At 45.6% G+C, this 288,358-nt stretch overlaps 1 protein-coding gene across 1 annotated transcript; it reads right to left on the bottom strand.

The window, feature by feature from the left end:
• Positions 1-51,888: 51,888 nt before the first annotated feature.
• On the bottom strand, positions 51,889-169,857 carry SLC25A36 (solute carrier family 25 member 36). Its single transcript, XM_063915935.1, has 7 exons — positions 169,415-169,857; positions 111,679-111,849; positions 65,185-65,262; positions 62,362-62,462; positions 57,461-57,527; positions 53,984-54,273; positions 51,889-52,815 (listed from the first exon to the last, which is right to left on the bottom strand). Exons 1-7 carry the CDS (start codon positions 169,453-169,455, stop codon positions 52,622-52,624), a joined length of 942 nt encoding a protein of 313 aa, XP_063772005.1. The 5' UTR covers positions 169,456-169,857; the 3' UTR covers positions 51,889-52,621.
• Between the last annotated feature and the right edge of the window lie 118,501 nt (positions 169,858-288,358).

Below are 288,358 nucleotides of genomic sequence, written 5' to 3' on the forward strand. Positions count from 1 at the left end.
TCAGTTGAAGATGTAACTAATGAAACACAGGTATAACACTGCTGTTATTTTGAGCTGCCACTTTAAAACTAGCCACTTCATATACTAGTCACTGCAGCATCCTAATAGGCCTGGCGTCCTATGCTATACTGACTAAATAAGTCTACAAACATGTCCTGATTACAACCCCCTCCCCCACACAGCAACCCTCCTTCCAAAAGGTGTTAATCAACTACCAAATGTGAGGTTTGTAAACCCCAGTCAATCACTATAAGTTTTTGCACACTACAGATATTAATCCACTTAAAACAATTTTCTAAACATACAATGTAATGTGCAATGTTCTGCAAATAATTACCAGGCAGATCTTTACTAAAAGAGTAGCAATGTTCTGCAAATAATTACCAGGTAGATCTTTACTAAAAGAGTAGCAATGTTCTGCAAATAATTACCAGGTAGATCTTTACTAAAAGAGTAGCAATGTTCTGCAAATAATTACCAGGTAGATCTTTACTAAAAGAGTAGCAATGTTCTGCAAATAATTACCTGTTGACAAGAAGGAGAGACAGGAGTCAATTTTGAATATCAGTTGAAGATGTAACTAATGAAACACAGGTATAACACTGCTGTTGTTTTGAGCTGCCACTTTATAACTAGCCACTTCATATACTAGTCACTGCAGCGTCCTAATAGGCCTGGCGTCCTATGCTATACATTAGAATCTTTAGTGCCTATTAAATGTGATAGATGGTTTAAGGAGAGGGCAGTTAAAATAATTTATGTCACAATCCACTCTTCTTGTATTCCTGGGTAACTACCGAAGTCTCTGCACCAGTGCAAGTGACTCTCTCTCTCAATTTACTTTTGAGGAGAGGACAAGATGACAAACTCATTGGCTGTGTCTTTATTCTAGTGGAAAAGGTTGCTTTGTCTCAACGAGATGGAAATTTATCAAAGGTGTATATTTAATCACATTTACAAAGTCCCCCCAACCACCTGCCAGAATCCCAAGGAGCACTATGTCTATTGATATTCCCGATTTTATGGACAGTGGCGCTGCAAGCATTAACCTAGCTTCCTTCTTGGCCCTGAAAATGGGATTTTCAAGTAAAGTACAGTACTTGACATTCTAGTGTCAGTTTGTGATTAAATAAATATTCATGAGAGTACCCTAATTATTGGATTACGTTGTTCAGAAACATTGTCCTCCTACTTATCCTTTGTTTCCTTGGTTACCTTAATTGTAAAACACAATCCTGGTGAGAAGCCACGTTTGATGAGGGCTCCTGCTGCTTCTGGCCTTATCCTCTTAAAACCCTCTCCCCCTGGACACTTCTACCCCTGCTGCCATCCCTATATCCCCTGATGGCCCAGGTGTGGTTTGGTGGGAGCAACAGAATCGGGGCAGTGTGCTCCAGAGCTCCTGCGGATTGCGGCCTACCTGAAACCCCCGGGCTGGGGCCTCGATTTCTCCTGCCGGCCAGCTCGTGCTTCCAGGGCCACACATGCGATCCGCAGGTCTATCTCCTGCTTGCCGGAGCCCTGGCTGCCGCCTGGCACCCTAAAGAGGTCCCTCATGCTGTCTTTGCCTGCTCCCCCTGCCGGGAACCGGTGGTGTTTTAAATGGCCGATGGAGCCGCGGGACGCCCGGCGGCCATCTTGGACGGGACTCGGCCCATACTGTACCCTGCTGTCCGTCTCCAGTCTCCATCCCACTGTAGTGCCTGTCCATAGCCGATGATTACCTGCCCCCCAGAGCAGCAGTGACGCTTGCCTCCTTGGACTCCCTGTGCTGTCTGGCCGCAGTGATGCCCAGGTAAGCTGGACTGCCTGGCAGCCGCTGCTCCCTCATACACACTGCTTCCCCCACTCAGGCAGCTCCTTCACTACACAGTCCCTGCACCTTGTTCAAGCCCTCTGCTTTCTACAGATTTCCTGCCCCCCTAGGCATCTCAGCACAGGGGACACTGGACTCCCTGCATAATGGCATTGAAGCCACTTCCAATACAATAAATAAATAAATAAAATTATTAAACCGAGGGGGATGTGGCCTGATGGGGAAAGCAGCAATCCGCAGGTTGGAACAGCACCTCCACTCCCAGCCTTTACTGACCCCTTGCAGTGCCCCTACAGGCTTTCAGTGGGCTCATTCCTCACGCAGCTTCAGCTGTGAGTTGCTGGAAGACACGGTCCCATGTCTCCTAGTCTCTGCAACTGTCCGCACGACCTCGGGGCCTGACCTACTGCTAGCGGGGGCACTGATGAATTCTTCCCGGCCGCTGATTATCTGCAGCTCCTGTGCCCGCAGGCTTTGACAGGTTCTGGCTGTAGGTGCGTCCTGTCTATCTCCCTAGCATGGTGCTCCCTGTGAGGCAGTCCTGATTCTCCTGCCTGCTCATCCAGGTTAGCTGGGCACCAAACTACACACAAGTGAGTGCAGCTGATTGGGTGCCTGCCCCTGCCGCCCTTATCCCCCGGTTGTTGGAGGTGCTTAGAGGTCGGGCCATCTCTGCCCCTGGAGCTTGCCATATCACACTGCTGAGGTGGAGAGTCCTCCCTATAAGCCTGCTAGCACCCTGGCTGTACACCACCTTCTGGCTCCCCAACATTCTAGCGGATCGGTGCTGCTCCTTTCAGGACACCTTTCCACACTGGTTAATTTCATCACGCCCTTTTTCATCCCCTTACCTGGAAGGTAGACTTTTACTCTCTGTGACTCTGCTACCTGGGCCCCCAGAATAAGGTTACCCCTCTTCACCATGTTTAGTTCTGTGTCCGCCCTAATGCTCGCCTGAAGTCGGATAGAGCGGTCTCCCCTGGGTGTTTTTATTCATGGTCCTCCCAACTCCTTCCCTCTCTGAATTGCCGATTTCCCCTGAAGGTTCATACATAGTCTTACAATCTCTGACCCTGGTTTGGCCCATATGCAGAAATCCTCGACCAAGACTCCTAGACAAGGGGGTGCTGATATCTCTCAACACTTTACTAGGGGCACCAAAAACACCCAAAGTAGGGGTCACTCCTCCCCACATTCCAATGGATAACTCTGCCAAATCGCCCTCTGCGCTTTCCACTAAGGATGATATTTTAGCTCACTGTTCCCTCATCACGGACTTTAAGGAATGTCTGGAGTCCAAACTGGATAAAGCAGTGGCCTCCATTAAGACGGATATTTCCTCTCTCGCCTCTAGAGCCACCAAAATGGAAACCCATCAGGACAACTTCCAGAAAGCTTTAAATGACACGGGTCGTGATCTGGACCAGATCATCTCAGAATTATCTGAACTACGCACTAAAAAGGAGTATCTTGAAAATCGTGAACGCAGATGTAATCTCCGCATCTGCAACATTCCGGAATCCGTCAGCGGGGATAATCTGGAACCTTACCTCCATACTCTATTCTCCTTTCTGTTACCTGATCTAGGGGACACACAGCGTCCACTGGAAAGGGCCCACCATGCCCTTCGTACTAAACCGAGGGATGGTGAGCCCCCCCGAGATGTGATCTTACGTTTTCTCAAGTTCAAAGATAAGGAGGGGTTCCTGTTTTCTGCCCGCGGAAAGCCTCATGTTCTTTTCAATTCAACTAAACTGCAGTTTTTCCAAGATCTGGCCCCTCTAATCATTGCTAAATGGAGGGAACTCCGTGACCTCACCAAGGCTCTACGTGATAGAAATATCCGGTACCGGTGAGGGTTCCCTTTCAAGATGATTGTTGACCTCCAGGGAAAAACTGCTATCATAAGGGATCTCCATGAAAGCAGAGACTTGTCGCACATAGAGGAATCTGGACCCCCCCTGATGCTGATCTTTCAGCTCGACACCGCACTTCTTCGCTGGGAAGGACGCCCCTTAATTTTTTTTATTTTTTTCCCTTTTTTATCTGCGACTCTCAATCTCCTCGCATTCTTGTATGACCACAACTGACTGATTACTACGTGTGATATATACCTTATTGCGACAATGTGATACGCTCAGATTTTTGGTCATTAATCCCCTCTCCCCCTTTTTTTTTTCCTTTTTGTCTTTTGTTTAGATTATGTTTGTTTGTTCCCCCACTGGGCTTTTTTTGGTCACTCTATTTAACAGATTACATTGGTTATGTTTAGTCTTTCCTGGTTGGCCAGGAACCAGTTTCCACCAGGCAACCCTGCTCATGTAAATTTTTTGCTGCCTAGTTTTGTGTCAGCTCCACTTGCCGTTGCACCTTTACTCATGACAGCAGTCTCCTCCCAGCTCGGGAGATTGTTGCCATGGTTTGGTTTCTGTAGTTATACTCACTGCTTCTTGCATTGTTAAGTTGTTCTGCTGACATACCTTTGAAATGTTTTACAGGTCTCTTGCTATAACTGGGTCCATAAGCACGGAGGTCGCCAAAGCCTTAGCAGCTTTTGCTTGGGCTCCCTCCTTATATTGTTTGCTCAACTGCAATGATGCAATCCCTAGTGCGGACCCTCTGTGCTTATCGGTCATACCTCCCACTTTATGTTTGTACTTTTCGTACACTGTGAATGGCTCAGATTTTTGTAATGCTTATTATGCCCTTTTGATCTTTATGTGTGTATGTTTATGTAGGTGTGTATGTATGTATATGTATATATATACATCAAATACTCTCCCTCTGCGCTAATTAGTTAAGACTGTCACCTTGAATAAAGCATAAAATATTTAGTACAGGCAGCTAAGTCTCCTGTTAGAAGGAGCTAGAAATTAGGAATATACAACAGTAGAAGAATTGGCGCCAAGGGGGTCGCATCAACTCCCAATTTTTTAACCCTTGAATGGTTAACACTTTTTAAAATAAGGTGATAACATGTTCCATCATAAAACATTTATTAAAAACATTCAAATTAATACAGAGGAGATGTATTATTCCACACTTTAAGTTGTATGACATTGAATACAAAGGCGGATGGATCACAACAATCTCCTCCTTCTCCTTAAAGTTGATTCGGAGATAACATCACAACACAGACAACCCAATGCATTTCGTCTTATACAAAAGACTTCATCAGGGGTACATCTATAATTGTAAAAGATCTTATCAGAACTAAATACAATAAAATTCTTTAATAAAGAAAACATTTTTCTAGAATAGTATATTCAATTAAAACATATGAGGAACATATCATTACAAAAAACTTGGATATATCCGAGCAGACAGAGAAAAAAAGGAAGAAAAGGATATTATAATTGCATCTTGGGTCATACCTCAAATAACTGGAACATATACTGGAACTGGAACATCTTTGACATCCTTCTTCCTAAGTATCCAGTGATACCGCTCTTGTATACACTCCCTAAGATTCATAAGGGATTGCTTCCTCCGCCTGGACACACTATAGTGTCAGCCAGAGGTTCATTATTTCAGCCGACTTCCCTCTATTTGGACTCTGTATTACAACCATTAGTCCAGCGACACTCTAATTTTTTACTTGATACTACAATGTTATTGAACAAATTGAACTCTCTGAATAATATTCCTGATGGTGCATGGTTAGTAACAGCTGATGTTTCCAGTCTCTACACCGTTATTCCCCACAGTGAGGGAATTAACTCTGTACGAGATTTGTTATCTACGTTTGGTGATTATGATGTATCTCATGTGAACATTTTGCTACAAATGCTTGAACTGGTGTTAACTAAGAATTTCTTTTTATTCAACAACAACCTATACCTACAAGTAACTGGGTGTGCCATGGGATCTTCTGTGGCCCCCAGTTACGCAAATTCGTATATGTTTGGTGTTGAGAGGGCATTATTTTTTGATAATCCTGTAACTGATGGAAACATGTTGTTCTATACGAGATTTATAGATTACCTTTTTTCATTTGGCTTGGGTCGGAAGCAGAATTGAATACGCTACTTGTGGGTCACAATATGTCTTCCTCTCCAGTAAAATTGACATACGTCATGAGCCAATCAGAGATTAAGTTCCTGGATGTGAAAATTTGTTTGGCAAATGGTGTGATTAATACGACCTTATTCACTAAAGAAACAGATAGAAACACCTTATTGCATTTCCAAAGTTGCCACCCCTTGAGTCTTAAAATGGGGCTGCCTTTTTTGCAAATGGTTCGGATCAGAAGGATCAATACTGACGATAGTATAGCATCGTCACAAATTGATTGGCTAATCAGTACATTTTTACAGAGGGTACCATCTTGATAATCTACATAGTGCCAAAGCAAAAGCGATGGCCCTGTGTAGACAAGATTTGTTACAAAAAGATATCTCTAAGCCACAGAAACAAAGACTACATTGGGTTAATCAGTATAATACCAGTTCATCAGATATTAATCGATTATCAAAGAAACTTTGGCCCATTGTCTCTTCAGACAGAGAGCTGGGACTATCCCAGACCTCCCTGATGTCGTGTTATTCTCGCCCAAAAAACCTAAGGGATGTACTTGTTAAAGCCGATGTCTCTAATTATCAAACTGATACTAGCAAGAATTTTCTGGCCAAAAAAAGAAATGGTTGTTTCAGATGCTCATGCACTACGTGCAATTTTCTTTTGACAGGGGACACTTTTTGTCACCCGCATCTTGGAATTAAATATAAGATCCTTCACCATCTCACGTGTGACAGCACACATGTGGTATACCAATTGGTGTGCCCATGTGGGCTGTCCTACGTTGGGAAAACCCAGAGGAAATTTAAAGAGAGAATGAGCGTACATCGCTCTTCCATCCGACTAGCGCTGTCTAAAGGGGCAAGTGACCAACCGGTGGCTCGCCACTTATTAATGGCAAAACATCCTTTACATAGCCTGCGGTATAGAATGATCGATCACATTCCGCCACTGCGGAGAGGTGGTGACCGTAATTCTCTATTGTTAAAAAGGGAGGCAGAATGGATACACAGGCTTAACGTTATTGCCCCAAAAGGGCTTAATAATTCTCTCTCTTTTGCTAGCTTTATGTAAATCTCGGAATTTTCCTTGGTTATATAATGTTGGTAAATGGAATGAGAGAGAGAGATATTTGTACAGGTAGTGGTTTACCTGTGCTCTTGATTTAGGATTGGTATATGACATTCCATAGTACGGTATCATGGGGGTATAGATCTGGTGTTGTTTACGGATTATTAGTGGGGCATTTCTATTGCTTACATCTGCATTGGATCATTGGTGTCTATGTAGCTATCCCTCTAGTGTTAATTGATGCAGCACAGGTGTGTGATATAATTGTGCTGCGGATTACACAAATGTCGGCTTTATTCTGCTGTGTTAGCGGTATCTATGTTTTAAGATCTGTGGTTTTGATATTTCCTGTATATGCAGGTATTTACATTGTTTGTTGATATCTCAATGTATCTATGTTTTCCATGTTGTTTAGATGTCTCTATGGTAACAGCTGTGTGACGTGCGGCGTGCAAGTGCGCGCTGACGTCATGTTCCCGCGCCAGTGTCAGGGACGGATTCCCGGGATGGAGAACGCGCCCAATCCGTGCAGTTTCACATATATTCGGGGGATATAAGGTAAGCTTGGTTTTGGATTATCTGTATTCTTGACAAAAATCCTGTGGGGATTGAAACGTTGAATCAGTGACCGCTGTGTCCGTGAGTTTTATTTCCTGACGAAAAATGTCTCTGAGTGCCGCACTATTGCTATCATATATATATATATATATATATATATATATATATATATATATATATAAATTTTTTTTTTTATTCCCCCCCCTTTTTTCCCCCTCCACACTCACCCTGGGGAACCCATCCCCTCTCTTTACTTCTGTATACTTGTGCCTGATTTACTTAGCTCACCATTCTTCCTTCTGCTACGTTATACTCCACCACCCCCCACTTACTTTTACACTTATTTTCTGGTGGTGACTAGGATATATTTTCCTTCACCCATTTGGACCTCTATGTCCTAATTATCAAGTACCTGCCCCTTTTCTGTGTTGAATAACTTATTTTTCTATTTCACTACTCTCCTGTATCTTTCTCAACCAAGGTTGAATACTCTACCCCTTTTTCCTTTAACTCTTGGCACTGAACGGGTCGACCCCTCTATTTCATCTTTTCTCTCTGTTTCTCTCCTTTCTCCCTCCCTCCCTTTGCAACATGCCATTCACTATTGCCTCTATGAATGTCCGGGGCCTTAACATGCCCCAGAAACGCTCTCACCTGTTCTGTGCGATCCGCACCTTACGAGCAGACATAGTCCTGCTTCAGGAAACCCATTTCAGGGACCCAGGGCACCCTACTCTAGCTTCCATACGTTTCTCCACTGTGTTGTACTCCTCAAGCAAATCCAAGCATAATGGAGTTGCTATCTTGGTTAACAACAAACTCCCCATCGTTCAAACCTCGGTTCATACTGATATGGATGGGAGGTATATTATTTTGGTTGGCAGGCTGGGTCATCTGGAAGTGACAATAGCTAATATTTATGCACCCAACACGGGTCAACAGCACTTCTTTAAATCCTTCTTCACCGCTCTTCACAAACATAGAGCAGGATATGTATTCCTGGGAGGTGATTTTAATGCAGTACTTGATCCTCTCCTGAATAGATCCGCTCCCCAGAAAAGTACCCGTACCTGTCCTATATCCACTGCTTTTTCTAAAAAAAAAATATCTCAGATGGCTCAACCAGCGTGTTTAATCTGATTCACCATGCCAACTCCAATAAACCCCCCTCCCTGCTGCTGGCCTTGGATGCGGAGAAAGCCTTTGATAGGGTCTCTTGGACTTTTCTCAATCAAACTCTCAATGGCTTTGGTTTTCAGGGGGAATTCCTCCAAGCCATCACAGCACTTTGGGGGTAATTCCAAGTTGATCAGAGCAGGAATTTTGTTAGCAGTTGGACAAAACCATGTGTACTGCAGGGGAGGCAGATATAACATGTGCAGAAAGAGTTAGATTTGGGTGGGTTATTTTGTTTCTGTGCAGGGTAAATACTGGCTGCTTTAGTTTTACACTGCAAATTAGATTGCAGATTGAACACACCACACCCAAATCTAACTCTCTCTGCACATGTTAAATCTGCCTCCCCTGCAGTGCACATGGTTTTGCCCAACTGCTAACAAAATTCCTGCTGCGATCAACTCAGAATTACCCCCTTTATCATAACCCCTCTACTTCAGTCCTAATGAATGGGATTCTTTCGAACTCTTTTTCTATCACCAACGGCACACGCCAAGGATGTCCCCTGTCGCCTCTTATATTCGCTTTAATTATTGAACCCTTAGCCTGTCGTATTCATCTTAATCCGGATATTTCGGGTTTTACTATTAAAGAATCGCAGTACAAGCTTCCCCTTTTTGCCGACGACGTCCTCCTTACTCTTACTAACCCATTAATTTCCCTGCCTAATCTTTTCAAAGAACTAGCTCTCTATGGAGACTTCTCCAGCTATAAGGTTAACAAGGACAAAGCAGAAGCTCTCCCCCTACATATCCCAACTGACACAATGACTCTTCTTAAATCCAACTTTGCCTTCACTTGGCATCATACCGCCATTAAATACTTAGGTGTTCATGTTACCAAATCTTAACACTCTCTATATGAGGTGAATTACCCTCCTCTATTTAAAGAGATATCTCACTGTGTTCTATCTTGGAAGAAACATTTTATTTCCTGGATAGGTAGAATTAATGATATCAAGATTAGTGTTCTTCCCAAGAATCTCTCCGAATTTTAACATCCCTCCAAACCCAATTTGGTAAATTCATCTGGAATGATAAAAAGCCAAGGCTACGTGGGGAAACTCCACATGTGGTGGTCTGGGCCTCCCCTCCATCTCGAGATATTATTACGCCTCAGCTCTTAGCCAGTTGGTTGCTTGGCACTCCCCAAGGTACCTGAAGCGATGGGTTGACTTGGAGAGTGACCTAGCTCAGGTTGGTTCTATTTCTTGCCTCTCGTGGCTCCCTCGAGCCCACAGGTCTAAAACTATTCAGTCAGTTCCAACGGTATCCCTAACGCTATCTGTTTGGGACTCACAACATGCTAAGATTTCCCTCCACACATTCCCCTCCCCTCTATCTCCTATTTGGAATAACCCCTCCTTCACCCCGGGTCATTCGTCTCACATGGCCTCCATTTGGTCTAAGGCAGGTGTCTCTTGCTTTTACTATATACTACATAATAGTATACCATATTCCTTCGCAGACCTCCAAACGAAACACTCCCTCACCATGTACTCTTTTTACCAGTACCATTTAGATTTGAAAATTTTGCCTTGTCCTCTACAAGGAAATCACCTCTTCCTACTGTCCTGACCCCAATGGAACGCCTCTGTATATACCGTTCCACGGATCGAGGCATTATTTCTATCCTATACCAATCCATTTTGTCGCCAGGCTCCCCCCTGAGCTGTGCATGAAGTTGTGTGGGAAACTGACCTGGGGACTTCCCTTGATGACGACGCGTGGGACACTATACGACTAAATATCTCTAAATGTTCTATCAGCGTCTCCATTAAGGAGAACTCCTACAAAATTTATACAAGCTGGTATCTCATCCCAGAATGCTTACACCAAATATATCCCAATACATCTAACCTCTGTTGGCATCATTGTGGCCAATAGGCCATTGGTGGAGTTGCCCTCAGAACGCTCCCTTTTGGTCCTTGGTCCGAACTCTCATTAAGTCAGTCATACCTGACTGCCCCCCACTCGCCCCTGAGATGCTTCTCTTGTGTGCCAAAGCCTGCCAGCTAACTAAGTCTGAAAACAAATTGGCTCTTCATATAACCTGTGCAGCTAAGCTACAAATTGCTAAGTCTTGGAAACAATCCATCTCCCCCTCCCGTCATGAACTTATGGGCTGAATCTGGTTTGTAGCAAAGATGTAGCACCTTTCTTCCCTGATAAACAACACAGTGGACAAATTTCACAGCACTTGGACACCCTGGTATGCTAAATTTCAAGTGGCTCTTCCGGGCCTTCGCTACTTCCCCCTACACTCTCACTCACTTTCCTTTCCCCCCGACTCGCTCTCTCACTAACTTTCCTTCCCCCCCCCCCAACTCACTCTCTGCTCTAATATTTTCTGTCTCCTCCTCTTTCATTTTATCTTTACCTATTTTCCCCCCTCCTCTCACTACCTTTCCCCAACCCCTCTCCCTTTTCTTCACCCGTTCTTTATATCTTTTTTTTCAAGTTCTCCCGGGGGTTCCACTGATTGGCCCTTAGGGATGTACTTTTTCTATATTTTGTTTGTTTTCTGCCGAAAACTCAGTGTGTGTGATTTTCTAGCCTATGCAAATCAATGTACAAATGGTTGTTCACACCTAGGTTTCAGATCGCGTTAATATGTACCTATCCTTACTGCATTCTGACCATTTCTATGTTCTCTACTTGTCATTGACATTGTTTTTTCAATAAAAATTTGTGATTGAAAAAAACAAAAACCCACAATCCTTTATAGTACATTTTGATTGGCGTATGGAAGAATAACTTCATGCAGCAAAAAAAGTTTTTGTCCCTGTGTTTTTTCTACTTTCTGATTGACTATGACCTTTGTCAATGCTGCTCCACACAGTAAATAACTTAGATTATATAATATCACCAACCATGTACCCACAGTTAGGGAAATATACGTTATGGTAAAAACTTACCGTTGATAACGGTATTTCTCCTAAGTCCACAGGATAACAATGGGATATGATGAAGCGACAGCGGATTTGCACCAATCGGTCAAAGCTTTTCCGGCCTCCCAGCATGCAACGGGCCTGTCCATATATCCACGCCTCCTTGCTCGTGGCAAATTAGTTGTATGCCAAAGCTCAAGGCAGGAGCATCATAGATAGCCCTAATCAGGCGATAAGAACACACATGCACACCCTTCCGTACAAGAAGGAAGAGGTTAGTGAGTAAAAGGATCCTCAAATCAGGTGCGTCAGGGTGGGATCCCTGTGGACCCTGTGGACTTAGGAGAAATACCGTTATCAATATTTATTTCTCCGGCAGGTTCCACAGGTTATCCACAGGATAACAATGGGATTTCCCAAAGCAATTTTGTGGTGGGGACACTCATGATTGGACAGGAGATTTCTTCGGCCGAATTCAGCATCATGAGAGGCAAAGGTATCCAAGGAATAATGTCTAATGAATGTGTTAATGGAAGACCATGTGGCTGCCTTACATATCTGTTCTGCTGAAGCACCACGTTGTGCGGCCTAAGATGGACCTACCTTACGAGTAGAGTGAGCAGAGACATTAGCCGGAACCAGGAGATCAGCCTGAGAATATGCTTCTAAAATCGTCATCCGAAGCCATCTTGCCAGCGTCTGCTTATCAGCAGGCCATCCTCTCTTGTGAAATCCGTAGAGAATGAAAAGAGAATCTGTCTTTCTGATGGCACTGGTATGATCCATATAGATCCTTAATGCACGGACCACGCCCAGCGATGCATCTCTCGCAGAAAGGCCCGGTACCTGGAAAGCCGGGACTACAATTTCTTCAATAAGGTGGAATTTAGACACACCTTCAGAAGATACCCAGATCTAGTTCTGAGAACTACTTTATCTGGATAAAAAAAATCAGAAATGGGGCATGACATGATAATGCCCCTAAATCTGATACTCTTCTAGCTGACGCCATAGCCAGTAGAAAGAGAACTTTAGCTGTCAACCATTTAAGATCCACTTTGAACCACTTAATAAACGGGGCAACTTGAAGGGCTTTCAGGACTATACTCAAGTCCCAAGGCACTGTAGGAGGAACAAAAGGAGGTTGAATGCGCAACATTCCCTGGAAAAAGGTTCGCACATCCTGTAAATTGGCAATTTTCTTTTGGAACCATACAGTCAATGCTGACACTTGCACTCTCAAGGAAGCCGTCTTCAAACCTTTATTCATTCCTGCCTGAAGGAATGCTAAGACCCTGGAAACTCTGAAAGATTTAGGGTCCATTTTCCATTCACTACACCAACGAATATAGGTTTGCCATATTCGGTGATAAATGCGAGCTGAGGAAGGTTTCCTTGCTCTGAGCATAGTTTGAATTACCTGTTGTGAGAATACTCTTGACTTCAGGATAGAGATTTCAAGAGCCACGCCATCAAAGACAGTCGATCCAGATGTCTGTGATAACGAGGACCCTGCATCAGTGGATATGGACGTTGAGGCAGTAGAAAATGTACATCCAGTGACATCCTCTGCAGATCTGTGTACCAATGTCTTCTGGGCCAAGCCGGAGCTATTAGTATCACGGTACCTTTTCCTTGCTTTATCTTTCTCACCACCCTGGGTAATAGGGTGATTGGAGGAAACACATAAGTCAGATGAAAATCCCATATCACTGACAGGGCATCGACAAAGATCGCTCTGGGATTCTTTGTTCTTGACCCGTATGCAAGCACTTTGTTGTTCAGACGGGATGCCATGAGATCTCTCTCTGGCAACCCCCACTTGTCTACTAGAGTCTGGAAGACCTCCGGGTGTAGAGCCCATTCGCTTGCCTGAATGGCATGTCTACTGAGAAAGTCCGCTTCCCAGTTTAGGACTCCAGGGACAAACACTACGGACAAGGCTGGATGATGAAGTTCTGCCCACTTTAGTATGTGACTTAACTCCATAGCTTTTCGGCTACGAGTTCCTCCTTGATGGTTGAGGTACGCTACTGCCGTCGCATTGTCTGAGTGGAACTGGACTGGTTTTCCCCGAAGAATGTCCTTTGCCTTAATCAGTGCCATGTATATGGTCCGAAGTTCCAATATGTTTATTGGCAGGCAACTTTCTTCCTTTGTCCATTGCTCCTGAAAACATAACCTTCCTGACACTGCTCCCCAGCCCTGGAGACTGGCGTCTGTCGTAAGAATTTCCCCAAATGATATCCAAAAGGGTCTCCCCTTGTCCAGATGGGATGTCTGTAGCCATCAAGTTAATGACCTTCTTACTTCTATCGTAAGAACCATAGTCTGTGTTTTATCATTTGATGCAACCCATTCCGTTTGGCAAGAATCAGACACTGCAGAGGCCTCGAGTGGAATTGTGCATACTCCACCATGTCGAATGTTGACACCATCAAACCCATCATGTGCATTGCTGCGTGAATGGATACCTTTTGACTGTGTAACAAGCCCTGAATCCTTGACTGGACCTTGGATATCTTGTTCAGAGGTAAAATTACTCTCTGAAGACTTGAATCCTCCAGTACAGCCCCCAAGTGAGTCAGCCGTTGTGACGGAACCAGAGACGATTTTGCCCAATTTATAAGCCACCCATGGTTCTGCAGACACATTATTGTCTGTTGCAGAAGACATAAGAGCAATTCCTGCATCTGTGCCAGGATTAAAAGATCGTGGAGGTATGGAAATATTCTTATCCCCTGCTGGCGGAGATAAGCTGCCATTACCACCATAATCTTGGTAAATGCTCTGGGAGCTGTGGCTAACCCAAAAGGTAGGGCCTGGAACTGAAAATGCTGTTGGAGGATAGCGAACCTGAGATCGCACTGATGGAACAGTGCTATAGGAACATGTAAGTAAGCATCCTGTATATCCAGGGATACCATATAATCCCCTGGCTTCATGGCCAAAATGATGGAACTTAACGTCTGCATGTGAAACCGAGGTACCCAAATGTATTTGTTCAGGTCTTTCAGATTGAGAATGGGCCAAAATGACCCATTTGGCTTCTGAACTAAAAACAGGTTGGAGTAAGAATCCTGTCCTCGTTGTGCGGGAGGAACTGGAATGACTACTCCTGACTGAAGCAATGTCTGAACTGCTTCTAACAAAGCCCTGGCCTTTGTCTCTACCCGAGACGCGCTGGTACAAAAAAACCTTTTAGAAGGGTGCTTCTTGAAGGCAAAAGCATAAACTAGAGATACTGCTTCTTGCACCCTGGCATCCGTTGTAGACTGCTGCCAGATCTGTGCATACTGAAGAAGTCCCCCCCCCACCCTCGGGTCCCCCAGGTGGAGGCCCGCACCATCAGGCTGATGGCTTAATATCTGTTTTCCCAACCGGTCCTCTGGTAGCCCAATGCTTTTTAGTCTTACCAGACGTGCTGTATTGGGGCTGCTTGCCATCACTTTTTCCTTTAGCTTTTCCTTGAGACCGAAAGGGTCGAAAAGCCGGAACTTTAGGTTTGAAATTGTATGTGGAAGGAAACTTGACCTTCTTGGAGTCTGCTTCTGACTCCAGAATATCTGTCAATTCTTTACCAAAAAGAATATCTCCAGAAAAGGGCAAAGATTCCAAAACCTTTGTAGATTCTGAATCAGCTTTCCACGTACGTAGCCTAACTGCTCTGCGATCAGCTATTGTTGAAGCTGATGCCCTCTATCTAAGGATAGAATGGCTTTCATTGATTTAATTAACTCAGCTATATCCACTGAGCTGAGACCTTCCTCCTCCTCTTCGTATGCCGAAGTAGAATTAATTGAGCTTTCATTTTCCAATGAATCCTCATCTGAATTATGTGTAGCCTGTGAGAGTGAAGATTTACTTACCACCGGCTTATCCGCTTGTTTCTTTTGAGAAGCTGCTGCTGGAAGAGATACACCATAGGTGGGGAGCTGCACGTAAGGGTTAGTAGTGTAATCTATCCCTGGTACAGGAGTTGGAGGAATTATCCATTCAGCTATACCGGATAAAGTCTGTGCAAACATAGCCCAAAGTGGATCCATCTGCACCTGAATCTGCCTTGTATTTTTCATTTACAATCTCATTCCTGCAACTTTTCATGCTTATTTAAATTGTGCTAGTTAACCTGCATCTTTACTTATAATTAGTTATTCCTAGTCACTACTAAAGTAGGAATTCACTGTGTACTAGTGGGGGATGTACTGTTTTTTTATGTTCACACCTACTGCAATCCTTTTGTTGTGGGTGGGGTCTGCTAGCAATCAAGCCTGTATCCCTGTTTGCATGTACTGTATATTTAATCAGTACATATCTGGCTGCAAGCATCTTAGTTGCTAAGTATGCTAGTGCAAAGTATGAGGATAAGAAATCTTGGAGATATAAGGAGATAACAGGAGGACAGCAGACTATCTTCCCCACCTCTACAAAAGAACTGCAATCAACATACTACAGTGAGTTACCAAATCCACTACCACCAACGCCTGCAGACAGCACAGCCTGGACACTGAACTACCTGTCTGATTAATTAACAGCCCTGCTGCTCTAACACATTGCTAGCACTCCTTATTTATACAATCTACAACCACTGTGTATCCATCTCAGCCTTTCCGTTCCTTTGATTTATTTCTTAAAATATTGTTTGCATTGTCTTTGCCTTCACTACACCCCACCTTCTCCTTGTTCATTCAATATTACACCCACACCATTCTATTCCTCAGAACAACACTACTGTACAGGAATTATGGCTCCTCGATCCTGTCCCATACCAATTCTCACTGCTAGGTCTCACCCCCCAAATTCCTAATTACCCACATGCACTCATAACCCAGCCAACCTTATCCCTATCTCCCCTGCCCCCTCCCTTCCTTTCTCCTGTGCACTCTGGAATGCTAGATCAACCTGCAACAAGCTGCCAACTATCCACGACATCTTCATCTCTCACTCTTTTAACCTTCTCGCCATCACTGAAACCCAGCTTTCCTACTCTGACACCACCTTCCCTGTTGCTCTCTCCTATGGAGGCACTCCTTCACCCACACAGTCAGACCTGATGACCGCCAGGGTGGAGGTGTGGGCATCCTTCTCTCCCCAAACTGCACCTTTCGTGTCATCCCACCTGAGCCCTCGCTTACCTTCTCTTTTGAGGTCCACACTATCCGCCTCTTCTACCCCCATTCACCTCCTTGTAGCAGTGATCTAACGCCACCCTGGCCAATGTTCACCTTTCCTTGACAACTTTGCTGCCTGGCTTCCCCACTTTCTCTCCTCCGACCTCCCCTCAGTCTTCCTCAGTGACTTTAACATCCCTATTGACATCACTAATGCTGCTTTCGCTAATCTTCTTGCCCTTTCCACCTCCTTTGGACTTTCTCAATGGACCTCCACCCCTACTCACAATCTCGGCCACTCCCTTGACCTTGTCTTCACCCATGTGATCTCTCTGGCTTCTCAAACTCTTCCTTCCCTCTCTCTGACCACCAACTGCTTTCTTTCACCCTCTCATCCTCCTTCCTCCTCTCCACGCCCAGAACCACCAGATGCAATCTCGGGTCTCTTGAGCCCACTTTCATGTCCTCCCTCGAGACTTTCCTCTCTCCTCTTTCCACTATGACCTGTCCCAACCTGGCAGCCTCCTTCTATAACTGTTCCCTAACCACTGCTCTTGACTCTGTGGCCCCCCTCTCCTATTCCCCCCCCCCCCCCGCCACTCCAAACCCCAACCCTGGCACACCACAATAACATGTATCTCTTACAAAAATGCTCACGCCCCGCTGAACGCTCCTGGAGGAAATCTCACTCTGCCAGACTTCGTCCATTTCAAGTTTATTCTCTCCTCCTACAGCTCTGCTCTTTCCCTCGCCATGCAATCCTTTTTCCAAGTACTCATCTCTTCTCAGTCCTCCTGTCCACGCCGTCTCTTTGAAACTTTCAACACTCTCCTTCGCCACCCTCCTCCCCTCCCATCCACCCTCACTGCCCTTGACTTTGCCTCCTTCTTTATCTCCAAAATTGAGAACATCTGACACATCTCCCGCCGTCACCCCTCTTCTACCCCCCTGCCCCCATCGCCCCTCCCCTCCATCTACCCCACCCTGTCCTCCTTCTGTCCCACTTCTGACAAGGAAGTTCCCTCCCTCATCTTATCCTCCCCCCTCTCCACCTGCCCCCTGGACCCCCTTCCCTCCCATCTTCTCCACTCCCTCTCCCTCACTGCCTGCTCCCACCTTGCTCACCTAATTAACCTATCGCTCTCTACCCGCATCTTCCCCTCACCATTCAAACATGCTCTGGTCTCACCTATCGTCAAAAAACCCAACCTTGACCCTTCACCACCCACTAACCACCGCCCCATCTCTCTTCTCCCGTTCGCCTCCAAATTACTTGAATGACTGGTCTACAGCTGTCTCACAAGCTACCTCTCTGACAACTCCATCCTCGATTCACTACAATCTGGCTTTCGCCCACTCCACTCCACTGAGACTGCCCTGGTGAAAATCACCAAATGACCTGCTTTCAGCCAAATCCAGGGGCCACTACTCTCTGCTTATTCTTCTGGACCTCTCTGCTGCCTTTGACACCGTGGATCATCCTCTCCTCCTCCGCACACTCCAAAATGCTGGTCTCTCTAGCACTGGTTTTCTTCTTACCTTACTAACCGCTCCCTCTCTGTGTCTGCCTCCGGCACCACCTCACACCCTTCCATCCTTCCTGCTGGTGTCCCTCAGGGTTCTGTCCTTGGCCCCCTTCTGTTCTCCCTCTACACCTCTTCCCTGAGTGCGCTCATTAACTCCTTTGGCCTTCAATACCACCTCTACGCTGATGACACACAACTCTACCTCTCCTCTCCTGATCTGTCCTCTCTCAGGTTTCCAGCTGCCTCTCCGTAATCTCCTCCTGGATGTCTGAGCACTCTCTGAAGCTCAACATGGACAAAACTGAACTCATCATCTTTCCCCCATCCAGAGTAACACCCCCGACCAATATCTCTATCATTGTTGACAACACCACCATCTCCCCCATTCCCCAACTCTGCTGCTTGGGCGTCACTCCTGACTCCTCCCTCTCCTTTGCACCCCACATCCAAGCTCTGGCACAATCTTGTCGGTTCCAGCTACACAACATTGCTCGTATCTGGCCATTTCTCTCCAATAGTGCAACTAAACTTATCATCCACTCACTGGTCATCTCACGACTTGACTACTGCAACGTTCTCCTCACTGGCCTTGCTTGCTCCCATCTTGCTCCTCTCCAATCTGTCCTGAACTCCGCAGCTAGGCTTATCTTCCTCTCCCACCACTCCACATCTGCCACTCCCCTTCTACAAAATCTACACTGGCTCCCATTCCTCTACAGAATCCCCTTCAAATTCCTCACCCTCACATACAATGCCAACTCTATTTCCACTGCTCCCTACATCTCCAACCTCCTCTCCCTTCATACTCCCTCCCGCCCCCTACGCTCAACCAATGCCCGTCGCCTCTCCACCGCCCTGGTCACTACTTCCCATGCTTGAGTTCAAGACTATGCCCGTGCTGCACCCCTTCAGTGGAATGCACTCCCCGGCTCCATTAGGCTCTGCCCTACCTTGCAAAGCTTCAAACGGGCACTAAAAACCCACCTATTCATCAAAGCATACCCTCCCAATGCATAACCTAGTCCTGAGGCTGCTCCTCCATCCCCCTGCCTCATGCCTTGAACATCTCAGCTTTGCTTGCATACTGCCATCAGGCTACCTCCCGCTTGCTTGCACCTCATGTCATCTGTCTGTCGACCCTTCCCACTAGATTGTTAGCTCTTCAGAGCAGGGCCCTCTTTCCTCTTGTTATCTAAGCCCTCTTCTCGACACATTTCACTCGCAGCTCTCCACTACTTAGCAACCATCTTTACAGCTTTTTCTCCTGCTGGTAAAGGCTCATCTCCATCTATGGCCACCAGCCCCTAGTAGTACGATGATTACTCCCTCACTACTTACATCTTAACTGTATTATGTCTTGAGAATGTGTGGTGCTTCTTGTTACCTGTACTCTATTGTTGTTACTTATTTACTGTAATGCTAAGTTTGTCTCCCTGTACTGTCCTTTGTACGGCTATGCGAAACACGTGTGGCGCCTTATAAATAAAATTTAATAATCATAACAATAATTAACCCCTGATGAAAGCTAAAACTATTTGCACACAAACCATCCTGAACCAGATCCTGAGAAGATAACACAGCTTTGCAAGACAAACAGGATATGAGTGTTGGTGTTGCTGTGAGTGTACCTTCCTCACCTTTGCCGCTCTTATGGGCCCTACTCATTAGACGATGCGCCGCCGAGGTGCCCGACGGCTGAAACGGCCGATGAGCGACCCGGCGGCGGGGGGGCAGTGACGGGGGGAGTGAAGTTTCTTCACTCCCCCCGTCACGCGGCTGCATTGAAGTGCAGGCAAATATGGACGAGATCGTCCATATTGGCCTGCATGCACAGCCGACGGGAGACCAGCGATGAACGAGCGCGGGGCCGCGCATCGTTCATCGCTGGAGCCTCCACACTGAAAGATATGAACGAGTTCTCGTTCATTTATGAACGAGATCGTTCATATCTTACAGAAAATCGGCCAGTGTGTAGGGCCTATTAGACATGAGAAATAATTAACACTTCCACAGTGTACTACACAATTTGTGACTGTAATCACTTTAAATTTCTTAAAGTGATATACAATCCAACCCTACCCATGCAACAGCATTGAGGATCAGAATAAACAAACAGACAGAAATATAGTAAAGTCAGCAATCACACTAGCAGTCAGTCACATGTTATACATTAGTATAATAAGCAATATGAGCACATCATCAACTACAACTACATTTTAAGTATGTAAGAAAACATATTACTGCATCATGTTTAAACAGATCTAACGTATTCAGACGCAATGCGAAAGAAACAACAGTAAATGTATACAGACTCATATGCAATAGGCACTTATCTAACTATTCGTTTTCAAAGGGTAGATAGAGACTTAGGGTGTCATTCCGAGTTGATCGTAGCTGTGCTAAATTTAGCACTGCTACCATCAGGCACTCAGACATGTGGGAGACGCCCAACCCAAGGCTAGTCCACCCCACGTCATTGCCTCCCACCCCCCCCCTCCCCCGCAGAAATGCAGAAGCATCACACAGCGGCGATGCTTTTGCATTTCAGGAGTAATTCCCGGCCAGCGCAGCTCCTGTGGCTGGCCGAGAGAACCTCCTCGCTGCCCAGGTCGCAGCGGCTGCGTGTGATGTCACGCAGCCGCCGCGGCCTGCCCCCCCAACGGTCCGGCCATGCCTGCGTCCAGCGACCGCGTCTGCCTGTAAATCAGACAGAGGCAATCGCTATGGTACAACAGCCTTCAGCATGCTCCGGCGCACTGCGGCACCGGCGTATGTGCAGATCTGACCCGATTGCTGCGATAAACTGCAGCGAGCAATCAGGTCGGCATGACCCCCTTAGTGCTGTATAACCCGTACTCAGTAGAGTGGGATACAGGGAGACTCCCCTCTCCTCCAGGACCGATCAATACGTTAGCGAACGCTGAGTGGATCCAGTGTACACTGCCGCTCCATGAACCTATAGTGAACACAGATGCTCAGTGAACACAGACACATCAGTCACACAGCCGCCTATGCTGCGACTGGGTCCCATTCGTGTACAGCGTCTGAGATGGAAGCAGGAAAAAGTTCATGGCGGGAGACTCAGAGGAAACTGGTCATGAACCAGGGGGAAGGGCGACCAGGAGAGCGTCTGACTCCCCACTGCTGACATCAACCCTAGGGATCGCGGCCTCATATTAGTCCTGGAGCCTATGATCTCTAAGGCCTAGCACTGGTGCACCCAAGTTGGCAGCCGCGTCAGCGACTGTTTGGTGGTCTCCTCCCAAAATAGTGCGGCTGTGACCGTATTCCCCTTCTAAGCAGAACCGATGCCTTACCTTCTCCCCGTGCTCTGGCTACAGCCTGGTAACATCTACTGGACCTGCTAGTATATACGACACAGACGCCCGCTGAAACAGCACTGTACTCCTGGGTAAGCGTTGTCGCGACCCGGTGGAGAGTTGTTGGAGCGACTCTTCCTAAGATCACTCAGAAAAATAGTAAGACTATAAAAATAAAATAAGAAAGCTTAGGGCTGCTAAAAACCAGCAGCCCTCTGACCATGGTCCGGCTCCTGCCGCATCCAACAAAAAAAATGATTTGTCTCAGCAAGGAGGTGGGGATATATGGACTGGCCCGTTGCATGCTGGGAGGCCGGAAAAGCTTTGACCGATTGGTGCAAATCTGCTGTCACTTCATCATATCCCATTGTTATCCTGTGGATAATCTGTGGACCCTGCCGGAGAAAAATAGGTTTCAGAAAGTAAAAAAAAAAAAAAAAAAAAAAAAGGGGTTATCATGCTATCTCAGTCACTATTGGGAGTCAGGCTCGTTATTTCCGGTTAAAAGAAGCTCTCTCTTACCTTCACTTCTCATTTATTTAATCATTTGAAAGGAGCATAGAAACATAGAATTTGACGGCAGATAAGAACCACTTGGCCCATCTAGTCTAACCCTTTTTTTTCTACCTATTGGTACCCTCAATCCTTTTAGATCATTAGTTCTTTGTAAGGATGTTCTTATGCCTTTCCCAAGCATGTTTTTATTGTTCTACTGACTTAGCCTCTAGCATCCCTGATGGAAGGCTATTCCACCTATTCATTAACCTTTCTATGAAGTAATGCTTTCTCAAAATTCACCTGATCCTAAGCTCCCTCCAGTCAGAGTTCATGTCCTCATCTTATAGAACATCTCTTCCTCTGAAGAATGTTTTTTTTTCCCTGGACTTTGCTAAAACCCTTGGTATATTTGAAAGTTTCTATCATGTCCCCCCTTTCCCTTCTCTTTTCCAGAAGTATTTTGGATATCGGATTTTTCCATATTTTGGAATAACTGCATACCATAATGAGATATCATGGTGATGGGACCCAAATCTAAACACAGAATGCATTTATGTTTCATATACACCTTATACACACAGCCTGAAGGTAAGTTTAGCCAATATTTTTAATAACTTTGTGCATTAAACAAAGTTTGTGTACATTGAGCCATCAGAAAACAAAGGTTTCATTATCTCAGTCTCACACAAAAATTCTGTATTTCGGAATATTTGGATATGGGCTACTCAACCTGTTTTATACTGACAGCATTATATTATATTTGTATAATACAATCTGTTTACAATTAATGTATCACGGCCATCATAAATGACATGGCGACCTAGGTTAATGGGCCCTGACCCATAGGGTAAAATCATCTGCTAGACAGTAGTGAGTGAGATTGGGCACTGTAGTTAAGAGTTATTGCTGCATTATACTGGTCTTCAGTTCTTGGCAACAGCTTCAGATCATTAAGTAGAAATTATTATTATTATTATTTTTTTAATGTCTTCTCCCCTTTGCCTTTAAGTTGCATAAAAGGTCCTCAAAATAAATGATTGATTTTCCAAACTGGAAAGAAGCAGCTATATCTCCTTCAATTAATCCAAACATCTCTGTTTAACAGATGTCAGCATGTACAATGGATTTTCCAGTCATTAGAGGGAAGGTAGTCCATAACAAAGACATTAGCAATATGTAAATAGTAATTAAAGGCATTTGCTGTATCATTTCCATAAGTTGCCCGAAAATTTGCAACAAAAGAGGATCGCGGTTATTCAGCAATTGCCCATCTACTAATAATACTAAGTTGTTTTCTGTTTAGAATCATTAGTTTTGGAAAATCAAAGTTCTTAAAAAAATATTCTCAAGCAATATGTAAGATTTTAAAGTCAACATTAAAACACCGACTAGAACTCTAGAAAATACAATTTTTCACCATGCAAAGAGCTTTAATAGGGGTAGGGGTTAATTATAGCCATAATTTTAGTGTATTGCTTATTGAGAGGAGTCTAAGATTTTCCATCAAGAATGTTTTTTTTTCCAGTGTTTTAGATGATTTTTGGTGTTTTGAATACAATTTGCCAGCTGTAATAAATCAGTGTATTCACAAATCACTGCCAAAGGTGACGAAAAGTAGGAGGTGGTTGTGACAGGGAAAATAGCTGAAATCGCCTTTACAAATGATTATACTAATATAATTGGTATTGCCTTCATACAGGAAACAAAATTGAAAGTTGAATCCTTCTCCTGAACTAGGAAACAGTACCCTCATTAGTTTTAAAATAATAATCCAGAAGTCAAATCGAAAGGTGTTTCTATTTTACTCTATAAACCTTAATTTCTTTTGAATATCGCTACCCTTTTTTTCAAAGGAGAAGGTATAGGCTTTCCAATCAGATGTACACTTTATGCTGTTAATGGGATTCTGTATGTATGTCTGTATTCCTCACCAAAATTGTAGAGTCAAATTTATATATCCCGGAAAGGATCCTGATCAGAGGGGCCCACACTTCTGTAGAGGCTGCCCTGATCCTGATAGTGATTTGAGTCAGATCATGGATCCTTTACTGAACAACTCCAACACTTCTTCATATAAGTAGAATCACCAGTTAAGACGCACACTACATAACTTTCTACTGACACATTGGGGTGAATTCAAATGTTTGAAAAGTCGGTTGGGTGTCTGAAAAGTCAGTTGGGTGTCTGTTTATTCCTATCTAAATAAATAAATAAATAAATATCTAATAGACAGGAAAAAAACAGACACCCAACTGACTTTTCAAACATTTGAATTCCCCCTATAAAAAGTCTTAAATATCCACTGAGCAAGGATATAGGTTTTACAGCTATCCACATAAAATTATTCTTCAGGATTAATTATCTTTACATAAATACAGTGAGGTCTATTCATGAAGCAGTGAAAAGAGTGGAGAAATAAGCCAGTGCAGAAGTTGCCCATGGCAACCAGTCAGCTTTGAAACAACATTTATCAAGTGCATTCTATAAAATTATACATAGCAGCTGATTGGTTGCCATGAGCAACATCTCCACTGGCTGACTTATCCACTCTTTTCACTGCTTCATGAATAGACCTGTTACACTTACTGGTGGACACTATTGCCCACTCCCATGTAGAGATAGAGGCACGTGTACTAAGCATTGGAGAGTGATAATAAAGTAGAAAGAGATAAACAACCAATCAGCTCCTAACTGTCATTTTTCAAACACAGGGCCTAATTCAGATATGATTGCAGCAGCAAATGTTAGCTAATGGGCAAAACCATGTGCATTGCAGGGGAGGCAGATATGACATGTGCAGAGAGTTAGATTTGGGTGGGGTGTATTCAAACTGAAATCTAAATTGCAGTGTAAAAATAAAGCAGCCAGTATTTACCCTGCACAGAAACAATATAACCCACCCAAATCTAACTCTCTCTGCAAATGTTATATCTGCCCCCCCCCCCAACTCCCTGCATTGCACATTTTTGCCCATTAGCTAACAAATTTGCTGCTGCGATCAGATCTGAATTAGGCCCAAAGTCTGTAACACGACAGTAAGTAGCGTATTGGTTGGTACTTTCTCTCTCTCTCCAAGGCTTAGTACATCTCACCAAAAAAGTGACTAAATGAAAGTCTCTTTCCAGATATAAATTGTAAAAATCAAATTAAAATTCCATTAATGATTTACCTTCTTTTGATTTTTCCAAAACCATAGAATGGGAGCCACATAATTTCACATAATCGCCCAAAATTTTCACCTTAGCATTAGAACCCTTGGCACTTAGCATACTATGGAAATTCAAACAGTTATTTTCAGGGAGGTTTCTCATTGTATAATACCTACTGCAGAGAGATGAAGATCTAAGGCTGAAGGCAGCTAAGTCTGCAATCGCGAAAAACGGGCTCACTATCGGGGATGTTTTTTTCCGTGGCCTGCTGAGGTTCCAAAAAATATCCCAGATAAATGCTAATGGGGGGCTGTGCTTTGAGGCCAACTGAACAGCCGCAGGGGGCTCAATTAGCCCACAGTCTTTATCATATGCAGAGGCGTATCTAGGGTAGGGCGAGTGGGGCACGTGCCCTGGGCGCCTTGGCAGGCCCAGGAGAGGGGAGCGCCGCCGGCGGCCAGGGCATCATGCCCCACTCGCCCCCGTCAACCCTAAATGTGAGGGGAGGAGAGCGCAGCGTCTCTCCCTCCCCTCACCGCCGCTGCCAGCACTAGCACCGCTGCCAGCAGCGCTGCTGTGTCCGGTCTCCGGCGTTAGCCAATCAGAGCTTGCGGACCGGCTCCCGATTGGCTGCCGGTCCGCGAGCTCTGATTGGCTAGCGAACCGGCGCCAGACAGCCGCCGGAGACCTGGAGCGGTGAGGGGACGGAGCGGCGCTGCGCTCTCCTCCCCTCACATAACAACAAGGCGGCCGGTGAGTGACCCGGGGGGGGGGGGGGGGGCGGCGGAGGCACAGTGGGGCATGTATCTGGCACCAAATGAGGCATGTAACTGGCACTGAGTGGGGCCTGGCACTGTGGGGCAATGTAACTGGCACTGTGGGGCAATGTAACTGGCACTGTGGGGCATGTATCTGGCACTGTGGGGCAATGTAACTGGCACTGTGGGGCAATGTAACTGGCACTGTGGGGCAATGTAACTGGCACTGTGGGGCAATGTAACTGGCACTGAGTGGGGCAATGTTACTGGCACTGAGTGGGGCAATGTTACTGGCACTGTGGGGCAATGTTACTGGCACTGTGGGGCAATGTATCCGGCACTGTGGGGCAATGTATCCGGCACTGTGGGGCAATGTATCCGGCACTGTGGGGCAATGTATCCGGCACTGTGGGGCAATGTAACTGGCACTGTGGGGCAATGTTACTGGCACTGTGGGGCAATGTATCCGGCACTGAGTGGGGCAATGTATCCGGCACTGAGTGGGGCAATGTATCCGGCACTGAGTGGGGCAATGTAACCGGCACTGAGTGGGGCAATGTATCTGGCACTGAGTGGGGCAATGTATCTGGCACTGAGTGGGGCAATGTATCTGGCACTGAGTGGGGCAATGTATCTGGCACTGAGTGGGGCAATGTATCTGGCACTGAGTGGGGCAATGTATCTGGCACTGAGTGGGGCAATGTATCTGGCACTGAGTGGGGCAATGTATCTGGCACTGTGGGGCATGTATACGGCACTGTGGGGCAATGTTACTGGCACTGTGGGGCAATGTATCTGGCACAGTGGGGCAATGTATCTGGCACAGTGGGGCAATGTATCTGGCACAGTGGGGCAATGTATCTGGCACAGTGGGGCAATGTATCTGGCACAGTGGGGCAATGTATCTGGCACTGTGGGGCATTGTATCTGGCACTGTGGGGCATGTATCCGGCACTGTGGGGCAATGTAACTGGCACTGTGGGGCAATGTAACTGGCACTGTGGGACAATGTAACTGGCACTGTGGGACAATGTAACTGGCACTGTGGGACAATGTAACTGGCACTGTGGGGCAATGTAACTGGCACTGTGGGGCAATGTATCTGGCACTGTGGGGCAATGTATCTGGCACTGAGTGGGGCAATGTATCTGGCACTGTGGGGCATGTATACGGCACTGTGGGGCACTGTAACTGGCACTGTGGGGCATATATCCGGCACTGTGGGGCATTGTATGTGGCACTGTGGGGCAATGTAACTAGCACCGTGGGCCATTTTCAGTGGCCACACCCCTTCTGGAGCGTGGCCACACCCCTTCTGGTGTGTGGCCACACCCATTTTCGGCACACACGCCTTTGGCACGCGCACATCCTTCTTTTTGTGATCATATGTCTTATGTATTACTTTAGTTTGAATACTTTTATTACATGGGCAGTTAAACACATCTAAAACTCATACCTTCAGCAAAACCCCTGGATGTCAGAACAGGTGTCTCATTGAAAGTCCAGGAGAACTCCCATTTGTCTTCATCTCTCTAACACCTATAATTCATAACAAGTCATCTTACATAGAGAAGAGGCAAACCTGGCACATTTAGCTATCAACATCCTGATCTGCCAGCTACTCCCAACAGAAGAAACAAAGAACATAGAGAAGAGTAATAAATAGATAATAATAATAATAATCATTTTATTTATATAGCACTCTTTCTCCAACAGGACTCAAGGCGCTTTACAGACCTCAAAAACAATGCACATAATACAGACGATTTAAGTAATACATCAAAAGATAAACCACACAGACATAAAAGAAAACCTTGAACACACAGAAAGAATAATGTATGATTGGTGTAAGCATTTTGGGTAATAAACTTCCAAGGGTTGTGTATTCCACCCTCGAAAGGTACCAGGTGCGGCAGCCATCTTGGGCGCACTGCGTAAGATTACCCAGGGTGGAATAGTCTACCCCTAGAAGAGATAACACAAAATGGGGAGATTGCAGAGTCCTAAAGTTTAGAGTAGGGTTCCAACAAAACCATCAGGTCCATGTATTTTTCATCCCATCCACAAGCGCACCATATAAGGCAGCCATGATTGTATCTTACAAATATGCCACCCTCTTTTAGCAAACTTACTGTATTTTAAAAGTGGCTACGTTTGTTGAAAATAGGCAGATCAAAACATGATCTCAAACGTGGCCCTCATGGAACCATAACAGAGTTACTCCTTTAAATTATGAGGGTTCTTCACACACTCAAGTCAAGAAAATATTTATTAGTGTTTAATACATAGTTATCATTTTTATGGTATCCGTTTGATAGCTAGACAGTGTCTAGTTCAGGGGTGGGGAACCTTTGGCCCTCCAGCTGATGTTGAACTACACATACCAGCATGCCTCGCTACAGTTTTGCTATTTGGTCATGCTAAAACTGTTGCAGGGCATGCTGGGATGTGTAGTTTAACAACAGCTGGAGGGCCGAAGGTTCCCCATCCCTGGTCTAGTTAGACAGTCAATAGATAGACACCATATGTTAGACAGACATTAGGTCGACAGGGTCAAAACGTCGACAGGTCAAAGGTCGACATGGTCAAAAGGGCGACATAAAAAAGATAGACAAATGTTTTTTTTTAATGTAACATGTTTTTGGACTATTTCATACCTTCTCTATCCATGTTGGCATAGAGTTGGTTATAAACCTTGTGGTGAGCACAGCGAGCCACCGAGCCCGAAGCGTGGCGAGCGCAACGAGCCCCGCGAGGGTATGCCTTTCTACAATTGGGGGTCCCAGATGACAAAACTATCCACACATCCACAAAAATGCAAAAAACATGGTGTCTACCTTTTTCATGTCGACCTTTTGACCCTGTCGACCTAATGTCTGTCTAACATATGGTATCTATCTATCTATTGACTGTCTAACTAGACACTATCTATCTTTCATACCGGAACTCATTTTTATATACCTAGATTTTGTGGAATACTGTCGCTGATGTTGCGGTTATGCTGCTTGGTTTTGTTTATACGCACAAAGAGAAATGTATAATGATAAATTCAGAGCATAGCACAGAAACACAATATATAGCTGAGAGCTTTCGCTACTTTAGTTGCTTAAAATATTTTTTCCCTGGCACTTTGCTTAGAATTATTATTCCCCAGACATACAATTATCAGAATGAGCCTCTATTATACATAGCCAGCAAGGTACCTAGAATCAGTCTCATGCTTTATTGCTTTGTACTGAACATGTAATTGAACCAATAAATAAATCTACTCTGCTGTAGAGCGCACGTTTGATTTATAAGAGCAATAGGTCTTCAATTCATTTTATGTTTTGCTTGAACACAAAAGCTGAAACAATTAGGTTTTATAGTGAAATGTTACTTAAATATATGACTTAAATGCTAGCAAAACAGATGCCTTTCTTCTCTATTATATTATCATGTTCAAGCTAGAGCCAACTTACTAGTTTGTCATGACATTGCCCTGTTTAATTGGCATGGCTAAACTAACACCTTTATGCATTGCCAGAGGGGAACTTAGTCTTCCAAAATTATAATGTATCAAGTCTTCAATGATACAATTCCCTTACAGAAATTCATTATTTAGTAACAACTATTTAGATAGCACCAGCATACACCATAGCAATTAGCAACAAACACATTAATAAATAAGACTAGGGTTATACCGTATTTACTAAGCAGTGGCTTTTCAAAGTCATGAACATTTTGCATTTAATATTATTGAAGTTTTAAATCCCACATCCAGGACCACCAAGTGGGAGCTTTAAAAATATGCCGATTAGTAATTATACCTCTAGGTATTAACAGACAGTGGTAAGAGTGCCCTAATTGCAGGATTACAACCTACAGGAGTTTAATGCAGGAGTTTAAGAGCCACATATTGTATATTGGTCCAGCCGGATTGCAAGGGTTAAATATGATTGGTGGGCTACAGTATATGTTCCAGTTACAGCAATGTTGCTCTGGGATCAGTGGTTGTTTGAATATAGAAAGAGAACACATTTTACGATTTGTGTAGAGTGGTGGTAATTTTATAGAATACTTTAGGGAAGATAAGTAGGTGGTTTAGGAATTTCATATGCTTGCCTGAAGAGCAGAATGTTTGGAGTCTAAAGGAGAGTCTTGTTGTGCAAGGGTGGGTATTCCACTTAGTGGGTGCAGGCCAAAAAAGTTCTGTAGTCCGTAATGGGAGCAGGTATGGAGCATGCTTGAGAAATGTAGAAAATTAATATAAAATTAAAATATTAAATTTAAGGAGAAAAATTATTACTCACTAGTCTTGTTTCACATAAAAAATAGATGATATTATTTATACCAAATGTCTAATAGCTTTAGGTAAATCAAACAAAACTAAAGTATTAATTTAGGCCAAAACAACACAAACAAAAATATGGTTTTACCACTAAAAGGGGAGATGTACTAAGCAGTGATAAAAGTGGAGAAGTGAGCCATTGGAGAAGTTGCCCATGGCAACCAATCAGCTGCTCTGTATACTTTGACAGTATGCAAATTATAAAAATGTTACATTAATGCCGATTGGTTGCTATGGGCAACTTCTCCACTGTTCTTACTGCTTAAATAATCCTAGTATCACTTTCTTTTCTTGTTCCAAATCTCTTATCTGTATAAGAAACCACTCCAGAGATGCAATAAAGCTATTATGTAGCTGGGTACATCGGAGATTGGTGGAATATTTACTGGAAAGCAGGATGTCAAAGCCTCAGATAATGGGGCTTGATAAGGAGATTTATGGTAGACTTCCCATGGTTAAATCTCTTTCTGCGAGGTACACTGGTGTCCACAGGGAATACATCAGGGTGTAGAGATGGATCTTGATCCAGAGGCACGAACAGGCTAAAGCAGGCATTCCCAACCATGGTCCTCAAGGCACACTAACAGTGCAGGTTTTAGTGATATCCAGGCTTCAGCACAGGTGACAATTAGTAGCTCAGTTATTTTGATTTAACCATCTGTGCTGCAGCCTGGATATCACTAAAACCTGCACTGTTGGTGTGCCTTGAGGACTGTGGTTGGGAATGTCTGGGCTAAAGCTTTAGACTGTCCCAGAATGCATTGCGGGGCCTCCTCTATAACCCCGCCTCCAGGCACTGTGAGCTCAGTTTTGTTAATCAGTCCAATGCAGAAGCAGGTAAAAGAGAAGGCAGATGTTAGTCACATAGAGCCACGTTCTCACGACAGGAGAAGGGACTAGCGGCTAATGCCATACAAACCCAAAGATGCTAAGTGCGTCAGGGTGGGCGCCCTGTGGAACCCAATTTTCCCACGCAGAAAGATTTAACCATGGTAAGTCTACCATAAATATCCTTTTCTGCAGCGGGGTATACTGTGTTCCAAAGGGAATACATCAGGGATGTCCTAAAGCAGTTCCTCAAAAGAAGCGGGTATGAGAACTCGGCGTCCAAATGAAGCATCCTGGCAGGCGGAAGCATCCAAGACATAGAACCTAATAAACGTGTTCACTAAGGACCACATAGCCGCCTTGTACAATTGTTCTGCAGACGCGCCACGACAGGCCGCCCAAGAGGGCCCAACAGAGCAAGTAGAATGGGCCTTAAAAGCAGCAGGAGCTGGGAGTCCAGCCTGCGCATAAGCTTGTGCAATTACCTTCCTAATCCATCTGGCCAAGGTTTCCTTATTCGCAGGCCAGCCATGTTTGTGGAAACCAAACAGTATGAAGAGGGTATCTGACCTCCCGATAGAGGCAGTCCTCTCCACATATATACGGAGAGCCCGTACCACATCCAAAGACCATTCTTTGGAGGACAATTCGGAAGAGATGAAGGCTGGAACCACAATCTCTTGATTAAAGGTGAAAAACTGACACCACCTTAGGTAAATAACCAGGGTGAGTTCTAAGAACTGCTCGGGAACGATGAAATATCAAAAAGGGTGCACGACAGGACGAAGCACCTAAGTCTGACACCCTTCTAGCAGAGGCAATAGCCAGCAGAAACAGGACCTTGGCTATGAGTCATTTAAGGTCCACTGACTCAAGAGGTTCAAATGGAGACTCTTGCAGGGCATTCAGGGCAAAAGACAAATCCCATGGAGCCACAGGAGGGACATAGGGGGGCTGAATCCACAGTACGCCCTGAGTAAATGTATGAATTTCAGGTATAGACGCAATTTTTCTCTGAAACCACACCAACAAGGCAGATGTGAGCCTTGAGGGAGGCCACATGAAGTCCTAAATCCAGGCCTTGTTGCAAAGAAATCCAGAAGTAGGTGAAGTAAGAATTCCAGACCCTATAATAAATCCGTGCAGAAGCCGGTTTGCGGGCCTTTAGCATAGTTTGGATAACCGCCTCAGAGAATCCTTTGGCCCACAGGAGTGAAACTTCAAGAGCCACGCCGTCAAAGCCAGTCTGGCCAGGTCCGGGTAGACACAAGGGCCCTGAACAAGGAAATCTGGGTGTTGAGGAAGTGGAAGAGGATGCTCTATCGATAGACCCTGCAGGTCTGAGAACCAATGCTGTCTGGGTCACGCTGGAGCGACTAGAAGTAGTAATCCTCCTCCTTGCTTGAACTTCCGTAGTACCCTGGGCAGAAGTGACAATGGAGGGAACACGTAGGGCAGCCGAAAGTTCCATGGAATTGCCAGTGCATCCACGAACACTGCTTGAGGATCCCTTGTTTTTGATCCGAAGACCGGAACTTTGTGATTGTGTCGTGATGCCATCAGGTCTACATCTGGTAGACCCCACTTGTCTACTAGGAGTTGAAAGACTTCCTGATGAAGACTCCACTTTCCGGCGTGTACGTCCTTTTGACTGAGGAAATCCGCTTCCCAGTTGAGGAATCCCGGAATGAACACTGCCGATATTGCTGGCAGATAGCGTTCTGCCCAACAAAGGATTTATGACACTTCCATCATTGCCATGCGGCTTCGAGTGACGCCTTGATGGTTTATGTATGCCACCATGGTGGCGTTGTCCTATTGTACTTGAACAGGCCTGTTCTGTATCAGAGACAGGCCAAGAGTCAAAGCATTGAACACTGCCCGCAATTCCAGAATGTTTATCGGGAGGAGAGATTCCTCCTTGGTCCACCGACCCTGGAGAGAGTGTTGCTCCAGCTCCACGCCCCAACCCCTCAGACTGGTGTCCGTAGTCAGGGGAATCCAGGAGGGACGGCCCCTGCTCAACTGCTGGTCCTGTAGCCACCAGCTCAGTGACAGACGAACCTCCGGAGTCAAGGAGATCATTTGAGACCTGATCCGATGAGGCAGGCCATCCCACTTGGAAAGGATTAACCTCTGTAGAGGGCAGGAATGAAATTGAGCGTACTCTACCATGTTGAAAGCCGACACCATGAGGCCTAGTACTTGCATCGGCGAGTGTATCAACACTCTTGTCAAGAGAGGAAGTATCTCATCCTCTCCTGAAGTTTCAGGACTTTCTCTGGACAGAAACAGTCTTTGGTCGTGTGTGTCCTGCAGTGCCCCCAGGTGCACAATGCTCCAAACAGGGACCAGCGAGGACTTCTTCCAGTTGACGAGCCACCCATGGGCTTGTAGGAAGCGTACCGTCAGTTGCAGATGACCGAGAAGGACATCTTGGGAGATTGCAAGGATCAGCAAGTCGTCCAAATACGGCAGGATCCTGATTCACCAACGACGCAAATGAACCGTCATCACAGCCATAACCTTGGTGAAGATCCGAGGGGCCGTGGCCAGTTCAAACGGCAGAGCCTGGAACTGATAATGAAGGTCGTCAATAGCAAACCGCAGATATTGCTGATGATATGGCAATAGGTATATGCAAATAAGCATCTTGTATATCCAGGGATAGCATATAGTCTCCGGGTTCCATGGCCAGTACAATTGAGCGCCATGTTTCCATACGGAATGAGGACACTCTCACAAACTTGTTCAGTGATTTCAGGTTGAGAATAGGCCGGAAAGACCCATCAGGTTTCGGGACTAGAAACAGGGTCGAGTAGTATCCTCTGCCTCTCTAGTTCAGAGGTACCGGCACTACCACTCCTGTATCCAGGAGTGACTGTACCACCAACAACCCACGAGAGACTTCTTCTCACATCCATGCATCTGAAGTGGTCATTAACCAGACCTGGATGAATCGTAGAAGTTGACACCCCACCCTGGGATCCCCCAGGGGGAGGCCTGTCCCATCATGCAGCAGGCTTGTCATGAGAAGCAGGCTGACGAGCAGCCTAGGATTGTGAGGCCTTGAGCTTAGTGGTTGTTGGGAGCACGAGACAATCTTGGGTATGCCTGACCTTCGCTTTCCCTTAAGGCTGAAAGCAGGGAAAAGTGGTACCTTTTGCCTTCTGTGCAGAAGGAGTAGCATTTGGGAGAAAAGCAGTCATAGTAGCCGCCAATTCAGATCACATTTTTAATTAGGTCTTCTCCCAATAAGATGTACCCAGTAAAGGGGAATACCTCCGAGGACTTTTGGAGTCCAGGTCCATCTTCCATGATGACTATGGTCAGATATATCCTCGGGCAGCTCTTCCTCTAATGCCTAATCCAGTCATCAATCTATTTTGCAGCCCCAAGAGGACACAATTGTGGTCTACACCCGTAAGGGAGTAATAGACTTCAGGCATCCCTCCACAGGCTTATCGGTCGGTTCCTACAGTGAGGGGACAGTGGTGAGAGGCAGAGTGCATGACACCCGATGGGTGACACATGGAGTTCACTAGCAGTGAATTATCTACTTGTTATATAACTCTGCAGGGGGAGAATATCGAGCTAATGCCCATTGTAGAAAGAGGGAATGTCTTCCCTGGATTAGACCAGGGGTCTTGTCTGATGTACACTTAATGGTCAGATTGTGGTAACCAAGTTTCATTTACCCTCTGACGTGTGAACATATTGGTTTGCTTAACCACAGTAGGGCAATCCTCTTATCAGCGATTTGTAGGATTTGCTTCCCAGTAATCACAAGGGCAGTGGTGTCATTTAGCAATGGAAAATCCTTGTCAGAAACACCTAATATAGGGACTGACAGGACAGCATGATCTCCCTCTCTACAGATAAAATATCAGAGAGATTATTGGATAGGGAGGAGGAAGCAGCTCGCTTAGATGATCCACAGACACGAGAGTGACCTGCAATAAGGTTTTGCCTGACCAAGGAATGAGTCATACACTACAACCCGTGAGGCAAAATTTTCACGCCCAAAGCAGAGTAACCATGGAGATATCAGTGGTCCCATAGAGGGCACAAAGCGTTCAACTAGAGTACCCAGTAGGTTTGAGAACGCAGCCCAGGTTGGCTCCTGATTGATTACAGGAGCTGCGGACTGACTGGGAGATGTATGAGACATAGGGGGTCATTCCGACCCGATCGCTCGCTGCAGTTTTTCGCAGCGCGATCGGGTCAGAATTGCGCATGCCAAAGGCCGTCGTTTCCCTGCTATCGCCTCTGCCTGATTGACAGGCCGAGGCGGTCGCTGGGCGCCGTTATGGGGACGCAGTCCGGCCAACCCTGGCGTGGCTGTACCGTGCAGGGGGGAAGCGCCGCAGCGGCTGCATGATGTCACACGCAGCCGCTGCGGGCCGGGAGGGACAAGTAGCTCCTGGCAAGCACACTAAAGCTGCGCTGGCCGGGAGCTACTCCTAAAGTGCAAAAGTATTGCCTGTACGATGCTTTTGCACTTCTGCAGGGGGGGGGGGGGGGGGGGGGCACTGACATGCGGGGCAGGATAGCCCTGTGCTGGGCGTCCCCCCGCATGTCTATTATCCTGATCGTAGCCCTGCAAAATTTTGCAGGGCTACGATCAACTCGGAATGACACCCCTAGTACACAGACCATCACACAAACTTCCCCCTCAGGTAAATCCATCACGCATGCTCTGCAGCATGCAGGAGTGTCCCTAGATTTACTACCCTACATGTTCAACATTATATACAAATGCAGCAGAGAGTGGTTTAGTACGATGAAGCCAGAGTACAATACCTGCGAATAAATCCGTTAGCATGTGACTGAGTACACAACACCTGCGAATAAATCCAGAATTATGTGTACACAGTAGAATACACGTAATAGGTAAATACTGTGATGCACTATATATTGACCCAGACGCACCTAGTCCCCTAGGGTACAGTATACAGTGATAGATATATCTGGAATACACCGCAGTGAAATCACATAGCAGATACAGGCACACAGTCACATTTGCAACGCAGATAATTATTTTCATGGACAATAAAATTGCAGAATACTCGTACAATATATTCTGTCACAGGTACACTTGTTCTTAACTAACGCTGTCTTAATATCGACATGTAGAATACTTAAGTGTTTGTAAAACTATGGCGCTGATGTACAGGCGGGTTTACAAAGGAGACATTGCCCTGCAGTCCCAGAGACCAGTCGCATCTATTTTAGAAAATGGCGCCCAGCGTCTCAGTCAGGGAGGGAGAGTGTGAGGCAGCTTCAGGGTGGGAACACCAGCAGTAGATAGCGCCCTGGGCCGGGGGAGAGGCTACAGGTCAAGCGCCGCCTCCACTATGCTGGACTTCACCACCTGGTACTATGGAGTCTTATTAAAATGGATATTAGTATATCCGACCTGTACTCCTATGCCCTGGTGGATATAGTGGGGTCCCTGCTCGGTGACAGTGTCCATGCCAGCGTCACAGTCAGTCTCCCTAGAATGCGATTTAATGGCGGGTCCTGCCTGAGGGACCCTCTTACCTCCTCCCTTTTGTAGCAGCAACGCGAACCAGGAGAGTATCTACAACCATGTGCCTAGAGCCGGAGTGTCTCTGCCGCAAGTACCCGGGAACAGAGCCAGTGGGAGTATGCGACGACGCTGGGGAAGTGATGGAGCCACAGCACAGTATGTCCCACTGACATATGAAGTGCTGCAGCCCTTGAAGTCTTCTAAAAAGCTTTTTCAGGGCTGCCTAGCGCAGCCCCTCTGTTAAGTGACCTGCTTCATGCAGTCACCAACTCTAAAACGGAGCTCACAGTGCCTGGAGGCAGGGTTATAGAGGAGGCTCCGCAATGCATTCTGGGACAGTCTAAATCTTTAGCCTGTTGGTGCCTCTGGATCAAGATCCATCTCTACACCCCAATGTTTTTCCCTGTGAAACACCATGTACCCCGCTGCAGAAACATAGTTATGCAATAAAGCAATAGAGTCTATGGTCACTTATTAGAGTGGCTGGTGCAACAGAGACACAGGAGACATAATTCGGGTGTACAGTATAGCAGCCCAGGATACAAGTCTAAAAAAATGGTCCCAAAATGCCCATATTTTTGCCACAATTCCTCATTACCTCCCACAAACAGCCACTCACTGTCAATTACTTGCATATGAATAGTCACTGCGAGCGTTTTACAGGCAGTTAATCGGGAATTATTCAATGTTACTTGCTCACAACATAGCACTGTCTAGGAAGTGACGAAACACCGAGGATTGGCCTCAAGAAGCTGAGAACACATTTTCTCAACTAGAACAACTCTTTACATTGCCACCAATACAAAGTTAGCAAAGTCCAGATCAGCCTTTTTACCTCGAAGTGGGCGCCTCTATGGTGGGAGTTGGGACAATCCTTTTCCCCAAACGATGCAGCTGTGAAGGGATATTCTTGTGGTTTCTTCTGCAAGTTCTCTGCTCTTATGAACTATGTGGTAGGGAACAAGAAATTGCCAGCCAAACTTGGCTTACAGGAGTGGTGGCACCTGTCTTAACTATCGTCAGGCCAGGTGGTCATTTTTCTTTGATAGTTTGATGTGAGGACAGTTGTAGGTCAGTGGTTCCCAAAAAGGGCCCTCAAGGACCCCTAACAATTCACATTTTCCAGGTCAGCCAGTAGGTGCACTGTCACCTGGAAAATGTGAACCATTAGGGGTCCTTGAGGACAGAGTTTGGGAACCATTTGTATCTGTGGACACATCTGTAGTAATAGTGGTCAATCGCTGGCATGAGATCTTCTTATAGGTCCAAATCTGGACACCGTAGGGAAATATATTATCTTTGTCAAGCTCGAACATTACTAGTTGAAGTGAAGGATATCTTTCTCATACATTTATCCATTCACACCACTCATCCATCACACGCCAAGCATACATGAAACATCCAAAATTACTCACATAACACGTGCTTTCAATGGGTCACTTTAGCCAAAACAGAGACAGAGAGGACTATTTATCAGTAGGCAACTTTATTTAGTCTTTTATATATGTAACAAAATTACAGCTTCTATCCAGCAACAAAAAAAAAAGCATATATTGAGATACTCATCTTCTCAATGAGGAAAGCAAAGTCTTGGCACTCCACACAGGCATGTGCCAGCGATATGATGCTGCTTTCTATGAAGGAAAAGGACGGCTGTCACCCAAACACAACCATTTCCAGTGCTACAGGTTCATGGTAGGTTCTATGCAAATGTAGGTTTCTCCAAAGCTCACCAATTTATGCTGTTCTTCAATCGATCACATCTGAATGAGCCACAATAAGGTTATATTGATGGGCAATTGAGTAGTGCAGAGTTGCAGATAATAGAGGTATCATGGGTGCACCTAGACTGATCCAAAAAGGACCTCCTGTAGGTCACTGCAACTTAAATGGTGGTTGCTTTTATGTTAGAATGGGATCAAAGTAGTTAAAGGGGATTTCCCAACTCAAAGAGGACTTTTATTGGCTTGCACAAGCTCTCTAACAACTTTTACTAAATAGTCTGGGAAACACAAAGATGCCCCCTGTACACATTAGTATTTTTACACAATGTTTGTTGTACCCCAAATACACAGTATACCTACATTTTGGAAATCTCCTCTGTGTGCATCCATGATTAGCTTTAATGCACTATTAGATCAAGCCTACACTGGAGCAAATAGCGTTGGGGTCAAGGACGGTCAGATCTGGACTTCCCCAAGGTCTCTAAAGCAGTGGTTCCCAAATGCAGTCCTCAAGGAGCACCAACGGTCCGGGTTTTAAGTAGGTCCATGGCTCATCACAGATGGTTAAATCATTGACTGAGGTACTAATGAAGTCACCTGTGGCCAAGCAAGGATACACTTAATACATGGACCGCTAGTGCTCCTTGAGGACAGAGTTTGCCACTGCTCTAAAGAATTCATATCTTCTAAAAGTAATCTGTTGACCTAGAAGCACTGAGTGGCCACTGAATTTGAACACAGCTGTGCTCCAGTGATCTGAATCAGTCCGTATCTGCTAAAATCTCCAGGATTTTTGGGCTGTCATTGACAACAGTAGTACATTTATGGTGGCTGCCATCCATTACCAACCACTGCGTTTGTACATCATACCAGATTTTGTGAAGAGACATGAGAGAGAGTCAGTGGGTGGTTGGAAAACTGTTAAATCGCACAACTTAAAAGGAAAAGTATTAAGAGTTCTGGAGTGCATGTTTAAAACAAATGTAAGCAATGGAATATGAAACCCGACAACTGCACCACTAACGGGAAAGTTGAACCAAGTTTTCCTTTTCTTTTTTTGGACAATTAAATTGCTGGTTACTTGGTTTCATGGCTTTTTATTTTTTTATTTATTTTCTTATAATACTATAACAGCTGCTAAGGAGAGCATCACTATCTGAGAACTTCCCTGGCACTAAATTACAATCAGTGATACAATGTGACCGTATACTACTGTATCACATCTAGAAGTATCATATCGAAGATTCAATGCAGTAAATTCCTAAAAATAAAAATGAGCTAGGCTGCATTACTACTGAAGCACATATGTAAAAGTTAGTTAGATATTACGTTCCTAAATAATGCATATTAACATAATGAATCCACTGCACTGTTCTATAGAGCCATGGGTACACAATACACAGTACTGACAAACATGATGATACTGGGGATTCAAACAGATGTCTTAGGCATGAAAAGTATACAGTCTAACGCTGGCTATACACTACACAAAAAAAAGCAGACGATCCGACCAAACAGACATGAGGCTGAGTGATGTAACTATTTTAGCTGTGCCTCCATACACAGAAAGATGTACAGATGACTATGTGTAAATCGTCAGAATGATGATCAAATATGTTCGATAATCAAATGATACGATCACGGCCATTTTTGGCTTTGAATGATTATCGTCCACGTACATTCGTTTAAAGATAAATTCGCTTAGAACCTTCGTGCATTGGAACAATTAGCGTTCAATGTATGGTCGGCTAAAGTCAAAATAATAAAATCAAGTTACAAATATGTCAAACTTTGTAATTCAGATAACACTAAAATAAATACAATTACGTCCATACCATAATAGTAAATAGATTTAAAATAGGTGCTTTGTTATATTGGCAGATACAGGCAAACAAAACTCATTTACACCAGCTCTCCATAGAGAGGCCATCACAGTGAGAGGCATTTTTTAAAGCCTAAAGCTGGGTACACACTAGACAACATTTTAAACAAAATATGCCAACGGCCACTGGTAACGACAAATTTGTTTTATCGTACAGTATGTAAGCACTAGATCACTAGCGATACACGCTCCCGTGTGTCGTTAGCGACGTCCTCTGTCGTCTGTACATGCAGCTTAAATTCAACAATGTCGTTAACTACTAGGACCATATTGTGCAGTCTGTATGCTACCGACGACAAACGACATGTTAAATTAGTCTGAAACCCAACAATTTGGTAGTGTCAAACAACTTGCATTTATTGTAAAATCGCTCAGTGTGCGCGCACAATAATGTTTGTCCGGGAGTTCCAGGTAAAATAGTAAGAGACATCGTATCGTTTGCATGTCTAGTGTGTACCCAGCTTAAGGGCGAGTGCAAATCACAATTTCTCTTCACATTGTGCGTTACGGAAAAGCTTCTATTTCTGGCAAACGAAAAGAAACTTCTCTAGTAGATGGTTAAAGTAACTTCTAATATGGCTGTAATGTAAAAATTATAAAAAGTACACATAGGGGTACATTTACTAAGATGGGAGTTCTTTTTAACATGGGATGTTGCCCATAGCAACCAATCAGATTCCAGGTATTATCTTCTAGAAGGTGCTAGATGAATGAGAAGTAGAATCTGATTGGTTGCTATGGGCAACATCTCATGTTAAATAGAACTCCCATCTTAGTAAATTTACCCCATAGATGGTTCTCAGCTACTCTGGAACTACTAGTTTGAACGTGGGCTGGTAGAGCACCATGAGACTTGTAGTTCCACATCAGCTAGAGATCAGACTGCAAAACTGAACGCTTCTTAGAGGGTAAAGCAAGATTATGAGATACAAGTGAATTGAGATTATGTAACAAAAATATCTATACAAATGGTTTGAAGAACACAAGAAGTTTCCTGTAAATGAAATTACATTGTTGGCCACACAATTTCAGTTTACAGACAGCAACGCCTTATTTGAGAAATACAGACCTGTACATATCAGGTTTTTGTCATTCTCAAGGAATCATATTAGTTAAGTGCAATCAGGGTCACAAGTTATGAAAAAGGGGTTAATGTCCTCCCTAAACTTTAACTAGAATCCTAAAATTCATTGATATCTCCACTGTTAAGTGATGTACCAAGAACATGCTGCTACATGCAATCCTTCACCAAATAAAATTGTTACCAGTATAAATTTTCCGGAATAATCAGTTTACACTCGCTCACAGGACAAAACATGTCGTTTCAGAAAGCACTACATCCTCCACAGTAGCTAACTTTATTCCATTTTTTTTTAAAGCAGTTCCAAAAACTTTAGACAACAAAATTAAGTGGATAGCGACTAGCTGACTTGTCACCCATCTTTTGCAATCTATACTTTTATAAAACATCTCTATTTAGAAATCGACAAGGATCCACAGACTAATAGACTACGATACTGACACCGCATTGTCATTTTTACATAAATTGACAAAAGTGCAGTTGCAGCAAAACCAGCCAAAGTAATGCACCAGTTTAAATTCCATAGTCCTTCATATCAAAAGTAATTTCTAAGAATGAATAGTCAAAATGAAAAAAAGGGATCGCAGAAAGAATGGATGTGCAAAACGCCATTTTTACATTCACATTTGTGGATATGGCATTAAGTACAGTGTTCTTCAAATCCAGTAAACAAGTGTGTGCAACAAATAAAAAGGACAATTGAGCAGCGTGCCTGCCACCTGGTGGTCAGAAGGTAAGCTACAGAATTTATGAATATGGTTTGAAATGAAACATTGTATTCAAATGTATTCACTAAGCTGGGTACAGAGTTGGACGATGTGTTCCCAGCCGAGAAGTCGAGCCAGCGCGTACCCGGTTCAACATATAAGGTAGATACATCCAGTAGTTAACCAAGTGTTGTATTTTAATTAATCAAACGGTAGGTAGCCAAAGAAGCATGGGTAGCTGAAAGTCATTTAGTATGTAGTACATAATTTCAGGAATGCTACCTTCAATCATGTCAAGGGACAATCCAGTGTGTCTTTATAAGCAGTTACAATTAGCCACTGAAATTTAAGGGCTGTATTGCTACGATTACATGAACAGGTTTAGCTGTAATATTGTAGAGACTGTCTTAATTTTTTAGCAATTTAACACTCTAGATCCTGGCTCTTTAAACCAGATTATCCTTATGCAGGACTAGAACCGCTTACTCAAGGTAAGACATAAGGTCGTCTTTAGAATTTCCCTATGTAAGAGCATCCTGATTTAATCAGACTACTGTAGTCAAAAAATGCTGCCCCCGTAATGTATTTAGTTCTCCCATTATACTTCATTAGGGAATAAAAACAGTCAACAAAAATGTAAGAAAACAAATCTATTTACATTCTTAATAGCTCTAATAAAAAAGGTACACACACTACAAATGTTATGAGCAGTCAGGACCTTCACCTAATACAGTATGTTGCATATAGCAACAGAAGTCTGTAGGGATGGGAAAGGAGTTTGGATGACAGAAGCAATGGACTATGAATGCAGGAGTTGTCTGCCCATATTAATGGGGGCCTGTTGAAACCTGACATTTGGTCAGAACACAGAGTCTTTCGATTTAGACACACACACACACACACACACACACACACACACACACACACACATATTTTAGGTATATGGCTTAATCTGAGATATAAGCAGTCAAACCCAGCAGGTTACTTAAAGATAGTTTTGAGGTTTACCGGGGGGGCAATTCAATTGGGCACCTGTCCATGCAATTACATTTTTGCTTCAATTGGGCACCCATTACTTCTGATGCGCTCAAAGGCACTAATTGCAGCTGCACTAAGTGGCTAAACCCAACTAAAAAACTGCTCGTAAAGTAAAAAGTCCTCTTTTGGCGCCCAAATAAGATACTTTATTTCACAAATTTCTGCTCGCCACCTTAGGAGGCAGCAAGCAGAAATTACGGCGCTTGCTCTATTTGCGGGCACAATTGAAATGATGCCAGTGGCACCCAAAACTATTGAATGGACCTCTTTAGAAAACCCCCCCAGCATTTATAAACATTATTCGGAAAAATCATAATGACTAAACCATTGTGATGTAGACCCTGCAAGTTGTAATGAATATAAATTAATCTGACACGGGAGGAAGGAAGCAGGTATTACAATTTATCGAATGAAAACATGTTTAAAAACAGTGATTTCAATGGTGAAGTAGTTAAAAAAAAATATATATAACAAAAATCAAACACAACTATCAATGGTTATCAACCAAATGTTGGTCACCAAACAAACAACTGGGGATAATGTGGAATTGTCTTTATCCTAACTTGAGTAGCGGGGAAAAAAAATTCAGCATATGGCAAGAAAGTAAAAAAATTATAAAAAAAAATATTTTATATATAAAATCATATGAATTTTTTTTCTAGCAAATTATTCTGATGCGATGGTCAGTTTTCTAAAGATTCATTTGATCGTTAGCTTCCGATGTCATCCCTAGGGTAAAATGTGTAATTCTAAAGCAGAGGTTCTCAAACTCTGTCCTCGGGGGCTCACACAGTGCATGTTTTGCAGGTCTCCTCACAGAATCGCAAGTGAAATAATTAGCTCCACCTGTGGACCTTTTAAAATGTGTCAGTGAGTAATTAATACACATGTGCACCTGCTGGGTTACCTGCAAAACATGCACTGTGTGGGCTCCCGAGGACCGAGTTTGAGAACCTCTGTTCTACAGTGTGATTTCATAAATTTATGTCTTTAGGTTAAATTATGTCCAATATGCATTGTCCATGGCATGCTAATCTGCCGAACAACCCCCCTTTCCCCCCCCATGAAGCAATAGGATACTTTGCACATCTGGCTCCTTAGACTTTGGGTTCCTTTTTTGTAGAGTTCTCAACTATACAAATTACAATCTTAAATATCACTAGCACAGGACATTATCTAATCTAAGATTTGTTCTCAGATGGACAAATGACGGGCCTAAAACTTAGGCAGAGTTTAGCAATGGATGGGTCAGGGCTTTTTATTACCAGGGTGGAGACCGATGAATGACTGATAAGCAGATGGTATCCTGATCACAAGTGCTGCAAAATAGTAACAATTGTACTAATGCAAGCCCTGCCTGCAGTAGGTAGTAACAACTGCAACAAACAAGTGCTGTCCTAGTCTGACCCTATGAAGAAGAAGAAAAAGAAAAAAAAAAAAAAAAAAGAGAAAGACACGACCAGGAAACAAACAGCAAGTTCACGGACAGCAGACATCAAGCTACTTTAAAAATACTGCAGAAATGAACTAATGCACAAGTCACTATTTTTTATTCATTTCTAGATCAGGCCTGAAATGAGCAGTGACTTTGCCGAGAAGAGTTGCGTTCTTCAAAATTACCCAGGCTTTCATGCTACGTGAGCTAATCCACAGATTCTCCTTGACATTTAAAAAGATATGGTTACATTGGCTGGAGTGAATTTAACTAACCACCAAATAGGTTTGTATTACATAAGGAAGGGAATGCTAATTATTATACATTTCACCTGTGCCCTCTTATTTATTAAAACAAAACAATTTTATATTTACAAATTAGAACAGCCTGGTTTAAGCAGCAGCCAGCTACCTGCCTTCATGCTACTGAGGCACGATGTTCTAGAACCCAGGTGACGAGCGATCGTGGGCAAAGTTTTAAAGGACTACTACTGCATTAGCGATTAATTTACACATCACCATGTTTCTTTATTCATTTTGAACTCTTACAGTATGAAATAAAAACAAGACAAGAGTTTTCCGAGAGTCTCGTTTGCTTGGAATACAAGCTTTGGAAATGGAACAAAATGCGTATAGCTGAAGTACGAGTATCTATTAACAAATATATTGCATTTAGTCTTAAACTGCCATGCAACACTTTTTGAAATACACTTCAAGATTATTCTTTGCAAATCATTTGTGACCAATTGTCATACATATACAGGATGGTGACCATAGCTTCAACCAGAGTAAAAGTAGGGAACAGGAATATATCAGCAATACTACCTGTCAGTTTGCAAATAGAAGATGGTCAATCATCCATGGTAACGATAGGATTGCTCCATCTATTAGTTGCCTGCGATTCCTATATTGCCTTCTCAGAACACCTCTATATGCCTGTGGGTAGGAGAACTAAGAGGTAGGTGTCTTAGCAGATGGATGGACCCGAGACTCTCAAAACACCATTGCTTTCAATGTTTCTAGAGCTTTATTCCAAAAATTGCTCTATCCACAAGAACATTTCAACTTAGAAGACTTTGAGGAAAATACTAAGCAAGCTCCCTCTCCCATCCTAGAACGATGGAGATCTATAGCAAGAGCAAATGTTTCTCCTATTTGGAAGATCTCTATTTAGGTTCGAAATTTGCTACTCTTGATGCGGCTGTGGTGAAAGCCTTGGTTGCTCTGCCAGCCACGTAGGTGTAGCTAAACAGCTGGCAAGGCAAGTGCAGATTTACTCTGCGTAAAGGGGCAAGTTTACCTTTGCTCCCCTCAGTGCTGCAAGTGCTACACTCCGATGCATAGAAGGTTTTACACTGAGAAATGCACCATTAAAATGGTTTTCTTCATGGCACTGCAAGTCAAATAGAGACCATGTGAAACTAGCAAGGTTGTAATAGCATTTGTTAGTTTTGCAAAAACATTGTTGTTAGGTAGTCAAATTGGTAATTCTGCTACAAATACTGTAATTTCAAAAGTGCTTTTAAAGGAAACACAGCTTGAAACAGTGAAAGTACTTTAAAGAAGATAAACTAAATAAAGCCCCTATGAACTAGAGGAGAGCTGCAATGCAGCGTGTTAAAATGCATCAAGCCATCTTGAGCACCAAAAAGTTTAAATGGCCATTGAAAGTCTAAAAATAAGAATTTACTTACCGATAATTCTATTTCTCGGAGTCCGTAGTGGATGCTGGGGTTCCTGAAAGGACCATGGGGAATAGCGGCTCCGCAGGAGACAGGGCACAAAAAAGTAAAGCTTTACTAGGTCAGGTGGTGTGCACTGGCTCCTCCCCCTATGACCCTCCTCCAGACTCCAGTTAGGTACTGTGCCCGGACGAGCATACACAATAAGGGAGGCATTTTGAATCCCGGGTAAGACTCATACCAGCCACACCAATCACACCGTACAACTTGTGATCTAAACCCAGTTAACAGTATGACAACAGAAAGGGCCTCTTAAAGATGGCTCCTTAACAATAACCCGAATTAGTTAACAATAACTATGTACAAGTATTGCAGATAATCCGCACTTGGGATGGGCGCCCAGCATCCACTACGGACTCCGAGAAATAGAATTATCGGTAAGTAAATTCTTATTTTCTCTATCGTCCTAAGTGGATGCTGGGGTTCCTGAAAGGACCATGGGGATTATACCAAAGCTCCCAAACGGGCGGGAGAGTGCGGATGACTCTGCAGCACCGAATGAGAGAACTCCAGGTCCTCCTTTGCCAGGGTATCAAATTTGTAAAATTTTACAAACGTGTTCTCCCCCGACCACGTAGCTGCTCGGCAGAGTTGTAATGCCGAGACCCCTCGGGCAGCCGCCCAAGATGAGCCCACCTTCCTTGTGGAGTGGGCTTTTACAGTTTTAGGCTGTGGCAGGCCTGCCACAGAATGTGCAAGTTGAATTGTGTTACAAATCCAACGAGCAATCGACTGCTTAGAAGCAGGTGCGCCCAACTTGTTGGGTGCATACAATATAAACAGCGAGTCAGATTTTCTGACTCCAGCCGTCCTTGCAATGTATATTTTTAAGGCTCTGACAACGTCCAACAACTTGGAGTCCTCCAAGTCGCTAGTGGCCGCAGGCACCACAATAGGTTGGTTCAGATGAAATGCTGATACCACTTTAGGGAGAAAATGCGGACGAGTCCGCAGTTCTGCCCTATCCGAATGGAAGATTAGATAAGGACTTTTATAAGATAAAGCCGCCAATTCAGATACTCTCCTGGCAGAGGCCAGGGCTAGTAACATAGTCACTTTCAATGTGAGATATTTCAAATCCACCTTTTTCAATGGTTCAAACCAATGGGATTTGAGGAAATCTAAAACTACATTTAGATCCCACGGTGCCACCGGAGGCACCACAGGAAGCTGTATATGCAGTACTCCCTTGACAAAAGTCTGGACCTCAGGGACAGAGGCCAATTCTTTTTGGAAGAATATTGACAGGGCCGAAATTTGAACCTTAATGGATCCCAATTTGAGACCCATAGATAATCCTGATTGCAGGAAATGTAGGAAACGACCCAGTTGGAATTCCTCCGTCGGAACCCTCCGATCCTCGCACCACGCTACATATTTTCGCCAAATGCGGTGATAATGTTTCACGGTGACTTCCTTCCGTGCCTTAATCAAGGTAGGAATGACTTCTTCTGGAATGCCTTTCCCTTTTAGGATCTGGCGTTCAACCGCCATGCCGTCAAACGCAGCCGCGGTAAGTCTTGAAAAAGACAGGGACCCTGCTGTAGCAGGTCCCTTCTCAGAGGTAGAGGCCACGGTTCGTCCGTGAGCATCTCTTGAAGTTCCGGATACCAAGTCCTTCTCGGCCAATCCGGAACCACTAGTATTGTTCTTACTCTTCTTTGCCGTATGATCTTCAATACCTTTGGTATGAGCGGCAGAGGAGGAAACACATACACTGACTGGTACACCCAAGGAGTTACCAGTGCGTCCACAGCTATTGCCTGTGGATCTCTTGACCTGGCGCAATATTTGTCCAGTTTCTTGTTGAGGCGAGACGCCATCATGTCTACAATTGGTCTTTCCCAACGGTCTATTAACATGTTGAAGACTTCTGGATGTAGACCCCACTCTCCCGGATGAAGATCGTGTCTGCTGAGGAAGTCTGCTTCCCAGTTGTCCACGCCCGGGATGAACACTGCTGACAGTGCTATCACGTGATTCTCCGCCCAGCGAAGAATCTTGGCAGCTTCTGCCATTGCACTCCTGCTTCTTGTGCCGCCCTGCCTGTTTACATGGGCGACCGCCGTGATGTTGTCCGACTGAATCCACACCGGCTTTCCTTGCAGGAGAAGTTCCGCCTGGCTTAGAGCATTGTAGATTGCTCTTAGTTCCAGAATGTTTATGTGAAGAGACTTTTCCAGACTCGTCCATACTCCCTGGAAGTTTCTTCCTTGTGTGACTGCTCCCCAGCCTCTCAGGCTGGCGTCCGTGGTCACCAGGATCCAATCCTGAATGCCGAATCTGCGGCCTTCTAATAGGTGAGCCTTCTGCAACCACCACAGAAGTGACACCCTTGTCTTTGGTGACAGGGTTATTCGCAGGTGCATCTGCAGATGCGACCCTGACCATTTGTCCAACAGATCCCTTTGGAATATTCTTGCATGGAATCTGCCGAATGGAATTGCTTCGTAAGAAGCCACCATTTTTCCCAGGACTCTTGTGCATTGATGTACTGACACTTTTCCTGGTTTTAGGAGGTTCCTGACCAGATCGGATAACTCCTTGGCTTTTTCCTCTGGAAGGAAAACCTTTTTCTGAACCGTGTCCAGAATCATTCCTAGGAACAGCAGACGAGTTGTCGGGATTAAATGGGATTTTGGAATATTCAGAATCCACCCGTGTTGTCTTAGCACCTCTTGAGATAGTGCTAAAGCTGTCTCCAGCTGTTCTCTGGACCTTGCCCTTATTAGGAGATCGTCCAAGTATGGGATAACTAATACGCCTTTTCTTCGAAGAAGAATCATCATCTCGGCCATTACCTTGGTAAAGACCCGAGGCGCCGTGGACAATCCGAACGGCAGCGTCTGAAACTGATAGTGACAGTTTTGAACAATGAACCTGAGGTACCCCTGGTGTGCGGGGTAAATCGGAACGTGTAGATACGCATCCTTGATGTCCAAGGATACCATAAAGTCCCCTTCTTCCAGGTTCGCTATCACTGCTCTGAGTGACTCCATCTTGAACTTGAACTTTTTTATGTAGAGGTTCAAGGACTTCAGATTTAGAATAGGCCTTACCGAGCCATCCGGCTTCGGTACCACAAATAGAGTGGAATAATACCCCTTTCCTTGTTGTAATAGGGGTACTTTGACTATCACCTGCTGAGCGTACAGCTTGTGAATGGCTTCCAACACCCTCTCCCTTTCGGAAGAGACGGTTGGTAAGGCAGACTTCAGGAAACGATGAGGAGGATCCGTCTCTAATTCCAACCTGTACCCCTGAGATATTATCTGCAGGATCCAGGGGTCTACCTGCGAGTGAGCCCACTGCGCGCTGTAATTTTTGAGACGGCCCCCCACTGTCCCCGAGTCCGCTTGAGAGGCCCCAGCGTCATGCTGAGGTTTTTGCAGGAGCCGGGGAGGGCTTCTGTTCCTGGGAAGGAGCTGCCTGTTGGTGTCTCTTCCCTCTTCCTCTGCCTCGTGGCAGGTACGACAAGCCCTTTGCTCTCTTATTTTTGTAGGAGCGAAAAGGCTGCGGTTGAAAGGTCGGTGCCTTTCTCTGTTGGGGAGTGACTTGAGGTAAAAAAGTGGATTTCCCGGCAGTAGCCGTGGCCACCAAGTCTGATAGACCAACTCCAAATAACTCCTCCCCTTTATACGGCAAAACCTCCATGTGACGTTTTGAATCCGCATCGCCTGTCCACTGTCGTGTCCATAAGGCTCTTCTGGCTGAAATGGACATAGCACTCACCCGAGATGCCAGTGTGCAAATATCCCTCTGTGCATCACGCATATAGATAAATGCATCCTTTATTTGTTCTAACGACAGTAAAACATTGTCCCTATCTAGGGTATCAATATTTTCAATCAGGGATTCTGACCAAACTACTCCAGCACTGCACATCCAGGCAGTTGCTATAGCTGGTCGTAGTATAACACCTGCATGTGTGTATATATTCTTTTGAATAACTTCCATCTTTCTATCTGATGGATCCTTAAGTGCGGCCGTCTCAGGAGAGGGTAACGCCACTTGTTTGGATAAGCGTGTGAGCGCCTTGTCCACCTTAGGGGGTGTTTCCCAGCGCGCCCTAACCTCTGGCGGGAAAGGGTATAATGCCAATAACTTTTTTGAAATTATCAACTTTTTATCAGGAGCAACCCACGCTTCATCACACACGTCATTTAATTCTTCTGATTCAGGAAAAACTGTTTGTAGTTTTTTCACACCATACATAATACCCTGTTTTACGGTATCTGTAGTATCAGCTAAATGTAACGTCTCCTTCATTGCCAAAATCATATAACGTGTGGCCCTACTGGAAAATACGTTTGAATTTCTACCGTCGTCACTGGAATCAGTGCCCGTGTCTGGGTCTGTGTCGACCGACTGAGGCAAAGGGCGTTTTACAGCCCCTGACGGTGTTTGAGGCGCCTGGACAGGCATTAATTGATTGTCCGGCCGCCTCATGTCCTCAACTGACTGTTTAAGGGAAGATAAACCATCACGTAATTCCACAAATAAAGGCATCCATTCTGGTGTCGACCCCCTGGGGGGTGACATCTGCATATTTGGCAATTGCTCCGCCTCCACACCAATATCGTCCTCATACATGTCGACACCACGTACCGACACACACCGCAAACTCACAGGGAATGCTCTAATGAAGACAGGACCCACTAGCCCTTTTGGGGAGACAGAGGGAGAGTCTGCCAGCACACACCACAAAGCGCTATATATACAAGGGATATCCTTATATTAAGTGCTCCCTTATAGCTGCTTTAATATATATATATATAGCCATTAATGTGCCCCCCCTCTCTGTTTTACCCTGTTTCTGTAGTGCAGTGCAGGGGAGAGACCTGGGAGCCGTTCTGACCAGCGGAGCTGTGACAGAAAATGGCGCCGTGTGCTGAGGAGATAGGCCCCGCCCCTTTTTCGGCGGGTTCTTCTCCCGCTATTTTTCCAGTCAGGCAGGGGTTAAATATCTCCATATAGCCCCTATGGGCTATATGTGAGGTATTTTTAGCCTTGTATAAGGTTTATATTTGCCTCTCAGAGCGCCCCCCCCCAGCGCTCTGCACCCTCAGTGACTGCCCAGTGAAGTGTGCTGAGAGGAAAATGGCGCACAGCTGCAGTGCTGTGCGCTACCTTATGAAGACTGAGGAGTCTTCAGCCGCCGGTTTCCGGACCTCTTCACGCTTCAGCATCTGCAAGGGGGTCGGCGGCGCGGCTCCGGGACCGGACTCCACGGCTGGGCCTGTGTTCGATCCCTCTGGAGCTAATGGTGTCCAGTAGCCAAGCAGCAAATCCACTCTGCATGCAGGTGAGTTTACTACTTTCCCCCTAAGTCCCACGTTGCAGTGATCCTGTTGCCAGCAGGACTCACTGTAAAGAAAAAAAAAACCTAAACTAAACTTTCTCTAAGCAGCTCTTTAGGAGAGCCACCTAGATTGCACCCTTCTCGTTCGGGCACAAAATCTAACTGGAGTCTGGAGGAGGGTCATAGGGGGAGGAGCCAGTGCACACCACCTGACCTAGTAAAGCTTTACTTTTTTGTGCCCTGTCTCCTGCGGAGCCGCTATTCCCCATGGTCCTTTCAGGAACCCCAGCATCCACTTAGGACGATAGAGAAATTAGAATTTAGTTTGTGTTATAAAGATTAGCAGTAAGTGCAGTACTAGTGATACCTTAAATCAAAATGCTACAGGGAGACAAGCCATGGTCAGATAATATTTGTGCAAACTTTCACAGTATATTTTCAAAGAAGGTTGTAACCTTAAGTGCTTTCTACCAGGGTTAAGACCATTCCATAATTGCATTCCAGGAGTTTGTGTTCTGATGCCATCTTTACTTTGGTCAGGGAAAGGAAGTGCACATGGAGCTGATGCATGTCAGTACAAGGAGAACATTATCCAGTCTGATGGGACACACATTAAATAATGGAATACCACAACAATTTCAACCCCAGTTCACACAGCTCGTCTCTTGGAGAGGTCAGACACACAGCAGGAAGGCATGCACACAAACGATATGCATATGGTGAGCACTCTGCAGGTTTTACAGTACGCAGATAAAACGCTGGCCTGTTCTCCTGCCATTTGTACATTGTAAAACACAGAATATCTGTAGGCAACTTCAATCCTATCATACATGTCTAGGTTTGCAAAACCAAATGGACTGCCCCACATAATGTGAAAATTGTAATTCTGAAATGAATGGATTTTCCCCATTCTGACACCCTCTCTATTACATTGTATGAGTAGCCAATGACCACACAAAAGGAGGAGGCAAGAGAGCTTCCAGAAGCAGCTATAACACTCCGTGGTGGTTTCTTTGAGTCTTTGCTGACAGTCATCGTCACTTTTCTTTTTCCTGTAGAGGCTCCCTGGTCCACTTTCAATCCTTTGGTCTCCCATGTTCTTCACAGACACGAGAACTGATGCTGGGCTGCTATCCATCCAGAAGATAGACAACCACCTCATATGTGCACATCATTATCGCTGTGTTGGGAATCTGTCTAACCAGGTGCGTTGTGAGGCCCCGGTAGAGGGAACTGTAGCCTTCTTCTTTCACAAGTAGTGACAGGGTCTGAAAGAAGGACCTGTATTTTGTTCCCTCTTCACGTAGTCTTGTCCGTACAACCTCTGCACAAAAAGAGGAGGGAACAAAAAAAATGATATTCAAAATTTCTAAAAAAGAACCAAACACACACTCTATGAAAGCGTGGACTTGGACGCCAACAACATTGTCAGTGGTGTGTAACCTCCCTACATACAATGTCACATATAAACAGTAGCGGAGAAACTTTGCTGCATGAAGCAGTGTTTCCGTTATTAATCACTTAGACGCCACAGGCCCATGGGATGTCTGGCCATCAACATCACATGCAGATTTTGCGCAGCAGAATGATGTGTGGAGTGCATGTGGCAATTACAAAAGTGCAAAGAAGGGATCTACAGTGTTTTGCTGCCACAGGGTGAAGGGTTAAAGCTATTGAGACCTATTGCCAACAATAGGGACATAAGGGGAAGATTAAGGTTACAACTGAAACCTGTAGACAAAGGGGCAGGGCCAGATTAACCCACCTATCATGGGGGGGGTGCCGATGGGCTGCCCGATCAGCAGATTGTCTGCATGGCAGGCACTGGGGGAGGGAACCTGGAAGCAGATGGACCGGGAGGTCCCACTGTGGGCGGCAGCTGCTGGAAGATTCTCATGTTGCTATTATCATGGCAACATGTTGATGACCAGCTGCCTAATTGGCCACAGTTAGCCATACATTGTAAGTATTAATAAACTGTATTTCTAGTTACCTTACAGATTTAATACATTTTTCTATTTGTATGTGTATAGGTAGACAGTTGGACTGATACTGTAGAAAAGGGGGATGGGGGTTCTGGCCACACCCAAACAGCGCTTTTCACAGCTTCTCCCCTTCCCAGCATAAGCCTTTGAACATTTTCAGTCTTAGGCCCATGTGGCTCTTACTCTGACCTTTCAAAATGGGGTGGAGTCGATGCCATAAATAGTAATCGTGCCGCAGGAAAACTGTAGAATCAAAATTCTATACAAGATGAAGTGTTAGGAGACATTAATATAATAGTTTTAGATTATGAAATTCTAATAAAGGGCAGCAGATACATGAACAACTCTTACTGAATATGTACAAAGATGCATAGGGTTCAAGAAATTCTGGTCTGTGAACGTAACTACAGATGGCCACCAAGTGGCAGGGTCTCATACAAATCAGTGTGCAGGTATACAGGATGCAGCAAGTACAATCACAAGATCATATACAGACTGTATTCTTACCATGTGGGTATGCTATGGAGGTGGCACAAGTCTTGGAAGTTGCTGCTGCTAACATGAGCCCAACAAAGTCAGAAGCCTCTTTCGCAGACTCCTCATCATCATCCATCATTGATGCAGACTTCTGTTCCAACAATTTGCGTTTAATACTTTCGTAAATTACAAAGTGGATAACAGTTTCAGAGATGCCAGCATAGGAGGCAGACATGCCCCTGTAAAAACCCTTCAAGCCATCTGCTTTGTATACTCTTCGAATACATTCGAAAGCATTCAGCCGCCGCTCACCTCGGTTTCTAAAAAAGGAGAAAAGATTTTGTAGTTAAAATGGATTTCCAGGTATTCCAACTGAACAAAGGAAATATTTAGATCACAAGACTATAATTGTGTCTTGAAAGAATCTATACCAGGCTTTCCCAACCACGGTCCTCAAGGCACACTAACAGTGCAGGTTTTAGTGATATCCAGGCTTCAGCACAGGTGACTTAATTAGTACCTCAGTTATTTTGATTTAACCATCTGTGCTGCAGCCTGGATATCACTAAAACCTGCACTGTTGGTGTGCCTTGAGGACCGTGGTTGGGAATGCCTGATCTATACATTAGGGTCAAAAAACAAAAGAAAAGAAAATGAATATGCAGCATGTTGGATACTTCTATCTATATGGACACACACACAAATTTTTTTTGTCTGGTTTAGAATTAAACATGCATCCACCCAATCTACAAATCTCATCTGAGCAATCTAGGCTGGTTGCCTTCCATGATCCAGTTATGGGTTTTGCTTAGCTGCTGAGGAGTTAAAAGGTTAATAGCTTCTGACCAAGGCCCCCAAACATTCCACTATCGTTAAGGAGAAAGGTACCATCAGAGCAGGTTTTTCAAGATCATTGTTGATTGTGATTTTTGTGGCAGCATTCAGTCTGTGTCCTAATATAATGTGCGGTTCCATCTCCCATTTAGCAACATCATGAAGTATGGCTTCACAGGAGTTGGAGTTTAATAGATGAATAAAACGAACAATTAACCATGATGTGTGTCAAAGTTGTCAGGGAAAGCAAGTAGCTGTGTCCCCTTGTCTGGGAGGTACAGAATTCTTGTTCGAGATACTCAAGTGGTAGACAAGTTGAGTATCTCCAAATCAACATACCAACTAACTGCCTTTGGAAGACCAAGCCTACTGTATTCAATGGGGCCTACTCAATTAGCCACGGGGTTTACGGTATGGTTAAAGTTCTGCCCTGAGCTATTTAAATAATGCTGCTAGCCCATGAGGTAAGCCCCAGATGGTGCACTTAAACTAGATCTTTCCTTGCAGTCTGGGATAAATTCCGGAAACTTAACCAGGAATTTATGGGGTAACGCACATAAGCAGGTTAACGGCACAAGGAAAATACCAAATAAATAAATGGCACAGAGTTTTAAACCCGGAGCCATTTGAATTTGCCCGCTGGTGTTAGATGCGATATGTACAAATAGTAGGCGAAGAAAGACAGACTTGACAGATATACCAGGATAAATATATCCACGCCTAATACCAGGATAACTGTTGCTTGGTAAGGTTTATCAAATTATAAAATAAACAGGCCGAACATGCTTTAAAAACATGCAAGCAACTCATAGAGGCCTGGGAGGAAGGTTTAAAGGGCTAGAGATCAGGAGAATGATATCATGGATAGCAGATGTGCCTAACATATGACATGGATTACTCTTGGACTAACCTGTGTCTTCAGAACAAAGCCTACTTGGGCTATCAGTCATATTCTGGCTAGAATTTTATTCAAACGTTTAAGATCTATATTTAGTAGGGAGATAGGCCTGTAGCTAACATCTAAAAGGTTATTGTTAGGCTTGGGAATCCCTGCTATCCGAGACATGAGAGAAAAGTAATCAAATGTCAGTGCCATCATTCAGGATACTGAAGGGCTGAGCCAAGCGGGAATCAAATTAGAAAGCTTTTTTGTATCATATGGCTAGAAAGCAATGGGAGACCCATTAGTCTCTGATACCTAGAAGATTTGAGTCCTTTCTTAGCATGATATACTGCATCTTTCAGATAAATACGTCACACAGTTATACAAAACAGAGGCATCAGTAAAAACATCTTCATGTACTAATGAGATTATATTGTAAATGTTTGTATGCTTCTTTTATACTACATGTACATCACCGATAATCCGGCACCCTCGGTTCTGGCACTGTGCCGGATTATCAATTTTGCAAGATTGTCTGTGGTATAAACTACAGTGGTGTCAGCGGCATCCTGATCCTTCCCCTTCCATGCAGCTTAATTCTACCCAGCATGCCTCCCACAGCCCAATGCCAACCCTGCAGCCTGACTACTTGCCCGCAACCAGACTCTTCTCCTCCATACCCCCTGCCGCCTAACTAAAGGTGGGTACACACTGGCCGATATATCGGCCATTCTGTTGAACGGCCGATATATCGCAGGTCCGTTGGCCAGTGTGTACAGTCAATATGTCTGAACTCCGTCGTTCACAGACATATTGCGTCGGCCCTACAGCACAGCCGACGGCCAACATATCTACTGATATATTGGCGCATCGCTGTGTGTGTACGGGCGACCAGCCGGCCGCACACTGCTGAGGCAGCTGGCGGTGATTGACAGCTATACTGGGCGGGCGTGTGTACACGCCCGCCCAGTTTATGACGTCAGTCCCCGACGGATCGGGCAGTGTGTATGCACAGCACGCTGCCTGTTCCGTCCGTAGATAGATCTATCTATCTATCAGTGTGTACCCACCTTAAGCCTCTTGCTGCCTAACAACCCTTCCTCCGGTACATGATGTGTCCGGATTAAAAGAGATGCCAGATAATCGAGGGTCTACCTGTATTTGTGTGTATCATATAGATCCGTTTTCCTTGATAAAATACATTTTTTTTCTTTACAGATGTACTCAGATGTTCTGATTTTATAGGTCAATACACTATTGCCAGAGTTGCTCCAGGTTCCGTGGGACTTTGCTTGTGACGAGCGTCTTTTTGGCTCAACTACATGTCTTTTACACCAGAAAGTTTTTTTCCCTCTCTAAAAATTTCACAAAAAAAATTCAAAATACAATAAAACAAAGCTTTATTTGCTCCCAGGGTCCACTGTAATAAGAAGATGCTCTATTGACAGTAAATCTTGGAATGGCATTTGCCTGTACCACCTTGACAGCAGGTCTTTGAACTGCATTTGTCATGGACATTTAGGAGTTAAAATGAAGAAGAAATTACTTATATAAAAATACACCAGAAGTAAAAACTATAAACTATTGCAATCTGGCAATATTATTATTTTTTTTTTTTACAAAGGTGTTTTAATGATGATCTCTAAGACAAAAAGCTTCAAATGGATGAGAGGTGTATCCATATAAAATGTATATTTCTATGCAATCTTGCTTCTGTGATGACCCTTAAAAAGTACAACTAGTTTCGCAAGTAGAAAGCACATTAATTGTATATGAGTAACTAATCTCACCTTGCATCCAATTGTAGCCGCGTTTTAATCAGCCAAATAGGATTGGTAGCAGTTATCGCAGTGAAACCTAAGCAAATAAAAACATATTTGACATCAAAACAAGTTCACACGTTAAGTTGCGCATTAAAAATCATATGAATAAAAAAAAAATAAAAAAAAATACTATTTTCATATCAGCACAACTAGGATCCAACTTTGGCCTTGCATAGTTTACAATATTAAATACATATTTAAGTAGGCTTCATTTAAGAATATTGAGCAGTTTACTAATCTTCAGCAGCCCAATAACCCCAGTTGCAAGTATATTCAGTCTTAAACTACAAATAAATACAAAATAAAAATAAAAAAATACAATATCCTTATGGGTATTGTAGTTAAACTAGCAAATGAAGACTGCTGGGATGTGTAAGTAAACAGTTAATCAGAGTTTGATACTTAAGTAAAGAATGGAAGGGTCTAAATTTTAGAAGACTAGAAAGCTAGTCTCTCTCTAAGGATTTCGGATGGCCCACCATTTGCTTGAACATCACACATGCTTTTTTTTTTTTGGGTACACTATTAGGAACAATTACAAACAGGAAAAAACATGTAGTGGGGGAGGACTTGAAAGTGGTTATTTTCAGAGATATGAAATACAATGTCCAACTGTATAAAGAAAAAGTGCTAAGCATGCAGTGTTTAGAGTGACGGAGAAGAGGCTGAGAGCTCATGGTGTGATCAGACACCCTAACTGGCTAAAGACACCCGCACCATTCAGACTTCGATGCACACATGAGAATATGTTGCAAACCAGATGAATTGGCCCAATCAGATGTTCTGAAAATAAGCCGCACCTTGTAATGTGACAACAACCAAGGTGAGATAGGTATAGGCTATCTACAAAGTAGAAGTGGCTGTAGATATGGTGGTAGATTCTGTGCATCACCAGATGCTTTATCCTGGCTAAGACGACAACATAACACTTCTGACTTAATAATTTTAAGAGTTCACATTTTTTATTTATAAAAGCAAACCAAACTAAACCTTGTGTGCATGGAGAATGCATGCGCACAAGACCGGACCTGGATAAACCAAGTTATCATATAAGGAGCATGTGTAATTCCTTTTTTTGTATGCTGGAAAAAATACTGTCTGTATACCTATATATACATACCCCTTTCCCTGTATATTTTACGTATCTTCCCCTGCAGCACATCACAGCTTTGCTAAGCTGTAAGTCTGCACCCTCTAGCTGAATTACTCCTAACTTTTAGTCGAGGCCCAATAAGAGAATGCCTGGTATCTGCTGGAAATGCACAGGGGGTTATAAAGAAATAACATACTGCCGGTGTGATTGATGTAGTTACTGCAGTTATTTCTGTTTAAATAGAGCAGTCTGCTTGGATAGTACCTAGCAGCAGTGATTCCACTGACTAACATCTGAATTCGCCCCATAGAGGTGAGGACAAGCATTAGCCTTTTATGCTACCACTAGCTTTACATCCTTCCAAAATGTCCAAGTCTGTCAATGTGAAAATGTGGCAACAGGCAAATAAATCTGCAGTCACTGCTACGACCAAAAACATATTCATTAAGTAAAGTGTAAATAAATTAAACACCCGCCCCCCCCAAAAAAAAAAACTGCTGGAAGACTATTTCAACAGGCAAGAGACCAGAGTTATAAAATTAGCTGATCCCTTTTTATCAAACACCTAAATTCTTCATCACTGGGCAATTTTAACTTTTTAAAACATACAAACGAAAAACCTTGACTTAAACTGCTGAATTTATGCTCCAGAACGGCCACATTTATGAGATTCCAACACAGTGAATCCTCAATATATTTATTTTACTATGTTGACAAAACTCATTCAGGCCAGAAAGTTACACAATGATGTTATTCTGTAAAGAGGATAAGGTAATAAATTAGTGATTTTGGCCAAAGCTTCTGATGGGAGTGTGCCCAGAACACACAAACATTATCTCAGTAACAGCCAAAGTTGGCTAGCTGACCAAGTGCCACTGTGAAAGATCGATCTAGAGATGAAAGCTGCCAGTCCGCTAATAGGGTATAGCTCAGTGCTATCGGACAGTGGTCTGTAATCTCTGGTACAAGAAGACAGAAAGACAATTTTAGACACATTTAAAAAAAATAATAATTATACACATACAAAGCACAACTGGTATCTAAAAGCATCAAATAACTACACACCCAATTGCCTGCAAATTAACTTAAGGTGAATGAGTAGTTCAATCCCTTTGAAACACGTAACAGTGGTATTGTTTCCGAAAATGCAAAAATGCATCGTGACTGTTTCTGTTTAACAAATGACAAAGTGCCGATTAAATCCTTAGACAGATACCGTACAGATGTAATTTTAGGGTCACAAACAGCCACGATGCTGCATTGTTTGTATCCAAGATCGTATACATCTTTACATGGGCACAAAACATAAGGCTTGAGAAAATTAGTGAGGGGAAAAAAACAAAAAAAAACAAAACAATCTATTGGGATAATTCAAGACTGTGCAATTATACTGTAGCTCAGTATATTACACTTGCATGAATGTATCCAATAGCCAAACACAGCTTGCTAGACACAGTCTATGTAACATGCTATGGATAGAAGGAGATGCATGATGAACACACACATACACAGCACACTTGTACAAAATTATCCTCATCCATATATCTATTTCTATTGAAGAGTTGCAGGGAAAAACAAAACAAAACATTATTTCCTTACATTTGAGAGTACAACACTCCTTGCTTGTTCCCCATTAAAAAAGGCAATTACAATGTCCAAGTACGGTTCTTACGCTTTTGGCTGCAGAGAGAAGCTGGGTCAAGTACTCACGAGGTTTAACTTAGTCCATATTTCCGCAGGACGAGACCTGCAGGAGGCGAGCATGAGATGACACAATCTCGCGCCTTTCACAGTTGAAATGTACAGTAAATGCCTAAAATAGACACAGGCTTTTCTGTATCACAACAACAAGCAGCGGTCCACAACATTGCGTACCAATGAAACCCAAGGAAAGGATTTCACAAAATAAAGTGTGCAAAAGACTATAGAAAAAAAATATATATTAAAAAAAAATATATATTAACACAAGATGGATTGAATTAATAACTATTAAATAAACTACATACAAAAACCATACGAACAAGAGTTCATAAGAACAGTAGTAACTTCTACATCAAAAGCCGCTGACATTTTGCATGAATTTGTTACAGTATATTTTAATGGATGTTAAGCATATTTAAAACATGACGTTTAACAATGAAAAAATTAGTAATAAAACCAATAAGCTTATCTACAGTATACTAACGGCATTATTTCCAAGCTATTTGATTAGTTAGCTTTGTAAAACACTTACCCAGTAATAAATGAAAAGGTTCAGATTTTTTTATTTTTTATTTTTGTTGCTAGCAGAGTCACTGAAAAAGCGGATTTACCAAATTGAGGCGACGTTACTGCATTATATCACACACTAAACTTCTTCTAAACCAACCCCTCTCACTAGTTTTTGCTTTTGATCATGGACGTCTTGTATGAGAGAGAGAGTCATTCTGCCAAAGGATGGGGAAGAAGTATATATTTATATATGTGTTTGGGGGCAGTATATAGAAGACCCAGTGACTGCACAATTCTATGGGTTAGTTTCAGATCAGAAAAAGTCGTAAAAATCAGCACAGATGCAAGTGCAGGCAGATGAAAGATTTAGTATTTAAGTTGATCGAGGATTATGAGCTATATTGTGCAAAAAAAAAAAAAAATCAGTCGTGTCTATCTTTAGGCCTCTGAAAGTAAATTTTTTTAGCTCACGCTCATGACAATTTTCAAAGGAAAAGGTAGTGGAAGAACCTAGGTTTTTAACTACATCTATTCTTTAGAACATGTTTAATGCTTTAGACGTTTACATACAGGTTAGGGTTATGCTACCTACGTGCAAACGTACCTTGTGTGAACTGTAATCTATTTTTTAATTTATAAAAAAAAAACAATATGGCACCAACACTGAAACATTTGCGTGATTTACAGATGTAGCCAGGCTCATCGTTGCAGAGATGCGTACGCACATGCATTGCAGCAACGACCAGCTGTGACTATTCACACCCACAACCCATCAATGCAATGCAAATATATACTCGGGTGCAGCCATTGTACAATGAGCGTGGCTACATCTGTATATATATTTGGTCAGTATTCAGCCCCTCCCCATTCAGAGCATAAATGGAAAAGCAGCTGAAAATAGTGTCCGGTAGCAATATACTACGCTACAAGTATTATTCAAACAAAGAAAACCATTTGTTCATGTTCTAAATTTTATCCCTGATGGAAAATATAACTCCTCTTGCAAGGGTTATGAAATAAGCATAAGTTGGGTTGGAGAGAGAGGTAACTTACCAAAAACAAAAATTTGATAATAGATGTACCTGTTCAATAGGGACGTCTTTAGTAAGGCATTATACTGAAGTGGAAAAAAATTGTGTATAACCCTCAGGTGCAGTATACACAATCGGAATGAACATACACCTTGTTTTTGTTTGTTAAATATAAATTGAACTTAACAGGCAAATGGTCTATTGTGCCCACTTACATATGTTCTCCCTATGGTTTGCAGACAGAGGACATATCAGCACAGAGTACAATAAACCCACAGTAATGTAGCATTTTGAGAGTGCAAGCTTAAATAGGAGGGACAGAAAACATACAATAAGAAAAAGAAAATAGTTACTAGGAGACATGAATTACCCACGTGCTGGACGGGGAATGTTATGCGAGAATTAAACAAGGAATGCCAGACTGGTAACACTTAAACCCGTGTTAGGTTATTCCAAAATGCGAGAACTAGTGGAGCTAATGTAAAAATGCCTATTCCCACTAACACAAGCAACATACTACTGCAGATAATTACCTGCGGCACCAGCAGAGACCATATGGACTTGTGTGGAGTCTGCTGCAAACACATGGTTCAGCTTTTCCTTACAGGTTGAGTAAGCTGCAAAGTAGATGGCCCTGTAAAGAGACACAGAACATAGGGTCAGAACTTGTTATGCTGTATATGGGAAGTCACTGTTTAAAGAAAAATATTAAGTGTTTAGCCCTGGACTGGCTGCATACGCCTATGAAGTCAAGCTCTAAAAGCTCTGAACCAGTAGCATATGTGCCAATGCATCTACATAACACAACAGATATAGACTGTCCTATGAAGTTTAAGGGGTAAATTCAATAAGAGTCAAAGACTGCCGTCTTGTCCGAAAGACAGCAGTTTCCGACTGATTGAGGTCGGAAGGGGTTCCAACCTACTTAATTTCTTCCGACAAGTTGAGAACTCCGACTTACTGGAAGACTGTCGGAAAACATGCAGATCGGCAGCGGCTTCAGCAACGTGTATTGTCGGAAGCCGGGCCAAACCAGACAGATTTTAGCCCCGTTTCCGACATTGTCAATACAAGTTGACATTGACACTGTCGGGACCGGGCCAAACCTGTCGGGTTTGGCCCGGCATTGAATAGAGTGCTGTCGGGTCCTTTCCATCGGAAAGGACCTGACAGCTATTGAATACAGCCCTAGTATTGTATAAAAAGTAGCAATTTATTTAAATGTAAATATACTCAATAAGTTGCTTGTCTATTCTTTGTATATATTCATATAAAGCATATTCATGTAAAGCAACATTCATTGGAGGTCTGTAATGGACAGAACTTGTGTGGGTCAGTCCTAAGTGCAGCACATTTTACATGGTAGTGTCTAGTTTCCCTTCGTGGCGAGGACCTTTCCCATAAGCCCCTGGGTCCATGTCACAAACTATTTGGAATAGTAACCTGTGGCGAGCGAAGTGGAGCGAGACACCGAGCCTGAAGCGTGGCGAGCGTCCAATGGTGCATAGCAAAAAAACCCCCAAAAAAACAACAACAACCCTCAAACGAACGGAGAAAACATTTAGGTGCTGTAAGGACAGAAGTTATTTACTGCCCTCTCGTTATGTCACTTCCAGCTCCTGATCATGAAGGGAGCATAGACACAACCCATTTTACATGCACAAATGTACCGGCCAGCAATAAAGTGCCCTTGGGAATCAATATCAAATACTGCCAACTACTGTATGCTTAAATACATACAGCTTAATGCTTGCATGCACTACAAAATGGTTTGTTTTCTATCTGTTTATAGAACCTAGTATATTCCTATTGCTGTTCAAGTTTACAGGAAGGTTTTTTTGTCCTTGTGTGAATTATACGGCTATATTTAGAAAAGTTATTCTAGTTCTATTCCTAGCTTTACAGCCACACACTGTATAACTTTCCCCTAATGGCCCTTCTTATACTAAGGCTTATTATTAATACAGTAGATTTACTTTGTAACATTTTAAATAAAAAAACTGTTAAGTGTACAAGATCTGAAACTTCCTTTAATAAATATTGTGTCAGTCACCGCTGAGAGGAAAACACAAAACAAAACCTGTCAGACACACATCTCTAGATTGCACTTCGAAATACGTTATCATTTAGAGTATTTCCCACAAATCCGTACTAAAAACCTAATACCAGACATGGATTGCCTAACTGTCCATGTCTGGTATTAGGTTTTTAGTTTTTTAGATTTGTGGGAGGATAAATACCACAGGGTGTCTGCTACCACCTTGAAAAAGATAACCATTTGTTATCGAAACGCGTTGGTGAAGGTAGCAGGACGTGTGTGGAGCTCTTGCCTGGCTGGATACAACTACTCCTGGGGACGCCTGGTTGTTTGATTTGTAACAAATGCTGTTGTCTACTCTTTTGTGTAGACCATTCAGTCTGGTAAGAACCCACCTTTTAAAGTTTTAAATCTTGTGAATAAATTTTTTATGGTAATGCACTATTGGAGTACCATTTTCATTCACATGCACCTTGGGTTGGAATAAGAAGGAGATATCCTCGAGGCGTTGGAAGGGGTCAGGATATATCTAAGACGGTGACCCGCTCTAAACACTGCGCAATTGTCTACAAAAGTAGACCACCTGATGCGGTACGAGTCTGGCACCTCTAGAGATTCATATACCTGTCTTCTACTATTGTTACAATATCACACTATGTATTTTTATGTACCATTTTCCAAGGGCATATGTCTTCAGTAATCTGAGAGATTGAACACTATATTAGTTGAGGAGCGCCTGAGATAAAAGGTGGTAAACTATTTGTTATTTCTGTCTATTGGGAGTATTGGTGATACTTCTAACCACTTTTCTTTTCGGCGGCTCAGGCACACTAATTGTGATCTATTATCTGCACAAAACCATCTAAAGTTCACGTTGGGCATCTAAAGTCCAGTTTGGGCTCCAGGACTACAGGCTTTACATATTTTATCTCTCACCACCGGAGGATGGAAAAAAAAAAAAAAAAGTGTCTGCCGTGGCTACTGAGCGTCTGGTCAGAGTAACAATGGGATAGGTCCAATAGACGCACAGCAGGGGGCGCAGAGCACAATTGAATCTCCATTCTTGAAAGATCCTATTTCTGTAAATCCACCTAACTGGCTTACAGATCTCATAGGTTTCATTATTCAATTCATAATTCTTTGGCTTTTACCAAAGACATTTTAAAGATGAATTATTACCAAGTGTACTCAAGAAGGCACAATGAGATAAAAGGACTGAAATATCAGCACAGCTACAATATACTGTAGTATTATACAAAAGGGGAGCTATGGTTTTATTATAGGAAATGGCATTAGGTGTTTGATGAAGTGACATTACCTGGAAGGAGCCACACCCACTAAGTTGGGGCCCAGACCTCTGAACAGTGAGCGAGGACCCTCCTTCTGTAAAATCATCCTGGAATACAAGAGTAAGAACCATAAACATGGAGAATATAAGGCAAAGGGCCGTTCGCTTCATGCTTTGAATAACAGATCACTTGTAGTTCTTGCACTTTCCCTATGGTATCTACGCAGGCAATCTGGCTTAACATGAATATGGAACAATTACATTTTTACAAAAGAGGTCCTTTATACAAGGCTACAGTCAGTTTACATACAGTGATCTAAAAGTTTGTTGGAATAGAAAGCGCTAGTCACTTTTATAGGAGTATAAAACTAAAGGCCCATACACACTGGGTGATTTTGAGCTGAAAGCAGCTCACTTTTGGTGTTTTGAGCTGCATACAGCTCAAAACCGCCCAGTGTGTATGCCCCAGCGATGAGCACTGAAGCGCCCCCACGCTTCATCGCTGGCACACACGCTGGGCAAAAGCCCAGTGTGTATGCACCTTAGGAAATGGAAAGCAGGAGTGGACAAAAATTAAAAAAATAGATTCAATATTGGGCACATCTTCTCCTGAATAAAACTATAAAGATGTCAAAAATCGAAGTCTTAATAACTAGCATATTAAAAACAACCAAGTCAAAAAGACAAAAATATCAGGATTCTACAAATACATTCAATTTCAAAATTTATAAAACTTTGTTTCTATATCTATCTCTGAAATTCTCTCATCCTAACCCTCTGTTACAATCTGACCGTCTGCCCCTCCCATTTAGAATGTGAGCTCTCACGAGCAGGGCCCTCTCCCTTCATGTGCTAGTCTAGTCTATCTCCTACACCATACTCCCTAAAACGACACCTAACCCTCTGCTTCTGCCTCCCTAATGCTTATTTCAGTGTCATGTCTGCTGATACTGAAATGCCTGTATACCATGTACTTGTCCTACATTATCTTGCGAAGTAAGTTACTGTTTTCTTGTTTTGCTCATTTGTTTATGTACTTTGTTAAGCGCTGCGGATCCCTTGTGGTGCCATATACATAAATAATAATCTGCTTGAATGTATATGATCTACAAAATATAGGCAAAACAGGTTAGTTAATACATAGATTCTTTTTTGCTTACGTCCTAGAGGATACTGGGAATCCATTTAGTACCATGGGGTATAGAGGGGTCCACTAGGAGCCTTGGGCACTTTAAGAATTTGACAGTGTGCGCTGGCTCCTCCAGACTCAGTTTAGAAAATATGCCCGGAGGAGCCGGTCACGTCGCATGGAAGCTCCTGAAGAGTTTTCTGCATTTATTTTCTCGGTTTGTTATTTTCAGGCAGGTCTGGATGGCACCAGGTGGGGGGGGGGGGGGTAGGGGGGGGTTGGGGACACGGCCCAACCTCTTGAAGGGTTTAATGGTCCAGTTACCCGCTGACAGAACACTAGCTCCTGACGGAGCTATTCACATGCCCCACCACGGCGAGCGTACATTCCTGCAGCACACCGCCACCCCTAACAGCCAGAAGAAAGAAGAGTGGTGAGTACTAAGCCGGTGTCCCGGTTAGCGGGTCACTGGCCATTATGGCGGCATGAGGGTACAGAGACACACGGCTTCTACGTCGGCAGCGGAGTCTCGGGACTCAGTACACAGTGTGGACACACCGCTTCTGAGGGAACGAACGAGTCTAAGTACACTACGAGTGTACACAGTACCCAGACTGGCATTACAGACTTAAAAGGCGACTGACTCCATTTTAAGCATAAAAATTACCTCAGCCAGTATAAAAAAAAGCAGGAAGACTGCGCCCCATTGTAGGGGCGGGGCTTCACTACGTCCCCAATCTGGGTACTTAGTCTGCGACCCGGCTAAGCTTGGCATTAGCAATAAGGGCGCTGTGCGCTGGCTCCAGGCACTCTTTGTGTCGCTCTTGAAGGGCTCTTTCTGGGTTGTGTTTTTATCGTGTGTGTGTGTGTGTGTGTGTGTGTGTGTGTGTGTGTGTGTGTTGTCACAGTATGTCAGACAGAGTGTGTTTCTTGTAAGGCACAGTGTTTTTCTTCTCCAGGGGGTTCACTACAGGGGGATGAACTAGATTGGCTGTATTCCATTAGGAGAATGATCTCCAATATTTCCACTAAATTGTCCCACAATGAGAAAGACACAATACTTAAGACAATCGATGACTGAGTTTATGAACACAAACCAGCGTCTTAGTACCCTGCCATTTGTCCGCAAGAGCATCCTTTGGCCCATATCCTGCAGTCTGATTCGGATGATGAGGGGTCAGACATGGAGGAGGTGGATGCAGAGGTGGGGGAGGCTACTCTGTCACAGGGAATAGAGGCTCTCATAGAAGCTATTAGAGAGGTTTTGTATATCCCTGATAAGGTAATAGAGGAGGAGACTGAGAAATCTATTTTAATGTAAAAAAGAAATCCTCAGCCACTTTTCCTGTGTCAAAGGAACTAAATACCCTGTTTGAAGAACCGTTGGTTAATCCCGATAGGAAATTTCAAATCCCTAAAAGGTTGATATCATCTTTTCCTTTTCCTCCTGAGGATAGGCAAAAATAAATAAATGGGAAAATCCACAGATAGTGGATGCATTCGTATTCCAGGTTGTCACGGAAAATTGTATTGCCTGTCCCTGGTGCAGCCTCCCTAAAAGACAGGGCTGATCGTACAATTGAGAATACACTCAAATCTTTGTATACAGCTGCGGGGGTGGCGCAAAGACCCACTATAGCATGTGGGTGAATTACTAAGGCCATCGCAAAAAAAAATCGGGTAACCCAATTGAGGGGTTAGGTACCTTGCCTAATGGGGAGATTATTTTACTCCTGCAACATATACAGGACTTTGCAAATTTTATGGTGGAAGCCATAAAAGAAATACTTACTTTATGCATGCACCACTGCTATGGCAGTGTCAGAACGCAGAGGCTTATGGCTACGCCAGTGGACTGCCGACGCGGTCTCCAGGAAAGGCGTGGAAGGCCTACCCTTCACAGGAGAGGCCTTATTTGGAGATGAACTAGACAAATGGATCTCCAAAGCTACTGCGGGTAAGTCCATGTATCTTCCTCCTGCAGCTCCCCCCAGCCAGGAAGGCTTACTCAGGACCTAATCTACAGTCCTTTCGGACTGCCAAGTTCAAGGGCAAAACCAGAGGTTCTTCTACAGCCACCAGAGGCGCTAAAGGTAAACCACGAAAACCAGAAACTACAGGTTCACAGGAACAGAGCTCAAGTTCTGCTTCCTCAAAGCCTTCAGCATGATGGTGGACCGCAATGCCTGGAAGACCTGCAGGTGGGAGCTCAACTAAAAATTTTAATTCACATCTGGACAACATCATGCCAGGATTCTTGGGTCATAGATCTTATTTCCCAGGGCTACAGACTGGAGTTCCAGGAGCTCCCACCTCACAGATTCTTCAAATCAGGCTTACCAGTTTCACAGGAAGCAAGTATAACCTTACAGGACGCCATTCAAAAACTGGTACAGACTTAGGTCATTGTTCCAGTTCCACCTCACCTGCAAAAACAGGGGATATTATTCCAACCTGTTTGTAGTACCGAAACCGGACGGTTCGGTAAGGCCGATTTTGAACCTGAAATCTTTAAACCCATACTTACGGGTGTTCAAATTCAAGATGGAGTCTCTGAGAGCGGTGATCTCAGGTCTGTAGGAGGGGGAATTCCTAGTGTCTCTGGATATCAAGGATGCAAACCTTCACGCACCGATCTGGCCGCCTCATCAGGCTTATCTACGGTTTGCACTGCAGGACTGTCACTACCAGTTCCAGGCCCTGCCATTTGGTCTCTCCACGGCACCGAGAGTGTTCACCAAGGTGATGGCAGAGATGATGTTTCTACTCCGCAAACAGGGAGTGAACATAATTCCATACCTGGATGACCTTCTGATAAAAGCATCGTCCAGGGAGCGGTTGATGGACAGTATTCGCCCCTCAACCACACTACTCATGGATCACGAGTGGATTCTGAACTTACCAAAATCTCACCTGGATCCGATACAGAGACTTTCCTTTCTGGGAATGATACTGAACACGGGATGTATGTGCATGTATGTGTGTGAGAGTGTGTGTGTGTGTGTGTGTGTGTGTGTGTGCGCGCGCGTGTGCGTGTGTGTGTGTGTGTGTGTGTGTGTGTGAGAGAGAGAGAGAGAGTTCCTGTGGAGAAGGCTATGGAAATCCAGTCGATGGTTCGGGCTATCCTGCAAAACACGGATCTCGGTGCATCTGTCTTCTGGGGAAAATGGTGGCCTCTTACGAGGCACTTCAGTACGGAAGGTCTCTTGCAAGGCCCTTCCAGCTAGATCTATTGGACAAATGGTCCGGATCACGTCTGCACATGCACCAGAGGAGCCGTCTGTCGCCAAGAGCCAGGATCTCCCTTCTGTGGTGGCTACAGATTTCTCACCTCGTCGAGGGTCGGAGGTTCGGGATTCAGAATTGGATTCTGCTAACCACGGACGCAAGCCTCAGAGGTTGGGGAGCAGTCACCCAGGGGGCGACGTTTCAAGGAAAATGGTCAAGTCAAGAAGTCGTCCTTCCAATAAACATCCTGGAACTCAGGGCTGTCTACAACGCCCTTCTGCAGGCCTCATCCCTACTTCGGAATCAGGCCATTCAAGTCAAGAAGGACAATGTAACGGTGGTAACGTACATAAACCGAAAAGCAGAGCAGCAATGTCAGAGGTGTCACAAATTCTCCTCTGGGCGGAAAAAAAACCATGCTGTGGCGTTGTCGGTGGTCTTCATTCTGGGAGTAGACAACTGGGAAGCAGACGCGACCTGCACCCGGGGGAGTGGAGCCTTCACCTGGAAGTGTTCAGGTGCTTGACACGTCGTTGGTGATATCCACATATCGACATGATGGCCTCTCATCTCAACAAGAAGCTCAGGCGGTATTGTTCCAGGTCGAGAGACCCACAAGCAGTGGCGGGAGACACTGACAACTCCATGGGTCTACCACATGGTATACGTGTTTCCTCCACTTCCTAAGGTCCCAAGAATTCTAAAAAGAACAAGAATGGAAAAAGTTCAAGCAATACTCATTGCTCCAGACGGGCCAAGAAGGGCCTGCTACGCGAACCTTCTGGAGATGCTCCTCGAAGATCCGTGGCCTCTGCCTCTTCGCAAGGATCTTCTGCAACAGGGCCTGTTAGTCAATCAAGACTTACCGCGGTTTAATGGCATGGAGGTTGAACGGCTGATCCTAGCCAGGGGAGGGATTCATGATAAGGTCACCCAGACTATGATCCAAGCAAGGAAAGGGATAACGTCTAAACATTACCACCGTATATGGAAGAAGTATGTTTCTTGGTGTGAAAACAGACAATATTCTGCGGTGGAATTTCATCTGGGACGTCTCCTGCTTTTTCTGCAGTCGGGAGTGGATGTGGGCCTACGCCTAGGTTCCATTAAAGTCCAGATTTCGGCATTGTCTATTTTCTTTCAGAAACAATTGGCTTTTCTCCCTGAGGTCTAGACATTCTTGAAAGGTGTTCTGCATATCCAGCCTCCCTTTGTGCCTCCTATGGCACCATGGGACCTCAATTTGGTGCTGCAGTTCCTCCAATCGGACTGGTTTGAAATGTTACAGGAGCTTGACGTAAAGTATCTTACGTCGAAGACCGCCATAAGACGTGTGTCGGAACTAGGGGTGTTGTCTCACAAAAGTCCCTACTTAATTTTCCATGAGGACAGAGCGGAATTCAGGACTTGTCAGCAATTTCTTCCTAAGGTGGTGTCCGCTTTTCACATCAACCAACCTATTGTGGTTCCGACTGTGATGGACACCTCTGTTACTTCAAAGTCTTTGGAAGTTGTGAGGGATTTGAAGGTGTATGTAGAAAGAGAACAGCTTGTCACAGAAAATCCGACTCGCCGTTCGTTCTCCATGATCCCAATAAAATTGGGTGTCCTGCTTCAAAGGGTGTGGTATAAAGATAGTGTCTAGTTAGACAGTCAATAGATAGACACCATATGTTAGACAGACATTAGGTCGACAGGGTCAAAAGGTCTAAATGAAAAGGGTCGACTGGGTCAAAAGGTCGACACCATGTTTTTTGCATTTTTGTGGTTTGTGTGGATAGTTTTGTCATCTGGGACCCCCAATTGCAGAAAGGCATGTGCTCGCCACAAGGTTTATAACCAACTCTATGCCAACATGGATAGAGAAGGTATGAAATAGTACAAAAACATGTTAAATTAAAAAAAAAAAACATTTGTCTATTTTTTTTATGTCGACCATTTTGATGTTGACCCTTTGACCCTGTCGACCTAATGTCTGTCTAACATATGGTGTCTATCTATTGATTGTCTAACTAGACACTGTCTTATCTATCAACCGGATACCGCTTCAATGCAGTCTATTGCATGCTGGATCAAGCTCACGATCCAGCATGCTTATTCCACAGCAGGATTGCCGGTTCCAAAATCTGTACAGGCCCACTCTACTATGTCGGTGGGTTCCTCTTAGGCGGCTGCCCGGGGTGTCTCAGCTTTACAGCTCTGCCGAGCAGCTACTTGGTCAGGTTCGAACATGTTTGCAAAGTTCTACAAATTTGATACTTTGGCCTTTGAGGACCTTCAGTTTGGTCAGTCAGTTCTGCAGGAACCTCAGCACTCTCCCACCCGGTTTTGGAGCTTTGGTACTTCCCCATGGTACTAAATGGATCCCTAGTATCCTCTAGGACATAAGAGAAAATAGGATTTTAAATTACCTACTGGTAAATCCTTTTCTCGTAGTCCGTAGAGGATACTGGGCGCCCGCCCGGTGCTTCGTTTTTCCTGCACTGTTACCTGGTTAAGTATTCTGGTTTGTTCAGCCGTTGCTGTTCATGTTTCAAGTTTGGTTAGCATGGCTTTCCTATTGTTGTGTGTGCTGGTTCATAATCTCACCACTTATTATCTGTCCTTCTCTCAAAGTATGTCGGTCTCCTCGGGCACAATTTCCTAGACTGAGTCTGGTAGGAGGGCATAGAGAGGGAGGAGCCAGCACACTATCAAATTCTTAAAGTGCCCTAGGCTCCTAGTGGACCCGTCTATACCCCATGGTACTAAATGGATTCCCAGTATCCTCTACTGACTATGAGAAAAGTATTTACCAGCAGGTAACTAAAATCCTATTTGTTAGTGAATTTACTAAATAGATTATTTTCAAAAGGACATAAAATTAAAAAAATAAAATAAAATGTAAAGGGTGGAAAACAATCACAAAAGCCAGGTGGAGCTGCCAATACATACCCTTTTAAGATTTACACCAGAAAACAGACGTTTTTAAATGAGGCAGTATAAGATTTGGCTATTAAACGACTATACTGATGCTATAATTAACTTTAATTATATTAAGTACATTTTAACTCTGATCCTATTCTATGTACTCCACTCCTGCATCCACACACCGCTGCATTCTTATTTTCCAATGGTTAAAGTTGTGCTGTAGCTCATTATCCATCAGCTGTCTCAACAGCTCTGTCATCTTCTTCTGATGCAAAATGGGTTCCATTGAGTACAGATTTGACTTCAGGGAAAAGAAAGAAGTCATGGCTAGATCTGGGGAGTATGGAGGGTGTACTAGCTCAGCAATGTTTCTCAGACAAAAACTGTTTGAGAGAGAGAGAGAGAGAGAGAGAGAGAGAGAGAGAGAGAGAGAGAGAGAGAGAGAGAGAGAGAGAGAGAGAGAGAGAGAGAGAGAGAGAGAGAGAGCGCTGTATGGTTTGGTGCGTTGTCCGAATGGAGGATGAAACAACTCAGTCCTTTCATCAGATTCTTTCCCGCAAAGTTTCTAGAACATTTCTGTAGTGATGTTGATCCACTGTTGTGCCTTCTGTAACAGAGGTGAAGCAGCAGGCCACACCAATAAGATATATGAACATCTCATTTGCCGAAGTGGAGGAGTGAAAACAACTTCTATGGTGAACCCAGCTAGAGGTCCACAGCACATCAGCCTAGTGCTGATGCGCTGTGTCTCTCCTCTCGGCCGACTCACTGAGCATGTGTGAGATCTGGCTATTATCGCAAGATCTCCCATGCAGCTCAGAGCTGGTAGATGCCGCAGCTAGAGACAGTGCTGCCCCTACTGTGGCAATAGGGCAACGTCAGCAGTAACGGTCTAAATAAATAGCAGCTCTCAGAACGGTCAGTGGCCCCGATCGTTCACACATTTCCTGGCATATCAGTGTGCTATCTTGTAGATAGTAGCGCCGATAATGATGGGGGAGAACATGCACTGATACCACTTCTCCTCCATAATGCCTGGTCAAACATCTACTCCCCAGTCTGCCAAAATAACACACTTGATATCAAAGAAAACAATTAAAATGGCTTTGAATTTGGAGTTGCTTTGACATGCTTTCTTCAATCTTGACGATGGTGTTTTCCAGTGCATGGACTGGCATTTTGTGTCAGGATTGTACTGGAAGATCCAGTTCTCATCACCGGAAATAATTTTACTAAACATCTGAATCAAATTTTGTTCCAAAATGTCTGTACAAATTCACTTTAGATTTTTTCTGCTCGGCATTGAGATGCCTTGTACAAACTTGTGAGAAATCTTAGTACAAACTTTTGTCATATTAAGATCTCGATGTAAAACTTACCTAACCGTTTTTGTCGATGATTACCATTTCTGCTATCATGCAGATCAATTTTCTCAATTTTGTCCACGTTTGTTTTTGATGTGCAAAGACTTCCAGGACATTCATCATTTTCAACATCCTCACAAATATCACTAATATCCCTTTCACACAGAAACTGAAATTACCGGGTGAAGCAGTTCTACCCGTTAATTTCACAAAAAACAGGTCCTTTTTCTGTGTGAAAGGGTCAACCCAGGTTGAAATTCCCGGGACTTCGACCCTGGAATTTACCAGGGCCGGAGACCCGGAATATCAACCCGGGTTAAACCTTTTACACAGACGAAACACCCGTGTTGATCTGCAAATTACATTTGCTTGTCTGTGTGAAAGGGGTGTCAGGCAGGGCCCGGCAAAACGACCCGGCATTGATATGCCGGAACTTTCAGACGTTTCTGTCTGAAGTGGTATTCGGGGTAGATGTACTATATGAAGCAGTGATAAGAGTGGATAAGTGTGCCATGGCAAACAATCAGCTTTGAAGTAAAAGTAAACATTTATCAGGTGTATTCTATAACATTATATGTAGCAGATGATTAACACTTCTCCACTGGCAGACTTCTCCATACATCTACCCATAAATCTATAATGCCACTCAAACACACGTGCACGTGAGATACAATCTACCCCGTAAGCCTCAGTTTCATTCAGAAAGAGTCTTTGGGGATTTTTTTGTCCAATTTAACAAAAACATTCTGTTTTTGGAGCTAACTCAGTGCTCACCTACTCTTTGAGCACTTGAAAAACAAATGAGGTGTAAGAAAGGAGGAGTTTTACTAAAAGCTAATTACATTAGCTAGCTCATTAAGTGCCGGCGCTTCAATTCCACTCTAACCCAAGTGTAATGAAGTGTCCCCCAGATGAAGAGGAGAGAAAATGTACGTTAACACATTGCTCTACGTTTCAGCCAAGCATTTTTACTACACAACACAACTTCTTCGCTGCGTGACCGCAAACTATCTGTGCGAGAGAGATGAAACTTGGAAAACAGTTTTGGGATAGTTCAAGAGCACATTCCCCTACTCCATTTTAACTCGCACAGTACGGCCTATTGTTTTACAAGTACAGTCTCATTAGCTCGTAGAAGAAGCTACATAATAGAACAACACACACTGGGGTCTACTGGAGGACAACTAGAAAACAGGACTACTTGTTTGCCACCATTGTATACCTTCCTGGCTAAAAAAAAAGTCAAAAAGTAAGGGATTATACTGCACAAAGAGGGGATGGAAATTAAAATAATGCCAACTATACTCTAGATAAACTAATATTATGTTTTATGATTCTATTATAATGCACCTGGAGCAGTTACACAATGAGTTCCAGTTACTACACATGTAAACAGACAAGCATTCTATCAATATTAACTCACTCATAATTATAAACTGCAAAGGAATGTAGAGGATGTACAAATACTTTCTTTGAGGTCATGGTTCTTTGCTCCATTTTTCAGTCTGGCATTTTGCTAGCACTATTACAAAATGTTAGGGTTCCATGAGGACAGAGTCTGAGAAACGCTGGTCTAGGCATTCTCCACAATGCCCAGCTTCTCACTTTGACAAGTGAATGCTTTGAAGAACACTAAAAAAACAGAACGTTCGTTGGTGTGGCCAGAGACCACCCCGACCCACGTGTTTTATAGCAGCCGCAGCACTGAAGGGGTTAACCCTTGTGCCGCAGCACTATTCTTAAAAGGAACAATTGGATCTAGGCACCTTGCACTATAAATGACTAAATATATGTTTAATAATGTGTTTTAACATGTTATATTTAGTGATCCATGCACAGTTACAGAATTGCATGTTTAAAAAAAAAAAAATGCACTTACTACAGATGGAGTATCCCGTATCCTAAAATGCTTGGATCCAGAAGTACTTTGGATATCGGATTTTTCCGTATTTTGGAATAATAGCATACCATAATGAGATATCAAGGCGATACGACCCAAGTCTAAGCACAGAATGCATTTATATTTCATATATACCTTATACACACAGCCCGAGGGTCATTTAAGACAATAGTTTTTTGTGGGTGTGGTATGGAAGGTAGATGGTAACTAGGTCGACAGTAAATAGGTCGACAGGGTCTCTAGATCGACAGGGTCTCTAGGTCGACATGGTCTAGGTCGACATAAGTTTGTTTTTTTGGTGTCGTTTTCTTCGTAGAGTGACCGGGAACCAAAATTAGTGCACAGTGTACCCTTGCATGGCGAGCGAATGGGCAAGGTGCCTCGCTCCGCTACCGCTTCACTCAGCACAGATTACCGTTCCAATCGTAGTCCACGTGGATCGTTAAGTATGAAAAGGTGCAAAAAAAGAAAAAAAATAGTGAAAAACTCATGTCGACCTTTTGACCTGTCAACCTAGAACATGTCGACATAGAAACCCTGTCGACCTAGTTACTGTCGACCAATAGTGGCCGACCTAGACACTGTCGACCTAGAGACCGGATCCTGTTTTCTGTGTATTAAAGTTTTTGTACATTGGCCCATCAGAAAATAAAGGTTTCACTAACTCAGTCTCAAAAAATTCTGTATTTTGGAATATTTGGATATGGGATACTCAACCTGTATCTAAGACTGAATAAGGATTCCCTATCTTCAGTGACTAGGAGATGGGATGCCAAATGCTTTTTCCTAACAGAAGGACTGGTGAATGATATTGGCCAGTGTACTCACCCCTGGAAACTATGGCTTCCTGAGGGAAGGTGTTAATAAAGTGGGACCTCTTTGTTCCTATATGTAAGGCGACATACATATTTGAAAACAGTTGTATTCTTGTACATATATATTGTATTAGGGGGAAGAAGGAAATTGGTTTTGGAGTGTAATCTATATTTAATGGTGTGTTCCAGCTTTCTTGTGTATCTGGTGTCGGTTGCCCACGAAACCCCTTTGGACAGTCACCTGGAGATAGACCGTACACTGAAGAGCCTGACAGAGCTTATCCTGGTCTGGAATGCTGGATGATGCCCTGACCAATGTTAAGTCCGAAGCCATGCATTGGCAGCTTGGGCACTACAGTGTTTTTATTTTCTCCGGACCTCTACCCATAGTGGAGCCCTTACAGTAAGTTGCTGTGGACCTAGGAGGTCCCCTGTCTGTGCATAATAGATTGAGAAAGAGAAGCTAACTCCCCATGGTGGATGCCACACGGGATCCAGAGGCTGGTGGTCTGGCCGCCATCACGCTGGAACAGGTAGTGGACAAAATGGTAAGAGCAGACATAAGTGACAGGGTAGATTCCAAGGGGGATACTAAATTGTTTGAAAAGTCAGTTGGGCGTCTGTTTTTTCCTGTGTAATAGACAGGAAAAAACAGACACCCAACCAACTTTTCAAACATTTGAATTCCTCCCCCAAGAGTCAAAGGTCTTCAGAAGAGAAGGATTGGAGAGCAGATCTGACAGTTAGTGCAGATGAATGCCAGACAGAAATGACAGAGGTGCAGTGTCTGGAGTACCATGTGGGAGGAGACAGGGGTAGGCCCAAACCAGAGGAGGTAGAGGCGACCAGAGGCTGTCCCCGTCCCACATTCCCCAGACAGGTACTGACCTTAGAAACTATACGGCCAAGTTGTAGCTGACTTTAGTTCTGTAGTGACCTCCCTTACAGATGTGACTAGGAAGGGCGTTTCCAAGTCAGTGGACTTTGCACCTGCTTGCGAGTTGGCATTCCAGTCACTGAAGAAGGCTCTGGTATCGGCTCCATTGCTGATGGCGCAAATTCTTGACCAGGACATTCTGGTACAAACTACTGTGCCACGGCACGGACTGGGAGCAGTACTGAGCCAGGAGGAGCCATATGGGCAGGAGCACCCTGTGGCCTATATGAGCAGAATACTTCTATGGTGGGAGGTGAGATATGCCACAATTGGGTGGCAATTGTGTGTGCACGGGACCAATTTCAACACTGTTTGTGCAACTGCCCCCCCCTATGGTGAATTACCACCCACTTGGTAGGTGGCTGTAACCTACGTTGGGGGAAACGGACTGTTGTAGTGGGGTGTTGGACTTGGACTTCATGGTGACTATTTACCAGCGAGAAAAAGCCCACTGCAATATGGATGAACTGTCTAGGCTGGAGCCACAGCCCCTCCTTTTCAAACCAAGAGACTTGCGTGAACAGGAGCCAAATCGTTGGGACATTGCCCACTGGTTGCCCGCTTGAACAGAGGTGGGGTGGGGGTTGGAGTATGGCCAGAGACCCATGTGTTTAATGGCGGCCCTTGTGCTTCAGCGCCATTCTTAAAAAGGAACAATTGGCTCTAGGCATCATGCACTGTAAATGACTACATGCATGTTTAAATAAGAATTTACTTACCGATAATTCTATTTCTCATAGTCCGTAGTGGATGCTGGGACTCCGTCAGGACCATGGGGAATAGCGGGCTCCGCAGGAGACAGGGCACATCTAAAAAAGCTTTTTAGGTCACATGGTGCGTACTGGCTCCTCCCCCTATGACCCTCCTCCAAGCCTCAGTTAGGTACTGTGCCCGGACGAGCGTACACAATAAGGAAGGATCTTGAATCCCGGGTAAGACTCATACCAGCCACACCAATCACACCGTACAACTTGTGATCTGAACCCAGTTAACAGTATGATAACACAAACGAAGTAGCCTCTGAACAGATGGCTCACAACAACAGTAATAACCCGATTTTTGTAACAATAACTATGTACAAGCATTGCAGACAATCCGCACTTGGGATGGGCGCCCAGCATCCACTACGGACTATGAGAAATAGAATTATCGGTAAGTAAATTCTTATTTTCTCTAACGTCCTAGTGGATGCTGGGACTCCGTCAGGACCATGGGGATTATACCAAAGCTCCCAAACGGGCGGGAGAGTGCGGATGACTCTGCAGCACCGAATGAGAGAACTCCAGGTCCTCTTTAGCCAGAGTATCAAATTTGTAAAATTTTACAAACGTGTTCTCCCCTGACCACGTAGCTGCTCGGCAAAGTTGTAATGCCGAGACTCCTCGGGCAGCCGCCCAGGATGAGCCCACTTTCCTTGTGGAATGGGCCTTTACAGATTTAGGCTGTGGCAGGCCTGCCACAGAATGTGCAAGTTGGATTGTACTACATATCCAACGTGCAATCGTCTGTTTAGACGCAGGAGCACCCAACTTGTTGGGTGCATACAATGTAAACAACGAGTCAGATTTTCTGACTCCAGCTGTCCTTGAAATATATATTTTTTAATGCTCTGACAACGTCCAGTAACTTGGAGTCCTCCAAGTCGCTAGTAGCCGCAGGCACCACAATAGGCTGGTTCAAGTGAAATGCCGAAACCACCTTAGGGAGAAATTGAGGACGTGTCCTCAATTCTGCCCTGTCCGAATGGAATATCAGATATGGGCTTTTGTATGACAAAGCTGCCAACTCCGAAACTCTCCTGGCTGAAGCCAGGGCCAACAGCATGGTTACCTTCCATGTAAGGTATTTTAAATCTACCTATTTTAAAGGCTCAAACCAATGAGATTTGAGAAAATTTAGAACCACGTTCAAATCCCACGGTGCCACTGGAGGCACTATTGGGGGTTGTATATGTAGTACACCTTTGACAAAAGTTTGTACTTCAGGCACTGACGCCAATTCCTTCTGGAAGAAAATTGATAAGGCCGAAATTTGAACTTTAATGGACCCCAATTTGAGGCCCATAGACAATCCTGCTTGCAGGAAATGTAAGAATCGACCCAATTGAAATTCTTCCGTTGGAGCCTTCTTGGCCTCACACCACGCAACATATTTTCTCCAAATGCGGTGATAATGTTGTGCGGTCACTTCTTTCCTGGCTTTAATTAAAGTAGGAATAACTTCCTCAGGAATGCCCTTCTCTTTTAGAATCTGGCGTTCAACCGCCATGCCGTCAAACGCAGCCGCGGTAAGTCTTGGAACATACAAGGTCCCTGCTGAAGCAGATCCCTTCTTAGAGGTAGAGGCCACGGATCCTCCGTGAGCATCTCTTGAAGTTCCGGATACCAAGTTCTTCTTGGCCAGTCCGGAGCTACCAGTATTGTTCTTACTCCTCTTTTCCGTATAATTCTCAGTACCTTTGGTATGAGAGGCAGAGGAGGGAACACATACACTGACTGGTACACCCACGGTGTTACCAGAGCGTCCACAGCTATTGCCTGAGGGTCTCTTGACCTGGCGCAATACCTGTCCAATTTTTTGTTGAGGCGAGACGCCATCATGTCCACCTTTGGTTTTTCCCAACGGTTCACAATCATGTGGAAAACTTCTGGATGAAGTCCCCACTCTCCCGGGTGAAGGTCGTGTCTGCTGAGGAAATCTGCTTCCCAGTTGTCCACTCCCGGGATGAACACTGCTGACAGTGCTACGACATGATTCTCCGCCCAGCGCAGAATCCTTGCAGCTTCTGCCATTGCACTCCTGCTTCTCGTGCCGCCTTGTCGGTTTACGTGGGCGACTGCCGTGATGTTGTCGGACTGGATCAACACCGGCTGACCCTGAAGCAGCGATTTTGCCAGGCTTAGAGCATTGTAGATCGCTCTTAGCTCCAGTATATTTATGCGAAGAGACGTCTCCAGGTTTGACCACACGCCCTGGAAGTTTCTTCCCTTTGTGACTGCTCCCCAACCTCGTAGGCTGGCATCCGTAGTCACCAGGACCCAGTCCTGTATGCCGAATCTGCGGCCCACTAACAGATGGGCAGTCTGCAACCACCACAGGAGAGACAACCTTGTTCTCGGTGACAGTGTTATCTGCTGATGCATGTGCAGATGCGATCCGGACCATTTGTCCAGCAGATCCCACTGAAATGTTCGTGCATGGAATCTGCCGAATGGAAATCGCTTCGTACGAAGCCACCATCTTTCCCAGGACTCTTGTGCATTGATGTACTGACACAGTTCCTGGTTTTAGGAGGTTCTTGACAAGCTCGGATAACTCCCTTGCTTTCTCTTCCGGGAGAAATACCTTTTTCTGAACCGTGTCCAGAATCATGCCCAGGAACAGCAGATGTGTTGTCGGGGTCAATTGAGATTTTGGAAGATTTAGAATCCACCCGTGTTGCTGAAGCACTACTTGTGTTAGCGCTACACCGACTTCCAGCTGTTCTCTGGACTTTGCCCTTATCAGGAGATCGTCCAAGTAAGGGATAATTAATACGCCTTTTCTTCGTAGAAGAACCATCATTTCGGTCATTACCTTGGTAAAGACCCGAGGGGCCGTGGACAACCCAAACGGCAGCGTTTGAAACTGATAATGACAGTCTTGTATCACGAACCTGAGATACCCTTGGTGTGAGGGGTAAATCGGGACATGTAGATAAGCATCTTTTATGTCCAAGGACACCATGAAGTCTCCTTCTTCCAGATTCGCTATCACTGCTCTGAGTGACTCCATCTTGAACTTGAATTTCTTTATGTACAGGTTCAAGGATTTCAGATTTAGAATAGGCCTTACCGAACCGTCCGGTTTCGGTACCACAAATAGTGTGGAATAATACCCCTTTCCCTGTTGTAGGAGGGGTACCTTGACTATCACCTGCTGAGAATACAGCTTGTGAATGGCTTCCAAAACCGACGTCCTTTCTGAGGGAGACGTTGGTAAAGCAGACTTTAGGAACCGGCGAGGGGGAGACCTTTCGAACTCCAGCATGTAACCCTGAGATACTATCTGCAGGACCCACGGGTCCACTTGTGAGTGAACCCATTGATTGCTGAAAATCTTGAGTCGACCCCCCACCGTTCCTGAGTCCGCTTGTAAAGCCCCAGCGTCATGCTGATGGCTTTGTAGAAGCCGGGGCGGGCTTCTGTTCCTGGGCAGGGGCTGCTTGCTGCCCTTTCTTACCCTTTCCTCTGCCTCGCGGCAGATAAGACTGTCCTTTTGGTCGCTTTTTATAGGAGCGAAAGGACTGCGGCTGAAAAGACTGTGTCTTTTTCTGTTGGGAGGGGGTCTGAGGTAAAAAAGTGGATTTGCCGGCAGTTGCCGTGGCCACCAGGTCCGAAAGACCGACCCCAAACAATTCCTCTCCTTTATATGGCAATACTTCCATATGCCTCTTGGAATCCGCATCACCTGACCACTGTCGCGTCCATAAACTTCTTCTGGCAGATATGGACATCGCGCTTACTCTTGATGCTAGAGTACAAACATCCCTCTGAGCATCTCGCATATAAAGGAAAGCATCCTTTAATTGCTCTAGAGTCAATAAAATACTGTCCCTATCCAGGGTATCAATATTTTCAGTCAGAGAATCCAACCACACTACCCCAGCACTGCACATCCAGGCTGAGGCTATTGCCGGTCGCAGTATAACACCAGTATGTGTGTATATACTCTTCAGTGTAGTTTCCAGCCTCCTATCTGCTGGATCCTTGAGGGCGGCCGTATCAGGAGACGGCAACGCCACTTGCTTTGATAAACGTGTGAGCGCCTTATCCACCCTAGGGGGTGTTTCCCAGCGCGCCCTAACCTCTGGTGGGAAAGGGTATAATGCCAATAACTTCTTGGAAATTAGCAGTTTTCTATCGGGGTTAACCCACGCTTCATCACACACGTCATTCAATTCCTCTGATTCTGGAAAAAATACAGGTAGTTTTTTCACCCCCCACATAATACCCCTTTTTGAGGTACCAGCAGTATCAGAGATCTGCAAAGCCTCCTTCATTGCCGTGATCATATAACGTGTGGCCCTATTGGAAAATACGTTTGTTTCTTCACCGTCGACACTAGATTCATCTGTGTCGGTACCCGTGTCGACTGACTGAGGTAAAGGACGTTTTACAGCCCCTGACGGTGTCTGAGACGCCTGAACCGGTACTAACTGGTTTGCCGGGCGTCTTATTTCGTCAACTGACTTTTGTAATGTGCTGACATTATCACGTAATTCCATAACTAAAGCCATCCATTCCGGTGTCGACTCCCTAGGGGGTGACATTACCATCATCGGCAATTGCTCTGCCTCCACACCAACATCGTCCTCATACATGTCGACACACACGTACCGACACACAGCAGCCACACAGGGAATGCTCTAATCGAAGACAGGACCCCCTAGCCCTTTGGGGAGACAGAGGGAGAGTTTGCCAGCACACACCAAAAGCGCTATAAATGTATATAAACAACCCTAGAAGGTGTTGTTTACTATATATGCGCTCTTAATATATAAATATCGCCAATTTATGCCCCCCTTCTCTTTGTTACCCTGTTTCTGTAGTGCAGTGCAGGGGAGAGACCTGGGAGCCTTCCTCACCAGCGGAGCTGAGCAGGAAAATGGCGCTGAGTGCTGAGGAGAATAAGCTCCGCCCCTTTTTCGGCGGGCTTTTCCCCGGTTTTTAAGAAACTGGCCTGGGTTAAAATACATACATATAGCCTTAATGGCTATATGTGATGTATTTATTTTGCCACTAAAGGTAATTATATTGCTGCCCAGGGCGCCCCCAGCAGCGCCCTGCACCCTCCGTGACTGAGTCAGTGAGCCGTGTGACAACAATGGCGCACAGCTGCCGTGCTGTGCGCTACCTTCAAGAAGACTGAGGAGTCTTCTGCCGCCTGCTTTCCGGACCTCCGTTCTGCCGTCTCTTCAGCGTCTGTAAGGGGGATCGGTGGCGCGGCTCCGGGACGAACCCCAGGCTGACCTGTGTTCCGACTCCCTCTGGAGCTAAGTGTCCAGTAGCCTAAGACTCCAATCCATCCTGCACGCAGGTGAGTTGGAAATCTCTCCCCTAAGTCCCTCGATGCAGTGATCCTGTTGCCAGCAGGAATCACTGAGATTGAAACCTAAAAAAAAACTTTTCTAAACAGCTCTTTAGGAGAGCCACCTAGATTGCACCCTCTCGGACGGGCACAAAAACCTAACTGAGGCTTGGAGGAGGGTCATAGGGGGAGGAGCCAGTACGCACCATGTGACCTAAAAAGCTTTTTTAGATGTGCCCTGTCTCCTGCGGAGCCCGCTATTCCCCATGGTCCTGACGGAGTCCCAGCATCCACTAGGACGTTAGAGAAATGTGTTTTAAGAGGTCATATTTAGTGAGAAATGTACAGTTATAGAATGGCACATTTAAAATGTATTTATATCTAAGATGTGTTTTAATGTATTTTAAAAGGGGAAAAATGCACATATACTGCATATATTTTATAGCTATCTATCTGTATATATCTGAATAAGGCTTCCCTATCTTGTGTGACTAGGAGATTGGGGGCAGTACGGATGGTGTAATGGCTAGCATTACAGCCTCACAACACTGAGGTCATGGGATCGATTCCCACCATGGCCTTGTGTGTAGTTTGTATATTCTCCCCGTACTTGCGTGGGTTTTCTCCGGGTACTCCGGTTTCCTCCCACAATCCAAAAATATACTGGTAGGTTAATTGTATCCCAACAAAATTAACCTTAGCGCAAATGTGTGTACATGTGGTAGGGAATATAGATTGTAAGCTCCACTGAGGCAGGGACTGATGTGAATGGTCATATATTCTCTGTAAAGTGCTGCAGAACATGTATGCACTATATAAATAACTGGTAATAATAATAAATAATTACAATTTCCTAACAGGAGGACTGGTGAATGACAAAGCTTTTGATATAGGGCAGTGTACTCACAACCTGGAGATTGTAGCTTCCTGAGGGATGGTGTTAATAACAGGGGACTTCTTTGTTCCTATATGCAAGGTATCAAATAGAGTTGAAAACAAATGTATTCCTGTACACATATTGTATGAGGGGGAAGAAGGAAATTGGGTTTGGAGTGTAATCTATATTTAATGGTGTGTTCCTAATAACTATATGCAGGGAAGGAAGAGAACAATGTGTTCATTTGAGTAGACATACATACATACATACATACATACATACATACATACATACGTTATGGTAAGAACTTGCCGCTGAAAACGGTATTTCTCCTAAGTCCACAGTATCCACAGGATAATAATTGGATATGATGAAGCGACAGCGGATTTGATCGGTCAAAGTTTACCGGCCTCCCAGCATGCAACGGGCCTGTCCATATATCCCCGCCTCTTGGCTCAGGCCAATCAGTTGTATTCCAAAGCTCAAGGCAGGAGCATCATAGATAGCCCTAATCAGGCGATAAGAACACACATGCACACCCTTCCGTACAAGAAGGAAGAGGTTAGTGAGTAAAAGGATCCTCAAATCAGGTGCGTCAGGGTGGGATCCCTGTGGATCCTGTGGACTTAGGAGAAATACCGTTGTCAACGGTAGGTTCTTACCATAACGTATATTTCTACGACAGGGTCCACAGGATAACAATGGGATTTCCCAAAGCAATTTAGTGGTGGGGATGCTCCTGATTGGACAAGAGTACCCTTCGCCTGAATTCAGCGTCATGAGAGGCAAAGGTATCCAAGGCATAATGTCTAAAGAATGTGTTATTGGAAGACCATGTGGCTGCCTTACATATCTGTTCTGCTCAAGCACCACGTTGTGCTGCCCATGAAGGACCTACCTTACGAGTCGAGTGAGCAGAGACATTAGCCGGAATAGGGAGATCAGCTTGAGAATATGCTTCTGAAATCGTCGTATGAAGCCATCTTGCCAGTGTCTGCTTATCATCCTCTCTTGTGAAATCCGTAGAGAATAAAAAGAGAATCTGTCTTTCTGATGGCACTGGTATGATCCACGCAGATCCTTAATGCACGGACCATGTCCAGCGATGCATCTCCCGCAGAAAGGCCTGGTACCTGGAAAGCCAGGACTACAATTTCTTCATTAAGGTGGAATTTAGACACCACCTTCGGAAGATGCCTAGATCTAGTTCTGAGAACTACTTTATCTGGATTAAAAAAAAAAAAAAAAAAAAAAAAAAAAAAAAATCAGAAATGGGGGACGACATGATAATGCCCCTTAATCTGATACTCTTCTTGCCGACGCCATAGCCAGTAGAAAGAGAACTTTAACCGTCAACCATTTAAGATCCACTTTATGCAGTGGTTCAAATGGGGAAACTTGAAGGGCTTTCAGGACTATACTTAAGTCCCAAGGCACTGTAGGAGGAACAAAAGGAGGTTGAATGCACAGCATTCCCTGGAAAAAAAGTAAGCACATCCTGTAAGTTGGCAATTTTCTTTTGGAACCATACAGTCAATGCAGACACTTGCACTCTCAAGGAAGCCTCCTTCAAACCTTTATCCATTCCTGCCTGAAGGAATTCGAACACCCTGGAAACTCTGAAAGACTTAGGGTCCATTTTCCGTTCACTCCACCAATGAATATAGGTTTGCCATATTCAGTGATAAATACGAGCTGAGGAAGGTTTCCTTACTCTGAGCATAGTGTGAATTACCTGTTGTGAGAATTTTCTTGACTTCAGGATAGAGGTTTCAAGAGCAACGCTGTCAAAGACAGTCGATCCAGATTTCTGTAATAAGGACCCTGCATCAGTAGATCTGGACGTTGAGGGAGCATCCATCGGCATTCTCTGCAGATCTGTGTACCAATGCCTTCTGGGCCAAGCCGGAACTATTAGTATCACGGAACCTTTCCCTTGCTTTATCTTTCTCACCATCCTGGGTAATAGGGTGATTGGAGGAAACACATAAGCCAGATGAAAGTCCCATCTCACCGACAGGGCATCCACAAAGATCGCTCTGGGATCCTTTTTTCTTGACCCGTATGCGAGAACTTTGTTGTTCTGACGGGACGCCATGAGATCTCTCTGGCAACCCCCACTTGTCTACTAGAGTCTGGAAGACCTCCGGGTGTAGAGCCCATTCGCTTGCCTGAATGGCGTGTCGACTGAGAAAGTCCACTTCCCAGTTTAGGACTCCTGGAACGAACACTGCGGACAAGGCTGAATGATGAAGTTCTGCCCACTTTAGTATGTGACTTAACTCCATCGCTTTTCGGCTGAGCATTCCTCCCTGATGGTTGAGGTACGCTACTGCCGTCACATTGTCCGAGCGGATCTGGACTGGTTTTCCCCGAAGAATGTCCTTTGCCTGAATCAGTGCCATGTATATGTCCCGAAGTTCCAATATATTTATTGCCAGGCAACCTTTTTCCTTGGTCCATTGCCCCTGGAAACACAACCTTCCTGAAACTGCTCCCCAGCCCTGGAGACTGCCATCTGTTGTCAGAATATCCCAATCTGATATCCAAAAGGGTTTCCTCTTGTCCAGATGGAATGTCTGTAGCCACCAGGTTAATGACCTTCTTACTTCTATCGTAAGAACCAGTCTGTGTTTTTATCGTCTGATGCAACCCATTCCATTTGGCAAGAATCAGACGCTGCAGAGGCCTCGAGTGGAATTGTGCATACTCCACCATGTCGAATGTTGACACCATCAAACCCATCACACGCATTGCTGTGTGAATGGATACCTTTTGACTCTGTAGCAAGTCCTGAATCCTTGATTGAACCTTGCCTATCTTGTTCAGAGGGAACATTACTCTCTGAAGACTTGAATCCAGTACAGCTCCCAAGTGAGTCATCCGCTGCGACAGAACCAGAGACGATTTTGCCCAATTAATGAGCCACCCGTGCTTCTGCAGATAGGAGCAATTCCTGCGACTGTGCCAGGATTAAAACATCATCGAGATGCCATTACCACCATAATCTTGGTAAACACTTGGGGGGCTGTGCCTAACCCAAAAGGGAGGGCCTGCAACTGAAAATGCTATTGGAGGATAGCGAACCTGAGATAGCACTGATGGGACACTGCTATAGGAACATGTAGGTAAGCATCCTGTATATCCAGGGATACCATATAATCCCCTGGCTCCATGGCCAAAATGATGGAACGTAAAGTCTCCATGTGAAACCAAGGTACCCAAATGTATTTGTTCAGCACTTTGAGATTGAGATTGGGCCGAAATGACCCATTTGGCTTCTGAACTAAAAAACAGGTTGGAGTAAAACCCCTGTCCTCGTTGTACATGAGGAACTCCTGACTGAAGCAATTTCTGAACTGCCTCTTGCAAAGCCCTGGCCTTCGTCTCTACCAAAGACAGGCTGGTACAAAAAAACCTTTGAGGAGGGTGCATCTTGAAGGCAAAAGCATAACCTAGAGATACCGCTTCCTGCACCCAGGCATCTGTTGTAGACTGTTGCCAGATCTGTGCAAACTGAAGATGTCGGCCCCCAACCCTGGGATCCCCCAGGTGGAGGCCCGCACCATCAGGCTGATGGCTCGTTTTACCAACCGGTCCTCTGGTAGCCCAATGCTTTTTAGTCTTGCCAGACTTGTTGTATTGGGACTGCCTATCACTTTTACCTTTAGCTTTTCCTTGAGACCGAAAGGGACAAAAGCCGGAACTTTAGGTTTGAAATTGTATGTGGATGGAAACTTTACTTTCGTGGAGTCTGCTTCTGACTCCAAAATATTCGTCAATTCTTTACCAAAAAGAATATCTCCAGAAAAGCGCAAAGATTCCAAAACCTTAGAACCTGAATTTCCACGTACGTAGCCAAACTGCTCTACGAGCAGCTATTGTTGAAGCTGATGCCCTGGAGGCAATAGTACCCATATCCAATGCTGCTTCTTCCAAGAACATTGCAGCCTGTTTTATATGTGCTATATGGGATTTTTGCTCTCTAGAGGCTATTGAAAAATCCCCCTCCAATGCATCAGCCCAGGCAGCCACTGCCTTTGCCAACCAAGCTGAAGCCATGGCTGGCCTTATGACTGCCCCACACAGTGAAAAAATGTTTTTTTAGAAAAAGCATCCACTCTCCTATCAGTGACATCATTTAATGATGTTGAAGGCAAAGGTAATGTCGATTTTCGCACTAATCGAATCACATGCGTATGTACTTTAGGAGCCACCTCCCTTTTCAAACAATCCCCAGCTGGAAGAAGATAATTGGAATTCCATTTCTTAGGAATTCTAAACTTTTTATTAGGCGTAGCCCAAGCATCTTCCATGATTTCCGGCAGCTGATCTGACCCTGGAGACTCAGTCTTAACTGTTTTGGGACATTTAAAACACAGGTGCCTTGGTTTTTAACACAGGCTCTGCTGAATCCTCTCAGGATAGAATGGCTTTCATTGCTTTAATTAACTCAGCTATAGCCACTGGGCTGAGACCTTCCTCCTCCTCTTCGTATGCCGAAGTAGAATTAATTGAGCTTTCATCCTCCGATGAATCCTCGTGTGAACCATGTGGAGCCTGTGAGGATGAAGATTTACTTACCACCAGCTTATCAGCCTGTTTGTTTTGAGAGGCAGCTACTGGAAGTGATACACCACAAGTAGGAAGCTGTATTAATTGTGTAACCCATCCCTGGTACAGGAGTTGGAGGAATTATCCTTTCAGCTATACTGGATAAAGTCTGTGCAAACATAGCCCAAGGTGATCCAACCTGCACCTGAATCTGTCTTGTATTTTTCAAAACCTCCTGGTGAAAGCTAAAACAATTTGCAAACAAACCATCCTGAACCAAATCCTGAGAGGATAACACAGCTTTGCAAGACAAACATAATGAGTGTTGGTGTTGCTGTGAGTATATCTTACTCACCTTTGCCGCTCTTAGACATGATAAATAATCAACACTTCCACAGTGTACTACACCATGTGTGACTGTAATCCCTTTTAAGCTTTTTAAAGTGACATACAATCGAACCCTACCCATGCACCAGCATTGAGGATCGGAATAGAACAAAACTGACGGAATATAGTAAAGTCAGCAATCACACTAGCAGTCAGTCACACTTTATACATTAGTAAAATAAGCAATATGAGCACATCAACTACATTTCAAGTATGTAGGAGAACATATTACTGAATCATGTTTAAACAGATCTACCGTATTCAGATGCAGTGCGAAAAACCGTAAATGTATACAGACTCATATGCAATAGGCACTTATCTAACTATTCATACTCAAAAAGGTAGAGACTTAGTGCTGTATTACCCGTACTCAGTAGAGTGGGATACAGGGAGATTCACCTCGCTTTCAGGTCCGATCAATACGTTTGTGAACGCTGAGTGGATCCAGACGCTACTAGTGTACACTGCCGCTCCATGAACCTATGGTGAACACAGACGCACCAGTCACACAGCCGTCTATGCTGCGACTGGGTCCCTTTCGTGTACAGCGTCTGAGACGAAAGCGTGAAACAGTTCATGGCGGGAGACTCGGAGGAAACTGGTCATGAACCAGGGGGAGGCGCGACCAGGAGAGCGTCTGACTCCCCACTGCCGACATCAACCCTTGGGATCGCGGCCTCGTACTATTCCTGGAGCCTATGATCCCTAAGGCCTAGCGCTGGTGCACCCGAGGTGGCAGCTGCGTCAGCGACTGTTTGGTAGTCTCATCCCAAAACAGTGCGTCTGTGTCCATATTCCCCTTCTAAGCGGAACAGATGCCTTACCTTCTCTCCGTGCTCCGGCTACAGCCTGTTAACATCTGCTGGACCTGCTAGTATACCCGACACAGACGCCCGCCGAAACAGCAATGTTCTCGTGGGTAAGCGTTGTCGCGACCCGGTGGAGAGTTTTTGGAGCGACTCTCTTTCTAAGGTACGTATAAGACGCTGTTTAGAAAGATTGCTCAGAAAAATCTTAAGACTATAAAAATAAGAATTTACTTACCGATAATTCTATTTCTCGTAGTCCGTAGTGGATGCTGGGGACTCCGTAAGGACCATGGGGAATAGCGGCTCCGCAGGAGACTGGGCACAAAAGTAAAAGCTTTTAGGTCACCTGGTGTGCACTGGCTCCTCCCCCTATGACCCTCCTCCAAGCCTCAGTTAGGATACTGTGCCCGGACGAGCGTACACAATAAGGAAGGATTTTGAATCCCGGGTAAGACTCATACCAGCCACACCAATCACACCATATAACTTGTGATCTAAACCCAGTTAACAGCATGATAACAGAGGAGCCTCTAGAAAAGATGGCTCACTACAGCAATAACCCGATTTTTTTGGTAACAATAACTATGTACCAGTATTGCAGACAATCCGCACTTGGGATGGGCGCCCAGCATCCACTACGGACTACGAGAAATAGAATTATCGGTAAGTAAATTCTTATTTTCTCTGACGTCCTAGTGGATGCTGGGGACTCCGTAAGGACCATGGGGATTATACCAAAGCTCCCAAACGGGCGGGAGAGTGCGGATGACTCTGCAGCACCAAATGAGAGAACACCAGGTCCTCCTCAGCCAGGGTATCAAATTTGTAGAATTTTACAAACGTATTTGCTCCTGACCAAGTAGCTGCTCGGCAAAGTTGTAAAGCCGAGACCCCTCGGGCAGCCGCCCAAGATGAGCCCACCTTCCTTGTGGAATGGGCTTTTACAGATTTTGGCTGTGGCAGGCCTGCCACAGAATGTGCAAGCTGAATTGTACTACAAATCCAACGAGCAATAGTCTGCTTAGAAGCAGGAGCACCCAGGTTGTTGGGTGCATACAGAATAAACAACGAGTCAGATTTTCTGACTCCAGCCGTCCTGGAAACCTATATTTCCAGGGCCCTGACAACGTCTAGCAACTTGGAGTCCTCCAAGTCCCTAGTAGTCGCAGGCACCACAATAGGTTGATTCAGGTGAAACGCTGAAAACCACCTTAGGGAGAAACTGAGGACGAGTCCTCAATTCCGCCCTGTCCGAATGGAAAATCAGATGAGGGCTTTTACAGGATAAAGCCGCCAATTCTGACACGCACCTGGCCCAGGCCAGGGCCAACAGCATGACCACTTTCCATGTGAGATATTTTAACTCCACATATTTGAGTGGTTCAAACCAATGTGACTTTTGGAACCCAAAACTACATTGAGATCCCAAGGTGCCACTGGAGGCACAAAAGGAGGCTGTATATACAGTACCCCTTTTACAAACGTCTGAACTTCAGGGACTGAAGCTAGTTCTTTTTGGAAGAAAATTGACAGGGCCGAAATTTGAACCTTAATGGACCCCAATTTCAGGCCCATAGACACTCCTGTTTGCAGGAAATGTAGGAATCGACCTAGTTGAAAATTCCTCCGTCGGGGCCTTACTGGCCTCGCACCACGCAACATATTTTCGACACATGCGGTGATAATGTTTTGCGGTTATATCCTTCCTGGCTTTGATCAGGATAGGAATGACTTCATCCGGAATGCCTTTCTCCTTCAGGATCCGGCGTTCAACCGCCATGCCGTCAAACGCAGCCGCGGTAAGTCTTGGAACAGACAGGGTCCTTGCTGGAGCAGGTCCCTTCTTAGAGGTAGAGGGCACGGATCCTTCGTGAGCATCTCTTGAAGTTCCGGTTACCAAGTCCTTCTTGGCCAATCCGGAGCCACGAATATAGTGCTTACTCCTCACCATCTTATGATTCTCAGTACCTTGGGTATGAGAGGCAGAGGAGGGAACACATACACTGACTGGTACACCCACTGTGTTACCAGAGCGTCTACAGCTATTGCCTGAGGGTCCCTTGACCTGGCGCAATACCTGTCGAGTTTTTCCCCAACGGTTTATAATCATGTGGAAGACTTCTGGGTGAAGTCCCCACTCTCCCGGGTGGAGGTCGTGTCTGCTGAGGAAGTCTGCTTCCCAGTTGTCCACTCCCGGAATGAATACTGCTGACAGTGCTATCACATGATTTTCCGCCCAGCGAAGAATCCTTGCAGCTTCTGCCATTGCCCTCCTGCTTCTTGTGTCACCCTGTCTGTTTACGTGGGTGACTGCCGTGATGTTGTCCGAATGGATCAACTCCGGGTGACCTTGAAGCAGAGGTCTTGCTGAGCTTAGAGCATTGTAAATGGCCCTTAGCTTCAGGATATTTATGTGAAGTGATGTCTCCAGGCTTGACCATAAGCTCTGGAAATCCCTTCCCTGTGTGACTGCTCCCCAGCCTCGCAGGCTGGCATCCGTGGTCACCAGGACCCAGTCCTGAATGTCGAATCTGCGGCCCTCTAGAAGATGAGCACTCTGCAACCACCACAGGCGAGACACCCTTGTGCTTGGTGACAGGGTTATCCGCTGATGCATCTGAAGATGCGACCCGGACCATTTGTCCAGCAGGTCCCACTGGAAAGTTCTTGCGTGGAATCTGCCGAATGGGATTGCTTCGTAGGAAGCCACCATTTTTCCCAGAACCCTTTCATTGATGTACTGAGACTTGGCTCGGTTATAGGAGGTTCCCGACTAGCTCGGATAACTCCCTGACTTTCTCCTCCGGGAGAAACACCTTTTTCAGGACTGTGTCCAGGATCATCCCTAGGAACAGAAGACGAGTTGTCGGAATCAGCTGCGATTTTGGAATATTGAGAATCCAATCGTGCTGCCGCAACACTACCTGAGATAGTGCTACACCAACCTCCAACTGTTCCCTGGATCTTACCCTTATCAGGGAATCGTCCAAGTAAGGGATAACTAAAATTCCCTTCCTTCGAAGGAGTATCATCATTTCGGCCATTACCTTGGTAAAGACCCGGGGTGCCGTGGACCATCCATACGGCAGCGTCTGAAACTGATAGTGACAGTTCTGTACCACAAACCTGAGGTACCCTTGGTGAGAAGGGTAAATTGGGACATGAAGGTAAGCATCCTTGATGTCCCGAGACATCATGTAGTCCCCTTCTTCCAGGTTCGCAATCACTGCTCTGAGTGACTCAATATTGAATTTGAACCTCCGTATGTAAGTGTTCAAGATTTTAGATTTAGAATCGGTCTCACCGAGCCGTCCGGCTTCGGTACCACAACAGTGTGGAATAATACCCCGTTCCCTGTTGCAGGAGGGGTACCTTGATTATCACCTGCTGGGAATACAGCTTGTGAATGGCTTCCAAAACTGCCTCCCTGTCAGAGGGAGACATCGGTAAAGCCGACTTTAGGAAACGGCGAGGGGGAGACTTCTCGAATTCCAATTTGTACCCCTGAGATATCACCTGAAGGATCCAGGGGTCTACTTGCGAGTGAGCCCACTGCGCACTGAAATTCATTGAGACGGGCCCCCACCGTGCCTGATTCTGCTTGTAAAGCCCCAGCGTCATACTGAGGGCTTGGCAGAGGCGGGAGAGGGCTTCTGTTCCTGGGAACTGGCTGATTTCTGCAGCCTTTTTCCTCTCCCTCTGTCACGGGGCAGAAATGAGGAACCTTTTGTCCGCTTGCCCACGAAAGGATACTTCCAAATGCCGTTTAGAATCCGCATCACCTGACCACTGTCGTGTCCATAACCCTCTACTGGCAGAAATGGACAACGCACTTAGACTTGATGCCAGTCGGCAAATATTCCGCTGTGCATCACGCATATATAGAAATGCATCTTTAAAATGCTCTATAGGCAATAATATACTGTCCCTATCTAGGGTATCAATATTTTCAGTCAGGGAGTCCGACCACGCCAACCCAGCACTGCACATCCAGGCTGAGGCGATTGCTGGTCGCAGTATAACACCAGTATGTGTGTAAATACATTTTAGGATACCCTCCTGCTTTCTATCAGCAGGATCCTTAAGGGCGGCCATCTCAGGAGAGGGTAGAGCCCTTGTTCTTACAAGCGTGTGAGCGCTTTATCCACCCTAGGGGGTGTTTCCCAACGCACCCTAACCTCTGGCGGGAAAGGATATAATGCCAATAACATTTTAGAAATTATCAGTTGTTATCGGGGGAAACCCACGCATCATCACACACACCTCATTTAATTTCTCAGATTCAGGAAAACTACAGGTAGTTTTTCCTCACCGAACATAATACCCCTTTTTGGTGGTACTCGTATTATCAGAAATGTGTAAAACATTTTTCATTGCCTCAATCATGTAACGTGTGGCCCTACTGGAAGTCACATTTGTCTCTTCACCGTCGACACTGGAGTCAGTATCCGTGTCGGCGTCTATATCTGCCATCTGAGGTAACGGGCGCTTTAGAGCCCCTGACGGCCTATGAGACGTCTGGACAGGCACAAGCTGAGTAGCCGGCTGTCTCATGTCAACCACTGTCTTTTATACAGAGCTGACACTGTCACGTAATTCCTTCCAACAGTTCATCCACTCATGTGTCGACCCCCTAGGGGATGACATCACTATTACAGGCAATCTGCTCCGTCTCCACATCATTTTTCTCCTCATACATGTCGACACACAGCACACACACAGGGAATGCTCTGATAGAGGACAGGACCCCACTAGCCCTTTGGGGAGACAGAGGGAGAGTTTGCCAGCACACACCAGAGCGCTATATATATATATATATATATATATATATATATATATATATATATACATATACACACACATATACACACACAGGGATAACCTTATATAAGTGTTTTTCCCCTTATAGCTGCTGTATTATTTAATACTGCGCGTAATTAGTGCCCCCCTCTCTTTTTTAACCCTTTCTGTAGTGTAGTGACTGCAGGGGAGAGCCAGGGAGCTTCCCTCCAACGGAGCTGTGAGGGAAAATGGCGCCAGTGTGCTGAGGAGATAGGCCGCCGAGAAGGGGGCGGAGCCTTTCTCCCGCTTTTTTAAGGAAAAACTGGCAGGGGTTAAATGCATCCATATAGCCCAGGAGCTATATGTGATGTATTTTTAGCCATCTAAGGTGTTTTTATTGCGTCTCAGGGCGCCCCCCCCCCAGCGCCCTGCACCCTCAGTGACCGGAGTGTGAAGTGTGCTGAGAGCAATGGCGCACAGCTGCGGTGCTGTGCGCTACCTTATTGAAGACAGGACGTCTTCTGCCGCCGATTTCCCGGACGTCTTCTGGCTCTGTAAGGGGGCCGGCGGCGCGGCTCTGGGACCCATCCATGGCTGGGCCTGTGATCGTCCCTCTGGAGCTAATGTCCAGTAGCCTAAGAAGCCCAATCCACTCTGCACGCAGGTGAGTTCGCTTCTTCTCCCCTTAGTCCCTCGATGCAGTGAGCCTGTTGCCAGCAGGACTCACTGAAAATAAAAAACCTAAACTTAAACTTTTCACTAAGCAGCTCAGGAGAGCCACCTAGTGTGCACCCTTCTCGTTCGGGCACAAAAATCTAACTGAGGCTTGGAGGAGGGTCATAGGGGGAGGAGCCAGTGCACACCAGGTGACCTAAAAGCTTTTACTTTTGTGCCCAGTCTCCTGCGGAGCCGCTATTCCCCATGGTCCTTACGGAGTCCCCAGCATCCACTAGGACGTCAGAGAAATAAGAAAGCTTAGGGCTGTTAAAAACCAGCAGCCCTCTGACCATGGTCCGCCTTCTGCCGCACCAAACAAAAAACTGATTTGCCTGAGCCAGGAGACGGGGATATATGGACGGGCCCATTGCATGCTGGGAGGCCGGAAAGCTTTGATCGATTGGTGCAAATACGCTGTCACTTCATCATATCCCATTGTTATCTTGTGGATAACCTGTGGACCCTGCCGGAGAAACAAACCTTATTTTGAATCTGTGTGATAAATATATCAAAGGAGAACTGTAAATTACCAGTTGGTAATGTGAACTGTATTGGGTTTCCATGCAAACAGGGAAGAGTTCTTTTTAGGACTTTGAGCAAATAAATATCTTTGCCTTCGAGACGACGATTGCCTTTCATCTTGCGACTAACAGGAATGCGCCAAAGCAGTCCCATTCTCTGCCTGTCCTAGGGTAAGCCCAGCATCTTTAAGCTCCACCCTCTGCCACACTACTGCGCAGAATCTGGTCTAGGTCAGCGACCAGTGGGGGTCAACTGATGTCAGAAAGGAGGTGTGGCAAAAGCGCGTCGAAGCATACACAGCAGAACGCGGTTCCAGGTGCCTATGGTAGAAGCCTGGTGGTGGCAGCAAAATACCCACCTACTGCGCAGTGGGTGGAGTCAGTAACAAGCTGGTGTGACACAAACAATCTAATCGCTGGGCATAGCCAGAGAGGGCGAGAAGGCGTCCGGTCACAGTTCTAATTTAATGACCATGAAAAGCATGTTTCTTGTATAATTTGAAAATAAGAGAAGTACTAACAAGATTACACATTTAAAATAAAACAACAACAACATGTGAAAACAAACACTTTTTCTGTCATGTAACTGCCCCAGAGACAAACCCCTATAATGTTAGGGACCTGTTCGATGGGGTCATCTTGACGACTGGTGGGCAGGCTCATAATATTAACCAATTTTATGCGAAGAACCTAGGCTATGATGTATGGTCAAGTTTATTATAATTCCATTGGTTTTATGGTGCACCTGCTCTCATTAGTAAAGAAACAAAGCTCTGCATCTTTCAAATACTGACCAGGCGGGACATGACTGCCACGTGGTTCAAGTATCACAGTAAACAGCCATCCTCTCAGACTGCATTGATCAACAGGTTGAACAATGAGTAGTTCATTGTAACCCTAAAATAAGCCAGACTGCCATGCCCTGCAATAATTGTGTCAAATGCTTATTATCCCTGAATATACTGCAGGGTGCAATCAGGCTAACAATCTGTATGGAAACTGTCTCCAAATCTATTAAGTTACATCACTACTTTTCATATTTAGTCATAACCAAACTGATGAGTATTACAGCACAAGCAACTTCTTCTAGCGTGCGCTTTCTTAAAGTTGCATTCAAATTCAACATTGGCAGACTGTTACATAACACATATTTAAACACCACTACAGGCTTATTACACAAGGTTTCTCATACTGCATACCATATAAACACGTGTCTGCTATTTCTCACCACTCCCAAAAGTACTGAGCATTTAGGGAAGCTCCTGAATACATAATAGTGACTAATACACCATGTGTTTGGCATCATTTAGGAATGTTACCATTCTGGTTTAGAAGTTATCCCCAGGTAATGAAATGTATGAGAGTTAATAACTAGGTAGACTGTTTGTTACCGTGAAGTGCTACGAAAAACACCAATAAACCCAGTAGCACTTTAACTCACTGCAGATACTGTAATGGGGTTACAAAAGCTTATTGCAGCGAAACTCCCCAATTTAGAAACACACACTGTACACACTGAGCAGTAGGGAGGCCAGCATATGCACTGCAGCAGGAACTGGCTAGCTGATGGCGGCTCAAGCCTGACAACCCCATTGAGAGACTAAATCTAAAATGGATTATAGAGGACTGCTACGCCTCAGAGAGCGGCAGTGGTGATGTCTACAGGTGGTCACTCAACCACCCTGGGACAGGAATACACACAAAAAAAAAGAGAAAGAAATCATGTCTGCACTCCTCAAATGATAGAACAATATAAAGAGGTAAGTTTATGATACAGTCTTTGATAAACACTCGGTTCTTTTTCATAGAAATGTGCAAGTTGACTTGATGCGTACCGTACTCACGTTGATACGTGGTATATCCCTCCTATAGAGGTATATTTAGAGCTTCCTTCCTGTCTTTTCTCCTACTTCTCCAAATACGAGCCTCAATGAGTTCGTATACTCGGGGGTAAGAAGGGTAAAAAATAATATTTTACTTACCGGTAAATCTATTTCCTCGTAGTCCGTAGTGGATGCTAGGGACTCCGTAAGGACCATGGGGAATAGACGGGCTCCGCAGGAGACATGGGCACTTTAAGAAAGAATTTAAATTCTGGTGTGCTCTGGCTCCTCCCTCTATGTCCCTCCTCCAGACCTCAGTTAGAGAAACTGTGCCCGGAAGAGCTGACAGTACAAGGAAAGGATTTTGGAAATCCAGGGCAAGACTCATACCAGCCACACCAATCACACCGTATAACTTGTGATAAACTTACCCAGTCAACAGTATGAACTACAACAGAGCATCAGTTCAACCCTGATGCAACTATAACATAACCCTTATTGCAGCAATAACTATATACAAGTATTGCAGAAGAAGAAGTCCGCACTTGGGACGGGCGCCCAGCATCCACTACGGACTACGAGAAATAGAATTACCGTAAGTAAAATCTTATTTTCTCTAACGTCCTAGTGGATGCTGGGGACTCCGTAAGGACCATGGGGATTATACCAAAGCTCCCAAACGGGCGGGAGAGTGCGGACGACTCTGCAGCACCGAATGAGCAAACAGGAGGTCCTCATCAACCAGGGTATCAAACTTGTAGAACTTTGCAAAAGTGTTTGAACCTGACCAAGTAGCCGCTCGGCACAGCTGTAATGCCGAGACCCCTCGGGCAGCCACCCAAGAAGAGCCCACCTTCCTAGTGGAATGGGCCTTAACTGATTTTGGCAGGGGCAATCCAGCCGCAGAATGAGCCTGCTGAATCGTATTACAGATCCAGCGAGCAATAGTTTGCTTTGAAGCAGGAGCACCCAGCTTGTTGGATGCATACAGGATAAACAAAAATTCTGTTTTCCTGACCCTAGCCGTCCTGGCTACATATACCTTCAAAGCCCTGACCACATCAAGTAACTCGGAATCCTCCAAGTCATTAGTAGCCACAGGCACCACAATAGGTTGGTTTATATGAAAGGATGAAACCACTTTTGGCAGAAATTGTGGACAGGTCCGCAATTCTGCTCTATCCTCATGGAAAACCAGATAGGGGCTTTTATGTGACAAAGCCGCTAATTCTGACACACGCCTATCGAAGCCAATGCTAGTAGCATGACCACCTTCCACGTGAGATATTTAAATTCCACCGTTTTGAGTGGTTCAAACCAGTGGGATTTCAGGAAACTCAACACCACGTTAAGATCCCAAGGTGCCACCGGGAGCACAAAAGGGGGCTGAATACGCAGCACTCCCTTCACAAACGTCTGAACTTCAGGTAGAGAAGCCAGCTCTGTTTGAAAGAAAATGGATAGGGCCGAAATCTGGACCTTAATGGAACCCAAGTTTAGGCCCAAAGTCACTCCTGACTGTAGGAAGTGAAGGAAACGGCCCAGCTGGAATTCCTCCGTAGTGGCATTCCTGGCCTCACACCAAGCAACATATTTTCGCCATATACGGTGATAATATTGAGCTGTCACGTCCTTCCTAGCCTTTATCAGCGTAGGAATGACCTCATCTGGAATGCCTTTTTCCGCTAGGATCCGGCGTTCAACCGCCATGCCGTCAAACGCAGCCGCGGTAAGTCTTGGAACCGACAGGGCCCTTGTTGCAACAAGTCCTGTCTTAGAGGAAGAGGCCACGGGTCCTCTGTGAGCATTTCTTGCAGATCTGGATACCAAGTGCTTCTTGGCCAATCCGGAACAATGAGTATTGTTCTCACTCCTCTTTTTCTTATGATTCTCAACACCTTGGGTATGAGAGGAAGAGGAGGAAATACATAGACCGATTGGAACACCCACTGTGTCACTAGGGCGTCTACAGCTATCGCCTGAGGGTCTCTTGACCTGGCGCAATACCTCTGTATTTTCTTGTTGAGGCGGGATGCTATCATGTCCACCTGTGGCAGTTCCCACCGACTTGCAAGCTGTGCGAAGACTTCTCGATGAAGTCCCCACTCCCCCGGGTGGAGGTCGTGCCTGCTGAGGAAGTCTGCTTCCCAGTGGTCTACCCCCGGGATGAACACTGCTGACAGTGCGCTTACATGATTCTCCGCCCAGCGAAGAATTCTGGTGGCTTCCGCCATTGCCACCCTGCTCCTTGTGCCGCCTTGTCGGTTTACATGAGCCACAGCGGTGATGTCTGACTGAATCAGAACAGGATGACCGCGAAGCAGGGCCTCTGCTTGACGTAGGGCGTTGTAAATGGCCCTTAGTTCCAGGATGTTGATGTGAAGTCAAGTCTCCTGACTTGACCACAGACCTTGGAAATTTTTTCCCTGTGTGACTGCTCCCCACCCTCGGAGGCTTGCATCCGTGGTCACCAGGACCCAGTCCTGAATGCCGAATCTGCGGCCCTCGAGAAGGTGAGCACTCTGCAGCCACCACAGGAGAGACACCCTGGCCCTGGGGGATAGGGTGATTAACCGATGCATCTGAAGAGGTGATCCGGACCATTTGTCCAGTAAGTCCCATTGAAAGGTCCTCGCATGGAACCTGCCGAAGGGAATGGCCTCGTACGATGCCACCATCTTTCCCAGGACTCGAGTGCAGTGATGCACTGACACCTGTTTTGGTTTTAATAGGTCCTTGACCAGTGTCATGAGTTCCTGAACCTTCTCTATCGGGAGATAAACCCTTTTCTGGCCTGTGTCCAGAATCATGCCCAGGAAGGGCAGACGAGTCGTAGGAACCAGCTGCGACTTTGGAATATTCAGAATCCAGCCGTGTTGCCGTAACACTTCCAGAGAACGTGCTACGCTGATCAGCAACTGCTCTCTTGACCTCGCTTTTATGAGGAGATCGTCCAAGTATGGGATAATTGTGACCCCTTGCTTCCGCAGGAGTACCATCATTTCCGCCATTACCTTGGTAAATATTCTCGGAGCCGTGGAGAGACCAAGCGGCAACGTCTGAAATTGGTAAAGACAATCCTGTACCACAAATCTGAGGTACGCCTGATGAGGAGAATAAGTGGGGACACGAAGGTATGATCCTTTATGTCCAGAGACACCATAAAATCCCCCCCTTCCAGGCTTGCAATGACCGCTCTCAGCGATTCCATCTTGAACCGGAACCTTTTTAGGTACACGTTCAGGGATTTTAAATTCAATATGGGTCTGACCGAACCGTCCGGTTTCGGTACCACAAACATGGTCGAATAATAACCCTTTCCTTGTTGAAGGAGGGGAACCTTGACCACCACCTGTTGAAGATACAATTTGTGACACTATATCCCTCTCTAAGGGGGAAGCTGGCAGGGCCGACTTGAGGTATCGGTGAGGGGGCATCTCTTCGAATTCCAGCTTGTATCCCTGAGACACAACATCTATAGCCCAGGGATCCAACTGTGAGTGAACCCACTTGTGGCTGAAATTTCGGAGACACGCCCCCACCGGGCCTAGCTCCGCCTGTGGAGCCCCAGCGTCATGCGGTGGATTTAGTGGAAGCCGGGGAGGACTTCTGTTCCTGGGAACTAGCTGTGTTGTGCAGCTTCTTTCCTCTGCCCCTGCCTCTGGCAAGAAAGGACGCACCTCGGACTTTCTTGTTTTTCTGTGATCGAAAGGACTGCATTTGGTAATACGGTGCTTTCTTAGGTTGTGAGGAAACATGGCAAAAAAATTTGACTTCCCAGCCGTAGCTGTGGAGACCAGGTCCGAGAGACCCGCCCCAAACAATTCCTCACCCTTGTAAGGTAAAACCTCCATGTGCCTTTTTGAGTCGGCATCACCTGTCCATTGCAGAGTCCACATGACCCTTCTGGCAGAAATCGACATAGCATTTATTCTAGAACCTAGTAGGCTAATGTCTCTCCGAGCATCTCTCATATAAAGGACAGCGTCTTTAATATGCCCCAGGGTCATTAATATAGTATCCTTGTCTAAGGTATCAAGTTCCTCAGATAAGGTATCCGTCCATGCTGCTACAGCACTACACACCCAAGCCGACGCGATTGCCGGCCTCAGTAAGGTACCTGAATGTGTATAAATGGACTTCAGGGTAACCTCCTGTTTGCGATCCGCAACATCTTTGAGGGTAGCCGTATCCTGTGACGGCAGGGCTACCTTCTTGGATAAGCGTGTCAAAGCTTTGTCCACCCTCGGGGAGGATTCCCAGCGTAACCTGTCCGTTGGCGGGAAAGGATACGCCATAAGAATCTTTTTGGAAATCTGCAGTTTTTTATCTGGAGATTCCCAAGCCTTTTCACATAACTCATTGAGCTCGTGTGAGGGGGGAAAAGTTACCTGCGGCTTCTTTTCCCCATACATACGAACCCTCTTGTCAGGGACTGGGGTTTCCTCTGTGATGTGCAACACATCCTTAATAGCTATAATCATATAACGGATGGATTTAGCCAATTTTGGCTGTAACTTTGCATCATCGTAATCGACACTGGAGTCAGAATCCATGTCGGTATCCGTGTCAATAATTTGGGATAGTGGGCGCTTCTGAGACCCTGTCGGTCTCTGCGACATAGGATCAGGCATGGGTTGGGACCCTGACTGTCCTGAGGTTTCAGCTTTGTCTAACCTTTTATGCAAGGAATTAACATTATCATTTAAAACCTTCCACATATCCATCCAATCAGGTGTCGGTGCCGTCTGCAGAGACACCACATTAATTTGCTCCCGCTCTGCTTCCACATAGCCTTCCTCATCAGACATGTCGACACAAGCGTACCGACACACCACACACACAGGGAATGCCCTTTTTGAAGACAGTTCCCCCACAAGGCCCTTTGGTGAGACAGAGAGAGAGTATGCCAGCACACACCCCAGCGCTATATAACCCAGGAATAACACAGTAACTTAATGTTAACCCAGTAGCTGCTGTATTTGTGTTTTTAGCGCCTAATTATGTGCCCCCCCCCCTCTTTTTTTTTACCCCTTTTCTACCGTGATCTGCAGGGGAGAGCCTGGGGAGCTTCTTCTCAGCGGAGCTGTGGAGAAAAAATGGCGCTGGTGAGTGCTGAGGGAGAAGCCCCGCCCCCTCGACGGCGGGCTTCTGTCCCGCTAAAATACATATCTTTTTGGCGGGGGCTCATACATATATACAGTGCCCAACTGTATATATGTTTACTTTTGCCAACAGAGGTCCATATGCTGCCCAGGGTGCCCCCCCCCCCCCCCCCTGCGCCCTGCACCCTTACAGTGACCGGAGTATGTGAAGAGTGTATGGAGCAATGGCGCACAGCTGCAGTGCTGTGCGTTACCTCATGTGAAGAACGGAGTCTTCTGCCGCCGATTTCGAAGTCTTCTTTGCTTCTCATACTCACCCGGCTTCTGTCTTCCGGCTCTGCGAGGGGGACGGCGGCGCGGCTCTGGGATCGGACGACGAGGGTGAGATCCTGTGTACGATCCCTCTGGAGCTAATGGTGTCCAGTAGCCTAAGAAGCAGGACCTATCTTCAGAGAGTAGGGCTGCTTCACTCCCCTCTATCCCACGATGCAGGGAGTCTGTTGCCAGCAGAGCTCCCTGAAAATAAAAAACCTAACAAAATACTTTCTTACAGCAAGCTCAGGAGAGCTCACTGAACAGCAACCAGCTTGTCCGGGCACAGATTCAAACTGAGGTCTGGAGGAGGGACAGAGGGAGGAGCCAGAACACACCAGAATCTAAATTCTTTCTTAAAGTGCCCATGTCTCCTGCGGAGCCCGTCTATTCCCCATGGTCCTTACAGAGTCCCCAGCATCCACTAGGACGTTAGAGAAGTAAGATTTTAAACCTACCGGTAAAATCTTTTTCTCCTAGTCCGTAGTCTTGATCCAAAAGATGACGTCACTTTACCATGTGACCATGCTACTCGGCGGCTAGTTGCAAGAGGGCGTTCGCATGATGCTATTTGTGGTACCAAAATGTGAGAGGAGTGGAGTTCGGGACCGAGAACTATTAGGACCATCTCAAAGACACCTTTATGTACAAGTCTTCGCATCATCTAGTGTGAGTTGGGTACGCCCATCATTTTCATCATCTGTCCTACCTGTGTGAAAGTGGCCTTGTATGATATTATCAGGACTAATGGCCCCTACAGATCTCGCGATGTGCCGCCGAGGTGCCCGACGGCCGATACGTCCGACGGGCGAGCCGGCGGCGGGGGGGGGGGGGGCAGTGACGGGGGGAGTGAAGTTTTTTCACTCCCGCCATCACCCGGCTCCATAGACGTGCAGGCAAATATGGACGATCTCGTCCATATTGGCCTGCATGCACAGCCGACATGCACCAGCGATGAACGAGTGCGGGGCCGCGCATCGTTCATCGCTGGTGACTCCACACTGCACAATATGAACGTTATCTCGTTCATTAATGAACGAGATCGTTCATATCGTGCAGTGAAGTCGGCCAGTGTGTAGGGCCCATAAGTTCTATGAACCACTGATAGGAGTAAAAGATACCTTTATGTGTTTTCACCCTTTCTGCACGGATGTGAGTACGGTACGCACCTCTCCATTAAAGGAATAAAGTTAGAGGGGTTACCCTCTTTTTAATGGTCACCTATCACGACGTACTTACTACACTATCAGCCGGTTTCCTGTCTCCTTTTTCCCACTCTCGAGGATAAGAACCATTCGAGTGTCCTGTTTGGAGGAATAGGAGGAAACGCAGAAAAGGGATACTAAAGATACCTTTACACGAGAGGCACATCACGTTTTAACGCGAGTACGGTACGCACCAAGCCATCCCTACTCTGATTTTTTGGATTGGGACCATTTTAAAGATACCTTTACGTATAGGTCCACGCACTATTCCGTGTGAGTTGGGTATGCCCACCATTTCCATCACTGGTTTACCTGTAGTATAACCCCCTGAATCACCGTTAGAAGCTATGGATTATTGGATATCCTGTTTTCTGTACACTAACGTACAGTACGCACCCCCTCATCCAGAGAAAAAGGAAATAGAAGTTAAACACCTATTACGAACTTACTACACTATCAGTTGTTTTTTCCCTTCTTACCCCCGAGTATACGAACTCATTGAGGGCCCCATTTGGAGAAGTAGGAGAAAAGACGGGAAGGAAGCTCTAAAGATACCTTTATAGGAGGGATATACCACGTATTAACGTGAGTACGGTACGCATCAAGTCAACTTGCACATTTCTATGAAAAAGAACTAAGAAAAAGAACAGAGTGTTTATCAAAGACCGAGTATCATAAACTTACCTCTTTATATTGTTCTATCATTTGATGAGCGCAGACGTGATTTCTCATTTTTGTGTGTAACCCCATTGGGAGGCCCTGATGATAGGAGTATCACCGAAAGTAAAAAAAAAAAGATTTTACTCACCGGTAAATCTATTTCTCGTAGTCCGTAGTGGATGCTGGGGACTCCGTAAGGACCATGGGGAATAGACGGGCTCCGCAGGAGACTGGGCACTTTAAGACAGATTTAGTACTACTAGTGTGCACTGGATCCTCCCTCTATGCCCCTCCTCCATACCTCAGTTAAGGAAACTGTGCCCGGAAGAGCTGACATTACAAGGAAAGGATTTTGGAATCCAGGGTAAGACTCATACCAGCCACACCAATCACACCGTATAACTTGTGATAAACTTACCCAGTCAACAGTATGAACAACATAGCATCAAACAACGGATGCCAACAAAACATAACCCTTTATTAAGCAATAACTATATACACGTATTGCAGAAAGTCCGCACTTGGGACGGGCGCCCAGCATCCACTACGGACTACGAGAAATAGATTTACCGGTGAGTAAAATCTTATTTTCTCTAACGTCCTAGTGGATGCTGGGGACTCCGTAAGGACCTTGGGGATTATACCAAAGCTCCCAAACAGGCGGGAGAGTGCGGATGACTCTGCAGCACCGAATGGGCAAACACAAGGTCCTCCTCAGCCAGGGTATCAAACTTGTAGAACTTAGCAAATGTGTTTGAACCCGACCAAGTAGCTGCTCGGCAAAGCTGTAATGACGAGACCCCTCGGGCAGCCGCCCAAGAAGAGCCCACTTTCCTTGTGGAATGGGCTTTCACTGATTTTGGATGCGGCAATCCAGCCACAGAATGAGCCTGCTGAATCGTGTTACAGATCCAGCGAGCAATGGTTTGCTTTGAAGCAGGAGCGACCAGCTTGTTGGATGCATACAGTATAAACAGCGAGTCAGTTTTCCCGACTCCAGCCGTCCTGGCTACATAGATCTTCAAAGCCCTGACTACATCAAGCAACTTGGAATCCTCCAAGTCACGAGTAGCCGCAGGCACCACAATAGGTTGGTTCAAATGAAAAGATGACACCACCTTCGGCAGAAATTGCGGACGAGTCCGTAATTCTGCCCTGTCCATATGGAAAACCAGATAAGAGCTTTTACATGACAAAGCCGCCAATTCTGACACACGCCTAGCCGAAGCTAAGGCCAATAGCATGACCACCTTCCACGTGAGATACTTTAGCTCCACGGTCTTAAGTGGCTCAAACCAGTGGGATTTCAGGAAACCCAACACCACGTTGAGATCCCAAGGTGCCACTGGTGGCACAAAAGGGGGCTGAATATGCAGCACTCCCTTAACAAACGTCTGAACTTCAGGAAGAGAAGCCAGTTCCTTTTGAAAGAAAATGGATAGGGCCGAAATCTGGACCTTTATGGACCCCAACTTCAAGCCCATAGTCACTCCAGACTGTAGGAAGTGCAGGAACCGGCCCAGCTGGAATTCCTCTGTAGGGGCATTCCTGGCCTCACACCAGGCAACATATTTTCGCCATATACGGTGATAGTGCTTTGCTGTCACGTCCTTCCTAGCCTTTATCAGCGTAGGAATAACTTCATCCGGAATGCCTTTTTCCGCTAGGATCCTGCGTTCAACCGCCATGCCGTCAAACGCAGCCGCGTAAGTCTTGGAACAGACAGGGCCCCTGTTGCAACAGGTCCTGTCTGAGAGGCAGAGGCCATGGGTCCTCTGTGAGCATTTCTTGCAGTTCCGGGTACCAAGTCCTTCTTGGCCAATCCGTAACAATAAGTATTGTTCTCACTCCTCTTTTTCTTACGATTCTCAGCACCTTGGGTATGAGAGGAAGAGGAGGAAACACATAGACCGACTGGAACACCCACGGTGTTACTAGTGCGTCCACAGCGATCGCCTGAGGGTCTCTTACCTGGCGCAATACCTTTGTAGCTTTTTGTTGAGACAGGATGCCATCATGTCCACCTGTGGCAGTTCCCATCGATTTGTAATCTGAGTGAAGACTTCGTGATGAAGTCCCCACTCTCCCGGGTGGAGGTCATGCCTGCTGAGGAAGTCTGCTTCCCAGTTGTCCACTCCCGGAATGAACACTGCTGACCGTGCTTGCACGTGATCCTCCGCCCAACGAAGAATCCTGGTAGCTTCCGCCATCGCCACTCTGCTTCTTGTGAAGCCCTGGCGGTTTACATGAGCCACTGCGGTGATGTTGTCTGACTGAATCAGCACCGGTTGGTTGCGAAGCAGAGGCTCCGCTTGACTCAGGGCGTTGTATATGGCCCTTAGCTCCAGGATATTTATGTGCAGACAAGCCTCCTGACTTGACCACAACCCTTGGAAGTTTCTTCCCTGAGTGACTGCCCCCCATCCTCGGAGGCTTGCATCCGTAGTCACCAGGACCCAGTCCTGTATGCTGAACCTGCGGCCCTCGAGAAGGTGAGCACTCTGCAGCCACCACAGAAGAGACACCCTGGCCCTTGGGGACAGGGTGATCAGCCGATGCATCTGAAGATGCGATCCGGACCACTTGTCCAACAGATCCCACTGAAAAATCCTCGCATGGAACCTGCCGAAGGGAATGGCTTCGTACGATGCCACCCTCTTTCCCAGGACTCGCGTGCAGTGATGCACCGACACCTGTTTCGGTTTTAAGAGGTCTCTGACTAGAGTCACGAGCTCCTGAGCCTTCTCCGCCGGGAGAAACACCTTCTTCTGGTCTGTGTCCAGAATCATGCCCAGAAAGGGCAGACGCGTCGTAGGAATCAGCTGTGACTTTGGGATATTCAGAATCCAGCCATGCTGCTGCAACACTTCCTGAGAGTGTGCTACGCTGATCAGCAACTGCTCTCTGGACCTCGCCTTTATGAGGAGATGGTCCAAGTATGGGATAACTGTGACTCCTTGCTTTCTCAGGATCACCATCATTTCTGCCATTACCTTGGTAAATATTCTCGGTGCCGTGGAGAGCCCAAACGGCAACGTCTAGAATTGGTAATGACAGTCCTGTACCACAAATCTGAGGTATTCCTGATGAGGTGGATAAATGGGGACATGCAAGTAAGCATCCTTGATGTCCAGAGACACCATAAAATCCCCCTCTTCCAGGCTTGCAATGACCGCTCTGAGCGATTCCATTTTGAACTTGAATCTTTTCAGATAAATGTTCAGGGACTTTAAATTCAATATGGGTCTGACCGAACCGTCCGGTTTCGGTACCACAAACATTGTGGAATAGTATTCCCTTCCCTGTTGGAGGGGAACGTTTACCACCACCTGCTGGAGATATAACTTGTGAATTGCCGCTAACACTACTTCCCTTTCCATGGGGGAAGCTGGCAGGGCCGATTTGAGGTAACGGTGAGGGGGCATCACTTCTAATTCCAGCTTGTATCCCTGAGACACAATCTGTATAGCCCAGGGATCCACCTGTGAGCAAACCCACTGGTGGCTGAAATTTCGGAGACGCGCCCCCCACCGCTCCTGGCTCCACCTGTGGAGCCCCAGCGTCATGCGGTGGATTTAGTGGAAGCCGGGGAGGACTTCTGTTCCTGGGAACTAGCTGTATGGTGCAGCTTCTTTCCTCTACCCCTGCCTCTGGCAAGAAAGGATGCACCTCTGATTTTCTTGCTTCTTTGTGATCGAAAGGACTGCATTTGGTAATACGGTGCTTTCTTAGGCTGTGAGGGAATATATGGCAAAAATTTGACTTCCCAGCCTTAGCTGTGGAAACTAGGTCCGAGAGACCGTCCCCAAACAATTCCTCACCCTTGTAAGGTAAAACCTCCATGTGCTTTTTGGAGTCGGCATCACCTGTCCATTGCCGAGTCCACAGGACCCTTCTGGCAAAAATTGACATTGCATTTATTCTAGAGCCCAGCAGGCAAATGTCCCTCTGGGCATCCCTCATATATAGGACAGCGTCTTTTATATGCCCCAGGGTCAGTAAAATGGTATCCTTGTCTAAGGTATCCAGTTCCTCAGACAGATTATCTGTCCATGCTGTTACAGCACTACACATCCAGGCCGACGCAATCGCCGGCCTCAGTAGAGTACCTGAATGTGTATAAACAGACTTCAGGATACTTTCCTGCTTCCTATAGGCAGGATCCTTTAGGGAGGCCGTATCCTGTGACGGCAGGGCCACCTTCTTAGATAAGCGTGTCAGAGCTGTATCTACCCTAGGGGAGGATTCCCAGCGCATCCTGTCCGTTGGCGGGAAAGGGTATGCCATAAGTAACCTTTTGGAAATCAGCACTTTCCTATCGGGGGAATCCCACGCTTTTTCACATAACTCATTTAACTCATGTGAAGGGGGAAAAGTCACCTCTTGCTTTTTCTCCCCATACATATAAACCCTCTTGTCAGGGACAGGGTTTACCTCTGATATGTGCAATACATCCTTCATTGCTATAATCATGTAGCGGATGGCTTTAGCCATTTTAGGCTGCAATTTTGCATCATCGTCATCGACACTGGAGTCAGAATCCGTGTCGATATCTGTGTCAACAATTTTGGATAGTGGGCGCTTCTGAGACCCTGACTGCCTCTGCGCTGTAGGATCAGGCATGGGCTGAGACCCCGACTGTCCCAAGGCATCAGCTTTATCCAACCTTTTATGCAAGGAGTTTACATTATCATTTAACACCTTCCACATATCTATCTAATCAGGTGTCGGCGGCGTCGGCGGAGACACGTCATTCATCTGCACCTGCTCTGCCTCCACATAGCCCTCCTCGTCAAACATGTCGACACACGCGTATCGACACACCACACACACAGGGGATGCTCTATATGAGGACAGGACCCCCACAAGGCCTTTTGGAGAGACAGAGTATGCCAGCACACACCCCAGCGCTATATGACCCAGGAATCACGCAGTAACTTACTGTTTACCCAGTAGCTGCTGTATATATGATTAATGCGCTAAATTTATGTGCCCCCCCTCTCTTTTTACCCTCTTTCTACCGTGAGTCTGCAGGGGAGAGCCTGGGGAGCTTCTGTCCCGCAATTTTGTGTAAAATTAATGGCGGGGGCTCATGCATATAATAGTACCCAGCTGTATATATGCTGCTTTTTTGCCAGGAGGTAATCAATTGCTGCCCAGGGCGCCCCCCCCCTGCGCCCTGCACCCTACAGTGACCGGAGTGTGTGGGTTAGTGTGGGCGCAATGGCGCACAGCTGCAGTGCGCTACCTCATATGAAGACAGGAGTCTTCTGCCGATGATTTTGACGTCTTCTTTCTTCAACCCGCCGGCTTCTGTCTTCTGGCTCTGCGAGGGGGACGGCGGCGCGGCTCCGGGAACGGACGACCAAGGTTAGGTTCCTGTGTTCGATCCCTCTGGAGCTAATGGTGTCCAGTAGCCTAAGAAGCGCAACCTAGCCGCAGTTAGTAGGTTTGCTTCTCTCCCTTCAGTCCCACGTAGCAGAGAGTCTGTTGCCAGCAGAAGCTCTCTGAAAATAAAAAACCTAACTAAAATACTTTCTTATTAGCAAGCTCAGGAGAGCTCACTAAAATGCACCCAGCTCTGTCCGGGGACAGATTCTAACGGAGGTCTGGAGGAGGGGCATAGAGGGAGGAGCCAGTGCACACCAGTAGTACTCAATCTTTCTTAGAGTGCCCAGTCTCCTGCGGAGCCAGTCTATTCCCCATGGTCCTTACGGAGTCCCCAGCATCCACTAGGACGTTAGAGAAATAAACAAATGCTCTGTGTGTCAAGAGATGGGTGGCACTTGATATGCCGGCTGTCGGGATCCCGGTGCCGGAATCCAGACAGCCGGCATACCTAAAACTATTTTCCCTCTTGGGGTGTCCACGATGCCCCTGGAAGGAGAATAAATAGCGTGGCACGCGTCAAGAGACACCTGTTACAATGTCAGTATAATAGGAGCGGTATAAGCACTTCAGTAGTCAGCAGGATATCACATCATGTACTTAGTAATCTACATTTGTCCTGTATCACTTTCACACATCCTTCCGAGTTTCTCTAATGAGGTCTAATCAGGCTGAAAGGCAAACATTTTAGTAAAACAGAATAAAGCAAAAACATTCACAGATGGTTTAACTATATGAGGCGTATTATAAAGAAGGATCAGTTTAAAATGGTTCACCGGCTACAAGTTACCCACTCAGGAAGTAATTTAGCGCTGGTACAGACATCACAGATGGAGACGTGCATGACGTACACTGGTTATATCGCAGCTCTATTACCTACCGCTGCTGTCTCTTATGAATGCTTTCTCATGCTTATAAAGCTGGAACACTGCTGGGTTATGCAGTGAGAGAATAACCCCACATAAAGCAAAAGCTAGAAACCATCACACCAAAGTCATCCCTGCGCTGTGACAACATATAGCCATTATTTACTTGAGGCAGTGCAGTGGTCCGGGGGACACTCGCGCCACTCTGTTGACGCTGGCACCGTTCATGGTGTTCAACTGTACTTCAGAGATGTAGAAAGTCACAGATGAGGACTGCAGCCTGGTCTTCACTACTTCCAATGGGCATGTTAATATGGCGCCAACAGTGCCCCCGCACCTGTAAATAAGGCAGAAGAGCAAGATCATGACTGCAATATATGTATCTTAATAGAAATAAGAAGTTCATGGAGTGCAGTGGAGATGCAGCTTAAGAAACGTAATTTTTTCAATATTTGAATTGAACCCTTCATTAATGTACAGCATGTTAGTAAATAACAAAATCAAATAAAAAAATTGGTACATTCACTTTAATAACCAATTGAACCTGAATAGCTTTAACATTAAGATATTAGTAAACCGTTTTTTTTTTGTTTTTTTTTTTAAACAAAAGTGATACACCTATTTGACGCCACACTACTGTGCATCAAATGACCTGTACTTACTACCAGGACAGCAGCAGTACATAACCCATGCCCTGCTTACTACTGCCAAGCTCCTTTTTACCACAGTCATATTCTGAATGCCACTACTAGCTAGGCAGCGGGATTTAGACAATAATATACCAGGAGAACACAGTGCTAAAAACCTATATTTCCCATTAAAAGCCTTTATTTCACACAGGGCAAAGCTTCAATAACCAAACCTAAGTGTGCTACTATCTCCTGAGGGTTGGGGCTGCGAGAACGCCGGTGGGGATCCCGAAGGTCAGCATACTGACCAAACGCAGAATGCCGGTGGGGGCGCAACAGAGCCCCTTGCGGGCTCGCTGCGCTCGGCATAGGTTCTATTCCCACTCTATGGGTGTCATGGAATAGTCCCCGTTAGTCGGCATGCCAGCTGTCAGGCATTAGATAGCTCGGGATCGCGGCATCAGTATGGTGGCCACAAGGATCCTGAGCGGCGGTCACATGACCGCATCCCTCTCCTGGCTACAAGGTGGTGAGTACAGAATTTTCAAGTCACAACTTCATTGTACTTTCCAGCCAGCTATAGCACATTATGTGCTACAATATTATTTTAAATGATATTCCATTAAAGCCTAAGGGGAAATCTACATTTTTGTAAATGTAATCTAATCAGCTCACTTTCTAAAACATTAATATAGTCAAAATAGTTACATGGATATTTACTATATGTTTTTAAGTTTCTATGACTAATGCTGCGCACACACGGTCAGATAAATGCCTGTCAGCCTGAAAGAGGTGATTCTCCAGAAAGTGAACATAATATCCAGTGCATCACACACTTAATTTTTTTTTCTTTTAAACTGGTTTGTTAAGAAATGGTTCTTATATGAAAACATAATTGCTTAGCAGCAATGCCTTACCCTAAAACTTAAGACCCACTAAAAATAGGATTTTAAATACCTACAGGTAAATCCTTTTCTTGTAGTCCATAAGGGATATTGGGGACAGATTAGTACGATGGGGTACAAACTGGTCCAAAGGAGCCAGTGCACTTTAAATTTCTTCAGCTGGGTGTGCTGGCTCCTCCCCTCTATGCCTCCTCCCATAGCTCAGTTATAGGTAAAACAGTGCCCGAAGGAGAATGACATACTTTAGAGAAGGAACATAACAATAAGAGTGACAGATTTTCACACCAGCACACCAACATAAAAAAAAAACTTAGCCAGCAACATCTGGCAACATTAACAGCTGAACGGGAACACATAGGGGTATATGCAAATACCGGCGAATCGCGGCAATTTTTCGGCCGTTTTTTAATTCGACACAATTCGACCGTCGAATTCCGGCAAGTGGGTGCCGGAATTCAACATATTCAATTAAAAACGAATTCGACAGTCCCGCTGTCGAAAACGGACGATTTGACGGATTTTGATCAGATTTAAAAAAAAAAAAAAACGAAAAAAAATTGCATGGGGTCCCCCCTCCAAAGCATAACCAGCCTCGGGCTCTTCGAGCCGGTCCTGGTTCTAAAAATCCGGGGGGGGGGGGGGGGAATGACAAGGGATCCCCCGTATTTTTTAAAACCAGCACCGCGCTCTGCGCCTGGTGCAAAAAATACGGGGGACAAAGAGTAGGGGTCCCCCGTATTTTTTACACCAGCATCGGGCTCCACTAGCTGGACAGATAATGCCACAGCCGGGGGTCACTTTTATACAGCACCCTGCGGCCGTGGCATTAAATATCCAACTAGTCACCCCTGGCCGGGGTACCCTAGGGGAGTGGGGACCCCTTCAATCAAGAGGTCCACCCCCAGCAACCCAAGGGCCAGGGGTGAAGCCCGAGGCTGTCCCCACCATCCAAGGGCTGCGGATGGGGGGCTGATAGCCTTGAGTAAAATGTAAGAATATTGTTTTTTTTTGCAGAAGAACTACAAGTCCCAGCAAGCCTCCCCCGCAAGCCGGTACTTGGAGAACCACAAGTACCAGCATGCGGGGGGAAACGGGCCCGCTGGTACCTGTAGTTCTACTGAAAAAAAAATACCCAAATAAAAAAACAGGACACGCACACCTTGAAAGTACAACTTTATTACATACATGTCGACACACACACATACTTACCTATGTTGACACGACGTTCGGTCCACTTGTCCAAGTAGAATCCACGGTGTACCTGTGAATAAAATTATACTCACCTCAACCCAGTGTCCGGATCTTTTAAAATAATCCTCGTACCTGGCAAAACAACAAAACGAACACCCGGACCAAACGGACTGAAAGGGGTCCCATGTTTACACATGGGACCCCTTTCCCCGAATGCAGAGACCCCCCCGTGACTGCTGTCACAGAAAGGTCTCTTAAGCCAATCAGGAAGCGCTACTTCGTGGCACTCTCCTGATTGGCTGGATGCGCGTCTGCTGGCAGACAGCGCATCGCACAGCTCCCTCCATTAGTTTCAATGGTAGGAACTTTGCGGTCAGCGGTGGGGTTACCCGCGGTCAGCCGCTGACCGCGGGTGACCTCACCGCTGACCGCAAAGTTCCCACCATTGAATATAATGGAGAGGCTTTGCGATGCGCTGTCTGACAGCTCAGACGCGCATAGCCAATCAGCAGAGTGCCAGGACGTTGCGCTCGCTGATTGGCTGAAGAGACCTTTCTGTGACAGCAGTCACGGGGGGGGGTGTCTGCATTCGGGGAAAGACATGGGACCCCTTTCAGTCCGTTTGGTCCGGGTGTTCGTTTTTTTTTTTTTTTGCCAAGTACGTGGATTATAATCTGGACACTGGATCAGGTGAGTAATTTTATTCACAGGTACACGTGGATTCTACTTGGACAAGTGGACAGAGGTCGGCGTGTGAACATAGGTAAGTATGTGTGTGTCGACATGTGTGAAATAAAGTTTTACTATCACGGTGTGCGTGTCCTATTTTTATTTGGGTATTTTTTTTTCAGTAGAACTACAGGTACCAGCGGGCCCGTTTTTCTCCCGCATGCTGGTGCTTGTGGTTCTCCAAGTACCAGCTTGCGGGGGAGGCTTGCTGGGACTTGTAGTACTACTGAAAAAAAAAACAATATTCTTTCAATTTACTCAAGGCTATCAGCCCCCCATCCGCAGCCCTTGAGTGGGGGGGGGGGGGGGGGGGGGGGAGACAGCCTCGGGCTTCACCCCTGGCCCTTGGGTGGCTGGGGGGGACCCCTTGATTGAAGGGGTCCCCACTCCCCCAGGGTACCCCAGCCAGGGGTGACTAGTTGGATATTTAATGCCACGGCCGCTGTATAAAAGTGACCCCCGGCTGTGGCATTATCTGTCCAGCTAGTGGAGCCCGATGCTGGTGTAAAAAATACAGGGGACCCCTACTCTTTTTGTCCCCCGTATTTTTTTGCACCAGCACCAGGCGCAGAGCCCGGTGCTGGTTTTAAAAATAGGGGGGGATCCCCTGTCATTTTCCCCCCAGGATTTTTAGAACCAGGACCGGCTCGAAGAGCCAGAGGCTGGTTATGCTTTGGAGGGGGGACCCCACGCAATTTTTTTTCGGGTTTTTACCATTCCATTTAAAAAAATATATATAATATTTTTAAAAATAAATAAATACTTGTGCCTCCAAAATAGACAAACCAAGTACCTAATCCCTTCTAATATAAATAGATATGCTATGACCAATAAAAAAAAACCACCAAAAAAAACATGTTTTTAAATTTTTTTATTAGATTCCGCCACCAAAGTGTGGCGGATTGAAAATGACGAATTTACTGTCTAAAAGCACTGTTGTCGAATTTCCAAACTTCAATTGAATATACTTTTGGCGAATTGCCGCATTTGTACCATTGCAGAAGTGTCGAATTTGACAAATGTCGAATTTCAAAAAGTCGAATTTGGAAAGTCCGTTTTTTTGTCGGAAAGTACTGAATTGCATTGTCAAATTTTTTTTTTGTCCCATTTTTCTCGACATTTTCGGGAATTCGACCGCAATTGCATATACCCCATAGCAGAGAACCTGCAGAAAGTCTCCGCACAGAGGCGGGCGCCCAATATACCTTATTGACTATGAGAAAATAATTTACTGGTAGGTATTTAAAATCCTATTTTCTCTAGAATCCATAAGGGATATTGGGGACATATTAGTATGATGGGGATGTCCCAAAGCTTCCAGAATGGGCGGAGACATCTGCAGCACCGCCTGCCTGCCCAAACTGGGTATCAAACGTGTAGAACTTCAAAGGTGTTCTTCGCCGACCAGGTAGCAGCTCGACATAGTTGTAGGGCCGAAACTCCACAGGCAGCCGCCCAGGAAGAGCCCACCGATCTTGTAGAGTGGGCCTTCAGAGACTGTGGGGCAGATGTATTAACCTGGAGAAGGCATAAAACAGTGATAAACCAGTGATAAATGCAAGGTGATAAACACACCAGCCAATCAGCACCAATATGTAAATTAACACTTAGGAGCCGATTGGCTGTTGCGTTATCACCTTCCACTTATCACTAGTTTATCACTTCCTTATGCCGTCTCCAGGCTTAATACATCTGCCCCTGTGTAACAGGTAAGGCTGCCGACGCATAGGCCTGTTGGATAGTAATACAACTACCCGAAGACTGAAAACTGTGTTAAACCACAAGCACTTAAATTATATATCATACATAAAATATCAACATTATGTCCCTTTTAGATTGGATGAGGGATTTCTTTGGCTAGATCGTGTCCTCACTTCGGAATGTTTGGTGTGAAGTCTCCAACAAAAAAAAAATATGAGGACAATAACAAGAACAACCAATGTGTAGTATTTTTATTTTTTTTCCTTTTTTCACGTCTAAAAGAAAATAGTGACTTTGGATAATCTATGGGTAATTCTGAAGCGTACCCCACTCACACTTTAGTCAAATAACTATAGGCACATCAGGGTTTCTTTATAGGGGATAGTAACTCCTTCCACTCGTATTGCACCAGATGTGATGTTCAGTGATCTTTGTCCAACTATAAAGGTGTGTCTCGTGGAGTTTAGAGAGAAAAGGCTGACGCGTACCCCAACACTCACACTCGAGAGACGGATGGAAAACACAAAGGTATCTTTTTAGGGGAGAAAATGGCAAATACAGCGTACCCCAACTCACAGTTCAAGATGTTGTGCGACCCCCATCATGGTATCTTTCTAGTCGATTCCGGTTTGAGTATTTTCACAGTGCCTTAAAAAATGTATTTCGATCCCCAAAAATTTGAACCCCACAAAGGAGGAAAGGGGGGTACACAAATTTATTAACAGTACATATAAAGCCACAAATCAGCAACGGGGGACAAAAAAAAAAAAAAAAAACAAACATGCAAAAAAACGGCAAAGGGGATTCTATAATCCTCTTAAAAAAAAATTGCATAAAAATAGAAGCCAGTAAATAAAAATATGGAGGTTGTATGTGAAGCACCCCTTGCAAGAAGGTCTTAACTTCCGGCAAGAGAGCCAACTTTTCCCGGAAGAAGATGGAAAGAGCTGAAATCTGTCCATGTTGAAGAAGATCCCTCCTTAGTGGTAGAGGCCAAGGGTCCTCTATGGACATGTCCAGAAGACCCGCGTACCAAGCTCTTCGGGGACAATCAAAATTGCTTCCACTTTTTGATATCTGATCCGCTTGAGCACCCTTGGGATCAGCGGAATCTGAGGAAACAGGTAGACCAGCTGGTAAGGCCAAGGCAATGTCAGTGCATCCACTGCGCTTGCCTGAGGGTCCCTGGTTCGTGAGCAATAGCAGTGAAGCTTCTTATGGAGACGAGAGGCCATCAAGTCGATTTGTGAGAATCCCCACCTGTCGATCTGTTGAAACACCCGAGGGTGTAGTCCACACTCCCCCGGATGGAGGTCATGGCGACTTAGGAAGTCCGCTTCCCAGTAGTCCACTGTCCGCAATCTTCATTCCGGGAGTGCTCTTGCAATTCTTTCTGCCCAGAGGAGTATTCTGGACACCTCTCGCATGCAGGCCCTGCTTTTTGTCCCTCCTTGTTGATTGATGTACGCCACCGCCGTGGCATTGTCCGACTGCACCTGTATCGCCTGATCCCGGAGTAGAGGGGACGCCTGAAGTCAGAGCATTGTAGATAGCCCGAAGTTCCAGAATGTTGATCGGAAGTAGGGCCTCTTGGGCAGACCATCTGCCCTGGAACTGTGCCCCTTGGGTGACAGCTCCCCATCCTCTCCGACTCACATCTGTCGTGAGGAGGATCCAATCCTGAATCCCAAAGCGTCGACCTTCCAGCAGGTTGGAGGACTGTAGCCACCACAGGAGAGAAATTCTGGCCTGAAGGGACAACCGAATCACCCGGTGCATCTGAAGATGGGAACTGGACCACTTGTTCAGGATGTTAAATTGGAATGGTCTGGCATGAAACCTCTTTGAATTGAACCGCCTTGTACAAGGCCACCATCTTTCCCAACAATTTTACGCAAAGATGAATGGAGACTCTAGTAGGTCAGAGCACCATGCGAACCATTTCGTGAAGTGTTGTCACTTTTTCCTCTGGGAGGAACACTTTCTGTGCTACAGTATCCAGTAGCATCCCCAGAAATAGGAGCCGCTGAGACGGTTCCAGGTGGACTTTTGCAGATTGAGGATCCACCCGTGGTGCAACAGAAGTTGGATAGTGCGATCTATGTGGAGCAATAGAAGCTCTCCGGAACTCACTTTTATCAGGAGATCATCCAGGTATGGAATTACACTGACCCCCTGGACCCCGAGTTGAAACAATTTCCACCATCACCTTCGTGAACACCCTCAGAGCTGTAGACAGGCCGAAGGGCAACGCCTGAAACTGGTAGTGATTGTTCAGTAGGGCAAACCTCAGATAGGCCTGAGGAGGAGGCCAAATTGGGATATGTAGGTAAGCGTCCTTGATATCCAGGGACACTAGGAATTCCTGTTGTTCCAGGCCTGCGATCATCGCTCTCAAAGATTCCATCTTGAATTTGAAAACCTTCAGGTAAGAATTCAAGAACTTAAGATTCAGAATGGGTCTCACAGACCAGTCTGGTTTTGGTACTACGAACAGAGTGGAGTAGTAACCCTGTCCTTGTTGTAGTAGGGGTACTGGAACAATGACCTGGGACTGGACCAACTTGTTTATGGCCAGTAGTAGCGTACCACGCATATTAACCAAAGCTGGTAAGCTTGATTTGAAAAATCATTGGGGAGGAGCACCGTTGAACTCCAGCTTGTAACCCTGAGAGATAAGGTCCCATACCCAAGCATTTTGGCAGGAACCGTCCCAGATGTGGCTGTAGTGACGTAAACAAGCTCCCACCAAGAGATTCCCTCAGGGTGGGAGGGCACAGTCATGCCGAAGGCTTTGCAGCAGTAGAACTGGTGTTCTGGTCCTGAGATCCAGCAATGGATGGTTTCTTAGGTTTACCTCTGGAGCCTCTAGCTGTGTTGGAGGCCCCTCTGGGCCTAGATCGAAATCTTTAGCAGGTAGGCTAGCCACTGCTTGTTGCAGTTCCTGAGTCTTATTGGCATTTGCAGTGAGTTGAGACGACAGATCAGACATCATAGTTTTGATAGCCCTCAACCAGGAGGGCTCTGGACTCTCCCCCACATTGATATCAGCATTCTGAGATGACTGACTACATTGTTCACATGATACGGAGCCAGATGAACTAGGAGATACTCGAGCATTACATACACTGCATAACTTCTGCTTTACCATTGTGAAGCAGAAAAAAAAACTGGGAGTAATACACACAAACACAGCCATTATAATAAATAAATTATATATAATATATATATATATATAAATTATATATATATATATATATATATATATATATATATATATATATATATAATAATATATATATATATAGCAATAAAGAAACTGCTATAGCCAACATTGACCAGCAAATTGTTACTTTTTTGCAAAGAGGCTATGATTTGTGTCAACTTAATAAAGCTAAAGAGAAAGCATTACACATTCCTCGTTCAAAGCTGTTACAATGTAACAGGAAGGGATCCAGCAATTGTGTTATGCCATGGGTTAATCACTTCAATCCTGCTAGTGGGTCTATTAGCCAGATCAGTAAGAAATTGTGGCCTATTGTCCAATCTGATGGAGCATTAAATCTTACACAGATGCGAGTTATGAATTGCTATACTCGTGGCCGCAATATTAGAGACATAGTTATGCGCACTGATGTCACTGATTTACAGCAACAACCGATTACTAGAGGTTTCCTTAAACGCAAGAATGGGTGCTACCGCTGCCTGGATTGTACCACCTGTCGCTCCCTTGTTGTTGGCGATAGCTTCTGCCATCCATACAGCGGCAAGAAATTCTATATCAGACACCGGTTATCTTGCACTACACGTTTTATTGTGTACCTTATTACATGCCCTTGCGGACTCAGTTATGTAGGGAAAACTGAGCGCACCCTGCGAGAACGTATGGCTACTCATAGATATGCGATTAGACAAGCTATTACTACTAACCACAGTGACCAACCAGTGGCCCGTCATTTCATGCAGGCGGGGCACAGCTTGGCTACATTACGGTACATGATCATTGATCATATACCAATAGATTTAAGACGGGGCGATCGTGCCTCTAAATTGTTGAAATGTGAGGCTCGGTGGATTCACCGTTTACAAACCTTATCTCCCAAGGGCTTGAATGAGTTTTCAGGCATATCTGCGTGTATTTAAAGTGCTCATTGGATTTTGTTATATGCCATTGTGTGTATTTCATTTACGATATGTCACTCATTATACTCCCATACAATGTTTCTGCTTGTAACATTCAGCTGATTTTATCTTGTTTTTAATGTTATTGTTTGGCTCGGATTCTTAGCAACGGACGGGTGGTGATGACGTCACTTTTGTGCGCCGTCCCCCTGTTTCCGGACACGATCCCTGCCATGTGGGTGTGATGGGATATAAGGTCAGTTGTATGTTTGTACTGTTATTGTGCCTGAAGACGATATAATAAATATCGAAACGTTGCAGTTATTCTGCTATTTCTCATTTGCATTTATTACCGTGTGCTGCGGATCACCTTTATGCTTATATTGGATTTCTGCAAGAAATACCTACCGCTGGCACCGGGACTGTTAATCTCTTCACTTGGAGTGCTCTCCGTACATTGTGTGGTGTGTGTGTGTATATATATATATATATATATATATATATATACACATACATACATACACACACACACACACACACACACACACACATGTATATATACACACACACACACACACACACGTATATATATATATATATACATACACACATACATACATACATACATACATACATACATACACATGTACACACACATGTACACACATACTTATTCATGTACACACACACTTGTGCTCATAAGTTTACATACCCTACCAGAATTTGTGATTTTCTGGCCATTTGTCAGAGAATATGAATGAGAACTCACAAACTTTTCTTTCACTCATGGTTAGTGGTTGGGTGATGCCATATATTGTCAAACAACTGTGTTTACTCTTTTTAAAACATAATGACAACAGAAACTACCCAAATGACCCTGATCAAAAGTTTACATACCCTGGAGATTTTGGCCTGATAACATGCACACAAGTTGACACAAACGGGTTTGAATGGTTACTAAAGGTAACCATCCTCACCTGTGATCTGTTTGCTTGTAATCAGTGTGTGTATAAAAGGTCAGCGAGTTTCTGGACTCCTGAAAGACCCTTGCATCTTTCATCCAGTGCTGCACTGACATGTCTGGATTTGGAGTCATGGGGAAAGCAAAAGAATTGTCAAAGGATCTGCGGGAAAAGGTAATTGAACTGTATAAAACAGGAAAGGGATATAAAAAGACATCCAAGCAATTGAGAATGCCAATCAGCAGTGTTGAAACTCTAATTAAGAAGTGGAAAATTAGGGATTCTGTGGAAACCAAATCACGGTCAGGTAGACCAACAAAAATTTCAGCCACAACTGCCAGGAAAATTGTTCGGGATGCAAAGAAAAAATAAGAATTTACTCACCGGTAATTCTATTTCTCGTAGTCCGTAGTGGATGCTGGGTACTCCGTAAGGACCATGGGGTATAGACGGGCTCCGCAGGAGACTGGGCACTCTTAAAAGAAAGATTAGGTACTATATCTGGTGTGCACTGGCTCCTCCCTCTATGCCCCTCCTCCAGACCTCAGTTAGGGAAACTGTGCCCGGAAGAGCTGACATTACTAGGAAAGGATTTGGAATCCAGGGTAAGACTCATACCAGCTACACCAATCACACCGTACAACTCGTGATAACTATACCCAGTTAACAGTATGAACAATAACTGAGCCTCTCTCAATAGATGGCTCATACAATAACCCTTTAGTTAAGCAATAACTATATACATGTATTGCAGAGAGTCCGCACTTGGGACGGGCTCCCAGCATCCACTACGGACTACGAGAAATAGAATTACCGGTGAGTAAATTCTTATTTTCTCTGACGTCCTAGTGGATGCTGGGTACTCCGTAAGGACCATGGGGATTATACCAAAGCTCCCAAACGGGCGGGAGAGTGCGGATGACTCTGCAGCACCGAATGAGCAAACTCAAGGTCCTCCTCAGCCAGGGTATCAAACTTGTAGAATTTTGCAAAAGTGTTTGAACCCGACCAAGTAGCTGCTCGGCAAAGTTGTAAAGCCGAGACCCCTCGGGCAGCCGCCCAAGAAGAGCCCACCTTCCTTGTGGAATGGGCTTTTACTGATTTAGGATGCGGCAGTCCTGTCGCAGAATGTGCAAGCTTAATCGTGCTACAGATCCAGCGAGCAATAGTCTGCTTTGAAGCAGGAGCACCCAGCTTGTCGGGTGCATGCAGGATAAATAACGAGTCAGTTTTTCTGACTCTAGCCGTCCTGGAAACAAAGTTTCAGGGCCCGGACTACGTCCAGCAACTTGGAATCCTCCAAGTCCCTAGTAGCCGCAGGCACCCCAATAGGTTGGTTCAAATGAAACGATGATACCACCTTAGGGAGAAATTGGGGACGAGTCCTCCATTCTGCCCTTTCCATATGGAAGATCAGATATGGGCTTTTACATGACAAAGCCGCCAATTCTGACACACGCCTAGTCCAAGCTAAGGCCAAAAGCATGACCACTTTCCACGTGAGATATTTTAGCTCCACGGTCTTAAGTGGCTCAAACCAGTGGGATTTTAGGAATCCAACACACGTTAAGATCCCAAGGTGCCACTGGAGGCACAAAAGGGGCTGAATATGCAGCACCCCTGTAACAACGTCCGAACTTCAGGCAGTGAAGCCAGTTCTTTTTGAGAGAAAAAGGGATAGGGCCGAAATCTTGGCCTTTATGGATCCTAATTTTAGGCCCATAGTCACTCCTGACTGTAGGAAGTGCAGGAATCGACCCCCCTGAAATTCCTCTGTAGGGCCTTCCCGGCCACACACCAAGCAACCTATTTTCGCCATATACAGTGAAAAAGTCTTGCTGTCACGTCTTTCCTAGCCTTTATCAGCGTAGGAAAAACTGCATCCGGAATGCCCTTTTCTGCTAGGATCCGGCGTTCAACCGCCATGCCGTCCAACGCAGCCGCGGTAATTGGATCAGACAGGGTCCCTGTTGCAACATGTCCTGACTGAGAGGCAGAGGCCATGGGTCCTCTGAGAGCATTTTTCGCAGTTCCGGGTACCGAGTCCTTCTTGGCCAATCCGGAGCAAAGAATATTGTTCACACTCCTCCGTTTATTACAATTCTCAGCCCTTGGGTCTGAGAGGAAGAGGAGGGAATATATAGACCGACTGGAACACCCACGGTGTTACTAGTGCGACCACCGCTATCGCCGGAGAGTCCCTTGACCCAGCGTAAAACCTTTTTTATCTTTTTATTGAGGTGGGACGCCATGTAGTCCACCTGAGGCAATTTCCATCAATTTGCAAAACTGCGTGAAGACTTCCTGATGAAGTCACCACTTTCCCGGGTGGAGGTCGTGTCCACTCACGGAATGAACACTGCTGACAGTGCACTTACTTGATTCTCCGCCCAGCGAAGAATTCTGGTGGCTTCTACCCTCGCCACCCTGCTCCTTGTGCCGCCCTGGCGGTTTACATGAGCCCCTGCGGTCTGACTGGATCAGAACCGGTTGGTCGCGAAGCAGGAACTCCGCTTGACTTAGGGCGTTGTATATGGCCCTTAGTTCCAGGATATTGATGTGAAGGCAAGTCTGTTGGCTTGACCACAAACCTTGGAATTTTCTTCCCTGTGTAACTGCCCCCCACCCTCGGAGGCTTGCATCCATGGTCACCAGGACCCAGTCCTGAATGCCGAATCTGCGGCCCTCGAGAAGGTGAGCACTCCGCAGCCACCACAGGAGAGACACCCTGGCCCTGGGGGATAGGGTAATTAACCGATTCATCTGAAGATGTGATCCGGACCACTTGTCCAGTAAGTTCCATTGTCCTTGCATGGAACCAGCCGAAGGGGATGGCCTCGTATGATGCCATCATCCTTCCCAGGACTCAAGTGCAGTGATGCACTGATACCTGTTTTGGTTTTCAACAGATTCCTGACCAGTGTCATGAGCTCCTGAGCTCTCTCTATCGGGAGATAAACCCTCTTCTGGTCTGTGCCTAGGATCATGCCTAGGCGAGGCAGATGAGCTGTAGGAACCAACTGCGACTTCGGAATATATAGAATCCAGTCGTGTTGCCGTTTCACTTCCAGAGAAGGTGATACGCTGTCCAGCAACTGCTCTCTTGATCTCGCTTTTATGAGGAGATCATCCAAGTATGTGATAATAGTGACACCTTGCTTCCGCAGGAGCACCATCATATCCGCCATTACCTTGGTGAAATTGGTAATGACAATCCCGTACCGCAATTCTGAGGTACGCCTGATGAGGTGGATAAATGGGGACACGAAGGTATGCATCCCTTATGTCCCGATTCATTTCAGGCTTACAATGACCGCTCTTAGCGATTCCATCTTGAACCTGAACCTTTTCAGGTATATGTTCAGGGATTTTAATTCAATATGGGTCTAACCGAACCGTCTGGTTTCGGGATTATAACATGGTCGAATAATAACACCCTCTTGTTGAAGGAGGGGACCCTTGACCACCACCTGTTGAAGATACAATTTACGAATTGCAGTTAACACTGGCTCCCTCTCTTGGGGGGAAGCCCGCCGGGTCCTCAGTGAGGGGGCATCTTCTCACAGTCCAGCCTGTATCCCTGCGATACAATTTCTATTGCCCAGGGATCTAACAGGGAGTGAACCCACTTATGGCTGAACTTACGAAGGCGTGTCCCCACCGGGCCTAGCTCCGCCTGTGGAGCCCCAGCGACATGCGGTGGATTTTTGTAGAGGCCGGGGAGGACTACTGTTCCTGGGGACTAGCTGTGTTGTACAGCTTCTTTCCTCTGCCCCCGGCTCTGACAAGAAAGGACGCACCTCAGACTTTCTTGTTTCTTTATTCGAAAAGCTGCATTTAATAATGTCGTGCTTTCCTAGGCTGTGCAGGAATATAAGGCAAAATATCAGAATTACCAGCTATAGCTGTGGAGACCAGGCCCGAGAACCTTTCTCCACACAATCCTCAGCCTTCCATATGCCTCTTAAGTCGGCATCATCTGTCCAATGTATATTCTACAGGACACGTCAAGCAGAAATCGACATAGCTTTTGTCTCTAGGACCCAGTATACTCATGTCCCTTTGGGCATGCTTTATAATTATATATCTATCACTTAAGACAGCATCTTAAAATATTTATATGCATACTAGGGTCTCAATCTCTGCTGATAAGGTACCTGTCCACGCTGCCACAGCGCTATAAACCCATGCCGACACAATCGCCGGTCTGGGTAGTATACTAGAATGTGCACACTATCTGCAGGATCCCTGAGAATAGCTAGTGCAAACAGGACACCCAAGGGGAAGATTCTCAACACATCCTGGCCCTAGTGGGGAAAGGATACATCCTGAGAATTCTCTTGTGGGAAGCTGCCGTCTCTTGTTTGGAGATTCCCGCTCTTTTTCCTCATGAGAGGAGGGAAATTTACCTCAGCATTCTTCCCCTTAACATGTGTACTCTCGTGTCAGGGACAGATGAGTCATCAGTGATATGCAAATCATCTTTTATTCCAATAATCATATATTGAATATCTTTTAGCCCTCTTGGCTGTAACTTTGCATTATCGTAGTCGACAGTGGAGTTAAACTCCGTGTCGATACTTTGTTATTTTGGATAGTGAACATACAGAGTCCTTCAGAGTCTCTCTGACATAGGGACAGACCAGGGTAGAAACCTTTCTGTTCCCTAACCTTTTGTGCAATAATTTTACCTCAGCACTTACACATATCCAAACAGGTGTCGGCGTTGTTGACGGAGACACCCTCCCACACACTTATCCGCTCTATCACCTCCTTAGAGGAACCTTTTACCTCAGACATGTCGACACACGCGTACCGACACACCACACACACAGGGGATGCTCTATTTGAAGACAGTTCCCCCACCAGGCCCTTTGGAGAGACAGAGAGAGAGTATGCCAGCACCCACCACAGCGCTATATAATACAGGGATGTACACTATACTGAGTGATTTTTCCCCTATAGCAGCTTATATACACAGTTTTGCGCCCAAATTTACGTGCCCCCCCTCTCTTTTTTACCCTTTGTGTACCAGGATACTGCAGGGGAGAGCCTGGGGAGCTTCCTTCCAGCTGAGCTGTGAAGAGAAAATGGCGCCGGTGTGCTGAGGAAGGAGGCCCGGCCCCCTCAGCGGCGGGCTTCTGTCCTTTTATGTACTGTAATGGCGGGGGTTAATGCACATATACAGTTTATCAGACTGTATTATGTGCTTTTCGCCAAGTAAGGTAATCTAATTGCTGCCCAGGGCGCCCCCCAGCGCCCTGCACCCATCAGTGACCGGAGTGTGTGGTGTGCTAAGGGAGCAATGGCGCACAGCTGCAGTGCTGTGCGCTACCTTAATGAAGACCGGAGTCTTCAGCCGCCGATTTTCAACTTCTCTTCGTTCTTCTGGCTCTGCAAGGGGGACGGCGGCGCGGCTCCGGGACCGGACGACTGAGGACTGGGCCTGTGTTCGATCCCTCTGGAGCTAATGGTGTCCAGTAGCCTTAGAAGCCCAAGCTAGCTGCAAGCAGGTAGGTTCGCTTCTCTCCCCTCAGTCCCACGTAGCAGTGAGTCTGTTGCCAGCAGATCTCACTGAAAATAAAAAACCTAACAAATACTTTCTTTTCTAGGAAGCTCAGGAGAGCCCCTAGGGTGCATCCAGCTCTGGCCGGGCACAGATACTAACTGAGGTCTGGAGGAGGGGCATAGAGGGAGGAGCCAGTGCACACCAGATATAGTACCTAATCTTTCTTTTAAGAGTGCCCAGTCTCCTGTGGAGCCCGTCTATACCCCATGGTCCTTACAGAGTACCCAGCATCCACTAGGACGTCAGAGAAATCCACAAATAACTTCAGCTGAAATACAGGACTCTCTGAAAAAAAAAAAAAAAAGTGGTGTGGTTGTTTCAAGATGGGGAGGCATTTGAAGAAAAATGGGCTGCATGGTCGAGTCGCCAGATGAAAGCCATTACTACGCAAATGCCACAAAGCATCCCGGTTACCATACTCCAAACGGCACAGAGACAAGCCTCAAAACTTCTGGAACAAAGTCATTTGGAGTGTTGAAACCAAAATTGAACTTTTTGGCCACAACCATAAACGTTACATTTGGAGAGGAGTCAACAAGGCCTATGATGAAAGGTACACCATTCCTACTGTGAAACACGGGAGGTGGATTACTGATGTTTTGGGGATGTGTGAGCTACAAAGCCACTGGAAACTTGGTCAAAATTGATGGCAAGATGAATGCAGCATGTTATCAAAAATACTGGAGAAAAATTTGCACTCATCAGCCCGGAAGCTGCGCATGGGACGTACTTGGATGTTCCAACATGACAATGATCCAAAACACAAGGCCAAGTCAACCTGTCATTGGCTACAGCAGAATAAAGTGAAGGTTCTGGAGTGGCCATCTCAGTCTCCTGACCTCAATATCATTGAGTCACTCTGGGGAGGAGATCTCAAAACGTGCAGTTCATGCAAGACAGCCCAAGAATTTACAGGAACTGGAGGCTTTTTGCCAAGAAGAATGGGCAGCTTTACCATCTGAGAAAATAAAGAGCCTCATCCACAACTACCACAGAAGACTTCAAGCTGTCATTGATGTTAAAGGGGGCAATACACGGTATTAAGAACTGGGGTATGTAAACTTTTGATCAGGGTCATTTGGGTAGTTTCTGTTGTCATTATGATTTAGAGTAAACACAGTTGTTTGACCATAAATGGCTTCACCCAACCACTATATTACATCAAAAGCCTGCCCTATTGCATGTGAGAGGGGACACAGTAGAGAGGAGACACAGTAGAGAGGACCCCAGCGCACCCAACGCTGCACAGCCCCAGTGAGGCTGTCAGCGTTTTTTGTGTAAACAGTGAGACTGTAATATGAAAAATCCCTCAGAGGGATGTTACTTGTGCACAAATATAGCAGCTCTCCCCTTCTACACCCGGTACCAGCGATCCAGGGACTGATATGGAGGAGCTGTTGCTGCTGCGCAGAGGAAGGCGCCAAAATATCGCCGAGCCCGTTCCCGTGTAGCTCTGCCCCCCGCCATGGCGCCGGAGATAACGTTGAATATTTATACTGGCCATGTCACCCAATGTATGTAGCCTCACAAATGCTTGGTACAACTGATATTAGCCAGTCTCATGCAGGGGCTGCAGCAGGTCGCCCCCAGGAGGGACCTGTACGCCTCACCCGCACATTAAACCGGGGGACCCCCCCTAGCAGTGCCCCCGGTTGGTACTCACCACCGATGATGATCTTCAGGCAGCGTTAGGAGTGTGCGGCATGCTGCGGCTGCGCCAGCCAAGGCGCCATGACTCGCTGAACAGCCAGCCCCTCAGGAAGGTGGTCCTGCAGCGGGGAAGCGGCTCTGCGCCTCAAGAGGCCGGTGACCGTCTCTCCCCTAACTCTCATGGTGCAGGTATGCTGTTGCGCAAACAGCATACCGAAAGAAATAGAACTTTAAAAGGAATTGAAGAAAAATAACTCTGGAGTTTGCAGAGTGTGCATCCCCTCCTGAAGGCACTTTTTTCTAAACTGAGCTGTGGGAGTAGGCAGAGGGGAGGAGCCAGCACACCCAGTTGAAGAAATCTAAAGTGCACTGGCTCCTTTAGACCCGTCTATACCCCATCGTACTAATCTGTCCCCAATATCCCTTATGGATGCTAGAGAAATCTTGGTATTTTGGAGAATTAGGTCATTTGAATTTGTGTAGTTGTCCCGTGCATCACAGAGAATCTCTCAAAGGCATTTTATCTGACCCTGTCGATATCCTGGACATAAACTGAGATCTCTCACAGTGTATGTCGTGATATCAGCGCTCCACCTCCAGGGAGGAGACATTTCCCTGTTCCTTCTCATGTGAATTAACAGTGAAATGTCCGTCAGTCGGCCGTGATAGGGCATACACTGCCCAATGCAAAGGAATGGAAACTCGAAAATATCGCTGGACTATCCAGCATGCCCAACCGATCGGTCACATACATTTATTTATTACGTTTCTTACATAGCGCAGCAAATTCCATTGCGCTTTACAATTGGAAACAATGATAACACAAAACTGGGTAATAAACAGACAGCGGTAGGAAGGCCCTGCTCGCAAGCTTACAATCTATATACAAGCTGCAATTATCAGGCCGTTCCACTGATAGCAGGTGGATCGGCCAGATAATTGTAGCGTGTATGCCCAGCATTAGTTATGTGTTCTATGTGTGAGCCTGATATAAAAAATTTATTTGTTTATGAGTGGCAAAAGTATGTGAACCTTTGCTTTCAGTATCTAGTATGAACCCCTTGTGCAGTAATAACTGCATGTAAAGGTTTCCGGTAATTGTTCAGTAGTCCTGAACGTCGGCTTGGATGAATTTTACCCCATTCCTCCATATAAAACAGCTTCAACTCAGCAGAACTATAGAAAACTCTCAAGGGTTCACAAACTTTAAAGCACCACTAAGTATTTTGACTATATCAATAATACTTTGGTTTATATAAAATGTTGAAAAGGTCTCTTCCATAGTAACCCTGTATTTCAGATATGAAAGTTGCATGGACTAATAAGAGACTAGAACTAGGATCACTTATTATCTCAGATAACTTAATTAAAAGGAGAAACACTACACTTTACTCCTGATGGAAGGGCACCCGAGTGGTGACCATGTGTTTAATAGGCCAGCAAAAGAGGAGCACAAGGGTAATATTCTCTGAAATATTACCCGTGCCACGCGCTAGCCCAGGGAGGCAGAGGGAGATTAGGGAGGTAAATGTGTGGAAGGGTTTGTGTTCTTGGAACACTGGGAAGATTACTCAGTCAGGTGCCATCTTTTTTGTCGCAATGGATTGCACCTGAATGATGAGGGGGCTGCGGTGCAGGATGGCTAGAAGGTTGGAAGAGCTTTTAAACTAGGAGCCTGTGGGGAGGTTTTAGCTAGAAGCCACGGGTCAAACTGTGAGAACAGGAAGGATGGGGGTAGTGAACAATTTGGGGGTGTAGAAGGGGGGAGCGAAAGATCAGCCAGCAAGGGTATTTGCATGGGTACCGACACCGGAAATACTGACAGGTATTGGCCAAGATATTCCCAATCACCTAACGACGAATATGGCTCAACAATGTGGTATATAGAAAATGATGTACAAAGCATAAGGGAAGATACTAACATCAGGGTGGGGGTTTAGAAAGTCTTAATAGGTCAAATAGAGATAGTAGTGAGGAAAACTGTATTAAGTATGATAGGAGTGGAAAGGGAGGGAGGAGATTAACAGTCGATAAGGGTAAGTCTAGAAGGGCATTTGTAAAGAAAGATAAGATACCATTAAAACAAACAGGCAAGGGAGATGCTAAGCTAAAATGTATGCTTGCAAATGCAAGAAGCCTATCAGGTAAAATGGGGGAATTGTAATGGTATGCATCTAAATCTCAGTATGATATAGGTATTACGAAAACATGGTGGGACGACTCTCACGACTGGGTTGCAATTTTGGAGGGATATTCTCTTTTCAGGAGGGACAGGGCTACCAAAAGGGGAGGAGGGGTAGGTCTCTTTGTTAAACCATCTCTAAAACCAAACTTAATAGATGGTATTTACGAGGGGACTGGAGATAACGTGGAGTTACTATGGGTTGAGATCACAAGTGGGGGCAAACAAGCAAAGAAACTAGTCATTGGCACGTGCTACAAGCAACCGGATATTAGTGTACATGACGAGAAAAAACTCTTACTGCAAATTGAAAAAGCTGCGGGAATGGGGGACATCCTAGTTTTAGGGGATTTAAATTTTCCGGATATAAATTGGAGTAATGATTCATGTGTAAAAACTAGGTGCAGCAGGTTCCTAAATACAGTAAAGGATCAATACTTGACTCAATTAGTCGAGGACCCAACTAGAGGTAAAAATATTCTGGACCTAGTTATTACCAATAATGTTGACATATCAAAAACTAAAGTTGGGGAGACCTTGGGAAACAGTGACCACTATATGGATCACATTCAAAATCAGTTTAAAAAAAAACATAGCTATAAAGGAAACAACTAAAACATTTAACTTTAAAAAAGCTACCTTCAATAGGCTGAGACAGGCACTAAACGACATTGACTGGGAAATTTTGTTTCATGGTAAAGACACAACGGAAATGTGGGTTGCTTTTAAAGGGTTGCTTGATACCAATATTCACAAATTCATTCCCATGAGCAGTTAACGCAGGAGTACTAAACACAAGCCAATGCGGCTCAATAAGGTGGTCAAAGAAGCAATAGCTAAAAAGAATCTTGCTTTAAAAACATTTGAATCTAATATAGGGGAGGAGTCATTCCAGCATTATAAGGAATGCAATAAAAAAAATTTTTTTAAAGTAATAAGAGCAGCTAAAATTGTAAACGAAAAACAAATAACAATAGAGAGTAAAACCAAGCCTAAAAAGTTTTATAAATACATAAACAGTAAAAGGTTAAAGAAGGAGAACGTAGGCCCACTAAAAGATGAATTGGGAGCTTTGATAAACAATGATAAAATAAAAGCTGAAATACTGAACAAAATGTTTTCCTCAGTATTTACCAGGGAGGATCAGACGGTGAGAGTAGTGCATAACGATAGTGAAGGTAATGACTCTTGGCTTGATGCTTGTTTAAGTGAGGAAGTAGTCCTGGAGAGACTAAGCAACATAAAGATTAACAAATCACCAGGCCCAGATGGTTTTCATCCGAGGGTTATTTTAGAGCTTAGGTCGCAGCTAGCAAAACCCCTATACATGATTTTCCAAAGTTCAATTACATCATGAATGGTGCCAAAGAAATGGCGCATAGCTGAAGTAGTGACTTTATTTAAAAAGAGAACTAAAAATAATCCTGGTAACTATAGACCAGTTAGTTTAACTTCTATAGTGGGTAAAATATTGGAAGGTATCTTGAGGGATAGCATACAGGATTATCTGCAGGTTAATAAGATTATTAGCAAAAGTCAGCATGGGTTTGTAAGGGACAGATCATGTCAAACTAATTTAATCAGCTTCTATGAGGAAGTGAGCACGAATCTTGACCAGGGTAAAGCAGTGGATGTGGTGTATTTAGATTTTGCAAAAGAATTCGATACAGTGCCTCACAGGAGATTGATCATCAAGTTAAGGGAACTTGGCTTAGGATATACTATTTGCACATGGATAGGTAATTGGCTGGATAACAGAGGTCAATGAGTAGTGGTCAACTGGATGTTCTCCAGCTGGGCACCAGTAGTCAGCGGAATACCACAAGGGTCTGTACTTGGCCGGCTACTGTTCAATATATTTATCAATGATCTAGGAATAGACCTGGAAAGCACACTGTCAATCTTTGCAGAGGATACTAAACTGTGTAAGGTAATTCATTCAGAAAGCGATGTGGAGTCTCTACAAAATGACTTATTTAAACTTGAAACCTGGGCGTCTAAATGCGGAATGAGGTTCAATATAGAAAAATGCAAAGTTATGCACTTTGGGACAAAAAAAAAAACAAAAAACACATCCTACACTCTAAATGGGGAAAATATAGGTGGTGGAAAAAGATTTGGGGGTGCTCATAGATAATAGGCTTAGTAACAGTATGTACCCCATCTGTGTCACCCGTCTGTCTACCCCTCCCCTTTAGAATGTAAGCTCTCACGAGCAGGGCCCTCTTCCCTCATGTGCTTATCCTTTCTTACTTTAATAATCTTCAACTGCACCACATCCAGCAGTCTTCTGCCACCTGATACTTATTCCAGTGTCATCTGCTGATGTAACTATGTTTATTTACCCTGTACTTGTCCTATACTGTCATCAACTGTAAGTTGCTGTTTTCCTGTTTGATTATTTATGTATTCTGTAATTGGGCGCTGCGGAACCCTTGTGGCGCCATATAAATAAAGGATAATAATAATAATAATAATAATAATAATACACAATGTCAAAATGAAGCAAAAAAGGGCAATAAAGTGCTTGAGTGCTTTGAGACAAGGGACGAGGATGTAATCCTGCCACTGTACAAATCATTGGACGTCCACACCCTGAATATTGTGTTCAATATTATATACACACACATATATATATATATATATATATACACACACATATATATATATATATATATATTTTAATTAAACCATTACTTCAGCAGGTGCTTTCTAATATGAACAGCTTAACACAGAACACAGGTTGAATCCGATGGGCATTTTGCCTCTTTTCAACCTCACTAACTATGTAAGTTACACCTAAAACTAATCAATTTTGGGGTGGGGGGGGGGGGGGGGGGAGGGTGTTTTGTTATTTTAACAAACAATAAGCTGTGTGAGAATTATATTCTAGCTGGGATACCTGGTGTTGCCCGGGTTGAAGAATGGACCTGAGTGCATCTGCAGCCTTCAGTTTTTTACACTCTTGATTTATTGGGGTCGATTCAATTCGGCGCCGGGAATTAGCTCCCGACGCTATTCAATTCAGCTGCTAGTTACCCGCAATTGTCAGGAATTCTTCTCTCATCCCCGGGGGATGAGAGAAGAAACCCGGCAAAAGTGCTGCCTCGCAGCCGGCGCGAGGCTGATTCTGTCGGGAATCAGCCTCGGGCCGGGGAGTTAAGTCGGAGAATGCCCGTTCTCCCGACAATTCAACCTGTTTAGTCGGCGAGAACGGTCCATCGCCGACTTAACTGGAGCTGAATTGAATAGCGGCGGGAGCTAATTCCCGGCGCTATTCATAAATTGCCGAATTGAATCGACCAGAAGCTTAAGTGGCTCAAGTGGGTCCAAGAGCAACCAGAAGCTTAAGTGGCTCAAGTGGGTCCAAGAGCGGTAGCAGTTTCACCTTGCCACACTAGGTGCTTCTCTGCCCCTGTTTTAGCACTGCAGGGCATCCATTGCGTGGACATGCTCCCAATATTTACCGCTTTCAGATCGCAAACCCGAGTCGGACCCAACTTTTTAACCTGGGTCCGACCCGGGTCAGAGCAGGCTCAGACCCTTTCGCGTTGCAGTTTTGACGTGGGTTATTCCCGGGTTGGTGCCTTTCACACTGAAACACTGATGTAAAATTTAAAATTTACTTTTCTGGCTCACATTGATGAGGTTTCTAAGGAAATAAAAGGAGTGTTTGGGGACTACTCTGAGCAGACACAAACAGCCAATCAGCACCTTTTTCTGAGACCCGGGTTGAATATCCCAGGTCAGCGGCTTTCACACTGCACAACGACCCGGGTCCGACCAGTGTTTAACCCAGGTTGAAATGCCGGGTTGCTCGGCCCGAGTTATTCACTTTGACGCTTTCACACAACACCTTGACCCAGGTTATTTTGGCAATGTGAAAAATAAGATTTTACTTACCGATAAATCTATTTCTCGTAGTCCGTAGTGGATGCTGGGGACTCCGTCAGGACCATGGGGATTAGCGGCTCCGCAGGAGACAGGGCACAAAACTAAAGCTTTAGGATCAGGTGGTGTGTACTGGCTCCTCCCCCCATGACCCTCCTCCAAGCCTCAGTTAGGATACTGTGCCCGGACGAGCGTACACAATAAGGAAGGATATTGAATCCCGGGTAAGACTCATACCAGCCACACCAATCACACCGTATAACTTGTGATCTAAACCCAGTTAACAGTATGACAAACGTAGGAGCCTCTGAACAGACGGCTCACAACAATAACAACCAGATTTTTTTGTAACAATAACTATGTACAAGTATTGCAGACAATCCGCACTTGGGATGGGCGCCCAGCATCCACTACGGACTACGAGAAATAGATTTATCGGTAAGTAAAATCTTATTTTCTCTGACGTCCTAAGTGGATGCTGGGGACTCCGTCAGGACCATGGGGATTATACCAAAGCTCCCAAACGGGCGGGAGAGTGCGGATGACTCTGCAGCACCGAGTGAGAGAACTCCAGGTCCTCCTCAGCCAGGGTGTGCCCCTGACCAAGTAGCAGCTCGGCAAAGTTGTAAAGCCGAGACCCCTCGGGCAGTCGCCCAAGATGAGCCCACCTTCCTTGTGGAATGGGCATTTATATATTTTGGCTGTGGCAGTCCTGCCACAGAATGTGCAAGCTGAATTGTACTACACATTCAACTAGCAATCGTCTGCTTAGAAGCAAAAGCACCCAGTTTTTTGGGTGCATACAGGATAACAGCAAGTCAGTTTTCCTGACTCCAGCCGTCCTGGAAATCTATATTTTCAGGGCCCTGACAACATCTAGCAACTTGGAGTCCTCCAAGTCTCTAGTAGCCGCAGGTACCACAATTAGAGATGAGCGCCTGACATTTTTCGGGTTTTGTGTTTTGGTTTTGGGTTCGGTTCCGCGGCCGTGTTTTGGGTTCGAACGCGTTTTGGCAAAACCTCACCGAATTTTTTTTTGTCGGATTCGGGTGTTTTTTTCAAAAAACACTAAAAAACAGCTTAAATCATAGAATTTGGGGGTCATTTTGATCCCAAAGTATTATTAACCTCAAAAACCATAATTTACACTCATTTTCAGTCTATTCTGAATACCTCACACCTCACAATATTATTTTTAGTCCTAAAATTTGCACCGAGGTCGCTGTGTGAGTAAGATAAGCGACCCTAGTGGCCGACACAAACACCGGGCCCATCTAGGAGTGGCACTGCAGTGTCACGCAGGATGTCCCTTCCAAAAAACCCTCCCCAAACAGCACATGACGCAAAGAAAAAAAGAGGCGCAATGAGGTAGCTGTGTGAGTAAGATTAGCGACCCTAGTGGCCGACACAAACACCGGGCCCATCTAGGAGTGGCACTGCAGTGTCACGCAGGATGGCCCTTCCAAAAAACCCTCCCCAAACAGCACATGACGCAAAGAAAAAAAGAGGCGCAATGAGGTAGCTGTGTGAGTAAGATTAGCGACCCTAGTGGCCGACACAAACACCGGGCCCATCTAGGAGTGGCACTGCAGTGTCACGCAGGATGGCCCTTCCAAAAAACCCTCCCCAAACAGCACATGACGCAAAGAAAAAAAGAGGCGCAATGAGGTAGCTGTGTGAGTAAGATTAGCGACCCTAGTGGCCGACACAAACACCGGGCCCATCTAGGAGTGGCACTGCAGTGTCACGCAGGATGTCCCTTCCAAAAAACCCTCCCCAAACAGCACATGACGCAAAGAAAAAAAGAGGCGCAATGAGGTAGCTGTGTGAGTAAGATTAGCGACCCTAGTGGCCGACACAAACACCGGGCCCATCTAGGAGTGGCACTGCAGTGTCACGCAGGATGTCCCTTCCAAAAAACCCTCCCCAATCAGCACATGATGCAAAGAAAAAGAAAAGAAAAAAGAGGTGCAAGATGGAATTGTCCTTGGGCCCTCCCACCCACCCTTATGTTGTATAAACAAAACAGGACATGCACACTTTAACCAACCCATCATTTCAGTGACAGGGTCTGCCACACGACTGACTGATATGACGGGTTGGTTTGGACCCCCCCCAAAAAAGAAGCAATTAATCTCTCCTTGCACAAACTGGCTCTACAGAGGCAAGATGTCCACCTCATCTTCACCCTCCGATATATCACCGTGTACATCCCCCTCCTCACAGATTATCAATTCGTCCCCACTGGAATCCACCATCTCAGCTCCCTGTGTACTTTGTGGAGGCAATTGCTGCTGGTCAATGTCTCCGCGGAGGAATTGATTATAATTCATTTTAATGAACACCATCTTCTCCACATTTTCTGGATGTAACCTCGTACGCCGATTGCTGACAAGGTGAGCGGCGGCACTAAACACTCTTTCGGAGTACACACTTGTGGGAGGGCAACTTAGGTAGAATAAAGCCAGTTTGTGCAAGGGCCTCCAAATTGCCTCTTTTTCCTGCCAGTATAAGTACGGACTGTGTGACGTGCCTACTTGGATGCGGTCACTCATATAATCCTCCACCATTCTATCAATGTTGAGAGAATCATATGCAGTGACAGTAGACGACATGTCCGTAATCGTTGTCAGGTCCTTCAGTCCGGACCAGATGTCAGCATCAGCAGTCGCTCCAGACTGCCCTGCATCACCGCCAGCGGGTGGGCTCGGAATTCTGAGCCTTTTCCTCGCACCCCCAGTTGCGGGAGAATGTGAAGGAGGAGATGTTGACAGGTCGCGTTCCGCTTGACTTGACAATTTTCTCACCAGCAGGTCTTTCAACCCCAGCAGACCTGTGTCTGCCGGAAAGAGAGATCCAAGGTAGGCTTTAAATCTAGGATCGAGCACGGTGGCCAAAATGTAGTGCTCTGATTTCAACAGATTGACCACCCGTGAATCCTTGTTAAGCGAATTAAGGGCTGCATCCACAAGTCCCACATGCCTAGCGGAATCGCTCCCTTTTAGCTCCTTCTTCAATGCCTCCAGCTTCTTCTGCAAAAGCCTGATGAGGGGAATGACCTGACTCAGGCTGGCAGTGTCTGAACTGACTTCACGTGTGGCAAGTTCAAAGGGCATCAGAACCTTGCACAACGTTGAAATCATTCTCCACTGCGCCTGAGACAGGTGCATTCCACCTACTATATCGTGCTCAATTGTATAGGCTTGAATGGCCTTTTGCTGCTCCTCCAACCTCTGAAGCATATAGAGGGTTGAATTCCACCTCGTTACCACTTCTTGCTTCAGATGATGGCAGGGCAGGTTCAGTAGTTTTTGGTGGTGCTCCAGTCTTCTGTACGTGGTGCCTGTACGCCGAAAGTGTCCCGCAATTCTTCTGGCCACCGACAGCATCTCTTGCACGCCCCTGTCGTTTTTTAAAAAATTCTGCACCACCAAATTCAAGGTATGTGCAAAACATGGGACGTGCTGGAATTTGCCCATATTTAATGCACACACAATATTGCTGGCGTTGTCTGATGCCACAAATCCACAGGAGAGTCCAATTGGGGTAAGCCATTCCGCGATGATCTTCCTCAGTTGCCGTAAGAGGTTTTCAGCTGTGTGCGTATTCTGGAAACCGGTGATACAAAGCGTAGCCTGCCTAGGAAAGAGTTGGCGTTTGAGAGATGCTGCTACTGGTGCCGCCGCTGCTGTTCTTGCGGCGGGAGTCCATACATCTACCCAGTGGGCTGTCACAGTCATATAGTCCTGACCCTGCCCTGCTCCACTTGTCCACATGTCCGTGGTTAAGTGGACATTGGGTACAGCTGCATTTTTTAGGACACTGGTGACTCTTTTTCTGAGGTCTGTGTACATTTTCGGTATCGCCTGCCTAGAGAAATGGAACCTAGATGGTATTTGGTACCGGGGACACAGTACCTCCAACAAGTCTCTAGTTGGCTCTGCAGTAATGATGGATACCGGAACCACGTTTCTCACCACCCAGGATGCCAAGGCCTCAGTTATCCGCTTTGCAGTAGGATGACTGCTGTGATATTTCATCTTCCTCGCAAAGGACTGTTGAACAGTCAATTGCTTACTGGAAGTAGTACAAGTGGGCTTACGACTTCCCCTCTGGGATGACCATCGACTCCCAGCGGCAACAACAGCAGCGCCAGCAGCAGTAGGCGTTACACGCAAGGATGCATCGGAGGAATCCCAGGCAGGAGAGGACTCGTCAGAATTGCCAGTGACATGGCCTGCAGGACTATTGGCATTCCTGGGGAAGGAGGAAATTGACACTGAGGGAGTTGGTGGGGTGGTTTGCGTGAGCTTGGTTACAAGAGGAAGGGATTTACTGGTCAGTGGACTGCTTCCGCTGTCACCCAAAGTTTTTGAACTTGTCACTGACTTATTATGAATGCGCTGCAGGTGACGTATAAGGGAGGATGTTCCGAGGTGGTTAACGTCCTTACCCCTACTTATTACAGCTTGACAAAGGGAACACACGGCTTGACACCTGTTGTCCGCATTTCTGGTGAAATACCTCCACACCGAAGAGCTGATTTTTTTGGTATTTTCACCTGGCATGTCAACGGCCATTTTGGTATTTTCACCTGGCATGTCAACGGCCATATTCCTCCCACGGACAACAGGTGTCTCCCCGGGTGCCTGACTTAAACAAACCACCTCACCATCAGAATCCTCCTGGTCAATTTCCTCCCCAGCGCCAGCAACACCCATATCCTCCTCATCCTGGTGTACTTCAACACTGACATCTTCAATCTGACTATCAGGAACTGGACTGCGGGTGCTCCTTCCAGCACTTGCAGGGGGCGTGCAAATGGTGGAAGGCGCATGCTCTTCACGTCCAGTGTTGGGAAGGTCAGGCATCGCAACCGACACAATTGGACTCTCCTTGTGGATTTGGGATTTCGAAGAATGCACAGTTCTTTGCTGTGCTGCTTTTGCCAGCTTGAGTCTTTTCATTTTTCTAGCGAGAGGCTGAGTGCTTCCATCCTCATGTGAAGCTGAACCACTAGCCATGAACATAGGCCAGGGCCTCAGCCGTTCCTTGCCACTCCGTGTGGTAAATGGCATATTGGCAAGTTTACGCTTCTCCTCCGACAATTTTATTTTAGGTTTTGGAGTCCTTTTTTTACTGATATTTGGTGTTTTGGATTTGACATGCTCTGTACTATGACATTGGGCATCGGCCTTGGCAGACGACGTTGCTGGCATTTCATCGTCTCGGCCATGACTAGTGGCAGCAGCTTCAGCACGAGGTGGAAGTGGATCTTGATCTTTCCCTAATTTTGGAACCTCAACATTTTTGTTCTCCATATTTTAATAGGCACAATTAAAAGGCACCTCAGGTAAACAATGGAGATGGATGGATTGGATACTAGTATACAATTATGGACGGGCTGCCGAGTGCCGACACAGAGGTAGCCACAGCCGTGAACTACCGCACTGTACTGTGTCTGCTGCTAATATATAGACTGGTTGATAAAGAGATAGTATACTACTAATATTATATATACTGGTGGTCAGGTCACTGGTCACTAGTCACACTGGCAGTGGCACTCCTGCAGCAAAAGTGTGCACTGTTTAATTTTAATATAATATTATGTACTCCTGGCTCCTGCTATAACCTATAACTGGCACTGCAGTAGTGCTCCCCAGTCTCCCCCACAATTATAAGCTGTGTGAGCTGAGCAGTCAGACAGATATATATAATATTATATATAGATAATAGATGATGCAGCACACTGGCCTGAGCCTGAGCAGTGCACACAGATATGGTATGTGACTGAGTCACTGTGTGCTGTGTATCGCTTTTTTCAGGCAGAGAACGGATTATAAATAAAAATAAGAATTTACTTACCGATAATTCTATTTCTCGGAGTCCGTAGTGGATGCTGGGGTTCCTGAAAGGACCATGGGGAATAGCGGCTCCGCAGGAGACAGGGCACAAAAGTAAAGCTTTCCGATCAGGTGGTGTGCACTGGCTCCTCCCCCTATGACCCTCCTCCAAGCCAGTTAGGTACTGTGCCCGGACGAGCGTACACAATAAGGGAGGAATTTTGAATCCCGGGTAAGACTCATACCAGCCACACCAATCACACTGTACAACCTGTGATCAAAACCAGTTAACAGTATGATAACAGAGGAGCCTCTGAAAGATGGCTTCTTAACAATAACCCGAATTAGTTAACAATAACTATGTACAATTATTGCAGATAATCCGCACTTGGGATGGGCGCCCAGCATCCACTACGGACTCCGAGAAATAGAATTATCGGTAAGTAAATTCTTATTTTCTCTATCGTCCTAGTGGATGCTGGGGTTCCTGAAAGGACCATGGGGATTATACCAAAGCTCCCAAACGGGCGGGAGAGTGCGGATGACTCTGCAGCACCGAATGAGAGAACTCCAGGTCCTCCTTAGCCAGAGTATCAAATTTGTAAAATTTTACAAACGTGTTCTCCCCTGACCACGTAGCTGCTCGGCAAAGTTGTAATGCCGAGACCCCTCGGGCAGCCGCCCAAGATGAGCCCACCTTCCTTGTGGAGTGGGCCTTTACAGATTTAGGCTGTGGCAGGCCTGCCACAGAATGTGCAAGCTGGATTGTGCTACAGATCCAACGAGCAATCGTCTGCTTAGACGCAGGAGCACCCATCTTGTTGGGTGCATACAATATAAACAACGAGTCAGATTTTCTGACTCCAGCTGTCCTTGCAATATATATTTTTAATGCTCTGACAACGTCCAGTAACTTGGAGTCCTCCAAGTCACTTGTAGCCGCAGGCACTACAATAGGCTGGTTCAGATGAAATGCTGACACCACCTTAGGGAGAAAATGCGGACGAGTCCGCAGTTCTGCCCTGTCCGAATGGAAAATCAGATATGGGCTTTTGTAAGATAAAGCTGCCAGTTCTGACACTCTCCTGGCCGAAGCCAGGGCTAGTAACATGGTCACTTTCCATGTGAGATATTTTAAATCCACCTTTTTTAGTGGTTCAAACCAATGAGATTTTAGAAATTCCAAAACCACATTGAGATCCCACGGTGCCACTGGAGGCACCACAGGAGGCTGTATATGCAGCACTCCCTTAACAAAAGTCTGGACTTCAGGAACTGAAGCCAATTCTTTTTGAAAGAAAATCGACAGGGCCGAAATTTGAACCTTAATAGATCCCAATTTGAGACCCATAGACAATCCTGATTGCAGGAAATGTAGGAATCGACCCAGTTGAAATTCCTCCGTCGGAGCACTCCGATCCTCGCACCACGCAACATATCTTCGCCAAATGCGGTGATAGTGTTGCACGGTTACTTCCTTCCTTGCTTTAATCAAAGTAGGAATGACTTCTTCCGGCATGCCTTTTTCCTTTAGGATCCGGCGTTCAACCGCCATGCCGTCAAACGCAGCCGCGGTAAGTCTTGAAACAGACAGGGACCCTGCTGAAGCAAGTCCCTCCTTAGAGGTAGAGGCCACGGATCTTCCGTGATCATCTCTTGAAGTTCCGGGTACCAAGTCCTTCTTGGCCAATCCGGAACCACTAGTATCGTTCTTACGCCTCTTTGCCGTATAATTCTCAATACTTTTGGTATGAGAGGCAGAGGAGGAAACACATACACCGACTGGTACACCCAAGGCGTTACCAGCGCGTCCACAGCTATTGCCTGCGGATCTCTTGACCTGGCGCAATACCTGTCCAGTTTTTTGTTGAGGCGAGACGCCATCATGTCCACCATTGGTCTTTCCCAACGGGTTACCAGCATGTGGAAGACTTCCGGATGAAGTCCCCACTCTCCCGGGTGAAGGTCGTGTCTGCTGAGGAAGTCTGCTTCCCAGTTGTCCACTCCCGGGATGAACACTGCTGACAGTGCTATCACATGATTCTCTGCCCAGCGAAGAATACTTGCAGCTTCTGCCATTGCACTCCTGCTTCTTGTGCCGCCCTGTCTGTTCACATGGGCGACTGCCGTGATGTTGTCCGACTGGATCAACACCGGTTTTCCTTGAAGCAGAGGTTCTGCCTGGCTTAGAGCATTGTAGATTGCTCTTAGTTCCAGAATGTTTATGTGAAGAGACGTTTCCAGGCTCGTCCACACTCCCTGGAAGTTTCTTCCTTGTGTGACTGCTCCCCAGCCTCTCAGGCTGGCGTCCGTGGTCACCAGGATCCAATCCTGTATGCCGAATCTGCGACCCTCCAATAGATGAGCACTCTGCAACCACCACAGAAGAGATACCCTTGTCCTTGGAGACAGGGTTATCCGCTGGTGCATCTGAAGATGCGACCCTGACCATTTGTCTAACAGATCCCTCTGGAAAATTCGTGCATGGAATCTGCCGAATGGAATTTCTTCGTAAGAAGCCACCATTTTTCCCAGGACTCTTGTGCATTGATGTACAGACACCTTTCCTGGTTTTAGGAGGTTCCTGACAAGCTCGGACAACTCCTTGGCTTTTTCCTCCGGGAGAAAAACCTTTTTCTGAACCGTGTCCAGAATCATCCCTAGGAACAGCAGACGAGTTGTCGGCATTAACTGGGATTTTGGAATATTCAGAATCCAGCCGTGCTGTTTTAGCACTTCTTGAGACAGTGCTAATCCCCTCTCTAGCTGTTCTCTGGACCTTGCCCTTATTAGGAGATCGTCCAAGTATGGGATAATTAATACGCCTTTTCTTCGAAGAAGAATCATCATCTCGGCCATTACCTTTGTAAAGACCCGAGGTGCCGTGGACAATCCGAACGGCAGCGTCTGAAACTGATAGTGACAGTTTTGTACAACGAACCTGAGGTACCCCTGGTGTGAGGGGTAAATTGGAACGTGGAGGTACGCATCCTTGATGTCCAAGGACACCATAAAGTCCCCTTCTTCCAGGTTCGCTATCACTGCTCTGAGTGACTCCATTTTGAACTTGAACTTCTTTATGTACAGGTTCAAGGACTTCAGATTTAGAATAGGTCTTACCGAGCCGTCCGGCTTCGGTACCACAAATAGAGTGGAATAATACCCCTTTCCCTGTTGTAGAAGAGGTACCTTGACTATCACCTGCTGAGAGTACAGCTTGTGAATGGCTTCCAAAACCGTCTCCCTTTCGGAGGGGGACGTTGGTAAAGCAGACTTCAGGAAACGGCGAGGCGGATCTGTCTCTAGTTCCAACCTGTACCCCTGAGATATTATCTGCAGGATCCAGGGATCTACCTGCGAGTGAGCCCACTGCGCGCTGAAATGCTTGAGACGACCGCCCACCGCCCCCGAGTCCGCTTGAGAAGCCCCAGCGTCATGCTGAGGCTTTTGTAGAAGCGGGGGAGGGCTTCTGTTCCTGGGAAGGAGCTGCCTGTTGGTGTCTCTTCCCCCTTCCTCTGCCTCGTGGCAGATATGAATATCCCTTTGCTCTCTTGTTTTTAAAGGAACGAAAGGACTGCGGTTGAAAAGTCGGTGTCTTTTTCTGTTGGGGAGTAGCTTGAGGTAAAAAGGTGGATTTCCCGGCTGTAGCCGTGGCCACCAAATCTGATAGACCGACTCCAAATAACTCCTCCCCTTTATACGGCAAAACTTCCATATGCCGTTTTGAGTCCGCATCGCCTGACCACTGTCGCGTCCATAAACTTCTTCTGGCCGAAATGGACATAGCACTTACCCGTGATGCCAGTGTGCAGATATCCCTCTGTGCATCACGCATATAAAGAAATGCATCCTTTATTTGCTCTAAAGACAGTAAAACATTGTCCCTATCCAGGGTATCAATATTTTCAATCAGGGACTCTGACCAAACTACTCCAGCACTGCACATCCAGGCTGACGCTATAGCTGGTCGTAGTATAACACCTGTATGTGTGTATATACTTTTTTGGATATTTTTCATCCTCCTATCTGTTGGATCTTTAAGTGCGGCCGTCTCAGGAAAGGGTAACGCCACTTGTTTAGATAAGCGTGTGAGCGCCTTATCCACCCTAGGAGGTGTTTCCCAGCGCGCCCTAACCTCTGACGGGAAAGGGTATAAAGCTAATAACTTCTTTGAAATTAGCATCTTTTTATCGGGGGCAACCCACGCTTCATCACATACATCATTTAGTTCTTCTGATTCAGGAAAAACTATAGGTAGTTTTTTCACACCCCACATAATACCCTGTTTAGTGGTACCAGTAGTATCAGCTAAATGTAACGCCTCCTTCATTGCCAAAATCATATAACGTGTGGCCCTACTGGAAAATACGGTTGATTCGTCACCGTCGCCACTGGAATCAGTGCCTGTGTCTGGGTCTGTGTCGACCGACTGAGGCAAAGGGCGTTTTACAGCCCCTGACGGTGTTTGAGGCGCCTGGACAGGCACTAACTGATTGTCCGGCCGTCTCATGTCGACAAACGACTGCTTTAGCGTGTTGACACTATCCCGTAATTCCATAAATAAAGGCATCCATTCTGGTGTCGACCCCCTAGGAGGTGACATCCCCATATTTGGCAATTGCTCCGCCTCCACACCAATATCGTCCTCATACATGTCGACACACACGTACCGACACACAGCAGACACACAGGGAATGCTCTTAACGAAGACAGGACCCCACTAGCCCTTTGGGGAGACAGAGGGAGAGTTTGCCAGCACACACCAAAAGCGCTATGACAGGGATAGCCTTATAATAAGTGCTCCCTGTATAGCTGCTTTTATAATATAATTTTTGCCACTATTTTGCCCCCCCTCTCTTGTTTTACCCTGTTTCTGTAGTGCAGTGCAGGGGAGAGACCTGGGAGCCGTCCTGACCAGCGGAGCTGTGTAAGGAAAATGGCGCTGTGTGCTGAGGAGATAGGCCCCGCCCCTTTTCCGGCGGGCTCGTCTCCCGCTCTTTAGTGTATTCTGGCAGGGGTTAAATATCTCCATATAGCCCCGGAGGCTATATGTGAGGTATTTTTTAGCCAAATAGGTTTTCATTTGCCTCCCAGGGCGCTCCCCTCCCAGCGCCCTGCACCCTCAGTGACTGCCGTGTGAAGTGTGCTGAGAGGAAAATGGCGCACAGCTGCAGTGCTGTGCGCTACCTTTAGAAGACTGAGGAGTCTTCTGCCGCCGATTCTGGACCTCTTCATGTTTCAGCATCTGCAAGGGGGCCGGCGGCGAGGCTCCGGTGACCATCCAGGCTGTACCTGTGATCGTCCCTCTGGAGCTGATGTCCAGTAGCCAAGAAGCCAATCCATCCTGCACGCAGGTGAGTTCACTTCTTCTCCCCTAAGTCCCTCGTTGCAGTGATCCTGTTGCCAGCAGGACTCACTGTAAAATAAAAAACCTAAGCTAAACTTTCTCTAAGCAGCTCTTTAGGAGAGCCACCTAGATTGCACCCTTCTCGGCCGGGCACAAAAATCTAACTGGCTTGGAGGAGGGTCATAGGGGGAGGAGCCAGTGCACACCACCTGATCGGAAAGCTTTACTTTTGTGCCCTGTCTCCTGCGGAGCCGCTATTCCCCATGGTCCTTTCAGGAACCCCAGCATCCACTAGGACGATAGAGAAACTGGTGGTCACTATCAGCAAAACTCTGCACTGTACTGAGTACTCCTAATGCTCCCCAAAATTAGTAAATCAAGTGTCTCTCTAATCTATTCTAAACGGAGAGGACGCCAGCCACGTCCTCTCCCTATCAATCTCAATGCACGTGTGAAAATGGCGGCGACGCGCGGTTCCTTATATAGAATCCGAGTCTCGCGAGAATCCGACAGCGTCATGATGACGTTCGGGCGCGCTCGGGTTAACCGAGCAAGGCGGGAAGATCCGAGTCGCTCGGACCCGTGAAAAACAAACATGAAGTTCTGGCGGGTTCGGATTCAGAGAAACCGAACCCGCTCATCTCTAACCACAATAAGCTGGTTCAGATGAAACGCTGACACCACCTTAGGGAGAAACTGGGGACGAGTCCGCAGCTCTGCCCTGTCCGAATGGACAATCAGATATGGGCTTTTGTGAGACAAAGCCGCCAATTCTGACACTCGCCTGGCCGAGGCCAGGGCCAACATCATGGTCACTTTCCATGTGAGATATTTCAAATCCACAGATTTGAGCGGTTTAAACCAACGTGATTTGAGGAATCCCAGGACTACGTTGAGATCCCCACAGTGCCACTGGAGGCACAAAAGGGGGTTGTATATGCAGTACTCCCTTGTCAAATTTCTGGACTTCAGGAACTGAAGCCAATTCTTTCTGGAAGAAAATCGACAGGGCCGAAATTTGAACCTTAATGGACCCCAATTTGAGGCCCATAGACACTCCTGTTTGCAGGAAATGCAGGAATCGACAGAGTTGAAATTTCTTCGTGGGGCCTTCCTGGCCTCACACCACGCAACATATTTTCGCCACATGTGGTGATAATGTTGTGCGGTCACCTCCTTCCTGGCTTTGACCAGGGTAGGAATGACCTCTTCCGGAATGCCTTTTTTTTTTTTTCTTAGGATCCGGCGTTCAACCGCCATGCCGTCAAACGCACCCGCGGTAAGTCTTGGAACAGACATGGTACTTGCTGAAGCAAGTCCCTTCTTATCGGCAGAGGCCCTGAGTCCTCTGTGAGCATCTCATGAAGTTCCGGGTACCAAGTCCTTCTTGGCCCATCCGGAGCCACGAGTATAGTTCTTACTCCTCTACGTCTTATAATTCTCAGTACCTTTGGTATGAGAAGCAGAGGGGGGGAACACATACACCGACTGGTACACCCATGGTGTTACCAGAACGTCCACAGCTATTTCCTGAGGGTCTCTTGACCTGGCGCAATACCTGTCCAGTTTTTTGTTCAGGCGGGACGCCATCATGTCCACCTTTGGTCTTTCCCAACGGTGCACAATCATGTGGAAACAACTTCTCGATGAAGTCCCCACTCTCCCGGGTGGAGGTCGTGCTGAGGAAGTCTGCTTCCCAGTTGTCCACTCCCGGAATGAAAACTGCTGACAGTGCTATCACATGATTTTCCGCCCAGCGAAGAATCCTTGCAGTTTCTGCCATTGTCCTCCTGCTTCTTGTGCCGCCCTGTCTGTTTACGTGGGCGACTGCCGTGATGTTGTCCCACTGGATCAATACCGGCTGACCTTGAAGCAGAGGTCTTGCTAAGCTTAGAGCATTGTAAATTGCTCTTAGCTCCAGTATATTTATGCGGAGAGAAGTCCCCAGACTTGTTTTTTTTCTGTGTGACTGCTCCCCAGCCTTTCAAGCTGGAATCCGTGGTCACCAGGACCCAGTCCTGAATGCATAACTGTGGCACTTTAGTAGATGAGCACTCTGCAGCCACCACAGAAGAGACACCCTTGTCCTTGGAGACAGGGTTATCCGCTGATGCATCTGAAGATGCGATCCGGACCATTTGTCCAGCAGATCCCACTGAAAAGTTCTTGCGTGAAATCTGCCGAATGGAATCGCTTCGTAAGAAGCCACCATTTTTCCCAGGACCCTTGTGCAATGATGCACTGACACTTTTCCTGGTTTTTGGAGGTTCCTGACTAGCTCGGATAACTCCCTGGCTTTCTCCTCCGGGAGAAACACCTTTTTCTGGACTGTGTCCAGAATCATCCCTAGGGACAGCAGACATGTCGTCGGAGACAGCTGCGATTTTGGAATATTTAGAATCCACCCGTGCTGTCGTAGAACTACTTGAGATAGTGCTACTCCGACCTCCAACTGTTCTCTGGACCTTGCCCTTATCAGGAGATCGTCCAAGTAAGGGATAATTAAGACGCCTTTTCTTTGAAGAAGAATCATCATTTCGGCCATTACCTTGGTAAAGACCCGGGGTGCCGTGGACAATCCAAACGGCAGCGTCTGAAACGGATAGTGACAGTTTTGTACCACGAACCTGAGGTACCCTTTGTGAGAAGGGCAAATTTGGACATGGAAGGTAAGCATCCTTGATGTCCAGGGACACCATATAGTCCCCTTCTTCCTGGTTCGCTATCACTGCTCTGAGTGACTCCATTTAGAATAGGTCTCACCGAGCCGTCTGGCTTCAGTACCACAATATAGTGTGGAATAATACCCCTTTACTTGTTGTAGGAGGGGTACTTTGATTATCACCTGCTGGGAATACAGCTTGTGAATTGTTTCCAATACTGCCTCCCTGTCGGAGGTAGACGTTGGTAAAGCAAACTTCAGGAACCTGCGAGGGGGAGACGTCTCGAATTTCCAATCTGTACCCCTGGGATACTACTTGTAGGATCCAGGGGTCCACTTGCGAGTGAGCCCACTGCGTGCTGAAACTCTTGAGACGACCCCCCACCGCACCTGTTTGTACGGCCCCAGCGTCATGCTGAGGACTTGGCAGAAGCGGTGGAAGGCTTCTGTTCCTGGGAATGGGCTGCCTGCTGCAGTCTTCTTCCCTTACCTCTATCCCTGGGCAGATATTATGGGGACGAAAGGACTGAGGCTGAAAAGACTATGTCTTTTTCTGCTGAGATGTGACTTGGGGTAAAAAAGGTGGATTTTCTAGCTGTTGCCGTGGCCACCAGGTCCGATGGACCGACCCCAAATAACTCCTCCCCTTTATACGGCAATACTTCCATGTGCCGTTTGGAATCTGCATCACCTGACCACTGTCGTGTCCAGAAACATCGTCTGGCAGATATGGACATCGCACTTACTCTTGATGCCAGAGTTTCGCATATATAGAAATGCATCTTTCAAATGCTCTATAGTCAATAAAATACTGTCCCTGTCAAGGGTATCAATATTTCCAGTCAGGGAATCCGACCAAGCCACCCCAGCGCTGCCCATCCAGGCCGAGGCGATCGCTGGTCGCAGTATAACACCAGTATGTGTGTATATACTTTTTAGGATATTTTTCAACCTCCTATCAGTTGGCTCCTTGAGGGCGTCCGTATCTGGAGACGGTAACGCCACTTGTTTTTATAAGCGTGTGAGCGCCTTATCCACCCTAAGGTGTGTTTCCCAACGCGCCATAACTTCTGGCGGGAAAAGGTATACCGCCAATAATTTTCTATCGGGGGAAACCCACGCATCATCACACACTTCATTTAATTTATCTGATTCAGGAAAAACCACATGTAGTTTTTTCACACTCCACATAATACCCTTTTTTGTGGTACTTGTAGTATCAGAAATATGTAACATCTCCTTCATTGCCCTTAACAAGTAACGTGTGGCCCTAAAGGAAAATACGTTTGTTTCTTCACCGTCGACACTGGAGTCAGTGTCCGTGTCTGTGTCGACCGACTGAGGTAAAAGGACGTTTTAACGCCCCTGACGGTGTTTTAGACGCCTGGACAGGTACTAATTGGTTTGCCGGCCGTCTCATGTCGTTAACCGACCTTGCAGCGTGTTGACATTATCACGTAATTCCTTAAATAAGCCATCCATTCCGGTGTCGACTCCCTAGAGAGTGACATCACCATTACCGGCAATTGCTCCACCTCCTCACCAACATCGTCCTCATACATGTCGACACACAAGTACCGACACACAGCACACACACAGGGAATGCTCTGATAGAGGACAGGACCCCACTAGCCCTTTGGGGAGACAGAGGGAGAGTTTGCCAGCACACACCAAAAACGCTATATTATACAGGGACAACCTTTATATAAGTGTTTTTCCCTTATAGCATTTTAATATATATATATATACATATCGCCAAATAAGTGCCCCCCCTCTCTGTTTTAACCCTGTTTCTGTAGTGCAGTGCAGGGGAGAGCCTGGGAGCCTTCCCACCAGCCTTTCTGTGAGGGAAAATGGCGCTGTGTGCTGAGGAGAATAGGCCCCGCCCCCTTTTCGGCGGGCTTCTTCTCCCGTTTTTCTGAGACCTGGCAGGGGTTAAATACATCCATATAGCCTCCAGGGGCTATATGTGATGTATTTTTAGCCAGAATAAGGTATTATACATTGCTGCCCAGGGCGCCCCCAGCAACGCCCTGCACCCTCCGTGATGGTGTGAAGTGTGTGACAACAATGGCGCACAGCTGCAGTGCTGTGCGCTACCTTCATGAAGACTGAAAAGCCTTCTGCCGCCGGTTTCTGGACCTTCAATCTTCAGCATCTGCAAGGGGGGTCGGCGGCGCGGCTCCGGGACGAACCCCAGGGTGAGACCTGTGTTCCGACTCCCTCTGGAGCTAATGGTGTCCAGTAGCCTAAGAAGCCAATCCATCCTGCACGCAGGTGAGTTGAACTTCTCTCCCCTAAGTCCCTCGATGCAGTGAGCCTGTTGCCAGCAGGACTCACTGAAAATAAGAAACCTAAAAACTTTTTCTAAGCAGCTCCTTAAGAGAGCCACCTAGATTGCACCCTGCTCGGACAGGCACAAAAACCTAACTGAGGCTTGGAGGAGGGTCATGGGGGGGAGGAGCCAGTACACACCACCTGATCCTAAAGCTTTAGTTTTGTGCCCTGTCTCCTGCGGAGCCGCTAATCCCCATGGTCCTGACGGAGTCCCCAGCATCCACTTAGGACGTCAGAGAAAGGGGTATTAGGGTGGGATCCGGACTGAAAGTCGACAGTAACTAGGTCGACAATGTCTAGGTCGACAGTAACTAGGTCGACAGGGTGTCTAGGTCGACAGGTCAAAAGGTCGACATGAGTTATTCACAATTTTTTTCTTTTTTTGAACCTTTTCATACTTAACGATCCACGTGGACTACGATTGGAACGGTAATCTGCGCGAGGGGACGCGGTGCACTAATTGGGGTTCCCGGTCACTCTACGAAGAAAATGACACCAAAATAACATGAAAAACTCATGTCGACCTTTTGACCTGTCGACCTAGAACATGTCGAACTAAAGACCCTGTTGACCTAGACACCCTGTCGACCTAGTTACTGTCGACCAATAGTGGTCGACCTAGACATGGTCGACTTTCAATACCACACCCATTAGGGTGCATCTCATACTGGCTATTTGCATCACAGTGCAATGAAGAATGTTTTAAGTCTTGCAATGGTTTTAATCTGAGAACTGCAGTGTGTACATCATTAGCAGATTGTCGAATTTGTGCTACTGCTGGAGACCCCATGGCTCTTGCTCTCAGTTTGCACAGCAGCTGACTGGCAGGTTTGTTTTGCAAATGGGGACTCCATGGTCCCAGATGTAACAGTTTGTGCAGCCTTGATTGACTGACGTGTTTATTTTGCAGCTGGGCACTCCATGGTCCTGGATGCTGTATATAGGAGCAGCATCAGCAGATTGGCGAGCTAGCCTTGCACTCAGTGATTCGCTCTCTCAAGTGGCTGCTTGTCTTGAGCTACAAAGCGTGGTTGTACTTCCTCTGAAGCCTCCTCACACCTTTCCACTCTTACTTCTAGCAGCTGAGGAGCCCAAACTAGATTGTTTTTTGCTGGCTTGACTTTCCTGAAAGTTAGTCTGTGGTTGTGCTTTAACACTGAATGGTCATGAAAAGGACCACACTTTTGAAGGCCGAGATATGAAAAGTAGTAAACTTATTTTGACAGGGGAATATTTATTAAGCCTGGTGAAGTGATAAAGTGGAAGGTGATAACACATCAGCTCCTAACTACCATGTTACAGGCTGGGATTGAAAAGGACAGTTAGGAGCTGACTGGCTGGTGCGTTATCACCTTCCAGTTTATCACTTCACCAGGCTAAAGTTTAGTAAAAGTTGCGCTACATCACTTCCGGTATTAACCGGAAGTTACGTATATGCGTTCCACCGAACAGCATGTGGAACGCATATACGTAACTTCCGGTTAATACCGGAAGTGATGTAGCGCAACTTTTACTAAACTTTAATTGTATACGACGATTGGTCCTTTTGAATATTGGCGCCCTTTCACTGGCAGGTGGGGGTGTCACCCATACATCATTATGTTAATGAATAGTGCTATAAATATATCAACTGTTTGTATACCACCATGCTTCTGAGGAAGGACCTGCTGGTCCGAAACGCGTTAAGCTGGTGGATTCTTTTATGCTGAGACTGGACATTTTCCCCTCCTGGTAACTCGACAAGGACTTTGGCGTATATGAATTTAGGATCGTCTGGTTCCGCTCTTTTATCTTCGTAAGAGTCGTCAATTCCCACAGGAGGTTCTATGTGCCATTTTTTACTTGTACAAAATGTGAGTGTATTTGTTATGAATAAATCGATGTGTTTTTAAGAAACAGTGGTGCACTATATCTGTTTCTTTTCTCTTTGAGCTATACCTCCCATCTAAAGGAATATCATATGTGGAGGATGATGAGCAAAACTATCATTTACTAAATAGTGGTATATTTCCAAGTGGAGAACGAGATAAATTTCCTATTGTGGAGGATGATGAGCCTATTTATGATTCATTGAATGTGAGTGCATAATCGTTACACTAGTGTGTGATATATTCAGTTATCAAACGGTGTTACACTAAGGATTACCTTTTTTCCTGTTTGAGGTACATCTTCTGGAGGAAAAAGCTGTAAAGAGGAATTTCTTCTATGAAAAGGATTCTCCATTAAGAGGAAAGACTTATTACATTATATTCCACATTTCATGCCTTTTTTGCGCCACTGGGTTTCTCTTCTTTCTGTATTCCATGAATAGTAACTGTCAGTGCAGGTGCAGTATGACAGAGGATCCTCCGACTCACTGTTTTTCTGTTGGGAGCTCTGACTGCCCCTCACTGGTACATATCCGCCAAATTTGGTGGACCCATGTACAAAACTCAGGCCGTGCGTAAGAGGACAAACAGACACACACTTAATAAAGATTACAAGGGAAATTAAGCAACATTCAGAGAAAATATGTGCAATATTCGTTTTTGTTTTTTTAAATAGAATGCAAACATAGATATCTTTAAAACCTGGACTGTAATGGCAGAGTATGGTAAACTCTGCAGCAGCTCATACTCTGAAAAGAAACACTCAAGAGTAAGGTCGGGTACATATCTGAGCAACAGGCAATTGGGCATAAGGTCGGGATGATTTCACTTCATCCCGGATCCAGCCAGATTGCCCGTACACACTGCCCAATGTATTAAACAACATCTCGTTCTGTACTTCATTAACATGCACAGCGCCGCTTATGATATCGAAAACGTTCCACGGGAGCGCGTGATCGGGCATACACACACTAAACAATATGCACAAATTTGTGTTCCAATATGACAAATCGTGCCTATATCATTTAGGTGTGTACATGGCTTTGAACGGCTCTGGGCATATAATTTGCTGCCCATAAAACCCACATACCTTCCCTTTTAAACCATATTTCAATATGCTTTGTTTACACATATAGAATTGCATGTGGGTAAAGTACTTTAAAGCCTACGAACCCCATATTTCCATGTGTTTAGAGCAGTAGAATGTATAATTCAGTAGCCAGCTAATGAAGTCTACTAGTTACAAATGCAAAGAGAATGGGAATGCTTTTAGCTCATTACAAAAATTAGAAGCCGGCAGTATTTATTTATTTATTTTGGGGGGGGGGCCACTCTGGCAACAACGATTTGTCCCGCGGTTGTGCATAATGGATTGGATACATTTCTGCACAGTGGGCAGGCAACGTAATAATGCATGAGGTAGGGTCATGATCTCTAAAGAATTTGGGCCACCCCATAGGAGAAACTGCTACAGCAAATTAGCTTTCCTATAGTGATGAATCGTCCCCGAAGCAGCGGTTTCTAACCCAGTTTAGAAATGAAGATCAAGGAATGCAGAATAAATTTCCATAAATTAAGCATTACATCAACACTAAGATAAACTCGTTTAGCAAGCATTTTTATATTGGGAATAGAGGAGAAAAGAAATTGGCCTTAAACACACATTAGTCTATACACATATGCATCCCAACTGCCAATATTTAGCTAAAAACAGAATGAGTACTTTCCAAACGGACAAAGGAGGAACTAAGACATGTATTTAGCACTGTGCACCAACTTAGATACTGAAACCAAATAAGATGAGGTGCTTGTTGTGAAACCAAAGGCCCATGGGTTGATGCTAATATACTGTATCCACCTCTCAGGTCTGATTGGATCAAATCAGGAGGACGACAGTGAAAACCTCATATAACTCTGTTTTCATCGGTCTGACTCAAACAGTACTGCCATTGTGGCAGCCGAACCCCTTCCACAGACCGGATCACAGCTAGAAGCAGCTCAGAAATATTTAAATGGAAAATCTATTTCTAAGCAGAGTTTATTCCTCTTCCTATTTCTGTTCAGTGGAACACAAGAACATATGTAACTCAGCACAGAGAGCCCTATAGGAGGCGTTTACCCATTGTTTTCGTTCTTCTGTAAAAAAAACCAAATCATCTTTATAGTGTGATATAGCCTGCAAACATGTAGCCTGAAAAATAATAATGTTCTCCTTGTGAAAAACTGAACAAATTGTTATGCTTAGTACAATCAGATGACATGTCTTTCAGAAAGGATATTACAAATTGCAGTTATCAGCCATTGTTTGGGAAGAGAAACTATTTCAACCATAAAATACACTCCTGACACCTACTTGGTTGTCGCTAGCAGACTTGGCATAAAGTTCTGGACACTTGGCTGGAGCGTACAAACCAGTGTGTGCCCTATTAACAGGCAGGCAAGCACCAAAGTTTCTAATGGGCATCGCGTGGAGAGAGATTCTTCTAAGTTAATTAATTCCAAACAAGTGTGTATACAATAACAGTACACAGAGCAACATGTCCTAATTAAAACACAGAAAAAAAACTTTTGTGCTGTGGGTCTTGGCAGTAAGAGCCTGAGGTGAGAGGTGACAGGGAAAGAAAGGACGGAAGGCGTATAATCTGACTGAGCAAGTGACCAACACCATGAGTTCAAGACTAATTAACAAGCAGAAATTAATTACCCCGTTAACTGGGGAAGAAGGTAAGACAACAAAAAGTGTGCAAGTAGCCAGACCAATCCCTTTAGGGGTACTGTATCGTATCACAGTGTACAATAATAATAATAATAATAATAATAATAATAAGCAATATTGTTGTTAATAATAATAATAATAATAAAGTCTGCTTACTATCTCAGTAGCACTTAATAGAAGTATGGGTCATTAGGTCGACAGGACCTAGGTTGACAGTCATTAGGTTGACCACTATTGGTCGACATGCATTAGGTAAACATGCATTAGGTCGACATGAGTTTTTTTTTTTTTTTTAGGTCGTTTTCTTCGTAAAGTGACAGGGAACCCCAATTAGTGCACCGTGTACCCTCGCATGCTTCGGGCAAGGTGCCTCGCTCCGCTACCGCAGCACAGGATACTATTCCCAATCGTAGTCCACGTGGATCATAAAGTATGACAAAGGTCAAAAAATGGAAAGAAAAAAAAATGTGAAAAACTCATGACGACCTTTCCATGTCCGCCTAGTATATGTCAACCTAATGACCATATCGACCAATAGTGGTTGACCCAAGTCTTGTCGACTTAATGACCATATCCCAGTCTAGGAAGCTACTTAAAAAGCGAAAGGACCTAGGTTCTCAGCCCCAAAGGGTACCTTAAGCAATATGGGTGGAATTCAAATGTTATCCCGCCAACAGCCACTAGATGGCACCCAAACAGAGCTATTCAACTGTAGCTCCATTCGGGCGCAATGGTTGCCAGCGTCTGCATTTTGGCTCGCACCCCACAGGACAGGATAGGTGCGATCAACTTGAAAAAAAAAACTATTGAATTGTACCTCATGATCTCCAGTCACTTTAGACGGGAGATTGGGTGCAAAAAAACACTTGAATTCCGCCCAATAAAAAAAAAAAAAAAAAAAAATGGGAGGATCTCAGTCTGATAGTAGATATGTATCAGAATAATAAGAATTTACTTACCGATAATTCTATTTCTCGGAGTCCGTAGTGGATGCTGGGGTTCCTGAAAGGACCATGGGGAATAGCGGCTCCGCAGGAGACAGGGCACAAAAGTAAAGCTTTCCGATCAGGTGGTGTGCACTGGCTCCTCCCCCTATGACCCTCCTCCAAGCCAGTTAGGTACTGTGCCCGGACGAGCGTACACAATAAGGGAGGAATTTTGAATCCCGGGTAAGACTCATACCAGCCACACCAATCACACCGTACAACTTGTGATCTAAACCCAGTTAACAGTATGATAAGAGCGGAGCCTCTGAAAAGATGGCTCACAACAATAATAACCCGATTTTTGTAACTATGTACAAGTATTGCAGATAATCCGCACTTGGGATGGGCGCCCAGCATCCACTACGGACTCCGAGAAATAGAATTATCGGTAAGTAAATTCTTATTTTCTCTATCGTCCTAGTGGATGCTGGGGTTCCTGAAAGGACCATGGGGATTATACCAAAGCTCCCAAACGGGCGGGAGAGTGCGGATGACTCTGCAGCACCGAATGAGAGAACTCCAGGTCCTCCTTAGCCAGGGTATCAAATTTGTAGAATTTAGCAAACGTGTTTGCCCCTGACCAAGTAGCTGCTCGGCAAAGTTGTAAAGCCGAGACCCCTCGGGCAGCCGCCCAAGATGAGCCCACCTTCCTTGTGGAATGGGCATTTACATATTTTGGCTGTGGCAGGCCTGCCACAGAATGTGCAAGCTGAATTGTATTACACATCCAACTAGCAATAGTCTGCTTAGAAGCAAGAGCACCCAGTTTGTTGGGTGCATACAGGATAACAGCAAATCAGTTTTCCTGACTCCAGCCGTCCTGGAACATATTTTCAGGGCCCTGACAACATCTAGCAACTTGGAGTCCTCCAAGTCCCTAGTAGGTGCAAGGCACCACAATAAGCTGGTTCAGGTGAAACACTGACACCACCTTTAGGGAGAGAACTGGGGACGAGTCCGCAGCTCTGCCCTGTCCGAATGGACAAACAGATATGGGCTTTTTTGAGAAAAAACCACCAATTTGACACTCGCCTGGTCCAGGCCAGGGCCAAGAGCATGGTCACTTTTCATGTGAGATGCTTCAAATCCACAGATTTGACTGGTTTTAAACCAATGTGATTTGAGGAATCCCAGAACTACGTTGAGATCCCACAGTGCCACTGGAGGCACAAAAGGGGGTTGTATATGCAATACTCCCTTGACAAACTTCTGGACTTCAGGAACTGAAGCCAATTCTTTCTGGAAGAAAATCGACAGGGCCGAAATTTGAACCTTAATGGACCCCAATTTGAGGCCCATAGACACTCCTGTTTGCAGGAAATGCAGGAAACGACCGAGTTGAAATTTCTTTGTGGGGCCTTCCTGGCCTCACACCACGCAACATATTTTCGCCACATGTGGTGATAATGTTGTGCGGTCACCTCCTTTCTGGCTTTGACCAGGGTAGGAATGACCTCTTCCGGAATGCCTTTTTCCCTTAGGATCCGGCTTTCCACCGCCATGCCGACAAACGCAGCTGCGGTAAGTCTTGGAACAGACATGGTACTTGCTGAAGCAAGTCCCTTCTTAGCGGCAGAGGCCATAAGACCTCTGTAAGCATCTCTTGAAGTTCCGGGTACCAAGTCCTTCTTGGCCAATCCGGAGCCATGAGTATAGTTCTTACTCCTCTACGTCTTATAATTCTCAGCACCTTAGGTATGAGAAGCAGAGGAGGGAACACATACACCGACTGGTACACCCACGGTGTTACCAGAACGTCCACAGCTATTGCCTGAGGGTCTCTTGACCTGGCGCAATACCTGTCCCGTTTTTTTGTTCAGACGGGACGCCATCATGTCCACCTTTGGTATTTCCCAACGGTTTACAATCATGTGGAAAAAACTTCCCGATGAAGTTTCCACTCTCCCGGGTGGAGGTCGTGCCTGCTGAGGAAGTCTGCTTCCCAGTTTCCATTCCCGGGATGAAACACTGCTGACAGTGCTATCACATGATTTTCCGCCCAGCGAAAAGTCCTTGCAGTTTTTGCCATTGCCCTCCTGCTTCTTGTGTCGCCCTGTCTGTTTACGTGGGCGACTGCCGTGATGTTTTTCCCACTGGATCAATACCGGCTGACCTTGAAGCAGAGGTCTTGCTAAGCTTAGAGCATTATAAATTTACCCTTAGCTCCAGTATATTTATGTGGAGAAAAGTCTCCAGACTTGATCACACTCCCTGGAAATTTTTTCCTTGTGTGACTGCTCCCCAGCCTCTCGGGCTGGGCTCCGTGGTCACCAGCATCCAATCCTGAATGCCGAATCTGCGGCCCTCTAGAAGATGAGCACTCTGTAACCACCACAGGAGAGACACCCTTGTCCTTGGATATAGGGTTATCCGCTGATGCATCTGAAGATGCGATCCGGACCATTTGTCCAGCAGATCCCACTGAAAAGTTCTTGCGTGAAATCTGCCGAATGGAATTGCTTCGTAGGAAGCCACCATTTTTACCAGGACCCTTGTGCAATGATGCACTGTTTTTAGGAGGTTCCTGACTAGCTCGGATAACTCCCTGGCTTTCTCTTCCGGGAGAAACACCTTTTTCTGGACTGTGTCCAGAATCATCCCTAGGCACAGCAGACGTGTCGTCGGGATCAGCTGCGATTTTGGAATATTTAGAATCCACCCGTGCTGTTGTAGCAGTATCCGAGATAGTGCTACTCCGACCTCCAACTGTTCCCTGGACTATGCCCTTATCAGGAGATCGTCCAAGTAAGGGATAATTAAGACGCCTTTTCTTCGAAGAAGAATCATCATTTCGGCCATTACCTTGGTAAAGACCCGGGGTGCCGTGGACAATCCAAACGGCAGCGTCTGAAACTGATAGTGACAGTTCTGCACCACGAACCTGAGGTACCCTTAGTGAGAAGGGCAAATTTGGGACATAGAGGTAAGCATCCCTGATGTCCCGGGACACTATATAGTCCCCTTCTTCCTGGTTCGTTATCACTGCTCTGAGTGACTCCATCTTGATTTGAACCTTTGTAAGTGTTCAAAAATTTTTTTAGAATAAGTCTCACCTAGCCTTCTGGCTTCAGTACCACAATATAGTGTGGAATAATACCCCTTTTCTTGTAGTAGGAGGGGTAATTTAATTATCACCTGCTGGGAATACAGCTTGTGAATTTTTTCCCATACTGCCTCCTTGTCGGAGGGAGACCTTGGTAAAGCAGACTTCAGGAGCCTGCGAAGGGGAAACGTCTCGACATTCCAATCTGTACCCCTGGGATACTACTTGTAGGATCCAGGGGTCCTGTACGGTCTCAGCGCCATGCTGAGAACTTGTCAGAAGCGGTGGAACGCTTCTGTTCCTGGGAATGGGCTGCCTGCTGCAGTCTTCTTCCCTTTCCTCTATCCCTGGGCAGATATGATCTTATAGGGACGAAAGGACTGAGGCTGAAAAGACGGTGTCTTTTTCTGCAGAGATGTGACTTAGGGTAAAAACGGCGGATTTTCCAGCAGTTGCCGTGGCCACCAGGTCCGATGGACCGACCCCAAATAACTCCTCTTCCTTTATACGGCAATACACCTTTGTGCCGTTTGGAATCTGCATCACCTGACCACTGTCGTGTCCATAACATCTTCTGGCAGATATGGACATCGCATTTACTCTTGATGCCAGAGTGCAAATATCCCTCTGTGCATCTCACATATATAGAAATGCATCCTTTAAATGCTCTATAGTCAATAAAATACTGTCCCTGTCAAGGGTATCAATATTTTTAGTCAGGGAATCCGACCAAGCCACTCCAGCTCTGCACATCCAAGCTGAGGCGATCGCTGGTCGCAGTATAACACCAGTATGTGTGTATATACTTTTTATGATATTTTCCAGCCTCCTGTCAGCTGGTCCTTGAGGACGGCCCTATCTATAGACGGTACCGCCACTTGTTTTGATAAGCGTGTGAGCGCCTTATCCACCCTAAGGGGTGTTTCCCAACGCGCCCTAACTTCTGGCGGGAAAGGGTATACCGCCCATAATTTTCTATCGGGGGGAACCCACGCATCATCACACACTTTATTTAATTTATCTGATTCAGGAAAAACTACGGTAGTTTTTTCACATCCCACATAATACCCTCTTTTGTGGTACTTGTAGTATCAGAAATATGAAACACCTCCTTCATTGCCTTTAACGTGTGGCCCTAATAAGGAATACGTTTGTTTATTCACCGTCGACACTGGATTCAGTGTCCCTGTCTGTGTCTGTGTCGACCGACTAAAGTAAACGGGCGTTTTAAAACCCCTGACGGTGTTTTTGAGACGTCTGGACCGGTACTAATTGTTTGTCGGCCGTCTCATGTCGTCAACCGACCTTGCAGCGTGTTGACATTATCACGTAATTCCCTAAATAAGCCATCCATTCCGGTGTCGACTCCCTAGAGAGTGACATCACCATTACAGGCAATTGCTCCGCCTCCTCACCAACATCGTCCTCATACATGTCGACACACACGTACCGACACACAGCACACACACAGGGAATGCTCTGATAGAGGACAGGACCCACTAGCCCTTTGGAGAGACAGAGGGAGAGTTTACCAGCACACACCAAAAACGCTATAATTATATAGGGACAACCTTATATAAGTGTTTTCCCTTATAGCATCTTTTTTATATATTTCTAACGCCAAATTAGTGCCCCCCCTCTCTGTTTTAACCCTGTTTCTGTAGTGCAGTGCAGGGGAGAGCCTGGGAGCCTTCCCTCCAGCCTTTCTGTGAGGGAAAATGGCGCTGTGTGCTGAGGAGATAGGCCCCGCCCCTTTTTCGGCGGCCTCGTCTCCCGCTCTTAACGGATTCTGGCAGGGGTTAAATATCTCCATATAGCCTCCGGAGGCTATATGTGAGGTATTTTTAGCCAAAATAGGTATTCATTTGCCTCCCAGGGCGCCCCCCTCCCAGCGCCCTGCACCCTCAGTGACTGCCGTGTGAAGTGTGCTGAGAGGAAAATGGCGCACAGCTGCAGTGCTGTGCGCTACCTTTAGAAGACTGAGGAGTCTTCTGCCGCCGATTCTGGACCTCTTCTTACTTCAGCATCTGCAAGGGGGCCGGCGGCAAGGCTCCGGTGACCATCCAGGCTGTACCTGTGATCGTCCCTCTGGAGCTGATGTCCAGTAGCCAAGAAGCCAATCCATCCTGCACGCAGGTGAGTTCACTTCTTCTCCCCTAAGTCCCTCGTTGCAGTGATCCTGTTGCCAGCAGGACTCACTGTAAAATAAAAAACCTAAGCTAAACTTTTCTAAGCAGCTCTTTAGGAGAGCCACCTAGATTGCACCCTTCTCGGCCGGGCACAAAAATCTAACTGGCTTGGAGGAGGGTCATAGGGGGAGGAGCCAGTGCACACCACCTGATCGGAAAGCTTTACTTTTGTGCCCTGTCTCCTGCGGAGCCGCTATTCCCCATGGTCCTTTCAGGAACCCCAGCATCCACTAGGACGATAGAGAAAAAAAGATATACATCTCATGAAATTCAAGTTACTTTGTGGCAAAACGTATTCAGATGAGAGTACATACATTAGAGTATTTGCAATAACATTAGGTAGAAGTTTAAAGGTTGGACAATAGATATTCCTTTATTTGCCAAGAGAAGACTTAGGAGTCTATTTACTAAGCCTTCAATGGAGATAAAGCGGACGGAGATAAAGTACCAGCCAATCGTCTCCTGTCATTTTTCAAACCCAGACTGTGACATGGCAGTTAGACACTGATTGGCTAGTTATTTATCTCCGTCCACTTTATCTCCACCCAAGGCTTAGTAAATAGACCCCTTAAAACAAACACTTACTGGCATGCCACTAGCTAATTTTGCACTAAAGAATTGTCATATTGACATGACCAAAGTGAATAGTGTAACTGCAATGTACAGGATCACAGCTCTGCTACACATGTAACAAGCCAGAAGACCATAACAACACGCCTTATGTAACATTGGTTACTGTGCCCTGGGTACCTTTCAAAATATTCAGTAAAATTGACAGTCTGTCCTGGACTCCCAGCCCTGTGTGGTGGAAAAGCTGCCTTTGCAAGTAATTCAGAATCTTCTACACAATAGGCCACAGATCTAGCCTGCACGTGCTGCTCAGTGACCTTTCCCCTACTAGACAAAAACTGAGTGGTAACTCTCCGGAGACGTTCACCCTCCACGTTTACAGGACAGATAACACGCAGCACAGCCTACAAAAACAAACACTTTAATATACAAGAAAACATCTAAGCCACTGAGTATCAAAATGTCCTTGTGGGGCTTCTTTCTATCACAGGGGCCAATAATGTCAGTTTTCAGTAGTAGAACGTACAAGATTATCTGCAGTCATTTTATTCACTATAGGCTTGTCATTAGGACTATGAATATTATTAAATTAAAGTCTGTCCTGACTGAATATTTCAAAGCCTGTTGTAACTACAATAGTAGCGTATTACGTTCACTTTTTATAATCTTAACATGCTCATCCTATATAATAAAAGGCCAACGCTGCTCCTCACCTCTATGGGGGAATTCAAGTATTTTGCATTCTGGCTGCAGCTAGATGGCGCCCGACAGAGCAATTCAATTGTTGCTTTGTTCAGGCATGCACAGCCGCTGGCGCTGACATTACTGTTCTGTTGTTCCGTAATTTTGACAGGCTGGTCACTAGTATATTAATAAACCTGCAACATTACGCTAAACCAATAATATTTCTGTAAAGTAGGGACACCAAGTACAGATGTGTCCTTATGCACCTAGCATCAATAAGCCACCTGGAGCAAGACTCCCGGCGTGAGTGAGCGGTGCTTCTTTTTTGCACAAATGTGCATCTCAAACAAGGCGACAAAGCCCCTTCATGACACAGCATTAATTTGATGCAACACTTGCATATCTGTGTGCAACTCGAGTCTGAATATGCATACGATGAACTATGGAACTTGACGCAAAAAAAACAAACAAAAGGGGCTGGGGCTGCTGCAACATAGTCCTTCATATACAGATTCAGAATCAATTGTACACATACAGGTGTCACACATAAAATGAATCCGTGCAGTCTTGTGAAGCAATTTAGTCACATCGCACTGCGATTCAGACTTGAAAGAAATGCTTGGTGCAATCAGAGCAGCACAGAACCTTGGAGCAGATGTATTAACCTGGAGTAGGCATAAGGAAGTGATAAACCAGTGATATGTGCAAGGTGATAAAGGCACCAGCCAATCAGCTCCAATATGTAAATTAACAGGATCTGATTGGCTGCTGCCTTTATCACCTTGCACATATCACTGGTTTATCACTTCCTTATGCCTTCTCCAGGTCAATACATCTGCTCCATAGTGTGCCGAGGTGCGACTGCAGCAATAATGTAGGAGGACACATCTGTAAGTAAGGAAACCTGTATGCCTCAAGTCTGCAGCAAATCTACTTGCAGGGTATGATCATTATACGCAGATGCAAATAAGGGGGTCGATTCAATTCGGCAATTTACGAATAGCGTCGGGAATTAGCTCCCGACGCTATTCAATTCATCTCCAGTTAAGTCTGCGATGGCCCGTTCTCGCCGACTTAACAGGTAGTTTTGTCGGGAGAATGGGCATTCTCCGACTTAACTACCCGCGGTGATGCTGATTCCCGACAGAATCAGCCTCGCGCCGGCCCTTTTCTCGGTTTTCTTCTCTCACCCCCCGGGGATGAGAGAAGAATTCCCGACAATTGCGGGTAACTAGCAGCTGAATTGAATAGCGTCGGGAGCCAATTCCCGGCGCTATTCATAAGTTGCCGAATTGAATCGACCCCATGGTTTTTAAAAAATAAATAAAAACAGGGGGGGGGGGGTTGGAGTGTGTTTGTGTGTAAACCATGGGCAGTAGCACCAATAGATATCTAGCAGAGAGATTTGCATTCAAGAATTTCACTTGTATAAATGTAGGCTGCTATCTAACACTACAGGTCATTTTATGAGAACTATTAAAAAACACACATGAAAAGAAAAAGCGAAAAAGTACAAGCAGACACACAAAACGAATCACAGAAATATGGCAGCATGAACTAGTGGGACAACTAGAGAGCGAAGAAAAGAGGGATGTATAAAGTAGAATGAGGGTGGAGAGTGGGGGAAGGAGAAAAATAGTCAGCGATGGTAATTTAACAAACTCAGATCCCTAAGGAAAAGTTATCCACAACAAAACTCACAGATCAGGGAATTACCAAACTAAAGTGTATGTTTACAAATGCAAGAAGCCTAACAAGTAAAAATGGGGGAATTAGAAACAATTGCACTAAATGACTAATATGATATAATAGGCATTACAGAGACATGGTGGGACGATTCACACGACTGGGCGGTAAACATGGAGGGGTTCACCCTCTTCAGGAGAGATGGGACTAATAAAAAGGGAGGGGGTGTTTGTCTATATGTTAAACCACAGGTTCTGAAACTCGGTCCTCAGGACCCCACACAGTGCATGTTTTGCATGTAACCCAGCAGGTGCACAGGTGTATTAATTACTCACAGACACATTTTAAAAGGTCCGCAGGTGGAGTTAATTATTTCACTTGCGATTCTGTGAGGAGACCTGCAAAACATGCACTGTGTGGGGTCCTGAGGACCGAGTTTGAGAACCTATGTGTTAAACCTTTCTTAAAACCGAATTTAAAGGAAGTCGTTTACGAGGGGACTGGAGATAACGTGGAGTCATTGTGGGTTGAGATTTCGAGTGGGGGTAAAGATACAAAGAAACTTCTATAGGGACATGCTATAAACTGCCAGATATTAGTGTGTCTGACGAATTACTACTCTGGCAGCAAATCGAAAAAGCTTCAGGTATGCGGGACGTCATTATTGTTGGGGACTTTAATTACCCAGACATAAACTGGAACACCGAAACAGTAAATACAACTAGGGGTAATAGGTTCTTAAACATGCTAAAAGATCACTACTTGTCCCAGGTAATCAGGGAATCAACTAGGCATAGAGCTATACTGGACCTAGTACTAACTAATAATGAGGAAATAATATCAAATACTAAAAGTAGGGGAGACCCTAGGAAATAGCGATCACAATATGATCACATTCGATATCAGCTTACAAAAACAACAATATAAGGGTCTAACTAAAACTTTTAACTTTAAGAAAGCTAATTTCATATTGCTGAAACAAGCAATGAGGGACACCAATTGGGAAATTGTATTGCATGGTAAGAATACTGCTGAAATGTGGGATGTTTTAACAACTACGCTCATGGATGGACTCCACCCCAGGGTTCTTATGGAACTTAATGTAGAGATATCGAGACCCCTATATTTGATTTTCAGAGAGTCAATTAGATCAGGAACGATACCAAAAGGACTGGCGTATAGCAGAGGTAGTCCCAATGTTTAAAAAGGGTATTAAAACTCACCCCAGTAACTATAGACCGGTAAGTTTGACATCTATAGTGGGGAAATTATTAGAAAGTATACAAGGTTATTACTAGGAATCAGCGTGGTTTTGTGAAGCACAGATCCAGTCAAACTAACTTAAGAAGCTTCTACGAGAAAGTGAGCGATATATTGATCAGGGTCATGCAGTGGATGTGATCTTTTTGGACTTCGCTAAGGCCTTTGACAAAGTTCCACATAAGAGACTAATTCTCAAATTAAGGGGGCTTGAGGTAGGGGACACTATTTGTACTTGGGTGAATAATTGGCTGTTCAATAAGGAACAGCGAGTGGGGATTAATGGGATGTACTCTGAATGGGATTCAGTGCTCAGTGGAATACCACAGGGTTCAGTACTCGGACCAATGTTGTTTAACATATTAATTAATGACTATGTAGAGTAATTAATTCAGACAAGGATTTTGAGTCTCTACAGAATGACTTATCTAGACTTGAGGTCTGGGCAGATAAATGGAGAATGAGGTTCAATACAGACAAATGTAAAGTTACGCAATTTGGGACCAAGAACAATCAGGCAGTCTATAAACTAAATGGGGAAAATGTAGGGATAACAGTAGTTGAAAAAGATTTGGAAGTGCTCATCGACAATAAACTTGGTAGCAGTACGCAATGTCAAAATGCAGCAACAAAAGCAAATAAGGTGTTATTATGCATTAAACAGAGAATGGAAACAAGGGATGAGAGAGTAATCCTGCCACTGTATAAATCATTGGTGCTGCCACATCTGGAATATTGTGTACAGTTCTGGGCACCTCACTATAAAAAAAAGATATCTTGGAACTCAAGAAGGTTCAGAGGCGAGCCACCAAACTGGTTAAGGGGTTAGAGGCACCGAATTATGAAGAAAGACTTAAAAGGTTAGATTTGTTTTACACTGGAAAAGAGGCGACTGAGAGAAGACATTATTAATATTTTTAAATACATTAAGGAACAATACAAGGATTTATCAAACGATTTGTTAAACAAACAAAAACAAAAACCCACTACATAGGACACGAGGACACCCCCTGAGGTTAGAAGAGAAAAAATTCCACACATAATGGAGAAAAGAGTTCTTCACAGTAAGAATAGTAAAGATTTGGAATTCTTTGCCAGAGAAGGTAGTAATGGTGGACTCAATCAATAAGTAAAAAATGGATTAGATAAAATTCCTAGCGGAAAAAAAATATCCAAGGATACAGCATTTAATTAAGATTAAAAAAAAAAAAAAAACATTATACAGGTTGAACTCGATGGACATCTGTCTTTTTTTCAACCTCAACAACTATGTAACTATGTGTGCATCTTCTGAGTCTAGTCGTTTTAATTCAAGACGCCCATAACGTACAGACGCAACACAAATGAATAACAGGGTCTGCCATCTCGGATAAAAAAAATAAATCTGAGGCACTATCATAATGATATCAACTTTATTTGACTTTTACTGTAGCTTTCACACCAAAAAAGATATATTAAAAAAAGTGCCTAAGACTTAGTAGGTCCTGTGTACAGTGCCCTGCTATACAAAGCAATGTGACAGAATCAGTGAAGAAACAGAATGCATACAATGCAAAGATTCCAGTCTACAGCAGATCATGAATCTTGTTTTATTGGCACACTGTGCACGGTTCTGTAATCTGCAACAATGTGGTTCGATTCCCTGCTATTACAGCACTAGATAGGACATTGCCCTTGTACTGCTGTAGTGCTGCCAATGTATACTTGCTAGTGTCACTCATCATTCTGCAAACAGATGTTACACTGCCTCACAGGTGCCAGAAAGGACTTTTCCACACTAAAGCCTCAGGAACCCAACTGAATGTATAATGTTAAAGAGATTGGCAACATTTAAAATGTAACTTATTACAATTATACAAAAACATAACTTCAGTACAATAATTGAAGTGGGCAAAAATTAGACAAATACAGGCAACTGCACACATATCTATTCTCATCACTCACTTAGAATGATTTACTAAAGCAGGAAAAGATCGCTGTGCAGAGAAAATAATGCATGCTCTACTCCAAGATCAGTATCCTACTTTCTTACTATGTACACCAAGTTTTCACGTGGTCATCAGATTACATCACAGCCGTCTATGACCCCCTGGACTAAAGTTAAAGATGCCGACCATCATGAACATTGCGGTAAAGTGAAAACTTGCAACCCAAGGCAAACAATATTCCCATTGTGATCCCAGCTTCCAACTCTGCATCTCGTTCATACAATATCTACCTACTGTTCCCCCGCCTGCATTGGTTAAAAGGTGGCAGGTGACAGAGAACCCTGTGCTGTGCACATGACTGTACTGTACACACCTGTCCTACTGTAATGGTAGTACGTGTGTCCCGACTAACTAAAACAGAGCTGTCACCACACACACACATATGTATTTTGGCATTAACTGAGTAGAAGGGACAGAGTATAACAATTGCGATAATGTAAAACAAGTGGTAAACTTGTGATTACAGAGTCATAGACTGCATGCCTAGGAAGACCGAAATCCAGCCCAGCAGTGTATGCAAAATAAATGTATATTTATTATAGATAGGGGTAGGTAAATATAACATGCAATGAAGGGTGCTGTAGTGGATATGTAAGAAAGCAACAAATACGGCACTCCAGGATAAATTTTAACATTAAAAGGGGCAAACTCAATTGCTGGCGACTTGTTTGCCAGGCCAAATTCGCACAACACCCAGCACACTTTACGGTGGCAGGACCTCATCACTCGAGACTGCTTGCAATCCCATAGAGTAGTGAGCACTTTTGAGCGAAAGGGATGCGGACAGGCTGGGCAAAGGGCTGCCATTCCCTGCATTTAAATGCTGCAGCAACAGTAATTCTTCCCCCCCAAAAGTGTTTATTCGAACATTGATGGGAAACAGCACTGAGCTGCCCGAAACACTGGAATTTCTCCAACACTGACAAACACTTTGGTGTTTAAAAAGTGTGTGTGTGTGTGTGTATTATATATATATATATATATATATATATATATATATATATATATATATATAATCTTATGATGTAATTATTGGCAATCAAAGCAGTATTACTAGGAAAAATGAAGAAGGGTCATAGAATAAAGGCTGCAGGGTAGCACACAGGAGTGAGATCAGGGGAGCAGAGCAGCACCCTGGGTGACCCATTACCGGCCAAGGTGACAGGACAAGCTATGCCCCGCAGGTACCTACCCTCCAGCAAACAGATGCACCAGGGTGTCTCTCTGGCTCATTCTCTCTCATTCTTCTCCCCTGCACATAGGAGACTGGAGCAGGTCCCGGCCTGGGGTGGTGCTGGGAGGGCGGATAGCGCAGAGATGAAGCGGCGGTCACTGCGGGGAGGTGAGGGCTGAGGCTAGGCCCACTGGCATGCTCCCAGTCACCGGCGCCTGTACAGGAGGAGGATGATCAGGGCAGCGGCCTGTATATATATTATATGGCTGTATGACGCCTGCATAGACTGTGGCAGAGCACCTTAGCCAGGGTCTCATACACCCCGCCCGGGTCACTGTCCCCTGCTGCTGCTGCCGCCTAGCGCTCCACTCCCCCGCTGCTGCTGCTGCTGCCGCCGCCTGACTCGCCTCATAAATATTTAGCAGCCCGACATAAACACAGCGCGATTGGTGGACCAGCGTAACGGATGTGACGATGGGGACTGCGGCTGCCGAGTTTCACGTGACTTGGCCGATGGCCCGGCTGTTCTCGTGCTGGGGGGGGGTGAATGAGAGGTTCTTTGGAAACGTCCGCGACTGCTGTAGGACTACAACTCTCAGCGTGCCCTAACAGTCACTGCCCCCCCCTACTATATAATGTATTTATAATATATGTATATTTCCTTTATTGAACCAGCCTTTTATATATATATATATATATATATATATACACACACTTTTTTTTATTTTTGTGAGACCAAGGAATGTAATTAAGTTACAGTTAAATGCTGTCTGTGTTATAAGACAGCCACTGTACAGTTAAATGCTGTCTGTATTATAAGGCAGCCACTAATGCATGTAGTATATGATGGCTATAAATTCAGTCTCTATTATATGAAGGTAGCTAATGCTCTCTGTAGTATAGGTCATAGTATAGCCATGTATAATGTAGTATATGGCTTTGTATATATGTAGTATAGTTATGTACAATGCAAAATTGGATTAATCTGATTTAATTGAAGACGTAAACAAATAATACTAAATTACTTTCTCTGACGTCCTAGTGGATGCTGGGGACTCCGTAAGGACCATGGGGAATAGACGGCTCCGCAGGAGACTGGGCACAATTAAAGAAAGATTCAGGACTATCTGGTGTGCACTGGCTCCTCCCCCTATGACCCTCCTCCAGACCTCAGTTAGATTTCTGTGCCCGGCCGAGCTGGATGCACACTAGGAGGCTCTCCTGAGCTCCTAGAAAGAAAGTATTGTTTAGGTTTTTTATTTTACAGTGAGACCTGCTGGCAACAGGCTCACTGCAACGAGGGACTAAGGGGAGAAGAAGCGAACCTATCTAACTGGTGGTAGCTTGGGCTTCTTAGGCTACTGGACACCATTAGCTCCAGAGGGATCGCACACAGGACCCGACCTCGTCGTCCGGAGCCGCGCCGCCATCCCCCTTACAGAGCCAGAAGCAAGAAGTGTCCGGAAAATCGGCGGCTGAAGACTTCTGTCTTCTCCAAGGTAGCGCACAGCACTGCAGCTGTGCGCCATTGCTCCTCATGCACACCACACACTCCGGTCACTGATGGGTGCAGGGCGCTGGGGGGGGGGCGCCCTGAGCAGCAATATTAACACCTTGGCTGGCAAAACTGACACCATATATAGCCCTAGAGGTTATATAGGTGTAAATTACCCCTGCCAGATTTACACAAACAGCGGGAGAAAGCCAGCCGAAAAAGGGGCGGAGCCATCTTCCTCAGCACACTGGCGCCATTTTCCCTCACAGCTCTGCTGGAAGGATCGCTCCCTGGCTCTCCCCTGCAGTCCTGCACTACAGAAAGGGTAAAAAAGAGAGGGGGGCTATAAATTTAGGCGCAGTATATATAATACAAGCAGCTATAGGGGAAAACACTCTGTATAGTGATATCCCTGTGTTATATAGCGCTCTGGTGTGTGCTGGCATACTCTCCCTCTGTCTCCCCAAAGGGCTTTGTGGGGTCCTGTCCTCTGTCAGAGTATTCCCTGTGTGTGTGCTGTGTGTCGGTACTGCTGTGTCGACATGTATGATGAGGATAATGATGTGGAGGCAGAGCAAATGCCTGTGAATGTGATGTCACCCCCTGCGGGGTCGACACCTGTGTGGATGGACTTATGGAAGGAATTCCGTGACAGTGTCCGCTCCTTACATAAAAGGTTTGACGACATAGGACCGCCGGCTACTCAGCTTGTGCCTGTCCAAGCGTCTCAAATGTCATCAGGGGCTTTAAAACGCCCGCTACCTCAGATGGCAGACACAGATGTTGACACGGATACCGACTCCAGTGTCTACGACGATGAGACTAGTGTACCTTCCAATAGGGCCACCCGTTACATGATTGAGGCAATGACAAATGTATTACACATTTCTGATAGTACCCCAGGTACCACAAAAAAGGGTATTATGTTTGGTGAGAAAAAAACTACCAGTAGTTTTTCCTGCATCTGAGGAATTAAATGAGGTGTGTGAGGAAGCGTGGACTTCCCCCGATAAGAAATTGATAATTTCTAAACGGTTATTGGCAGCGTACCCTTTCCCGCCAGAGGATAGGTCACGTTGGGAAACACCCCCTAGGGTAGATAAAGCGCTTACACGTTTATCAAAAAAGGTGGCACTACCGTCTCCGGATACGGCCGCCCTAAAGGAACCTGCTGAGAGAAAGCAGGAGGCTAGCCTAAAAGCTATATATACACACACGGGCATTATATTGCGACCAGCGATTGCATCGGCATGGATGTGTAGTGCTGCTGCTGCGTGGTCAGATTCCCTGTCGGATAATATTGATACTCTGGATAGGGACAATATTTTGCTAACAATAGAGCATATAAAAGACGCTGTCTTATACATGCGTGATGCACAGAGGGATATTTGCCGGCTGGCATCAAAAATAAGCGCAATGTCCATTGCCGCCAGAAGGGGGTTATGGACTCGGCAGTGGTCAGGTGATGCCGATTCAAAAAGGCACATGGAAGTTTTGCCTTATAAGGGGGTGGAACTGTTTGGGGATGGTCTTTCAGATCTCGTTTCCACAGCTACGGCTGGGAAATCGACATTTTTGCCACAGGCTACCCCACAGCAAAAGAAAGCACCGTATTATCAAGTACAGTCCTTTCGGCCCCATAAAAACAAGAGGGCTAGAGGCGCATCCTTTCTGCCGAGAGGCAAAGGTAGAGGGAAAAATCTGCAGCATACAGCCAGTTCCCAAGAGCAGAAGTCCTCCCCCGCGTCCGGTAAGTCCACAGCATGACGCTGGGGCTTCACAGGCAGACCCGGGTACGGTGGGGGCCCGTCTCAGAAATTTCAGCGCACAGTGGGCTCTCTCACAGGTGGATCCCTGGATCCTTCAAGTAGTATCTCAGGGGTACAGGCTGGAATTCGAGGCGTCTCCCCCCCGCCGTTTCCTAAAATCTGCCTTACTAGCAACTCCCTCTGCCAGGGAGGCAGCGTTGGTGGCTATCCAAAAACTGTATTCACAGCAAGTGATTGTCAAGGTACCCCTCCTTCAACAAGGAAAGGGTTACTATTCCACAATGTTTGTGGTACCGAAACCGGACGGTTCGGTGAGACCCATCTTAAATTTAAAATCCTTGAACACATATATCAAAAGATTCAAGTTCAAGATGGAATCGCTCAGGGCGGTTATTGCGAGCCTGGACGAGGGGGATTACATGGTCTCCCTGGACATCAAGGATGCCTACCTGCATGTCCCCATTTACCCTCCTCACCAGGAGTACCTCAGGTTTGTGGTACAAGACTGTCACTATCAGTTCCAGACGCTGCTGTTTGGGTTATCCGCGGCACCGAGGGTCTTTACCAAGGTAATGGCCGAAATGATGATACTCCTTCGGAAGAAGGGGATTTTAATTATCCCGTACTTGGACGATCTCCTGATAAAGGCGAGGTCAAAGGAACAGTTGTTAGTGGGGGTAGCACTTTCTCGGGAAGTGCTGCAGCAGCACGGCTGGATTCTCAATATCCCAAAGTCACAGCTGGTCCCGACGACACGTCTTCTGTTCCTGGGAATGATTCTGGACACAGACCAGAAAAAAGTGTTTCTTCCAGTGGAAAAAGCCGAGGAGTTGTCATCTCTAGTCAGAAACCTCCTAAAACCGGGACAGGTGTCGGTACATCAATGCACGCGAGTCCTGGGAAAAATGGTAGCTTCGTACGAAGCAATTCCATTCGGAAGGTTCCACGCAAGGATTTTCCAGTGGGACCTGTTGGACCAATGGTCCGGGTCGCATCTCCAGATGCAGCAGCGGATAACCCTGTCGGCAAGGACCAGGGTGTCACTACTGTGGTGGCTGCAGAGGGCTCATCTACTAGAGGGCCGCAGATTCGGAATACAGGACTGGGTCCTGGTGACCACGGATGCCAGCCTTCGGGGCTGGGGAGCAGTCACACAGGGAAGAAATTTCCAAGGGCTGTGGTCAAATCAGGAGATTTCACTACACATAAATATCCTGGAGCTAAGAGCCATTTACAATGCCCTATGCCAAGCAAGTCCCCTGCTTCAAAACAAACCGGTTCTGATCCAATCAAACAACATCACGGCGGTCGCCCATGTAAACAGACAGGTCGGCACAAGAAGCAGGAGGGCAATGGCAGAAGCCACAAGGATTCTCCGATGGGCGGAAAATCACGTGCTAGCACTGTCAGCAGTGTTCATTCCGGGTGTGGACAACTGGGAAGCAGACTTCCTCAGCAGACACGACCTTCACCCGGGAGAGTGGGGGCTTCATCCAGAAGTCTTCCGATTGATTGTAAACCGTTGGGAAAGACCACAGGTGGATATGATGGCGTCCCGCCTCAACAGAAAGCTAAAAAGATATTGCGCCAGGTCAAGGGACCCTCAGGCGATAGCTGTGGACGCTCTAGTGACACCGTGGGTGTACCAGTCGGTTTACGTGGTTCCCCCTCTGCCTCTTATTCCCAAGGTGCTGAGAATAATACGAAGGGGAAGAGTGAGAACTATACTCGTGGTTCCGGATTGGCCAAGAAGAACTTGGTACCCGGAACTTCAAGAGATGCTCTCAGAGGACCCATGGCCTCTACCGCTAAGGCGGGACCTGCTGCAGCAGGGGCCCTGCCTGTTCCAAGACTTACCGCGGCTGCGTTTGACGGCATGGCGGTTGAACGCCGGATCCTGAAGGAAAAAGGTATTCCGGAGGAAGTCATTCCTACCCTGATCAAGGCCAGGAAGGATGTGACTGCAACCCACTATCACCGCATTTGGCGGAAATATGTGGCTTGGTGTGAGGCCAGGAAGGCCCCAACGGAGGAATTTCAACTGGGTCGTTTCCTGCATTTCCTGCAAGCAGGGGTGACGATGGGCCTCAAATTGGGGTCCATTAAGGTCCAGATTTCGGCTCTGTCGATTTTCTTTCAAAAGGAACTGGCTTCGTTGCCTGAAGTTCAGACTTTTGTCAAGGGAGTTCTGCATATTCAGCCTCCTTACGTGCCTACTGTGGCACCTTGGGATCTCAATGTGGTTTTGGGATTCCTGAGGTCACATTGGTTCAAGCCACTTTAAACCGTGGATTTGAAATATCTCACGTGGAAAGTGGTCATGTTGTTGGCCCTGGCTTCGGCCAGGCGTGTGTCAGAATTGGCGGCTTTGTCGTGTAAAAGCCCTTATCTGATTTTCCATATGGATAGGGCAGAGTTGAGGACTCGTCCTCAGTTTCTCCCGAAGGTGGTATCAGCGTTTCACTTGAACCAACCTATTGTGGTGCCTGCGGCTACTAGGGACTTGGAGGATTCCAAGTTGCTGGACGTAGTCAGGGCCCTGAAAATTTAAGTATGCACCCAATAAGCTGGGTGCTCCTGCTTCTAAGCAGACCATTGCTCGCTGGATTTGTAACACTATTCAGCTTGCGCATTCTGCGGTAGGACTACCGCAGCCAAAATCAGCAAAAGCCCACTCCACAAGGAAGGTGGGCTCATCTTGGGCGGCTGCCCGAGGGGTCTCGGCACTGCAACTTTGCCGAGCGGCTACTTGGTCAGGGTCTAACACTTTTGCTAAATTTTACAAATTTGATACCCTGGCTGAGGAGGACCTTGAGTTTGCTCATTCGGTGCTGCAGAGTCATCCGCACTCTCCCGCCCGTTTGGGAACTTTGGTATAATCCCCATGGTCCTTACTGAGTCCCCAGCATCCACTAGAACGTCAGAGAAAATAAGAATTTACTCACCGGTAATTCTATTTCTCGTAGTCCGTAGTGGATGCTGGGCGCCCATCCCAAGTGCGGATTGTCTGCAATACTTGTAAATAGTTATTGTTCCACAAATCGGGTTGTTATTGCGAGCCATCTGTTCAGAGGCTCCGTTGTTATCATACTGTTAACCGGGGTTCATATCACGAGTTGTACGGTGTGATTGGTGTGGCTGGTATGAGTCTTACCCGGGATTCAAAATACTTCCTTATTGTGTCAGCTCTTCCGGGCACAGTATTTCAGTGAGCTCTCCTGAGTTTCCTGTAAGAATGCATTTTTGTTAGGTTTTTTATTTTCAGGGAGCCTGCTGGCAACAGACTCCCTGCATCGAGGAACTGAGGAGAGAGAAACAGACCCACTTCTCTGAGTTTCAGGGCTCTGTTTCTTAGGCTACTGGACACCATTAGCTCCAGAGGTAGTCAGAACACAGGTCTCACCCTGGAGTTCGTCCCGGAGCCGCGCCGCCATCCTCCTCACAGAGCCGGAAGATAGAAGCCGGGTGAGTATGAGAGGAAAAGATCTTCAGAGGCGGCAGAAGACTTCATTGATCTTCACTGAGGTAACGCACAGCACTGCAGCTGTGCGCCATTGCTCCCATACACCTCACAAACGGCAGTCACTGTAAGGGTGCAGGGCGCAGGGGGGGGCGCCCTGGGCAGCAATATAAACCTCTTATTTGGCAAAAGAGAGCATATATACAGCTGGACACTGTATATATGCATGAGCCCCCGCCAATTTTACACTTTTAGCGGGACTGAAGCCCGCCGCCGAGGGGACGGGGCTTCTCCCTCAGCACTCACCAGCGCCATGTTTTTCTCCACAGCACCGCTGAGAGGAAGCTCCCCGGACTCTCCCCTGCTTATACCACGGTAGAAGAGAGGGTTTTAAAGAAGAGGGGGGGCACATAATTCGGCACAGATAATATTAACAGCGCTACGGGGTAAACATTAAATTGCTGTGTTTTTCCTGGGTCATATTGCGCTGGGGTGTGTGCTGGCATACTCTCTCTCTGTCTCTCCAAAGGGCCTTGTGGGGGAACTGTCTTCAGAAGATCATTCCCTGAGTGTGTGGTGTGTCGGTACGTGTGTGTCGACATGTCTGAGGTAAAAGGCTCTCCTAAGGAGGAGATGGAGCAAGTGTGTGTGTGTGTGTGTGGTGTCTCCGTCGACAACGCTGACGCCTGATTGGATATGTGAAATTAAGTGCTAAGATGAATTTATTACACAAAAGATTAGAGAACAGACAGGGAATCTACCCATGTCTGTCCCTATGTCTCAGAGACCTTCAGTGTCTCACAACACTCACTATCCAAAATAATAGACACTGATATCGACACGGAGTCTGACTCCAGTGTCGACTACGATAATGCAAAGCACAGCCAAAACTGGCAGAAAAGTATTCAATATATGATTATTGTAATAAAAGATGTTTTGCATATCACTGATGACTCATCTGTCCCTGACACGAGGGTACACATGTTTAAGGGGAAGAAAGCTGAGGTAAATTTCCCTCCTCTCATTAAGAAAAAGAGCGGGAATCTCCAGACAAGAAGCTGCAGCTTCCCAAAAAGAATTCTCAGGGAGTATCCTTTCCCTAATGGGGCCAGGATACGATGGGAATCTTCCCCTAGGGTGTACAAGGCATTGACACGTTTATCCAAAAAGGTAGCGCTGCCTTTACAGCTATCCTCAGGGATCCTGCAGATAGCATGCAGTAAAAGTACTTTGAAGTCCATTTACACACATTCTGGTACACTACTTAGACCGGCGATTGTGTCGGCATGGGTTTATAGTGCTGTAGCAGCGTAGACAGATACCTTATCAGCGGAGATTGAAACCCTAGATAAGGATACCATGTTATTGTCCCTAGTGTATATATATATATATATATATATATATATTTATATGTAAAAGATGTTGTCTTTTATATATATATATATATATATATATATATATAAGACATGCCCAAAGAAACGTTAGTCTACTGGGTTCTAGAGTCAACGCTATGTCGATTTCTGCTAGACGTGTCCTGTGGAACATGCAATGGACAGGTGATGCCGACTAAAAGAGGCATATGGAGTTGTTGCCTTACAAGGGTGAGGAATTGTTCGGAGAGGGCCTCTTGGATCTCGTCGCCACGGCCACGGCAGGTAAATCACATTTTTTGCCATATATTCCCTCACAATCTAAGAAAGCGCCTCATTATCAAATGCAGTCCTTTCGTTCCAATAAAAGCAAGAGAGCACGTGGATCGTCCTTTCTTGCCAGAGGTAAGGGCAGAGGGAAAAAGCTGCACAACACAGCTAGTTCCCAGGAACAGAAGTCCTCCCCAGCCTCTACTAAATCCACCGCATGACGCTGGGGCCCCCCTGAGGGAGTCAGCTCCTGTGGGGGCACGTCTTCGACTGTTCAGCCACGTCTGGGTCCACTCACAGGTGGATCCATGGGCAATAGAAATTGTTTCCCAGGGTTACAAGCTGGAATTCAAAGAAGTGCCTCCTTGCCAGTTTTTCAAATCAGCCCTACCGAAACAACCCCTGGAAAGGGAGATAGTGTTACATGCGATTCACAAATTGTGTCTACAACAAGTGGTGGTGGAGGTTCCCCTGCTTCAAAGAGGGCAGGGGTACTACTCAACTCTGTTTGTGGTTCCGAAACCGGACGGTTCGGTCAGACCCATTTTAATTTTAAAATCCCTGAACCTTTACTTTAAACGGTTCAAGTTCAAGATGGAATCACTCAGGGCGGTCATCGCCAGCCTAGAAGGGGGAAATTTTTTGGTATCTCTGGACATAAAGGATGCATACCTGCTGTCACACGCCAGAGGCGGCGTTCGCCGCGCTTACCCCTGCGTGCCTGCTGGTCTGTGTTGCGGCCTCCGCCTTCGGTAGTCCAAGGGCTCCGGCGTCTGGCTGGCGCGGCTCCCGGCGGTTCCCCGGGGCGGGGGCGCCGCCATGACACCCGGCATCACGTGGGCGGGGAGCAGGTGACGTCATCAGACTGTTCCGCCAATCCAGCGGAGGCAGGAGATTCAAAGTAAGACGCCGGGCAGAGCCTCGGCGCCTGAGTATCGTCTTTTCCCTTGAAGTGGATGCCAGTGCTCTTGTTCCCGGCGAGTCTCTCTGTAGTTGTATTCCAGTGTCTCCGGCATTTCCAGGTGCCAGTTGCTGCACAGTTTCCAGCGTTCCCAGCGGCTGGTGTGTTCCTCTGGAATCCAGTCACCAGTGCTTCTCGGAGTCAGCGTGGGCTGCGGGCTAAACACCGCTCTCAAGTTATACAAATCATCAGTGTCTTTAACCACCACTCTCAAGTTCTATAAATCATCAGTGTCTTTAACCACCGCTCTCAAGTTCTACAAATCATCAGTGTCTTTAACCACCGCTCTCAAGTTCTACAAATCATCAGTATTTTTAATCACCGCTCTCAAGTTCTACAAATCATCAGTGTCTTTAAAACACTGCTCTCAAGTTCTACAAATCATCAGTGTCTTCAAACACTGCTCACAAGTTCTACAAGTCATCAGCGTCTTTAATTCCGCTCTCAAGTCCTACAAATCACCAGTGTCTTTAAACACCGCTCTCAAGTTCTACAAGTCATCAGTGTCTTTAAACACCGCTCTCAAATTCTACAAATCATCAGTGTCTTTAAACACCGTTCACAAGTTCTTCAAATCATCAGTGTCTTTAAAAACATCGCTCACAAGTTCTTCAGTCACCAGTATCTTTTACATCGCTCACAAGCTATTTAATCATCAGCATCTTTAAAAACATCGTTCTCAGTGTCTTTCACCATCACTCACAAGTACTTCATTTATTAGCATCTTTAACATTGCTTACAAGTTCTTCTATAGGCCTGGACATTCCCCCATAAGTTCCCTCGCTGCTATGTGACATTGTGTTGCTCCCTTCCTGCAATAAAGTTCTTCAATACTTTCACCAAGCCTTACTATCAGAGTCCTGTATGAGGAAGACCTATATCAGGCCATCCCTGTTCCGACCCAACTGTGGTTCCTCTTCCCTACCATCGGAAGAACCCCCGAGTTCACAACACCTCCAACCTAGGTCAGTGACACCTGCATGTCCCCATATATGCTCCTCATCAGGCGTACCTGAGATTTGCGGTACAGGATTGTCATTACCAATTTCAGACGTTGTCGTTTGGGCTTTCCACGGCCCCGAGAATTTTCACCACGGTAATGGCGGAAATTATGGTGCTCCTGCGCAAGCAGGGTGTCACAATTATCCAGTACTTGGATGATCTCCTCATAAAAGCGAGATCACGGGAGAAGTTGCTGAGCAGCGTATCACTTTCACTGAATGTGTTACAGCGACACGGCTGGATTCTCAATATTCCAAAGTCGCAGCTGAATCCTACAACTTGTCTGTCCTTCTTGGGCATGATTCTGGACACAGACCAGAAAAGGGTTTTTCTTCTGAAGGAAAAAGCGCAGGAACTCATGACTCTAGTCATTAACTTGTTGAAACCAAAACAAGTGTCAGTACATAATTGCACTCAAGTTCTGGGAAAGATGGTGGCAACATACGAAGCCATTCCATACAGCAGATTCCATGCAAGTGCCTTCCAATGGGACCTATTGGACAAATGGTCCGGGTCGTATCTGCAATTGCATCAGCGGAGCACCCTGTCCCCCAGGGCCAGAGTATCTCTCCTGTGGTGGCTAAACAGTGCTCACCTTCTAGAGGGCCACAGGTTCGGCATTCAGGACTGGATCCTGGTGACCACAGACGCGAGCCTCCGAGGTTGGGGAGCGGTCACACAGGGAAGAAATTTCCAAGGACTTTGGTCAAGTCAAGAGACTTGTCTTCACATGAACATCCTGGAACTAAGGGCCATATACAACGCCCTACGTCAAGCGGAGATCTTACTTCGCAATCGACCAGTTCTGATCCAGTCAGACAACATCACTGCAGTAGCTCATGTAAACAGCCAAGGCGGCACAAGGAGCAGAGTGGCAATGGCGGAAGCCACCAGAGTTCTTTGCTGGGCGGAGAATCATGTAAGCGCTCTGTCAGCATTGTTCATTCCGGGAGTGGACAACTGGGAAGCAAACTTCCTCAGCAGACACGATCTGCATCCGGGAGAGTGGGGACTTCATCAGGATGTCTTCGCGCAGATTGCAAGTCGGTGGGGACTACCCCAAATAGACATGATGGCATCCCGTCTCAACAAAAAGCTACAAAGGTATTGCGCCAGGTCAAGAGACCCTCAGGCGGTAGCTGCGGACGCCCTAGTGACACCGTGGGTGTTCCAGTCGGTATATGTGTTTCCTCCTCTTCCTCTCATACCCAAGGTGTTGAGGATAATAAGAAAGAGAGGAGTGAGAACAATTCTCATTGTTCCAGATTGGCCACGAAGGACCTGGTATCCGGATCTGCAAGAAATGCTCACAGAAGATCCGTGGCCTTTTCCTCTAAGGCAGGACCTGTTACAACAAGGTCCCTGTCTGTTCCAAGACTTACCGCGGCTGCGTTTGACGGCATGGCGGTTGAACGCCAGATCCTAGCGGAAAAGGGTATTCCGGATGAGGTCATTCCTACGCTAATAAAGGCTAGGAAGGACGTGACGTCTAAACATTATCACCGAATATGGCAAAAATATGTTTCTTGGTGTGAGGCCAGGAATGCTCCTGCGGAAGAATTCCACCTGGGCCGTTTTCTTCACTTCCTACAAACTGGAGTGAATTTGGGCCTAAACTTAGGCTCCATTAAGAGTTCAGATTTCGGCCTTATCCATTTTCTTTCAAAAGGAATTGGCCTCATTACCTGAAGTACAGAACTTTTGTGAAGGGAGTACTGCATATTCAGCCTCCTTTTGTACCTCCGGTGGCGCCTTGGGACCTTAACGTGGTGTTAAGTTTCCTTAAGTCACATTGTTTTGAACCACTTAAGATAGTGGAGTTGAAATATCTCACCTGGAAGGTGGTCATGTTGTTAGCCTTGGCTTCGGCTAGGCGAGTTTCGGAATTGGCGGCTTTATCACATAAAAGCCACTATCTGGTTTTCCATATGGATAGAGCGGAATTGCGGACCAGTCCTCAATTCCTGCCTAAGGTGGTCTCATCCTTTCATATGAACCAACCTATTGTCGTGCCTGTGACTACACGTGACTTGGAGGATTCCGAGTCCCTTGATGTGGTCAGGGCTTTGAAAATTTACGTGGCCAGAATGGCTAGGATCAGTAAAACAGAAGCACTGTTTGTCCTGTATGCAGCCAACAAAGTTGGCGGCCCTGCTTCAAAGCAGACTATTGCTCGCTGGATCTGTAACACGATTCAGCAGGCACATTCTACGGCAGGATTGCCGTTACCAAATTCGGTTAAGGCCCATTCCACTAGGAAGGTGGGCTCTTCTTGGGCGGCTGCCCGAGGGGTCTCGGCACTACAGCTGTACTGAGCTGCTACTTGGTTGGGGTCAAACACCTTTGCAAAGTTCTATAGGTTTGATACCCTGGCTGAGGAGGACCTCCTGTTTGCTCAATCGGTGCTGCAGAGTCATCCGCACTCTCCCGCCCGTTTGGGAGCTTTGGTATAATCCCCATGGTCCTTACGGAGTCCCAGCATCCTCTAGGACGTTAGAGAAAATAAGATTTTAAACCTACCGGTAAATCTTTTTCTCGTAGTCCGTAGAGGATGCTGGGCGCCCGTCCCAGTGCGGACTACTTCTGCAAGACTTGTATATAGTTATTGCTTACATAAGGGTTATGTTATAGTTTCATCGGTCTTGGACTGATGCTATGTTGTTTTTCATACTGTTAACTGGGTAGTATATCACAAGTTATACGGTGTGATTGGTGTGGCTGGTATGAATCTTGCCCTTGGATTACAAAAATCCTTTCCTTGTACTGTCCGTCTCCTCTGGGCACAGTTTCTCTAACTGAGGTCTGGAGGAGGGGCATAGAGGGAGTAGCCAGTGCACACCCAGAGTCAAAGTCTTTCTTAAAGTGCCCATGTCTCCTGCGGAGCCCGTCTATCCCCATGGTCCTTACGGAGTCCCAGCATCCTCTACGGACTACGAGAAAAAGATTTACCGGTAGGTTTAAAATCGTATTTTTTCTGTAGTTACTGGCTTCTTTCTTGCTTCCACTTTTGTGCAGTGGAACTACATTTGCTCTTTTCCAGTCCTCTAGAATTGCACCTGTAGATAGTCACTGGTTGAATAATTCTGTCAATGGTGCTACCAGCACATCTTTAAGCTCTTTTAGTATCCATGGATGTATCCTATCTGGCTTACTATACTATCTCTTTAAACCAGAACACTCGGGAATTACACAGGTTCTGTGGCTGGTTGACTTCAGGTATGCACTTCATCTGGTTTTAATCAGTCACATAACCTGTGTAATTCATAAGTTTGGGAAGCCTATTTGGGGGCTCAAAGCATATTGTTGCATGCGGGCCCACCACTCATTAGTTCTGAAACAGGATATAGATTAGTGTGAAGTTAAAATGGCAGATTTTAGAAATCGAAAATGCTTGGGTAAGGAAAATGTTCTACCCCATGGTAGGAATTAATTGCTGAAGGTTCGTCGTCCTAGCTCAATATCTTCAACTCACATAATTGCCTCAAAGTTTTGAAATTTGATCCGGATAGGCAATCCACCTGCGGGTCCCACTGCGCCACAGATCTTGTCTCATATAGCGCAGAAAGCATTTCTGGACACTAAAACATTACGCATTTGCAAATGCAGCCTGCCCTGTGAAAAAAAGGCAGTTAGATTTCGCAAAATAGATACAGACCTTCAAGATATTGACACAAGGTACCTAAGTACTGACCAACAGTACCTTTTAGAGATGTACAGAGCCATTTCTGCTGGTTCCTTAACCAAAGATCTTGCTAACCTGGGGCCGCTACATCATTCCAGATGGCTGACAGCTGGGAATCGCACTCTTCACTTGTACATTGCCACATCACGCCCTTCACGAAACCTGGTAACAATGACAAATTACATTATGAAGTCATATACCAGGCTTTAGTTCTCTATTAAAAGAGTCTGGCAAATAAAAATAAGACACACAAGCATACATACCTGGAGCGCTATACAATACTCAAGATACTTACTTGATCCTGCATGACGAAAAGTTGATGAGGTCATCCAGACTAATGCTTACTTCTTGAACCCAGAAAATGTTTTGGTCAGTATGCTGTTCAATGAACGGTCAGATATCAAATGTTTAGCTATGAAAATAATTATGAATGCTAGAGCCCAGGAAGATGCACAAAGTATGAGACGGTTCCAAATTCCGACACTAAATTTCAGAGCCAAAGACTATACTGAGGTAGTTAATTGGAAACAACTAAATGACTCCACCTCCACTCTTCAAAGACATGTCTGAGAACTGATGTCAATCGCATTTGCATCATGCGGTATATGGCAGTTTCCGTGCAACACACATGCTGTGGAGACTACTGTGAAGCTGGTTACTACGGCTGCAGCGTCTGTATGTGGATTTAGAGCAAGAGACGACATGATCAATAATACTCTAAGCTCAAGGGAGGAAATGTCAACATTTGCAAAAAACTTATTACAAAGAAGCTACAAAATAACTTACCATCTCTTCATGTATATATGACATAACACATGCACAAACATCTCTTGCTCCATGGTTGGTTGGTTGGTTGGTTGGGTTGGGTGGGGGTAGGACTCAAACTGCAGCCGTCTCCTGGCAATGGGTCCTGGAAATGCTCGGGAAAATATGTAACGGAAAATAACTAAGAGCTGCAGGCCAATATTACCAGAATTCCATAAAATTATAGTCAAATTGACATGATTTTTCAAGTCTTCACTTGCATAGCAACATCAAATGCGTAATGTTTTTGTTACGACAGACTTGATCCTTGGACTTGCTAGATGCTGTGAAGTACTTCAGTACTATTTGGGAACGTAGCAGCCTTGGACTCTCTTGAAGTTGTGGGAAGCGCCGGTTCTATTAGGGTGAGACTCTTAGAGCCCTCAAGAAGCCTTTCACCTTTAGCAACCCCCCTGTTGTTCCCTTAGTGCTTGTTGTGCACACTGGTAATTAGGAGGTCCCCTGGACTTAATTCCTCCAGCAGTAGGAGGTCACCCAATAGACCGGACATCCCAGATGACAAAGAATAGGACTGAAAAGAGAAGATACGACTGGGTCCTGGTAGCTAGGACACAACTTGATTAGACTTCGGTACCACTGGGTCCTATGAGAACCTACCGTACCAGAGATTGCAGAGAGGCAGAGAAACATGATGGCTAATGTGGATGGACAAGAGTATCAGGAACGGCTTTGGCTCAGCCATACAGGGTAACAGCAGTCAGGTCAGATATAATGGAGCTGGACGACAGTAGGCAAGTCGAGTATGCAGGATTAGCTGGAGCTAGGCCTTGCAGGTTGTCAGTGGACGGGCCAGATATGCGGGATTGGCTGTAGACTTGACTTTGCAGAATATTAGCAGGCAGATCAGGAGTGCAGAATTTACCCAAGCTTGGCCTTGCTGGGTGTTAATGGACTGACCAGGTGTTCAGGAGTGGAGCAAGCTTGGCCTTGGAGGATGTAAGCAGACAGGCCTGGCATTCAGGGTAGGTTAAAGCTTAGCCTTAAAGATGTTAGCATACTAACCAGGCATACAGGATTGGCCAAAATTTAGCATAGCAGGATATTAGCTGACAGGCCAGGTGTGCAGGTTTGACCGAAGCTTGGCCTTGCTGGATGTTAGCTGACCAGCCAGAGCTGCAGGATTGAGAGAATCAGACAGTAACTGGCAAGCCACGTGTGCAGAGTAGATCGGAGCTTGGCCTTGCAGGATGTTAGCTAAGCGGCCAGATGTGCTGGATTAACTGTAGTTCAGACTTGCAGAATGTCAGCAGACAGGCCAGGTTTTCAGGATTAGCTCCATCAGATGAAGGAAGCCAGGAAGATCCACAGAACAGACTGACGGGCTCCTGCGGTAACTAATGACTATGGGGGTTATTCAGGTTTGTTAGCAAACCCAAAAAGTTAGGCAAAACCATGTTGCACTGCAGGTGGGGCAGATGTAACGTGCAGAGAGATTTAGATTTGGGTGGGTTATATTGTTTCTGTGCATGGTAAATACTGTGTGCTTAATTTCTACACTGCAATTTAGATTTCAGTTTGTACACACCCCACTGAAATCTAAATCTCTCTGCATATGTTACATCTGCTCCACCTGCATTGCTATATGGTTTTGGCCAATTGTTGACTTTTTTTGGTTTGCTAACAAACCTGAATTAGGCCCAATAACCAGCAAGGTCAAGCAGGAGGGTCTGGAAGATAAAAGGGAGGAGAGCCAATCCGGAGGCCAGCTGAGACAACATCCTTTTAATTACAAACTCCGTAACAGTTTAGTGTCCGGAAGCACTTTCTGCGCTATGTGTGACAAGATGTGTGGCGCAGCGGGTCCTGCAATACCGCCTATCCGGACCAAATTTCAAACCTTTGAAGCAATTATCGGAGCTGAAGATATTGACCTAGAACGATGAACCTTCGGCAATTAATTACTACCATGGGGTAGTACATTTTCCATATCCAAGCATTTTAAATTTCTAAAATTGGCCATTTTCAGTATACCCTAATATAAATGAGTACATATTTAGGATGTAATCTGCCCTGGACAATCTGTGTTCTCATAAAGACAGCAGATATAAGAAGTTTATATTTTATTAGTACAGGATGGAGGTGAAAAGCTGTTCCCACAACATCATGAAATATACTTTTCCTACTTCCAAGTAACACAAAGTTAGGTGCTAACCAAATTTGCAAGTCAATATACTATGGGCCTAATGCAGGGGTGATCACTGCTACAAGCGATCGCACTCTGAAGCCCTTTACACAGTGCACATGCGCAGCGGCCACACTGCGCATATGCGCCCAATGAGATGCGAAACCATCTCACTGGTGCGATTGCCTCTGCCTGATTGACAGGCAGAGGCGGTTGCGGGGCGGAAGGAGGCGTGCCAATGGTGTTAGAACGCCGTTGGTGGGGTGCAGTCCGGATAATGTAGGTGCGTCTGGACCGTTATGGGGGCGGCCGCGGTGGCTGCATGATGTCACACGCAGCCGCTGCGACCCAGAACGTGGAGGGTAGCCGCCTGCCAGTGCAGCTAGGCTGTGCACGTAGGGAGCTACTTGGCGGGTGCGAAAGCATTGCCACCGTGTGATGCTTTTGCACCCGTGGGGGCAGGGCCTGACATGTGGGGTGGACTAGCCCTGTGCTGGGCATCCCCCCGCATGTCAGAGAATCTGATCATAGATGTGCTAAATTTAGCACATCTACGATCAGCTCTGAATCACCCCCTAATTATAGTAAACAATGGAGGTAATTCCAAGTTGATCGCAGCAGGAATTTTGTTAGCGTTGGGCAATACCATGTGCACTGCAGGGGAGGCAGATATAACATGTGCAGAGAGAGTTAGATTTGGGTGGGTTATTTTGTTTCTGTGCAGGGTAAATACTGGCTGCTTTATTTTTACACTGCAATTTAGATTGCAGATTGAACACACCCCACCCAAATCTAACTCTCTCTGCACATGTTATATCTGCCCCCCCTGCAGTGCACATGGGGGGTAATTCCAAGTTGATCGCAGCAGGAAATTTTTTTAGCAGTTGGGCAAAACCATGTGCACTGCAGGGGGGGCAGATATAACATTTGCAGAGAGAGTTAGATTTGGGTGGGTTATTTTGTTTCTGTGCAGGGTAAATACTGGCTGCTTTAATTTTACACTGCAATTTAGATTGCAGATTGAACACACCACACCCAAATCTATCTCTCTCTGCACATGTTATATCTGCCTCTCCTGCAGTGCACATGGGGGGTCATTCCGAGTTGTTCGCTCGCAAGCGGATTTTAGCAGATTTGCTCATGCTAAGCCGCCGCCTACTGGGAGTGAATCTTAGCATCTTAAAATTGCGAACGATGTATTCGCAATATTGCGATTACACACCTCGTAGCAGTTTCTGAGTAGCTCCAGACTTACTCGGCATCTGCGATCATTTCAGTGCTTGTCGTTCCTGGTTTGACGTCACAAACACACCCAGCGTTCGCCCAGACACTCCTCCGTTTCTCCGGCCACTCCTGCGTTTTTTCCGGAAACGGTAGCGTTTTTTCCCACACGCCCATAAAACGGCCTGTTTCCGCCCAGTAACACCCATTTCCTGTCAATCACATTACGATCGCCAGAACGATGAAAAAGCCGTAAGTAAAATTCCTAACTACATAGCAAATTTACTTGGCGCAGTCGCAGTGCGGACATTGCGCATGCGCATTAAGAGGAAAATCGCTGCGATGCGAAGATTTTTACCGAGCGAACAACTCGGAATGACCCCCATGGTTTTGCCCAATTGCTAACAAGGGCCCTCATTCCGAGTTGTTCGCTCGCTAGCTGCTTTTAGCAGCATTGCACACACTAAGCCGCCGCCCTCTGGGAGTGTATCTTAGCAGAATTGCGAACAAAAGATTAGCAGAATTGCAAATAGAAATTTCTTAGCAGTTTCTGAGTAGCTCCAGACTTACTCAGCCATTGCGATCAGTTCAGTCAGTTTCGTTCCTGGTTTGACGTCACAAACACACCCAGCGTTCGCCCAGACACTCCCCCGTTTCTTCAGACACTCCCGCGTTTTTCCCAGAAACGCTAGCGTTTTTTCACACACTCCCAGAAAACCAGTTTCCGCCCAGAAACACCCGCTTCCTGTCAATCACAGTACGATCACCAGAACGATGAAAATTCCTCGTTATGCCGTGAGTAAAATACCTAACTTTTGTGTAAAATAACTAAGCACATGCGCTCTTTCGAACCTTGCGCATGCGCATTAAGCGACTAATCGCAATATAGCGAAAATCTGCAACGAGCGAACAACTCGGAATGACCACCAAAGTTGCTGCTGCGATCAACTCAGAATTACGCCCATGGTTTTGCCGAACTGCTAACAAAATTCCTGCCAAATTACCCCCAATATGTACTATGTATATCAATAGTTTATACCCACAGAGCTGAGAGCTGCTTCTATAAAAAAAAAACACACACACAAGGTGAAAACTGGAACACCAGAAAAACAAAAGAGAGAAAAAAGTTATAGAAGTGCTGTCAGCACTAATAATATATTAAAATATATTCATTAAACAATATAAAACAATAATACATCACACACAGGTGTAAAATTTAGCACATAAACATTTGTTTAAAATATATTTTTGTTCAAAGTGCAAGGTCTAATCTAGGATTTTAACCAACCAAAAATATTAGCTGTTAATAGTTAATAAATGTGAAACACTGTTTAATACACTGTGAGAGTGTGACTGTGGAGAAAACACTAGTCAATAGATCCAAACAAGCCAGGAACAGTTGAGGATAATTAGCTCCGTTCAAGCTTAAATATACTATCCCAAATAGCATTTGTTAGTACCGGGTGAGGCAAGAAAGCCTCCCAGATTTTTAAGGTTAACAAAAAAGGCATGGTAATTGCTATTCAGACTTTTAGTACATAATCTAAAATTGCATCCAATTCAGTTTTTCAGTTGGTTTTGAATATGATATCATCATTTCTTGGCGTATGGAGGCCTTCAGCTCATTTATGGTTCTTGGTCGATGTTTGTAGATCTCCTCTTTCAGATGACCATGTTGGCTGTGTAGGGGCCATTCATGAAGCTGATGAATGTTTTCCGCACAATAATGAAAATTCTGCTTGTTAGCGTAGCCAGACAAATGAAAGTGATCTTTGTCAAGAAATTGCAGCGATAACCCTGTACAATCCTTCTCCAACAGGTAGTTTCAATTAGCTTACTTTTATGGATATAAACTCATGGAAAAAGTATATCCAACTTTCGTCACATTGCACATTTTTAATTGGCTGAATAACTTATTCCAACATTAGTAACAATGTATCAATAAAACTAGTTAATAGTATCCAAGTTAGCACGGGAAATTGTTTACAGTTAGTATAATGCATGCATATGAATATATTTGAATAAATTATTATTGCTGACTGTGCTTCTGTAGCCTTTTTCCTTTTTTCCTGCATCCCTCAAGAAATCTACCTCACACCAGAAGAAACGTGTCAGATTATCTGATTCCACAGACATGTTTCCCTGCATACCACAGGAGAGCTATCAAATATGGATGTATAGATTTGAAAATTGGGTATGACCAGTGGCATCGCAAAGGGGGCAGGGGTTGCTGGCCGCACCCGGGTATCACCTGTCAAGGAGTGACACCAAAATGCCAGCTTCTGCTCAGTGACAGGAGCTGGGTGCTGCACTGTAACATTACATGCAGCAATGTATAGGAGCCGACACTACAGCCACAGCACTTCCTGGGGGCAGCCCGCATCTCCCAAACCCCCAGAGTGCCGAAAACAGGGGTTTGGGCCACCAGGCCACTCCCCCTCCCACTAAGCCACATGTGCTTGAAATGAGGCCACACACCCTTTTCACGGCCGACCGCACTCGTCATTGGAAGTGACGCCTCTGGGTATGTCCCCATTGTATACACAAAAACTAATAGTCTCTTCTGCACTCACTTGACACATTATTTATGTTAATTATATACAGCTATTATAAGCTGTATTTTGTATGTACTCTCTATAATGAAAAATAAGTTAAGCAGTACACCATTAAAAACAAATGGTTTGTAGCAAGAATAAAATATTTCTCTGACGTCCTAGTGGATGCTGGGAACTCCGTAAGGACCATGGGGAATAGCGGCCCCGCAGGAGACTGGGCACAAAAAGTAAAAGCTTTAGACTAGCTGGTGTGCACTGGCTCCTCCCCCTATGACCCTCCTCCAAGCCTCAGTTAGATTTTTGTGCCCGAACGAGAAGGGTGCAAGCTAGGTGGCTCTCCTGAGCTGCTTAGAAGTAAAAGTTTAAATAGGTTTTTTATTTTCAGTGAGTCCTGCTGGCAACAGGCTCACTGCATCGTGGGACTAAGGGGAGAAGAAGCGAACTCACCTGACTGCAGAGTGGATTGGGCTTCTTGGCTACTGGACATTAGCTCCAGAGGGACGATCACAGGTTCAGCCTGGATGGGTCCCGGAGCCGCGCCGCCGGCCCCCTTACAGAGCCAGAAGAGCGAAGAGGTCCGGAGAAAGCGGCGGCAGAAGACGTTCCTGTCTTCAAATAAGGTAGCGCACAGCACTGCAGCTGTGCGCCATTGCTCTCAGCACACTTCACACTCCGGTCACTGAGGGTGCAGGGCGCTGGGGGGGGAGCGCCCTGAGACGCAATAAAAACGATATAAAAACCTTATATGGCTAAAAAAATGCATCACATATAGCTCCTGGGCTATATGGATGCATTTATCCCCTGCCAGTTTCCTGAAAAAAGCGGGAGAAAAGGCCGCCGTGAAGGGGGCGGAGCCTTTCTCAGCACACAAGCGCCATTTTCTTTCACAGCTCCGCTGGAAGGACGGCTCCCTGACTCTCCCCTGCAGTCCTGCACTACAGAAACAGGGTAAAACAGAGAGGGGGGCACTATTGGCAGCTAATATATAAATACAGCAGCTATAACAGGGAGTAACACTTATATAAGGTTATCCCTGTATATATATAGCGCTCTGGTGTGTGCTGGCAAACTCTCCCTCTGTCTCCCCAAAGGGCTAGTGGGGTCCTGTCCTCTATCAGAGCATTCCCTGTGTGTGTGCTGGGTGTCGGTACGATTGTGTCGACATGTATGAGGAGGAAAATGATGTGGAAGCAGAGCAATTGCCTGTGTTAGTGATGTCACCCCCTAGGGAGTCGACACCTGACTGGATGGTAGTAATTAAAGAATTACGTGACAATGTCAGCACTTTGCAAAAAACTGTTGACGACATGAGACAGCCGACAAATCAATTAGTGCCTGTTCAGGCGTCTCAGACACCGTCAGGGGCGCTAAAACGCCCGTTACCTCAGATGGTCGACACAGACCCTGACACGGATACTGAATCCAGTGTCGACGGTGACGAGACAAACGTAATGTCCAGTAGGGCCACACGTTACATGATCACGGCAATGAAGGAGGCATTGAACATTTCTGACACTACAAGTACCACAAAAAAGGGTATTATGTGGGGTGTGAAAAAACTACCAGTGGTTTTTCCTGAGTCAGATGAATTAAATGAGGTGTGTGATAGAGCGTGGGTTTCCCCCGATAAAAAACTGCTGATTTCAAATAAATTATTGGCACTATACCCTTTCCCGCCAGAGGTTAGGGCACGTTGGGAAACACCCCCTAGGGTAGATAAGGCGCTCACACGCTTATCAAAACAAGTGGCGTTACCGTCTCCTGATACGGCCGCTCTCAAGGAACCAGCTGATAGAAGGCTGGAAAATATCTTAAAAGGTATATACACACATACCGGTGTTATACTGCGACCAGCGATCGCCTCAGCCTGGATGTGCAGCGCTGGAGTGACTTGGTCGGATTCCCTGACTGAAAATATTAATACTCTGGATAGGGACAGTATATTATTAACTATAGAGCATTTAAAGGATGCATTACTATATATGCGAGATGCACAGAGGGATATTTGCACCCTGGCATCTAGAGTATGTGCGATGTCCATTTCTGCCAGAAGAACGTTATGGACGCGACAGTGGTCAGGTGATGCGGATTCCAAACGACATATGGAAGTATTGCCGTATAAAGGGGAGGAGTTATTTGGGGTCGGTCTATCGGACCTGGTGGCCACGGCAACGGCTGGAAAATCCACCTTTTTACCCCAGGTCACCTCTCAGCAGAAAAAGACACCGTCTTTTCAAACCCAGTCCTTTCGTCCCTATAAGGGCAAGAGGGAAAAAGGCCGCTCGTTCCTGCCCCGGGGCAGAGGAAGGGGAAAAAGACTGCACCATGCAACCTCTTCCCTGGAGCAAAAGCCCTCCCCCGCTTCTGCCAAGTCCTCAGCATGACGCTGGGGCTCTGCAAGCAGACTCGGGCACGGTGGGGGGCCGTCTCAAGAATTTCAGCGCGCAGTGGGCTCACTCGCAAGTGGACCCCTGGATCCTGCAGGTAGTATCACAGGGGTACAAATTGGAATTCGAGACGTCTCCCCCTCGCCGGTTCCTGAAGTCTGCTCTACCAACGTCTCCCTCCGACAGGGAGGCAGTATTGGAAGCTATTCACAAGCTGTATTCCCAGCAGGTGATAATCAAGGTACCCCTCCTACAACAGGGAAAGGGGTATTATTCCACGCTGTTTGTGGTACCGAAGCCGGACGGCTCGGTGAGACCAATTTTAAATCTAAAATCTTTGAACACTTACATGAAAAGGTTCAAATTCAAGATGGAGTTACTCAGAGCAGTGATAGCGAACCTGGAAGAAGGGGACTATATGGTATCTCTAGACATCAAGGATGCTTATCTCCATGTCCCAATCTACCCTTCTCACCAAGGGTACCTCAGGTTTGTGATACAAAACTGTCATTATCAGTTTCAGACGCTGCCGTTTGGATTGTCCACGGCACCACGGGTCTTTACCAAGGTAATGGCCGAAATGATGATTCTTCTTCGAAGAAAAGGCGTATTAATTATCCCTTACTTGGACGATCTCCTGATAAGGGCAAGGTCCAGGGAACAGTTAGAGGTCGGAGTAGCACTATCTCAGGTAGTGCTACGTCAGCACGGGTGGATTCTAAATATCCCAAAATCACAGCTGATTCCAACAACACGTCTACTGTTCCTAGGGATGATTCTGGACACAGTCCAGAAAAAGGTGTTTCTCCCGGAGGAGAAGGCCAGGGAGTTATCCGAGCTAGTCAGGAACCTCCTAAAACCGGGACAAGTGTCAGTGCATCAGTGCACGAGAGTCCTGGGAAAAATGGTGGCTTCTTACGAAGCGATTCCATTCGGAAGATTCCATGCAAGAACTTTTCAGTGGGATCTGCTGGACAAATGGTCCGGATCGCATCTTCAGATGCATCAGCGGATAACCCTATCTCCAAGGACAAGGGTATCTCTCCTGTGGTGGTTACAGAAGGCTCATCTTCTAGAGGGCCGCAGATTCGGCATTCAGGATTGGATGCTGGTAACCACGGATGCCAGCCTGAGAGGCTGGGGAGCAGTCACACAGGGAAGAAATTTCCAGGGCTTATGGTCAAGCATGGAAACGTCTCTTCACATAAATATCCTAGAGCTAAGGGCCATTTACAATGCCTTAAGTCAAGCAAGGCCTCTGCTACAGGGTCAACCGGTATTGATCCAGTCGGACAACATCACGGCTGTCGCCCACGTAAACAGACAGGGCGGCACAAGAAGCAGGAGGGCAATGGCAGAAGCTGCAAGGATTCTCCGCTGGGCGGAAAATCATGTGATAGCACTATCAGCAGTGTTCATTCCGGGAGTGGACATGATGGCGTCCCGTCTCAACAAGAAACTGGACAGATATTGCGCCAGGTCAAGGGACCCTCAGGCAATAGCGGTGGACGCTCTGGTAACTCCGTGGGTGTTCCAGTCGGTATATGTGTTCCCTCCTCTTCCTCTCATACCAAAAGTACTGAAAATCATAAGAAGGAGAGGAGTAAGAACGATACTCGTGGCTCCGGATTGGCCAAGAAGAACTTGGTACCCGGAGCTGCAAGAGATGCTCACGGAGGACCCGCGGCCTCTACCTCTAAGGAAGGACCTGCTCCAGCAGGGACCTTGTCTGTTCCAAGACTTACCGCGGCTGCGTTTGACGGCATGGCGGTTGAACGCCGGATCCTGAAGGAAAAAGGCATTCCAGATGAAGTCATCCCTACCCTGATCAAGGCCAGGAAGGATGTAACTGCAAAACATTATCATCGCATTTGGCGAAAATATGTTGCGTGGTGTGAGGCCAAGAAGGCCCCTACGGAGGAATTTCAACTGGGTCGTTTCCTACATTTCCTGCAAGCAGGATTGTCTATGGGCCTAAAATTAGGATCCATTAAGGTTCAAATCTCGGCCCTGTCGATCTTCTTCCAGAAAGAACTGGCTTCAGTGCCTGAAGTTCAGACGTTTGTCAAAGGGGTACTGCATATACAGCCTCCTTTTGTGCCTCCAGTGGCACCTTGGGATCTCAATGTAGTTTTGGGGTTCCTAAAATCACATTGGTTTGAACCACTTGCCACAGTGGATTTGAAATATCTCACATGGAAAGTGGTAATGCTGTTGGCCCTGGCTTCAGCCAGGCGCGTATCAGAATTGGCGGCTTTATCCTATAAAAGCCCTTACCTGATATTTCATTCGGATAGGGCGGAATTGAGGACTCGTCCTCAATTTCTCCCTAAGGTGGTTTCAGCGTTTCACATGAATCAACCTATTGTGGTACCTGTGGCTACTAGGGACTTGGAGGACTCCAAGTTGCTGGACGTAGTCAGGGCCCTGAAAATATATGTTTCCAGGACGGCTGGAGTCAGAAAATCTGACTCGCTGTTTATCCTGTATGCACCCAACAAGCTGGGTGCTCCTGCTTCTAAGCAGACGATTGCTCGTTGGATTTGTAGTACAATTCAACTTGCACATTCTGTGGCAGGCCTGCCACAGCCAAAATCTGTAAAAGCCCATTCCACAAGGAAGGTGGGCTCATCTTGGGCGGCTGCCCGAGGGGTCTCGGCTTTACAACTTTGCCGAGCAGCTACTTGGTCAGGGGCAAACACGTTTGCTAAATTCTACAAATTTGATACCCTGGCTGAGGAGGACCTGGAGTTCTCTCATTCGGTGCTGCAGAGTCATCCGCACTCTCCCGCCCGTTTGGGAGCTTTGGTATAATCCCCATGGTCCTTACGGAGTTCCCAGCATCCACTAGGACGTCAGAGAAAATAAGAATTTACTTACCGATAATTCTATTTCTCAAAGTCCGTAGTGGATGCTGGGCGCCCATCCCAAGTGCGGATTGTCTGCAATACTTGTATATAGTTATTGTTACAAACAAATCGGGTTGTTTATTGTTGGAAGCCATCTTTTCAGAGGCTCCTACGGTTATCATACTGTTAACTGGGCTCAGATCACGAGTTGTACGGTGTGATTGGTGTGGCTGGTATGAGTCTTACCCGGGATTCAAGATCCTTCCTTATTATGTACACTCGTCCGGGCACAGTATCTTAACTGAGGCTTGGAGGAGGGTCATAGGGGGAGGAGCCAGTGCACACCAGCTAGTCTAAAGCTTTTACTTTTTGTGCCCAGTCTCCTGCGGAGCCGCTATTCACCATGGTCCTTACGGAGTTCCCAGCATCCACTACGGACTATGAGAAATAGAATTATCGGTAAGTAAATTCTTATTTTTTTTTATGCTTTTCTGGTAATGCTATCTAAGGATGGTGGGGGTCATTCCGAGTTGTTCGTTCGTTATATTTTTCTCGCAACGGAGCGATTAGTCGCTAATGCGCATGCGCAATGTCCGCAGTCCGACTGCGCCAAGTAAATTTGCTATGCAGTTAGGTATTTTACTCACGGCATTACGAGGTTTTTTCTTCGTTCTGGTGATCGTAATGTGATTGACAGGAAGTGGGTGTTTCTGGGCGGAAACTGGCCGTTTTATGGGTGTGTGCGAAAAAACGCTACCGTTTCTGGGAAAAACGCGGGAGTGGCTGGAGAAACGGAGGAGTGTCTTGCCGAACGCTGGGAGTGTTTGTGACGTCAAACCAGGAACGAAACTGACTGAACTGATCGCAGTTGCCGAGTAAGTGTGGAGCTACTCAGAAACTGCTAAGAAGTGTCTATTCGCAATTTTGCTAATCTTTCGTTCGCAATTTTGATAAGCTAAGATTCACTCCCAGTAGGCGGCGGCTTAGCGTGTGCAATGCTGCTAAAAGCAGCTTGCGAGCGAACAACTCGGAATGAGGGCCAGTGTTTCAAGAACAGTGAATACCACTGTGATGCTTAAAAACATAGCCTGCTCCAACTAGGGTGGTAATACTAATAATATTCAGGAGCCTATTTACTAAGCCTCGGAGAGAGATAAAGTTGACGGAGATAAAGTACTAGCTGTGCAGCCAATCAGTTCCTGTCATTTTTCAAACACCGCTGTAACATGGCAGTTATGAGCTGATTGGCTGGTACTTTATCTCCATACATTTTCTCTCCACCAAGGCTTAGTACATTGGTGGTCATTCCGAGTTGTTCGCTCGTTGACGTTTTTCACACCGCAGCGATTAGGTGGAAAATGCGCATGCGCATGGTACGCAGCGCGCATGCGCTAAGTTATTTATCACAAAACTTAGTAGATTTACACAAGCTCGAGCTACGTCCTTTCATTGCTCGAGTGATCGTAGTGTGATTGACAGGAAGTGGGTGTTTCTGGGCAGAAACTGGCCGTTTTCAGGGAGTGTGCTAAAAAACGCAGGCGTGCCAGGTAAAAAAACAGGAGTGGCTGGCCGAACACAGGGCGTGTTTGTGACGTCAAACCAGGAACAAAACGGACTGAGGTGATCGCAGTCTAGGAGTAGGTCTGGAGCTACTCAGAAACTGCAAGGAATTATTTAGTAGCAGTTCTGCTAACCTTTCGTTCGCTATTCTGCTAAGCTAAGATACACTCCCAGAGGGCGGCGGCCTAGCGTTTGCAATGCTGCTAAAAGCAGCTAGCGAGCGATCAACTCGGAATGAGGGCCATTGACCCCATAATGTGAAAGAGAACAATTCAAACCTAACAATATTTTTCTGGTAAAACTACTTTTTGAATTTTAATAATTCAGTCCCTACTTTCTGTACCTATGACCTCCTTTTGTAAACTGGGCTATAGTACATGGGAGCTTTAGATACAATTTGCAGTGCCCCTTTGATAGTGTATAATGTATGCCAGCAAATTAGCATCCAGCTGTAATCAATCTTTTGCCAGGGATGAGCAATGAAAGTACAGTTCTGTGTAATAGTTTTAGGCAGGTGTGGAAAAAATGTTGCAAAGTAAGAATGCTTTAAAAAATAGAAGTGTTAATAGTTTTTTTTTTTCAATTAACAAAATGCAAAGTGAATGAACAGAAGAGAAATCGAAATCACATCAATATTTGGTGTGACCAGCCTTTGCCTTCAAATAGCATCAATTCCTCTAGGTACACTTGCACACAGTTTTTGAAGGAATGCGGCAGGGAGGTTGTTCCAAACATCTTGGAGAACTAACCACAGATCTTCTGTGGATGTAGGCTTGCTCTAATCTTTCTGTCTCTTCATGTAATCCTAGACAGAATCAATCATGTTGAGATCAGGGCTCTGTGGCGGCCATATCATCACTTCCAGGACTCCTTGTTAGTCTTTATGCTGAAAATAGTTCTTAATGACATTGGCTGTATGTTAGGGGTCATTGTCCTGCTGCAGAATAAATTTGGATCCATTTGGACCCTGATGGTATTGAATGATGGATAAGTACCTGCTTCTATTTTTCAGCATTGAGGACACCATTAACACTGACCAAGTCCCCAACTCCATGTGCTGAAATGTATCCCCAGACCTGCAAGGAACCTCCACCATGCTTCACTGTTTCCTGCAAATTCTCATTATTGTACCACTGGCCAGCTCTTTGGCAAACAAACTGCCCTCTGTCACAGCCAATTATTTTACATTTTGACTCATCAGTCCAGAGCACCAGCTGCCATTTTTCTGCACTCCAGTTCCTATGTTTTCATACATAGTTGAGTCATTTGGCCTTCTTTCACATCGAATGTATGGCTTTTTGGCCACAATTCTTCCATGAAGACCACTTCTGGCCAGACTTCTCCGAACAGTAGATGGGTGTACCTGGGTCTCACTGGTTTCTGTCGGTTCTGAGCTGATGGCACTGCGGGTCATCTTCCGATTTCGAAAGGGAAGTAAGCATGATGTGTCTTTCATTTTTCTTGGCCAACCATTGTGTCTATGGTCCTTACATTTTCCATTTCTTTGTGCTTACGCAAAAGAGCTTGAACAGCACATCTTGAAACCCCAATCTACTTTGAAATCTTTGCCTGGGAGAGACCTTTCTGATGCAGTATAAATATTTTGTGTCTTGTTGCTGTGCTCAGTCTTGCCATAGTGTATGACCTGTGACATGAAACTGTCTTCCACAACCTCACCTTTGTAGCAGAGTTTGGCTGTTCCTCACCCAGTTTTAAACCTCCTACACAGCTGCTTCTGTTTCAGTTAATGACTGTGTTTCAACCTACATATGAAAATTATGGTCATTATTACCTGTTTGGTATAGTTGTTGATCATACACCTTACTATAAGCCTACAAAATCCCTGACTTTGTGCAAGTGTACCTAGAAGAATTTATGCTATTTTGAAGGCAAAGGGTGGTCACATCAAATATTGCTTTGATTTAGATTTATCTTCTAATCCAGGCCTGGCCAACCTGTGGCTCTCAGATGTAGTGAAACTACACATCCCAGCATGCCCTGCCACAGTTTTAGCATTCCCTAATAGCAAAACTGTGGCAAGGCATGATGGGACTTGTAGTTTTGCAACAGCTGGAGAGCCACAGGTTGGCCAGGCCTGTTCTAATCATTCACTTAACATTTTGTTGCTTGATTAACTATTACCACTACTGTTTTTGAAAGCATTCTTACGTTGCAGCATTTTTTTCCACACAAGAATCGCGTCATCGCCTGCCCGGACCGCCCACTTTACTCGCTAAGTGGGCGGCCGGGCAGGGGGGAACCCTGTAATCGGGAGACTTGCCTGCTCTTCCGGGGGGCCTGGAGGGTCACCCGATTTTCTGGAGCCTCCCGGCCATTCCGGGAGAGTAGGCAAGTCTGTATTGTGTATGTCTTTTAAGTATACTGAAACCAGGTCTGAACTCTGTTTATGGGGTGTAGTAGTGTTTAACTAAATAGTAAAATAAAGCACTAGTGAAATAATAGGAACTCCGTTTAATATTTTATTTCTCAGGGTTAAAGGAAGTATGCACTTTACAGATGAACTTTGAAAACTCGAGACTTGTATTCTGAATCTTAAATCATGTTTGTAACATTTAAAAAAAAAAAGCTAAACACACATTAATTATAATGGATTTTGTTTGAAGCATATGATTAGGTTATTCCGAATATGAGATACTGTATGTTGCATGTGTTTCACACAACCCAAAATAAAGTCTGCTTTCAATAATTTTCCCAAGGCATAGTACAACTATATTAAATAACTTCAATGTTCTGTACTTTTTCTTTATAAATAGAATTGTAGCAGTGGTTCCCAAACTGAGAGCCATGACATCAGACACTTGCAGGGATGCCACAGGTTGGTGTTCCAGAATCAAATAAAAGTACTGTATTCACATTTACTATTTAATCTGAATAATCACTTGTTGTAATTGATTGCATTTTGTAATTAAAAACTATTACTTGTGTAGGGGCTGATGTACAGTTAAATATAAGCATCTTTCTGGTGTAAAATACACATTTGAGGACTTTTCGTTCAATTGCTTAGTTCCTTGGAAGCGGTTTAAGAAAACAAATTGAGTATGGGTGTGGGGGGATGTGGTTGAGGGATCCGAGTCGGTCAGATATACTGTTTTTTTTTTTTATTGGACTTGGAAGTCCAAATGCTAAGCAGCGTGTTGGGGCATTCATAAAGTATACCGGTAATGTATTCCACGAGGTATGTGTCACAGGACTCACGGGTTTTAGATCCATCTTGGAACCAGGTGAAGCAGATGTGTGTATGAAACTAGGAGGCTGGGGGTGTCTATTTACTAAGCCTTGGATGGAGATAAAGTCGCTGGAGATAAAGTACCAGCCAATCGGCTCTTAACTGCCATGCCACAGACTGTGTTTGAAAAATGACAGTTTGGAGCCGATTGGCTGGTACTTCATCTCCAGCAACTTTCTCTCCATCCAAGGCTTAGTAAATAGACCCCTTGATGAGTGGACTACACATGGAGCAGATATGAACTATAGTGGACAAGCTAAGGCGTCCATGGCAATCCTAAAATCACAGAGTAGCACTCTGGACTGGAATCTGCACAAGGATACAGAACTGGAATACCTGCCCAGAGAGCCTGGGACTAGTCATTTAGAACTCAACCCATGCCCCTGACACAGGAGCTAAAGGCTGGTAATCCTATGGGAAATTCAGACAAGCCAAACTGGAGAAACTCAGAGGTGCATTGTACTGGACCTATAGCCTAAAAACTCAGAACTCACAACCTGTGTTAGGAATGAAGGAACTCGGGGAGAACAGCCACAAAGGTTGAATCATCATGGAACCAACACCCTGATTCACAGGCCTGGAACTGGAATCAGTATCCTGAACTCAAAAAATGAAAGCGGAGATGCGGCACCCCAGACCCAGCCAGGCGAACCTGGAAACTGCAGTCCACCTCAGCCCTGGAACCAGACCTTGATAATCAGGAACAGCCCCAGTGTAGAAACTCAAAACAGGAGACCTAACCCCAGTACTGACCTGTGTATATCAGCCAGAGGGACGTACAAGACATGTATTCAATGTTTAGGTTCCTTCTGGAACAACTGCAGCAGATGGAAACAGCAGGTGTAGGCCAGGAAGGCAGGACAGCAGCAGACTGATGAGGACTGCATATACAGGATTACTGACAGGTAACAGGAGTTCACTCACCAGGATACAGGTGACAGGTGGCAAGCTTGAGATGAAGCTGGCAAGCTTGAGATGGTAGGTTTAGGCACCGCCTAAACCTACCATCGCCGTAAGGAGGTAAGGGTTAGGCACTATAGGGGAAGGTTAGTGTTAGGCTGCAGTAAGGGAGGGTTAGGGGGTAAGGGACAGAGGAGAACAGCCCCAACTCACCCTTGTCGGCATTCCAAGCTTAAGGATCCTGGCCTCGGTCTACTGACTGCTGGATCCCCGGCGCCAAGATATCAAACTGAATCCACTGTCAGGATCATGTGAGTACTGCTGCAGCACATGGATTGAACTTGAGTGTCACATTGGGAAATCCAACATGGCTGTGCCCATGCAGACAGCATGTTTGTTTACACATGTGCTGTCGAGAGCTGGATTGATGCTAAGACACTGGGAATGTGCAGAGCGCAATGCTGTTGCAGCGTCGGGTGCAGTAGGAGTGTCTGTATTAGGGATAGGTCTTTGTAGGGGAGAAAAAGAGAGTAAACCACTTGAATGCATTAATTGAACCGGAAGTGGAAAGGAACTTGGAGCTGTGGGTGCTATGTGAGCGTGCGGGGGTCCCGTTTTACACTGCACAGGGTATTTAAGGTATATACATATCACTTGTTTTGTTGTATGTTTCCTGATGACGGGTTGAAATAAACCTAAAAAGTAGATACCATAGAACTTGTTTGAAATTATTTTATATGTCCAGTGAGTGCCGTCTCCTGTGCATCCGTGTTTATATCTTTCTGATGAGCACCATGGAAAGTAATTTTTGATATGGGAGGGCTGAACTGTTGGAGTTTTTCATACTGAATCCTTGTGAGGTTTTGCTATTCAATTGAAGGACAGAAAATGGGACACAGTGATTTCTCATCTTTTTTCACGCACCACCAGGTCAAATCTAATTTTTCCTAAAATCATTAATTTTAGGAAAAATCACTGGGACTTGCTCTGGGCCCCATGCAACAACCTTCCTGTGAACTAATTAAACAATTGGAAGTTTCCAATTAGCTTAATTAGTCTGTATTTACTCACCTTCTGGCTTCTGAAGCGGTGTCTTCTCCATCCAGTGTCGGGAGCCGAGTCTTCTGCAGCAGCGGTGAGTATGTAGAGTGTATGTTTGCAAGTGTGTATGAGTGTCTTTGTGTGTAAGTATGTGTGAGTGTACTGTGTGTGACCCCCCCTTCCTGTATCAGTGTGTCTTCTTCCGGAGGCAGCAGCTGGCAGAACTACATCATCCCGAGCAGCCCTCTCGCCAGTGGGAAAGTGGAGGGCAGAGCACTGCAGGGTGAGTATTTTTTTTTTTTCAATTCACGCGCCGCAAAACCCCATGACTTTTTTTAAAAATGCGTTCACACTGAACCCGGGTCTGCCCTGGAATTTGGTGTTTATTTTAAGGGGACTCTTTCATGTGTATTATTCGGATGTGGTATTGAAGGTTGACCACACTTAGGTCGACTGTAACTAGGTCGACAGGAATTCTCTAGGTCGACATGGTCTAGGTCGACAGGTCAAAAGGTCAACATGAGTTTTTTTTTATATTTTTTGGTGTCGTTTTCGCCATACAGTGACCGGGAACCCCGATTAGTGCACTGCGTCCCCTCGCTTTGCTCTCCATGCTTCGAGCAAGGTTACCGTGGATCATAAAGTATGACAAAGTTAAAAAAACACACCTCATGTCGACCTGTAGACCTAGAACATGTCGACCTAGATACCCTGTCGGCATATAAACCCTGTCGACTTAGTTACTGTCGACCAATAGTGGTCGACCTAGACACACCCTTCAATATTTGTTAATGGCAAATTTGTGGATGTCCTTTTTAAATAAATTTTGCTTTTAAGTTGTGTTACTAACTAGGTAATTATCTTTCTTGCTAAGGTGCTCCCACTCAGATTCCCCTACCCACACCCAATTATCAGCCAGTATTACCATTCATCAGTTTCAGATCTTCCCTTGTCATGTGTGAACTTCCTATAAGTATACATCATTTGCTTAGTCTACTTTGTAATAGTCTAAATTTACAGTAGTTTGGTTATGTTACATCCATTAACCGAACAACCAATCCAACATGTTTCTTCCAACTCGGGTCTAAAAACCCAGGTTGGATGCATTCACACTAGAGGCAACCTTGTCGCACCTGGGAAAGCTCTGGTAGAGAGAAGAGTCGTGGACCCAGGATTTAGAGCCGGGTCGTTTCTGTTCACACAAAGCAAAAACCCGGGTCAATGCACTTTAACGGGCAAAAATCCAGGTTTTTGCTTTATGTCTGAAAGGGTTATTAGAGACTAGATAATAATGAGCGATCAGGCCCTGTCCCTGAAGAGCTAAACCCCCGATATACTGTACACAAAGTTAAAACATCAGATATTTGTTTTAAAAAAAACGAAATAAAAACACGTTTCTCATACGTCCTAGAGGATGCTGGGGTCACATCAAGAACCATGGGGTATAGACGGGATCCGCAGGAGACATGGGCACTTTAAGACTTTGAATGGGTGTGAACTGGCTCCTCCCTCTATGCCCCTCCTCCAAACTCCAGTTTAGGATTGTGCCCGGCACACTGAGCAGCTCTACTGAGTTTCTCTGAAAAGACTTATGTTAGGTTTTTTATTTTCAGAGAGACCTGCTGGCAACAGTCTACCTGCTTGATGGGACTTAAGGGAGAGAAGTCAGGCCTACTTCTGTGAGTTTAAAGGCTCTGCTTCTTTGGCTACAGGACACCATTAGCTCCTGAGGGTTTGATCACTAGGTACGCCTAGGGGCTCATTCCCAGAGCCGGCCGTCACCCCCCTTGCAGAGCCAGAAGTCAGAAGACAGCTGAGTAGAAAAAGAAAAGAAGACTTCAGTGACGCGCCATGCTCCCACGCACAACAGCACTACAGGGTGCAGGGCGCGCGGGGGGGGGGGGGGGGGGGCGTACTGGGCAGCATATAAACCTCAAAAATATGACTGGCAAGAGGGGACATAGGTGCCTAGGCACTGTCCTAACCCCCGCCAGTATAAAGATTTAGTTGAAAATAGCGGGACTGAAGCGCGCATTAAGGGGGCGGGGCTTGGACCTCTCAGCTCACACAGCTCAGCGCCATTTTCTATGCAGACACGCTGGTCCTTCCTCACACTTCTGAATAAAGATCAGGGTGCAAAACGGGGTGGGGGGCCGCAGTAATATTGGTGCAATATATATATATAATATAAAAGCGCTGCAGGTCTGGGGCATTCCTTAGTGTTTCAGAACCGGTGATTAGGCGCTGGGCTGTGGGCTGGCAATCTTCCTCTGTGTCTCTCTGACAGACTTTACTGTGGGTCTGTCCCCTATATACCCGGTGTGTCGGTGTTTTTTGGTACACGTGTGTCGGCATGTCTGAGGCTGAGTGCTCCTCCCACAAACGGCTGTGGGAGTGACCCTGTCGGCACCGCCGGCTCCTGATGGTACTTGGTACATGTGTGTCGACACGTCGGTAGCTGAATGTTTTTCCCAAGAGAAAATTATATTAGGGCACAGACGTGTGTGGGTGGCCATGTAGGCACCACCAATATCTGACTGGGTAAAAAATTTGTATATCAGAGTGTATATATACATATATATATATAGTCAGCTTGCATAACTCTGTGTCCCAAACACAGACGTAGAAATATCTATGGAGGATGTCATGCTATATTTCCCTCAGGCCTCTCGGGGTCGCAAAAATTTTATTTTGCCCAGTTACTATTCCCTGATATCGACACGGATACTGTTTCCTATATCGACCATAATGTTTCCTGATTGGATCCCCCCCCAAAAAAGGGGGGGGTGGTGGCATTCAGCACATGAGTAGTGCACATTAAAGACGTCACTGAGGACTCTGGCTGTTCCTGACAGAGGGCGGGGTCTATGTGTGGATATGTATATCTGTCTATAAATGTGTGTGTGTATATATATATATATATATATATATATATATATAAGGTTATAATTATCCAAGAAAAACGGCACTCAGGGACTATCATATATGCAAGAAGTTTATTGTAGTCAGATCAAACGTAAACGTTTTCGGGGACACAGCCCCTTCGTCAGGATCACAAGACAATAACAGTTAAAACAGACACAAACATACATTTAAATACCTGCTGGTAACTCACCTGTTCACGTCCGCTCATCAGTCCCGCTGGCGCCGGCAAACCGCTATGACGGACTTCCTGTGAAGACAGGAACCGTAACCATGTCAACGCTGGTTTGCGTTCCACCTGCTGGGCTTCCTGTTCCTCACAGCCGTCATTGGTGCGCATGCTCAAACGCCCGCGTTCCTGTGAGAAGAGGGACAGGGAGATACATAGCATAACAGACATTATGGAAAATGACATGCATTGTAGATAATGAGATGCACAATAGATAACAATCGCTCAACAGTTAATAACAGACTAATACACCTAAACAACAAAACGCCAAGTGTGAGAACCACCTGTGCAAACATTACAATGTACAATGCTACCAGTGGTAATAGAAAATATTACATTTTCAGGACTTAAAGGGTGTTCCAATTTATTTTCTCATTAAGACCCATTGGGTAAATAGTGCCCAATCGCATGATCCATTGGGATTCCTTAATTAACAGATTTTTGGGTCTATTCCCCCCACGTAATGATGCTGGAACGTGATCGATGATGAAATATTTCAGAGAGGACAGGGGGTGGCCCATTTCCTTAAAGTGCTTGGCAACAGGTTGATCAATAAATCTCCCCTCTAAAGTGAGACGTATGGCAGAGCGATGTGCCGCCATGCGCTCACTGAATTTACGTATAGTCTGGCCCACATAGTAAAGCCCACACGGGCAGACTATTACGTAAACTACAAATGAAGTACTACAAGTGAGAATATGTCTAATCTCATATGTCTTACCAGTATGAGGGTGCTTGAAGGATTTACAGGCAATTAAGTGAGTACATGTAGCGCAGTTGACGCACTTATAGCAACCCGGCTTTTTGGTGTATACATTATGAGGTCTAGGGGCCCCAAAACCTGTGATGTCTGTGTGTACAAGACGATCACGAAGATTACTGCCTCTCCTGAAGGCAGCTATCAGTCTGCTATTCCTAAAGACTGGTAAATCTGGATCGGATTTCACCAAAGGCCACAATGCTTGTGTAGCTCTTCTAATAATAGGACTGGCTACTGTATAATCTGATACCATAGGCAATACCTCCTGTTTGGCCTTATGTTGCGGGTAAAGTAAATCTGTACGTGACATGCCTAGTACTCTAGTTTTCTGTTCAAAGAGAACATCCCTGTCATAGCCTCTGTCAAGAAATTTGGCTATGAGGCTATCTATATGTCCTTCTATTTTAGTAGAATCACTTGTGATTCTAGCAATCCTCATCATCTGAGAGAGTGGGAGGCCCTTTTTCAAGGAATCAGGATGATGGCTAGAGGCTTGAAGCAGAGTGTTCCGGTCTGTAATTTTATGGTGCACTTCTGTCTCAAATTTACAATTATTAAGTAAAATCCTGACGTCTAGAAAAACAGCTTCTGTAAGACTGTAAGAGTACGTCAACTGGATAGGAGACTGTGCATTATTAATCACAGCCAGCAGATTTTCTAAATTCTCTACACCACCTGTCCATAACATGAACATGTCATCAATGTATCTGGTGTACCATAATACATTGTGACAAATTTCAGGATCCTCAAGGAAAATGACATCCTCGAAACTAAACATAAAAACATTAGCATACGAGGGGGCCACAGGCGATCCCATGGCACACCCCCGTAGCTGAAGGTAATAGTTACCATCAAACAAAAAATAGTTTCTTCGTAATGTCAGTTCCAAGAGGGTCAGGAATAAATCATGGTTAAATTCTTCAGCATCAAGAAAAGCGTTGAGAAATTGGCGCATGGCCCCTAAACCCCCCTCATGGGGTATGGAGGTATACAAGCTGGAGACATCCATACACACCATCAATGTTCCCGGAGCTACTCTGTCAAATTTAGAGAGCTCTAACAGAAACGTTGTGGTATCCTTAAGAAATTATTGTTTTTTAGACAATAATGGTTGTAAAATACAATCAAGTAGTTGAGCCACTGGTTGATACAGTGACTCACGTGCTGACACGATAGGGCGACCTGGTGGGTGCGCCCTATCCTTGTGCACTTTAGGCAAGGTGTATAGGACGGGGATCTTAGGATATTGTACCACCAATTTGTTGTACACCTTAATAGAAATCAACCGGTCATCACATGCTTTTTTAAGGATGCTATTTAATTCTGATTGATACTGCTCAGTAGGATCTCTAGGTAATTTTAAATAAACCTGTTTGTCAGATAATTGTGACATAATTTCTGCTCGGTAGTCTCCAATGTCCTGTATGACGATGGCCCCGCCCTTATCGGCTGGCCTGATGACAATATCGTCATATTGGGCTAGATCTTGTAATGCCAAAGTCTCCTCTCTCTTCAAATTATGACTGATGGCTCCAGGTGCTGCTGTGTATCTTGAAACTGCACCATCAAGTAATCGTCCAAACGTTTTTAGAGAAGCATTATTAGAAACAGGATCATATCTGGAGCTAGAGGATAACTTTAGAAAAGGATCTAAAATGGTGGTCACCGAGGGTTCCTGTTGATATTGAAAATGTTCTTTTAATCTCAAATTCCTAGAAAATTTGTGAACATCTCTCTTCCAGTTGAATTCATTATATTTGTTGGTCGGTACAAAACTCAAACCTTTATTTAATACTTGTATTTCAAGAGGTTTCAGTTGTCGTTGTGACAAATTAAAGATTAAGTCTTCTTGGATTCTTGGATTTTTCTTCCCCCTCTTGTTTTGGCCCCCCCGGCGGGTGGGAGGATGGCTTGAGGATCCATACCATTCCTGGGTCCCCTGCCTAAAGGGACACTTGCTGGACGTGAAGTGTCATCCGACTCAGAGACAATAAAGTCGCTATCACTATTTGATGTCTGATAGTCTCTTCGAGCGCCAGGGTTACGTTTTTGCCACGGGCGTCTCCTGAATGTGTTTCTGCGACCTTGATTTCCATTATCTCCTCCTGTTAGCCACTTGTACACATGATTGTCATCGTAGTCACCATCAACGGTGCGTTTCTTTTGTTTCTTAAATTTAATTAAATTATTTTTGTATTCCTTGTGCTGGAGCTCCAACTTGTTCAACCAATCATGACTGGATTCACCCTCTAGGGTATGTAGATGTTCTTTCTCAAAGTTGGCAATTTTCTGTTTCGTGATTAGTAATTCTCTGTTGGATTCCTCTATGACGGACACCATTAGGTCAAATGAACACTTGTTCAAAATAGCGATCCATCTGGCAACAAACTCAGGATTGTTACGGCCGATTGTGGGCACGTTGTGGACCCTGAAGCCTCTAGGGATTTTATGCTCGCGGTAATATTCCGATAGTGAAATCCCATGCAAGAGATAATCGGTCTCGCGGCGTTTTAGCTTCAGCAACTGTTGGTACAGGTCCTCTGAGTTGACTACCGGATCACTGGTGTTCATTTCATCATTAAATAAGATGGTCTCAATCTGAGCTGCAGTGTAACTAAAGGTTGTCCCTTGCGGAGGTGCAGATATAATGCAACAACCCGAAGATTCAGCAATCGGCGCAGGAGCCTCCATTTTAATTAAACAGAACGCCGTACACGGGTAAAATAAGGTCACAAATGCACTGCAGATGGAGTCCAATCCAATTAATAGAGGTTCCCAACGATTAGGTGTACTGGCATGTACCCCAAGTAAATGATTAAAAAGTATATGCAATGTCCAAGACCCAGAGTCTAAGTAAATAAATATAAATGAAAGCAAGGTGCCATACAACTGGTGCACAATTGCACATAATATCCAACTCCAATTCAGTCGGCACTCACAGAAGGGAAACAATTGCCCCGGTGTCCAGCTCACAGAAAATCCATAGTTATCCAAGAAAAACGGCACTCAGGGACTATCATATATGCAAGAAGTATATTGTAGTCAGATCAAACGTAAACGTTTTCGGGGACACAGCCCCTTCGTCAGGATCACAAGACAATAACAGTTAAAACAGACACAAACATACATTTAAATACCTGCTGGTAACTCACCTGTTCACGTCCGCTCATCAGTCCCGCTGGCGCCAGCAAACCGCTATGACGGACTTCCTGTGAAGACAGGAACCGTAACCATGTCAACGCTGGTTTGCGTTCCACCTGCTGGGCTTCCTGTTCCTCACAGCCGTCATTGGTGCGCATGCTCAAACGCCCGCGTTCCTGTGAGAAGAGGGACAGGGAGATACATAGCATAACAGACATTATGGAAAATGACATGCATTGTAGATAATGAGATGCACAATAGATAACAATCGCTCAACAGTTAATAACAGACTAATACACATATAAGGTTATAATGAAAGCTGAGGTGTCGTTCCTCCTTCTCATGTACTGAGAGCTCTATGTGAGAAAGTCTGGGTCAGCCCTGACAAGATGGTTTCAAATCCTCATAAGGATTCTGATTGTTTATTTCTTTTCCCGCTGCAGACAGAATAAAGTGGGAGTCGCCCCCTGTTCTACACGGGGCCCTGTCACAAATCCAGCGGATCGTATGCAGGAAGCTACGTTATATTCTAGTTATGTGTCCATGACTACGTTAGTTAGTCCTGTCATTACATGCGCATGGGGGAGTAGTAGTATTCATATGTTGGGTTATATCAAGGACACGGCAGCATACTTTCGAGCGACTGCAAGGGATACAGGACTCTTGGGTTCAAGGGCCAATTCCATGGCGGTCTCGGCTAGGAGGGCGTTGTGGATTCACCAATGCAATGCTGATGCGGACTCCGAGAAGAAGGGGAGTCTCTTCCCTATGAAGGTGAAGCCTGGTTGGGTGACGGCCTAGTTAATTTGATCTCGACAGCTGCTGCTGGTAAGTCTGCCTTCTTGTCCTATGTTCCCTCACTAGGGATGATGACACACCATTGTCGGATGCAGTCATTTCGGCCCAATAGATACAGATTCCTCTTTCTTTGCAGGTAGAGGAAAGAGAAAAGGGAAGAGGTCCGCAACCTCTTCAAGATCACAGGAGAAGAGATCATCCTCTGTTTTCTGCCACATCCACCGCATGACGCTGGGACTCTCTTGCGGGAGCCCAAACTGGTGGGACCACATCTAAAACTCTTCAGTCAGTCCTGGAACGGACCAGGACCCGGGGGCTTTTACGAGTAGTGTCCCAAGGGTTCATACTGGAGTTTCCAGACGTTTCTCCTCACCAATTTTTCAAATTACGATTCTCCTCAGGACGGGGAGGTAGTATGTGACGCAATACAAGGGTTGTATCAGGATCAGGTCATTGGCCTGGTTTCCCCTGTCACAACAGGGAGAAGGCTTTTATTCAAGCCTCTTCGTGGTCCTGAAGCCAGACGGCTCGGTCAGACCAATCCTAAATCTGAAATCCCTCAATTTCTACTTAAAGAAATTCAAAGCCAAGATGGAATCTCTTCGGGCAGTGATTTCCAATTTGAAAAACAGACATAATGGAGGCCTAATTACATTTTCCTCCTCATTAGGCTTACCTGAGGTTTGCAATTCAGGGTTGTCATTACCAATTTCAGATGTTGCCGTTTGGTCTGTCCACGGCTCTAAGGATTTTCACCAAGGTGATGGCGGTAATGATGGTTCTCTGTCGCTAGTAAGGTGTCACATTTATCCCGTACTTGGACGGTCTCCTGATAACGGCGAGGTCAAGGAACCAGTTGGTGCAAAATATTGCACTCTCCCTGACAGTTCTTCAACAACATGGTTGGCGCCTGAACTTGCCGGAATCACTGTTAGTCCCAACGACACGGTTGTCGGTTTGGGTATAATACTAGACAGAGAACTACAGAGAGTTTTTTCTTCCACGGGAAAAGGCACTGGAGATCCAGAGTCTGGTCAAACAAATTCCGAGACCAGCAAGAGTGTCAATTCATCAATACATTCGGTTGCTGGTAAAGATGGTTGCGGCCTACGAGGCCACTCAGTTTGGCAGGTTCCATGCCAGGGTGTTCGAGTGGGACCTGTTGGACAAGTGGTCTGGGTCCCACCTACACATACACTGGAGGATAATCCTGCCTTCCAAGACCAGAATGTCACTCCTGTGGTGGCTGCGCAGTTCTCACCTCCTAGAGGGGTGCAGGTTCGGGATCCTGGACTGGATCCTAGCAACCACGGATGCAAGCCTCCGAGGCGGGAGGGCAGTCACACAGGGGGGAAAACTTCCAAGGAAGATGGTCAAGTTAGGAAACTTGTCACCACATAAACGGTCTAGAGTTAAGGGCCGTTTACAACGTTTTCTACAAACGAAGAGCACAACAGCAATGGCAGAAACCACAAGGATTTTCCGCTGGGCGGAAAAACTTACATACGATCTGTCGGCGATGTTTGTTCCAAGAGTGGACAACTGAGAAGCAGACTTCCTCAGCAGGCACGATTTCCATCCAGGAGAGGGGAGACCTCCTCCAAGTAGTCTTCGAAGAGGTGATATGTCGTTGGGATTTCCTCAAGTAGAAATGATGGCATCTCGTCTCAACAAGAAGCTTCAGAGTTTCAGGTCAAGGGACCCTAAAACAGGAACAGCGAATACACTGGTGACACCGTGGGTGTTTCAGTCGGTATATGTGTTCCCTACGATTTCTCTCGTTCCAAAAGTTCTGGGAGCATAAAAAGGAAATTCGAGCAAGCCTCATGGTCCCAGACTGGCCAAGGGGAGCTTGGTATCCAGATCTCAGGAATTACTCATAGGAGATCCCTGGCTTTTTCCTGTGCGCGAGAACCTGTTGCAACAGGGGCCGTGCGTGTATTAGAACGTACCGCCAAATCCTAGTCCGTAAGGGTATTCCCATGGAATTAGTTCTCCACACTTATTCGGGCTAGAAAAGCGGTAACGTATAAACATTACTGCCGTATTTGGAGAAAATAAGTTTCTTGGTGTGAACCCAAGAACACTCCTACGGCGGAGTTTTTTCAACTAGGACGTTTTCTACAAGCAGGTGTGGATGCGGGCCTAAACTTGGGCTCAATTAAAACCGGCCTTAGCGGGTTTCTTTCAGAATAAATTGGACTCCCTTCCAGAAGTTCAGACTGTCATGAATGGCGTGTTGCACATCCAATCTCCATTTGTGCCCCAGTGGCACCTTGAGCTCTTAATGGGGTGTTGCAGTTCCTTCAATCGCTTTGGTTTGAACCTTTAAGTAAGGAGGAGTGAGTTTCCTCACTTGGAAAGTGGTCGTCAGGTTGGCCTTGGCATACGCAAGGCGAGTGTCTGAGTTAGCGGCCTGGTCTCACAAGAGACCTTATTTGATCTTCCATGAAGATAGAGCAGAGTTGTAAACTCGTCTACAATTTCTACCGAAGGTGGTTTTTTCTTTCCACACGTACCAACCTTTGTGGTGCCTGTGACTGCCGACGCCTTCGCTGAGTCGATGTCTCGGCATATGGTCAGAGTTTTGAAAATGTATGTCGCCAGGACGGCTCTGTTTAGGAACACAGGCTCTGTTTGTCCTGTTTGCTCCCAACGAGATTGGGTGTCCTGCTTCCAAGCAGACAGTTGTGTGCTGGATCTGTGGTACGATTCAGCATGCTCATTTCACGGCAGGATTGCCGTTACCGAAATAGGTGAGGGCCCATTCTACTAGAAAGGTGGGCTCGTCCGGGGCGGTTGACTGGGGAGTCTCGGCATTGCAACTTTGCCGAGCAGCTTTAGCAAACAATTTGACTAAGTAATACAGTTTAATAACTTGGCCAAGGTTGACCTCACGTTTGGTCATTCGGTACTGCAGAGTCGTCCGCACTCTCCCGCCCATTCTATAGCTTTGGTATAGCCCCATGGTTCTTGATGTGACCCCAGCATCCTCTAGGACGTATGAGAAAATAGGATTTTAATACCTACCGGTAAATCCTTTTCTCTTAGTCCGTAGAGGATGCTGGGCGCCCGTCCCAGTGCGTACTATGGGGGTAATTCTGAGTTGATCGCAGCAGGAACTTTGTTAGCAGTTGGGCAAAACCATGTGCACTGCAGGGGAGGCAGATATAACATGTGCAAAGAGAGATAGATTTGGGTGTGGTGAGTTCAATCTGCAATCTAAATTGCAGTGTAAAAATAAAGCAGCCAGTATTTACCCTGCACAGAAACAAAATAACCCACCCAAATCTAACTCTCTCTGCAAATGTTATATCTGCCCCCCCTGCAGTGCACATGGTTTTGCCCAACTGCTAAAAAATTTCCTGCTGTGATCAACTTGGAATTACCCCCTATATCTGCAGTGATTGTTTGTGGTTACACACATGTTGTGTTACGTTTATTGTCAGCCAGGTGCTGCAATTGTTCATGCCGTTGGCTTGTATTCTGTGGAATGCCATGTTCAGTGGCATGCTTGAGGTGTGAGCTGGTAAGATGCTCACCGTGGTTTAACAATAATTCCTTTCCTCGAAATGTCCGTCTCCCTGGGCACAGTTCCTATAACTGGAGTCTGGAGGAGGGGCATAGAGGGAGGAGCCAGTTCACACCCATTCAAAGTCTTAAAGGGCCCATGTCTCCTGCGGATCCCGTCTATACCCCATGGTTCTTGATGTGACTCCAGCATCCTCTACGGACTAAGAGAAAAGGATTTACCGGTAGGTATTAAAATCCTATTTTTCAATAGAAAGGGCCAGTTGGTCAGAGACACTTGTAGATAAAAGGGCTCTGGACAGGTATTATGTGCGTTATTGGATCATTTCTCACCTGAAACAAAGCAAATAAATGCAAGGAAAAAACATTCATTGGTCTTATCTACACTAGCTAAAGAGATTAAGGGGTATATTCAATTAGGGTCGAAAACTGTTGTCTGTCGAAAAGACGGCAGTTTTCGACTTTTTAAGGTCGAATCGTGATTCGACCTATTCAATCCCAGCTGTTTTTAGTCAACAAGTCGTGAAATTTGACTTGTCGAATAGTACATGAATCGGCGGTACAGCTGCCGATTCACGTACTATTGAGGGAAACGGGGCCAAATTCGACAGAATTTGGCCCCATTTCCGACCATCTCTGACCGACATAAATAAATGTCGGACTTAGATGAGGGACCTTACAGGAGGAGAGGAGGTAGAGCCGCAGAGAGACGGGGGACAGCAGCGGGCATACAGTTGAAAGCAGCGCTACAGCATAGCGCTGCAAAAGGATGTCTCACAGCCGCGCCGCTCACGGCAGCGCTGCAGTGCTGCTGTAGCGCTGCTCTCCTTCGTCTGCCCGCGGCTGTCCCCGCTGGTTTCCCCCCTCTCCTCCGCTCACAGGTCTCATCTCAATTCGACTTTTTTTAAAGTCGAATTGAGATGGGATTGAATAGGGGTTTGTCGGATCCATTCCGACAAATGCGTGTCGGAATGTATCCGACCCTAATTGAATATACCCCTAAGGGGGAATTCAGTTGACAGCGGGGGATTTTAAAGGGAAGCGGTTACAATACCACTAGTCGGTATCCCAACTAGCAATGAAATGTCGCCGCCGAAATACCAGTGCCATAGGCTTTTCTTCCTCTGTGGGTGTCCATGACACCTATAAAGGGAGAATATACCCTGTGGAGAGCACAACGAGCCATCGAGCTCGCAAGGGGCTTTCTATCGCTCGTTCCGCTGCCGGCATACTGGTGGCCGGTATCCCGCTGTCGGTATACTGACAGCAAGGATTCCGGCTGCCGGTATTTCATACTGAATCCTTGTGAGGTTTTGCTATTCAATTGAAGGACAGAAAATGGGACACAGTGATTTCTCATCTTTTTTCACGCACCTCCAGGTCAAGTCTGATTTTTCCTAAAATCATTAATTTTAGGAAAAATCACTGGGACTTGCTCTGTGCCCCATGCAGCAACCTTCCTGTGGACTAGTTAAACAATTGGAAGTTTCCAATTAGCTTAATTAGTCTGTATTTACTCACCTTCTGGCTTCTGAAGCGGTGTCTTCTTCATCCATTGTCGGGAGCCGAGTCTTCTACAGCAGCGGTGAAAGGCCCTCATTCCGAGTTGTTCGCTCGGTAAAAATCTTCGCATCGCAGCGATTTTCCGCTTAATGCGCATGCGCAATGTCCGCACTGCGACTGCGCCAAGTAAATTTGCTATGCACTTAGTAATTTTACTCACGGCTTTTTCATCGGTCTGGCGATCGTAATGTGATTGACAGGAAATGGGTGTTACTGGGCGGAAACAGGCCGTTTTATGGGCGTGTGGGAAAAAACGCTACCGTTTCCGGAAAAAACGCAGGAGTGGCTGGAGAAACGGAGGAGTGTCTGGGCGAACGCTGGGAGTGTTTGTGACGTCAAACCAGGAATGACAAGCACTGAACTGATCGCAGATGCCGAGTAAGTCTGAAGCTACTCAGAAACTGCTACGAGGTGTGTAATCGCAATATTGCGAATACATCGTTCGCAATTTTAAGATGCTAAGATTCACTTCCAGTAGGCGGCGGCTTAGCGTGAGCAACTCTGCTAAAATCGCCTTGCGAGCGAACAACTCGGAATGACCTCCAATATGTAGAGTGTGTATGTATGTAGAGTGTGCAAGTGTGTATGAATTTCTTTGTGTGTAAGTATGTGTGAGTGCACATGAGTATGTGTGTGTGTGATCCCCCCCCCCCCCCCCCTTTCTGTATCAGTGTGTCTCCGTCCGGAGGCAGCGGCTGGGAGAACTACATCTCCCGGAAGCCTTTGAGCCTCCCAGCAACCCTCTTGCCAGTGGGAAAGTGGAGGGGAGAGCACTGCAGGGTGAGTATTTTCTTAAAAAAATGCACGCGCCGCAAAACCCCATGACTATTTTTAAAAATGTTAAACTGCGGGTATCGGGAGCACTCATACTCGTTGTAATCCAAATTTGGACGCAAGGTTTTTTTCATCTCATAAATCTCGCGCCCATTTGAATTCCCCCCCTAATTGGGGAATTTATCAAGCCTTCTAAAGAGTGGAGAAGTTGCCCACAGCAACCAACAAGCTTCTAGATAGCATTTATCAAGTACATTTGATAAAATGATAGGTAGAACTGGTTGCTATGGGCAACTTCTACACTTGTCCGCTCTTTAGAAGGCTTGAAACATCTCAACTGATGATTCAATTGTTTTCCCCGGAGGCTGCCACTAGTAGGTGCAGGATAGAGCAATTAAATTGTTGCTACAGGTATATGCAGTTAAACCCAGTTTAATTGGACATGACAATCACAATAATTAATGGGAGCCTGGAACAATTGAATTGCTGTGTCGGGTGCCCATTAATTATCTTGGCTGTTAAAGCAATTGAATCGCCCCCTAACAGTCTTTTTCTCAAGTTACCTTCAGTTTGCAAAGGAAATGATACTGAACAAATTCCACATTTTGTACTTCGCAGAATAATCACAGACAATAAATTAGCATCTAAGATTAAATATTTAAGTGCTGACCAGTTTCAGAGTACCTCTAAACTGAAACCTGTTCATGGATGAGACTCCCATTCACAGGCAGAATAAATGTGATAAAAATGGTACAACAGCCTAAATAAATTGTATCCCCTGCAACATTCTCTTATCTATGTACAGTACCTGTCATGGTGCTACCTAATTTCAATAAATCTTTAATATCGCTGGTGTTGAGTAAAAAAGAGTAAAGGTGTAATTGGGTACTCTCTAGAGTTGCAAATTGGCTTCAGGATCTATTTGCCACTCAGTTAACACATTTAATTCAGTGACTTAAAGACCCTTTAGAACTGGATCTTGGAAATTTTCTTGGTGAGCAGACTTTTCTCCGGGCCACTTGCAGATCCTCCTCATACATCATTGTTACTGGTGAGTAGACAAGCTGCACTGGTTTGGGATATTGTGCACAGGATGCTTGGTGGGACTGGTTTTAACACTCCTTTGTGGTTCAACAATCAATTTATAGAACTTACAAAATTACTTGATGACAACGGGGGTGATTTAGACCTGATCTTCCCTGACATGTGGGGGGACGCCCAGCACAGGGCTAGTCCGCCCCGCATGTCAGGCCCTACCCCGTCGTACAAGTACAAAAGCATCGCACAGTGGCGATGCTTTTGTACTGTAGGAGTAGTTCCAAGTCAGCGCAGTTCCTGCGCTCTGGCAGGGAGCTTCTCGTCGCTGCCCGAGTCACAGCAGCTGTGTGTGACGTCACGCAGCCGCCGCAACCCAACCCCCAACGGCGGCCAAAAGCCGCCGACCCGCTCCCGCCCTAGCGACCACCTCTGCCTGTCAATCAGGCACAGGCGATCGCAGGGCTAAGACAGCCGTCGGCGCAGGCGCACTTCAGACCTGTTCGCTGCCTTGCGTACACGCACACCAGCGATCAGGTCTGAATTAGCCCCAATGTCTGTTTTAGAATGGGTCAGGTCTATTCTGATCAACATCTTACGAGTTTTAAACAACTAAAATCTGAATTTAACATTCCAAATTTCTGTTTCTACAGGTATCTTCAATTTCGCCATGTATCAGAAGCTCTATTTGGAGGGATGCCACCTCTTCTGGCTGCTACATCTTTCAAAACTTTCCTCTGTAAGGTGATCTCTTGTACAACTATTTCAATTCTGTATGCAGAGCTACACACATTTATGAATGGGTTGCCTTTACTTAGAAATCATTGGGAAGCTGAACTGGGGACAGCTATATATTCTAAAATATATTTACTGTGAGACCTATTTTGAGAGAATGGCTGAATGTAAAAATATTGTGGCTGGAGGGAGCTGCCCACACAAGGAATAAAAAGAAGGAGTGTCCTCACCTAGAGGCTTCTCTATGCACAGAGCCTAGGTGAGGCTGGATCAGTCAGACAGTCCAGATCCAGGAGTGTCTGGAGGCTAGGAAGCCGAGAGTCAGGCCTACAGGAATTAGGGAGAACCCTAAAACTCTAAAGACTGTTAGTTGCATGCAAAAAAGCAGGCTATACTGTGAGACTCTGGGACTGAGCTTATGTTGCTGGGAAGAAGCCAGGCCAATGAGACTGTCTGTGAGTAGCTGTGGCAGCCAAGCCAGACTGGAGCCTGCTATACTTATATACTGTAAGTATATATACTTATTAGTGCTGGGCAACGATAAATTTTTTTAATCGCAATTAATCGCAGGATTTCATGCGATTAATAGCGATTAATCGTATTGTTAGCCGACTAAAGTCAATAATGAATTCAAAAGTGGTGTTTTGCGCACTTTTAGTACTTCTATAGGAACAACAGTGCAATAACATTAAACAACAGTGCAATAACATCTGGTTTGCACTTTGCAGTTTTCCCTTAACACAGTAGCATTAAAAAAACTTTAAAAATTAAAAATAAAATATATTTTCTGAGAATCTAAATCTGTTTTCTTTTGTTTTCTTTCCCAGATTTTTGTTCCCACCAGATTGGACAGATATATTTTAGGTGTGTAACCTATTTACTCCTCTGCACCAAGCCAGTTGCTAAGACACACAAGGTTATTTACATTTTCAGATGATAAAGAAACTCTCTTCTTCTGTACAATATGACCAGCAAGAGAAAACAACCTTTCACAGGGTACTGATGTTGCAGGTGTGGCCAAGTACTTCTGTGCAATGGAGGCCAGCCTGCTGTGTGAGCCTGCATGTTTGGACCACCACTCTAATGGACAGGACTCTGTACTGATGGTGGGCTCCGCTCTGAATCGACGCACACTGTTCTCAACTGAATCTTCCTCCTGTTCAGAATCAGACTCTGATGAAGCAGCCAATAGAGCCAACTTTTTATTTGGTGGCTCTGATATTGTTGCTTCCACAGGTTTCTCTGCAACAAACCTCTGTTCCTTTAGTAAGTTGGTGACTAAGGCCCACACCTCACCCCTCTCAGCTCTGGGTATACACTTGAGGTCCTTGAATCTAGGGTCCAATGCGGTAGCAATCTTCAGATATGCAATGTTGGCATTTTCTTTGCGTGTCGCCAGGTCTGTTCTGAATGTAGACTTAAATTTGACCACGTAGGCAGGGTCATCATCTGAACTCTCCATGACCCGAGAGAGATGGCAAAAAGCAGGCAGAACCACAGAGCATGAAACATACTTTTCTCCTCCCAGAAGTTCAGTCACATACCTGCAACAGCAAAAAAAAATCAAACCCATTTCTTTGGGTACGGGAGAATGCTGGTGGTCAGAAGACCGACAGCGGCATCCTGGAATCCAGATACCCATAAGTCCCCTAACCCTCCCTGCTCCCTACTAACCCTAACCCTCCCTGCTTCCTACCCACCACCAGTAAGTGCCTAAACCTACCTAACTACATCCCATTCATGCTATATTTTTTACAGACAGGACAGTGGAAAAATGAAATATATGAAGTATGTAAAATATACCTGCAGGGCTCCAGTAGCGTTTCCAACCTCTGCAGTTTGTCCATTTCAGCTGTAGTTGGCATGGCAATCTTGGTGTTGTGTGTGGTGAGGACATCCCTCAGTGGCTGTTCATTTCTACAGACACTTTTTATCATGTCCAGAGTCGAATTCCATCTGGTTGGAATATCTTGTATAAGCGACTCCTTATTTTGTCTATGTTGAATTTGTTGTTTTTGTAATTCTGCAGCACTTGCTGGACTGTGTTTAAAGTGGCCTACAACTTTTCTGCATTTGGCTAGGACATTTTCACCCTGTGAGAGCATCTTTTAAGTGTCTCCAGTAGGAAGTCTCAGCAGTGTATAACCTTGTGAACATGAAGGGACTTGGTGAAATGTATCAAATCTCTTTAGATCCTGCAATTTTTGCAGATACTGCCCTTAGTAGTGGCACATGTAGGGAAGGTTTCTGAGTACCTATAAACTCCCTAACCGACAGATTTTTTTTTCTTTAGACAAAGACAGCTGTGTGTCTCCATTTCTACACTGGAAGCGGAAGTCCCATAATCAGGGCCGCCATCAGGGGGGTGCCCTGTGTACAGTTGTCCCGGGCCCGGCCACTCTGACAGAGTGGAGGGCCCGGGCTGCACACACAGCCAGCCGTGGATATTCCCGGCGGCAGCCGCCGCTGCAGACAGTGAGTAACAGTGACACACTGTCTACAGCAGCGGTGGCCAGCAAGCGGCTCGATCCGCTCCCGGCCACCGCTGCCCGGCGCGCACTGACGTCTCCGGCGGCAGTGACTATCTTAAATTCGGCGCCGACCCGTGAGCCAATCAGAGCTCGCGGACCGGCAGCAGAGGCTCCTGATTGGCTGCCGGACCGCGAGCTCTGATTGGCTCACGGGCCAGCGGCGAATTGAGGATAGGCACCGCCGCTGGAGACGGAGGGGTAGGAGAGGCGCACGCTGCGCTCTCCTCCCCTCACAGCAGCAGGTGAGAAGCGGAGGGGGGGAGGCACTGTGGGGGCATGTGTATCGGCACTGGGGGCATATCTGCCACTGTGGGAGGCACTGTGGAGGCATGTGTATCAGCACTGGGGGTATATCTGGCACTGTGGGAGGCACTGTGGGGGCATGTGTATCAGCACTGGGGGTATATCTGGCACTGTGGGAGGCACTGTGGGGGTATGTGTATCAGCACTGGGGGAATATCTGGCACTGTGGGAGGAATGGTGGGGTCATGTGTATCAGCACTGGGGGCATATCTGGCACTGTGGGAGGCACTGTGGGGGCATGTGTATCAGCACTGGGGGTATATCTGGCACTGTGGGAGGCATGGTGGGGGCATGTGTATCAGCACTGGGGGCATATCTGGCACTGTGGGAAGCACTGTGGGGGCATGTGTATCAGCACTGGGGGTATATCTGGCACTGTGGGAGGCACGGTGGGGGCATGTGTATCAGCACTGGGGGAATATCTGGCACTGTGGGAGGCACTGTGGGGGCATGTGTATCAGCACTGGGGGCATATCTGGCACTGTGGGAGCATGTGTATCAGCACTGGGGGCATATCTGGCAATGTGGGGATATATGTATCTGGCACTGTGGGGGCATGTGTATCAGCACTGGGGGCATATTTGGCACTGTGGGGATATATGTATCTGCACTGGGGGCATATCTGTCAATGTGGGGATATATGTATCTGGCACTGTGGGGGCATGTGTATCAGCACTGGGGGTATATCTGGCACTGTGGGGGCATGTGTATCAGCACTGGGGGCATATCTGGCACTGTGGGGATATATGTATCTGCACTGGGGGCATATCTGGCACTGGGTGGGACATGTATTCCTGGTACTGGGGGCATATCTGGCACTGTGGGGGCATTTGTGTATCTGGCACTGGGGGGCAATGTGTATCTGGCACTGTGATGCAATGTATATCTGGCACTCTGGGAGCATTTGTGTATCTGGCACAGTGAGGCAATGTGTATCTGGCACTGTGGGGCAATGTATATCTGGCAGTGTGGGGCAACGTGTAGCTGGCACTATTGGGGTCATATGTGTATCTGCCCCTCCCCCCATATGTGTATCGCGCCCCCATTTTCATTGGCCTCACCCCATGTGGCATTTGGCGACACCTATTTTTTGGTGCGCGCACCGCAGGGGGGTGGCTGCCTATTTTTTCAGACCCGGGCCCCACAATTTCTGGTGGCAGCCCTGCCCATGATTGAAATCTCGTCCCATCGTGGCTCTAATGCCATGATTCACAATCCTTTGTGTAGGGGTGGGACCATACGTGATGCAATTTTCTGTAATTACATATTAGCACAGCCTCCTCACAAACGAATTGTTGCATTATGGTGGCAAGTCTGCTAAATGCAAATTGCATGGCAACCCTGGATGGTGAGAGCAGTGTTGCAGAGCAGAAGCATCGGTGTGCTACCGGGAATCAGAGAGCTGGATGAGCGAGTGTGAGACGTCGCAGCCGGAGACCGGACACCGCCAGGCCTATTGAAAGGCGCGGATGCGGCGACCATCTTGTGCAGTGAGGAACCGTTGAAACAGGTCCAGCTAGTGAACACCTCTACTACAGAAGTTCTGAGTGAGTACACAGAGACTTATTGTCACAAACCACGGGCAAACCAAATACCAAGCCTAAGTATCTAATATGTCACATGCTGCACAGTGTAAAGGGAGCTAGCAATGTAATACACTCTTACAGCACAACATCCTACAAATCAGCCCGTTTGAGTATAACTAAGACAATCACTCCATGCTTAAGTACTGTTGTTAGATATATTAATGATCGTGGAAAAGAATGTCATTTGTGAAAGTGAGTTACTTTATCTGTAAAAGAATTACTTTATTTGCCCAAGGATCCCTTACTACTAAGTAAGTTGTATTTGTCAAGAGACACTACAATACCTTCGCTAGCTACATTGTTTTTTAATAAGACTGAGTTACAGTGTGTCAGAAGGAGATATGTTCAGCATCCCGGTGGTCATATGACTGACGACGGAATCCCAAAACCACTCAGAAGACTGGTACCAGAACACTGACAGCTGATATCCCAAAGGTGAGTATTGGGGTGAGGGTTAGGGCGCGAGGGTGGAAGGTTAGGCACTAGGGGGGTGGTTAGCCATAGCCACCTCACCTCGAGGGTTAGTCGTAGCCGACACCCCTGGAGGGTTAGCCATAACCACCACCACCAGAGTGTTATGGGAGGGGAGGGGGACGAGTAGAAATACTTACCCAATCCGCAGTCAGTATCTTCATTGTCGGGATGCTAGTGTTAGTCAGACACAGAAACCACAAAACATCTACTACTTGGTTTTGTGTTTTTGCCTGGTTTTGCCTTTTAAGTGAATATTGCTTTCAAATATTTGGCAGAGTTGCCGGGAACATAGGCTATTATGTATTGAGAAAGACCCACTGTTCAACCCTGATGCAGGACAGACGTATTCAAAATGCTTTAGTAAATATTTAAATAAAGTATTAGTCTGCATACTGTGGGGCCCATTTATCAACGAGTGATAAAACTAAATATGGATGATAAAACTTGTTGCTTTAGTTAAATAGTGCTCCAGCCAACCAGCTCCTAATTGTCATTTTTCAAACACATGACAGTTAGGAGCTGAACACATGCTAGTTAGGATCTGATTGACTGGAGCACCATTGATCATATGCAGCAAGTTTTATCACTTGTTGATGTCACGCCTAGCAAGGTTTGAGGATCCGGCAGCTGAGACTTGCCCAAGGAAGTAGTTGTCTGCGGATGAATAAGGCGAGGGGGTTGGATATAGTCCCTTCTCATGGGACAAGGGCAATGCAGAAGCAGGTGGAGCTAAGAGTCAATGAGCTGTAGTTCTTGAGAATGAGGCTGAGGTAGAGAAATGTGGCTTGTGAACGATGACTTAAAGACGTAGTTGTAGACAAAGAACTGTGGGTTGTGGATTGAAAGACAAGGCTGTAGATAATGAACTGCGGAACTGTGAATGGTGGTTAAAGACGTGGCTGGAGACAAAGAACTGTGGATTGGGACTTGAAAGACGAGGCTGTAGATAATGAACTGCGGACTGTGGATGGTGGTTAAAGACGTGGCTGGAGACAAAGAACTGTGGATTATGACTTGAAAGACGAGGCTGTAGATAATGAACTGTGGACTGTGGACGGTGGTTCAGAGACGTGGCTGGAGACAAAGATCTGTGGACTGTGGCACGAAAGACGAGGCAGAAAGCCCGGGGCCGAACTGGATCTGGGTTTCCAGGAGCGCTTCCACAGGGGTGGTCTTCTGTTTGCCGGCGGTCGGGCTCCCGGCGCTCAGTATACCGGCGCCGGGAGCCCGACAGCCGGCATACCGACAGCCGGCATACCGACAATTATTTTCCCTCGTGGGGGTCCACGACCCCCATAGAGGGAGAATAAAATAGTGTGGCGTGCGTAGCGCGCCACCGTGCCCGTAGCGCGGCGAGCGCAGCGAGCCCGCAAGGGGCTCATTTGTGCTCGCCAAGCTGTCGGTAAGCCGGCGGTCGGGCTCCCGGCGCCGGGATGCTGGTCGCCGGGAGCCCGACCGCCGGCCACCCGTAGTGAACCCCTTCCACAGGCAGCTGTAGGTTAGGAACGGCAGGGCTGCAGCAGCAACTGAGAACTGGCTAAGCAGGGTTGGGAGTAACCAGAATACGGCAAGAATCCGGGGAGCACAGGGCTAAAGCACCTACAACAGGGTTGTAACTTGAAGCACTGGCCTCCCTGTCATAAACCAGCCCCCTTTTTTAAGGAGAACTCTCCCTGGATTGGCTGGAAGGGACAGGAAGCCAAAACTATGCCTCAAACTTTGGTCTCCAACATGGCGATGCCCAGTAATGCAGACCTCCCTGTAAGGCCACACAGTACACTGCCCCTGGTCTCCTAGCAACCGCCCTGGCAAGGAGAGACCCGCTGCAGCGGCATCCCACCGCCACGAGCGGACCCCCTCACCGCCGCTACCGCTGCCCACGGACCCGGCGCGGCAGTCCTCCGCCGCCGCTGCCCACAAGCCGCCTGCAAAACCAGCCCCATGGCCCCAGCGTACCGGTAAGACTCTGGACGCTGACAGTACCCCCCTTCCCCTTTGCGGGTTGACTCCTGGACACCTATATGGTTTAGCTGGAAACTTGGCATGAAATGCCTGAAGAAGTCTTGGAGCATGGACATCTTCTGCTCCTATCCAAGACCTTTCCTCAGGTCCATATCCTTTCCAATCAACAAGGTACTGGAGGCGACCATATCATCTACGAGAGTCGAGGATCTTGCGAATCTCAAATTCATCTCCTTGTGCTGATTGGATCTTGGGAGGTTTAGGCAGAGCAGCTCTGAATCGGTTAAGTACCAGCGGTTGTAAAAGAGAAATATGAAATGCATTAGGGATTCTCAAATGCGAAGGCAACTTCACCTTGTAAGCCACAGGATTTAATACTTTCTTGATTGGGTAGGGCCCAATAAATCTGGGAGCAAACTTTTTAGTAGGTACCTTCAACCTTAGGTTACGAGTGGAAACCCAAACCCGATCTGCCACCTTAAGGCTTGGTACAGCTTTTCGCTTCAGATCCGCATAGGTCTTATACCTCTTAGATGTCTTAAGCAAGGCCTTGTGAAATTGTCGAAGCGCTGATTCTGCGGCAGGGACCTCGAGCGTGGGTAGAAGTTGGAAGTCTGGAACTTTCGGATGATAACCATAATTTATGAAAAATGGAGAAGACTTTGTAGTAGAATGATAGAGATTGTTATGGGCAAATTCTGCAAATGGGAGAAAGTCCAGCCAGTCGTCCTGGGAGGAGGACATGAACAAACGTAGAAATGTCTCCAGGTCCTGGTTCACTCTCTCTGTTTGTCCATCTGTTTGGGGATGATATCCAGAGGAGAAATTCAATTTCACGCCGAGAGCAGAACATAGGGATCTCCAAAACTTGGCCAGAAACTGAGGACCTCTATCAGATAAGATTTCCTGCGGTAGACCATGGAGTCAGAAGATCTCTGCTATGAACAATTTTGCTAACTGGGATGCTGATGGAAGACCAGCCAGGGGAACGAAGTGTGCCATTTTAGAGAACCGGTCAACAATAACCCACACAGTATTTTATCCGCCGGATGCAGTTAAATCAGTAATAAAGTCCATAGAAATATGCGTCCATGGTCTTTGCGGCACAGGTAATGGATGGAGTAACTCGGCTGGAGGACCTTTGGGACTTTTATGTTGAGCACACTTCGGACAAGCAGCCACGAATTCCTGAACGTCAGTCCTGAGATGAGGCCACCAGTAGGAGTGCTGAATGAATTTTCTCTTACGTCCTAGAGGATGCTGGGGACTCCGTAAGGACCATGGGGTATAGACGGGCTCCGCAGGAGATAGGGCACCTAAAAAGAACTTTGACTATGGGTGTGCACTGGCTCCTCCCTCTATGCCCCTTCTCCACACCTCAGTTAAATCTTGTGCCCAGAGGAAAATGGGTGCACTGCAGAGAGCTCTCCAGAGTTTTCTGTGGAAAAAGAATTTTGTTAGGTTTTTTATTTTCAGGGAGTCCTGTTGGCAACAGGCTCCCTGCATCGTGGGACCGAGGAGAGAGAAACAGAGCTGGCTTGTCAAGTTGGGCACTGCTTCTAAGGCTACTGGACACCATTAGCTCCAGAGGGAGTCGGAACACAGGTCTCACCTGGGGTTCGTCCCGGAGCCGCGCCGCTGTCCTCCTCACAGATGCCGAAGATAGAAGCCGGATAAAGAAGGCAGAAGACATCTTAGGCGGCAGAAGACATCAGATCTTCATGAGGTAAGGCGCGCAGCGGTAAGCTGCGCGCCATTGCTCCCAGTCACACACATACAGAGCAGCACTGAAGGGTGCAGGGCGCAGGGGGGGGCGCCCTGGGCAGCAATAAACCTCACATTTTGGAACAAATACAGTTGGATTAGACTGCGGAGGCAGTAAATCTATGATCCCCCGCCATTTTATTGAAAAATCACTGGGACAGAAGCCCGCCGTCGGGTGGGCGGGGCTTGATCCTCAGCACTAACCAGCGCCATTTTCTCCACAGAAGCTGCATGAGGAAAACGCTGGCTCCCTGGTCTCTTCCCTGCTGAACTCACAGGCTGGAAAAAAGAGGAGGGGGGCACATTAGCGACGCAGTGAGTGGGAATTGGCATATTATATATAAAAAAGCGCTATCTGGACATATTTTTTCCAGTGTTTTTAAGCGCTGGTATGTGCTGGCATACTCCTTCTCTGTCTCTCCTTAGGACCTGGTTGGGGTTTTGTCCCCTTATAGGTTAATCCCTGTGTGTGGGGGGTGTCGGTACGTGTGTGTCGACATGTCTGAGGCGGAAGGCTTCTCCAAGGAGGAGGTGGAGCAAATGAGTGGTGTGTCCCCGTCGGTTGTGCCGACTCCAGATTGGATGGACATATGGCATATGTTGAATGCAAGTGTGGCATCTTTACATAAAAGGCTTGATAAGGCTGATTTAGGGGGGACATCAGGGGGTCAATCCTCAGATTGGACCGACTCACAGGGCCCGTCGGGGTCTCAAAAGCGTCCCTTAACACAAGACACTACTACCGACACGGATTCTGATTCCAGTGTCGACTATGACGAAGTAAAATTGCACCCTAGGGTGACTAAAACCATTCAATGTATGATTGTGGCAATAAGGGATGTGTTGCATATTGTGGATGAACCCTCGGTCCCCGACACAAGGGTACACATGTTTAAGGAAAAGAAACAGATTATTAACTTTCCCACATCTCATGAATTAAATGAATTCTTTGGAAAAGCTTGGGAGACTCCGGATAAGAGACCGCAGATCCCCAAAAGAATTTATATGGCATACCCTTTCCCTAAGCAGGACAGGGAGATTTGGGAATCACCCCCCACTGTGGACAAGGCCCTGACGCGCTTGTCCAAGAAAGTGGCGCTACCGTCTCCTGACACAGCAGCCCTTAAGGACCCTGCAGATCGCAGGCAAGAAACTACCTTAAAGTGTATTTATTCTCATACGGGTGCTGTGCTAAGACCGACAATTGCGTCGGCATGGGTGTGTAGCGCAATTGCAGCTTGGACAGATGAGCTGACAGATCAATTTGATAATATGGATTAGGATACTATATTCCTAACTCTAGCCCATATTAAAGACGCAGTCTTATTTATGAGGGATGCTCAAAGGGACATTGGATTGCTAGCTTCTAGGGCCAATGCCATGTCTGTCTCAGCGAGAAGATCCTTATGGACTCGCCAGTGGACGGGTGATGCGGATTCCAAGAAACATATGGAAGTACTACCCTATAAGGGTGATGCATTGTTTGGGGATGGGCTGACGGACCTGGTTTCCACAGCTACAGCAGGTAAATCACATTTTTTACCATATATTCCTCAACAGCAAAAGAAAGTAACACCCTATCAGATGCAGTCCTTTCGGTCGCACAAGTCCAAAAGAGGTCGGGGATCCTCTTTCCTCGCCAGAGGTAAGGGCAGAGGCAAGAGAGCACCTGCTTCGGCAGGTGCCCAGGAACAAAAGTCCTCCCCGGCTGCTCCAAAACCCACAGCATGACGCTGGGGCTCCCCTGAGGGAGTCCGCACCGGTTGGGGCACGTCTTCGACTTTTCAGTCAGGCCTGTGTCAGTTCGGACCTGAATCCCTGGGTGTTGGAAATAGTTTCCCAGGGTTACAAATTGGAATTCAAGGAGGTGCCCCTGCGCCGATTTTTCAAATCGGCCCTACCAGCTTCCACATCGGAAAGGGATGTAGTGTTAGCTGTAATTCAAACGCTGTGTATACAGCAAGTGATAATCAAGGTTCCCCTGCACCAGCAGGGAAGAGGTTACTACTCAACCCTATTTGTGATCCCGAAACCGGACGGTTCGGTCAGACCTATTTTAAATCTGAAATCCCTAAACCTGTACATAAGAAGATTCAAATTCAAAATGGAATCTCTCAGAGCGATAATAGCCAACATGGAGGAGGGGGAGTTTATGGTGTCTCTGGACATAAAGGATGCGTACCTTCATGTCCCCATATATGCCCCCATCAGGAACACTTGAGATTCGCTGTACAGGATTGTCATTACCAATTTCAGACGTTGCCGTTTGGACTCTCCACTGCCCCGAGGATTTTCACCAAGATAATGGCGGAAATGATGGTGGTCCTGCGCAAGCATGGAGTCACAATTATCCCATACTTGGACGATCTCCTGATAAAAGCGAGATCAAGGGAGAAATTGCTGAACAGTGTGGCGCTCTCGTTGAGAGTGCTCCAGCAACACGGTTGGATTCTAAATCTACCGAAATCACAGTTGATTCCGACAACTCGACTACCGTTCCTATGTATGATACTGGATACGGAACAAATGAAGGTCTTTCTCCCAATAGAGAAAGCCCAAGACATACAGAACATGGTCAGAGACCTGCTAAAACCGAAAAGGGTGTCAGTTCACCAATGCACTCGAGTTCTGGGGAAAATGGTGGCGGCCTACGAGGCCATTCCCTTCGGAAGGTTCCATGCAAGGACTTTTCAATGGGACCTTCTGGACAAATGGTCCGGGTCCCATCTGCACTTACATCGGAAAATAACTCTGTCCCCAGGGACCAGAGTGTCCCTCCTGTGGTGGTTGCAAAGTGCTCACCTCCTGGAGGGTCGCAGGTTCGGAATTCAGGATTGGATCCTGGTTACCACGGACGCGAGACTCCGAGGATGGGGAGCGGTCACACAGGGAAAACATTTTTCAGGGTCTTTGGTCAGACCAGGAGTCCTGTCTACACATCAATGTGTTGGAACTCAGGGCCATTTACAACGGCCTTCGACAAGCGGAGAGTTTTCTTCGAAACCTACCGGTTCTGATTCAGTCAGACAATGTCACAGCAGTGGCTCATGTGAACCGCCAAGGCGGGACAAAAAGCAGAGTCGCGATGGCGGAAGCCACAAGGATCCTTCGCTGGGCGGAAAATCATGTAAGCACTCTGTCAGCTGTCTTCATTCCGGGAGTGGACAACTGGGAAGCAGACTTCCTCAGCAGACACGATCTCCATCCAGGAGAGTGGGGACTTCATCAAGAAGTCTTTGCAGACATAACACGTCTTTGGGGAACTCCTCAAATAGACATTATGGCGTCACGCCTCAACAAAAAACTTCAGAGGTACTGCGCCAGGTCTCGGGACCCTCAGGCAATAGCAGTGGACGCTCTGGTAACACTGTGGGTGTTCAAATCGGTCTACGTGTTTCCTCCTCTTCCTCTCATCACAAAAGTGTTGAGGATCATAAGACGAAGAAGAGTACGAACGATACGCGTTGTCCCAGACTGGCCTCGAAGGGCCTGGTATTCGGATCTACAAGAGATGCTTACAGGAGATCCCTGGCCTCTTCCTCTGAGGGAAGACCTGTTGCAGCAGGGGACCTGTGTATTTCAAGACTTACCGCGGTTACGTTTGACGGCATGGCGGTTGAACGCCGAATCCTAGCGAAAAAGGGGATTCCGGAAGAGGTCATCCCTACTTTAATAAAGGCTAGGAAGGAGGTGACGATAATACATTATCACCGTATCTGGCGAAAGTATGTGTCTTGGTGTGAGACCAAGAATGCACCTACGGAAGATTTTCATCTGGGTCGTCTTCTCCACTTCCTACAGACAGGAGTGGATATGGGCCTGAAATTAGGCTCTGTTAAGGTACAGATTTCGGCCCTATCGATTTTCTTTCAGAAGGAATTGGCTTCTCTTCCAGAAGTCCAGACGTTTGTAAAGGGAGTGCTGCACATCCAGCCCCCTTTTGTGCCTCCAGTGGCACAATGGGACCTGAACGTGGTGTTGCAGTTCCTAAAATCACACTGGTTTGAACCGCTTAACAAGGTTGAGTTGAAATTTCTTACCTGGAAGGTGGTCATGTTGTTGGCCTTAGCATCAGCAAGGCGAGTGTCAGAATTGGCGGCTTTGTCACACAAGAGCCCCTACTTGATTTTTCATGTGGATAGAGCTGAATTGAGGACACGTCCGCAATTTTTGCCTAAAGTGGTTTCTTCGTTCCATATGAATCAACCTATTATGGTGCCTGTGGCTACAAGTGACCTGGAGGATTCCAGATCCCTGGACGTAGTCAGGGCCTTAAAAATGTATGTAGCCAGGACGGCTAGAATTAGTAAAACAGAGGCTCTGTTTGTCCTGTATGCAGCCAATAAGATTGGCGCTCCTGCTTCGAAGCAGACTATTGCTCGCTGGATCTGTAATACGATTCAGCAGGCTCACTCTACGGCTGGATTGCCGGTACCAAATTCGGTTAAGGCCCATTCCACTAGGAAGGTGGGCTCTTCTTGGGCGGCTGCCCGAGGCGTCTCGGCATTACAACTTTGCCGAGCGGCGACTTGGTCGGGGTCAAACACTTTTGCTAAATTCTACAAGTTTGATACCCTGGCTGATGAGGACCTAGCGTTTGCTCAGTCGGTGCTGCAGAGTCATACGCACTCTCCCGCCCGATTGGATGCTTTGGTATAAACCCCATGGTCCTTACGGAGTCCCCAGCATCCTCTAGGACGTAAGAGAAAATAAGATTTTAAACCTACCGGTAAATCTATTTCTCCTAGTCCGTAGAGGATGCTGCGCGCCCGTCCCAGTGCGGAAACTCTGCAAGACTTGTATATAGTTATGTTACAGTTGACATCGGTCTTGGACCGTTACTGTCGTTTGTTCATACTGTTAACTGGTTATGTATGTTCCAGGTTACATGGTATGATTGGTGTGGGCTGGTATGAATCTTGCCCTTTGATTGCTAATTCCTGCCTTGTATTGTCCATCTCCTCTGGGCACAGTTCTCTAACTGAGGTCTGGAGGAGGGGCATAGAGGGAGGAGCCAGTGCACACCCATAGTCAAAGTTCTTTTTAGGTGCCCTATATCCTGCGGAGCCCGTCTATACCCCATGGTCCTTACGGAGTCCTCAGCATCCTCTACGGACTAGGAGAAATAGATTTACCGGTAGGTTTAAAATCTTATTTTAACGTTTTATGACCACCCGCATGGCCCATGAAGGAGGAGGAGTGAGCCCATGTAAGAAGTTTCTTGCGTAGATTTGGTGCAACTAATATTTTTCCAGGAGGAGGAAGTGGAGAGGTATTAGTTGCTGAGAAAGAGGTTGACTCCAAGATAAATTGTTCTTTTGAACGATCAGAGGTTTTTTTTATAACTTAGGGAACGGGATAATGCATCTGCCTTTTTGTTGAGGGAACCTGGTCGATAACTAAGTTTAAAGTTAAAACGGGTAAAGAAGAGTGCCCATCTTGCTTGGTGTGGGTTCAGACATCGAGCTGACTGTAGATATAGGAGGTTCTTGTGATCCGTGGTTACAGAGATTGGATGCTGGTCTCCTTCCAACAAATACCTCCACTCCTCAAAGGCTAACTTAATTGCTAGTAATTCTTGTTCCCCAATAGCATAATTCTGTTCGGCGGGAGAAAATCTTTGTGAGAAGAATGCACAGGGATGGACCTTTTTGTCCGCGAAGAGCTGGGACAATACTGCTCCTACTCCTACTGTGGAGTCATCAACCTCCACCAGGAACGGGCGGCTGAGATCAGGTTGACGAAGGACAGGAGCGGTCATGAAGGCTTCCTTTAAGGATGAAAAGGCTTCCAAAGCCTCCGGAGACCACTTGGCAGGATCTGCTTCTTTCCTAGTTAATGTGGTAATGGGGGCTATGACAGAAGAATAATTCTGAATGAATCTTCGGTAGAAGTTAGCAAATACCAGGAAACGTTGAACCCCCTTAAGGGTAGCTGGAAGCGACCAATCCTGGATCGCCTGGACTTTAGCGGGGTCCATCTGTAACTTCTGTCCCGAGAGGATGTAACCGAGGAATGGAATCGTGGGTACTTCGAAGGTGCACTTCTCTAATTTACAGAATAATTGATTCCTCCGTAAACGAGTTAGAACCTCCTTGACTTGTTCTCGATGGGTCTTCAGATCCCTAGAAAAGATGAGGATGTCATCCAAATACACTACCAAGCAGTCATAGAGGAGGTCTCTGAAAATTTCGTTAACGAACTCTTGAAAGACAGCTGGAGCGTTACACAGTCCGAAAGGCATTACCAGGTATTTGTAATACCCATCGCAGGTATTAAATGCCGTCTTCCATTCGTCACCTGGGCGAATACGTATAAGGTTGTAGGCCCCCTGTAAGTCCAATTTGGAAAAAACAGTAGCTCCTTTAACATGGTCGAATAGTTCTGGAATTAGAGGCAACGGATATCTGTTCTTAATTGTTATGTCGTTGAGACCTCTATAGTAAATACAGGGCCGCAGACCCCCATCCTTCTTTTTGACAAAGAAAAACCCTGCCCCGGCCGGAGAGGTGAAAGACCTGATGAAACCTTTATCCAAATTCTCCCGGATATACTCCGACATGGCCTGTGGCTCAGGGAGTGAGAGAGGGTAGGTTCGACCTCGGGTAGGAGTCTTGCCTGGTACCAGATCAATGGGACAATCCCAAGTGCGATGCGGAGGTAAGGTGTCTGCCCCTTGCTTACTGAAAACATCTTGTAAGGCCTGGTATTCCACAGGAAGGCTGGAAGGGCTGGAAGAACAGAGTGGTCTTACTGAGGGTAAACAGTTCTGGAAGCAGTCTCGTCCCCAAGAAAGAACATCCATGGTTTGCCAGTCTATGTGGGGATTGTGTTTTATTAACCATGGAAATCCTAGGATCAGTTCGTGAGAGGCTTTAGGAATTACAAGGAAAGAGATATTTTCCGAATGAAGAACTCCGACCTTCATCTTGAGAGGAACCGTACGAAAGGATATGATTCCCTCAGGAATATGACTTCCATCCACCGCAGTAATTGAAATGGTACGATCCAAACGGACTGTTTGTATTCCAGATGTTTAACCAGAGCTGATGTAATGAAACTTTCGGCGACTCCGGAGTCGAGTAGTGCAGGGATGAGAAGAAGAAGGGAGCTCCAGGTGAGTTAACAAGACAGACTATTTCTTGGCAAGTAATTCTGAGAATTCTCCTAGCTTGACCTCTCCGGCACAGGCTAGGAGCAGGCGTTTCCCGGACGTTGACTGCAGGATTTAACAAAATGATGAGATGCACCACAATACAGGCATAGGTTCCTTTGTTGCCGTCTCTGACGTTCTTCGTTGGAGAGACGGGAACGATTGATCTGCATGGGTTCTTCGGCAGTAGGTGATGATGGTCTTGGCGGAAAAACGACTCGAGGCTTAGGACGATCTGACCGTGATCTCTCCATACAGCGTTCTCTGTACCTCAGGTATAACTTATTGCACAAGGAAATTAACTTATCCAATTTATCGGGTACGTCCTGAGTTGCGAGGTCATCTTTGATCTTTTCGGAGAGACCACTCCAGAAAGCTGCAATGAGAACCTCCTCATTCCAGTTCAGCTCTGAGGAGAGTGTACGAAACTAGATCACGTACTGACTGACCGTACGTACGTACGTACGTACGTACGTACGTACGTACGTGTGCCCTGACGCAGGCGCAGGATCTCCAATGAAGCGGCAGAAGGCCTGCCCGGTTCGTTGAAGATTCTTCGAAAGGTGGCCACGAACTCTGAATAGTTAGACAGGATGGGATCCGTCTTCTCCCACAAAGGTGAAGCCCATTCCAATGCTTGCCCAGTAAGCAAAGAAATTATATAGGCTACCTTGGTTCGTGCTGATGAGAAGTTGGCCGACTGTAGTTCAAACTGGATTTCACACTGGTTGAGAAACCCGCGGCAATGTTTTGGGTTCCCATCGAACTTACTGGGTGATGGCAAATGTAACTGTGGAAGTGGTACTAGTGCAGGAGGAAGCGGGACCGGGGGGGGGGGGGGGCTAATGTGGGAGCGGCCGTAGATACTTGAGGGGCCGTCATGGCAACACAGAGAGAATCGAGACGTTCGGACATATTCTGCATGAACTGCACAATTTGAGACTGTGTGGCCTCCTGCTTACTCAAGCGAGACCAGATATCTGCAGTTGAATCACCTCCTGAGGCCCGATCACCCGTCGAATCCATGTGGCCTGTGCTTACTGTCACGCCTAGCAAGGTTTGAGGATCCGGCAGCTGAGACTTGCCCAAGGAAGTAGTTGTCTGTGGATGAATAAGGCGAGGAGGTTGGATATAGTTCCTTCTCATGGGACAAGGGCAATGCAGAAGGCAGGTGGAGCTAAGAGTCAGTGAGCTGTAGTTCTTGAGAATGAGGCTGAGGTAAAGAACTGTGGCTTGTGAATGATGACTTAAAGACGTAGTTGTAGACAAAGAACTGTGGGTTGTGGCTTGAAAGACGAGGCTGTAGGTAATGAACTGCGGACTGTGGATGGTGGTTAAAGACGTGGCTGGAGACAAAGAACTGAGGATTATGACTTGAAAGACGAGGCTGTAGATAATGTACTGCGGACTGTGGACGGTGGTTCAGAGACGTGGCTGTAGACAAAGATCTGCGGACTGTGGCACGAAAGACACTGCAGAAAGCCCGGGGCCGTCCGTGCCCAAAGGGTCTTACTGGATCAGTGTTTCCAGGAGCACTTCCACAGGCAGCAGTAGGTTAGGACCAGCTAAGCAGGGTTAGGAGTAACCAGAATACGGCAAGAATCCCTGGAGCACAGGGCTAAAGCACCTACAACAGGGTTGTAACTTGAAGCACTGGCCTCCCTGTCATAAACCAGCCCGCTGTTATAAGGAGAACTCTCCCTGGATTGGCTGGAAGGGACAGGAAGCCAAAACTATGCCTCAAACTTTGGTCTCCAACATGGCGACGCCCAGTAATGCAGACCTCCCTGTAAGGCCACACAGTACACTGCCCCTGGTCTCCTAGCAACCGCCCTGGCAAGGAGAGACCCGCTGCAGTGGCGTCCCACCGCCACGAGCGGACCCCCTCACCACAGCTACCGCTGCCCACGGACCCGGTGCGGCAGCCCTCCGCCGCTGCTACCCACAAGCCGCCTGCAAAGCCAGCCCCGCAGCCCCAGCGTACCGGTAAGACCCCGGACGCTGACAGTTGATAAATGAGCCCCTGCATTTCTTAACGGTTTTGAATTAAACTGTGATAGAGTTAATTCTAAAATTCTAAATAATGGTTTTGTTCAAATTATGCTGATATTTACAGATGAGGATTTGTCTTTAAGGCTCATATCCTCAGATATTTTCTCAGAGTTACTTAGTTTTAATTCTCACATATTTCTCAGCAAAATTTCAATGAGCCATTGTTCGCAGGTGCACAATATATGTTGCATTGGAATACAGCTGCATGTTCTTTCTCAAGGATAACAGAATAGTTTCAAAATTAGTAATTTGCTTTTTAATAAATTAGACAATACTGCCCCCTGCTGTTAATACAAAACTGAGCTTAAAGTTTGTATGTGACATTGATATTATGATTGGAAATAATTTGCAAATGCTCAGAATATAAAATGACGCCTACTCAGAAAAGCTTTATAAACCCCAGATAGCCTGGTTGATTGACACTTAACCGTTTACAGCTGGGTAGTGAATGATATGTCGTCTGATCTGGTAGATTGGACTGATATATCACTCATATCAGCGCATAGTGTGCAGTGTGTATGCCCGATATGGACATGCCAGCAATCACTAGTGATGTCAGGTTTGCTGTGCAGCACATCAATCCGCCGGATCATATGACAAATCGCTCAGCAACTAAAGCAATTTAAACAACTAAAGTGTTAATGAACAGAGTAACTAAAATGCAGAAATCATACTGTAAAGGTTTTTTCAGGGCAGCTCCATGATTTTCTAACTTTTATCATCATCTAATGGCTTTCTTTATCAATAATGGGTATTTAGTTTCCTTACATCAACATTTCAGTGATTAATGTGCCATAGCAATAACTGATAAAGCTGATATGTTTCTTCAAAATACAACCTTCAAACTGCAATTGGTCCAAGGAAACCCAACAACAGATTGTAATTTGCTATACAGCTTGTTAAATGAATTGTGCAAAGGAAAGCATATGGTACTATAATGTCTGTGATATTGTGAAGAATGGTTGTAAAGCTAGGGTTGGGTATGGGTGACCAGCATTTGGGATCCCACCCGGCCACCATACCAACGCCGGGATCCCAAGGTTTAGATTGCCGGCGAGGGGAAGCGTAACGAAGCCCCTTGCGGGCTCGCTACTCTCTCCACAGGTTCTATTCCCACTCTAGGGGTTTTGTGGACAACCACGAGTGGGAATAGTCCCTATTAGTGGGCATGCCGACTGTCGGGCGTTCAAGTGTTCGGGATTCCAGCATCGGTGATGAGATCTGCGGTCACATAGCTTCATCCCGTAAAGCTATATAGTATGTAGCAGTCACTGGTTAGAGCATATAATGCAAGTTTTACCGGTTCTAGAACTCCCTGGGGTTATGGTCCGGGAACATGGAAACATGATAAAATACAAGTTATATAGGAGATCTAACTTTGTTACATCCCAAGCTCAGTGATCTAGGGGAATATTTATTAAAGCTTTGCGAGATATAAAGTGGAGAGTTAAATTACCAACCAAACAGATCCAAACTGTGATTTTCAAACCATAGGGGCATATTTATTAAAGCTTGGAAAGAGACAAAGTGGAGAGAGATTAAGGGGTAGATTTCTTATGTACGGTGAAATGATAAAGTGGAAGGTGATAACGCTCCAGCCACTCAGCTCCTAACTGTCATTTTTCAAACTCAGCCTGTGACATGGCAGTAAGGATCTGATTGGCTGGTCCTTTATCACCTTCCACTTTATCACTTCACCGAGCTTAATAAATCTGCCCCTAAGTACTAACCACTCAGCTCCTGTAATTTTTCAAACACAGCCTGTAAAATGACAGACGTTGATTGGTTGATACTTTATCTCTCTCTCTCTCTCTCTCTGCTTTATCTCTCTCCAAAGTTTGATAAATCTCCCCCTTAGCATCCAATAAGGTAGATCATTGAAATGAGTGGCATATATTTCCTGCTGAAATAATTATTTTTTCGGTACGGGGAACTTATGAGACTTGCTTATGAGACATGCTTACTGCATGGATGCTTATGAGACATGCTTACTGCATGGATGCTTTAAATCAAAGAAACATTTTCCTTTTATACATTTGCAGCTAAAGGTGTCAGATCTTTGCCATTCACAACTGGAAATATTAATGGTACTGTAGTTCAGCACAAATGTATTTTTAAATTGAGGCTCAAATTGGCATTTAAATTCTGTCAGCCAATCATGAACTTTAGTGTCAGGCACTGGTACATTTTATTGACTAATACTGCACTGATGCATTACTGTGATTTACCATCTGCTTGATTGATTACAATACCCAAAAATGGGCAGTTAGGTTAAAGGTTTGAATGTTACCTCAAAATGAGTATTGTTGGTGTTAGTACTGTATTACTTGGTGTATGGCAGTCAACAATTGTACTTACATGTATCATCATTATTATTTATTATTAGTATTAATGTTAATAATAATAATAATAATACTGTTATGTTTTATTAATTTTATTCCTTACAGGATACGTCTAGTACTTGGAATAGTGATGTTAGTCTGAGTCTTCCTTGAAGGAGGATGAAAAATCAAATATGTGTATTTTATGGCCGTAATTACGTTTTACAATGAGGAAGTTGACTTAGCAAAACTGTTAAGTCTGATTGGCTACATTCTAGCATATATATTTGCTAAAGCTAACAGTACACAATTATGTGTGATGTAGAGTCACACAAACCAAGCACCTCTCCACTTGTGACTGAAGGGATATTATTCACTTGTAATGTGCAGTGTACTCATGTAGACAAAATTCAGACAGGGTGTGTTGACTGACGTGATAGACGCACTGGTAAAGTGATAATTGGGAGATATGTTTGTCCCAGGCTTCTGGCATATGTATTTTAAAATCGCAGGGAGAAGTTTGTGGTTGCTCTGCCGGTAGAGTTTGGGCTTTTGGTAAAAGCCATATAAGGGTTCCTGGGGTGTTGATGTGAGAGAGAAGTGAGGGCTCCATCCACAAGGTCTATTTTGGGTCTTTAGGGGGACATGTACTAAGCAGTGATAAAAGTGGAGAAGTGAGCCAGTGGAGAAGTTGCAGATTGGCAACCAATCAGCATTGACGTAACATTTATAATTTGGATACTTTAAACATATACAGAGCAGCTGATTGGTTGCCATGGCCAACTTCTCCACTTGCTCTTTTCTCCACTTTTATCACTGCTTAGTACATGTCCCCCATAGGCCTTCAGCCTGAGAGCAGGCTAATTACTGCCTGCACCTGTAAGAGGCTGTTAAAAGCTGTGTCAGGGCTTGGCTCAGGGTCTCACTACCTGGGCAAACAGGCAGCAGGCCTGTTATGAGACACTTTGATTTACTGACTGTAAGTACTCTGCCTGTGTTTGTGGTAGGGGCATTAGACCCTACTACCCTGAGACAGGTAATCTGTTATGACGTTACCAGGGTTTCACAACTGCGCCTGTATGAAAATGATGTTAATATTATGAAAAAAGGGGGGACAGTAAATGGGATATAAATGTTTAATCTACTAATATAAGTATTACAAAGCCATAATTTGCATACATGCAAACTAGTGAAGAAAAAGAAATAAGTAAATAGAGTAAAATAGTAATACTACAGGTAAATTCAAACAAAATAAATATAAATAATAAATGATATGGTATAGGGTAGGTCAAATTAAAATTCTGAGTCCAAAGTCTAGTGTAAATAGAGTGTGGCGTCCCACCTCTTTAATCACACTGATGTGGTTCTGTACTAAGTGGAATGATACAACACAGTGGGAATGGAAGCTCTAATAATGAATTGGAACTTGGGGTTGGAGAGTCCGTTACAGATGTTAAAAGTTCTCCTCTTTTCAGAGGCAGGTTCTGGTCCGGTCGCGGTAACTGTCCGCCGTGAACCCCCCCTCTTACGGAGCTGTTACCTTATCTCCCTAAGGTAACAGCTCCGTAAGAGGGGGGGTTCACGGCGGACAGTCCCCTTGTGGGTCCCGAAGCCAGTGCTACCTTCCCCCCAGAGACGTGACCGCATCCCTCGGACCCAGCGGGCGGTGGACATCTGTGGATACAGGCGCCTCCCGCCGTCCATGGCAGAGGTGACAAGCGGTAAGTCTGGAGCAAATAGTTAACTTATCCCCTGGTCACCTTGTCCCTCCGCTATCCAGTCAGCGGTACCCCTTAGTGTTGTTACGGCTTTAAGTCACTTGAAATAGTGACTCCTAGATCCCTTTCCTCCTCAGTAGTTTCCAGTATAGTGCCATTAATACTATATTAAGCCTTTGGATTTTTGAGACCCAAGTGCATGATTTTGCATTTTTTGGCATTAAACTGTAATTGCCACACTCTCGACTATTCATCTAATCTACCTAAATCCTCAATCATTTGTTTTACCCCTCCTGGTGTGTCTGCTCTGTTGCATACATTTGTGTCATCAGCAAAAAGGCATACATTCCCTTTAATGCCATTTGCAATGTCACCAATAAAGATATTAAAAAGCACTGGTCCAAGTACAGATCCCTGGGGTACTCCACTGGTAACCTATTCCTTCTGTGAATGCACTCCATTTACCACAACTCTGTTTTCTATCCTGCAACCAAGATCTTATCCATTCAATAATCCTAGTATCCAATCCCAAGCTTTCAAGTTTATTTAGCAGTCTGCGATGTGGAACAGTGTCAAAAGCCTTACTAAAGTCTAGATAAGCTATATCCATGGCTCCACCTTTATCCATCACTTTAGTCACACAGTCAAAAAAGTCAATAAGATTTGTTTGATATGATCTCCCCCCAGTGAATCCTGTAAATTGCTGGATTTGAGATAATCTACAACTCTTTCTTTTAAGAGTGTTTCCATCAATTTCCCTACTACTGATGTAAGACTCACTGGTCTGTAGTTGTTTGCCTCTTCCTTGCTTCCACTTCTGTGCAGTGGAACTACGGTCGCTCTCTTCCAGTTCTCTTGAATTACTCCTGTAGGTAATGACTGGTTGAATAATTTTGTTAATGGTGCTACCAGCACCTCTTTAAGCTATTTTAGTATCCTTGGATGTATCCCATCTGGCCTCATAGATTTGTCCACTTTCAGCTTTGAGAGTTCTGTTAGGACCTTCTCCTCTGTAAATTTACTTGTTTCATTTTCCTGAATATCCCTGCAACTTGACTGTGTCCCCTTCCCCTCTCTTTCAGTAGTGAATACTTAGCAAAAATAATGATTAAGATGATCTGCTATTACATTGTCTCCCTCAACAAGACTCCCAGTCTCTGTCTTTAGTTTTATTATTCCGCCTTTTGTGTTTCTCCTTTCGCTTATATACCTAAAAAAGTTTTGCCTCCTTTACCCACTGACTGGGCCATTTTCTCCTCAGCTTGTGCCTTTGCACATCTGATTACCTTCTTAAGGGCCGAACTGACGGGGGAGATTTCCCCAAAGATGTGTGCTGAGCGGTCTAGCACAGACCGCTCAGCACACATCTCTCCCCCCGCTCAGCACAGCGCAATGTGCTGAGCGAGGGGACAGACAGACATGGGGGGGCGCTCATTTCACCCAGCGGTGAAATGAGCGACCTGCTAGATTGTGCCTGCATGCAAGCCAATCTAGCACCGGCGATAGCAACGCGCAGGACCGCGCATCGCTGTCGCCGGCACCCCTACACACGGAGCAATGGTCAGCTAATTTCTAAGCGATGTAGTCAGATTGCTTAGAAATTAGCTGAACATCGCTCCGTGTGTACCCCCCTTTAGTCTCCTTCTGTCTAACAAGATATGTCTTTGGGGTCTATTTACTAAGCCTTAGATGGAGATAATAAATCATCTGATAAATTTTGCCGTTATTGGCACATTTTTCTCATTACTATATGCCAGTTATTAATAATATATAATATATATATATGGTATTATAAAAGTCTCCACTGTAACCTGTCACTGGCGTCCCAGTGCAGGATTGGTTTTTCCTGGTGTGTTTTGCCCGTTAGCACGGGGTTATAGTTACCCTTTCCTGGGAATGTCCTCCGTTTTAGCACTATAGCACAAGTGCACAGATAGATTTTAGGTATGTACCTTTCGGAGTTCCCGGCTCATGGGCAGCGTTTAGAAGCACACAGTCAGCAGTAGTAGAAGTGGAGACTTTCACAGGTTATCGGCACTACACTCGGCAGCGTTTAGGAGGCTCCAGTTGGAGTGAGCCGTGGGTGTAGATGTCCTCAGTGAATACGTGCACTGTGAGCAACAGCCAGACACATTGGATGCGGCAAGAGGTGATCAGCAGGACCGGCACAGCTGAGAGCAGCGGACACGGCGAATGCGGCCGGAGCTGCAATCAGCGGCTGTGAGCGGCGGTCAGACACATGGAATGCGGCAAGTGGTGAGCAGCAGGACCGGCACAGCTGAGAACGGCAGACACGGCAGATGCAGCCAGAGATGACAAACATCTGCCGTGTCTGCCGTTCTCAGCTGTGCCGGTCCTGCTGCTCACCACTTGCCGCATTCCATGTGTCTGACCGCCGCTCACAGCCGCTGATTGCAGCTCCGGCCGCATTCGCCGTGTCCGCTGCTCTCAGCTGTGCCGGTCCTGCTGATCACCTCTTGCCGCATCCAATGTGTCTGGCTGTTGCTCACAGTGCACGTATTCACTGAGGACATCTACACCCACGGCTCACTCCAACTGGAGCCTCCTAAACGCTGCCGAGTGTAGTGCCGATAACCTGTGAAAGTCTCCACTTCTACTACTGCTGACTGTGTGCTTCTAAACGCTGCCCATGAGCCGGGAACTCCGAAAGGTACATACCTAAAATCTATCTGTGCACTTGTGCTATAGTGCTAAAACGGAGGACATTCCCAGGAAAGGGTAACTATAACCCCGTGCTAACGGGCAAAACACACCAGGAAAAACCAATCCTGCACTGGGACGCCAGTGACAGGTTACAGTGGAGACTTTTATAATACCATATATATATTATATATTATTAATAACTGGCATATAGTAATGAGAAAAATGTGCCAATAACAGCAAAATTTATCAGACGATTTATGGTTCTAATTAAATTGGTTACCTTTGTATAAAACACGGGTCTAACCAATTAAATAAAAGCGGCTGTATATTATTACACCAATGTATTAAATAAGGAATGCATTCCGGTTGAAATGTACTAACAATCAAGCAGTTACATTTTAATTCATGTTTTAACAAATGTATTTATTTAAGTGTAATGTGAATTGATTATAGTAAAAGAATATAATTTAACAAGTCTCTTGGTTATTAAGTAAAGGCAAACACTCACCTGATATCACTTTATTGGGAGTCACTAAGCGCACAGACACATCTTTTTTGTATTTCATTATAATTACAGGCCCTTGCAAGGCCTAGTCTGTGCAGCTGGTGTTCACCCAATTTAAGTGAATTAATTTAATTCAGTATTTGCGCCTGGGATTTGGGTGTCTAAGACATCCACCTGTTGTTTCTTTTGTCTTTAGATGGAGATAAAGCCCACCGAGATAAATTACAAGCCAACCAGCTCCTAACTGTCATTTTTCAAACCCAGCCTGTGACATGGTAGTTAGGAGCTGATTGGCTGGTACTTTATCTCCGTCCACTGTTTCTCCATTCAAGGCTTAGCAAATAGAACCCTTAGTCTTATATTTCCTAAAGGCCATCTTTTTTGCTTTCACAATACAGTATTTGCTACTTCTTTCACAAACCACACTGGCTTCCTTTTCCTTGTGTTTTTCCTAACACTTTTGATACAAAGATATGTTGCCTTTACTATTGCACTTTTTAATTTGAGTTTGATAGCGGGAACATGAGTTTGATGAATGACTGTCTCCATACTACAGCATAGGTATGGCGGACAAGTTCGGAGAAGAAAGGAAAGCTGGCATTACCAATGTGCTAAATAGCTCCGATACGTGGATTTTACAGTTTAATCCTATACATAATTAGAGACTCATGGGTAAATGTATGATTCTTCTATATGGGGGAGAAGTGATATTACTGCACGTTATGTGCATTGATACGGCTTCCCCCCCATATAAAATTAATCAGCACAGTCTGATCCTAGCTGCATCGCATTGTGACTAAGATGCATTTTTTTCAGCAAAAGGGATGCAAAAAAAGATCCCCAAAGCTTTCTGAGTCTCACGAGACCTGTTGCGCTGAGAGGGACTGTTTTGCACGACTGCAGCAATGATGTATGAGGACACATCTGTAGGGATAAGTGGAACACTAGATAAGGGAGCATTAAACATACCTGTTACCTAGTGCCTACTATGACCTTAACCCATACTTGCCTACCCTCCCGGAAGCTGCGGGAGGCTCACGATTTTTCAGGTAATCCCTGCAGGGTAGATGACTTTCCCGCATAACCCCACCCGCTTCCTAGTGAAGTGGGCAGGATAAGGATAAAATGAATACACTGTTGGCAGCTGTCTAAAGGGGCGGGGCTAATCATGTCATTTAGCACCACCCCCTACCTGCGGTACAGCGAATTGTGGTAATTTCTTCCTCTTGGGGTTGAGGCCTAATGCTATCACAGTTTACCACCCCACCCCCCGAAGTTGTCTGCTGCGTCTCCTCTCCGGGCTTCTCCCGGAGAGGAGATGTAACAGGTAGGCAATTATGCCTTAACGCTGGTGTGGTACAGAGGCATGCTGGCCCAGAGGGCAGGGCGCCATGTGCCCCCGGGACCATGCTACTGCCAAGGGTCATGGGCCGGCCACCACCTTCCACTACACCAGCGGTGGCCATCCCGCGGCTCTCGAGCCCATGCGGCTCTTTCTATCTCCGCATGCAGCTCGTAATCTCCGGCGGCGCCTACCGCTGCCCTAGTCTGCAGTGCCTGGCGCCGGCCCGTGATCCAATCGGAGCTCGCAGGCTGACAGCCAATCAGGAGTCTTAGCTGCCGGTCAGCAAACTCTGATTGGCTCATGGGCTGGCGCCTAATTAGAGAGAATCTGGCACTGTGGGCATATCTGGCACTGGGGGGACATATGTTTCTGGCACTGGGGGCATATCTGGCACTGGGGCCATATCTTGCACTGGGGGGACATGTGTTTCTGGCACTGGGGGCATATCTGGCACTGGAGAGACATGTAGCTGACAGTGGGGGCATATTTGGCACTGGGAGCATATCTGGCACTGGGGAGACATGTGTATCTGGCACTGGGAGCATATTTGGCACTTGGGGCATATCTGGCACTGGGGAGACATGTATCTGGCACTAAGGGGCATATCTGGCACTGGGGGAACGTGTATCTGGCTCTGTGGGCATATCTGGCACTGGGGGGACATGTGTATCTGGCACTGGGGGCATATCTGGCACTGGGGGGACATGTGTATCTTACACTGGGGGCATATCTGGCACTGGGGAGATGTGTATCTGGCAGTGGGGTCATATCTGGCACTGGGGAGATGTGTATTTGGCAGTGGGGGCATACAGTCGGGTCCATAAATATTGGGATATAGACACAAGTCTCATATTTTGGGTTCTGTACACCACCACAATGGATTTGAAATTAAACAAACAAGATGTGCTTTAATTGCAGACTTTGCGCTTTAATTTGAGGGTATTTACATCCAAATCAGGTGAACGGTGTAGGATTTACAACGGTTTCTATATGTCCTTCCCACTTTTTAAGGGACCAAAAGTAATGGGACAATCGACTCAAAAGCTATTTCATGGACAGGAGTGGGCTATTCCCTCACTATTTAATAATCAATGAAACAAGTAAAAGGTCTGGAGTAGATTCCAGGTGTGACATTTGCATGTGGAATCTGTTGCTGTCGACTCTCAATATGAGATCCAAAGAGCTGCCACTATCAGTGAAGTAAGCCATCACTAGGCTGAAAAATCAAAACAAACCCATCCGAGAGATAGCAAAAACATTAGGTGTGGCCAAATCAACTGTTTGGAACATTCTTAAAAAGAAAGAACGCATCGGAGAGCTCAGCAACACCAAAAGACCCGGAAGACCACGGAAAACAACTGTGGTGGATGACATAAGAATTATTTCCCTGGTGAAGAAAAACCCCTTCACAACAGTTGCCCAGATCAAGAACACTCTCCAGGAGGTAGGTGTATATGTGTCAAAGTCAATAATCAAGAGAAGACTTCACAAGAGTGAATATAGAGGGTTCACCACAAAATGTAAACCATTGGTAAGCCACAAAAACAGGAAGACCAGATTAGAGTTTGCCAAACAACATCTAAAAAAGCCTTTACAGTTCTGCAACAACATCCTATGGACAGATGAGACAAATATCAACTTGTACCAAAGTGATGGGAAGAGAAGAGTATGGAGAAGGAAAGGAAAACATACCACCTCATCAGTGAACCATGGTGGTGGTAGTGTCATGGCGTGGGCATGTATGGCTGCCAATGGAACTGGTTCCCTTGTATTTTTTGATAATGTGACTGCTGACAACAGCAGCAGGATGAATTCTGAAGTGTTTCGGGCAATATTATCTGCTCATATTCAGTCAAATGCTTCAGAACTCATTGGACGGCGCTTCACAGTGCAGATGGACAATGATCCAAAGCATACTGTGAAAGCAACTAAAGCGTTTTTTAAGGCAAATAAGTGGAATGTTATGCAATGGCCAAGTCAATCACCTGACCTGAATCCGATTGAGCATGCATTTCACTTGATGAAGACAAAACTGAAGGGAAAATGCCCCAAGGACAAGCAGGAACTGAAGACATTTGCAGTAGAGGCCTGGCAGAGCATCACCAGGGATGAAACCCAGCATCTGGTGATGTCTATGCATTCCAGACTTCAGGCTGTAATTGACTGCAAAGGATTTGCAACAAAGTATTAAAAAGTGAAAGTTTGATTTAGGATTGTTTAGTTTGTCCCATTACTTTTGGTCCCTTAAAAAGTGAGAGGCACATATAGAAACCGTTGTAATTCCTACACCGTTCACCTGATTTGGATGTAAATACCCTTAAATTAAAGTGGAAAGTCTGCAGTTAAAGCACAACTTGTTTGTATAATTTCAAATCCATTGTGGTGGTGTATAGAGCCCAAAATATGAGAATTGTGAGGATGTCACAGTATTTATGGACCTGACTGTATCTGGCACTATGGGGACATATATGTACCTAGGACTGTGGGGGCATATATGTATCTGGCACTGTGGAGGAATATATGTATCTGGCACTGTGGAGGAATTTATGTATCTGGCACTGTGGGGACATATATGTATCTGGCACTGTGGGGGCATATATGTATTTGGCACTGTACAACATGACTAAAAATGGGGTTATGACACAAGGTCATACTCCTACAAACGTCAAACCGAAAGGTGTGTACATAAAAATGGGGTGTGGCTTTGTGACAACTATGCCACCCCCCCCCCCCATCTTTGCTCACGCTTGCCCTTGACTACAGATCTTTTCTGGCTCTTTGCCACTGACTGGTTGGCCACCCCTGCACTACACAGCTCTGCTGAAGCCGCGGCCACACTGACAAATTTATAACAAAATATCTTTGGGATGATTTACACCAGGCCTAATTTTGTTTTATTAATATTTTTTAAACAAAAAACCTCCATTTAAGATGGCGCCATTACTTATGGCCCAGTGCTCTGGACTTGCCCCCAGGCTAAAAGTTGCCAGCCAGCCCCTGGTGTGGTACCATAGTGTCTGTGACGCCACTCCTTTTAAAAAAAAAATGAAAAATTACAGCTGGAGCCATGGTCATTGATCGTGGCTACATTGCAGACGGGGGCGCCCGGCATGCCTGGGCACGTCTAGGCACACCATCGAGCACACCAAGACACTCCCATTCACTTTGAATGAGGCGTGTGCGTCTACGATGAACGCGCGTCCCTTTTGTGCCTGGGAGTTCGCCTCGCTGGGCGCAGATGGAGCAACAATTAGCGTGGCTCCATCTGTATCACGATTAGTGACCACACGTTTCGTTTTTTTTTTTTCATAAGGCCTTCCTAACAATGTGGCACACATTCAATAGTTTTTGTGTTTTTCTGTTTATTTATTTTATGTTTATTTTCGTTTGGGGTGAAATGGACCCCATAGTATATTCCATGTAATATAAATATTTTTCTTTTTTTTTGTCCTGAACATTTTACCTGTGGCACTTTCAGCAGTTCCAAGCACCACCCAACGCTATTCAGGACAGCGCAAGAGATGTTACATTTGTCCCAGATCAAAGGACAAGAAAACCAAATTAATCTGTAATGAGTGCAGTAAGCTTGTGTGCGAATAGCAGGGCAAATGGTTGTGCAACCAATGCCAGCAGTAAAAGTTAGGCCTACAGTGATGTAAAATAATCAGAAACTCACACATGAAGTGTTGTGCATTATTATATGGATTTTGTAATACATTTTCTGTATCTGCTTCTATATAGGCTATTTGAAAGCCCCTAAGACAAATACGCCTCTGTTTGTCGAGATTTGTGTACAAACAGTTGTATAATACCATTTGGAGAACAAAATATTGTCCAGTGATGGGGAACCTTTGGCACTCCTTGTTTAATTAAACATACCAGCATGCCCTGCTCCAGTTTTGCTATTTGGCCATGCTAGAACTGTAGCAGGGAATGCTAGGATGCATATACTGCAGTTCAACAACAGCTGGAGTGCCAAAGGTTCCCCATCACTGTTAAATACAGTAAACAGTGTTTTTATTCTGGTGGTATAGGGGGTCATTCCGAGTTGTTCGCTCGTTGCCGATTTTCGCAATGGAGCGATTAAGGCAAAAATGCCCATGCGCATGATACGCAGCGCGCATGCACTAAGTATTTTAGCACAAAACTTAGTAGATTTACTCACGTCCGAACAAAGAATTTTCATCGTTGAAGTGATCGGAGTGTGATTGACAGGATGTGGGTGTTTCTGGGCGGAAACTGACCGAAACTGACCGTTTTCTGGGAGTGTGCGGAAAAACGCAGGCGTGCCAGGATAAAACGCGGGAGTGTCTGGAGAAACGGGGGAGTGGCTGGCCGAACGCAGGGCGTGTTTGTGACATCAAACCAGGAACGAAACGGGCTGAGCTGATCGCAGTGCAGGAGTAAGTCTCGAGCTACTCAGAAACTGCTAAGAATTATTTATTCGCAATTCTGCTACTCTTTCGTTTGCTATTCTGCTATGCTAAGATACACTCCCAATGGGCGGCGGCCTAGCGTGCGCAATGCTGCTAAAAGCAGCTAGCGAGAGAACAACTCGGAATGACCCCCATAGTACGTTTTTTACCATGGGGTCAATTTGACCCCGTGGTACTGTCAATGTAACTTTTTACATGGTAACAGAGCAGGGTTAAGCTGGCTTTGATATGTATCCATCATTTACCAACATTTGCCTGTTTTATGTTCTAACTTATACTATATTTTCAACACTACCAGAAAAAACAGGAGGTTGTTGTACCTCCATTGTGGTTCTTATTTAGGACTTATTTCATGGTATCTGCAGATCACATGATCTTCACTAATACTCTGTAACATCCAAATTAGACTAATAAGAAATTGGGGTTTAAAAGAGCACTCCATTCAATACTTAATGTAGTTGTTCTTTATTTCTTTTAATTAACAGATCATGAGGCCTTTGCTGCTTTAGATTATGCATCCAGGAAATGAGACGTTTGGCATTCATGAGAAGATCTATTTATGATACATAATGGTGGGAGTACTACTGTACAGCTAATGTACCGAAGAATGAAGCCACTGTTCATAATAAATGATAGAATGCAAACAATTATGATAAGAGGAGAGTCTTATAGTGTAATGTTTCCAGCATGATAAAGTATATTAGCTCATCCAGATACATTGTGATCTCTTTTTGCTTTAACTAAATTTTGAATTAAGTGCATATAATTACGAGACACGGGCTAAAATATACAGTGTAATCTGTATAGATCCGTTACTGTTGTGTTTATAGTGGAAACATATGTATTCCCGGCGGACGGGATGCCGGCTGTCAGTATCCCGACAGCAGCAATGCCGCCCGCCAGAATGCCGTCAGTGGGGCAAGCAGTACGAGTCCCTTTGCGAGCTTGCTGCGCTCGCCACACTGCGCGCACGGTCATGGACACCCACAGATTGACACCCACGAGTGGGAATAGTCCCTGTGAGCCGGTATTCCGGCTGGCGGCATTGCCGGCTGTCTGCATTCCGGCGTCGGTATCCTGACTGCCGGGATCCCGACAGCCGGCAAATTGATTGCCTCCCGTCTACCATCTGCTGAAGCACTGTAGAATTGTGTGTTTATATATCATTTATTGTTGGAACAGTCTACGAAAGATTTGGGTTTTGTTTTTATCTTGAATTTTCTGGAGATTAAATCAGAGATAGAGTCAAGAGAAAATGGGATAAAATTATGACAAGACTTCTTTAATCTCTTCATGAGATTCGGGAGTCACTGATTTGTGTCTGTCATTGTTGTAATCAGGGCTGTTTACACCTCGGTTTTTGACCATGCACGCTGCACCAACATATCACGGCCACCACAGGGAAAAAAAAAAATTTCCACCATATTAAGCCATACACAGTAATGCCCCTGCACCATATTATGTCACACACTGCAATGCCCTTGATACATGTTGCCCTACAGTAAAGATTCAAATTACTTTTAAATGACCTGGTTGCCAAGGGTTACACGCGCTAGGTGTCATGCTGGTTGCCAGGCGTTTCATGCTCTTGGAACCATGCTGGTTGCCAGGGGTTTCATGCTCTGGGTTCCATGCTGGTTGCCAGGGGTTGCATGGTCTGGGTTGCATGCTCTGGGATCCATGCTGGTTGCCAGGGGTTTCATGCTCTGGGTTCCATGCTGGTTGCCAGGGGTTGCATGCTCTGGGATCCATGCTGGTTGCCAGGGGTTTCATGCTCTGGGTTCCATGCTAGTTGCCAGAGGTTGCATGCTCTGGGATCCATGCTGGTTGCCAGGGGTTGCATGCTCTGGGATCCATGCTGGTTGCCAGGGGTTTCATGCTCTGGGATCCATGCTGGTTGCCAGGGGTTGCATGCTCTGGGATCCATGCTGGTTGCCAGGGGTTTCATGCTCTGGGTTCCATGCTGGTTTCCAGGGGTTTCATGCTCTGGGTTCCATGCTGGTTGCCAGGGGTTTCATGCTCTGGGTTCCATGCTGGTTGCCAGGGGTTGCATGCTCTGGGATCCATGCTGGTTGCCAGGGGTTGCATGCTCTGGGATCCATGCTGGCTGCCAGGGGTTTCATGCTCTGGGATCCATGCTGGTTGCCAGGGGTTGCATGCTCTGGGATCCATGCTGGTTGCCAGGGGTTTAATGCTCTGGGTTCCATGCTGGTTGCCAGGGGTTTCATGCTTTAGGACGGGTGTCATGAGCGTTGCCAGGGCTGTGTAATGCTAGTTGCCAGGGATGTGTAATGCTAGTTGCCAGGGCTGGGTAATGCTAGTCGCCAGGGCTGTGTAATGCTAGTTGCCAGGGCTGTGTAGTGCTCATTGTCAGGAGTGTGTACAGTGCCTGCCAGCATCTCCACCTCTCCTCCTCCCACCTGACAGTCAGGTGCTACTGCTGTGTCTCATGGTGCCCCCCTCCTCCCCGTCATTACTACTCTGCTCGGGGGAGGAGTTTTGCATAATGATGCATTTGCATCGTGACGTCACAACGCAAACGTGTCATTACACGAAACTCCGCCCCCGAGCGGAGTAGTAGTGATGGGGAGGAGGGGGAGCACCATGAGACACCTAAAGTGCTGCAGCAGGCGTCCTGTTCGACCGCATGCGTCGCCCACCACAAGGAACGGCACTGGTTGTAATTATGTTTTTCCTAGATATATTTCATGTACGTTTGAATAAATATTTTCATTCCTTATCTCATTGTTTCAGGACACAAAAGCACTAGCTCTGAATGCTGCTGTGGGTTTCAACTCTGTTCATCTCATCAACACATACAGGTGGACTTGACCAAAGAAAAGTTTCCATTAGTTTTACATTTTATATTGACCAATAGTTCTTCTTTATCTTTGTAAAAAGATGCTGAAATTAAGAATGTTATAACTTTATGGTAATATCATTCATCAGTCAGTATGTCTAATTTGTTTTGAGAAATTAGATGCATCTAAAATAAAGGTGTCACACACCAGACCACTAGCTTGGCTCTTCATTGCTGTCTCCGCGCTCAGTCTGCTGTATCTGAAAGGGGTGCTCTCTCTGTCTGTTGTATTGCTGTATCTGAAAAAGGGGTGCTCTGTCTGTTGTATCTGAAAGGGGTGCTCTCTCTGTCTGCGGTATCTGAAAGGGGTGCTCTCTCTGTCTGCTGTATCTGAAAAAGGGGTGCTCTCTCTGTCTTCTGTATCTGAAAGGGGTGCTCGCTCTGTCTGTTGTATCTGAAAGGGGTGCTCTCTCTGCTGTATCTGGAAAAGGGGTGCTCTCTCTGCTGTATCTGAAAGGGATGCTCTGTCTACTGTATCCGAAAGGGGTGCTCTCTCTGCTGTATCTGAAAAAGGGGTGCTCTGTCTGCTGTATCTGAAAAAGGGGTGCTCTGTCTGCTGTATCTGAAAAGGGTGATCTGTCCATCCATCCAGGGGTTCCGCCTCAGTGTAAAATTAAAATAATAAAAGCTAAAAACAAAAACCCTAAAATTATAATTATAAAAAAATAAATATAATTTTTTTGTTTGTGCTGTACCCCAGTGTACTATACAATTTTTATTTTCATAAGTACTGTGACACTGCCAGTCAAACCGCAGCATATTATTTACTACTCATAAACGTATTGTGCGATGCTGTTGGTGAAGCTTAACCACAGTGTGTAATAATATATATTTCGGACTCATTTGTGTGACACTGTAACCGCCAGTGTGGGATATAAAAAAATTATACATATTTTACTCATTTGTGCGACACTGTAACCGCAGTGTGTGATACATAAAATAATATAATTTTCTTTTTCATCCACTAGGGGTCACTGGAGTACTCTTGGGATATGGATGGTGTTTGCAGGACAGGCACTGAATATTTAAATTTAGTAACTTTCCTCCCCTCCATACTCCCAGAGTACCCCAGTGTTTTTTCGGTGCTCACAAGAGTGACAAGCACGAGTGGTTCTTCCTCACATACTTTGATTTTTATACTATTTTTTCTGTTTACTACTTGAGCACATCCCTTCCCAGCTTAGTAAAAAGCTCGGTCAGGGATAGTGCACGCTGCAAGAAGCAGCTATTGGCGTGTCGTCCTCACACAAGGAGCACCCTCACAGCCACAAGCAACTCTGTCTCTGAGCTGCAGGAAAGGCTGGACGGATTTACAGCAGAAGCCCCGTCATAGCCCCTCACTACAGGAGATCAGGTATGTTGGGGACAGGGCGGTCAGCTCAGCTGCCACCCAGCTGTGTGTGGGGAACGTGCTTTGCAGAGAGCTGCTTACATACCCCCCACTTTCCGGCGCCCAGCAGCGCTGTTGCTGGGCGTCCATCACGCTCCACGCCTGCCCGCTCCCCGCTGAATCACGGCCGCGGCTCCCAGCGGCGGTCAGATCACTGCTACCACTGGGCGGCCGTCACCCTCCAGGCTCCATACAGTGCTACCATCTGCGGCTTCCGGCAACGCGGCTCCGATCAGCGCTAGCACTGGCCACCTCACTCCCGGCTCCCTTCACGCCGCTCCCGTCCACTGCACGGAGCTCAAGGAGGGGAGCAGTATATCAGGCAGCGCAGCTGCAGGGGGGGGGGGAGTGAATGCCCATAGCAGCAGCAGCATTATAGGCAAGGCTGCATGGGTTTAATAGGAAGATAGGCTGTTAAGCCTATATTAACAGGGGAGTTACAGGTTATAATGTGTATAGGCATGTATTGATAACCTGAAATGTGATTATGACTGTAAGCATGGCATGGGGGCCATTTTAACCATGCTTCCTGTTTCTCCTTCCAGAACGTTCCTGTCCTACAACACTACTCCACCGGATGGCGCAGGGGTGTTAGTGGGAATTTTGGATCAGGTTTCTTACAGCTGGCCACGTGCACTGCACTTCAGCCGTAGACACACCTTAGTAATTTTACTGAGTCGTGCGAGATGTCTGTCTTTGTCTATTTGTGTTGTCTGTCTGCATAATGAGTAAGGCACCAGCAAAAACAAAAAAGCAGTTTAACTGCAATGTCTGTAAGAGTGTGTTACTAGATGGTTCTACCACATTAGTAGCACAGTATGTTTTGTAAATTCAGCTACAAATACGATTTCTACTCCGGTTTCATCCTGGATCCTCAATGGGCAATATTAGCGGATGTAATGGCTGGGTTGCAACCAGAATTGGCCGCCGCTCGCCACGAACGGGAGGCGGCAAGAGTCTCGGGTGAGACCGCCAGAGATACCAGAAGGGTCTCAGCCTTTGCAAAAGTCCAAGTCCACTTCGGGTAGAAAGGATAATTTTCATTTGTCTTATAATTTACCAGTCTCTGCTATGTTGTGTTTTGACGATTCTATGCCAGACCTCACTGCGCAAGATGAGCACGAGGAAGGCGAATTGGACCAGCAGTCAGTGAGGATATTGACAGCCCGGGCATTGATAATCTCATCAGAGCGGTGCGTCAATCCCTGAAGTTTACAGAGACTGAAGAACCTCTGACAAATGATGAGGTGGTATTTACTAAACGACAGAGATCTCCAGTGTGTTTTCCTTTTTCGGAATCTCTTAATAAGATGTTAATAGAGGCACGGAAGAATCTGGATAAACGGTTTTCTATACCCGTTTCCAGAGTCTGTGACATCTACATGGGAGAATCCGCCAATGGTGGATTCGTCTGTGTCAAAACTTTCTAAAAAATTAACCATTCCAGTACCAACTGCTACTATGCTTCAAGACCCGTCAGAGCGTAAACTAGAAGCTATGCTAAAGTCAATGTATACAGCAGCAGGGGTGTTGCTTAGACCTGGTTTGGTTGGAATTTGGGTAACTAAGGCGCTGATTGTATGGATAACAAAACTCAGGTCCGCCCTACAAGACGATCACCTTATACTTCTCGCTGATCAAATCTATGAAGCTGCTGATTATCTATGTACAGCTTCTACAGACGTCTGTCAGGTCAGTTCTCGCCTTTCAGCGTCACTAGTTACGGCACGACGAGCACTCAGGCTGCATTCTTGGCAGGCAGAGGTCAAGGGAGGAATAGAAGCGTTACCTTACGCTGGCGAGAAGTTGTTTGGTTCTGAATTGGACAAATGGATTTCTGAGGCCACCGGGGGGAGGTCTGTTTTCCTACCATTGCCTCCAACGGTACCTAGACGGAAATAGACTGGACCAGCGTTCAACCGTGGTAGAGGAACAACCACACCTGGTAGACATGGTAGAGGACGTGGTTTTCAACAAACCACCACCCGTCGTCAGGACGCTAAGGTCACCGACAAGCCAGTGGCATGACGGGCTCCCTGCCCATCTCGGATCTTCAGTTGTGGTGACACGCCTTCAGACGTTCCATTTGGCGTGGTTCCAGACATCCACAGATGGGTGGATCCGCAATTTAGTGTTAAAAGGTTACAAAATAGAGTTCGACTGTCTCCCACCTGTCACGATCTAGGTAATTCCTTATCAGTATTTACCTTCCAAATGCCTCCTGAGACTGTCCCAGTGTTCCAAGCCTGGATTCCATCTGCACTGTCTGTGTGCAGCACGCTGCCTCTCATTGTCTCAAATCTCTTTACTGTGATTCTGGCAGCTTCATGGTTAAAGCTCACATTCAAGTTACAAACAATCTTTCCCTCCAAAAGCTACCATGGGCGCAGCCATGTTTTCCTAATCACATGTTACCTTTCAGCCTATCAGCTGCACTCTGCTCTCAGCCTGATTACACAGCAGCTGCACTCTGGTCTCTGGTTAATCAGCCAGCCAATCCCTGCTTCCCAGCAGGTATAAATATCCTGTTCCTGGGGTGGAAAGATGTCAGTGCTTCAATTGTCTTCAGTGATTCCAGTGTGCATTTCTCCCATGGACTTTCTCTGCAGTACAGCCTGACTCCCTGGTGATTATACTCTGCAGTGTAACCCGACACTCCAATGATTAACCCTCCAGTGATTATCCTGATTTACCTGTGTCTGAACTCCGGCTTCCCAGCAGCCATTCTCCAGCTTCTTCTCCAGCGATCCCCAGCATCACTTCATGCTTCACCTGTGCTTCTAAGTACAATAGTGCATTTCTATCTGCGAACCCCAGCTTCACTCAAAGCTTACCAACGATCCCAAAGTAATCATCGGTGTTCCGTCATCGATTCCAAGTCACCATCGGTGTTCCGTCATCGATCCTAAGTATTTCTCTGAACTGTGTTTCCTATTACCAGTACCAAGTCATCAGTATTCCTCTGAACTGTGTTTAATAAAACCTTTGAACTTTCCCTTGTTGTCGTGGTCACGCCTTCGGGCATTTGTTCTAAAGGTTCCCTGCATGTCCAAGAACCCTGTACTGCCTCCCAGGTACACATATACCTCAGCCCCTACAACTGAGGCTTCCCCCTGGTCAGCACCAGCCCTCAGTTGTGACAGTAAGCACTGACCTAATGGATCCAGCCGGAGACCAGGTCCAAGCGACCAGGCCGATGCAAGAACTTGCAGCCTGCCTTGAATGTCAGGAGACTGCACAGGGCCATGTGATCCGCTGTCTCCAGGACCTCTCCTCTCGGCTGGATGGAATACAAGTAACCCTCCGTGGTTCAGGGGCGTCCAGTGTGCCGACTGCAGTACCTTTGGTGGTATCCCCACCCACCATTCCCGTTTCTGCTCCATGTCCCCATTACCCGACACCTGCCAAGTTTGACGGTTCCCCAAAAGCCTGTCGGGGTTTCCTAAATCAGTGTGAGATATATTTTGAGTTACAGCCTGGCAGTTTCCCAACTGACCACACCAAGGTTGCTTACATCCTCTCCCTCCTCAGTGGCTCCGCCCTCGAATGGGTATCACCTCTATGGGAGAAGTCTGATGCCCTGCTCTCTTCATATGCAGATTTCGTGGCAACCTTCAGGCGCATCTTTGATGAACCAGGTCGTGTGACCTCTGCCTCCTCTGATATCCTCCGGCTACGTCAGGGGACACGAACAGTCGGTAAATATCTGGTACAGTACCAGATCCTAGCGTCCGAACTTTCCTGGAATGATGATGCTCTTTACTCAGCCCAAGGAGGGGCGTCTGTGTCTACAGCCCAAGGAGGGGGGTCTGTGTCTACAGCCCTAGGAGGGGTATCCAATGTTCAAGCTCTAGTAGGGGCATATGAGTCTTCTCAAAAAGGAGTTTCTGATCTGTCAACCCCAGGAGGGGTGCTGGAGAAAACAACCCTGAGAGAGGTGTCTGATTCATCAACCCCAGGAGGGGTCACCAAAGTTTCAGTCCCAAGGGAAGTATCCAGAGCCAAGTTTCCAGATGGAAATTTTTGTGCTACAGATGCAGTTATTAACTCCTGTTTGCCGTCTTCAGAGAGCACCACCCTGTTGGCATCCAGCATGGACCAGGTCCAGGATGGTCTAACTGAACACTCGGATACCACTCATTCCCGTTCTAACCGGATTCTGACTCCTTCAGTTCCAGCTGATTCAACTGTCTTTAGACTCAATCCGGTTCCATCCGTCTGTCTGAAGATTCCTTCGGTTCCAGCCGATTCCGATATCTCTGGACCCAATCCGGTTCCATCCGTAGGTTCAAAGACTCCTTTAGTTCCAGCTGATTCAACCGTCAATCCGAAGACTCCTCCGGTCCCAGCCGGTTCAAGCTTTTCCGGACCCAATCCGGTCCCATCCGTCTGTCCGGATCAGCCTCCTTCGGTTCCAGCCGATTCCAATACCTTCGGATCTAATCCGGTCCTAACCGTCGGTCTAAAGTCTCCGCCGGTCTCAACCGGTTCAAGGTTGTCTGGACTTAATTTGGTCTCGTCCATAGATCCGATACAGTCTCCTCTGGTCCCAGCCAGTTCAAGTTCATCAGGATTCAATCTAGATCCTTCCATTTGTTCAGGTAAAGAACTTATAAGAAGTGTCCTGGGGCCACTCCTAAAGGAGGGGGTGCTGTCACGATCTAGGTAATTCCTTATCAGTATTTACCTTCCAAATGCCTCCTGAGACTGTCCCAGTGTTCCAAGCCTGGATTCCATCTGCACTGTCTGTGTGCAGCACGCTGCCTCTCATTGTCTCAAATCTCTTTACTGTGATTCTGGCAGCTTCATGGTTAAAGCTCACATTCAAGTTACAAACAATCTTTCCCTCCAAAAGCTACCATGGGCGCAGCCATGTTTTCCTAATCACATGTTACCTTTCAGCCTATCAGCTGCACTCTGCTCTCAGCCTGATTACACAGCAGCTGCACTCTGGTCTCTGGTTAATCAGCCAGCCAATCCCTGCTTCCCAGCAGGTATAAATATCCTGTTCCTGGGGTGGAAAGATGTCAGTGCTTCAATTGTCTTCAGTGATTCCAGTGTGCAGTTCTCCCATGGACTTTCTCTGCAGTACAGCCTGACTCCCTGGTGATTATACTCTGCAGTGTAACCCGACACTCCAGTGATTAACCCTTTACAGTCTACCCTGATTTACCTGTGTCTGAACTCCGGCTTCCCAGCAGCCATTCTCCAGCTTCTTCTCCAGCGATCCCCAGCATCACTTCATGCTTCACCTGTGCTTCTAAGTACAATAGTGCATTTCTATCTGCGAACCCCAGCTTCACTCAAAGCTTACCAACGATCCCAAAGTAACCATCGGTGTTCCGTCATCGATTCCAAGTCACCATCGGTGTTCCGTCATCGATCCCAAGTATTTCTCTGAACTGTGTTTCCTATTACCAGTACCAAGTCATCAGTATTCCTCTGAACTGTGTTTAATAAAACCTTTGAACTTTCCCTTGTTGTCGTGGTCACGCCTTCGGGCATTTGTTCTAAAGGTTCCCTGCATGTCCAAGAACCCTGTACTGCCTCCCAGGTACACATATACCTCAGCCCCTACAACTGAGGCTTCCCCCTGGTCAGCACCAGCCCTCAGTTGTAACACCACCAGTGCGGTTTTTCAAGACAGGACTGCCTCTGTCGGAAGACAAGAAGGCAGTTCTGCAAATTGCGATACAGTCTCTGCTAGATTCAGCAGTTTTGATTCCGGTCCCTGTTCACCAACAAGGTCAGGGTTATTATTCCAGTCTTTTTGTAGTACCAAAGCCGGATGGCTCGGTCAGACCAATATTGAACCTAAAGGGTCTCAATCAGAACGTCATTTACTACAGATTCAAGATGGAATCCCTGCGGTCAGTAATTGCAGGTTTAGAGCCACAGGAATTCATGATAGCGCTGGATCTCAAGGATGCGTACTTACACATTCCAATTTGGCCACCGCATCAGAGGTACTTAAGGTTTGCGGTATGGCAAAACCATTACCAATTTCAGGCTCTACCGTTTGGCGAGAGGTCAGCGCCTCGGGTATTCACCAAAGTGATGTCTGTGATGATAGCTCATCTCAGATCCCTGGGAGTGATAATAGTTCCGTACTTTGACGATCTAGTCATCAAAGCTCCATCTCAACAGATACTCCTCCAACATGCTTTGCTGACATACAATGTGCTAGTTCAGCACGGTTGGATTGCCAACTTCAAGAAATCAAATCTGATTCCGTCTCAACGACTTCAATTCCTAGGAATGATTCTCGATACGGTGAATCAAAGAATTTACCTGCTAGAACATCTGGTACAGTTAGTGCTCAAGCCACGCACAATCTCGGTGGATTTGTGCATTCGACTGTTAAGGAAAATGGTGGCGGCTTTCGAAGCGCTCCAGTTCGGAAGATTTCACTCACGACCTTTTCAACTCACAGTGGTCAGGCTCGCATCTGCAGATTCACCAGATGGTGCGGTTGTCTCCTAGGGCCAGAGTATCACTACTCTGGTGGCTCCAAGTACACAATCTCACCGTGGGAAAAAGGTTCGGCGTCTGGAATTGGATAATTCTAATGACGGACGTGAGTCTCAGAGGTTGGGGAGCTGTGGTCCAAAATTGTCAATTCCAGGGTCTCTGGGCGGATCACGAAAGATTGCTGTCTATAAATGTCCTGGAACTCCGGGCAATTTACAATGCGCTGCGACAAGCAGTGCACATGCTCCGGTCTCAGACTGTCCAGGTGCAGTCAGACAACGTGACGGCATTCGCGTACATCAACAAACAAGGAGGAACGAGAAGCCGCATGGCCATGCGGGAAGTAGCTCGAATCCTCAATTGGGCCGAGCATCACCAAGTGATATTGTCGGCAGTGTTCATTCTGGGAGTGGACAAATGGGAGGCAGATTATCTCAGCCGGCGGGATTTTCATCCAGGAGAATGGGCATTAAATCCAGAAGTGTTTCACATGTTGGTCCAGAGGTGGGGTTACCCACAAGTGGACCTGATGGCATCTCGCCACAATCACCAAACACCCCAGTATGTGTCCAGAACGCGAGATCCAAAGACAGTGGCAGTGGATGCTCTCACAATCGCGTGGCCGTACAGCCTCATGTATCTGTTTCCACCGTTTCCGCTGCTCCCTCTGTTGCTAAAACGGATCAAACGAGAGTCCGCCACAGTCATACTAGTGGCGCCTCATTGGCCTCGGAGAGCATGGTTCTCGGATCTTCGCGGACTACTCGCAGACTATCCTTGGCTTCTCCTGCTACGCCCGGACCTGTTACAACAGGGTCCGTTCCTTTACCCCGATTTAGCGTGGCTGCGTTTGACGGGTTGTCTTAAGAAGAGAGGGCATTCCGGAATCTGTTATACCAACCATGTTACGTGCTAGGAAGCCAGTTAAGGCAGCTCATTATCACAGAATTTGGCGTGCCTATATAGGTTGGTGTGAAGGTCGGAAGTTTCCGACATCATCTTTCAAGTTATCCCATCTTTTGCTATTTCTACAGACGGGGTTGGATGGAGGACTACGTTTATCTACACTAAAGGTGCAGGTGTCTGCCTTGTCAATTTACTTTCAAAGGCGACTGTACACACATTCCTACAAGGTGTCCTCAGAGTACAGCCTCCATTTATACCACCTACAGCGCCATGGCACTTGAATCTGGTTTTAGATTTTTTACAGTCTTCATATTTTGAACCCTTACAACAAGTGGATGTTAAGTTTCTCACTTGGAAAACAATTTTTCTCCTAGCCTTAGCTTCGGCAAGGCGTGTTTCAGATTTGGGTGCCTTGTCATGCAAGCCACCGTATTTGGTGTTTCATGATGACAGAGCGGAACTTCAGACGAATCCCGCTTTCCTGCCAAAGGTAGTGTCATCTTTTCACATCAATCAACCAATAGTAGTTCCTGTGTTATCAGAAGATTCAGGAACTTTGGATGTGGTACGCGCACTACGTGTTTATGTAGGCCTAACGTCTACAGTTCGTAAGACGGATACATTGTTTGTTCTCTATGATGCTGCCAAGATGGGTTGGCCAGCTTCCCAGCAGACCTTATCCAGATGGATTAAACTGACCATACGTCAGGCTTACCTTCATATTAGGCTACAGCCGCCTACATCAGTAACAGCTCATTCCACACGTTCTGTGGGAACTTCATGGGCAGCAGGTCGTGGGGCTTCTACAACGCAGCTTTGCCGTGTGGCTACATGGTCATCAGTGCACACGTTTATGCGCTTTTACAAGTTTAATACGTTTGCGGCATCAGCATCTAGCTTTGGCCGCCTAGTGTTACAGGTGCCAAACAGCTCTCCCGCCCAAGAGGGAAACTTTGGTACGTCCCTAGAGTACTCCAGTGACCCCTAGTGGATGAAAAAGAAAATAGGATTTTGGTACTTACCAGATAAATCCTTTTCTTTGAATCCATAGTGGGCACTGGACACCCACCCAGAGCAGTTTTACCGGTCTTGTGGTAAGTTCATTGGATCTTATGGTAACACATTCTCAGCGACTTCTTCAAAGGTTCAAGTTATATCGGTTATGGTGTCAACTGTTTAGTTGTCAGTTACGTTATGTGTCAACTTTATTGTTGTCTGTTATGTTATAATGTTATATGTAATTCTCCATTGTCATCCTCTCTATCGCTCCTGTTCGGCTAAGTAAAAAACACTGAGGTACTCTGGGAGTATGAAGGGGAGGAGAGTTACTAAATTTAAATATTCAGGGCCTGTCCTGCTAACACCGTCCATATCCCAAGAGTACTCCAGTGCCCCCTATGGATTCAAAGAAAAGGATTTATCTGGTAAGTACCAAAATCCTATTATTTTGATTGAAATTCATATTTTGTGCTGTGTCATCCCAGTATACATACAGAGACTACAGCTACTCCATCCATCTAGGTGTGCTCTCTCAGTCCACCCAAAATAAAAGAAATCTTTAAAAAAATATATTTTGTGCTGTATCCTCCCAGTATACATAAAGGCATGCTTCATCTGTTTCAGGGTGCTGTGTCAGTAGGTCATATTCTTATGTTATAACTTATTGTCCTATTTTCATAATTCTTCTTATCACCACATTGTGATTAATTCAAATTAATATTATTAATAATAATTATAAATTAACTAAATTTAAATTAAATAAATATAACTAAACTCTCTACACTTGAATAGCAAACTTTCTGTATATCAAAGATATCTTTAAGGAAAAGAAGAACTTGATCCAAAATAAATTAAAATGGAGCCAAAATAAATACAGCTGCCTAATGGTGGCGCCGGCCCTGCATATTAATCACTATCCCTGCTGATCTCCAGATGCCTCCGTGCCCCTTATTGCTGCATAGTACAGTTGCCATTTGTGCTGACCTTCTGATGCCTCATGTCTTCCTATGCTACATTGTATCACCACATCCACAGTGCCACGGGACTTTGCTCTGCGCACATATGCTTAAATATGGTAACAACCTATGATGGTGAAAGCAGAAATCAGAGTAGAAATGTGCCAAAAAGCTTGTATCTCATGTAAATGGCCCAGCTGTATATGGAAATAGCTAGGATGACAATGGCCTGTCTACCCACCATTTTGAGAACAAACACAGAACACTGAGAATATTTTGTAAATCAGTTTGAAAATGTTTCTCATCACTACTAAAAAAAAGTAAATCACTTAGGGGGAGATGTATCAAATCTTGTTGAGCAATAAAGTGGAGAAGTTGCTCATACCAACCAATCAGATTGTAATTGGCATTTTTCTAGCATAGCCTGTAAAATGAAAGCAAAGGTGCTGTTGCATTCAGGTCAAATAGTATCACAATGTGGTGGAAAAGTGATGGCCGTTCCTGGGCGATGACAGGGTGGTAGCTAGTAGTGCATACAACAAAGGGTTTATTCAGAGGGGGGTATTATGGGAGTGTCTTGAGGGTATCCGTGAAAGCGGCTGCATTCACAGATGCACGATTGCAGGCATAGAATGCCATGATCAGACGGAGAAATTGTACCTGCCATAGGGTTTTGATGGTACGACAAGTGGTGGCGTGTAAGGATGCACCAATCAATACAACTCAGAACCAGCCCCTGACTGAGGAACAAAGTAGGGTCAAGAGGGGATATAGTGAGATTGTTGATGCTCATTATGTAAAAAATCTCTGTGGGGACACTGAAATGCCGATACCATTATGGCGACATGTAATGCTACTAACCACATTTAAAGGGGGCAGCATTATAAGTTAAAACATGCTGCTTTAGTGGCATGTCTTTTGGTATTCCCCTATATTGGTGCTTACTGGAGAAGTCTTTCATAGGATGGTGACCACTATGTTTTAAAACAGATGTGTTTAAGTCAATATAATTTAGTTTTCTTCCTGATGACTAAATATTCTACATGATAATTGGTACTATATCAATGGACGAACATAATTGATAAGTTCCTGTGAAAATGACAGTTTCCTGATTTATGTACTAGTCTTTGAAGTGTATGCATGGAATTACCTCTTGCTGTATTGTGTCCTCTTACAATATAAAGGGCTAATGTGGCTGAAAATGTATAGCCCCTGACCATTTTAAGAGGAGTGTATAAATCTGTGATCACCTGGTGGAATGAGGTCATCCGTTCACACCCACTATTTCAATTATTGTGGCAGTTTTAGATTTTGGATGTCTTTGGATAAACTTATTTAACTAGGGACAGGAGAAAGCATCCTCCATATAAGAGAGAGAACATATGTGCAGCCAATGCTTTTCAATGACCAAAGACTTTTGCTCATAATAGAGTTGAATGCAAGTTTGCAGCATTTGCTCCCAAATTGCGTGCACAGGAATACATAAATATTTTCATCTGTTGTACAGTATGGCTTTTTGTGAGCTAAAAGCCTATTTTTCTCCTCCTGCAAATGCGGCTCTTACTGTATCTTTTAGGGCAGTGTGGTTACTCCTGCCCATGCCGGAGAGAGAGAGAGAGGAGAGAGCGAGGGGACATGCTCACAAGCGGCTGCTTGAGTGTGCATGCTCAAACCCCTGGCTTCTATGGACCGCATCAACTGCAGCCCATAGAAGCTGGATTGGGCTGAGAATCAGGCAGGGAGTGGCTTCATACAGGATGCCAGCTCTCTGCTAATCGCAGTCTGGTCTGGCAGTCTGAGAAGGAGGAAACACCTCCCAATGGGACTACCTGTCCTGCGGGTGACTGTCAGGTAGGACTTCCAATAGGATGTTAGTGCCAGTCACAGTGTAGCCACTGAGCCAGTGCCATCACACAGACAGCAACTGGCTCAGCTGAGCTGACTGAAGTGGTAGATTTTACAGGGGGAGGGAGAAAAGCTTTTTCATGCTAGACCCAATTTTTCCCCATGAAAATTAGGAAGTGATTGGCTTTCTTAATTGATGTAATCTCTATGTCACGGGGCTTGGATCTTGAATATCCGGAGTTGTGGCTTGGGTTTCGGTGTCGGTAGCTTTCCACAGGATAAACCGGGCAGGCTGGATAAAAGTCTTTTTCACAGGACTTCTGAGAGGATTATGCTGGAGCTGAGAACTGAGGATTCAGTCAGTGAAGTGAAGAAGCCTGGAATTCTAGGAACTTGCAGAGAAACTGGAACAGAATGCTGTAGATTCAAGGCTGTGGAGCACAGATTGACACACACACACACACACACACACACACACACACACACACACACACACACACACACAGTACTGTGTGAGAGACGTTGCACTGGCGATTTCTTACCCAGAAATCCCGATTTATACCTGCAGACTGTTTCCCATTGGTTTTGCAAACCTTGCAGGTGACTGAGTGTTTTAGATTAGCTGATCCTTCCAAGGCGGCGACGCCCATCCCATACCTCTGCAGCTGGAAGCTGCACAAACGTTTGCTTCTGCCTCTGAGACCTCTCCTCCCAGATATGTCTGCAAGTCGTGCCCCTCGCCAGTAGCCCGCACCCCCACCGGAGGGACCGCGCCAGAGCGTCCGGACAGGTAAGTACCGCCGGACCGTGACATTACCTCCCCTTTTAGGGATGGCCACTGGACAGCCACCAGGCTTGCTAGGATTCTCTTCATGAAACTTGTGAAGCAACGCAGGGGCGTGTATATCTGATGGATCTTCCCAAGATCGCTCTTCAGGACCATACCCCTTCCAGTCCAGGAGATATTGTAGACGACCGTGTCGCATCTGGGAATCAAGGACCTTGTTAACCTCGAATTCGACCTCGCGGTCTGTGACCACTCTTGGAGAACGGGGAAGAATTTTGCAGAACTTGTTTAAAATTAGGGGTTTTAGAAGCGAGATATGGAAGGTTGGGAAGACTCTTAAATAGGAATGTAACTTAAGTTTGTAAGTTACTGGGCTGATCACCTGTTCCACTGGGAAGGGACCGATGTAGCGAGGAGCAAATTTCATAGATGGAACACGTAACCTCAAGTTACGAGTTGAGAGCCAAACTTGATCACCTACAGATAGTTTAGGTGCAATTCTTCTTTTCTTATCCGCCCAGAATTTATAACGGATGGATGTCTTTCGTAGATTTTGATGAACTATTTTCCAAATTCTTGAGAGTTCCTTAAAAGTTTTTTGTACTGCAGAAAGATCAAGATTGGGTAGAGCCAAGAACTGAGGAACCCGGGGATGTAACCCATATACTGTGAAGAAGGGAGTATGACCTGTGGAAGAGTGGTAGGAATTGTTATGAGCAAATTCTGCCTATGGCAGATGTTCGAACCAGTCGTCCTGGGAGGACGAGACATGAATTCTGAGGAAGGTCTCCAAATCCTGGTTGACTCTTTCCGTGCTCCCGTTGGTCTGAGGATGATACGCTGTCGAAAATTTTAGTTGAATTTGTAAAGCTGTGCAGAGAGCTCTCCAAAACCTGGCCACGAACTGGACTCCGCGATCGGAAACTATCTCGGTTGGCAGACCATGGAATCTGAAGATTTCTGAGATGAAGAGCTGTGCTAATTCAGGTGCCGAAGGAAGACCCTTGAGGGGTACAAATCGAACCATCTTGGAGAAGCGATCGACAACTACCCAAATGGTTGTGTACCCTTTAGAGGCGGGTAAATCTGTGACGAAGTCCATAGAAAGATGTGTCCAAGGCAACTTGGGAACAGCTAACGGAGACAATTGCCCAACGGGACGTTGTCGAAGGATCTTGTGTTGTGCACATTTGGTACAGGAGGCAATGAAGGTAGAGACATCAGACTTTAAAGAAGGCCACCAATAAGAGCGCTGAATAAATTCTGTCGTCTTGTGGACTCCAGCATGACCGGAAAACCATGAAGAATGAGCCCAGGATAACAACCTCTTCCGGAGAGAGAGAGGAACGAACACCCTCCCCACTGGGGGTTGAATCTTAGTTGAAGCAAAATTTCGAGTCTCTAATACCGGCTGAGGAGGAGGTGAGTCCTTAGAGTCATCTGAGGAGTAGGACCGGGAGAGATCATCTGCTTTTTGGTTTTGAGCCCCGGGTCTAAAAGTAAGAACAAAGTTGAATCTGGTGAAGAACATAGCCCACCGAGCTAAGCGAGGGTTCAGACACTGGATATTCCTGAGGAAGATTAGGTTCTTATGATCAGTGAAAATAGAGATGGGGAATTTGGCTTCCTCCAAGAGATACCGCCACTCTTCTAGAGCTAACTTTACGGCCAAAAGTTCTTGCTCCCCTATAGTATAATTCCTCTCCGCTGGAAGAAATTTTTTGGAAAAGAATCCGCATGGATGCAACTTGTTATCCTCCAACCTCTGGGAGAGGACTGCTCCCACAGCGTCGGCAGAAGCATCAACCTCCAATACAAAGGCTTTGTTGGTATCAGGCTGCCTTAGAACCGGAGCCGTAGTGAAGGCCTGTTTCAAGTGTAGGAACGCTGCTTCAGCCGCTGGTGATCATTCCCTAGGATTAGCCTCCATCCGGGTAAGAGCGGTGATAGGAGCCACTTTAGCAGAGAATCCCTTGATAAATCTTCGATAGAAGTTTGCAAAGCTCACAAATCGCTGTATAGATTTAAGAGTGTTGGGTTTGGGCCAATTGAGGATCGCTTGTACCTTGGCTGGGTCCATCTCCAACCCAGAGCCTGAAATTATGTACCCCAGGAAAGGCATAGAAGGCTGTTCGAAAACACATTTTTCAAGCTTGCAGTATAAGTGGTGTTGCCGCAGTCTCTTAAGCACCTCTTGAACTTGCAAACGATGGTCTTTCATAGAGGACGAGAAAATCAAGATGTCAGCTAGATATACTACGACCGATTTATACAGTAGATCTCTGAAGATTTCATTCACAAAGTTCTGGAAAACAGCTGGCGCATTACTAAGGCCGAAGGGCATAACTTGATACTCGAAATGCACATCTCGAGTGTTAAAGGCCGTTTTCCACTCATCACCCGCTCTAATCCGGATCAGATTATATGCTCCTCTAAAATCTAATTTGGAGAAGATTGAAGCACCCTTAACTCGATCAAAAAGCTCAGAGATCAGGGGTAATGGGTAACGATTTTTGATTGTTATTTCATTTAAACCCCGGTAATCGATGCAAGGGCGAAGACCTCCATCTTTTTTCTGTACAAGGAAAAACCCTGCACCGGCCGGGGACGTGGAAGGCCGGATGAACCCTCTGACCAGATTTTCCTTAATGTACTCCGACATGGATTCTGTCTCAGGAGCCGAGAGAGGGTATACTCGTTCCCTAGGAGGTGTTTTCCCAGGTAGAAGATCAATAGGACAGTCCCAGGATCTGTGAGGAGGAAGAACCTCTGCTGCTTGCTTGCTAAAGACATCGGAATAAGAAGAATACTGAGGCGGAATTAGAGGATGAGATTCCAGGTTGCATTTATTCAGAGGTTTGATACAAGGAAGACAGGAACGGGAACAGGACTCTCCCCAAGCCAAAACTTGCATATTTTCCCAATTAATTCTTGGGTTGTGCCTCTGGAGCCAAGGAAGCCCTAAAACAATATCATGAGTAGCCTTTGGAATAACTAAGAAATTAAGTAACTCCTTATGGAGTGCTCCTACACATAACTGAAGAGGGAGAGTCTGTTGGGTGACAATTCCACTGGATATTCTGCTACCGTCCACAGCGGAAAGAGAAATCGGATGAGGAAGCTTGACTGTAGGTATCTGAAATTGCTGCACCACATCTGCTGTGACGAAATTCCCAGCGGCTCCCGAATCTAGAAGAGAATGGAAATTTTTAGGACCCTGCGGCAAGGTCAAGGTAACTTCAAAGGCTGGTTCAGAGTGAGATGGAGACGAATTCAACACTCCTAACCTAGTGTCTCCACAGCTGGTTAGGAGGTCTAGTTTCCCGGACGCTGAGTGCAGGAAGCCACCAAGTGGCCGGAAGCTCCACAATACAGACAAAAGTTCTCCCTGCGTCTCCTTTGACGTGCCTCAGGCGTGAGGCGAGCCCTATTAACTTGCATAGGCTTGTCTTGAGTCACCTCAGGTGGAGAGGTAGAAGGAGGTGGCAGATGACGGAATCTCGGACGTTCCCCTCGATTCTTTTCCAATTGTCGCTCTCGGAAGTGCAGATCCACCTTGGTACACAGGGAAATCAGATCGTCCAACTTGGTTGGTAAATCCCTAGTAGCCAGTTCATCCTTAATTTTCTCTGCTAGACCACTCCAGAAGGTGGCTACTAATGCTTCCTCGTTCCACTGGAGTTCAGAGGCATAGGTCTGAAACTGTACTGCGTACTGACCGACAGTCCGGTTCCCTTGCCGGAGACGCATTATCTCAATAGAAGCCCATGTGGTCCTTCCGGGTTCGTCAAAAATCTTCCGGAAGGAGACTAGGAATTCAGAGTAATTATCAAGTAGGGGATCGGCTCTTTCCCACAGAGGTGACACCCAGTCCAGAGCAGAGCCTGCCAGGAGAGATACTATATAAGCAACTTTAGCTTTCTGGGACGGGAAGTTGAAAGGCTGCAGAGAGAAATGAATCTCACACTGATTCAAGAACCCACGACACATCTTCGGGTTCCCGTCGAACTTGGTGGGCGTGGGTAAGCGTAAGGAAGAGGGTGACGCAACCATCGGCACTGGAGGAGGCGCAACTTGTTGAGGTTCAGTTCGTCGACTGGCGGCCATGTTGGCGATGTCGACCTGCATGGAATCTTGCCGAGTAGATATACCTTGAAAAAATTGCGCCAACTGACGCTGGGACTCCTCCAGATTCCCGAGACGAGAAGCGATACTCTGTAGAAGGTCCATACCGGAACCTTGCGCTCCCTCCGGATCCATTGGGCCAGTGCAAACTGTCACGGGGCTTGGATCTTGAATATCCAGAGTTGTGGCTTGGGTTTCGGTGTCGGTAGCTTTCCACAGGATAAACTGGGCAGGCTGGATAAGTCTTTTTCATAGGACTTCTGAGAGGATTATGCTGGAGCTGAGAACTGAGGATTCAGTCAGTGAAGTGAAGAAGCCTGGAATTCTAGGAACTTGCAGAGAAACTGGAACAGAATGCTGTAGATTCAAGGCTGTGGAGCGCAGATTGACACACACACACACACACACACACACACACACACACACACACACACACACAGTACTGTGTGAGAGACGTTGCACTGGCGATTTCTTACACAGAAATCCCCAGATTTATACCTGCAGACTGTTTCCCATTGGTTTTGCAAACCTTGCAGGTGACTGAGTGTTTTAGATTAGCTGATCCTTCCAAGGCGGCGACGCCCATCCCATACCTCTGCAGCTGGAAGCTGCACAAACGTTTGCTTTTGCCTCTGAGACCTCTCCTCCCAGATATGTCTGCAAGTCGTGCCCCTCGCCAGCAGCCCGCACCCCCACCGGAGGGACCGCGCCAGAGCGTCCGGACAGGTATGTACCGCCGGACCGTGACACTCTATAAAGTGCACACTATTAAGATGATTCAGCCTTTCCATGTTCTGTAGTATAAGATTTAGCGTTCCATATTAACCACTTGCCTGGTATGGTCGCATCGTTTGTGACCACACCAGGAAGTGTATTATTTGGTCTGGTCGCAAACAATGTCAACAGTCAGATACACAGATTGGCCAGCTGTCCGGAAGATAATCTTCCTGCTACCACCAATCACAGAGGGTTCTCTTTTGCCTACAGTCAGCATGGCGGGATCCCCCAACTGGCAGCTGAACAGAGGACCAGCCGACTGGGCAATGTAAATTAAACCCCCCCCTCCTTCCTCCATCTGTTCCTGGCAGCTGCTCACATGACCAGCCACCGGGGAAATCAAACTCGAAATAGTTTTCGATGGTGTTCATCTGATGTTCCGAAGCTTGGGATACCGATACCGATATTTTTTTAAATAAAATTGTTTTACATAAGTTTAAATACATGCTCTTCATCTAATTCACTCATAAAAAAACTGACAATTTCTGTCCGTTTTTTGAAAAACAAATTTGCCATTTAAGTGGTTAAAATATGAGAATAACATTTATAAACAGAATAAGAGATTCAACGTAAACCACCAGCGCTAGTTAAGTTGAATCCCTTATTCTGTTTGTACTGTATATGATGGATTGGTGTAGGTTTGAGTACACCTTTCTAAGGGAATTAATTCTACGGGCTGCTTATTGGTACACCACCACATCTCCACCTTCCTACTTTCTTTTGTACTATGAGAATAGCATATTTTTACATCTGATCCTTCTCCACGCTTCCCTCAGTTACATGGCAATAATGATTCACTTTCACTGCACGTTTCTACCTGCTCCAAAAGATGCTAACCGATGCTAAAGTTGTTTATGTCTGAATAGCAAATTTACCAGATATAAACCACATGGAACAATGGCAATCATTCCGAGTTGTTCGCACGCTAGCCGCTTTTCGCAGCAGTGCACACGCTATGCCGCCGCCCTCTGGGAGTGAATCTTAGCTTAGCAGAATTGCAAACGAAAGAATCGCAATATTGCGAAAAGATTTTTCTGTGCAGTTTCTGAGTAGCTCGAGACTTACTCTTCCAGTGCGATCAGTTCAGTCAGTTTCGTTCCTGGTTTGACATCACAAACACACCCAGCGTTCGCCCAGACACTCCCCCGTTTCTCCAGCCACTCCCGCGTTTTTCCCAGAAACGGCAACGTTTTTTCACACACACCCATAAAACGGCCAGTTTCCGCCCAGAAACACCCACTTCCTTTCAATCACACTCCGATCACCAGAATGAAGAAAAAACCTCGTAATGCCGTGAGTAAAATACCAAACTTCCTAGCAAATTTACTTGGCGCAGCCGCAGTGCGAACATTGCGCATGCGCAGTTTCCGGAAAATCGCTGCGATGCGAAGAAAATTAACGAGCGAACAACTCGGAATGAGGGCCAATAGCAGGATCATGAAGGTTAATTCTCCTGTCATTCTGTGAATACTGTTATATTTGGAGCAATTGCATTGCATATCCTGATAAAAAAAACCAAGCAGCTTCTTTAACTGTAAATAACAGGTATCCTATATGCATGGTGACATCATTAGAACAAATTTTTAAAATGAATATATTTTGACCAGGGGCACCGAGAGGAGGGGTTAGCCAGTTCTAATTACCTTGGCCCAGGCTTGTCTGAGGGACCAAAGCAAGCTATGTAGAAATAGAATGCTCTGCTTTTTGGCTGAGAGCATGGTATTTTTCTTTTTTACTCTAAAGGGGGGTACACACTGAGAGATCCGTGTTTTTTAGTTTAATCATTTTTATTGAAGTCGTTTTGTACATTTCAAATATAGAGCATCGATAGCAACAAATCATATTAAGGGCAATAACAGAGGAAAAACAGACGTATTCATCAAGTCTTGTAGCAAATATTAGGATAAAACTATGATCAAAATGTGGTAGATCAAAAATCACCAAGAATCTTAACAGGTGAAACATTTAAACTATTTGGGGGGGAAGACATACAATGACAAGACAGGAGGAGGAGGGAAAAGTACAAAAGAGGGAGAGCATGATTGGGTTATCTGATATTATAGAGTAATCTCGAGTAGACAAGCTATCCAGCTAGAGAGGAACATTCACTGAGGGAAATCGATCGAGATAGGAAACATGAGCCTAGTATCTAGTTTAACAGGAAATGATCAAGGTTATATTAAAGTAGAATAATCACGGTTATGTGATACCAAGAATGACAAATCTTCACAAAAGGTGGGTATAGTGATAATAGTTCCTAAAGACTGTACATTGCAATATTAGGGATAAACACATACAGTATCTACATACATCATAACAATGATTAAAAGAAAAACATAAAGAGAGAGTAAGTAAAAGGGGATATAAACCTTGGTCAGGTGGGGGAGGTAGAGAAAAGGTTGGGCTGTTGTGCTAGATCAAGGGCGTGTAGATAGTATTTCCATTTTAAGATGAATTTGTCATACGAGAGAGAGGGATCCAATGCTAGTGAGCGTCTGTCAAAAAGGAGCAATTGCAGCAATCTATTCTTCAGTTCGTACACAGTCTTTTTCCGTCCAATGTGTTAAAATAATTTTTTTGGACATGGTCAGGATTATTGTGAGTAGTGGGATGATAGAAGATGTATCAGCTGGGAGAGTCCAGTTCCTAAAATTTATGCAAAGTCATGCGAGGGGATCTATAACTAACGAGGTAGAAAGCAGGTTGTTGATGAAAGCTAGAACTTTCCTCCAGAATTTGAGTATTTCTCATACGTCCTAGAGGATGCTGGGAATGCTTCAAGAACCATGGGGTATAGACGGGATCCGCAGGAGACATGGGCACTTTAAGACTTTTAAGGGGTGTGAACTGGCTCCTCCAGACTCCAGTTTAGAATCTGTGCCCAGTGAGACTGGATGCACACTGAGGAGCTCTTCTGAGTTTCTCTGAAAAATACTTTTGTTAGGTTTATTATTTTCAGGGAGACCTGCTGGCAACAGGCTCCCTGCTTCGTGGGACTGAGGGGAGAGAAGCAGACCTACTTCTGTGAGTTTCAAGGCTCTGCTTCTTTGGCTACAGGACACCATTAGCTCCTGAGGGTCTGAACGCTAGGTACGCCTAGATGCTCGTTCCTAGAGCCCGCCGTCACCCCCCTTGCAGAGCCAAAGGTCAGAAGACAGGTGAGTAGAAGAAGATCAGAAAACTTCAGTGAAGGCTTTGGGGTACCGCACAGCGGCCGCGCTGCGCGCCATGCTCCCACACACAGCGGCACTACAGGGTGCAGGGCGCGCGGGGGGCACCCTGGGCAGCATTAATCACCTCATATAAGACTGGCAAGGTGGTTTTTAAGTGCCACTAAATCCGAAGCCCCGCCAGTATAAATATTTAAAAAAATAGCGGGGCTGAGCGCGCCATTAAGGGGGCGGGGCTTAGCCCTCACAGCTCTCATCAGCGCCATTTTCTCTTCACAGAGCTGCAGAGACGCTAGTTCTTCCTCTACACTGCTGTATCAAGTAACAGGGTGAAAAGCAGGGGGGTGCACAGTTTTTTGGTGCTATATATGTATTTATAAAAGTGCTAACAGGTTTGAGGCTTTGTATAAGGGTTTTCAGAACCGGGATAAGTGCTGGGTTGTGAGCTGGCAAACTCCCTCTGTGTTTCTCTGACAGGCTTTACTGTGGGTCTGTCTTCTATATGCCCAGTGTGTCTGTGGGTGTCGGTACACGTGTGTCGGCATGTCTGAGGCTGAGTGCTCTTCTCAGGAGGAGGCTGGATTAGGGACAGAAACGGCTGTGGGAGTGACCATGTCGGCACCGCCGATCCTGATTGGATAAATGTTTTGAGTGCTTTGAATGCAAATGTGGCTCTATTAAATAAGAGATTGGATAAATCTGAGTCTCAGAACCAGGCATGGAAAAAATCCGTGGAGGATGTTTTGTCACAGGTCCAGACCCCCGCGGGGTCGCAAAAGCGTTCATTTACCCAGATAGCAGATACAGATACCGACCGGACTCTGACTCCAGTGTCGACTATAGTGATGCCAGATTAAATCCTAAACTGGCTAAGAGCATTTAGTACATGATTGGGGCGATAAAAGACGTGTTACATATCACGGAGGATCCTGCTATTCCTGATACTAGGGTCTGTATGTTCAAGGGAAAGAAACCTGAGGTAACGTTTCCTCACTCTCATGAACTGAACTCGCTTTTTTAAAAGGTTTGGAAAAATCCTGACAAGAAGTTTCAGATTCCCAAGAGAATTCCAGTGGCATATCCGTTCCCCTCTGGGGATAGGGAAAAGTGGGAGTCACCCCCCACTGTAGACAAGGCTCTGTCACGACTGTCCAAAAAGGTAGCGCTTCCGTCCCTTGACACGGCAGCCCTAAAGGAACCTGCGGATCATAAGCAGGAAAATACATTGAAATCCATTTATGTCACTACAGGTACGCTGCTCAGACCTGCCGTTGCTTCGGCGTGGGTGAGTAGTGCTATTGAAAAGTGGGCAGATAACTTGTCATCTGAGTTAGATACCCTGGATAGGGATAGCATTCTTTTGACGCTTGGTTATATCAAGGACGCTGCAGCCTACCTAAAGGATTGGAAGCTGCGAGAGACATTGGCCTTTTGGGATCAAGGGCCAATGCCATGGCAGTCTCAGCTAGAAGAGCATTGTGGGTTCATCAATGGAATGCTGATGCTGACTCTAAGAAGGCTATGGAGTCTCTGCCGTATAAAGGCGAAACATAGAAACATAGAAACATAGAATTTGACGGCAGAGAAGAACCACTTGGCCCATCTAGTCTGCCCCTTTTTTATTTTATCCTTTAGGCAATCTCAACCCTTTTTTAACCTTAATTCTTTGTAAGGATATTCATATGCCTGTCCCAAGCATGTTTAAATTGCCCTACAGTCTTAGCCTCTACCACCTCTGATGGGAGGCTATTCCACTTATCCACTACCCTTTCTGTGAAGTAATTTTTCCTTAAATTTCCCCTGAACCTTCCCCCCTCCAGTCTCAATGTATGCCCTCGAGTTCTAATACTTCTTTTCCTTTGAAGAATGTTTCCCTCCTGAACTTTGTTAAGACCCTTGATATATTTGAAAGTTTCTATCATGTCCCCCCTTTCCCTTCTCTCCTCCAAACTATACATGTTAAGATCTTTTAGCCTTTCCGGGTAAGTTTTGTGATGTAGGCCATGCACCATTTTAGTTGCCCTTCTTTGTACACTCTCTAATGTATTTATATCCTTCTGGAGATAGGGTCTCCAGAACTGGACACAGTACTCCAGATGGGGCCGTACCAATGACCTATACAGTGGCATTATCACTTCTTTTTTCCTGCTACTGATTCCTCTCCCTATGCAACCAAGCATCTGACTTGCCTTTCTCATTGCTTTGTTGCATTGCTTTCCTGCCTTCAAGTCACTTGAAATAGTGACTCCTAAATCTCTTTCCTCCTCAGTAGTTTCCATTATAGTACCCTTGATACTATACTTAGCCTTTGGGTTTTTGAGACCCAAGTGCATGATTTTGCATTTTTTAGCATTAAACTGTAGTTGCCACGTTCTTGACCATTTTTAAAGCCTACCAAGGTCATTAATCATTTGTTTGACCCCTCCCGGTGTGTCTACCCTGTTGCATATCTTTGTATCATCTGCAAAAAGGCATATCTTCCCTTCAATACCATCTGCAATGTCACAAACAAAGATATTAAAGAGAACTGGACCAAGTACAGATCCCTGGGGTACTCCACTGGTAACATTTCCCTCCATAGATTGCACTCCATTAACTACGACTGTGGTGTCTTGTTTGGTGATGGCCTTGCTGACCTGGTATCTACGGCTAACGCGGGTAAGTCATCATTTTTACCTTATGTTCCTGCACAACAAAAGAAAACGCACCACTATCAGATGCAGTCCTTTCGGCCCAATAAATACAAAAAAGCACGAGGGTCTTCCTTCCTTGCTTCTAGAGGAAGAGGAAAGGGAAAAAGGTCACCGGCTGTGACAGGTTCCCAAGAGCAGAAGTCCTCTCCGGCTTCTGCCAAATCCACCGCATGACGCTGGGACTCCTCTGCGGGAGTCCGCACCGGTGGGGGCACGTCTTCAACTCTTCAGTCAGTTCTGGGTTCGTTCGGCCCTAGACCCATGGGTGTTAGAAATAGTGTCCCAAAGGTACCAACTGGAGTTTCAAGACGTTCCCCCTCGGCGATTTTTCAAATCAGCCTTACCAGCTTCTCTTCCGGACAGGGAGGTAGTATGCGATGCGATACAAAACCTGTGTCAAAATCAAGTCATTGTCAAGGTGCCCCCATCACAACAGGGAGAAGGTTTTTATTTGAGTCTCTTCGTGGTCCCGAAGCCGGACGGCTCGGTCAGACCAATTCCAAACCTAAAATACCTCAATTTCTATCTGAGAAAATTCAAATTCAAGATGGAATCTCTCCGAGCAGTGATCTCCAGTCTGGAGGAAGGGGATTTTATGGTGTCGGTCGACATAAAGGATGGCTACTTACACGTCCCCATATATCCTCCACATCTGGCTTACCTGAGGTTTGCGATTCAGGATTGTCATTACCAATTTCAGACGTTGCCGTTTGGTCTATCCACGGCTCAGAGGGGTTTCACCAAAGTTATGGCGGAAATAAAGGTTCTCCTGCGCAAGCAAGGAGTCACAATTATCCCGTACTTGAACGATCTCCTGATAAAGGCGAGATCCAGGGACAGATTACTGCAGAGCATTATGATTTCCCTGACAGTTCTGCAACAACATGGTTGGCTCCTGAACTTGAAAGAAAGTCGACCTGCAAGAAAGCAGGGCAAAAGAAGACTAAAAGTCTGACGCGGGGCACGCTTTTTGTATCTATAGATTAAAATTTAACTTTTATTATCACTTGATAAAACTGTAAATTACACAAAATCACTAGGTAATAGTATGCAGAAAATTTATTACATGCATGGATATAAGGTCATAAGACCATTAATAGAGGTATGATCAAAGATAAATACTAATTGGTGTGGCAGACCTTTATCTGCCATGAGCAAAAATATTAATCAGTAATAATGCTCTAAGTTTTAATGTGGAAAAAATATTCATACCAAATGTCAGTAATATCATATATAAGTATGCTGGTTTACCACAAAAACTTATCGAGCACCAATATTAAATTATACTCTCTTCCATGGTCTATAACCAAATACCACAATAGTAAGGAGAGTGGACTTCCCTATGTGCGACTTCAAACCACCAGATATGAAAAAAACACAAACATTCATACACAATTCATATGTATGCCATATCATAAATGCAAGTAGATAGATAGAAATCTGTATATTTCCAACCCCAATTATGTATAGATAGGGCCGTAGGCCTCCATTTTGGAGAGCACAGCTCTACAAAAAATGATGCACAATTTGTCGTTTGTGTAGAGTTTGTATGTGCATCAGAACATCATTCAAAATTCCTATGCATGGTATAATTTATGATTAATCACATTATGGAATTGGAAGATATTACATATTGTTGATTTCCATTCAGAATTCATATCAATCAATACACCATCATATGGAAGCAAAGGGATGACACAGCACATTAATCATACTTGATTTCATCACTGTGTGGAGTTTGTATGTGCTTCAAACCACAACAAAAATTAAATAAACAGTAACTTTCTTCATGAAGAATACCCCTCGACGGGAAATAGTACACAATTTTGAATACCCTATATCAATATTTTATATTCAGCATAAGGAATAATCCTCCAAATAATTACTTGAATAAGATAGACTTTACACATTATTCATGCTTGATTTCATCAAAGTGTGGAGTTTGTATATGCTTCAAACCACAACTGGAAATTAATGAACAGTGACTTTCTTCATGAAGAATACCCCTCAACGGGAAATAGTACACAATTTTGAATACCCTATATCAATGTTTTAGATTCAGCATAGAAAACACTTCACAGAATATTTTCTTGAGTAAGATAGGAAAGAATACCGGAGTATTGGAAGGTGCAGGCCTTCTGCTGTCTCAAACATCTGCTTAAAGCATCGAATGTCAGGATGAGAGGGGTCTGCCTCCTTCACCACGGTATTGAATAGAAGAAATAGAGGTACCCACTTCTGCTTTTCCAATTTTGCAGCTCAGAGCCCTCTGTTGCTAAAACATTGCAGAGTAGCCCGGCTGCTGGAATGAGAGAGTGTGTACATGGAAAGGAAATCACACAGTTATCCAGTTAAGATAAAGAAAGGGATTAGTACCAGGGTACTTGAAAAGTTGGACCTTCTGTTTTCCCAATATCTGCTATCAGCATCGAATATCGGGATGAGAGGGGCCAATTCCCTTCACCTTGGTATGAAAAAAGACAAGTAGAGGTCTCAATTCTGCTTTTCCAATATTGCTGCTCAGAGCCCTCTGTTGCTTTATGACATTGCAGAGTGGCCCGGCTGCTGGAATGAGAGAGTGAGTACCTATATATATATATATATATATATATATGTAGGAGATAGTCAAAGATCTGTATATGATAATTCCACAGGTCTCTCTGCATTTAGATATAGGGATTTGGCTATTAAACCATGTGCATACTGCTATTTAGTGGAATTTGGCACAAAAAATATGTTGTAAATAGATTAATCTAAAGATTTATGGTACCTGTAGTGCACCACTCTAAAATAGCTATTTACTGCAATGCTCCCATGCAGTGTTTATAACTATCACATTTTACCTATACTCAGACATAAAACATGCATGAAGTATAACTTGAAGTCTATTCTGTATCAACCTCAATCTGGTAGAAATGTGATACACCAGACTGTAGATATTGCTGGCTATATAGCTGACATGCAATCTCTGGTGTGACTTATCTGTAAATGGAAGAGCTGGTATAGTACAGGTAACAAACATCTGAAGGTCCACGCGCGCTGGGAAGCCGCCGGCGTCCAGGGTCCGCGACCGGAAGTGGGACCCGGCTTACCGGAACCGAAAGTAGACGTACGTTTCGCTCCTAGAGCTTGGTCACTTGGTCGCCTAGTAACACTCCTGCAACCAGGGAGTTTTTATTCAGTCCGGCGGCCATTTTGGGTGGGATTTGAGCACATACTCAAGGACACTTTTAGCTCCATAATGTGCATTTCTATTATTCATGCCGATTTTCATAGCAATGATGATGCATATAAGCTTATGAATAAGCTTATGAAATATCTATGTGCTTTGTGGATGAATTCAGACACACATAAGGATTAGGTTTCAAGCAATAATGAAATGCCATAATTAATAAAAGAGAAATGAGTATATAGATATTTTAGGTACTCAAATATAGATGATAAATAATAATTATCTAATAATTAAGCCTAAAAAGTGAATAAAAAAAACAAAAAAAAAACAAATGAAAGATACATATATATAACAGAAATATATGCAAAATGTATTGATTACCCAAAGGTTATTGTGTCACTTTATTGGTTTTATTGAGTCTTTAATATAATATTAGATAATTGGATTCTATTTAGACCCAAATTTATAATACAGCTATGTGCATGGTGTCTTTTAATTGTGTGATTTACATATGGTGAGATAACTGCGGTAACGAAATGTGAAATAAGGGTGTCATATAATACTGAAAGAAAAAGAGAATTGAATCTCTGTACTGGTGAGAAATATATATACCATACAAATTGTATGTTACATGTGATATGAAAATCCTATGTATATTGTGAGATAAACAAATGTGGTGTGATTATGTGGTAAGAAGGGACTAGGCTGGGAAACTACTACCCAAATTAAGTGCACCTGAAGGTGAAATGTGTGATAAACCTGCTCACCATGATTACAAGAAAAGACAAGTAGGGGGGGGAAGGAGGGGGGAAGAGGGGGGGGGGGGGAAGGACCATCGGTGAGTTTAGACTATTATAGGTCAAGTACTGGTTGGGCAAAACTACCATAGTGGCAGACTTATCTCTTTGGCTCCTAATGGAATGAATGAGTACATCAACTACAGTGTTTTTTTTTGGAGAATTAATACCTACCACTATGGTAGTTTTGCCCAACCAGTACTTGACCTATAATACAGTCTAAATTCACCGATGGTCCTTCCCCCCTCTTTCCCCCCTCCCCCCCCCCCCCTACTTGTCTTTTCTTGTAATCATGGTGAGCAGGTTAATCTCACATTTCACCTTCAGGTGCACTTAATTTGGATAGTAGTTTCCCAGCCTAGTCCCTTCTTACCACATAATCACACCACATTTGTTTATCTCACAAATATACATAGGATTTTCATATCACATGTAACATACAATTTGTATGGTATATATATTTCTCACCAGTACAGAGATTCAATTCTCTTTTTCTTTCAGTATTATATGACACCCTTATTTCACATTTCGTTACCGCAGTTATCTCACCATATGTAAATCACACAATTAAAAGACACCATGCACATAGCTGTATTATAAATTTGGGTCTAAATAGAATCCAATTATCTAATATTATATTAAAGACTCAATAAAACCAATAAAGTGACACAATAACCTTTGGGTAATCAATACATTTTGCATCTATTTCTGTTATATATATATATCTTTCATTTGTTTTTTTTTGTTTTTTATTCACTTTTTAGGCTTAATTATTAGATAATTATTATTTATCATCTATATTTGAGTACCTAAAATATCTATATACTCATTCCTCTTTTCTTAATTATGGCATTTCATTATTGCTTGAAACCTAATCCTTATGTGTATCTGAATTCATCCACAATGCACATAGATATTTCATAAGCTTATTCATAAGCTTATATGCATCATCATTGCTATGAAAATCGGCATGAATAATAGAAATGCACATTATGGAGCTAAAAGTGTCCTTGAGTATGTGCTCAAATCACACCCAAAATGGCCGCCGGACTGAATAAAAACTCCCTGGTTGCAGGAGTGTTACTAGGCGACCAAGTGACCAAGCTCTAGGAGCGAAACGTACGTCTACTTTCGGTTCCGGACCCTGGACGCCGGCGGCTTCCCAGCGCGCGCGGACCATCAGATGTTTGTTACCTGTACTATACCAGCTCTTCCATTTACAGATAAGTCACACCAGAGATTGCATGTCAGCTATATAGCCAGCAATATCTACAGTCTGGTGTATCACATTTCTACCAGATTGAGGTTGATACAGAATAGACTTCATGTTATACTTCATGCATGTTTTATGTCTGAGTATAGGTAAAATGTGATAGTTATAAACACTGCATGGGAGCATTGTGGTGCACTACAGGTACCATAAATTTTAGAGTGGTGCACTACAGGTACCATAAATCTTTAGATTAATCTATTTACAACATATTTTTTGTGCCAAATTCCACTAAATAGCAGTATGCACATGGTTTAATAGCCAAATCCCTATATCTAAATGCAGAGAGACCTGTGGAATTATCATATACAGATCTTTGACTATCTCCTACATATATATATATATATATATATATATATATATATATATAGAAAACTAATATAGAGGGGCACTCACCAGAAATTTGCACTTAAAAAGCATTGAGTTTTAATGCATACTTATCAGAATAATGTCTCAAACAGATAATTCAATTTTCTTCGATGTTTCGATCCCTCAGAACCATCATCAGGAAATTACAACAAGCACAGCATATACAGCAGAAGGCCTGCACCTTCCAATACTCCGGTATTCTTTCCTATCTTACTCAAGAAAATATTCTGTGAAGTGTTTTCTGTGCTGAATCTAAAACATTGATATAGGGTATTCAAAATTGTGTACTATTTCCCGTTGAGGGGTATTCTTCATGAAAAAAGAAGAAGGAGAGGCGCCCGTACCTTACAACCTTGGGGAACTTCCAGATGCCGCACAATATGGAAAAAATGGGGAAGCTGTCAATCCCCAAAAAATAACAGTAACAAGAAAAAAGAACCAAAACGTGCGCAAAGGGAAGAGCCAAACAAAAAAATATAAAATCGGATTAATCAATTTTGTTTTTATTATATATTAATTAATTGTAATTATTAGCAAATAATTTAATTGTAAATATGTTCCTTGGAGTGATCACAATAAAATATTGAAAATAATATTAAAAATGAATAAAATAACATAATCATGAAATATATAACCATCTAATTAATTACTCATATATATGGTTAGTATTCCAAAAGACCAATAATGGATACAAATATATAAAATCCTGAAGAACACTGGCTGGCCAGCCTTAATTAATACTAAATAAATTGTGCACAAACAGAATGTAACAAAAAGATCAATAGAATATACAGATGGAAGATAAATTGTCTATAGGATATCATATGATTGCATAGACAATAAGAGCTCAGGATTTCTTCCAACAACGATCTTAAACTAATAGTGATTAACTATTATACATGTATCCAAAAAGTCTCGTATAGCTCATTAGCACCTAACCTCGTACGGCTGCTGATGTAAATGCTAAATGTTGGAGCAAATGAATAGACACCAATCCCGTCCTTTTGACCAAATACTATTAAAAAGTCTCGATAAAGGCACCTAGCCTTAGGCAGCCGTTAGTGTGGGCAGCCAATGCCGTAGTATTACTGTCCCGTAACAAGATGATTGATATGAATAAATAAAATTACTAATACTGAAACATAGTCCCGAATGGCTCAAATAGCCCCTAGCCTAATGAGGCCATAGATGTGGGTGGCTATAATGACGGGATAATGTATGAATGAATAAAACCCCGTCTTACTCGTAGCAATCTCACCCGTGCCAGTGAATGCAATAGCCGTCCGTCCGGCCGGATGTTCACCGGACCTCCGCCGTTTCCAATCCACAAGCCGTTCTGTGCTGCGCTGCCTGGGTGCTCCTCCGACAGTGCAGCTGGATAATCCTTTAGGCTGGGATGTAAAAGGTGGAAATAGCTGTGGCGGTTTGAGGCGGGTTAGGGCTGTCGGTGATGTCCGTTCGTCTCCAAATAGCAGAGAGATGGTATATATCCGTGGATCACTCCAGAGCCGTTCAACCTAACGCGTTTCTCGACCGTAGGCACTGGTCGTTTCATCAGAGGAAGTGCAATTCCTCTGATGAAACGACCGCAGCGCAGCACAGAACGGCTTGTGGATTGGAAACGGCGGAGGTCCGGTGAACATCCGGCCGGACGGACGGCTATTGCATTCACTGGCACGGGTGAGATTGCTACGAGTAAGACGGGGTTTTATTCATTCATACATTATCCCGTCATTATAGCCACCCACATCTATGGCCTCATTAGGCTAGGGGCTATTTGAGCCATTCGGGACTATGTTTCAGTATTAGTAATTTTATTTATTCATATCAATCATCTTGTTACGGGACAGTAATACTACGGCATTGGCTGCCCACACTAACGGCTGCCTAAGGCTAGGTGCCTTTATCGAGACTTTTTAATAGTATTTGGTCAAAAGGACGGGATTGGTGTCTATTCATTTGCTCCAACATTTAGCATTTACATCAGCAGCCGTACGAGGTTAGGTGCTAATGAGCTATACGAGACTTTTTGGATACATGTATAATAGTTAATCACTATTAGTTTAAGATCGTTGTTGGAAGAAATCCTGAGCTCTTATTGTCTATGCAATCATATGATATCCTATAGACAATTTATCTTCCATCTGTATATTCTATTGATCTTTTTGTTACATTCTGTTTGTGCACAATTTATTTAGTATTAATTAAGGCTGGCCAGCCAGTGTTCTTCAGGATTTTATATATTTGTATCCATTATTGGTCTTTTGGAATACTAACCATATATATGAGTAATTAATTAGATGGTTATATATTTCATGATTATGTTATTTTATTCATTTTTAATATTATTTTCAATATTTTATTGTGATCACTCCAAGGAACATATTTACAATTAAATTATTTGCTAATAATTACAATTAATTAATATATAATAAAAACAAAATTGATTAATCCGATTTTATATTTTTTTGTTTGGCTCTTCCCTTTGCGCACGTTTTGGTTCTTTTTTCTTATTCTTCATGAAGAAAGTCACTGTTCATTAATTTCCAGTTGTGGTTTGAAGCATATACAAACTCCACACTTTGAAGAAATCAAGCATAAATAATGTGTAAAGTCTATCTTATTCAAGTAATTATTTGGAGGATTATTCCTTATGCTGAATATAAAATATTGATATGGGGTATTCAAAATTGTGTACTATTTCCCGTCGAGGGGTATTCTTCATGAAGAAAGTTACTGCTTATTTAATTTTTGTTGTGGTTTGAAGCACATACAAACTCCACACAGTGATGAAATCAAGTATGATTAATGTGATGTGTCATCCCTTTGCTTCCATATGATGGTGTATTGATTGATATGAATTCTGAATTGAAATCAACGATATTTAATATCTTCCAATTCAATAATGTGATTAATCATAAAATTAAACATACAAACTCTACACAAACAACAAATTGTGCATCATTTTTTGTAGAGCTGTGCTCTCCAAAATGGAGGCCTACGGCCCTATCTATACATAATTGGGGTTGGAAATATACAGATTTCTATCTATCTACTTGCATTTATGATATGGCATACATATGAATTGTGTATGGATGTTTGTGTTTTTTTCATATCTGGTGGTTTGAAGTTGCACATAGGGAAGTCCACTCTCCAGACTATTGTGGTATTTGGTTATAGACCATGGAAGAGAGTATAATTTAATATTGGTGCTCGATAAGTTTTTGTGGTAAACCAGCATACTTATATATGATATTACTGACATTTGGTATGAATATTTTTTCCACATTAAAACTTAGAGCATTATTACTGATTCATATTTTCGCTCATGGCAGATAAAGGTCTGCCACACCAATTAGTATTTATCTTTGATCATACCTCTATTAATGGTCTTATGACCTTATATCCATGCATGTAATACATTTTCTGCATACTATTATTACTAGTGATTTTGTGTAATTTACAGTTTTATCAAGTGATAATAAAAGTCAAATTTTAATCTATAGATACAAAAAGCGTGCCCCGGGTCAGACTTTTATTCTTCCTTTGCCCTGCTCTCTTGCAGGTCGACTTTCTTTCCAGTTTATTGAACTAATTTCCCGTGAGCACCACCAACCTAGTGCCACAGGTATTACACCAATTGAGCCTTTATGTTGGTTTAGATATTATTGAGTAACTCCTAGTGAGTTAAAATTCTCTGTGGTTACTTTCCACAGGTCTAGTGCGGTTTCACATTCTTTTTGTTAAGCCAAGTTTTTTCTGTGGTTACTTTCTCAGTTTCCCGAATCCAGCACAGACAACATTGTCTTAATTCAAATTACTGCACTTTTACACAAATAACCTCCTAATTATGACCAGTTTCAGTCTTATAGATGCCCTAAAAACCAAACGAAGAACTGACGACTTGGAGAGTATCTTCCCAACTGGAACAGAGGTCACTGACTCAGCATCCAATTGGGAGGAAGAGATATCCAAATTGAAATATAGGCCCTCATTCCGAGTTGTTCGCTCGGTATTTTTCATCGCATCGCAGTGAAAATCCGCTTAGTACGCATGCGCAATGTTCGCACTGCGACTGCGCCAAGTAACTTTACTATGATGAAAGTATTTTTACTCACGGCTTTTTCTTCGCTCCGGCGATCGTAATGTGATTGACAGGAAATGGGTGTTACTGGGCGGAAACACGGCGTTTCAGGGGCGTGTGGCTGAAAACGCTACCGTTTCCGGAAAAAACGCAGGAGTGGCCGGGGAAACGGTGGGAGTGCCTGGGCGAACGCTGGGTGTGTTTGTGACGTCAACCAGGAACGACAAGCACTGAAATGATCGCACAGGCAGAGTAAGTCTGGAGCTACTCTGAAACTGCTAAGTAGTTAGTAATCGCAATATTGCGAATACATCGGTCGCAATTTTAAGATGCTAAGATTCACTCCCAGTAGGCGGCGGCTTAGCGTGTGTAACTCTGCTAAATTCGCCTTGCGACCGATCAACTCGGAATGAGGGCCATACTCTCCAAAGACAAATTAGATCTAATTGGGATCTTACTAGTTTAGAGCACTATACAAAACAGAAAATAGTCCCAAGGGGACTGAGACCCAAGGTTTTTCCTTCGTTTGAGCTCTTTTCAGCAAGTTTACAACAGGATTGGGAGGCCAGTCTATTAAGATGCTCCTAGGAGCTTATGCAAATATTGATCAAACACAATAATCTGATATTAGAGGAGTGTACCAAAGAGATAGATCAATTAGGGAAAAACTTGGAATCGTGGGAGCAGAATCCTACTTTTCAAAATCGTATTGAGAGGATCAAGAAAGAACTAGACACCTATGAACAATGTATCATAGAGAGGAAAAGGACCAAATTCTCTCGAGACAAAAGGGACTTTAGCAATGGTAATGTCATTAGGTGGACTAGACCAGTGAGAAGGGAGAAAACACAGGGACATTTCACAACACCATCCTCTTCGGAGGCAGAATTATCAGGGACAGAAGAACAAGATCCCTCTCAGCAGGATCGATATCCCAGTTCCAGAAGCAATCAAAGACCTCTTACACATTTTTTAGACTACAGCAGGGGCACTCACGGACGCCCCGAAAAAGGAAAATCAGAAGAGCAAAAAAGAAGAAGAGGCCGAGAGAAATGGGGCTCTCCCTCCCCCAATCGCTATCCCTTGTGGAGGAACAGATAACCTGCCCCGATTCCAATAAATTACAGATTATCAATCTATCAGTACACACCCACACTGACCATCAACGGAGTGTACTCAAAAAAGGCCTTACCTTTTCCCCTACTAAAAACTTTGACATATTTCAGTGGAATAAAAACCTACAATTATTTGGCAGAAAACTTCTTCTGACCAAAATGTATGCCAATAAGGATAATGACACAGCAACTTTAGATAAGATGGATGGGATTCAACATTTAGATCTGACTAGTACTCAGGAAAATGAAGCTTTGACTGCCCTGGAGGAATTGATAACCCCAATTAATATCTCCCAAAGCACGGGACATAGACCACAGTGCAAAAAACGATCATCCTTCTTTCCCAGTGACCAAATCTGTCCAGAAGTGAGAGTCTTTATCAATCTTGTCTCACAAGATTTAGAGATGCTTTACAAGAAGAGAAAATATATTCATCCGAAGGGTAACCTCTCCTTACAGGAGAAAAAGGCAATCAAGGATATAAAATCATGGCAGGATGTGGTGGTGAAACCGTCCGATAAAGGCGGCAATGTGGTCATTTGGCCACAACACCTATATCTACAAGAAGCCAGAAGACAATTGAATGATCAAACATGTTACATTAAGAGTCTTTTTGACCCGACACAAACTTATTTAGCACAGTATATGCGGATTATTAATGAAGCATATCACATGGGAACGATAACCAAAGCAGAACAAGATTTTTTGGTAGTAACTAATCCAGTTACACTGACTTTCTACATGCTTCCCAAAGTGCACAAAAATTTACACTGCCCACCAGGCAGGCCTATTGTGTCGGGCAATGGCAGCATTCTTGAGAAGGCCAGTATTTTTCTGGATCTTCATTTAAGAGAATATGTCTTACAACTGCTCTCTTATACACGTGATACCACGAACATTTTAAGGAAAATAAATGACATTCAATTGGAGGATTGCCATATTCTAGTCAGTCTAGATGCAGAGGCCTTGTACACAAGCATCAATCACGATCTGGGTTTAAAAGCAGTTGAGTACTTCCTTGATATGGGGGATAAGAGTGATTTCAAAACCTTTTTTATTGCAACTGCTGGAAGTAGTACTGAGTAAAAACTATTTCACATTTGACAATCACTTCTACACCCAGGTGAGAGGTACAGCGATGGGGGCGGCATGTGCCCCCACGTATGCTAACCTCTTCCTGGGTTGGTGGGAGAAGGAGGTAGTCTTCCAAGACAACTCTGACTGCTATAATCAACATATAGCTTTATGGTCACGATATATCGATGACATTTTGGTCATCTGGGACGGAACACCTGAACAATTAATGGAGTTTGTGCAATTCTTGAATACTAACCAGCTTAACTTGAGATTCACATATGAGTGGAGTAGTGAGAGTATTTCATTCTTGGACTTACGAATCTATCGAGGAGCCAATAATATGTTGTCGACGGAAATTTTTCGCAAGACTACATCTACAAACACCCTCCTGCATCATGATAGCTTCCAATTTCCGCCCACTATCCAAAATATTCCAAAGGGTGAATTTTTGAGATTGAAACGGAACTGCTCCAATGATAAAACTTTCAATCTTAGGAGCAAAGAATTGGAATTACGATTGAAGGATAGAGGCTATAGCCGTAGGTGCATTAAAAAAGCCAGAAACGTGGTCAACGATATTTCTAGGGAATCTCTCATATTTCAGGAGAAACCACAAAAACGGAAGGACAACACCATTAGGTTCGTGGGTGATTTTTGCACTGAATGGAGATTCATCCGTTCCATTCTACAGAATCACTGGCCGGTCATTCTATCAGACAGTGACCTGGCTAGCAAATTAAATACCCAGATTGACATGAGCTGGCGTCGGGCTCCAAATTTAAGAGATCTATTAGTACAGAGTCATTTCAAAGCATCACCACCCAAAGAACCGATTATCAAAGGAAGTTACCCTTGCGGGAATTGCAAAATATGTCAATATGTTGCCCAAGTACAAACTATCACAGATAAATATGGCTGTGTAATCACAATTTAAGACTATGTGAATTGTAAGAGCAGTAATCTTATCTATTGCATTGAATGCCCATGTCAAAAAAGATATGTGGGGATGACAACCCGTATGCTGAAAATCAGAGCGTTAGAACACATCGGGTCCATTAGAAATGTTCGGACAGATATCCAG

Source organism: Pseudophryne corroboree, chromosome 4, assembly GCF_028390025.1.
Source record: "Pseudophryne corroboree isolate aPseCor3 chromosome 4, aPseCor3.hap2, whole genome shotgun sequence".
Taxonomy (NCBI): Eukaryota; Metazoa; Chordata; class Amphibia; order Anura; family Myobatrachidae; genus Pseudophryne; species Pseudophryne corroboree.

Coding starts and splice junctions, on each gene's coding strand:
- SLC25A36 (XM_063915935.1), bottom strand. CDS start 169,455: ATGAGCCAGAGAGACACCCTGGTGCATCTGTTTGCTGGAGG. Junction 111,850..169,414: donor GTGCATCTGTTTGCTGGAGG/GTAGGTACCTGC, acceptor CCTTATTTACAG/GTGCGGGGGCACTGTTGGCG. Junction 65,263..111,678: donor GGACCACTGCACTGCCTCAA/GTAAATAATGGC, acceptor CTTGTATTCCAG/GATGATTTTACAGAAGGAGG.